Source organism: Poecilia mexicana, unplaced genomic scaffold (assembly GCF_051168715.1).
Source record: "Poecilia mexicana isolate PSO_F unplaced genomic scaffold, ASM5116871v1 scaffold_7, whole genome shotgun sequence".
NCBI classification, from domain to species: domain Eukaryota; kingdom Metazoa; phylum Chordata; class Actinopteri; order Cyprinodontiformes; family Poeciliidae; genus Poecilia; species Poecilia mexicana.
Window position 1 is genome coordinate 4,321,366 of NW_028263376.1, and position 288,358 is coordinate 4,609,723.

General features: G+C 38.6%; 9 protein-coding genes, 1 long non-coding RNA gene and 1 pseudogene across 10 annotated transcripts; 4 read left to right on the forward strand and 7 right to left on the reverse strand.

Annotated features, from left to right (window-relative positions):
- Positions 1–9,978: 9,978 nt before the first annotated feature.
- Positions 9,979–17,299, reverse strand: LOC148158250 (uncharacterized; annotated as a pseudogene).
- Positions 17,155–63,959, forward strand: LOC106915447 (LHFPL tetraspan subfamily member 3 protein-like). Its single transcript, XM_088007487.1, has 4 exons — positions 17,155–18,703; positions 37,968–38,204; positions 63,654–63,753; positions 63,839–63,959. The coding sequence occupies exons 1-4, from the start codon at positions 18,295–18,297 to the stop codon at positions 63,957–63,959; spliced, it is 867 nt and encodes a 288-aa protein (XP_087863613.1). The 5' UTR covers positions 17,155–18,294.
- A 267-nt stretch (positions 63,960–64,226) lies between these two features.
- LOC106915445 (SRSF protein kinase 3) lies at positions 64,227–72,143 on the reverse strand. Its single transcript, XM_088007488.1, has 12 exons — positions 72,103–72,143; positions 71,079–71,182; positions 70,180–70,288; positions 69,697–69,784; positions 69,494–69,581; positions 68,954–69,060; positions 68,621–68,783; positions 68,335–68,411; positions 67,904–68,011; positions 67,352–67,421; positions 67,099–67,191; positions 64,227–67,010 (listed from the first exon to the last, which is right to left on the reverse strand). The coding sequence occupies exons 1-12, from the start codon at positions 72,141–72,143 to the stop codon at positions 66,823–66,825; spliced, it is 1,236 nt and encodes a 411-aa protein (XP_087863614.1). The 3' UTR covers positions 64,227–66,822.
- Positions 72,144–74,393: 2,250 nt separating this feature from the next.
- On the reverse strand, positions 74,394–119,605 carry LOC106915444 (plexin-B1-like). The gene is made up of 38 exons (XM_088006893.1): positions 119,164–119,605; positions 112,825–113,698; positions 112,462–112,701; positions 108,978–109,160; positions 103,738–103,866; positions 101,828–101,928; positions 101,594–101,726; positions 100,327–100,483; positions 100,067–100,175; positions 97,654–97,762; positions 96,636–97,361; positions 94,015–94,113; positions 93,760–93,882; positions 92,864–92,957; positions 92,575–92,744; positions 90,839–90,990; positions 90,649–90,754; positions 89,394–89,530; positions 89,094–89,267; positions 87,767–88,001; positions 87,436–87,678; positions 87,139–87,315; positions 86,314–86,462; positions 86,133–86,233; positions 85,829–86,046; positions 85,575–85,753; positions 85,419–85,485; positions 84,208–84,354; positions 83,763–83,937; positions 83,324–83,427; positions 82,511–82,595; positions 81,466–81,638; positions 79,185–79,345; positions 78,863–79,010; positions 78,162–78,226; positions 77,602–77,677; positions 77,412–77,486; positions 74,394–76,748 (listed from the first exon to the last, which is right to left on the reverse strand). The coding sequence occupies exons 1-38, from the start codon at positions 119,214–119,216 to the stop codon at positions 76,644–76,646; spliced, it is 6,552 nt and encodes a 2,183-aa protein (XP_087863019.1). The 5' UTR covers positions 119,217–119,605; the 3' UTR covers positions 74,394–76,643.
- A 35,718-nt stretch (positions 119,606–155,323) lies between these two features.
- Positions 155,324–165,713, reverse strand: LOC148158251 (uncharacterized). The gene is made up of 2 exons (XR_015763712.1): positions 165,252–165,713; positions 155,324–159,357 (listed from the first exon to the last, which is right to left on the reverse strand). It is a non-coding gene; the product is annotated as an uncharacterized LOC148158251 (long non-coding RNA).
- On the forward strand, positions 162,528–173,515 carry LOC106915443 (mitogen-activated protein kinase 14A). Its single transcript, XM_014983036.2, has 12 exons — positions 162,528–162,697; positions 163,523–163,652; positions 165,808–165,866; positions 166,096–166,207; positions 168,147–168,176; positions 168,303–168,350; positions 169,214–169,328; positions 169,449–169,520; positions 169,783–169,862; positions 171,605–171,683; positions 171,851–172,024; positions 172,183–173,515. Exons 1-12 carry the CDS (start codon positions 162,564–162,566, stop codon positions 172,242–172,244), a joined length of 1,095 nt encoding a protein of 364 aa, XP_014838522.2. The 5' UTR covers positions 162,528–162,563; the 3' UTR covers positions 172,245–173,515.
- A 3,398-nt stretch (positions 173,516–176,913) lies between these two features.
- On the reverse strand, positions 176,914–181,279 carry krt5 (keratin 5). The gene is made up of 9 exons (XM_014983034.2): positions 180,635–181,279; positions 179,211–179,419; positions 179,038–179,098; positions 178,833–178,928; positions 178,576–178,740; positions 178,362–178,487; positions 178,039–178,259; positions 177,892–177,950; positions 176,914–177,796 (listed from the first exon to the last, which is right to left on the reverse strand). Exons 1-9 carry the CDS (start codon positions 181,154–181,156, stop codon positions 177,594–177,596), a joined length of 1,662 nt encoding a protein of 553 aa, XP_014838520.2. The 5' UTR covers positions 181,157–181,279; the 3' UTR covers positions 176,914–177,593.
- A 27,012-nt stretch (positions 181,280–208,291) lies between these two features.
- On the reverse strand, positions 208,292–216,518 carry LOC106915441 (keratin, type II cytoskeletal 8-like). Its single transcript, XM_014983033.2, has 8 exons — positions 216,063–216,518; positions 212,709–212,917; positions 212,561–212,621; positions 212,340–212,435; positions 210,140–210,304; positions 209,920–210,045; positions 209,545–209,809; positions 208,292–209,460 (listed from the first exon to the last, which is right to left on the reverse strand). Exons 1-8 carry the CDS (start codon positions 216,426–216,428, stop codon positions 209,267–209,269), a joined length of 1,482 nt encoding a protein of 493 aa, XP_014838519.1. The 5' UTR covers positions 216,429–216,518; the 3' UTR covers positions 208,292–209,266.
- A 5,228-nt stretch (positions 216,519–221,746) lies between these two features.
- On the reverse strand, positions 221,747–226,847 carry krt8 (keratin 8). Its single transcript, XM_014983032.2, has 8 exons — positions 226,274–226,847; positions 224,508–224,716; positions 223,912–223,972; positions 223,744–223,839; positions 223,287–223,451; positions 223,067–223,192; positions 222,706–222,970; positions 221,747–222,616 (listed from the first exon to the last, which is right to left on the reverse strand). The coding sequence occupies exons 1-8, from the start codon at positions 226,712–226,714 to the stop codon at positions 222,375–222,377; spliced, it is 1,605 nt and encodes a 534-aa protein (XP_014838518.2). The 5' UTR covers positions 226,715–226,847; the 3' UTR covers positions 221,747–222,374.
- A 47,582-nt stretch (positions 226,848–274,429) lies between these two features.
- On the forward strand, positions 274,430–281,001 carry krt18a.1 (keratin 18a, tandem duplicate 1). The gene is made up of 7 exons (XM_014983029.2): positions 274,430–274,992; positions 277,134–277,216; positions 277,612–277,768; positions 279,538–279,702; positions 279,811–279,936; positions 280,132–280,352; positions 280,439–281,001. Exons 1-7 carry the CDS (start codon positions 274,546–274,548, stop codon positions 280,554–280,556), a joined length of 1,317 nt encoding a protein of 438 aa, XP_014838515.1. The 5' UTR covers positions 274,430–274,545; the 3' UTR covers positions 280,557–281,001.
- A 92-nt stretch (positions 281,002–281,093) lies between these two features.
- LOC106915439 (keratin, type I cytoskeletal 18-like) lies at positions 281,094–285,800 on the forward strand. Its single transcript, XM_014983030.2, has 7 exons — positions 281,094–282,316; positions 283,061–283,143; positions 283,221–283,377; positions 283,562–283,726; positions 283,841–283,966; positions 284,412–284,635; positions 285,630–285,800. Exons 1-7 carry the CDS (start codon positions 281,912–281,914, stop codon positions 285,751–285,753), a joined length of 1,284 nt encoding a protein of 427 aa, XP_014838516.1. The 5' UTR covers positions 281,094–281,911; the 3' UTR covers positions 285,754–285,800.
- Positions 285,801–288,358: the final 2,558 nt, after the last annotated feature.

Sequence of the window (288,358 nt, forward strand, 5' to 3'; positions counted from 1 at the left end):
TAAATGGATCACAGTCTAAACAGTTAGCAAGCTAAAATATATTTACCTATCGTTAACAAGCTAAATATGTAGATTTCTTGCCAAATATTTAATTAGGAAGCTTATTTTAAAAGTCTGATCGAAAATATCTAGTTTGAAAATATTTTGTCATCACCATTGTAATTATTTAGTGCAGCAACTAAATATTTAGCCTGTCAGAAAAAGTCAAATTTAATGATTAGTAAATCAAATATTTAGTTAGCAATCTAAATAATCGACTAGCTAAACATGTAGCTTTCTTGCTAATTATTTATTTAGTTTGCAAGCAAACATATTTAGGTCTGAGCAAAATATTTAGTTTGAAAATAAACATTTAGTTGGTACACTTAAAGTACATATTCAGCTCAGAGTTAAACATTTAGTTAGGAACTAAATATTTAATTTGTAAACTAAATGTTTAGTAAACTAAATGTTTAGTTTGTAAAATAAATATTTGGTACACAAAGTAAATATTTATGTCTAGCAAACACCTGGAAAGTAGTCTGTGTGATGAGCTCAGCAGAAGTAGTTCTGCCAGGTGTTTGCTAATTGCTTCTGGCTACGTAGTCTGAAGGAGCTGAGTGGGGAAGAGGGAGGAGATGCATGGAAAAGGTGGTGCTCTGTCCACACAGGCGTTTTTCCACCACTGAATGGTTGACATGGAGACTGAAGGGTTTCTTAGACACGCATGAAAGAAATAAAGAAAGAATAAAAACACTCCAGGTATGTCTTTGAGGAGGGAAAACATTCTAACATGTTGTAAAGCTCAAGAAAATTGATTTTACATAATACTGTTCCTTTAACAGTTTGAAATTATCAGTACTTAAGTTCATACATGTAAAGTAATGTGTAGTTTCAGAGCCCTTCGTAGTTCTGATTTCAACAGACAATTGTGTGTGTGATCTACATTAATGTTGAGGGAGTTGAAAGAAAATTTTAATTTTGAATTGAAAATCACCAACTTGAGAATGTTTAAATAAAAGAAGACTTAATAATTTCAAATGCATTACCTCATCAATCCCCTAGTATCTGGCTGCCTGTAGCACATTAGCTTGTTGATATTTTAGTGTGAAATTTCCCTCAGCAAAGCCTCCTAAAGTATTTATTCAAAACTGGGTTGATTATTATCTGACTATTTCTTCCTTCACATCTATTATTTGGTGCTGTTGCTTGAATAATTAAGCAAAATGACACTTGAACATTTTGTTCTACAAAATGTTCAAGTGCCCCTAACTTCAGCAGACTTAAAGACAACACATAAAGCAAAGCATTAAGGAAGCGAAGATTGAGTTTTTTTCTGAACTTTCACAGTGCAGCGATCTCAACTGGAAACATGGAGAACGGACAGCTGCATTATCCGGGACTGCAGGGCCATGCCCAGAACATGATCGGTTCACAGCAGCCGAGCAGCCTGTTCAACCTACTTCCATCTGGAGGAAAAATAGAACCGCATCTGTAGCAGCAGACTTCACAGTGGTTTCCTTCATCCTGCTGAGAGACGACCAAATTCATCCTCTACACACTTCACTGAGATCCTTTGCTTGTTACTTGATTGATTTTTTTGTGTATGTGTGTGTGTGGGTGGGTGGGTGTGTGTGTGGGGGGGGGTGCGTTTGTTTGTAATACCTTGTGGGGACGATTTTCCTGACATATACTACGTTGTGGGGACCAATTGCTCCTTGTGGGGACCGGAGCCTGGTCCCCACAAGGGGAAACCCTGTTTTTGGGTCAGGGCTAAGGTATGAATTGAGTTTTGGTTAGGGTTAGGGATAGGGTTAGGTATGTGATGGTTAGGGTTAGGAAAAGGGTAAAGGTAAGGTTTAGGCTGTAGAAATGAATGGAAGTCAATGAAAAGTTCCCACAAAGATAGCAACACAAACGTGTGTGTGTGTGTGTGTGTGTGTGTGTGTGTGTGTGTGTGTGTGTGTGTGTGTGTGTGTGTGTGTGTGTGTGTGTGTGTGTGTGTGTGTTTGGGGAGGGTTTCACAAAGCATCTTCTTATGTAAACTGTATAATTAATTCAAGGCCAACTAAAAATTCATAAATTTTTGCTTTATTGTAAAGTAAAACATTCCATATAGAATAATACTTCTGGTTACTGATGTCACAATTTCTATAACTGTCTGTAACCAGTGTTTTTAAAATGTGACATGTCTGCTATTAAATGGTGCAGCTATTTTCTCAAATACAAATCATAATTCCAAGGTATGGTCTCAAATAAAAAAGTGAAATGTTATAATTTACTCCATAGTTTGGGTTTCCACATTTTACAAAAAAAGTCAACCAAAGCTTTACATTTGTGGTTGTTTTATTGTTTTGGATCACTGTTTTATAATGTCTGTTAATAAAATTCAGATAAGCCACGTAATATTCTTTTTATGAATGCCTCAGAGAATTATTAGAGAATATTGGTGAACAAACAGCATCATGAAAATCAAGGAATACAGCAGAGAGGTCAGGAGGGAAGTAATTGAGAAATTTAAAATCAGAGTTAGACTATAAAACAAAATCTCATGCAGCTCTGTTCACTCCATCATCCAAAATGGAACAGAGAATGGCAGAACAGCAAACCCACCAAAACATGACCATCCAAGGAAAACAAATGGCAGAGAGGAGAAGGACGTGGCCAACAGGCTTATGGTAACTCAAGAGATGCTTGTGAAGATTGACAGAACAACATAGACAAGTCTATGAGTGCCAAAAAAGTCATTGTTTTCACAGCAAACTACAAGACATTCTGCTTGAAGTTTCTCACAAGCAATGTAAAGGACACAGCAAGCATGTGGAAGTCCAAAATTGTACTTAAAAACATACAGAACCCTGGCCTGGCCATTGCATCCCTACGTATTCCTGCTCTCATTTCTCATTTCCCTTGAGTGATCTGTTTGGGATTTCTGTTATATTCACAGAAATCACAACTTGATTTCTGTGAAAAAATTTTAACCGGGCCAATCAGCGAATAGAAAAAGGAGTTGTGAACAATGTGGAGTCTCTGAATTGTTTTTGGAGGTTAGGGTTAACCCAGATTGGAGGTCCCTCATCTAGCAACCCCACTGAAGCCTGGCCTGGTATCAAGTGTTTGTTACCATCCAAAAACCACTTCTGATTGTTGTTGTTGGTTGTGCAGGAGGCTCGACTTCTGCTTTTCAGTGATCTGCAGTTGCACAAATGCGCACGTGTGAGTGTAAACGTTTAGTTGGGGCATTGTGGCTTAGTAGCAGATTATTTTCATTTAAAGTGGCAAGAGGCTCTAAAACTGCTGAACTAAAGCAGAACTGAGCATACCACAATCTCATTACCAAAAGAAGATTGTGTGTGAAAAATGTGATGAACATGTTTTGTATAGTCCAGAGTTATTTTTACCTGTTCAAAGACGCATAATAGGTCACGTTTGAAAGTTATGCTCTACTTTGTGTAGGTCTATCACGTAAAGTACCAATAAAGTCTAGAGTGTAAAGTACTAAATTCTTTTAAAAAGGAAGCACCTCCTGCATTTATATTCAGTGGAACATATATTGAGTTGGGCCTCCACTCCCACTGTCAATTAGCACCTAAGGAAAACCCAAGCTGCCATCCTCTAACGAGACATCTCCGCTTCTAAATCTGGATGGCCTGCTCCACCAAGCAATTCCCCGTTAATCAATTCTCCTGTAAGCGTCAAGAAACCTCTTTAGAGCCTCCCACGAAGACCTCATCATCCCATCATTTGTGAAACAAAGCCTTGTATTTTTGGAAAATGTAACGATACATGGGTCTGACAGTCATATGAAAGCCTGCCCAAACATATGGAGGGAAAAATCAAGAGGAAAAAGAGAGCGCAAGCAGGAAATGATGATGTTTACTGTCACACAAACTTGGTAGGGAGTTAAGCTAAAAAAAAGGGGGAAAACTTATTCTCCCGAGAAGAAGATTCAAGTCGAACAATTGTCCAAAACATTTAGGGCTTTGCAGATGGTTCGTCTGTGACAGACCGTGAATGTGACTATATCAAGTTTCCCCTGGTCTTGTTGCACACTGATAACAGCAAATAGCGCGTGTGTGTTTGTGTGCGTGTGTATTCCTCTGTCTGCATGTGTGTCTGCAGATCTACTCAATTTTGCAGCTGATCAGGCAGAAATTGAAAATGTTCATGGGGCCAAGGAGACAGCAGAGAGAGAAAATGGGAAGTGGGGCAGAGATAGAGAGAAAGGAAGATGGAGGACGTGGTGATGGGGTGGGGGGTGTTGGAATAGGATGAAGAGAAAAGCTAGAGGAGGCAGAAGAAAGTCATGTTATTTACCCAATTCCCCCTCTGGATCGTCCATAGAGGGGACGCGAAATCGCATGATAAAAGGGGACGAGGGAGTGTGTGTGTGTGTGTGTGTGTGTGCGTGTGCATGTGCGTGTGTCAGTGGAGTGGCAGCTAATTTTCCAAGGAGGGGAAGTCCTGTTTAGTTTTCATCTCAGGGTCCAATCAGAAAGCAGGTCCATACTGACAGAAAAAATGGAAAATAGATGATATTCTTTTGTTTATTCAAAAATGTTCCCCTGATATAATCTGCTCATTCCACCTGCCTTATACCATGTGGTATGAAGTCTGAGGTCAGGATGTTCTAAGTGTTTTCTTATTTTAGAAAGACAGCCATATTTTAGAAAGACAGCCATAAATAAAATAAGTTTGGTTGGATTTAAAGTCACAAAAAAAAAAAAAAAAAACATATTAGTCACTCTGATTTTGATTTGGTCTCACTGTAGGAATTATGGATGAACAAAGATTTCACTGGTTGTAAAAAGTATGACTTCACACTTAAAAATCATGCAAAAAAAAGTGTGTTTACATTTTTAATACATAACTGTGACCAAGTGCTGTAAAATTTTATATTTTTGTAAGAACAAAAACTTTTATGTGATTTATTTACATTTTATAACTGACTGAAGCTCTAGGTAGGTGTTTACATTTTCGTTTTAATTCAATTTGAATAAGTTTTCTAAAAAAAAAAGTATAAAGGGAGTATTGTGTGTTTATAATGTTTGCCCAGTAATATATTTAGTATTCAGTTCATGTGTTTACTGGAGTCTTTCTCCTACAGTGTAAGGTTTTTCCATATTCAATGTTATACATTACAAAAATACATGAAACTTTCTGGATTATTTTTGAATTATTTTCACGAGATGATATCACTATCTGACACTTTATCTAGAAGTGGTAAATAAAGAGTTTTCATGTGTGATCTCAAAAGCTATCACACAAACAAATATGAACACACAGTTAATGAATCGATCTTATTCAATCAGTGTTCAGCACCAAAGAGTTAAAAATTTATAAAGATGCATTCTCTAGCTACATTTTAACCATAAAATTGCACAGCTTGAAATTATAAAAATAAATTTGCTTAATCTAAAAGAAAATCCCACTTTTTTTGATAACAGGTTTTTGCACTAGGATGAGATGGTTTTTCAGCTGTATCAAAATAGATGCATCTCACAGAAATGCAAAGAAAACAACTTTTTTCACATCACACAAATCACATGATCAGCAACGGGATGTTACTACTGGTAATAACCACGAAGACAGGAAGGAGTAAGTGGATGATGGTTTTTATTGTTTTTTTTTCTCACAGCATCAACCAGTTCATAAAAGTTTGTGTGCTATTCCAACTTGTTGAATTCATAGCTTTTTGGTAAAATCAACGACTACAAAACCACTTTTGACAATTGATGACTTGGACCAGGTGATGATATTGAATGTTTCCAGAGACATCCCTTTTTGTTACTGTTTAAATAATGTTTCCCCATAATCTCTCAAACCAGCTCAATGATGATTAAATGCACAAATCACAAGCTTTCGTCTTGCGATACAGTTGTCTCTGATTGGGAACTGATAAGCCTATCTGACGATGCGAAATGAGACGCGTCACAGATCCAGCGAAGATAACTACCTACTAATTCACACAAGCACGTGCTGATTATAGCAACGCAAGCTGGTACACTTAATAACCAAATCTGCCATTCATAGTGAGAACATTATGAAATAGATGCTTAAAATAAGCACACATACTGGCGGTGTGACATGGATAATGGATGAGCAGCCACTTGTGTTTTGTCAGTATTTTTCCAACTCACTGTGAATGTTTTCTGGATTTCAACAGAAAGCCCAGTTTTGAAACATCTTTGATGATGTGACAGCATATTTGATTCGCAAGGCCTGTGTGTGGATGCCTTGTAGTCAGCAAAGTGACTGCCAACATGCACCCTGTGATCATCTGAACCTTCTTATGCAGAGAGATCACAAGAGGCTCTTCATTAAACCACATAAAAGAGTAACAGAGAGTGAAGAGAGAATGGCATGTTTAGGCCTGCGTTGCTGTTTCTGTGTTACAATTATATGATTTTCCATATGCTGAAGTTAATTAACTCTTGAGTGATCTTTATATATTGTTAATGTCAATAGCTTCCATTCCACAATTATATTCTTTCCATTGACAATATAATTGTGCAAATTGGAATTAGAAAAAAATTCTATAAATGGAAACACAGCAGTTTTGAAAAACTCAGATTTTTTGATGAAACGTTTTTGTGCTACCATGAGGTATTTTTTCTCCGTTGCATCAAAATTAGTGTATTTTGCAAAACTGCAATGGGAACACGTTTTACACAAAACATGAGTCACATGATCAAATGCCAGATGTTGCTACTGGTGGAAATGGAAAAGAAGAAGACAACAAAAACAGGCAGGAGGATTATAGTTTGGCATGTTTTTAAATTCAAAATTCTTCAAGTGTGATTTTAATTACATTTCTTATTTAATGGAAACACTGCAACTGGAAACTTTGGGTTTTTCAACATTAGCGAAATATAAAAAAAAAAAAAAAGAAAACATTTTGTGCATATTTTTAATGGGAACATAGCTTATGTCTTAGCAAATTTCAGTGTGCCAACCTACTACATGACACCCTTTATTACTGGGCAACATTCATGGGTAAAAATCCCGATGTGGGGGGGTCCGGATCCCCCAATCTTGGAAAAGTCTAGAATTGTATGATACTTCCCAGATATCCAGTTTCTACATATTAATAGGTTCTCAGCTGTCCAGGACATGGAAAAACAACAAAATAAGGTTTAAAGTAACTTCTATGGGTTTCAACAGTTTGTTTACTGAGAAAAACACATTTTATATGCATTACTACTAACTAGTCATTTTTGTCTTGAAGCCTGAATGTGTTTTTTTTTAAAACTACATTTTATGTTGCATTTCACTGTAAATTTGCCGACTCCCCACCCCCAAAATTGCTCATTTCCATGTTTATGGTTCCCCCCAATGATGAAATGGGATTTCCTCCCTTGCCAACATTACAACTTCCATGTCAAAGGGTCAGGCATTCAGCCGCCATCCCTTCATTTCTTAGGAAGACAATGTCTCATAAATTTTGCGTTGTACTACATTTCACCAAGCTAACTTTAAGTGTCTTCTTCTGTGGTGGAAAACCATGGTTTCACATCAGTTTATATGATTTTTATTACCACCTACTGTAAACAGTGTGGCTTAACAAAACTCCATTTCTTTTTTGGGGGGTGGGATGGCACTTTTGCATGAGGTAATAATACATTACCCGTGCAATCCTTAAATCTAAACATTACACAGTTTGAAATGAAAAGATGAGAAATGAACAAAACCACATCTGTAGAATTCACCTAAAAAGTGCTTTTACAAGACAAAAGTATTTTTTAAATCCTCATAAATGCTTGATACACCAAGATAAATACCACGACTTACCTTGTTTGACAGTCTTACTTTGATGAAAAAATTAATTTTCAAATTTCAAACTGATTCTGACAATAACTTGAGTCTCAATTTGTTTTTCTGACAAAAACAGTTCTGAATCTATAAGGAACCATAGCAGATGCTCAAAGAAGCCAACATTACAATTATGAAGCTTGTGGTAAAAAAACCAGATGCCCTCATGGACTTCCCTCCTCACAGCATCCCCCTGAAATCCAAAGGTCAGCTTGTCATTAAATGCGGAGATAAGATATTTATATTCCCTGCCCAGGCAGACAGTCTGATGATTCATCTCTGGAGTGATAAATCAACATCTATTACATGTGTTGGGGTGATCGGTTGAAAGTTTACCTCGACCGTTTTTATTTATTTATTTTTTATGTAGTTTTGTCTGAGAATACATAACTACATAGGTTGTTAGATGACTTTAATAGGGGATTCCATTCCCTAGATAACCTAAGAGAGAAGTACAGTGACATCTAGTGGCTAACATTCAACGAAGCACAAAGAAAGACTTTTTATAAACCAGACAAGCATGGATTATTATTCTTATTATTAATCAAACAGAATTTATCACTAAAATGTAAAGCATCTTAACCTGTTTCACATAAAATATCAAGTGATGATCTCTGGAGGTTCTAATCACACCCAGGGTTAGAGTATTTACTTTTTTCTTATGTAGATGCTATGATGTAAGGGAGTGACTGGATCAACTTTGTCCTTCCTATTGTTTCTATGTCGAGCCATATTTTGCATTCGTTAATGACAGATTAAAAATGTTTTTATAAACCATTTAGACAAAATGAGGCAAGTTTCCCTCTCATACAGAGGTCAATGCAAAGTGTCTTACGGAGAAATAAAAAGACACAAAATACACCAACAGAACCATGAAAAAGGTTAGCATTATTATTTTTTTAAAGTTAAAAGTGATAAATAAATGAGGTATAACTAATGAGCCAATTTACAAAACATGTACTAACACATTCCAAGTCAGTTAATCCATTTCAAGTGAGCCTACTTATTAAATGATGCAGTTAAGTTCATTTTTTGTTGTTTTAAAAGAGTTTTCTGTCTAAGGAAACCCAGCAGATCACTTCAAGTTTCCATGGTCAAAGATAACAGATCAATCCTTAATTTATCATCAATGACAATTTGATACCATCCAGATCAAAGGACTAAGCAGTTTCATTTTCAAAAACTCTGGTTTTAAAAAAATGAACATTTCTGTCTTGTTTGAATAAAACAAGACATCCATGTTTTTATGTTCTCAAGACCTGGCTGTAATTTACCTAACTGACTGGATTTATTGGGATTTAGCTGAGTATCATCAGCATAACAGTGGAAATTTATGCTATTCTGGCTAATGATTTTACAAACTGGAAACATATATGTAGTAAAGAGAATTAGTCAAAGCATAGAACCCTGTGGTACTCTACAAGTAACCCTTGAGTATGAAGAAGTTTTATCATTCAGGAATTTGTAGGACAAATAAGATTAAACCAGGTTAGTGCTGTTTCCTTAATTCCTACATGTTCAAACTCTTCTAAGAGAATATTATGATCGTATCGAATGCAATGCTGAGATATATCAGGACAAGTACAAACACAGCTCCATTATCTGAGGCCATGACACTGTCATGTTTTTACCCAGAAACACACAGACACCATTACAATAACCCAAAGCCCTGGACATAAAAGCCTGTACAAGCCTTTCTGTGTTCTGTTTAGGTAGGACACTCTTCATTCTGGCATTTTAAAGCTCTAATAGGATAATTCAGTAATAGACTCAACGTGGGTGTTGTAATTGAGGTCAGAGTCTTTGACGACACCTAGTTTTTTTTTTGCATGCTGTGTGATGTTTAGCCAAATAAAGTGTAGGCGAGTGCTGCTTCTGTTCACATAATGTCACACAACAACCACAAACTATAAAGTGTGACATGAAATAGAAGAACAAAGATGGATGGTTTTCAAAGATCCTTCAATTGCTGATTGCTCTAAAAGAGATGGAGACATGCTTGAACTGCTTGTCTTTTTGGATTAGTAGTGAGTACCAGGTAGTAGCATGTAGTCACTGTCACTTTGCATTAAAATGGCCTCATGCTGGAAGCACACCCAAAGGATTAGCCAAAGTCATACAGCTTAGAAGGCATTTTCTACCAGGAAATGTATGTAAAATTTAATTCACAGATAATTTGGATGGCATCTATCTGTCCAAACTGGGTTTGATCAGACTGGTTTTCCCCCAAAATGCATGCCAATTATCAACAAAACCCACATCATTCTCAAGACACCACCTAGAAAAGCAGTGGTTGGATGACAACACTCTGTCGTCACATTTCTCATCTGGCAGGGGACAAGAGAAAACTATGGAGTCCGACTTCATTTTGGCAAACTTACATGCCAAGGTAATACTAACTCTAGTGACCTCTGATTGGTGTAACTGGAAGTGTCAACACTGCCACCATGAATAACAATGCTTATCCTCTGCCAGCAGTTTTATGAAGGATTTGATGTCACCCGTTCTGACCCCTGGTAAACATTTGACTGTGGTTGTTGGTGTCCCAATGCCACATTTCTGACTATGGAGATGCCAATTACCAGAGTTTGCTTCTTAGTGGGTGTGTCGCTGAATGAGGGAAAATCTGTTAGAAACGCAGACAGGTTGGTGGTGATCCGTGTGCTGGGTTCTGAAACTATGGTTCCCATGTAATGTCACCCAGCCGGCCTTAGGTAACAGCTGCACGGGTTCTACCAACAGACCGCTAGGCAGAGAATCTATTCTTGTGGTCCCTGCACTGGCTAAAGGGCCAAGGTTATCTGCTGCAGCAGCACGCAGCTGGGCTTCCAATAGACCCTTTCCACATGACGTCACACAACCTCCGTTTTGGCTCGAAGCTGTGTATCCTTAGTTCCGGTGTACATAGTAAGTAACGATAAAGTTGTCTATTTCATATATATATGTAAAATGGACACATATATATCTATATATATCTATATAGAGACATATATATAGAAAGAGAGATTTAGATATTTATATATATATATGTATATATCTGACAGCATGTTGATCAGACAGAACACCAGAGCATGGAGTTTACACAGTCTCTAAAACATTTGCCTAAAATAAGATTTGAAGATATATCACGAATTGCAAACCAATTTTCTCTGACAACAAAATCTAAATTAGACAAAGGCTAGAAATTATTCACCGAACAATCCCTTTTTGACTATGATGGTAGGTATTTTTGTTTTGCGTAACCATTAGCTTAGCATTAGTGAATTTTGTTAGCTAGCTAACTACGTGACATAACTGTTCCTTAACCAGAACTTTTTACTGTTTTTGAACTATAACGTTTTAGGCTCTAATCTTGATCAGATTCTTAAATTATAGACTGGAGTTGCCACTCATCCCATGAAATAGGGGTTTGTTTGTTATAAGCAGAGATGTCCGGTGCCGCCGCTGCTTTGTAATGCCTTCCTCTAATCGGACCACTTTTTCCGGTAACGAATAATCTAACGAGCTCGTATTTCAAATCCAGTAATCAGATTAAAGTTATTTTTATGTCCTTTATTTTCCATTAATACAGAAAATGAACCTCTAAACGTTACATCACTGACAGGCGGCGGTGTATATGTTTCCTAACTGTGGCTAAAGCTGCTGCTAGCTGGTTTACTCATGATCGGAGGCTGGTTGGAGAATGGTAAATTGACAATGACTAATAACGGTTATCTAACACGTAAACACTGTTTTATAAAATATAGAAAGTGAACCTCTAAACGTTACAGCGCTGACAGAGAGTATATTTTTTCCTAAATGTGGCTAAAGCTGCTGCTAGGTGGTTTACTCTCCGATCGGAGGCTGTTTATTTTATACACAGTTAGAGAATGGTGATTTTACAATAATTAATAACAGCTATCTAACACTTAAATGCTGTTATTATTAAACTTACCTTTTATTATATCCTTAAGATTATGAGAATGCGGGAATTTTTCAGCTTGGTTCCCAAGGCAAAATCACACCGGAAGTAAAGATACCCAGGTTTGAGTTATGGCGGCCATTGTCTGACGTCACTGTGAAAAGGGTCTATTTTGAAACCCTCACCACCAAAGCTGCAAAGATACATTTATTACATATATTAATATCACTAAAGGAAGCAGAGAGAAAGAAACTCAGACAGAAACATAAAGTTAGTAAAAGAATCAGGAGTAGCTCTAGCAGCACTAGCTCTAAGCTAACACCAGGATAACTAACTAAGCTAACGAGCCATTACCACACCAAAAAGAAACCGTTTGTAACATAAAAGGTTCCCAAAAAGCAAATATATTTTAATGTTCGTATGTGTTAGAATATCTGTATGATCTCAAAACAGAGAAATTAAATCTCTGTTTTTAAATCAAATTAAATCAAATTAAATAGATCCACAGGGTGCAACGACAATAGGGAAGTACACAATGCATCTTACCCAGTTACAACACACCAAAAATCAACAAGCCTTCTGTAAAGGTGGATAATTATTTGTTTCTTCAGGAGGCACACAAACTAATTGTGAAACCTTTTGACTAAAAACTGTTGTTTAAGGTTCAAGTGAACACAAAGCACATCGTGGTGCATGAGCTTCATAGGATTAGCAGCATGGTATCAAAACCTAACCAATGGAAAATACAAGAATCAGGAACAAAATTGGAAGTAGGTGATTGAAAGTGGTTTTAAATACATTTCATGTCATGTAGAATGAATGACAAATGTATAATTTATAAAACTGAATTTACATTTTTCATTGTTGATATGTGGGAATTGGTTTTATTCTTTAATAACAATTAAAGAATAAAATAAAAGCAAAACATATAACCCAGAGATAAAGGGAGCAGATGCCTCCTTCTTTCCTCTGAAGCATGAACTCTGGGTGACTTATCAAAATCCAGTTGATGCTGAGTCTCCCTCATGTATGTTAATCCACAGCTGAAAATAGACTTTACTTAGGGTATTGCATACTAAATCATAAAGTTTAGGAAATTACCAAGCTTTAAAAAAACAAAGTAAATATTAGTAAGAGTTGGCGCCGTTTCACATAAGTTTCCTGTGTTCATATTGTGTCCTGAATTATATTCCTGCAATTCATTTTTAATGCAACAGATGGCAGCCTTGCACAAGTTCCTGGGAACAACCGACCATGTGCTGCGCAACGGAGTGGAAGCATGCTGGGAAAAGCTTTGTGTTGAACAAGGCTATGGCAAGCTCTTAAAATGAGCAATGTATAATTCAAATATCATTCAGTGCAAAAAAAAAAAAAAGAGCAGACACAAACTGCAGCTTAAAGGCAACACAAAGCTGACATTATGACATTATTCTCACATCAGCAAGCACCGTCCTCTTAAACTCTCCTAAAACGCATGAATAAACTCATAAAGAAAAAAGTAGTAAAAAGCCGTCTGTTCCCCTAATGACAAAACCTTCTGCTTCTCAAGAGGCTTCCCCTAGCTGTGCACAGGTCTATTTTCTCCTACTGACATGTCCTCACTTCAGCAGCTACACACCACCTTTTGCTCTCACTCTGCCAAATTTAGCACGCATTCGCACATGGGAAGAATACACACACACACACACACGCACGCACACACACACACACACACACACACACACACACACACACACACACGCACACACACACACATACAGCTCGTCAACTCCCCTGCTGCTGCTAACAGATGACAGGAGGCCTCAGGATCAAGGAAGATAGAGGGCTGTGAAAACAGAGGGCAAAAAAAAAAAAGCCATGTTTGTTTAGACAGCATCCAGATGTGCTATGTGTGCTTTAACACTACGTGACCAGAAGACTGGCTAGAAACATTCAGTTTTCTTTGTTGTTAATTGCTTCTGTACTGTGTCTGGATAATCAAGACGAAGAATATAGCTTTGTTTCACCTGGTTCATCTATTCTGCCTTTAGACAGACTGAATGCACAATCCCCCCCACTTCAAAACATACAACCCACACTTTTTACGGACTAGTTTTGGCCTAGTTTAGCGTGAAGCTGCTAGCTGCAGGGCAGATGTGTTTCTCCCCTGAGTGACTAACAAAGCTCTTAATGGACAGACGAAAAAGGCTTGAATAGTTAAGGCAACATCTGGTCCCGAGGAAGACAAGTCGGCCGAATAAAGGAGGCAGGAAGTGAATGCTGCGCTGCACGCTCCTGTAGACGGCAGATTTTGTGCTATTTTATTTTTTTTTACTTAGAGTTGTATGGGAATGTTAACCCCATGATCTGCTGAAATGACAGCTACTTACAGGATGAGTAAAACTTAAGATTTCACCAGGCTGCTTTTAATCCTGAATATTTAGACACCCATTAAAGTTGACAGATCAATGTTTAATCCAAGTAGAAAACAACTGCACTATTAATGTTGTTTTACTGATTAATCTAAAAAGCGTTAAAGAATGTCTTTACCAGCGTTTCAATAAGAAGTAGCTTCTACAATGCGCTTAGCAGATGCACATTTTCACCAGGTGTTTGCTAATTGCTGCTGGCTAGTCTGAAGGAGCTGAGTGGGGCAGTCACAGAAGAGGGCTGCTCTGTGAAAGGCTCACGAGCTTAGTAACTCTAACTCCAAGTTATTGACCTGTTTGGTCAGCAGTGGTTTTGGTGGTTGAATTCTTTTACCTATTTTTTTTTTTTTTTTATTGTTGTTAAAACATGAACACCGACGCAAGTGAGGTTGACGATGTTTTGCCTCTGATTTCTTTTTCCCTACTTCATGTGGTCAGACAGGTTCTATATGTGATTTCTTTGTTCTCTAGGTGTGCCTATTGGAAATTAACTTTGCTTTCTCAAAAATTGTGATTAGTCAAAGCTAAACTGAACAAAAGGGGAAACAGATTTTTTTTTTTTTTTACTTGGGGCCAAATTTGAGACCTTTATGCCCCTGTTACAGTCACTCATAACAAACTGGGCACGCATGACGGAGCACAGACTAAGTACTCAATCTAATAATAATACATTAATTTAATTAGCACTTTGCACTTTACGAAACTCCAAGATACTTATACATATAAGAACTTATTAATGAAAACAATTTTGGGGAGTTTCACTGCAGCAGAGAAGTAGTGGTGAAGTGAGCGTTTTTTTTTTTTTTCAAGATTTCAAAGGGTAGTGATATCACTTGTAGGCCATAACAATAATAATAATAATTTGATACTAATTTCCCACATATTCAAATTTTTATAATGGTGCATCCCTAGTATTTGCTTAGGTTATCTTATAATATGATAATTTGTTTTAAAGGGGCAGCATTATGAAAAATTGACTTTTTTCAGCTTTGCATCATGTTATATTTTTATTCCTTCATATATACCTGAAGTGTTGCTTTGATTCTTTCATGCATGTTTGAAAAATCCCTTCATCTTCCCTGACAACCATGCAGAAAGGTTGTGATGGCTTCCTGAAGACAGTGTCAGAAAAAATAGGAGCTTCTTAAAGAGACAGAGACCTAATTTCAAGGTGTTAAATTATAAAGTCAAATTTCTGTTAAGTCATATTTGATACGTACAGCATTTTTTATAACTGAAGGCACACTGAAAGAAAACAGCTGATCCAACATAAAAGATGGTTAAGTTGTTCCTGTTAATCAAATTAAGTTTATTACATATTAAGCTTAATAAGTTGTCATGTTAAACAAATGTAAATAAATTAAATTTGACAAACTTCATTTTACATGTAACAATTTAACTACATTTTTTAAGTTAGAGCTTGAACACTTGATTGTGGTATAAAATGACACTGTGTGCCTGGAAAATACATAATAATGCCTCTTTCTGAAAGCAGAACAATATCCAATACGTTAATAACATAAAATTTGAAAAACTTAAAAATATACAGTATATAAATATAAACAGTGATTCTTAAGAATAGGGACAAAACAGGTTCTATGGATAAAGCACAAAATTTGAGTAAAATATACACAAAATATATTTTTTTCAAATATCTGACTAAACTAACCTGGGTCATGTGAGCACAACAATGTATATTTTCCTGGTGTTTGCTGAATTTTTTTTTTTTATTTTAAACATTGCAGTCGGTGGATGATGCCTGTAAAAGCCCTTGTCCAGGAGCAGAACTCAATACATTATAATAGTTTAAAACAATTAAAGAAATACTAAAATTATATATTGTGACAATTAAGAATAAGTAGTCATATAAATAATTATAAAAGTATCAATACATTGAATTAAAAATCATTTTTACATATTTTCCAACTCCATTGAAATTTGTCCCTAGTTTTGTCAACACCAACAGACATGAAAAGAATGTAAAAAAATCAGGCATTATTGGGGGGCACCAGAACTTCTGAGGACCCCATGACGTCGTCTTTTCTCTTCCTTTGCTAAGAGGGCTAGTTAGCTCTGGTTAGCTTATGTTATTCTTTAGTTTTTTCTTCTGTTTTATTCCTAAGTTGCTTGTCACAACCATGATGTGTCAACTCCATAACTGACAATTTCCAAAATTTTGATAAAATTTTGTGAAATAAAAGCTTAATTCTGGTATAATGTAAAGATTTCATGGACCTGATGAGCTACAATATGGCCTCCTTCAGAATAACATCATATAAATTGAGGTAGTTTGGTATTTTGTCAACTCTGTCAGATGTCAACTCCATCAGAGTTTTGAGAATCTTTCAGTGAAATTGTTGACAAATCTCACTTAAATGTGCAATTTATTCATTTTAATGTATTTTACATAAATTGCATTACTTCACATGTATCAAGTTTTTCTTTTTACTCACTAGTTTGTCACCACCTTCAGCTCTGTGTCAACTCCGTCATGCACTGTCAACTCCGTCAGATGGACTTTTTGTTGTTTTTTGTTTTAAATAATATATTTTTTTGTGTTTCTTGATAAGCATTTGTCTGTAAAAACGAGTAAAAATATCACTAATATGGTATTTTAAAAATAATTTTATATTTATTTTTGTCAGAATTTGATGACAAAGTTCTGGGTAAGGTCGATTAAAAATGTAATTTTTTAAAAGATGTTGCAACTGGGAACCTGCACCTTAGCATCTTTACATTTCCAAAACATTATTTGTCATATCTCCATACATGGTTGAGGAAAAAAAATTAAAAATGGGGAAAATTAAAACCCATTTTGTCCCATTCTCAAGAATCACTGTAAAAATATTTTAAATTAGAAAGAAATAATAAAATAGAAAATACATAAAAATTGAATATATTGAAATTAGTACATAAAAAAGAATATCCCAGTATATTTCCTTAAGATTGTGTAAAACTCTAACAAATGGCTATTAATAATTTGAAATTTATTTCAAATTTCACCCCAGATAGCCAAGTTAAAGTGTCAAACTAGCTTGAATGATGCAGCTCAAGGAAAATAAATCATTCAACAGTGAATTCTCCTTTTTGTTCTTCCTGATTTCAAATTCAAGGTGATCAAGGCGAAGGCGCGCACTGAGGCAAATTTCTCTCCCCCACCGCTGCTGCTACTGCTGCTGGCGCCGTGAACGCGCCCCATCGCTGTCATCAGTACAACATCAGCATCTTCCGGGGGGCGCGCGGAGAAACGCGAGAAGGAGGACAACGGAGACAGAGACAGGAAAAGAGAGAAAGCGCGCGCGCGAGGGAGAGGAGACATACTGGTTAAAGGCTACGACAAAAAGAAACATAAAAAACATGATGATAATGGAGTCAAGGCGGTGGAGGATGTCGGATTTACGGGAAAGGACTGTTGAAATTTGACAGAGGGCTCGCGTCAAAGAGAGCGTTTCATTTTAGATTTCTAGTCTTCTTCTGATTCATTTGATTTCCACACGCTTGCGTGGACGCTAGAGAAGCGAACGGCAGAGGAACAGGAGCACCCCCACGAATGCCTCGGAAGGTAAAAACTGGCTCTACCGCTGGCGCCACAGGCACCATCTCATCCCCCGGATGGTGATAAAGGACATCCCGAAGAAAAGCTCCGGACTGATGGATGAGGAGGAACATCAGCTTTAGCCCCCCCACACCCACACCCCCACCATCCACCTGACGATTGGGAAAGGAAATAAATCCTATTCTGATGGATTTTCTTTATATTTTTTCCTGTTCTTTTTTTGTTCTTTTTCCTTTTTTTTTGTTAATCATTTATGGTGTAGCCCCAAGGAAAAACCAGCAATGTTGAATCACTGGTGTTGGTAAATTATTCATCAGAGGTAGAAGTAGGCTATGATTTTCTATTGCTTTAATGTAGCATTCCTTACATTTCATTTTTTATTTTTGTAACATATTGTCGTCTGGGGGTCATATACATATTTTCAGGTCCCATGATTTTTTAGGCCCATTCCAGATAGAGAGAGAAAGAGGGAGAGAGAGAGAAACCCAAAGCGGGGGAAAAATCTTAGCGCAAAGAGAGCTTTTGGATATTTATGTGTCAAATCTGTGTGGTGGGGTTTCTACATATTCATATTATTTTCATTGTACGAGTAAAGACAGACAGATTAAAGGTCTAAAAGACGGGGGGAAACAGCAAACATGTTGCCTTCCCAAGAAGCCTCCAAGATTTACCATGACAACTACATGCGCAACTCCCGGGCCATCGGGGTTCTGTGGGCCATCTTCACCATCTGCTTCGCCATCGTTAACGTGGTGGTGTTCATCCAGCCCTACTGGATTGGCGACAGCGTCAAGACGCCGCACATCGGTCACTTCGGCCTTTTTCACTACTGCGTGGGCAGCGTGCAGGCGTCCAGCCGGGACCTCACCTGCGTGGGCAGCTTCTCCGACTTCGGCTCCATCCCGTCGGGAGCCTTCAAGGCCGCCTCGGTGTTCGTGCTCCTGTCCATGGTGCTGATCCTCAGCTGCATCGCCTGCATGGCGCTCTTCTTCTTCTGCAACACCTCCACCGTTTACAAGACCTGTGCCTGGATGCAGCTGCTGTGCGGTAGGTTGGCATTTCTTGACTTTAATATAAATATTATGTTGGTAAAATGACTCCTCAAAAAAACTAATGTTAGTAGTAGTTAGCGAGTCTAAAATCTGGAATCTGAACCCTCACGTATATATATATATATATATATATATATATATATATATATATATATATATATATATATATATATATATATATATATATATATATATAAAGACGGTGAAATTATTGAGTGTCTTGAATGGTACTTTTACACCACTTGTGTTGGACGTAGACCTAAAAATAAATAAATAATATGTTTGAAGGTTTTTGACGAAAATAACTAAATCTTGACGTCTGAGACATGTATGTTTCAAAATAAAATTGTTTGCTTTTCTAGATTTGTCTGGAAGACAATATCTCCAAAGTACATAAATCATGAGTGATATGTTTGACATTTTGGTGATTTAAAGTTATATGTATGGGCTATATGCCACGTACTGGGGCGCCAAGTGTAACGGGCGCCACAACATGGATTAATTATTTCTAGTGGGGTTGCCAACAATGAATATGTATGCACCTCAGAAATTACTTAGCTGCATTTCCTGGTAATAGAGATCTATGTTTTAAAAAAAATATAAAAATGATGTGATAGAATTGCCATAAATGCATGCATTAAAAATGAGATTTTTACCAATATGAGGTGAAAGAGATGTTTCTCAAAGACACAGGTTTAAAACTTGATATGTATATACAATACTGTTAAAGACGTAGACATCTTGGCAATTACTGTCAACAATGCTACATTTTATGTTTTAGGATCTCATATGAAGAGCTCAAATCAAAAAATATGTTTGACATGATGGTGATTTAAATTTATAGCTATATGTTTAATGTCTTTGATGTATGTGTTTTAAAAAAGGATTCAAATTGTGTTACAGGGCTTAATTGATGGAATTCCCATAAACATGTGCAATACAATTTGATTTCTGGCATCATGAGATAAAAGAGATGTAGTACGCAGAGATACATGTGTGTTATATTGTTATAGAGTCAGTCATTTTGCATTATGGGGTGTCACATATAGAACTCAAATCAAAAAATATGTTTGGCATGACAGACCTAAGCATATAGAAGTCTCAGAAAGAAAGCACATAAGATCAAAAATTATATTTAGCATTGTAGATTAAGATTTTAAAACATCACTTTTGCTAATATAGCACCATGAACATCATATGATTTCCATTTTACATCAGTGTGAAGTCTGCTGGAGTCCGTTTGTACATATTCCTATTTCTTGACTCCTAATTAGATTGTTAGGATATTCCCTGAGTAGGTGCGTTTTAAATGCTTCCTGTAGCAGAGCCTGAGCTCCCCACTAACCACCCACACCTCATCATTTTACCATTGATATTCCGCGGATACACCACTGCATCTCCAAAGCAAGCAGCAGCAGCAGGAGGATCATTGCTTTGTGCTGATGAAATGCAAATGGCACCCATCCCTTCATTTAAATACCCATCCGTCAGTCCGTCCGCATTTCCCATGTCCATGCAGGGAGGTGTGTTGTGTGAATTCCCTGCGATGGTGGCTGCTATTTCGAGGATGATTCCGGGTCAATTGGATTACTGTTTTCAGGGAGGTTGTGGTTTATTTTTTTTCTCTCCCTCTCTCTCTCTATCTCTTTTTCTCTCACCCCTGTGGGTGGGTATAGATTACAGTTTGTAGAGAGATTATTGAGGACAAAGTGAGGCTCCCTGAACACACGCGGGACACACTGAGCGGTGGCACCTTTCGTTGAACTAGAGGAAGAAGGTTGATGATAAATAATGAAAAAAAAATGGACATTTTGATAACTTATCTCATATCGCTGCAGATAGCACAGTGGGACTTTGCTGGTGCTGTTGGGAGCCCAAAAAATGGCACGACTGAGCAACAGATGAACATAGGATAATTAATTAGATTTTTTTTGGCAACTTGTGAAAGGAATATTCCAAATATATATTTGGATGCATATATATATATATATATATATATATATATATATATATATATATATATATATATATATATATATATATATATATATATATATATATATATATATATATATATATATATATATATATATATATATATATATATATATTTGTCCTCCAAATGAAGCTGGTCCGTCGTCCAGAGTGGAAGGTTGGGAGATAATCACAAACATTCTGGAGCGAGTTCTTCATAACTTGATCGGTGTGATAAATAGGCCAGGCAGAAAAGCGTGGGAGTCAGTTTTCTGTACAGAAACAGTCAGCATACTGAATAAGAGGGAAAGGGAGATCAGCACTTTTTTTCCTTCTGTATTGTTCTTTTCCTCATCCTCATCTGCCCACTCTGTCCTCTGTTCTGCCGAGTGTGTTGAAAGAGGTTTTGTTGCTCTACAATCAGCTCGAATCAGCAGGACAGCAGAGGTAGAGATTTTTTAAAGCATTTTTTCTCTCCATTTGCCTAAATGATCATGAGTTAATAGGAGATGCAAATGCTACACAAACCTTCAAAATAAATGAAATCAGAGACGAAAGAATGCGACAAAATACCCACATCCTGAGAGTATTTGGTGAATTTCTTGAATTTTACTGATTTTTGTTTTCTGTTCCCAAGACATCAGATCTAATCCAAAAAGGAAGTGAAATTACTGTCATCTCTGTTTTTCTTTCAAGAAGGAAAATTGTGGCTTTGATTCTACGTATTTTGTGACAGACTAAGGTTGTTTCCACACCTGATAGTCCGGTAGACACCGTTCAACTGGGGACCAGAATTGCAACATTTATTACATTTTCAGCTGGTACTTTCATTCTGAATTGTGTCAAACGATTCAAACAAGTTGAAAAACCTGTTCCCCTCCTCAACTATGGTGGTACTGCACCAAGAATCACTGAAGGAAGTGACATAAAAACCTCATAAGAAGACACTAAGTGCAATGTGCTTCACAAATTTGAATACTGTCAAACTTTAGTGGTTGTAGGATTTCTTCTTTGTCTTTGGTAAAAAGACCACAAGCTATTTCTCTGACTGGTGCTAAACTTCTGTACTTGATTTGGTTGTATTTACCCAGAATACTCTGCGATACAGTCCACTTTCTACATCTGGAGTAGTCTCTGCTCCGCTTACGTCCACACATGCATTCACCAGAGTTCACTTCAACCAAACCAAGACCTAAGTTCTTAAGCAGATCATAGTTTGCTTTTCTAGCCCGCATAAGAGTTTGATTGCGCATTTACACTGCACCAAACAAATCAAACTTTCTAAACAAACTGACTAGAGTTTGAATAACTCTTTATGTGTTTTAGCTATGGGACTAGCTGCGCCTGCGACAGACTGGCGACCTGTCCAGGGTGACCCCGCCTCTTGCCCGAAACTTTTGCTGGAGAGGCACCAGCAACCCTCCTGACCCCGCAAGACACAAGGGTGTACAGAAAATGGATGGAGGACTAGCTGCGCCTTAACTCTGACTAAACAATTACATAGATTTTAACACATTAAAATTTTTTAACTTTTTTTTTTTAACATAGCAAATACAATGGTTCCGGCCGGAACATTGTATTTAATTTAGTATAAATGTAGTGCTTGGCTGTTTTGTAAGCTTTCAGTTGCATAAAATGTGTTCAAGTTTTGGTTTCCGACTATAAAGAATTCTTCAAGTCGTTGGACCTTTATATTCATGCTTTATTGTGCTCTATATAGTTGAGTTATTCAATTAGTGCTTTAGGGCTAGCGCTACTAACTTCTTAGTTAGCAGTGCCCACCACTGTTATAAAAGATGAAAATAATAATAAAGCATGAAGAATTTTATTGAACTTCAAAATTGTTGCTGTATTTTGTCAGTCTGTCACATAAAATTCCAATAAACAGCACTATGGTTTGTTGTATTATTGTTACAAAGTGTGAAAAAATTCAATGAGCATGAATACTTTTGCTCCTATTTATATCCTATTTTGGACATTAGTACTGTAGCTATATTTCTGCTGGGATATTTTTGGAAATTTCTGCTTTAATCTCTTTACAAGTTAATCTTTTGAATTGTGGAGCACAAGTGTGTAAACAGGAGTTTAAAAACAGGGTAAAAGCAGAGAAGCGATATAAGAAGTGATACTAAATAAATCTGTTTGTGGGTCTTCTGAAGCCATTGGCAAATTACAACTGTCCATAAAGAAAAGTACTTGATCAAATAAAATTTATACTAAGACGTTAGCACAGAATTTGTTTAATTTTTGCATAAACTGTCACACTGACTAGCACAGTGTTGTCTTTCATCAACAAATATGTGGCTAAACATGTTAGCCGTGATGCAGAGGAAGTAGATGTGATGAATAGTGCTACAGAGTAACACCCAAACTCCCAGTGGACAGATTCAGAACATGTGAATATTTCTGTTTTGTGTTTCTGTACTCAATATTACACATAAGTTTTATTTCCGGTGCTTCCTAGGGCCTTGGGAGGTTTTTAGCCGTGATACTCTTGTTTTTTTCTTAATGCTACTTTTTTGTTGATAAAATCAAGAATACTTTAATTTTGTTTGTTTACAAAATCTTTCTAATGCGTTTAACTTTCCTAGTAATGTTTGCAAAAATCTCATTCAATTTTGAATGTTTCTAGCTTATGGCGTCACATTTCTTTAGGACCAAGAGCCTTTGTTTGGGGGAGAGGGATCATTTGATAATTACTATGGAGGGTCCAGTGTATGTCAAGGTTACTATACTTAATTAAAATTAACCAGATAACAGAAATTGAAATTGAAAAAACATTTTCATTAATACAAATAAAACTGGTAATTACAACTAACTACAACTAAATGGAACTATATTGTGTGTTTATAAAACAAAATAAAACATACTGAAATTACACATATAACATTCTACTTTTTTGAGTCTATGAATTAATTTTTTTAACTTTTGTGAAATTGATTTAACAGAAGACATTTGCGACAACTGTCAGCAAATTACTGGTGGCTCTCACGCTAGTCTGCAAAATGGCGACCGCAAACGCTGGGAGAAAACGCCAGAATCAGTCAGTTGTTCAACAATAACTGAATACATTTTATGAAAGTGGTATCTTGTGTTGAGTATTCATTACCCAATTGATGTAAATATAATCATAGTACAATACTTTCTCCTTTTTGCATATACCTAAAAATCAACAAATTTTGTTGATTTTGGAAATTTTGCAAATTTTAGTTTTTTAATACCAAGGTATTAAAAAACTAAAATTACCACTACAACTAATAAAAACTCAACTAAACATTTAAGTAATAATAACTAATAAAAACTATCTACTCCATTGTAAAAATAAATTAAAACTAACTGAATTAGACAAACAAAAACTCACAATAAAATAAAATTAAACTGTAATAAAAAACCCCAAACTATTTTGACCCTGGTGCATGCGACAGAAACTAAGAGATAAAACAGAAAGTTTGTTTCCTTACATCGATGCATTCACCTATTGGAACATCGGTGCAAGATGGCGCTTTCATTGGCTAACCTTCCTGTAAGATTCTGGGCGAGTGGCTCACCTTGCCCCAGACATTAATGAGACTTATTGGTTTAGTAAAGGTTGAATAAAATATGAGGACAAACTAGAAGCAGGGCCAAAGCGCTGGGCAGAATGTGGGGCCATTGCCAGCACAGATTGACACAGAGCTTCTTGGCATCAACTAGCTGAAAACAGGCCAAAGTTGTTCTCTATATAAGATGAACTGACCAAAATGCGAATGAGGTTAAAACACTTGAAAATGACTTACGGATGGCACACATGACTTCCAGCAATACATTGTGATTTTGCATCCCATGATGTCAAAGTAAAATTCCCAGGAGGAGATGTTGGATCATGTCATGTATATTTTTGTAGAGGATTACAGTTAGCAGTAGTAGTTTAAAAGAGAAATAAAGTGTATAACGTAGTGAATGTAAAGTCGACTTTTTTGAGCTTTACAAAATGTTGTAATGTTATTTCCTCATCAAAAACATATCTGGAGTGTTGACTTGATTCTTTCATTCATGTTTGAGAAATCTTTTAATCTCTCGTGGCAACCATTCAGCTGTACAAACCGCCTGGGTGGACTTAGCTATGCCTTCAAGGACAAAGCTCCTCCTCTGAGGTGCCGTTCCCAAGCTTCCATCTCACAGAGCAGCCCTCCCCTGCGACTGCCCCACTCATCTCCTTCAGACTAATAGAGGATAGGTTGATAGAGGAGCCATGTTGTGATGACTTCCTGAAGGCGGAGTTTCAGAAAGAGCAGGAATTTTTAAAGAAACAGAGGCCCAATTTCAAGGCATTAAATTACTAAGTCATATTTCTTTTAAGTCACATTTAATATATGCAGTATTTTCGTAACAGCTGAAGGTAACAATTATTTGATTGTGCTATGAAATGGCACTACATGCCTGAAAAATACATAATACAACCCCTTTAAGTTCTGACTACAGCATAATGTCATCTCTAGTGAAGTCATGCTGCTTCCAATATTTTAGGACGTAAAAAAATTCAATGACACAAACCTCAGAATTAAAAAAACAAAACAAGCAAACAAAAATAAAAAAAAAATAAAAACACTGCATATAGTCAACACTGCTATGGAATTTACACAAGATACCTTCAGACATCCCGAAAATGACCCAAAATGAACACATCCTGATCTCATGCTACACCACACAGAAGAGCTGATGAAGTCACTCACCTCAGCATGCTGAATCCCTGGATCAGCTCCAGCTGACTGCACAGTCCACTTTATGTTTAGTCCTGCTTCAAATGAAATTAATTATGTTAATATTTACAATTATTAGACCACTCACAAACTATTTCACTTTTATCCCAATGGGAATAAAAGTTCACCAAGGTAGATAACATGTAATTTGGCTAAAAAGGCTGATATCAATTCATCCTCCAAGGTCTGAGACAACACATTTTAACAGACTGCGTCGTTTCAGCTCACCCTTGTCTTCACCTCACTGGTCAAAGCTAAAAAACAGAAGTGAGATTGAAGAAGTTAAAATTTTAAGCAAAAGTGACTAAAGTGACTAGGATTAGAAAAGAGTACATCAAAGGGACATCCTAGACTGCGTTCGAGAAAATTTAATGAACCAGAATATAAAGCTGCTGCTTCTTTTATAAAGATTTGTATACATAGTGAGGGAGAACATGTAGACCCTTGATGGTATGAAGAAGCCAAAGGGAGAAGAAGAAACATGACATCTATAAGATTCTCCTACACTTACTTAAGTAGTGGAAGGTAAGGTTTAATGTTACAATGTTTGTAACATTAAATGTTTGTCAGGTATGTGCGTTTGTATTTTTGAAAATGAGAATTTGTTCTTAATCAACTTCCCTGGATAAATAAAATATAAAGTAAAATATTCAGCTCCTTAAAGCAAACTCCAACAATAAATGTTAGCTTTGCAAGTCCAGTTGCGAACAAATTGATGCAATTTTTGTCATGTGTTTGCATCAATGAGAGTCGATTTCAACACTTTAGATGAAGCGTGTAAGGGCCTTTATAAAAATTATGAAAAATTATCTGTCAGTGAAGCACATTACATCACAGTCCCACACCCTTCCTTGTCCGGTTACACATCCAAACCTCTCTACAGAAATTCCAGCCAGTGCACCACAAATATCAATGCTATTAGTCATGCTTTCTTTTTATTATATCCCTTTGTGTTATTATGATCTTGGGACAATCTTGTCAACTCCCACTGCTGAATAATTTCTAAAATATAGATATCTACGGTGTCCATTATTACTTCCATAATACAGTGCGCTGCTTTTTGACATCTATGTTCTTCTGCGCATGAGGGTCACTTTGGGGTCCTAAACCTTTCCCACAAATGTCTGATTGCAAAATTAAGCATCAAGACCTGCTGTGTGAACACAGGCCAAGACGACAGAGAACCTCTGGAAGACAGACCACTGCTTCTTAAAGACACCTTCCATCCAATGAAGCTTCAGTTATTGTGGAAAGAAAAATGAGCAAATATTTTTGACTCAAAAGCTAGTTAAGACATACTCCAAAAATACTTAGAGTTCTGAATATAAATTGTATCTTTTAGCCTCCACTTCTCAACTATACTGTATTTTACGTTGGTCTATCAAAATCCCAATGTAATACACTGATTATAACATAAACATAAACATGTGAAATGAGTGGTTTGGCAGGTGTTTGGATGTCAATCACATGCCAACCCACCAAAGTTAACTAATATCAGACAACCTTTCCATGTGAACAACTGACCATACACTTCGGTATGAAAAGAAACCCTGAACTACGTATGCTTAAAAGTAAAGAACTGAACTCTACTGTGACGTTGAAAATGCTGAAAAACAAAATGTTGACTCACTCTGAGGCATTAAAAAAAATTAACAGCTCCCTGCAAATGGGTGGCTTCCTTCCCCAGTTCCCCGTCTCCCCCATTTATTTCTCACCTCAATGGGAATGTGAATAATGGGGTCATTTTGCTCTCAGAGCCCAGACTGAACAGCATCAATTAAGCGCCACCTCTCAGACGTAAAGAGCAAATATAGGGCTGGATTTCCCAAAAGCACCTTGACTCTGTGAAGAACCTTTCTGCTGCCACCTCTGCTCGGGTTTTGATTAATTCAGTAGAAAATGCTCCTGGGGAAAGCTCTGGAGCTTTCGGTTAAACTTGTACCAAGCTGGACAGAGATTCATTTTACCCTGAAATCTTTGAGTAACCTAAAAAAATAACAAAAAGGGAGGGGTGGGGGGATATTTACCACCTTCCATGTTTTCTAATGGTTTTCTTCTGTTGCTCGGGCAGATTTGAGGAACCATAGCAAAGCTCAGTGAGAGGCCAACCACTGCAGCTTGATGGCTCCCGTCCTCCCTCCTCCTCTCCGTCAGCTCACACATCTATCCTTAACGTCTGACCCTGTCTGCTGCAATATTAAACAGAACTAAGCAGGACATGGGCTAAGGCACAAGAGAGTCTCTGTATCTTGGGAGAATCGACCTGTCAGTGGCTGTTCGCTCGCTCTTTGTGCTTCTGTGTGTGTATGTGTGCTTAAAAAAGTTTAAATATGGAAATAGCACTGGCAAAGGAATAGTGCAAAAGAACAAAAAGACAATTTAAATGTTTGGTGCCTGTCTGGGTTTTTGTAGGTGTTTATTTTCAGTTTAGTTAATTATTTTTTTCTGTCTGTTCATTTTCTGTGGCCACTTTGTGTGGTTTTGAATCACTGGGGCAGAAGAGGCTTGAGCTTATCCCACCAGTCAGCTGGTAAAAAGTGGGATACGCCCCAGAGAGGTCACCAGTCCATCACAGAGAGAGATGTTAAAGCTGCTGTCACAGTAGCTGCACTTTTTTAAATCATATAATTGGGCAAATTGAAATTACAAAAATAAATGTGTTCCATGAAAACACGGCAATTTCAAAAACACAAAAAAAGGTTTTTTGATAAAACGTTTTTGAGCTAGGAGAGGTGGTATTTCAGCCATATCAGAATTGACGTATTTTGCAAAACTGCAATGGAAACACTTATTTTGCATCACACAAGTCACAACATGATCAACAGTCGGATGTTACTACTTGCGAAAATGTCTAAAAAGACGACACAAAAACGTAGGAAAATGATTTTGTTGTTTTGTTGTTTTTTTTTTGGACAATGTGTGGCCAGCTCAAACCAGAGCTCTAGCAGCATCACACAGCTCATAAAAGGTTTGTCATTCCAATGTGTTGATTCCGTAGCTCTTCTGTAAAATTGCTGAATACAGTTTTCCCAAAATGCCACATACGTAGCTGCTTCCAAGTAAAAGGGGCTTGTCACTCCAAAGCCTGAATAAGACACTGACATCTCCTCTGATGGATGGTAGATGACGAACACTAGCGCCTTGGCTGAATTATGAATATATCTTATGTAACTGTTGACATGAGATATATTCTGCTGCTATGATTTTGAATGTCTTGTAGCATGATCAAGCTTATCCACGTCTTATTTTAATGTCATTTCTTATTTAATGGAAACCCCCCAGTTGCGAAATTATGTTTTTTTTTACATTAGCAGAACATAGACAAAGATTTGTGCAAATTTGTAACGGAGGCACAGCTAAGCCCCTTTCACACTGCACAGTTGGACCCGGCTCGACCCGGGTTGGCCCGGCTTCCATGCGGGAAGTTCTCTACTGTTTCCTGTAAGGACATTGGTGTATCTCGGAGAGCAGTTTACGGGGGTCTAGACATTAAGAAATATTGTGTTTTTTGGTGGAACATGAAGTTCTGTTTCTTTGTGAAATGTACATCACTTATGACAGAAAACTGTGTATTGTGGTTGAGGGGTTTTATGACATTAAAGTGACGTCTTTGTGTCTTTTCTCATTCTTAATAAACAGTTTATGGGTGCTGCTAAGAGATAGTCGGAAAACAAGATTACAATGGTGTGAAATGACTCTGATGAAACTAAGCAGTTTTATGGGTAAGTGTTAAACTCAGCTGTTTAAAGTTGATGAATGTTGTAAGACTGCTGATCCAAGGTCTTCAGAAAGCTCTTCAAAATGCCAAAATAATTTAAGTTATTGATTACTTATTGTTTAGAGGCTTCAGTAGCGGAATTGCTACACTATTCATATAAGGTGTGGAGATTATCTTGCCTTCCAACTTAAATTTTAGGTATGGTCTTTAAATTTATTTAGCTTAAGGTGTATTCTTTTTTTTATGTGTTACATCAATAGGTTGTAATAAAAGACGATCAGGTAAACTTCAACACACTCACTGCTGCTTTTGAGTCAATCAACATCTAGCCAAGCTCATTGTTTAGTTCTGCTCTTTTAAAGGAAATCAAGGAAATGAAGAGCACAATAATCTTTCAGAGTGCATTGTGTAGAAGGTAAAAACCAGATAGGAATGGGTGAAACAAAGGAAAATATCTTCCATGCATGCAGACATCATATACCCCTCAGTAAGTAGGTGCATTCAGACGTCTGTTCATGTGAGTTAGCACATAAACGGGACATTATGTGAGTAAGGAGGAAAACGTAAACTTGACGAGATCAAGATTAAATAATTAATGAGGACTCCTTATGAAACTTGTATTTTTTTCCCTCTATATAATGCGTTAAACTGCACACAAGCATTCTAATTTTGCCAGACGGACGTGTATTTCTCTCTCGCTCCCCAGCAGCTTCTGTTAAATCAATGCTGCAGCAGTGGTCGGGCAGAAATGCAGAACGATGCAGAGGGAAGAGTTTCCCCGGGGGACATCCCCGCCTCCTGCTCTCTCTGAGATTTCTGTCTGCTTTTCTCAACCAAACGTACATGTTTTAATTATCAGGCAGTTAATAAATAATTCCAAAGCCACTAGGGTGCTTCTAAAAATATCCCCACAGCTAAATAATGGATTCTTTTGACCCCTCTCTTCATTGTCACTTAGTCTGAATGTGTGCGTCTGTGGCCCGAGTGAGAGACAAAAGGAAAAATATGAGAAAAAATGGAAATGATTTCTTCTACAGTTCCTCATCCTTGTTCTGTCATAGAGTTTATACATACTTTTTTTTATCTCATAATCCCAAATTTATCCATGTTTCCTATTTTTAAATAGAAATACAAAGTTTTGATGATGATGTTCTTATGAAGGATTTTGATACAGACTCAACCAAAAATATTATGAACTAAAGTGTACAAAAAGAACTAATGTGGCAGAGCTAGTCCAACATTGTGCAGGCACAAGCAGAAGCATACCAAAAGAAATTTTGTCAGATGAAGATGTTACACATGGATGCAATAAACAGGAAGTAGAGGATGCAAACCACCATGGATCACTGCTGCTGCGTTGATTTAACAGCTCTCAGACCTGGAAGTTTGGACTTGGGACTTTTTCAGAGCTTTGCAAAATTATTGAAAATGAAAAAAATTCTCACCCATCAGTAAATGGAAGTGTCCTCACAAAATGTGTCCCCTGTAAGTATCTTTCTTCTCATTCAGTTGATGAAAGAGATATAAGGGAGGAAAGTGCAAAACCAATATTCATTTGGTAAACTGTCTGGAGTTTCCACACATCAAGACTTCACCATTATTTCTGGACAGTAATCAACATTTATTTAAGGTTGTATCATTGTATCAAAATGTCAAAAACACACAACACATTTACACTTAGAGAAAGGAGGAGAGAAAGGCTGTAACGACGTATCAAAAGAGGCAGAAATCAGTGCCAAGTGAGCCGGTGAACCCTGGCAGCAAAGCATCTTGTAAAGAGCGCCGTCAGCAATCTACGGTCTCAAAAGAATCCCCCTCCTTCCCTCCATCATCACAATACACACAAACACACTACACCATAATAAAAGCTCAACATATTAGCAAGGAGGGCGTCCATTAGCTGGATGCCGAACATTGAGCCGAGGTCCAGACACAGAGGCAGATAGAAAGGGTAGACCCCAGATAGCTTCACGACTTTATGGCGATCTCTTAATGCACTTGTGTTCACACCTTTATATTCTATTCCAAAGATCTGTGTTGGACTTTGAACTCAACAAGAAGCTTCTGAAGTAGTCCAAAACGTCCAAAGGAAATTAACGTAAAGGACTTTTTATAATTTAACAGCTTAATTTTTTTTGTCATGTATATGTAATGAATCTGGTAACTCACTCGTTTTTTGCTAACAAAACATATGTTTATGCCAACCTGCATCTCCAAGTATATATATCTTACTTAGAAGACATTGAACTTGTCACCAGTGAGTTGGGGGCGTGGTCAGTACCAGTTTATTTGGATTTAAAGTGACAGTGGTCCTACAACAGCTCATTCAGTTTGGACTCATAACAGGCAGAACTTGATCAGACTAAGACCTCATGATCCAAGAAGGATTTTGTTAAAAAAAAAAAAATGTAATGAGCAGATTTGTATAGGCCATAGACCTATCCTAACCCTATTTAAGAGCACATAATGGGTCGCTTTTAACAAATATCACCTTGTAAACAAAATGACCTTTATCTTTTAAAAATCTGCAAAATGTAAAAGTAGCTTTTAAATTATTTCAAGCTTCTTTTTAACAGCATTTCCTGTTTAAGTTCTTTTCTGCTACAGTCATTGCAAGTCATTTCTCCTCGTCTGGTCTGACACAGTGAACATGTTAGGAATAACAGTAATGTAGGCTGAAGCTGGCCCGGCCCAGACCCTACGAAAAGGCCGCCTTGGATGGCGTCACAGCGAACATGGAGTCAAGATGCCGAGCAGAAGTAGTGTGTAACCCTCCTTCACGCTCACACACACACATAGCACACTCGCTGTATTTTTAGAAGTGTTACATAATATTTGTGACGTTTTGTTTTAAGAAAAAAAAAATGTGTGAAGACATTTAGATGAAACAGTCTGGCAAAAAGTTTTATGTAACCAGTCTATAAATATCATTGAGATGTTATAAATAAATTAACTCGGTCATTTAGCTTAGCGGGACACCAAGCCTATGTTTCCGACTGTTTTTTTTTTTTTTTGGTTTAGGAAAATGACTGGAAAAAATGAGAAAGAAAGAAGTCATATCGGAGCTAAATTCTCTAAATACACATTTGTTTCCTTTTGGCCCTTTTATTCTTCAGCTCTTCTTCCTCGCTGCCTTTCAATCCACCTTTTGTGTTCAGTCCCTCTGCTTGCGGCCTTTGCAGTTCCTTCCTCCAAGTTCAGGACGCAGTTATCTTGAGTAGCAGGAGGAGGGGGAAACCCCCTTCCAGCTTCAAAGGTTTTTTATTCTTGGGTAGAGGGAAAGTGGAGGTTATTTTTAGAACTGTGATGCCCATTTGAATATTTTGAGGAGGAGAAAAAAAAAACAGAAAGCACAGGAGAGACCGTATCAGATGGCCGTTCTCACAACCAAACCAGCAAGATTTTATAACCCCATCATTCTATAGACAGAGTTATGAATTTGAGCAGCGTGGCTCATCTCAAATATCACAGACCTAATATTATTATTTAGTTTTGCTTTACGCAACCCAAATGCTAAAGTATCTCTAAAAGTGAAACCACTTTAATGTGATGACTCTCATTTTGCAATACTGTCATAAATTCACAGCAAATCACTTTTACAGTAAGGATGGATTCACACCAGCCCTGTCTGGTCCAATTTCATCAAAGGGCAGATCGTTTTGTCTGGAAAGTCTGGTTCGTTTGGGAAGGTGTGAATAGACAATTGGACTCCGATGAGGACCAAAAAAGCAATGCATTCTGGGTAAAAACAACCAACCAAAATGCAATTCCTGCACTAGTAGAAGAAATGACATGTGGTCTTTACCAATGACAAAACTGAAATCTTACAACCACTAAAATTTGACATAACTCATTCTTGCTTACATTTTTGTAAAGGGGGAAGTTGCCCGCAGTGTCTTTTTCAGAGGTTTTTGTGTCGATTCCTTCAGTGGTTTTTGGTGCAATGACACCACAGGCCTGGAGGGGAACAGGTTTTTCCAAAGGGTTTGGTTGGTTTGACACAGGGCAGTGTGAAAGAGAACCACAACAGCTGAAAATGTAACAGATGTGCAAGTTTGGTCCCCAGTGGAACCAAGTCTACCAGGTGTGAAAATACCCTGAGACTTAAACCGTTGTAAAGCTAATCTTTTAATCTCAACTTTGTGCTCTTGACAAGAAACCAGGATACTAAGCTCTAATTGGGTCTTTTTCACCCAACTCTGAGTGAATACAAGACAAAATGGTATTTTAAACATTTTGAAAGTGCTGTCAGTGTTTTGACAGAGTCAAGACACTCATAAGCAAAGTCTAGCCATAGGTAGGGTTTATGGTGAGGGAGTGGGAGTACGTGAAGTAGGTAAGTCATTTCTGAAAATCATTTGTACAACGCTGCACATAAAGCAGAGGTTTTAAAAATAACCACATTTGAAAATCTTTTTGCAAACCTGTTTATCCCACCAAAGAAAAAGCAGATATACAAAAGCAGCAGAAGATATTTACGTTATGATATAATGTTTCTACCTCATCAAAAATATATCTGGGGTGTTGCTGTGATTCTTTCATGCATGTTTGAGAAATCATTTAATCTCCATGGCAACCATTCAGCTGTACAAAACACATGGGTGGACCTAGCCCTGCCTTTGAGATGCAGCTCCTCCTCAGAGCTGCAGTTTCCAAGCTCCCACCTTACAGAGCAACCCTCCCCTGTGACTGCCCCACTCAGCTCCTTCAAACTAGCCAAAAACAATTAGCAAACACCTGATGAAACTATGCATCTGCTGAGCTCTTTATAGGAGATACTTCTCAGTGAAATGCTGGTAAAAATGTTGTTAAAAGGTTAATAGAGGAGCCATATTGTGATGACTTTCTGAAGATGGAGTGAAAGAGCAGGAGTTTTTAAAGACACAGAGGCCCAATTTCAAGGCATTAAATTACAAAGTCAAATTTCTTTTAAGTCAAACTTGATATGAAGCATTTTATAAAGCACCTGAAGGTAACATAGTTACTTGATCGTGCTATAAAATGGCACTATGTGCCTGGAAAACACATCATACTTCCCCTTTCAAATCAGTTTTTGCTGTAATATGTGTTCTGTGTTTAGATCTTTGTAAAACAACAATACTCAAATGCATTTTAGAATAAGTCTGTAATGTAATAAAATGAAAAATAAATAGATGTGTGAATACTTTCTGGTGGTGCTGTAGTTATGATTATCAGTGTGAACATTCTGAGTGTTGCCATTTTAACATTCTGTAATGCAACTGTAATTACTTTAGATTTGAGTATTAGTGCAGACAGAGACCCTGGATATCTCCCCGCTCTCTCAGTGTTATTTGCACTCATGAACACATGTAATTTCAGCGTCTACAGCTTGGACTAATTGAACGCCATAAATAACTGCTACCACAATGGGAAATAACCGGTAAATGAGTTGCCATCAGACTGAAACATTTAAACCACCAACCCCATTTTTGTGCGTGCATGCGTGTGTATGTGTGTGTGTGGTTTTCGAACACTAGAAACTTTGGATGAGCTTGACACCAGGAGGAGGCACATCCATCAAAAATCCATAAAACATGTTACCTGATGCTCATTACCGCGCTAATGATTTTATCTTCACCCATCATGGCTAATATCCCGCATAAAGGTCATAAAAAGGAGCTAATAACATGATGATTTCCCATGATAATGGCTTCCTTTGCTCTCCCCCTCTCTCATTACTTACTGTATTATTGTTGTTTTATTCACTCATTACAATCCTATTGTCAGAGCAGCAGGCGCAGTTTGAAATGGTGTACATCCCAGCCTAAAATAGGACTCCTTGTGTTTGCATGTTTACACAGAGAGGTGGTGACTAATCTCATATCCTCCTTCATCTGTTGCCATGAGTTCGCCGCCCACCATTTTCTCATAATGGCTTGCCAGTATGTTTAAAAAAAAAAAAAAAACAGGTTCAGTGGAGTGGGAATCACCAATATTAGATAGTAGAGGCGTATGATTAATCAACTTCGCTTTTATAGTCAGAATTCCCACCTATAGGATACACAGACAGGTTTGAAGATACGCTCGCAGAAGAAAAAATATCTGAATTAATGTCCCTCAGGAAACAACACTTCAACCACCTGCTTTCTGCAGACATCAAGAAGTTTCTGACATAATTCTGGGTGAATACCTGCACTCTCTTCTGATCAAAAATAGTAGAGCTGGTTTAACTCGCTTGGTTTCATTTCATAGACTGCACTGCTAAGAGTAGTCCACAAATTTTAAGTTGAAATCTGGTCCGTATGAGAAGCTTTACCCATTCCAAGACTATCGTTACCTGCCTTTCTATTTCCCACATAATTGTGCAAATTGGAATTTCAAAAATAAATTTGCTTAACAGACACACGCCAATATCTGTATTTTACATAACTGCGAAGGGAATACTTTTTTTGCATCACACGAGTCAGATGATCAATAACCGGTTTCTACTTCTGATGGAAAAGATGGAAGCAACAGGCAGTGGTAGGAGGAGGATGGCGCAGCATGTTTTTAATGACTCATCACATGAATAAGAGTAGTCACATGATTTTATTTGTGTTTCTTATTTAATGGAAACACTGCAATTGCGAAACTGCATTTTTTGGACTTTAACAATGTTTGTGTCCAGAATATGTGGGGTCTGCAGAGATGTTATCTCCCCTTTCCTTGACCCTGCCCTTGAATAGAGGAAAGATCAGCTCTGGTGATCCTCTCTGCAGATCTGACTGTTGGTTACAGTATTTTCCTGTCCTGTTTGAGGATGAACCAAACCACACCTTGATGGTCAAACAAAACACGTTTTGAATAATGGAAGACCAGCAGCTCCTGTGCTGATGGTCACAGCACAGGACCAGCAGCACTCAAACTGTACATCTTGAGTACAACACAGGTTGTACTCCCCGAATTGTCACAGGAAGTCCAATCTCTGCTGGGCCTTCTTCTGAACACTGTCTATGTGTGAGGAGAAGACCATCTGAGATCCTGAGATAGGACAGTTCCTTAGGAACCTGAAGTGACCCACTGTGGACACAGTGTATTTGAGGATGATGAGGGCAGGTAGTGCTGTCTGGAGGACTACCATCATCTCTATCTGCTGATGTTGCTAAAAAATAAGATATTGGAACAAAGTTCTGTTCAACACATTGGGTCTTTGGGTGACCTTCCAGTGTATTTAAATTGTCTCGGAAACCAGAGCTCTGGGCTAGGACTGACATCATCACCAAGTTAAGCTAGTCCAGTTGCAGGTTGGACAGCATTGATCAATTTTGTTTTGGTGCTAGGCACAACTAATCAACAAAGCTATGATACTGTCCTTCGAATTGCATATATTCCACCAATAAGGGACATTCTCACAAATTAAGGTTGTACAATGTGTGGGGTTAAAATAATAATAACATAACTACAAATAAATTAGCGTGGTCAAAACCAGCTCCTTGTTCTATGCTGTGCCTCATCCGGAGTGTCTGGACTCTCAGTTATTAAGAAACGATTCCTTCCTGGGGATGTGGACTCTGTTTAGGTTTGAAATTTTACCCAATTGCTAACGTTTGCCTGTGGCGTATGCAACATGCCAGTTCAATGAAATTGCCTGTGCTGTAAACAACCATCCTCCACTATGAAGAGAGAAGTGCTGATATGAACAAGATGGCTGTTATTGTTGATTCAATATTTGGAAGCGTTGCCGACATGGACTGGATGTTTTTGTTCACTTCCTCCACGGCAATTGCTAAAACTACAGGAAGAATACTATTCGAAACAGCTGAGCTCCACACATCAACCATTAAAGGGGAGGGAAGCATTAAACCACTGACTTGGCTAAATTTGAGTTACTTTTTGTGTGCATCACAAAAGGTACTGCCTGTGGGAAAACACTTCACTGCTCTGAAAGGAACATCTACTGTGCATGTCCCATCTCTCCATGTACCCACTGCTTTACTTACAGCCCTCCTAAGGCACACAGCGATGACTGCTAGTTAAACAGTGTTGGTGAGGACAGAATAAGGCAAAATCAGCTCCCTTGGTGACGCACACTTTGATGAATGAGCAGGTGCAAAGTATGGATTTCCCTCTCTGTTGTAGCGTTGAGAATGCATACATTCATTTCCCTGAAGGCCTAAACAGTGTGTGCTGTCAACACTTTGATTCTGCATGTGATCTATTTCTGTTTTTCACGCCGTAAGACTTCCTGCATCATTCCTTTTCTTTTTCCTGCTGACCTGTGTGCTGCCTCCTGCTAGCCAATGGTTATAATGGGTATATGTTCAGAAAAATGTGTTAATAGAGATGTTACCACTGGCAAAAACACTGAAGAAGACAACAAATAGTAATAGTATGGTGGTTTTTCTTTGTTTTTGTTGAACAATGTCCTGCTGGCTCCACCAGAGCTCTCACAGCATCACAATGTTCATAAAAACGTTGTGTGTTATTCCAATGAGTTTATTTCATAGCACTTCTGTAAAACTGGTAACTACAATTTCCCCAAAACACATAGCTGCTCCTAAGAATAAGGGACTTGTCACTCCAAAGTCTGAATAAGACGCCGATGTTTCCTCTGATGGATGGTAGATGATGGACGCTACTGACATGGTTGGATAATAAATATGTCTCATATGGTTTTTTACATCCATCGCTGCCATGATTTTTAATGACTTATTGCGTGATCAAGCTTAACGTGTGATTTTAATTTGAGGTCTTATTTAATGGAAACACTACACTTGCAAAATTGTGTTTTTTCAACATTAGCAGAAAATAGACAAAAATTTGTGCACAGTTGTAATTCTTGTTCCCACTTTGACGTAGGACATGTTCTCTCTCATTTCCCTGCTCAGGAGTGTGCCTGGTGCTGGGTTGCATGATCTTCCCTGACGGCTGGGATGCGGAAGTGATCCGGGATATGTGTGGGGAGCATTCAGGGAAATACTCTCTGGGTGACTGCTCAGTACGCTGGGCCTACATGCTGGCCATTATGGGCATCCTGGACGCCCTCATTCTCTCCTTCCTGGCCTTCGTCCTGGGAAACCGGCAGACAGACTTCTATCTGGATGATCTGCAGACAGACAACAAAGGTGAGTAAAGGTAGACTCAAACATAAGAATTCAGTTTTCCTCAACAGTCTTTGTATTTTATTAACAAATTGAGTTCAGCACGCGCATAAATAAAACACTGTGTGTGGTTGTTTGCTGGCAGAAATGAGTGACGAAAGAAATCATAACAGTTGTGAAAGATTTCTGTGATCCAGGAAAGAGACAATGAAAAAATGAAAGAAAGGAAAAACATGCTCTGTACAATGGCTGAACATAAATGTAGAGTAAACGTAGATCAACATGCTGACGTTAGTTGTATTTGCAGGTCATACAACCTTATTTCTTATGAGGAAGAAGAGAGACATTATATTTACTTGGAAAAATTCAATGAACCTAGAGGTTGGTTTCATCAAAAGTCTTACTTTCAAAATATATAGATGTACTTTGAAAATCAAGAAATTTATGAAAATGCAGAATTGGACATTTATATGATCGTCATTGAAAGAGTGTTTGAAAACTATTTTTTGGGTGCAACCAACTTTTTGAAAATGTGTGAAATAAGAGTCATAGGGATTCTGGGGAAAGACAAACCTAACAGTGTCAACACATTGGTGATATGAAAGTATAATAATAAGATCTGCATTATTTCACATATATACATCAATGCAGTCAGTGTATAAAGCTCTTGTAAAATATTCTCCCTGCTTAACTAAATTGATTTCTGTCTTGATAAATCTAATGACACCAGGATCCCATTAAAACTTTTAAGTCCTGTCCTTTAGGCTGGTTTTGAATTGCTTTGCTGGAATTTTACTTGGATTTCAGATAGAATCTAGTCTTATTTAAAGTTATACAAATTACCTAATTCAATATACCCTTCATGCATTTGACGATTTAAAGATAACTAACCTACAGTGTAATTTATACATTTAGTAACAAATTTCACAAGGTAAGGTGCTTTTAAATCTGCACTCCTAGTGTTTTAGGTTAAAAAAAAAGTAGCTGAAAAGGTAAAATTGTCCAACTTTTCTAATTTTTTGACCCTAAACTGAGCCCATTACCATTACCAGGAGTGAGATTTGCTTGGTTTAGAATGAATACACTTCAATCTGACCTCTGTATATCCAGCCAAATTGCTCTCAGTGCTGAATCTAAGAGTGAGGGAGAGTCCTCTGGGAGCTTTCTGACAGTTTGCATGATATTGCATCAGGGCAGGCCAATCACATTGTTCTATGTGCTCTAAGAAGAAAGGGGAAGAGGAGGAAAGGAAGAGCGCTGGTGGAAGGGCACAGGCAGGAGATATTATTTTTGAACAATAAAAGTCTTCTTATATAAGGATTTTGTGTTTGATCTGACTCCAAAAACCCAAAGTGCATCATCACAAAACAAAGATCAGCGTTTAAAAAAAAAAAAAAGGGAGAGGGTGGATGGGGAGAAAAAAATCCTTGACATGAGACATAGTAATTGGTGAGAGGAAAGCAAAACAGTAAAAAAGGAGGGAGAGGAAGAGTCAGAATCTAGTGACATAAGATGTCTCGGTTTTTCTGATGATCTATCTTCATGATGGTTTCCATGGTAACTGAGATATTCCGGAGCGTGGGCGTGTCTTTCTGTTCTTATCTGATTAACCTCACTGACGGTTTCTATGAGTTTACACATAAAACGCCCACCAATCCCAGCACTATATCAACTGCATATGGTTTGTTCACAAATTTCTTTCCTGAAACACAAAAATTTCCTCTATGTACAATCAATAAATAACTGAAGCTTAGCCAAGAAGTCATTTTTTTTATTTTAGCAGAAATAAATCCTTAGACTTTCACTGTCCACTAGTCCAAGATTCAGATTGCTTATAAATGCCTTTCAGGCATGGACGGTTCTAGACGGGGGCCACCAGGGTGCCAGTTCCCCTGTACTAAAAAGATAATACTATAATGATGATATGACCTGGCACAGAAACCGTAACATATTTGTCCAATTTAATTTCTTACCTTCACAGTTTTACTTTAATAATGAATTAAAAATTTATATGTTGGACCTCCAGCTGTACTGAGAGATTGAGACAGTTTTCATTAGAAGTCTCTTCGGAGTCGCAAGTGGTTCTTTGGTTCAATTAATATATTAAGCAATCAAATATTTCCCTTCTTTTTTGTTTAATTTAATTCCTCAGGTAAATTTGGTCAGAACCGCAACAGCTTTCAAATATAAAAGATTAAACACATGACACTTGTGCCATTCTAGAAACTGTGTTTGGTTTGCATAAAACACAGTTTGTGCTAAATTAAACACACAATGTAATGAGACCTAAAACACAGTTATGCTAACCAAGTTTTAGATTAAATTTAGTGCTTCTGAATTATTTCATACTATGGGATTGGGTTCTGGATATGAGCTAGCATAGTAAATTAGATTTTCAAAACACAATTGACTTAAAATCTAGAATAAAAGCTTCTTTGACTTTGAGAGTCATTTTGCATTTAAATGAGAATACAAAAAATGAAATGGAAAACATAATATAAACAACTAAATTTGAATATAGAATCACTAACCTTGACTCAGAAAAGGAAACAGCTTTTTGTTGCAATAAATCTTATACTGAATTTAATTTCCTTACATATGGCCTCTTATTTTTCCAACTCTTGTCCCAATCCAATAAACAATACCAAAACAAGAGTCAATAGCAGAACAGGCAGTTTGATTATAACTGCAAAATAAATGAAGCACACAAATATAGTTTAACACACAATGTGAAGAGACAAAAAAATAGCTTGCTACCATTTTCTTGCTGAAACTGTGAATGTTGAATGTAGCTGTTGCTAGCCCATGCTAACAACTTAGCTTTGATGAGGCTAATGTTATTTCTGCTAAAAAAGAAAAAAATCAAAGTCAGCAGTTAAATTGACATTATTAGAATTTAATCAGACCTTCAGTTCAGGGACGTCTGATCAGCTTGTTATGGCCTCCAAAATGGCCGTCTCTGAGGACTGATGATGACCCTTTACATCTCTTTTCTTACCCAAAAAATACATCCGGCCCAATGCTTGTTTACAACTACCCAATATTTGGGTTGAATTAATAATTTAGCAATTCTTGTTTTTCATTTCCTATTGAAATGTAAAATATAATTCAATCTATGATAAAGGCAGCTCTTGAAATATCTGAAACAGACTTCAAACTGAATTGAAATATTATGGATTAAAAAGTGGATAACTTTACCTTCACAATTTAATTGTAGGTAATTCACAAAATATTTCCATGTGAAAGCATATGTACACACGGGTCAAATATAGTCTCAAATTAAAGCAGTCTTTGCCCCCAGTCAGAGGATGACCTAAATGCTTTACACATACTTATGTAAGTAAATTATTTTTGTTTTTTTGCAAAACTGTGCAATTCCTTCTCATTGTGTGTTGTAGTATGTAAGCTAGTTTTTCATTCTCTCTCTTTGCAGATTTTGCTGTTTCGAGGGTAAGTTGATCTGCAATACACATTTGATGTGAGAAGATTGAAGAATATGCTTGAAATAAAACAAGTCTGTGGGTATATGGAATAACTTTGTATGTTGACAGTACATAGAGGGTTTTTTGTTTTCGGTCCTGCTTCCCTCTGCGACGGCCCAAAATAACTCAAGCACAACAATAGATAAAATAAGAATCTGCTTATCCATCTCTCACTTGATCACACTATTACTTCTGGACCTCAGTTCCCACTCAGGTCCATCCAGCCTGAGAACCTCTTTCCACAGGTTCAGAGTGATCTGAAAAAGAAGGAAAGTGTGCTGGAAGTTTCTTGTGGCTAAGTGAAAGTCTTTATAATTGCTCAGAGACAAGCACCTTTCATGCCTAGAGTTTTTCCTATGCTACCACCTGGTGTCTGTCTGTTGCGTAAGGAGTGTTGGGTTACTGCTGGTGTCCACCAGTTCATGGTTTCTCCAGGATGTCACATTGGTAACAGAAGCTCAAAACTTGGCCTATTTGGATTCCATATCCCAACCTCACACAATACCTTTGTAGTGAGGTTAAAGTGGCTTGAAGTTGGTAACACTAAACAGAAATCCTGGGTGAACTATGGATGAGGTATTTTGGTGTAGGGTGTGTCCAAATAAATAAATATAAATTACTAAATACATCTTGTATTACTTGTAATTTCCAATGATATTGTAAGTGTTATTACATATACAAATGGTGTTAGTTGTTGTGGTTTCTCAACAAATTTCTTAAAATTGTTGAGAAACCAACTCATTTCTCAAATGTGTTGGTTTCTCAACAAATTTGAGAAACCAATTCAAATTTTAGTTTGAACTGAAAATTTTTTAGTTAGTTTTTTTTAGCTTAGTTTTAGTTTTTTTTTTCTCTTTCCGCAGGTTTAGAGGGATACTTTAAGGATATATGCTTCACTTTATGCTTCTTTCTCTCCTCTACTCCTGTCTCCTTTCCTTTTAAACCTTTTCCATACCTTTCTCCCTTTCCTTTCTCCATTCTTCTTCATCTATGTGCCCATAACAAGTCTGTGAAAGTAAATCTGCTGGGCCACACCTTGACACTCACACATTAATTCTGAGGCCCACACTGCCAGACAGGTCATGTTAAAAAAAGAAAAACGATAGCATATGTCCAAATTCAGGGGCTGCATCCTTCAAAGGCCCTGCTATACTGCAGACATAATTTTAATACAGAATGACTGTTAAATCTACTTGATAAATTGTCATCTAATATGTTGTATTTTCAAAAGCAGATTAGTGATGTGTCTTCTGTCTTATCTTTTCTCACAGATTGAGGTACGAGACAGAAGAGAGCCTCGGTATGGAGTGCAACGTCTTCACTGAGGGCAACAACGGCACTGAACAACTTCTGTTTATCTTTCTCTTCTCTATCTCTCCGCCTTCTGTTCTTCTTTCCTATCCAATGATCAGGATATCACCCAATTTCAATGCAGACACCGCGTGTAGATAAAAAAAAAATTCAACTACAACAAACACGAGGATAAACTATATTTTGAAAAAAAAATACAAGGTTGTACAGTGCATTTAACACTCAACTTTCTCAACAAATACCTTTATGATGAAAAATATTTACTGTATTTAAAGTCTTGAGTTTTTTTGTGTGAGAACTCCGATCCCTAAGATGAAGAACCATAATGTCCGTTTTACAGTTCTTTATTTAAAGTGTCGCTATTTACTGACTTTGAGTTTGTGTGGTGTGTACATTCAAAGCATCAAACAACAGATAAGTGGTACTCCTCGCACAGTTACAGAGTCAAGACTCGCAATATACCAGAAGGTTCCATTACTACACATGTAAAAAAAAAAAAAACTACAGGGACTCATATGGCTCTTCATCTGAGGACTTTTAAATGTGAAGAATTTAAAGGAGTACCCCATTGCAGCTTTACAGAATTTAACATCTCTGGGAGATTCTCTACTGTACATACTAAACAATGTAAATTACATAACTGCTGACGCGAACAGCCGACGACAAAACCTCATCTGACTCCGAAGCATTCGAGTATAGTATTTCTACCCTCCGTTTCAGTGTTCCTCGTGCTGGAAGGGCATCTGAGTATACGTTCGGATTTGCTGTGCTCCTGCAATTCCCCACTACTGATTTAGTGGGATCACACAGATGGGAATAACACAGATATCATAGCTGGAAGATCCACAGAGAAGCAGAGCACCGTGACTCGGAATAATTGTGTTTGATCACCTTTTCTTTTTTTTCTTTTTTTTTGAGGGGGAAAGAAAGAGACACTTCTCCTGCGTCAACATGGCCTCAAAAGAAGCTGCTTATTGTAGATTTCCACCCTCTAGTATGTTGTAGATTTTACCGTTGACTTTAGCTGCAGCTGTCATGTAGAAAAACATTTTATTTGTGTTTCACTTGTTTGTGCCATCTCACAGCCCCCTCTCTTCAGTGTGCAGTTTACTCCAGTTTACGGTTCCAGCATACAGTGATCAGTTTACGCTACAGATGTCTCAAGACTGTGTGCATTTGACTGCTAGTGCTGGCCCCTAGTGCTGCGTTAAGGTGATGTCACGTATGCCTCTTTAAAACAGAAAATTCCAGGTGGGACAACCATCTGCTATAAAACAAGTTTAAAATTTAAGTAATAAAAAAAGCTAGTGCGAGAAAAAGACAAAGGTAGACACTTCCTGAAATACAAGCATTTTTAACACTTCAGTGTAGTTCTTCATTAATAAGGAAAAAAGGTGAATGAGTGAATGTGCTAAACTTGATTTTAAATTTTAATGCAATTACTAAAGCGATAGCTTGGATTTTTTTTAAAGTGAAGTGCTGTGAAGTAATCAGTTGTATACTTAAAGTAAGAAAATTAGAGTTTATTTGAATATCTCTTTATTGTAGAAATGCTTCTAGGCCATAGATTCCTTTGATGTAATTAATTTCCCCCTTAAATTGTTCCATATTTGGAAAGAAAAGGCATTTTATGGCTGAGCATCAGAGCTCTATATGTGGGTTACGCCATGAAAAACTAGCCAAATCCTTCATGGTAAGGGCATAAAGATTATTTTGCTACTGCCTGCAGTTCAGCGTCCATGAAAAACTTAAGTCTGAACAATAGGACATACAGTGTATTTGTAGCTTACCAATTTAAAACAAAGACCTCAACAACAACAATAGTCTTGTAAGTCCTTATTAAACTGGATGCCAGCTTGGTCAGACACTGCTGAGGGATTGCATCTGATTCCTCAACTAGCCATTGTTACCAGTCAGCCAGTGTGGTTGTATTGGTCATCCTGGCATTAACGGGACGTCCTGGCTGATCCTACAGGTGCTTGCACTGCTGGCAGACCCTTACGTCCTCTCCACTCGCAGATTCTAGAGGTATTTTCTGATAAAGCCGCCTCTGGAGTAGCCTGGTAAAAACCAGCAAAACCAGCCCCTTGTTCTACCCTTCATCTCCCTCAGAGGGTCTGGACTCTCATCTGTTGAGAAACGATTGTTTCCTGGAAGCTATGGACTCTGTTGAAGTTTTAATTTTACCCAACTGCTAACGTTTGGCTGTGACATGTGTAATGTGCCAGTTCTACGCTATGAAGCTTACCGGAAATTACCTTCTCTGTAACCAACCGTTCTCCACTGTGAAGAGAGAAATGCCGTACTGTTAATGCTAATTCAATATTTGGGTTAGGATTAGTTAGTTAGTTGCTAAAGCTACAGCCAGACTACAATTCTAAAACAGCACAGAAAATCAATGTTATCATTCACAACTTCTTCGCTGTTTGGCCTGGCAGAAAATCTACCGGAGCTGTAAGCGAGATCTGAATTTAGCAGAATAGCGCAAGAAAGGAATGACTGGGATAACTCTGGAGGAAAGCATTGACATTTTGGAAGGTAGAATTTGATCCCTGAGATTGGAGATTTTCACTGGTTTTTAAATAGCATTTTGATATCTCTCTTCTCTGAGATTACCTTTAACGATGACAAGCCTTGGTTTTCCAGTGAGGGTCATGCTGCCCTACACCATAACACTGCCTCCATCAGAAACAGATTGGCTTTGGTAGCATAGAGAACATTATCATGAGTGTGACGCAGGTACTCAACTCTACAACAGTTTAGGGGAAAAACACATACTTAGCAATATAAGATTCAACGCCAAGAAGCATTATTTTAAAAAAAAGCAATGATCAAACATAAATCTTCTTAGTAACTAACATGTTTAGTCCATTACCTGCTGTAGACATTACATTCTATCGCAAATAGTTCTTAGAGAAATGAAGAACTTATCTGAGCCACTGAAGGCTTGCAGCTAGCCTGGCAGATTAGCCTTAGATAACTTTAACCATTAAAAACAACAAAACAAATTAGTGGGATGCAAAGCTGCAATAGAGGACATTAAATGATACAGTTTCACAAGGTACCATTCTCATTTTTTTTCACCTAAGCAATGTGTTTCTGCACTAACGTTACATTGGTTGAGGTCATTGGATGAGACAATCGGACTTGTCAACTCTTAACAGGGTCATTTCAGCAACTTTATCAAAGAATGTGGTTCTTGACTTACAGGTTTAAAAGTGATTTGGAAATGATCCCATTGAGATGGATACTTTGCCAAAGTAACTTTAGCACAGCCAGAGATGTTGTTTGGCTACGAAACAAGAAATAAACATTACTGACTTCTGAATATGTACCAGTTAATATCTTCTAATGTAGCACCATATCACATGGTATTAAGATTTTCAGGTTGAGGTTTTTTATTTATTTTATTTCTAAAATTAGCTAGAGTGGGTGAAGACCTTTCTCAATAGCTGTTGGCTTTCCACTGCTAACTGCTGTTATATGACATCTAAGGTAACAAACTGATAACTTACAGAAGCTCACAGATTCAAGCTATCGCCTCATGGGGGAAAAAATACATTTTAACACAACATTTAGGCAAATGCTGATAAATTAGCTCATTTTAAACATTTTGCATCAAGTCCTGTTGTTCTCCCATAACCTTTATTTATGAACATTAGTGAAACACAAGATGGTATTAAAGTGACAAAGTAAAAATTCCACTCCCTCATTTTTAAACTTTTTACTTAATGATCATTTTTCAACACTCCCATTTTTTCCAAGTTATTTAGATTCAGAAAACCTGCTAGAAATGACTCATTTTCAGCTCATCAGGGCAAGTGTTTGTGAGAACAACACATTAAATGCTACCTATGCTTCCATTAATAAACATGTCACCCACAATAGCAGTGTGAACTTCAAACTGTGGAGGCTATGATGCCAGAACAGAGCTGAAGAGGCAAATCCAAATAAACTGTTTTAACTTTCCTAAAAGAGTGTTAGCTACTCACATGACATTGGAAATGAAGTAGGAAATATTCAAAATGGTTTTGAACACAAAATCATCTTAGAGTGTGTCAAACCGGCTGCAGATTTTACGTAGTGCATGGTTATGACATTTCTACCTTAAGAGAAATTTCCAGATTTTTATCTTTAGTTTTGCATTTGGCTGTGAACTTAAAGCTTTAAAAAAATCTTTGATGTGAATGTGTGCTTACCTTCCTGTTAGTAACGGTCATGAGCTGGTATGAGACCCTCATGGTGTTTGAACCTTGAAGGAAAAAAAAGTCATGCATTACACATAATTGAAAAATAATGTAGCTTTTATTTAACACAGAAACAATGTATTCTACCATTCAAAAAAAACTAATTGATTATTAAAGTTAGAATAATTATCCATTACTTTTATTCATTATTTTGAATTTATAGAAGAATATAAATGCAAAAAGCTGATATTACCTGGTTATTTAGTAAGGATATCAAACTGGATAGAGACATAAAAGATATTCAAATCATAGCTCACTAACTGAAGTTTAAAACAGATTAATAGGACTGACTGGAGAAACTCCGTTAGGTTCAAGCTGTACGTACTGGCAACATTTCTAAACAACCAGGTCTGTCTTTTCTGTTGTTACAAAGACAAAGTGTACTGGGCTTTCTTTGGCTCAGGAGTGTGCAGTAACAGGTGGGGAAGGGGGAGTGTTGTGCAATTCTATTCTCCATACAGCCAGACTAAACTTACATCAGTCTGGTAGTTTCTCAGCCTTAAACTTTTAACACCAGTGTAATGAAACATGTTAGTAGTTTGTGAAACTCCCAAATCACAGGTTGGTTCTCCTGCTGAATCAGCAGTAGATGTGGTTTCAAATGTTGAACTTTTCTGAAATCTAGAATACATGTTGAACTTAAGGAATACAAGCAAATGGCGTTGTTTTTTTTTGTTTTTTTACTTTCATTTTTTCCTGAAAGTCCATTTGATGGGAATATTGATTCTTTAGAACCTTTGAGCTTATTGGTCTGGAATTTGCTAAAAAAAAAAAAAAATCCCCAAAGACCTGCAGACCACACACTGTCCTCTGGGATAACTGCCAGATATTTCCTGAGTTATCCATGTAGCTGTGACATTAAACTAGTTGTTACCCTCACTAATAGATGTGAACATAAACATGATTTCACATCCTGGTCCAGAGACTTGATGGGTTCCGAATGATCAGTTTACACAAGAACAAAGGAGGTACGGTAGTTTGTTAGTGTTCATCAAATGAATTTGTTGTAATTTGAACAGAAAGGTATTACCTGCTTTACATTACTAACTGCTACTAAGAGCATTGTTTTCTTTTGTCAAAGATCAATTACTGTACCTGCTGGCCAAATGATGGGTTCTTTATGCTTTAGCTGCTTCACATTTCTCTGCTGTTTGCTGTGGTTCTGGTGACTAGCAGGATTCTGCCATGACAAACTGTGGTTGCACAATATGACAAAGCAGTCTGCTGTAATCCAGGGCACCATGGGGGATTTTTATCCCTCTCAGAGGAACCCTTCAGGCTGACACACTGTAACTGAAACTCCCAAAGCTTGGCTTAAGTCATGACAGGAATAAAATTAGCTGTATGCATGGATAATTGTTTTATATGAGAAACTGACTTACTGTGCCCAAGTAAAGAAAAGGTACAATCATACCATAAACCCTCCTAAGTAGATAAATGAATTTCACCGAGCTGTCAAATATTGACCTGATGGTTTACACATTGGGCCAAATCACAAACAGAGAACAGCCTCCATAAACTATCCTTTTACTGTTATAACTAACTTTAATCAATGTCATGAGTTGTTAAGAAAGCATTCTTTATTGTTTTTTTCAGTAAGGTTTTGAAGGGTGTGTATGAGCAGTCAATGTCTCACTGGCAGTAGATAGTGGTTTGAGAAATTCATGATTGGAGAATATTTGCAGACTTCCCAAAAATTGCAACATCTGTGAAAATGTTTAGAATAAACCACTCAACATTTCAGAGTTATTAGCTTAGTGCCACTCAGTTAAGTATTGGAATAGCAGTCATCTTATTTAGCCAAAAGCAAAAAAAAAACCCTTCTTCTTTTCAAAGATGGTGTAATCTAGAGGTGTGAAAGTGTTTAATAAACTACTCCAAAATGTTTGGAGTGGGCTTAGTGTCATTCAGCTAAGTAAATAGGCAATTACTTCGCGGTTGGCTTGGCTAGCCAAAAAAAAAAAAAGTTCCAATTTTCTTTTCGAAGGTGGCCCTAATCCTCTTCTGTACTTAGAGGTGTGAAGGTGCTTAATAAACCAAAAACAGGGAGTTAGTTACTTGCATAAACTTGCATTCATTTCCTACTCAACATCCTGTCATGAGACTGACCACTCTGACCACTGTCTACTCCAGTTAAGACGTCTGAAAACTGTAGTTCATACATTCACTGTGGGGAAAGTCCAAAACTCAGATTTTTCTCTCATGAAGAATTTCAATCAACCTTTAAAAGTTGACTAATTTATAAATGAAAGACAAGATGCCTACCGACTGAACCAACTGGGTATCGTTTCACTTGGTTTATTTGCAGTGGATTCCAGTGCATTCCTTTACTATACATAGATTAAGCAGATAGCTAGATGTACAGTGTCTTTTTAGAATGGTAGCTAGCTAATTCTCAGGAAGCTGTGTACTAAGTACTGTATTAAAGGCTCATTATGGAAATTACAAACAAAACAAGTCAAAAATAAGAGTGACTTGATGAGGTCATCATTTAAATGATGAGTTGCTTCGCTCTGGCTCTTTTGATGAAGTGTAGACTAGATTAGCACTGATGATGTTTTTCTTTCTGGGCCTTTAAGACAATATGATAACAGCCCTTATGCTGAATCTAATGATGCTGTCTATGGAGGCTCTGCACAGACCCCTGGCCTGTCTATCCACTGTCGTAGTGTAAAAGTGCTGGGCCCTCATTCAAGAGACATTTATTTCTGTTTTACCTTGAATTATCTGTGCAAACATAAAAAAAAAACAGACAAACATTTGCAGTGAATCTCAACAATTTGGTAAAGAAGAATACTCATATTTGCTTTTGATGTTTGTTTAGTTATCTGAGCAGAATTCGTTTACTGTTCCATACAAAGAGCTGCGTTAAGCAGTCAGTCATGTTTCTCACACATTGTAGCGTGCATCTGTCATTTGTTTTGGGAGGGGTTTTTCACAGGCCCAGGACATAATTTCATAACACATTAACGGTTAGAATATAAAGAAAACATAGCCCTGAGGCCTAAGTGGTCATGTGAGGCTTACAAGAATCAGTACCTGTACGATCGTCATTCTGGTCTTTTTTCTGGGTACTTTGGTTCCTGAGGACTTGACAATGAACCTATGGAAAAAACAAGAACCTTAAAAAGGAACTGAAAATACCTTAACCCTGATGAGCACATATTTGTACCACTCCAGGTGCCTCTAAGAACTCTTGAATTAATTCTGATGTGGTGCAGAACCAGCAAAACAAGTAGTGACACGGTAGTTTTTTTTCTACTACAGACTCACTCAGACTGAGCTCTGAAACTAGATGGGTCATTTGTAGATTTGAGGTCAATTCAGTTTCAAACCATGAAATTAAGACGAAGTTGAATTAATTACCTTACTTTGTGGAGACATTTTGATTTATAAAACATAGGAGTAAAAAACATATATTTTTATTTTCAATTTTCAATTGGACTCCAAAGCTGAATTCGCCTCAGTCTAGAACTGTGGGATCATTTAATGATGTGAAAAAGATTGAAAGGGTGTTAAGAGTCAGTGAGAAGTCATTTCTGATTTCTAGCTACAAACGAAATGTTTGTGGATTATGTAAATGTTATGGACATGTCAATGATTTATCATCTTTTTATCATGCAATATCATATATAAAGATGTATTGTGTGGGGCGGGACAGATTGGGAACAAAAGAAAAAAAAAGAATAATGTTCAGTGACTTATGTTATTCTAGTTGACTTTCTGTTAACTCCTGAAATGCAGATGTTGCCAAAATACCATAAACGATCATGTGTTACCATGAGAGGAAAAAAAAGAAAAAAGAATCAGTTTTGCTTTTGTACAACAAAATAATGATATACAGATATTTGTCATGTGTTTCTGATGAGATCTTTGTTTTTATGTGTTTATCACAGACTCTTCTGTTCTGTTACGGTTTTACTTTCAAAATATTTAGGTATGAAATATGACGGTTCCTTGGTCTTATGAGGCCTAAAAACCCTTGATTCAGTTTGGACTCACTAACGGGCCGCTGCTTTTTGAGTTCTCAATGCCCAAAAAGTTTGAAAACTATAAAAGGAATGAGAAGTCTGTTTCTCAAGTTGCTTGATCGTGTACGAGTGCAGAGCCTCAAACGGGCCTGTCGCTCGCCACAGTTCAGGGTGACATACTGATTTTGATTTGAAACTTATGTCTAATTCCTATTTGTGAATAGTATTCAACCTCACAGTGATGAAAAATTCTGTTATTAAAACACATTTTGAAAAAGGTAAATAAAGATATTTTACATTCAAAATCAGTTGTGAAGGATTTATTGAAGGTTAAAAGCTAATAACTTTGATAGGAAGTGGCAGCAGGGCACAGGAGAGAAACTCGGACATCCTGTTACTCGGCCACACCCTTCGCCTTAGTTTGGGGAATCCAAAGGCGTTCGATCATCAGAACTTACACAGAGTTTCCCATCTTTCCTGGGGTCTTCTACTGAAGAAGGTAAACCAAGCCACCTGAACTGTATCCTTTTTATGTGGAAGAGCAGAAAGTTAACTCCAAACTGGACGATGGAGATTCACAAGCAAACTCCAAGTCTGAACCAAATGACTTGGAGTTTGTTGGATCTACATGTCTGGACAGAAACATCCAGGCTGATGCTGCTTTAGGTTGAAGATAACATTCCTTTGACATGAATGTAAATAGCTGCATTTCTATTGACTATAAAATTTCACAGATCGCAAATACAAAAAATTTAAAAAACATGTTTTTCAATAACACTGTGTAAAAATGGGGTTTTTCAACCTTTTTCAACCTTACCGAAATTGGTGTATTTTGCAAAACACTTTCTCTGCATCACAAGTCAATTTAAATACATTAGCTGTGTTTTTGTTAACCATACTTTGTTCAAATTGAAATTCTGAACATAAATTTGCTTAACGGATGCAGGACAGTTAAAAAAAAAAAGTCACGTTTTTTGCTAGAAAGTTGTGCGAGGATGACTGTTTTGATCATATTAACAAACCTTTCCTGTTTGATTTTCTGTGCATTTCTTACTTGAAGGAAACGGCACAATTGCAAAGGATTTTCTCAACATTGGCACAATATTGAAAAAAGTTGTGCGTACATTTGTAATAGAAATGTAGTTACTGACCCCAAGTACACAAATAAGCAAGCAGCCCTTTGGCTCCAGACCAAGATGATCGCTCCGGTTCTTTCAGCTGGAACATCTGTTTATAAGTGCCAGATGTGAGCAGCTCTACTGTTGAGCTAAACATTTGTTCAGTGATTCACAGAAAAGCTAAATATTAAAATATTTTCACTTTCTACAGTAAATATTTAAATTTGTAAAGGAAAATGCAAATGGTAACAAATTTGATCGAGTTCCCTAATGTTTTAGTTTTTTTACGTGGATTAGACCAGCTGCGTTTCCATTACAAATGTGCACAGAACTTTGTCAATATCCCACTAATGTAAAAACAAGAAACTATTTTACAATTACAGTGTTTCCTTTAATTAAGAAAGGCAATTAAAATCACCCATGAATAAACAAGTCGCTCCTTCATCCTCCAACTACTTCCTGTCATCTTCTTCATGGTTTGTGACAGTAGTAACATCAAATTGATCATGCGACTATCTGATGTGAAACAATTGTTTCTGTTGCAGTTTTGCAAAACAAATCAATTTTGATTTGCCCCCCCCGCACTCCAAAAACAACACCTCATCCTGACTCCAAAGCTTTTTATAGAAAAATAAGTGTTTGTTGGAATTGACATTTTCATTAAGCAAATTTGTTTTCAAAATGTCAAATTGCAGAAGTATACTGTCAATGAAAATGCAGCCAATGTGCAGAATTCCCAGAAATAAAAACAATTAATAGGATTTTGAGTGTTACTTTTTAAGAAAATTGATGAGCATCTTGCAAAAATATTACATTATTTATTTATAATTTTTTTGTTGGAATTCCCAACTCTACTTGTTTTGCTAGTTATTGTCATCAGACGTTCTTAATCCCAGGCATCACAGTGACCCAAGGCCCGGATCCATCACCGTGCATTAAACCAGGCCTGACATAATATTATTTATGTAAGACTTGTCACGTCTTTTGTCGTGTTGGTGTTGAGTCACACGGCCAAAAATATCACACAGACTCGACTGTACACAGACGGTGGAGCGACCCGCGACTGGAGACTCCACAGGCTGTCGCAGTAAGTACCTGTAATTCATCAGTGGCTTCCTGTTCTGTGAGGTCCGCATGGAGCAGCTCAGCACTGGGCATCCAGCTGAGCTTCTCACCCATTTAGGGTTTGTATCTATTTTTGAAGTACAAAAAGTGCCACACACCATTGATTCAGTGGAGTACAGTGGGTACAAAAAGTCTACACAACCTTGTTAAAGGGGCGGTGTTATGTGTTCAAAATATTTCAATTTTTAAATGTTTTCGTAATTTATTACTCATTTTAATGGATCATAATATTTAACAAGTAAAAACATTTAAGTAAATACATTTAAAATTGTTTTATATAGCTGAAAAACCAAGATTTCTTGTCGTCCGAGTTGGGTACTGTCTTTTTTATTAACCTGAAAAATGATGCAAAAACCTATGTTTTATTATTTTTCTTTGGTGAATTTGTTTTTTCTGTCTTTTTTTAAACTGCCTAAAAGGTCAATTTAATAACAACATCACATTAAATTAACTCAAAATACCCTTATTTTTGAAAAAATATGTGTCCGAGAATTTTTTGTCAACTCTGTTACCATATGGTTTTGTCCCTGTAAATCTGGGAAATTGCCTTCTACGGCTATATAAACTGCATAAAATTAAGTCATTTACTTTTACTGATAAGACCTGAAACACATAGAGGTCTATGTGCCATTCTCTGGGAAATATTTTAGTTTAAAAATCACAATCACCAGGTGTTATCGTTTTCAACGTCAATCTTGTTACCAAAGAATCATGAGAAAAATACAACAGATTTTTGATCAGAGACAAGTTTTTTTAATGGTTTTTAAACCATTATCTCAGTGGTGTCATGTTTTTTCACAATTTCTACTCACAAGTGGAGTTTTTAATAAAAATGTTTGAAATTGTCAATTCTGTTACTGTCAACTCTGTTACCAAATAGGGTAACAGAGTTGACAATAACAGAGTTTTCAGTTCTAAATTATTATGGTCCTGTCAATTCTGTTACTAACACCAACTCTGTTAGGTAACAGAGTTGACATGTTTATGACATACTTTCACCAAAAAAAAAAGGAAAACTGTTGTCTAGAGCACCATATACATTGTTGGTTGACTTCTGCTGTGATTTAGTATTACTGACCAATTTTATTTCTAAAAGAATGATGGTTTTCAATGAGTTTTAATGAAAAATGTTTGACCCTATGCGAACAACTCTGTGAAAAGTTGAGTATCTTTTGATTGTTTAAAATGTATTTTTAAGTAAAACATCTCCATTTAAAGTATTTGGGTAGTAGGACACTTGGTGTAATGGAATAAAAATATTTTAGTCTGCTAGAATTTATTGTTTTTTTCACTCACTGTCTATATTGTCCGTAACAGAGTTGACATAACATACCGCAAAATATATCTTTTTTCTGAGAAAAAATTATAAAATATGTAGCTAATGTTTGGCAATTACAGATTTTTTTAAAGTTTAATGCCTTTTCAATAGACTACCTAAGAAAATTTTTAAGAAATGAAAAGTTTTTTTTTGTCATTTCTTGAAGTGCCAAATGTATCTCCAATTATAGAATCACCCATATATATATATATATATATATATATATATATATATATATATATATATATATATATATATCTCGAATTTGACTTAAAAGAAATTTTACTTGAAATTTTGCCTCGTATTACAGCAAAAACTGATTTGAAAAAGAAAGTATGATGTGTTTTCCAGGCACATAGTGCCATTTTATAGCACGATCAAGTAACGATGTTAGCTTCAGGTGCTTTATAAAATGCTTTATATCAAGTTTGACTTAAAAGAAATTTGGCTTTGTAATTCAATGCCGTGAAATTGCATCTCTGTCTCTTTAAAAACTCCTGCTCTTTCTGACACTCCATCTTCAGGAAGTCGTCACAACATGGCTCCTATATCAACTCTTTAACAACATTTTTATCAACATCTAACTGAGAAGTATCTCCGATAATCAGCTCAGCAGATGAATAGTTCAATCATGTGTTTGCTAATTGCTGTTGGCTAGTCTGAAGGAGCTGAGTGGGGGGTTGGAGGGGAGGGCTGCTCTGTGAGGTGGAACCTTGGTCTGTACCTTGAAGGTGGAGCTAGGTCCACCCAGTTGAATGGTTACCATGGAGATTAAAAGATTTCTCAAACATGCTCGAAAGATTCAAGTCAACACTCCAGGTCTGTTTTTGATGAGGGAATAACATTACAACATGATGTAAAGCTCAAAAATGTTGATTTTTGCCTCTTTACATTGTGAGACCGTGAGCAATCATTAAAACTTTGTCACTAAGTGAAATAAATTGTTTATATTTTGTTTATAATTGTTTATAACTTACATATCAGTAAGTTCTAAAACCTTTATTTCTGTTAATTATGATTTTCTACTTCCAGCTAATAAAAACACCACATTTAAAATTAGAATATTAAATCAGATCAATAAAAACATGTTTTTTTTATCAGTACAGAAATTTGGGTTTAAAACCTGAATTTGGAAGTTATTTCCAAAAGCTTCTTTTAAGCCTTGTCAGAATGCTTATCGTGGTTGATTGAATGTGACTGTGCAGCAATAATAGTAACGCAATTGTGTGTATATCTTTAAAATAAACACAGAGCATATTTTTTCAGATTCAGTTCCAGTTTTTGTTGATGTGATAAGCATTCTCTAGATCTGGGCGAAGGATCAAATACTGTCATACTCAATAAATCAGATACATTCAACAAGGTTTGTTTCTCAGATTAAAAATGGCTTTTGAAAATTATAACCTTTAAGCAGATATTAAAATTACTTTTTATTAAGCCCACATTTCTTTGTTAAAATGTCGTTTATCGGTCAGCTGTAATCTAATATTAAATGCTGCTTTTAGCAGCTGTGAGCAGAAAATAACCATAAAAATTGAAATAAAGGTCAATTTGTCTGGAATTATTCTGTATAATGTGTTTCACTTTGTGAATTAAGTTGCTGAAATCAATAAAGTCAGATTAATTAGCATAACTATAACGGATGTTTGGTTTGTACCCCTTAGAACCAAACATGGAGGAGCAGCATTCAGCTTCTATGCACCACAACTCTGGAACTAACTTCCAGAAAACTGAAAAACAGCCGAAACACTGAGTTCATTTAAATCAGCACTAAAACCCACCTGCTTAGAGCTGCCTCTGATTAATAATAACAAACACTGATCAATATCAGTGTTTGTTAGATGATTTTGATGAAGACATTTGACAAAATGTAATGTTTATTGTTTGTTCCATAACTGGTTACTGTATTATGTTTTTTTTCTTCTTTTTTTTGACATAAAGCACTTTGAACTGCCTTGTTGCTAAAAATGTTATACAAATAAACTTCACATAAGGAACCAGGTGTCTTTTTACTATTTTTTTACAGTGTTCTCTCAAACAATTTTGTTTGTTTTTCAATTGAATTGAACAGAATTTATCATATTAATCAGGGGTCCCCAAACTTTTTCCTGTGAGGGCCACATAACTTTTCCCTTCTCTGGTTGGGGGCCGGAGTCAGTTTGTAACAGAAAAAGTGACAATTGCAGGAGTGCCTAAATGTAAATTATTCTTTTCCAGAAAGCACAATCAAATAACCCTCTCTGGGTTCTTCACAGAATAATTCCAGGAAATAACACTATTTATTAAATAAGTACCATATTTTCCGGACTATAAACCGCACCCCCAAAGTTTTTTTTGTTGTTTTTTTTAAAACCAGTAAACATACACATATAAGCCTCGGATATCTCTGCCGCTCCAGGTTTTCCACAACGATGCAGCAGGGGGGCGAACACCCAAAATTTGAGTCATAACAGGTCAATTGAATATCATATTTATTAGGGTTGAAAAAGAAAAAGTTACCAAGTTTAGATTTAACTGAAATGATTACGGTAGTTTCCGAACGGTAACTGTAACGGTAAAAGTGCTGATCCTTCGTGTTGCTACTAGGATGTGCTAAATGAAAATAGGCACTTTCTTCTTCTTCTTTAGATTTCAACTGCAGCTTTCATCCATTATTGTTGCACTACTGCCATCTACTGGATCCTAATATCTATACCTCAAATTCTCATAATGATCTCAGTATTATTTAAAAAAAAACTGAAAATATCTTCCCCCTCACTGTTATTTAACTGATCAATAACATTCTCAAATTTCAATTCCCTATAAAACCTAATTCTGTTTTAATGGGCGCTTTCTTCTTTTATTTCCAATTTTGACTTCCAATGATTCACTTCCTGCTAAAGAGCCCCCTGCTGGTTGGAGAAAAATCCACATATAAGCCGCATCGGACTATAAGCTGCATGGCTCAACGCTAAGGATAAAAGTAGCGGCTTATAGTCGGGAAAATACGGTATATGGGGAAAAAAAAATCTAAATGCTCTCTGGTATTGTTCAGGGGGCTGCACCAAATGTGGAGGCGGGCCGGATCCGGCCCACGGGCCTTAGTTTGGGGACCACTGATATTAATGGTGAAGAAAACAGGAGAAGACTGGATTTGTTTTACATCGCAAAAGTACTGGTATCTGAAAGCCACTGTAGATACTAAGATGTTAAAGATGGAATATGTAACTTTCATCTTTATCCATATATGTTAAAGCTGTCACCATGTTGTGACGGTATGAGACAGATAAACTGTGAAAAGATCGATCTCCTCCATCGCCTCCCTGAGATACTTTTGCCATCTGAAGAAATTAAACTCTCCTGGTCAGAAACAACCAATCAGAGCCAAGAGGAGGGGCTTAGTGCTGCTCTGTGCTTCTGTAAAACCAGTCGACTTGGACTTGCCAGCGTCGTACGAGAACGAATACCATCGGGTCTGTCAGTGTGTGCGTGTGTTTGTGTGTGGTCCTATTCTGCTGTATCTGTTTCCTAGAACAGGCTGTGGACCCACCGCACTCTGGAGGCAAACCTTCACTTAGCAACACTCAGCCAACCACATGCAGCCTGGCTCGGTCATGAAGAAGCTGCTGACCTCAACCTACCTCACTGCTACCACACACATCTGACCAAAGCCTCCACTTCCACCAGCTTCACCAAGAGGTCAAACATAAACCTGGAGGTTTTCAGCGACAATGCAAATGACAGGATTTTGGTGAGGTGAAAAAACTGCAGTTACCTCACAAGGTGATGGTGACCTTTGATATTCTTTCACTTTTACAGATGTGGTTTGTTACTGAGCTCAATGATCCAGAGAAATTGGATCTTTTCACTGCAATGATCATTCGGACTCCATAAAACCTCAGTTTAAATATTCTGTTAAGAGAGGTTAAAAAACTAATTAAGAAGATTCTTTGAAATGATTCAAATAGATTTAAAACAACCTTAATTGTAATTCAGTGGGGTAATTTAGCAAACTGGCAGATAAAAGCATGCAGGGTCACACAAAGGTAAAACTATAAAAACAACAAAAAAAGAAACAGTACAGCAAGGACAAATTTAAATTCAATGAACTTCAGTATTTATGGCTCATTTTCATACTTTCAATGTTTTTTCAACAAGTTATGCAAAGAATTTCAGCAATTCTAAAATTCTTGGAAAGTTAAATAACCATAAAAAAACGTTGTTTTTTTTTAAATATAATTTATTCTTATGAGTTCCACAAAATTAAAAATAGAGATAAATTCATTTCAAAGCCAGGAGTCCTTTAAATTTAAAAGAAGGGATTTTTGTGAGAAAAAGGAAAGCATTAGCAAGAACGTTTTTTTGAAACGGCAACAAAAGGCTGCAGGTGAGGTTGAAAGTTGAAGATCGTGTGCAGGCGTCATCACTCTGAAATGAATTGATGTTTCTTGCATTGTTAACGGACCTCACAATAATTGTGAGGTCCGACTCTCACAGCAACAGAGTCGAGGTAAAAAAAAAAAAAAGTACATCCACTTAGTAGTCAAGAGTTTTACATAGAGCATTCTGAAAATAATTAGGTCTTCATAAAGTTTGAAAATGTTTTACATCAAACTGTCTGTAAAAAATAAAAAAAAAAGTCAGATTCACCATCATTTTTGCACCATCCAGAAATTCAAGCAATTACCGACTGACCTTCATTAAACACGAATATCTTTTGGTTTTTAAGACATTCCATCTACTTCTGTGAAGAGGTAGAGTAGAATAAGTGCACCAATAAGAGGTTATTTTAAATATATAACCATCCACATCTTGTTTGAAGGGCAGACTTTGTGGCACAGACTGTTATCCAAAAAAGCAGTAAGGAGGCATTCAGACATTAATTCCTAGAAAGTTGAACAGCTTGACATACAGTTCTTTGTTGAGGTTCCAGGAAAACACACACACACACACGCACACACACACACCCCCTCCCCCCCCCCCCCCCCCACACACACACACACGCACACACAAAGTAACTGAAGTTTAAAAGGGCAGAATATTAAATAAAAACATTCTCTACACAATTTTCAAAGTTTGCAGCGTTTGTTTTATTTTAAAGCAGCTAGCAACAATCTTAGTGAGTTTTTCTGTAGTTTTAGGGAAAAGCAGGCTGACTGACCGGCTTGCCAGATGGGATTCTGCAACTAGTAAAAAAAAAAATCACTAAATACAATTTATGCTATCTTCTTCTGTCTCCTTCCATCTTCTCCTTAACTCTCCTCCTCCCCCTCCAATCCGCTCCATGCTTTGAATGTTTCATGTTTTACTTCATAGAACAGATTCTGCATTATATTCCTGCCATATGAAGCTAAAAGTGGCTAAGTTTACATGGAGCTGGTTTTCAGAGAAACCACATCATCTTTGTTGCAACCCAGCCACTTGTTTACACATCACCAGTGATCAGAGTCCCTGACCCGGCATAAAAAAAAAAACAAAACAGGTTTTGGAGGGAAACTTTTCGGGAACACCTCCGGTGAAGATGTGAAGCTCTCCGCAGGTGTGAAATGGCACATGTGCCGAACGCATAAGTTCGGGTTAAAGCGCGTATCAACAAAAGCTAAAATCACAGCGCCGTGGAGTGGCCTGGCATGACAGTTACAGCAGATTCTGGGTGTTTTGGCAGTCGGTCTCATCAAAAAATGGAGCTTTTCCTCCAATCAAAATCCAAAAACACTTTCAACATCCAGACAGTAAACAAAGCCTTAAACATTTGTCTATGTCATGAAAAGAATATGGCAGAAGGCAAACAGGCATTCTTTACTGGTTTGGTAGAAGGTCAAGCCTCCTTCTTTCAAGTTAAAGTTAGACTCTTGTTACATAGTGCTAGTCAACTAGCTAACTCCACCTGGATCTCTTGAAGAAAGTTTAGCTTCCTGTGCGATGTGAATCCTCTAGATTTAGAATTCAGTGTTCGACATCAAGTTGAGAAACAGCAAAGACACCAAGAGTCCAAACACTGAGCTGTTACAATGTTGTGTAACTGTAGAGTCAACATGGAGGCTTTGCAGAGCCTTTCTTCCAGTCCGTTGCTGTCTGGTTTGTTTTCTTTTTTGTCAGAGCATGGTTTGTTAAACGGTTTCTGACCTCAGGCTGTCAGGAAGTAAGGGGCCAACCACAAACTGCCCTGTGGTGGACCACATCCAGTCAAATCTGTGTCCATGTGTGGGTTTGTGTGCTATGGAGACATGTTGTAGTCATGACATAACTGTGAACTTCATGATCTTTCTATCGTAATGTAAGAGTCTTTGTGTTCATTGTCTTTGTATTATTTAAACGTTGGCCTTAATCACTTGTTCTTCACAATTTTCTAAGGTTTTTTTGGGGAAACTTGCTGCTTTTTATTCTGGCTTTCTTGTACCTGACCATGACACTAGATTTTGCAAAGTGTGCTTCAGGTAGGATGAAACGGGAAATAAAATATGACAGATGCATCATTTCTCTGTAGTATATCTACCACATGGCAGGTTGTCAGGTATAGTCATGAAAGTGTAAAAAAAAACACTTAACAGATTCCATTGTGTTATTACTGATTAGGCAAATAAGTAGTGAAAATAGAAAAGCTGTGTGTGAACAACAAAGTATGATTGAGGAATTTGTAAATGTGACTTAAGCAACAATAAGTTAAAACAGTTTTTCTGTCCATCAGTCTTTTACATCATAATGAAGGATTTCAGTCAGTCTTCTGTACAAAAGTTGTGGAGCTGTCCGAACAGTTTTTTGTAAATTAGTAAATATAATGACTAAAAGTAACTAAAACTAACTAAAAGTTATTTTGTGAGAATATACCAAGAAGCTAACACAGGCAACTAAAAGTATTCTTAATTGTACTGAATAATTAAAAAGCATACAAAAGTGCAAAGGTGATTTTTATTTTACAATTTGCTAAACTGTCTTATTTACGGTATTTTGTTACAGCTTCTGCAGATCAAAGGGTTAAAAAAAACCCTGTCATGCTTATTGCAGCACAAGTGAAGATAACTTGAGAAAGTAGCGTTGTCCCATTAAAGCTGCCTTAACACACAACATGGTTTAACCTGTCATTCACGAGAGGACCCAAATTTGGGTCCTCTCGTGACAGGGGTGTCAAACTCCAGTCCTCAAGGGCCTCTGTCCTGCAACTTTTAGATGTGCCTCTGCTGCACCACACCTGAAAAGAATAATTAGGTCATTAGCAAGGATCTGGAGAACCGATCTACACAGGGAGGAGGTTATTAAGCCATTTCATTCCACTGTTTTTTACCTGTGGCACATCTAAACACTGAAGGACAGCGGCCCTTGAGGACTGGAGTTTGACACCCCTGTCATTGTGAATGACAACCTGTGAATGACAGGTTAAGGTTTCTTGATGCTTCACATCAGAATTCACCAGAAACTGAACTGCTAGCAGCCTTTTTGTTCCTCCATGTTTGTTTTAATCCAACCATGAGCATTGCATTAGTCATTTCCAAAAGCATAAAAAAAATCTTTTTTTTTTTTATTTGGTCATCTGATCTGTTTTTTCTGTTTACTTTTGCTCAGAACGTTACATGACATGGTAGTAAATGAGTCTTTACTTTGTGTTTTATCTGTTAAAGCAACTTAAACCTTTAACAGAATAAACTGTTAAAGTTAATAAACTGTTAAACTGTTACTGTTGTTTTTCCTGTATAAACTGTGATGCTTCATTTTCTCCTTGTTCTGCAGCCCCAGTCTGGTGGTTATATTTACACACTACGGAGAAAGTTTGATTAGAAATAATTTGTTCATTTTTGCTGCTATAAAATGGGATGTTGGGATAATTTGGTCCATCAGATAAAGTCTAATGTCAGCAAAGAACTCTTCCCCCCGTACACGAGTCAGCAGTCATGAAAATAGATTAAACTTTCAAGAGTCAGCATCTGTTTGTTCCAGCTTGAAGGTGATAAATAATGAAGGGGGAACAAAAAGAATCACGGTAAGCACGGAGACAAGAGACCCCAGCTGTTCGGAGACCACTGATGATGCTTGCTGACCGTCACAAAGTGCTGGCCTTTCTTTACACCCACGTTTATGTGGCATCAGCTGAAGCTAATACTTAGGGATGCATGAGTACACAGCCAAGATCCAAACACACCTCACTCTGGAACAAAAGTTGGAAGAAAACACAAAACTAAACATGTGGATACATTTTTTCCCTCCCCTGAGCGGAGATGTTAGACTATAAATATTAGGTAGTCTGTAGTAGATTCTCAAAAAGGACTGCTGGAATCTGGATTTGACTTCACAACTTGAAACTTATTGAGTAAGGGTTGATACGTCTTTCATTTCACGATGTCAGAACCAGCAGATGATGTTCAGCGGTCCTCATCATGGCTGCTGTTTGCTCTCATCCTTCTGTTGTGCAGTGAAACCTTGGAAGCTTCTGTGTACCGCCAAAAAGGTAAGACACCTCACTTTTCTTCCTGGCAGCAATTAATCAAAAGCGTGTAAAGCCCTGCCGTAGCAGGAGTTTGAAGCGTTTAATCAACCGCAGCGTCAGCAGTTGAAGTGGCTCAAAATGCCTGACGACAAACTTTCGTCCACTGTAGTCTGACCTTGCATTTGGCCTCTTGGGGCTCTTCGCAACAGATTAGTGCACTTCCTTTGACCTCCCTTTTCAAGGTGACAAACCGCATATGGAAAGCTTTTCACAGCCTTCAGGCATGGGAGAACTTACAGAGGACGCTGAGTTTGGCCATTAGCATGGATGACCTCTCCCAGCGACGTGTCGCATCCTTCACTGAGAGGGCAAAGTAAAAGTCCTCCCGGTGGAACATGTGTAAAGTACATTTTCACCTATCTTGGTTGTACCTTTGGATTCCTCGATATGACTCCACTCCAGATCAAACAGTAACGCAACTGTGGTGCTTGTTTTCTCCTCAGGTATCTGTTCGTACAAGGATAAGCTCTTCAAACCCGGGGATACCTTCAGGAGAGGCTGTGATAAGTGCTTCTGTCATGAGTTTGGATTCTACTGCTACTCGTGAGTAGATTATCCCTGTCTTTGGTTATTATTCGTTCATTTTACAAAGCTTAGCAACTCACAAGTGCTTGTTGCCTTTTTACAGGCCGATGAAACCTACCTCATGGCCGAAGAAGTGTCATCGGGTGCGGACAGACTGCGGCTATATGGTCGTTTACAAAGAAAACCCACTGGTGGAGTGCCGCGCCTACAGCTGGATTGGTTGATATAACAGAGAAAAACCAAACAATGTTCATGTCTCATTACTTTTTAGGTTTGTCCAACAGACTTGGGCATTTTACCTTTGATGATGTAGAAGGTTTTAGTGAGGGCACTACTTGATGTACAAATGAAAACCGTTGGTTAAGCAGTTGAACCAAAGTTGAGGGGCTTTAGAGTGTGACGTAGAATTCTGTGCTTTTTCCACCTGCTCTGGTTTAACTCTGGAGGATGAAATTGATAAGTTTTCTCAGTCAAAGACATTAGACACAAAGTCACATCCGCAGTGGATTTATTAGCCAGGCTTCATCAATCGTGTCCTCAACCCACTTCGTCATAAAACACCAATAATCAACATAAAAGATTTAAACTGTGGTGGTACATATGCTTTCATTAAGCCCTTGTACAACTGATTTAGTCAAGTCATTGCTGCTGCTGTTTACTATATGTAAAGCTGAACAGTTTAACATGGATTGCATGGTGTAAGAGATGCAATGACAGACAGAACTAAAAGAGGCTAAACCCAGAATGGTATTTCAAGTCAATCTGACAAAGTTTAATCTCAAGAATACCATGCAATATGAAACGGATTCAGACTGACAGTGGGTAAAAAGATATTTAAGCTTATTTAAATTCTATATTAAGATAATTGTCTTTTTATTTTATTTTACTTTCAGTTTGTTTACTTTTGGCTGGTGGATGTCCAAGTCAGGGTCTTTTGTTGATTTTACTGATGAGTGATTTGCAGTAACAAACTCCCAAACATTAAAACCAACAGTTCTGAAAGGCAGGAAAACCACCCAGCATTTCTTCAGTATTTTGTGATTGTTCCCCACTAAACTCACTCCCTGGTGTGGTTCTGTCCATTCATCTTAACAGCTAGAAACTAACTTGTTCCTGCTAAAAGTGCTTTTATGTTACGACAGTTTGAGTTTGCTACGCTAACATATGCAGTTTTGATTGAAGTCCAGTCAGTCGTTTACTTTTTTAACATCTTAATATAACAATTTTTAAGCTGCACTCTATGAAGCTGACAGAAAGCTGCCACAGCCAACAGTCTCTCTTACTGCTAATGTTTCAGAAACCTGGCATGTAAAAAGATACCGATCATTTAAAAGTGCCTTCACTGGCAACGTTAAGATACCTAGAATCAGATCGAGACATTTCTTCAATTGTCAAGTTCTGAAATAGAACTTTTAAAGACTGACGATGTTTAGTCATTTTTAACATTTTATGGTTTAATTTATTTCTTATGCATTCATTTTATGGATACTGATGAATGTTAATTGTGAAATGTATTTTCCTTGGACTCCACTTGTACTAAATATCAAACATCCACATGTACTTTCTGCCTTAATTACATTGCAATAAAATCTTTGTTCATTTTACTTGTTATTTTCATGTCTTAGATTCTAAAAATACTCATCATAGCTCCTCTAAACATTTTTCTGCTTGATGGATGTACAACTTCAATCCCATTTCCTCCCCACTCATATTTCTGGAAACCATAAACAAGCAAAGTTTTTCTCTCTGTATTTATGTATTAAACCTCTTACTGTGAATTATGTTGCAGTTATATTTAAATGTGTTCCATCTAATAAGCAGATTCTAAATTAATTAGTTAATTTAAAAACAACACATGGGGTAGATTTAAATGTAGGTATTTAGTATAAAAATTTGAGAGCTTGCAAAATCTGACCTGGCTGATTATTATGGTGGCAAAGTGCTTAGAAACGATCGTTGATATGTGTGGAACATTCATCATCTAACAATAGGATGAAATAAGTTTGGAAGCAGTTTAAACAAGAATTAGCAACAGCAGTCTAAAAGAGATTAATGTTTTTTGAAACGTACACTTATGATTATGTGATGATTTTACCACCAAGCAAATATCACGTCTTTAGAACTGTTTTGTGTAGACCTGTATTATCCAACTTAGCTAGCTTACAAAGGTTGTGTGCTAATTTGTCAGTTTGATATGAAATATGAAATATTCAATAAAACTAAGCAATCATAATTTGGACTACATTGGCTGATTTGGATTTAGTCAACTGAATATATTTCAAAATGTCTTTACATATCACCCCACTGACCTACATTAAATACTTCTGATACTGGCGGTAGCGGACATTGCTGCATGTGTTGCCAGCGTTATGCTTTTTGCCTGTTCTCCTTTAGGGGGTATGTCACAATTCAGTCACAAAAGGCACACATATCATATGTGTGTATATTTTACATGATAATTGCAAACTCATTGCTGTATTCTGGACACAATTGGGATAAAGAACATTTGCAATAATTTAAAAGTTCAGATGTTTTGTAACCTGGTGAAAACCAGCTGGTTCTACTCTTTGCTTCGTAAAGAAACGATCGCTTCCTGATAGACATTTTGTCAGAATATACCAAGAAGCTAACACAGACAACAGCGTTTGACAATTGCAGACTGAAATTCACTCAACATTCATTTAGCATTATTTCATAAAACATGTCAGTGGAAAATCTATTGCTTTGCTGTAAAACCACATTTAAATAAAAAACCTTTAATAAGAACATTTAATAAAACGGATGAATGAATACCTTTTGATGGTCATGACAGTTCAGGCTCAAGTCTATCAGTGTAAAGACAATAAAGATTTTTAGGGCTCTTGAACAAAATTCAGGGAGAATAAAGAAAATGAGAGAAGAAAAAAGCCTAAAATGCTTATGGAGCTCAAGTGGAGAAGATCTTCTGTCTGATGCTAAATAAGTGCAGCAGAAATTCACCAAATGTGAAAATTCAAAGATGCCCTGAAACCGCCGAGGTCTTGCTGCTAAAAGCATCTGGCTGTGAGAACTTCCCATGGCCTTTAGGCCCACAGGGTCTTCAGGAGGTTAACTGGAGGTCAACCATGGGTGTTGAAGGCACTGTGCAGCAGTTGCCCGTCTCTCTGTGTGATAATCCAGCATATGGAGAAGGAAGTTTGAGAATTCAGAGGCCTCTTCTAGCAGAAAGTTATATTTCTCCACCAGAACGTCATAAAGTCTCCACGGCCTCACTGGACCAACACAACGGAGATTACCTGCACAGTAACATGCAGTGAAAAAACAGGTTTTATTTTAAAAATTGAGCTAAACTTTAGTTTGAAGAAGAAGAAGGTGTGGTTGTACCTCTTCGGTCGAAGTATTCAGCTGAATGTTTCCCCGAATGGAGAACTTCTGGAGGAATTCTTCCAAGGAGCTCAACGATTTGGCTGATGTGGTCTGAGGTGGACGGAGGCACCACAAAGGTTACGCAACACGCACAGTTTCAGGACAAATTAGCATCTCCAGCTACAATGAAGGCGTGCGATAATCCCATTTAATCCCGTGTCGCTGCGTGCCTCCTCTCTCTGTTAGTGTCAGCTCGCTGAATTAAACCCACCTTCCTCCAGGGACATGAACTCGCCAGCTTTGGGGTGGAACAACAAGTCTCCAGTGACCAACTCGAAGGCCTGGGAGAATCCAGGGGAACATTCAGGGTGACATGTGTGGCTAGTTGAAGAGCCATTCCAACCTGTGACACTGCTTTCTGTTTTTTAAACCAAACTAAACAGTTTCACAAAACATTACTTTCCTAATCCAGTATTAAATATTAGCTAATGGTTGCTATGGCATTAGCAACCATTGCGAGAGTAAACACAAGTCAAAATCACAGCTGAGCACTGAGGTTCTCCATAGTTATTAACACCTAGTGGGTATTTAATGTCAACCGAAATGTATTACCTGAGAAAAACATCTTAATTAATACTTTAACTTCAGTTGTGATTAATACATTTTAAGATTCAATTGATATTTAAACCCTGCTATGAACTCCCACAAATGAAAATACCAAAAGTTCCCAAAAAGATATTAGTTCTAGAGAGTAACATGAAAAAAAAAAATGCTTGATGAAGCAAAGCAGACATCATCAAACTGTGGTCAGCTGGTATCTCACCATGCAGGCCACACTCCAGATGTCAGCTGGCGGACCGTACTCAGATCCAAGCAGGACCTCTAGAGACCGGTACTGACGGGTCTGGATCCCCTCACTGAAGTGCTTGTACTGGGTCAGAACAGTGAAGGACAAAACAGTCAGACAGGACGTCAGAAAACAACATATATGTCAGTATGACTTTTAGAGTTGTGTGTATAGTTTTGAACTTTCAATACGTTAGTGTTTTATATTATGAATATTTATAAAAATGCTGAGCATTTTAATAGATATTTTAAAAAAAAGTCAACTATTTTGTGGCCACTAGGGGTCAGCAGACAGCTGTTTAAACATAAAATAGACATATTTGTAATTATGGGGTAAACCTCAAGTGGAAGAAAAGTGTGAGCTAGTGAAGACAGATCACTGCTGTCAGTGAAAAGTGGAGCACTAACCACCCAGCAGGAGCTTCCCAAATCAGCAATCTTCACAGAAATCTCCTTTAACTTGTACAGGCTCACTTCCTCTGTCTCTAAAATAGTTAAACACATTAGCATTGAACTCAGTTCAGTTTAGATAAATAACTGCTTTAATATTTAAACCAGAGTTAAAAAAAATATTTGACTCAGTTTTTTTCCCTCTTGGTGATATATTACATTTTGTTTTTTTAATATATACACATTACTGATCTGCAGATAACAAACTTTCTATATCTGAAGCCTGTAAAGTAAACAACTGTGCCTGTGGTCTTGTTCCCCTCTACAGCTGGTAAAGAGACGGAGATGCTGCCCCCTGCTGGTGTAATATGGCTGTGCTCCTTCAGGTGCAGCAGAATGTTTTCTGGCTTAATGTCTGTGTGGATGATCTTACATCGAGTGTGAAGATAGTCCAAGCCCTGAAGAACCTGCAGAGAAAGGGAGAATTCAGAAAAGACTGATCAAACAAAAACTCCTTTATCATTTGTAGCACCAACTCGTTGCTTTTCTTGAAAATGGTCACAAAAAAGTTTTTTATTTTAAGCTAATAATTGTATATAAATGCAGTCACAGGTTACTTTGGTTTTGTGTTGCTTACCTGGCTGAGTATTTGCTTGACCCAAGGCTGCATCAGGCCTGGATTCCCCAAACAGAGCTGCCAGGTCCTGAGGCTGGGCCCCAGCAGCTCCAGAACCAGGCACAGGTCTCATCATCCCAGGCTAAGGACAGTTTGATAGGGTGCCTTCACAACAACCCTGTTTAGTCTGCTTTAATAAAACTCTAGTTCGTTTGCCTAGAAAGTCTGGTTCTAGAATGTACAGTCCATCTCTAATGTGACTGGTTGAAGTGAACTCTGGTGCGGTTCAAATATGAAAAAATGTGACTCCACTCTAGATTTAAAAGTGAACTGTACCAGCTAAATGTTGTATTAAGTTTTCAGCTAAAGGTTTGGTCCCTAATTAAACTCAGTCTACTGGACAATCAGGTGTGAAAACAACCATAATCTACATGCTTACACAACAACTCATCTGGAAACAGGATAATACTGAACACAGAGTCCACACTTTACAATTTGGCCCTCGCTATACATCCTCCGTACCTAAAGTTCAGAAAGCTAAGTGAAACAAACAAAGGATACGGACCCCATTGACCCCAACCAGCTTGAATTCATCAAGCAGCTGAACGATCCTTTGGCTGGAGGGGTGACGGCTAACAGGACCGCTGGACTGATCAAAGAGGGACAGGAGAAAAGGAACGGTGAACAGTGAGACCGGAAGTTGTGTTTCCGTGTTGCCATGGACATGCAGACACCAACAAGAAGAGGCTGGAAGCAGAGCTAACGTATCGTAGAAGAGCCTGTTCATCCTGTCCCGCCTGAGCGAAGCCTGCGCCGCTCTTCAGGACCTTCACAGCAACCCTCCGACCCGACCTGCCAACACAAACACCACAGCATTCTGGTTTTTATTAGCTGTGGACAAAAATGTGGAAAATATCAATTGAAAGTCTGAAAGTCAATTCAGGGACTTGCAAAGAGTGGTTGAAGTTCTTCACCTTTCGTCACAACACAAACACAAACTTTAGTGTGCATCTTTGGGATTTAATGTGACAGACACAAAGCAGTGTACACAAAGTGTTACATGGAGGCAAAAGAAAACAGTTCCTGGAGGACTATCCAGATTCCCCCTATGACTATGCAAATCATGTGTAAAGCACATGACTCGCATACGGAGGTATGAGACTCATGTGCTTTACCTTTGTGCCACTGCTGTGCCCCACCCTAATTGGGGCACAGCCCCAATTAGGGTGGGGCTAAACTAAACTCACCTGAGGTCCATGCAGAGCCACACTGTGGAGAAAAAGCCCCAGCCAAGCTTAGACACCACCTGGTATCTTCTGTTCAAAGAGTCGCCAATCTGGACAGGGTGGTAACCACCTGCAGTAATAACATCCAGGATTAAACACAGGACCACACAGCAATACCCAGTAGGAACATGGCAACAAATGTCTCCCAAAGTAATCTGAATATTAAAAAAACAGGCAGGAAGCCATTTTCACATAGCTTTGGAGAGCTCCTGCTATTTCTGGCCTAGCGTCGTCCTCAGAAGCCCTTCCATGACCATTTGTGAGTAATATGCTCAGACCTGCCTGCAGGACACTGAAGCAAGATGATGAATAATCCTGTTTCTGTCCTCCTTTAACCTGAACAATGCACGGCATGCTGAGTTTTGTTTTTATTTCTAACAATCTCAAATAAATTTGAATTGGATCCCAGAACATGGCATGAACTAGTGTGTCATTTATGACTGCGTCAGGCGTTTGTCATATCTTGCAGACAGCAGTGCTGATACCTGCAAGATATGACAGATATACGTCATATCTTGCAGGTATCAGATACCTGCAAGATATCGAAGCGAGGCCACGTGGACAAACATGCAGATTGAGGCATGAAAGTGAAGGATCAGTAGCGAGAACCTATCAGAAGTTAACCAAGCAGTATTGGTCATCTGTGGTTTACAGTAAGAATGAATAATTTACAGTAAAACCGAAACCTTAGAAAGCTCTGCAGCACAACTTATTCTCAGAACAACCTGGTTCAGATCACACTGCCTGTGTAATCCGGCTTCATGATGGTGGCATAGTGTTGCGCTCACATGTTTTGCATGTTACAGTGCTCCTCTGATGCACATATTAATTTCAGATCGGTGCATCTGTACTACGCATACCATAGCGGTATTCTCTGGGGTCTTCACAGTCCTGACTTCCCGTCGTATAGAGCTGATTGGGTTCTCCAGCTGTTCCTAAACACTCAGATGAGCCAACTCTGTTCCTAAACAACACAAAACAACACAAGACAGCAAAACACTGGAGTCTTTTAGCCTCGTCTTCATTCTACAGGTAAGTGTTTGTGTGTCAGTGATGAGTTTCCCCAGTGACCCTCTGCATTGGAAACTCGTCCTGCTGCCGGGGTCTCAGAAAAAAATCTGCCGTGCCGGAACTTGCACTATTTCTGACTGCTGTAAATCATTTTGCCGTCTGTCCGTGCAACCCGAGAGCTCGCTGTCCCAGCTGCTACCGACACGAAAGCGCACTGCGTGGATGGAAGGCCTCTGGTCACGTCATGTCTGGAAATAATCAGTGCAACTTTGTTCTCTAGTTTTGAAGCATCCGGTTGTAAAAATAAATATATTTTTCACATTCTCTACAAGATAAGCAGTTGTCTAAAGCTCTAAATAAGTCACTTCCCTATAACACACCTGATCTGTCTGTGTTGAAATGTGTTTCTTCAAGCTTTATTGGTATGAGATGAAATGTTGAGTTTTTGTTCTGAACACAAGCCCGCTTGAAAGGAAACCATTTATCAGTGCATAAGTCAGTAATCTGTCTGACCAAGAAAATATTCCAACATGGAAATTTAACATCATAATTTATGAAAACCATATTCCATAATTGGTGATTTTGTATAATCCTGCAGTAAAACTCAAAGACAACATGCAGCTGAGGAGCAAGAATATACTCACATGTGACGTTGCATGGCGATCTGGTTTTGGATCTCAGTATCTAACCCTTAAAGTTGTTGGTGGAGATGGAAACCTGGTTTCACGCTGAGACCACAGCCAAATGACCGGTGCTTTCACCTCTGATGCCACAGCAGATAAACAGAGCGGGTGAAGGTGGGGGCTAGGAGCAGCCAGAGTCAGCACGATCCAAACATGGAAATGTCCTGCAGACACTGAACTCACCATCCACCAAGCCTTCACCTGGCTGCTGCCAGGTTTCACTCCCTCCATCTTTCCTGGCTGAATTTAAATGTGGGGAAAGTCACAGAGGAATGAGAGAGGAGGAATAAGGTCAACAGACTTGAGAGAGCAGGGGACAGCTGGAGAGTTTTTCTTTTTGCTCTGGTCTCATGGGAAGGTTGAGCTGTGGGCTAAACTTGGCTTCAAAGCAGAATCTCCGACCTCTGACACAAGATTAAGTATCACAATGAAGTCAGGAGGAAGAAGGTTGCATGAAACGTTCCTTCTGGTTTCTGTTAGAATTTGAGAGGTTTTCTATATTTTATGCCACATACATTCAAATGGAGATTACAAAATGCTGTAGAGTAAATAAAACTTCTGTGAAACTAAAAAGGTATACATTTCAAGCCTCAGCAGAATTATATTTACATTACCTTAAAAATGCATCCTTACCTTTTGACAGAGATCACCTATTTATTGGCCAAAATTTGGGAGATTGGTTATCGGCCGATATTTCCAGATGAAACCGATCACATCTACCTCTGCATACGTCTGAAAATCAGCCACTGGCCCGATTCCTGCTGCTGTGACAGAGGGCTGACTGACAGACCCGCCCATCAGGTCACATCTGTATGTATACCGTGAACAATAGCTGCTGTTGCCAACTTGTCAATTTTGTCGAGATATTTAGTGACTTTTTAGACATAAAAAAATGGATAAAAATCTGTATTGATTTAAGAAGATTTAATGAAACAAACTGTCAGAACAACAACTAACCTGTTTGTACCTGGTACTACCAATACTTTAAAAAACAAGCAGGTGCTATATAACGTTTTTTAAATCTGTGTTGGTTACTCTTCTGACTTCACAGGTTAGAATTCTGTTGTAGATAGGCAGATGGGCGTTGAAGTCAACTTTTATAATTTGGAAGTTAGAAATTCTGACTCTGCTGTAAAAATAAATTGCAGCCTTGCTTTGTTTGTGAAGCTGATAATTTTGTACAATTTCAATAACTTGTTATAGAGTGATTCTGGGCATGTGGGTTTATTTAAAGAAAAAAAAAAACATTAGCAAAAAACAAAATGTGCAACCATTAAGGAATGGAAACAGCAGGAACTATCTGAACAGAATGAATTATTTTGCTGCTGACGACTGCAGTTGTTTTGACCAAATTTTGTACATGGGATCAAAGTTTTGTTGACTATTATGAAATACAGGAAAAGAGCAAGCTGGACATGAACCATGTACAGTGGGAAATAACCAGGAACTACTGAATTAGCTAAAGCATTAACACTGTATAAGACTGTACTCTTATTATACAGAGTTAGACATTCGTGATGTAGCATTTGATCTGCAAATACAGACAAAAAAATCTTTTTTCAGTGGAAAGCAAAAGAAATGAGAAGATCCAAGAAGGTTTGAAAATGAGATTTTCCCTCTGGGCTGTAAAATCGCAGCATCTCATTTTAATGCAGTTTTAACGACAAAAATAAAAAGACTTTAAGTTGTTCTCCCTCAGCTGTTCCACTGGCACTGACAGTGCATTACTGTGTAGGTGTTTATTCCCATCCCCATTTATGTCCACAACTCTAATGAAGAGCCAGGCCTGAGCCTGTAGTGGCTGGGACCATTTTCTTTTTCCAGAGGGTTGTAATAAGACACCTTCTGCAGGACAAGGACATGGACTTATTTTTCATGGATGTAAGGCCAAGAAATCAGCACGGATCAAAATCCACGCAGTGTTGGATGGATCATGAAGTCTCTGAGCATTTTTAAACTTCTGATGCAACTTACACATAAATATTCTAAAAAGCATTTTGTGTGTATTTTATTGGGATAGACTAACAAATTGGCGAATTGAATTGGCACTACATGAACAAAATAAATAGGCTTTGGTCTGGACTATTCTATTGTTGTTTTGCTATGAAAGTTTAATAGTTTCAGTGTATAGTAAGTTTCTTTATGCTTAAGTTCCTTCAGTCAGTTAAAATATCATGATATTAGTCAAAATTGCAATGCGATAAATTCCCTTCTTTCTTGCATTAGTATTTTGGGAAACATTGTTTGTGTTCAGTATGAAACTAACTTGTTGAATATCACATTAGCATAAAAATGCGAATTTGTAACACTTGGACTACATCAGCCAACAATTATCCCACTGCAAACAGTTCATTACAATATGAATATTGCACAAACTGATACTGTGATGACAATATTTACCATTTTAATACATCTACAACATTAATAAATATGCAATTGAGCTTCTTAAGAAAGAAAAAGTGCAAACAAACCTACAACGTGTACATATGAATCACTTTATTGCATCAAATTAAGCTGTTGTTAGGCTCATCCTATCAGTTAGTCAGAGAAAGCTAAGAGTTGAGATTACTGGGTAACGGTATGTATCTACAGAACACACATCAGAACTGCTTACACATGATCTGCAGGCAACATTAATGTGCATGGTAAAAAAAATGAAAAAGATTTTATGTACAAGGTAACTGCTTGCAGCAATGTAAAATCATAATCTCCAACTACCTTATAAGGTGGGGAAAAAGAGTGAAAAGCTGATTCTGACTTGATCCATTACGGTTCTCTGAGAGCAACAAAACACGGCACAAAACGGTAGGACAGAGCTGCTTCCCTACGACAAAAACAAGAATCTGAATTAGTGAGACGCGACAAACACAGGTTTGTAGGCCTGACAGGAAAAAAGACCAACAGCATAAGCAATAAAATAAATAAACAATAAATTAAAATTGAAAACGACAACTAAAAGCCTTCCAACATGTGGCATCGCGGAGCAGGAGGCACATCGTTTAAAATCCTACAGGTTGAATTATTCACAAGATAAAAAGCTTGGCTCTGCCACCAGACTGCTAAAACCTGACACCCACTTTGACAGCAACAACAGAAATGTTAACTAAAGAAAGAAAAAAAAATGGCACAGCTGACTCGTCAGTTCAGACATAGAAAACAACAGATGAGCTCTTTGATGTACAGTAGTAACAAAAGTAGATGAGAGGTGGTTCATTAAAATAAAAAAGCCCCCTCCCACCCAAAATACAATGGAAATTCATCAAAAAGAACACAATGAATAAAATTAGTGCAAGTAATGCAACTGAATGAAATTTTGAAATGCGCATGTAGAAAAGATTTGCAAAAACAAAGAGAACCAACGGTATTAATTATTTTCAAACTTCTACAGGATTTTAAACATGTCAATATTTCCTTTTTTTTCTGCATCATCATATGAGCCTTTGGAAAATAACTCAGAGTGAACTGGAATATAAATTCAGAAGTTGACACTGAATATCAAACTAATGTGTTGAGATGCACCAATCAGAGATTTACAGCTGATTTCTGATCTCTGGGTTTTTCTGTAAAAAGCTAAATCTATGTGTAAATTCTATAGAATGTGGGTTCCTACTAAAACCTTTCCAGGTGGTTTTGCTCCTTCTCACAGCCGTGTTCCTTTCTAGATAGCATTTCTATACTACACCTAGTTGTGCACCTTCAGTCAGTAATGGTTATCACACCGAAGAGCGTTCTCAGTGCGTTCACTGACTAGAACAAGATCAGATTTTTAGGTTTCAAACAGGGTGGTGCAGATGGAAATCATCTCCACTGCCTGTAAAAATGTGTCAGGATTTTTTTTTCTTGTCTTTTCTCAGTGTCAATCTGTTTCTGAGGGAATTCCATCAGTCACAGCAGTTCTGTTACTAATTTTGTGTTCTTCATTTTACTTATAAAGAACCCAATTTATTCACTTAAAGTTTAGGTGTTTAGTCAAAACGATCAAACTTATGTTGAGCAATTCAAACAAGGCAGATAATTACAAAATTTACATCGACATTAGAGAAGATGACCCAAAATGTTGTCTTTGACAAAGTAAGGAAAACAAACCCACAGCAGTCCTTCCTGTAATGTAATCCAGGCAGCCACAGCAGACAAGTAAAAACAATGTGTAAAAAAATCCAGAGGATTTTAGGGTAAGACTTTGAAGAAGGCCTTAAAACAGGGAGAACAAGTCATTATGTGTGCATCCTGTATGTAAGACTTGGAGAGAAAAATAAAAATGTTCCAACAGCATCAACATTTAGGGTAAAATGTACCTTTTGGAATAAAAAGTGAACCTTGATGGGTGGGAATGTTCTGCTCGGTTTGTCCAGATAAACAAAGCAAATGATGTTTTTCATGAAGCGTCTTTCCCTCCAAGAGTTAAATCCAAAGAGGAAAACCAATAATGCAAAATGTTTCGATGTGTGCTTCATTCCACATTCTTTTCACATTTGTCCCTCGTTATTGAAGTGGCGTCCCTTTTCTCCCAGAGAGAGAACCACTTACATCACCAGTATGTCAACGCCAGTCTCTGTCTTCACGTAAAACCAGCCCGTCCAGCAATACCACAGTTCAGGTCACAATATTTCTTTGTCTTCTTTTGTACTTAGATAAAAATAACTTTTTTTTGTCCAAGAGAAACCACAGACAGGTACTCCTAACGATGCCTTCCCTTTATGAGTCGAGACGATATTTCCCCTGGTGCCGGGGTCATAGGTCTGTTACCTTGTTTTCAACGGCAGCAGCGATCTGTTGGAGTCTGTAACCGAGCTGCATCTTTTGAGCTGTAGCATCCTCTTCCAAAGCTGTGATAATCTGGCAAAGGAAGCAAAGAGTCGATGAGAAAAACAGGAAAAAACAGATGGTTAATAAACCAGAAAGCAGCATTATGTCACATATTTGCATAGCCTTCATTTATAAGGTTGATTTATAAAACCATGTATAAACCATTTATATATTTCATTTCTGCCTAGAGTACAAAAACTGTTTCAAAATAAATCCCAACCAACAATAAATTCAAAAAATGTTAAAGAATTGCTGAAAGACACTTAATCCCCGTTCAGAAATAAATTCTGCATCCTGGACAAGCCCTCAATAATTTTATGACCAGCCTGATCAGTGGTGAGCTTGTTGCCCTAAACCTAAAGCATGAAAAATAAATATTAGTTCTGCTGGCGCTGAAGAGCTGAACCAACACGATATTTAGTGAAGCTAATGCTAAAGCACCATTATCACCCTCAACAAGGTCAAATATGTTAGAGCACATCAACTTGTTTTGTTGTACTTCAGGATGTAATTTAATTGATGCTCTGGTCACAAGACAGACAAACATCATTTTACTCTTATTGTTACTCTGAGCCAACTGGTATGTTGATGCCATCAAACTGGGTTAGTTTTACTCAATCTATCACACAGTGAGAATCTCACACCTGTCCAGCTGGAATGCAGGATGAATCAGAGAGCTCCTGTGAAACTCACCTGATCGTAGTATTTGTTGATGTACTTGTACAGCTCATGTAAAGCCACATGGCAGTTGACCTCAGCAGCATAATTCTGTTTTGGGACAGAAAGACATATTAGAAAAAAAACTGCATTAGCTGTAAATATTTCAATTTAAAACATGTTGATGATCGATGCCAACTGCCAGGCCTCGACGGTGTTTACATACACGGGAGAGTTCTGCAAGAGCCGAGTTCATCTCCTGGTCACTGGCAGAGATGGTCTGTTTGATGTCAGCATAGTATCTACACAAAGAAGAAGAAAAGAGAAAAACAGATTCTACTAGAAAGAAAATGACCTGAAGAAATTATATATATAAAATATTTATTTTTTACTTAACTGTTGTTTTTTTTCTAATATATTTTGTTCTGAAAACCTGACAAATGCATATATGACAAGACCACAACACAGAAAAGAAACTCAAGAGTCTATGCACTGGTTCTTCTTAAACTAACCTCATAAGGTCAGTGAAAACAGCTAATTTGTTGGACTGACTCCTGCTCAGTGAAGCTTTAACATATCACTAGCATAATCTGCATGGTTTAATGTGCAGCTGACAGTAGTAACTGTAGCAGTCTGCTTGCAGACTATCCATGCATGGCAGCCCTTCAGGCTCAGTCTACCTTCTGTCTGCCACTAACAGATGTCGTCAGCTTCACTCCCTCTTCTCTCCTCCGGAGAGTTTTACGTGCCTGCGGTCAGCGGGGCGACCGGCTGCCATATTCTTACCTCTCCACCATCTGTTTGTAACGTGGGATGTCTCTGGCATACAGCAACTTGTTGATCGGAGAATCCTGCACAAAACACGACACATGAAGTACTGACATGTCAAGTAATTGTTCAATGTAAGACAAATTTAAAAAAGGAAGAAGTAAGTCTCTTTTGTATGCAAAAGACAGCTTTTAGCCTCATTGCTACATGTTAATTATTAAGCTGCACATTAACAAAGATCTTTGATCTCACTACATTGAGCTGGGCTTCCATTACTCATTTCTTAGACAGGGTTAATTATGTGTTGTAGGTTAAAACATTAAAATGTGGCAGATATTTTTGCAGTTCCCAGGATGTAAAAATCAAACATTGGAAACAGGAAGTAAGTCAGAAGGAAGAAGTTGGACAGAAAAAAATGAAAGGAGGAACATTTGAAAGAGAGACAGAACACCGGGAAGAAAGGAAAGAGAGAGGAGTTTGGAAGGAAGGAAAGAAAGTTGGGAGAAAAAAGTTAGAAAAGAAGAAAGACAGATAAGAACAGAAAAAGAAATTGATGGATGGACAAATGGGGATGGATATACAAACAGACGGATGGAGAAAACATGGATGGATGGCTGATTGGGTGGATGGATGAAGAACTGACTGACAGACGACAGGATGGCAGCAGGAGGTGTGTGTGTGTGTGTGTGTGTTGTGAGGAGTGGCTCTGATATCCTCACCCTTCCCAGCTTGTGATCAGCGATGGTGCAGGAATCCATGAAGGTCTGGGCGATGACGGACAGAACGGCATCCACATGATCCGAGGTCTGCACGTCAAAGATGAACTGGGGGTTCTTCAGAATATTGATCCAGAACCGCAGCGGTAAACTGGATGAACACATGACGGGGGTATAAAATCACCAAATATTATAATAGTAGAGAGAAATCTGTAGCAGTGAGTACGAGTTAAAAGAAAAAAAGATTTTAACCCATGTGCATCTCTCCCCACACAGCAACAGTCAGCTGTCCCTCCCTCCTCCCCTACATCCAGACCTGAGCTACCTGTTAGTTTTCCAGATGTGGATGGTCTCTGGGTCTGTGATGTTGTGCTGCAGAGCCTGCTCATCCAGCAGGTCAAAAAAGTATTTGACTGCCAGAGGCACGGGACGGCTGGTGCTCAGGATGGCAGTGAATAAATCATCAACAAACTTTTGCAGAGTTCCCTGAGATGGCGCAGAGAAGGCGACAGTAAGAAATGGCTTTCAAAATAAAAGACAAGAGACAGCGCCTCAAACTTCACACCTGAAATTATTTAAATTAAATTAAAACAAAGTGAGTGAAGATTAAGTAAATATTTGGATCAAGAAAAACACACTATTGACTTATTTACAGATTGTTTGTAGAATCCTCTGCTACTTGTTCTTGTAGTCCTTTAAAGGAGTCTATTCTCTATTTTCAGGCTTTCTGAAAGATTTTTAAAGTTATTTCCCTTTTTTTCTCAAATTTGGGCTTCTTCATCTGTTACTTTAACTCTTGAAGAATCTTGGCTGTACAAAATGGGACATTCTGCTTTACTGCTTCTTTGATTCTCAATATCTCAGTCATATTAAAGGTTAATTCTATGAAACTTGTCCAGGACTATAAAAAACTGAATAATTTTTGTCCCTTTTATTGTAAGGCACATAGAACAAAAGTTATGCACTTTGTGTATACTTAAGTCCTTCTGCCTCATTTTGTCCCATTGATTCAGATTATAACCACATATTTTCAGTTATCTTAGCATTTTTAAATAACTTTCCCATGAAAATTAAACTAATCTAAGCTCATGCCTTCAAAATACAAGAAAAAAAACTTGCTTTATGTGTGATGACCCTCTGAATATTACCACAGGGCCCGCCCCTCTATTCTGAAGAGGACAATCAGGACTGTCCATAATTATTTTTATTTTTCCAGGAATCCTTCTTTGCTCCTTCACCTCATTGGTTCCAAAGTCTCCAGAACAGAACCAGCCTTCTTTACCAGATAGCTGAGCCTCCAAGTCCCTGGTTCTGATTATATTTGAAGATATTACATTCTCCTCAGAAGCTTAATGTACACAATTTATTCAAATATCTTGCCCCGCATCTACTAATCATGCAGAAAATAATAATGTTTAACATAAAATAGACCCAACAAGGTGATTCCCAAGGACAGATTTTCTAAAAACCTGCCTCAACAGCAGAAGATCAAATGAATCCATCAGATCTTGTATCTCGTCAGATGTTTTATTCACAAGTGCTTGAAGACAGCACACACTTTGTTGTCAAGTTTCCTCACTTTGATAAATAAAACTAGGTAAGAAGTTGGCCAATTTCTGATCTCTGATTTTATCGTTAACTTCTGACCTCCTTTTATTGATTTTAGCAGCTGCTGTAAGACACATTTTTACTAATTAAAGTAAAAACAAATTGATTAAACTTTTAGCCATAAAGACAGCTAGCATTAGAAAAACAAACGTCTCTGTCTACATTCTAGAGAGTGTAGATGTTTGCCTGGACTTTAATATTTCCAAAAACATTGCTGGCATTCCTAAATCTGGAATGCTTCATGACAGACAGAAGTTGAAGGTCCAAACGTGCTGCATTCAGCCGTCATGGTTTCATATAATAACCCTATAACATTTGAAAATATTGGTGATGCACATTAATAAATGAACTGCCCTCTGCCCTGTGGTAGATTTATGACTCACCATTTTGATTTTACTATTAGACATATTAGGCATTTTAACTTACTGCCCACTGGCTCTCAAAGTTTGTCTGAAAGTGAACATTTAAAGTAAAACAATACACTGGGTCACATACATCATGAAAATGAATCTTTCACATGCTTTTAATAATGGAAGCTCACATTAGTTCACAATGCATGGAGGTTTCAGTTTGGAAACAGAAAGGCACAGAGCCGTGGCTCGTTAGAGCCGCTGCGCTTCAGAAGAGTTAAATATGAAGGATGGTGTGAAAAATGCAAACGACAGAAGTCTTTTTTTTCTTTTTCTTTCTTTAAATGGAAGCTCCATCTGAGGGAAACATTACTGGCGTTTTATTGCATCATTAGCCTGGAGTGGAGCACGAGAACAAAGTCACACAGTGATAAATCATTAAAGACTTCTGGGGAAGACTAATATTATATTACTGATGTTTTAGCGACTAATGCTGGTGGTGGTTGGAACAGTGACATTTAAAGTGTTATTCCTGTTCCTGCTGCCGACGCGCTTTGGACCCTGTCCAATCACAGAAGTGTGTTTAATCGACTGCAGCTTCCACCAATCAAAAGGCAGATCCCATTTCTTCCCCCTGAGCCGTGTTACCTTCATGGACAGCAGCCGTGTGAGGTAGATCTCAGGAATGGCCTTGGCTCGTTCCCCTCCTTTCTCTCTCACACTGCCCCGCCGGTGCTTCGGCAGCTCTGACTCGTCGCTGGCTTTCACCAGGTGCCAGAGCCTCACCCCGCCCTCCTCCCCATCGTCCAACATAGGGGTCTCTGTAGGGCAGGCGGGATAGCTGGGTCAGAATGGCTGACACTCACTATTAAATACATCGTCTCTGTATCATCTGAAATATAATGTTGTATGCTAATGATATATTATTACACTATATAACAATAAAATCTAGAAAGATTACAGCTTAAAAAACTGATATGAAATTAATAAAAATATTTCACTCTTTTTATGCTCATCACCTTTGGGAAACTTCACATGTTTTTATTTTTTCCTTACATAAACCTTTAACTGATTTCAAACTACCTATTTATTGACTTAGAAGAAAAAATATCTATTTTCATTTTGTCAGCCTCAAAACTTCAGTCAAAGTCGTGTAAGCAAAGCTTTATGCAAAAATAAAAGCTCAACAGTGACCCCCACTGGTTACTTCAGGCATGTAAAAAAAATCAAACCGCTCAGATTTTCTTATGTAGAAAAGAAATGTTATCAAAATTCCTCTTAGAAGCCAGGAGACTGCAAAAAACTAGACTTTTTAAAATATTTTTAGTTGTATTCATTCAACTATTGAGAACTAAAATGTGTTCACTAGCTCAGGAAAAAGTTAGGACACTCTGCCTCCATATTAGTAGCTGGCCAAACCTCCACAATGCTGAACGGCCAAATCCTGCATGGCAACTGGTTTAACTTGACTTTTTTCAGTTGGATTTGGTATGGGCGATGATCCAATTTATAATTCACCAAAAATTGCAATTTTTAAATCACATTTTACAGAAAGTCTTTGCTTATTTTTATTACTTTAATTCCCCAGTATTGTTAAAATTGCTACTAAATATCTATTTGTCAAAATATGTTGGAAAACACAAGAATGCCCTAATATTGTTCATGTCTGTATTCCTGTGTGTTTGTGACTTACTTTCTCCAGGCATGTAGTCGTGGCTGTCATGCAGGTGATGCTTGTTGTTCCTGGGAACGAGGGCCACGGTTGCTCCGTCAGGGACCTGCTCAGGCATCGCAGCTGTTAAATATTTTCCCCATGCATGCAAAAAAAACCCACTAATCCAGATAGAAAGCTGTGCAAAAAGAATTTGCTCCCTCAACATTTCTGCATTCTGCAACATTACAACCACTAACCTTCATGTTCTTCAACATGAAGGTTACTGCATTAATTAATGCCCACTGCCAAAATGCAGTGAGCAAGGAAAAATATGTGTAGCTTTAAACATTTTTGAAGAAACATTTTGTTAAGCCTCTCTTTACTTTGATAATTATCATATGTTATTATGATTACTAGAATTATGATTTTCACAAACCAAATTTTTGGTGCCACCCTGGTCACTTTTATATTATTTATTTATTGGGGTAATTTTTACTTTTTCCATATACACAAAAAGCACAATACAATGCTGAAAAAAACAAAACAAATAAAAGTAAAAAGAAAAAATAACTTGGTCCCTACATGCGGTGCATCATGGAAGGAGCTACAGCATTGGGTAAATTTAAATGCACGTCACACTTGTCAGATTTTGTTGTAAAACATTCTAAAAACCATTTGGGACTGTCCTTTAACTTCAATACTTTGTTAGTTTTTCACATAAAATATGACTGAAATACATTAAGGTTTGTGGTCATAAAGTAAAAAATGTGAAAAAAACAAACAAAAAAACACCTTCAATGGGTATAAATACTTGAGCAGGGCGCTGTAAGTAGTTTAGAGACATGCACTGACCTTGTAGTGCTGTAATGTGTTGAGGCGCTTCCAGGAGCCTTGAACTACTGATGTCAGGTCTTCATCTGACAGGATGAGGTGACCTGCGACCCCGGCCCGCCACTCTGCAGGGGAGAAACGTTCATACCAAGTCATGTTTCTGATGATCATTGAACATTTAAGACTTCCAGGTAACACGACAAGCAAATAAGTTAGCAAGGTTTTATAAACTTGAACAAAAATTCATAATAAAGTATTGAGCATAACTTGAGTTACACAAGGTAAAAATACGGTTCGACAAGCAAGCACTTCATTTACAGTCGGCCCTTTGGGTAAAAGACAGAAAAACTTTCTGGACAATATAAAGCAAATAACTTAACATTTGCAAAGAGTCAGCCGCCACACATAGCTAACAGCAGAATGATGCATTCAAACTTAGAGTTTGAAAATAAGCTCTAACCAAGATGTAGTGAGTCGATGTGTGGCCTCTGTGAAAACGACATTCCTTTCCAGGACTGCTCCAGAACTTTCTCCTTCACTTGGGTGATGGTGTCGCAGTCCAGAACCTTCGCCGGAACCGTCTGATTGGTGGCGGCTCCACCGGCGGCTGTGGCCGGCATCGCAACGTTCAGAGTCTGGATGAGGGATACGGGAAAGCTGTTAGAGACACTTAGATCATCCTTTTAGGCTGCATTCATACCAGCTCTGTTTAGTCTACTTTAAACAAACTTTAGATTGTTTCTTCCCTAAAAATCTGGTTCGTTTGGGGAGGTGTGACTGCTCAATCCAACTCTGATCTCTTTACAATATGAATAAAAAACAAGGTATAAGACTATTATTATTGGGTACTGTATAAGTATTGCATCAATTTCCCATGCAGGTGACACAATGGGGCTAATCCTCACCAGCGTGCGGTACTCCACATCCTCCCGTAGCAGCCGGTTGTCATTGAGCGTATATTTGGCTTTTCCTGTCACGGCGTCCACAGGTCCTTTGTCCACCTGGTGTTTTATCGCTCTGAACAGCATGTAAAACGATTCCCCCGCTGATTCCTGGCCAAGCAGAAAGGATTTATTCACTTAGGAAATCCTCCAACGCCAACTGTTCTCTGTCTCGGCAGCCAGGTCTGACTGGCTTCCCTTCATAACTACATTTGATTCACAGTAACTTGAATCAAATTTCGGGTTTGATTCTAGTTGCAGATGATCTGTGGAAAGGTTCCCCGCCTTGATTTACAGTACATGATACAGTTAGAAAACAGAGAACAGTAGCTATTAGAAAATGTTATAAATAAAATCAAAGGCTGGACCAGAATCTGTACTGCACTGGCTGGGTTTGAGTTGGGCTGAACTCCATTTCCCATGGTTACCCCATCCCAGTCTAGAGATGCACTGATCCAATATTACCATCTGTATTACTCCTGATATCGAAATGAAATCTAGATCTGTTATCAGTGACAATGTACCCAATCAATAAGGGCAGATCTATTCAGTGTAATTCTATGCTATGTGCAGTGAGCAACATCATGCTTTATAATTTATTTTACATTATATTTAGAATTCCTAATTGGACTATCTGAACTATTTGAAAGAAGGTTTGGTGCCATTTATTTTTACATGTTTGACCGAAGTAGACAACCTACTGTTGTCTGTGTTTACAAATAGAAATGTTTTCAATCAATTCAGCATTATTTTTCTGTATCAGATCGGTATGGGCAAATACTCAAATTCAGATATCAGTATTGGAAGTGAAGAAAGTGAACCGGTTCCCATTATTTATTTATTGGTATAAATAAATATTGGGATAGGGACATAAAAACATGCCATCTGAAATCTAATCAGATGTAACCTAGTAAAATAGAAAGACTTAAATGTGTTTATTTTGTTTGCTAAAAAAAGAAAAAGAAAAATCCAAGTAATCCAAATAATTCAAACATTTCATTTCAAAACATGGATGAGAAGCAATTGCTCACACACTATACATCTGATTAATTTATGCAATAATCTCAACATCTGTATCACTATAAAAAACTTTTGGCCGTACAGACCTTTGTTTATATTTAGCAGTTATTAAGCCCTTAATTATTGATGTGGCATAAATATCCAGGAGCACATACCCTCAGAAAGGTGTAGAGACAAATGGACATCCAGTTTGTCAGCAGCTTCTCCACCACTGATTCTGTTCTGGAGAAGAAAGAAAAACAAAGTGCTCTCAAAGAAACTACAAGCAGGTGGGAGGAAAAAGATTACTTGCTTTGATAAACAGGCCTCACCTTCTGAGCATGAGTTTGGGATTTTTGGCCACATATTGCTCCACCAGGTCGTTCAGCAGCGTTTTCAGGATATCCGTGAAGTACTCCAGTTTACCGTGCAGCGCCACCGTCAGCAGAGAGGCCACATAGGCCCGGTCTCTGGGGGAAAACGTCCGCTGGACCTCTAGAGTGTGAATGAACTATGGCGGCAAACACGCAGGTGTGAAAACAGCTGCTTTTTGTCCAATACTAGAGAAAATATTTGAATATTTTACCTTGGTGAGGAACAGTTTGCTGTTGAGCAGGTTGGACAGCTGAACCAGGCCCTGCTCCACCGTCTGTCTCCGGCTCTCCGGAACGTCCAGATCTCGCCTCAGTGGCGACTCCTGGTGGCCTGGGAAGAAAATGCGCTCTGCGTACGCCCGATAGTCGAGGAAGGGAATCCCTGAGCCCACCAAATCACTGGACATGTCCATCATCTCTGTCATCAGGTCTACAAAGCGAATTAGTTAGTTAGTTAGCTGGTTTGCTAAGCCTCCTCTGAGGTGAGCAGAAGCTGAGAGGAGAAAACGGCACTACCTGTGAACTCCTTCTTGCAGCGGTCCCTGACGCTGGTCTCCAGGTTCTCCAGCTGGATCTGGACCTTTTTATAGTCTCTCATGGCCTGCTTGCTCTTCCTCCTGATGAAAACAGAAACAGCACAGATCATGCTCTGGTCAAGAAATAGAGTCTACTCTGATCACAGCGTTTCCATGGTTACCTGTATATCAGCACTATGATGACCACAATAAGAGCCACGATGGAGGCTCCCACCCCAACCCCCACCTGAGCCTCCATAGGAAACGTAGACTGGGCCTGGATGTCGTATTTCACTCTTCCCAGGGGGAAGTTCAGATTCCCCATTTTCACCTGAAAGCAACATTTACACAGATGTTTATCTGGTTTATCTAAAATACAAATCACATTTTACTCATTTTTATTTACATTTCTGCTATTATTGCACATCTGTCTTTCTGTACTTGGGTACTGATTAATACACATGCACATTATGCATGATGCAATAAAGTAATCCTAATACATATGATGTGTACATCATTTGTATAACAACTGAAGGTAACATAGTAACTTGACTGTGCTGTAAAATGGCACATAAAGCTGCTCTCTAATATATAAGTCAATGTTTTTCCTTCATCCTTCATTGGATGGAAGGAAAAACAAAATTTCTTTGGTAAACGTAAATTCTATATTGTAGACTTTTTATGACTAAATATGAATCCTGCATATGTTCATAGGCTAGTAGTCGTGCAATACTCACTCCATTTTCAGAAGAGTGCTCTGAAATGTTTAAAGCTCATTAGGATCTTATTTTATAAGCCAACTCAACTTTAAATTTCTCCACAACTTCCTCTCTGACCTGTATGCTGTGTCCTTTTGTTTTCATCATGCTGTTTATTCTCCACCAAACCTCTGAGGCCAGAAACAGAACAGCTGGATGCATTCTGAGACTGAATTACATGGGGATGGGCTCTATCTACCAATAATAATTTATGTCCATTGTGATCTCAGCTCTCTCTGTCTCACTCACAATAAACTCAGGCAGACTCTCCAGGCCGTCCTGCTTCCTATTGGTTGTGATGGAGGGCTGCGTAGCTGGCGGTTCACAGTACAGGTGATTGTGTGACAGAGTCTTCACCACACACAAGTCCCCTCCAATCCAGGCCTCCACCTCCTGCTTGTACATGGCCAGATCCAGGTTTTCTCCCTAAAAATAGGAAGAGGAATGTGAGCAGATTGACTCTTGTGAGCAGATTTGTGAGCATTAAAAACCTTATTAGTGCAACTAGAGCAACGGATGTCTAGAAGCAGATGATGTGGGACTCGCCTCGACGGAGATGACGCTGCCCGGTTTGTGGTGGAACGGCTTGCTCGGGTCGTTCCTGTTCAACTTGAACAGCTTGGGGTTGGGTTCGTAGCTGAACGTTTCACCACCCACAGTGCTGAAGTCAAAATGGAGGCTGTCCAAAAGGAAGTGAACTTTGACCCTGGCCTCTGTGGCCTCTGGACCCACAGCAGGAGTCGGACACAGGATGAGAGTTGCGTTGTGCACCTTGCAGTGGGATTCGTGCTAAAGGGGAGAAAAGAGAGCTTAAATGCATTGAGCCTCTCCTTTAATGACACCGTAAGGTGAAGACAGAAATCCAGCTGAAACTGACGTGTTTTACGTGGCAGAGCGTTCCATCAGGGCAGTTTGCTTCAGGAACAATCCTCCTCGATCTCCTCGGTGGACCCCGTTGGGTCTGTCCTCTGTTGAGGTGGACTTTTATATTCTTCCCGGCGCTCCTTCTCCGTCTCGGAGGCAGAGCATCGGGCGGACTGAGGGTCACTCTCATTTTTGGCTCCTGGGCCAAATCCAGGTTGTGCCCGTTGACTCTGATGATCCTCCCTCCGCTGGGAGGACACAACATTTTTCCACAGTAAAATTCAAGCACTGTTCAAGTATTTTCATAGTAAGTTTTCAAACTTTCCTTCCAAAGAAAACTGTTTCAGTTAACTTATATCATGCATTATTACTAATGTCCTGTGATAGTTTTCTATATACTACAATAGGGACAAGATAGACTAAAATATTACAAAATTTGATGACTTGAATCGTCTCTCATACACTGATGGCATTTACAAAACAGATTATATTTGGTCACTTTAACTGATGTAAAACAGTAGTTGAGTCTGATTTAACTTCAGACAGTGAGGAAAATTGTGTCTTTTTATTAGGTGTATGAGAATATTACTAGGCCTGTAATGATAACAAATGTTGCTGGACAATAAATTGTCCCAGAACTTATTGCAATGAACTAATATTATTTTCAAGCAATATTATGGCAATAGCATAATAATACAAGAGCACAATCTCAAAAATCAATCAAATTTAAATTCTAATGAGCATTTACATGACTAGAAGACATTTTAAGTATCCAAAATAGATAAGTGAAACGGTAAAAACAAGAAATAAAGTTATTACGTCTCTGTAAACAAAATTATCCTTCAGAAAAAGGGCTAGTTGAGACCAAAGCAGCAGACTGAAGACTTTGGTCATCCAGTTTTTGGTAGAAAGAGAGAAAAGAGAAAAATGATAAATCATGCAAATGGAAACTATTGACCATGTTTTAATTTATTATGCAATTGATTTATTGCTTAATGTGACAGGCCTACTGGTTTCAACTATAAATTATGTTTCTCAAATCTAAGCTTTTTATCCAAAGTTTGAGAACACTTTATTAAAAAACTGTGCAGTTATCAAGCACTTTCTCAATCTTAAAAACTCCTATGAAACTGGAGCATTTTTGAGGATTTCCAGCATCAATACAAATGTTGGTATTTAGACTCAAACACGTTTAAAATTAGAAATACACTAGAATTTTAGACTGAATATCTTTATCTAAAAATGACAAATACAATTAAAATAGTCAAAAAGGTAAAGTAAATTATAATTAAAATCCTTCTCTTATCTTTTACTAAGATAGAAATAGTGGAGCGCAGTACCCAAGGAAGCTTTTGGACGGCGCTGCCCTTGTGATGTTGGGGTTAGGGGTGTAATGATACATGGAACCCTGCAGGTGGCGCTCTGCTCCACCAAAGCGCACTGTGATGTCGTGCTCTCCCGTTCGGTTGCTGCCTCTGGTCAAACACTTGATCTGATCCTCCTGGATGTCGATCCTGAACATGAAACAGTTTTTCTTTCATCTCCTCCACAGAGTCACACACAAATCAAACGCATCGACTGTCTACCACAATAGTTTTTTTTTCTTCTTTCATAATTAAAAAACCTCTTGGGGCCCTTACACCATGCAGGAAACTCCTCCGATCAGAACTCCGACCTCAAGTGGATGCCCGGTCCTCAGTCTCCGACCTTTGATAGTGAGGGATGATCCCCCGGCTTTGGGCCCTCTTAAAGGAGAAATGCTGCTGAGTACAGGATTCTGGAGATAGAGGCAGGAAAAGAAGGAGCAGTGGACGATGTAAAGATGAAAATGACAAGAAATGCAGCCAATAATCAAATACTGAGCATGCGATTTATTGGGGAGATAAAAACAGGACACCAGGGAATTTTGGGAAACACATGAAGGTTGCCTCACAGCCATGTAATATATTAATTAAGCTGCTTGTCATTTAGGTGGTTTCATTAGGGTCACTGAACAATACTGGTGTTTTATGATTATGTAAATAAGCAGACAAGTTGTTCCTCTTGTACTGCAGACGTTCCCTTACATTTCATCAGGCACTAATTAAGAAGAGCCGCAGGGGAAGCTGCTTTTCCCCTAATTGGACAGTTATGTTAAAACCTTTTTGCTCATGCATTATTTGTCCCAGTGCTGTTTTTGGTCTGCGCCACATCACACTAGGACTGCAATGAAGGATTTGTGGGGTTCTTTTTTTCCCTAAAAACACAAAAGAAACCCCCACCCACCCCGCTTTTCAGAAAGGTCCTGTTTTGCATGTTTCAGTCCATTACAGTGTTCTTCCTCATGGTGGAACTTGCCAGAACTACAGTGGATTATCATCAATAACAGCAGCATTCATTGACATTTACCTTAGCTACTTACATTTAATTTTATAGTCAAGAGAAGTAATTTCTCTTAACTTAGTCTCTTAAATTAAGACTAAGAGAGATGTATCTGTTAGTACATATTATATGCATATATATATAAATATATATGTGCAGTCGCATAAAGTATTTGCTCCCCTAAAGATGTCTTTTGTTTTCCTTTTCATCACTTAAATGTTTCAGATCATCATATTTCATCCTTCAAATTATCGAACATGCTTATCCCGTGTGGGGGTCACATGGGGTGCTGGTGCCCATCTCCAGCGGTCAACGGGCGAGAGGCGGGGTCACCGTGGGCAGGTCACCAGTCCATCACAGGGAGTCAATTAACATATTGTTAATTTAAATTAATTAACAGTTACATTGTATTCTTATTTATTGAATATATAAAAACTAAATAGTGGAGGGCTGAGCAGACATCCTTCAGGTAAACCAATTTTAATATCAAACCTTTCTGAAACATTGTCATTTTAATAAAATGGTCATACTGACCTGAAAACTGAATGTCTGAGCAGAAATCCCCTGTCCTCCTCCTCTTACACTGACTGAGGCGTGGCCCCTCATCTCCCGTCCACTGCTCGTAGTCTCACACACTATCCTGCAATGTACAGTCACACAGCTGTTAGCATAAAGAAAGATACAGATACAGTGCTGAGTAAGTTGAGTTGTGCTAACGACTTGCCTTGACGAGACTTCGTATCTGCTCTGGATGACGATGCATGGCACTCCGGCCACTGTGACCGAGCTCTGGATGTCTTCGGCCCTTTGACCGAGATTAGAGCCAGAAATGGTTACGACTGTGCCTCCCTCGGTTGGACCAGATTCAGGGTCTAACTGAAAACACAAGAGAAGCACAAAAACACCATATGTTCTTGGTGATCACAACATTTTGGGTGATTTACAATGTTTATATTCAAAACTAAAACATTCCAATTGGTTGGGTGTATATGGCACATCTTTTACACTAAAAAGGAACATTTATCAACAATCACCTCAAGAAGTGGCAAATACCTAAACTAATGAATTTCAACTGTAAAGATTAATACATATTTCCTCAAATGCAGAAGGTTTATTTCAGATCTCAATTTACTCCCTAAAGTTTAATATAATTTATATAAGCATGAAGAAGTAGATTATTCCAAAGCAGAAATTGACACCAGTCCCTTCATGTTTCCAGTCGTTGTTCCATATATCCAGCCTGTCCATTTTCACACGGCTGCCATGAACAAACATGGTCTCATCGAGCAGGTCCATCATGTCTAAACTTGACTTCACATCTTTAGACTCATCTTCACTACAAATAGAGGAGGAGGAATGAGGGCAGTATGAAATGGATTTTCTGCTTTAATATGTGAAAATTCAATCATAACTGAGTAAATTAAATCTATTTTATTGCAGTTGCATAAACTATGATTAAAATTATTTTGATAATTAAAATCTTTATGCAAATGAGACATTATTTTTTGTTAATTTCCCCACTTTATCACATACGTTTGGAGAATAGGCATCAACCATGGTCTTGGATCCAGTCCTACTCTCTCTTCTCTTGGGCTCAGCTACATTTTCAATAGGATTTCAATCTGATGACACGGATGGACAGGAAAAATAATTTTGTGACTGCATAACTATTTTTTTTTTTTTGAGACTCTATCCTGCTGAATAATGAAAAGATAAACTAAAGTTTTTTTCTTAATGCTATTCAGTGGTGGCACACATCTGTTAATCTACCTAAGTTACTGCTTATCCCCTAAGTTACTTTTTCCAGATAAATTCAAAAGCACAAAATGACTTGACTTTTTTGTAAACTAATAAAATAAAACTAATAAAACTAAAAAAGTTTGACGGTTAAGAACTAAGTACTTATACATGTTCTCTCGTATTACCCCTCAATCTCCAATAACTTTATTTCAAACAACAAACTATCATACAATATCCAAGGGAATTATAGGACATGTAAATTATGATGTCAAAATAAAATTGTTGCTTAAGGATTGTAGGTGTTAAAGGGCTGACATGATTTGAATTGAAGTTAGCGCTTTACCATTAGCAGAACCAATGTCTTATGATTAATGCTTTAAGATTAACAAAAATAACCTTGTAGGCGAGTCCACCACTGATAATACTCCACTATTCATTGACATCTCAAAGAGTTTACAATGGTAACAAGGTTCCCAAAGCCTTCAGAAGAAAAACAGGCCAACAGCAGCAACAGGAAAGAGGAACTTCCTAAATACCTTGTAAGATTCTCCACAAGTTTGTGTTGGCAAAAAGTTACATTTTATTCCCATTTTAAAAGCAAAGTTAGACATAAAAAAAATCCTCCTCTGCATCTCAAGGTTACTGGCTAAACATGCCTTAAGGGATTACCACAGAAGGAAGCCTTTAATGACTGCACAAAGAAAAGTGAAAAGTTCTTACGCGGTGAATGACGGGTGCAGGGCATGTGTGTTCGATCGCACCATTGCAGGAGTCTCGATACACACAGCTGGAGCTGGCATCTCTGCCACACCAAACACAGCCATACTTGGGGTCAGCCGTTCGACACCGGCTGCAGTCGGCTCGGCCCACTGAACAGTTGAACAAAGTGACTGAGGCCAAATAAAAGAAAGACAAAGGAAAGGATAGGACCTTTATTCAATAACCCAGCAAAAAAAATGCAGGTTGAATGAGACTGTGGCACATCTTTGACACAATACATAGCACTCACCATGCAGATCCTCAGCGCTGTCTATGAGGAAGTTGTTTTTTCTTCTCACATTGATTGTCACCAAGTATTCCTCCCTCAGTAGGGAATAAACATACTGCAACACAAGCAGGGTGCACTTCTTTTATTCCCCAGGAAAAATAAAATAAATATACAAAGTTCTGGCCAGTCCTTAAAAGTCAAATGAATGAATTTAAATGAATTTTAGAAACATTGTCAGAGTGAAGGGTAAAATACATCTAACAAGAATTATGCCAGGAAAGTGAACTTAGAAAGAGACATTTAAAGGACCAATGTCACAGTTTTTTATGGATAAAATGTAATTTGGAACCTCAGTGGCTATTGTTCTAGACAGCAAACGGATCGTTTCCTTGACTAAAAAGGGCCTTTCTAATAAGAATGAGTCAAATGGGCCTACGATCCGTCATTTACTACACAAAAAAGATGGACTAAATAATCCTGCTTTCTCCAAGGATCCTTTAATGTAGGAAAAGTGAGAGAGACTCAAGGAAATAAAGATGTGAAAACAATATAGTTCTCATTTTCTTTCAGAAAAAGTCTCAGCATTTAAACCAGTTTGGACCCAGGATTCTAAAAAACTGGAATCTTGGAATCACAGCACAGTTTTTGTGATCATTGGACAGAAAACTCAAACTCAAAGTTTCTCTCCTAATTCTTGTTTCTAAAACTCATTGAAGTTAGATGTTGTATAATCAGTCAATGTCGAATAAAACCACAACAACGTGTGGATGTAAACTTTTAACTGGAACATGTTTTAAAGCATCACAAGCTTGGATATAAGATGAAAGGTTAAAGGTTACATAATAATCATGTAAGGATTGAATAACTTTGTTAAACCTCCTTATTACTTCCAGATGCAGGAAGTGCTTATTACTGACCTGGTGTGGTTGACAGGTAATAAAGAAGACTGATGGCCGATCAGCATCGGTATCTACGTTCGCCTCTACAATGACTGACTGATTCTCCACATCCAACACACACTCGTACTCCAAATCCTCATCCTGAAACACACGTCAGCGCAAAAGCAGCACAAAATACAAACAAGACATAAATCCCTCTTTGGTTTATGAGGTCATACAGGATATTTTCCAGTGTTTACAGAGGATGAAAATATGTGTTTTTATTTTTACTACCTGAAACAGGTCTAGGTGTTGGCCCACCAACGTGATCTTCCTCTCCACATTGACGGGAAGCAGAGGGGAATCATGAACTTTCTCCACACACGGGCATTCCTGGTCACACAAGTCGGAAAATGTTAAAATCTCCAACATTTGTCTCGCCTGAGAACCACTGCAACATGCAGGTACCATCATGAGATTCACTGAGCCGTTTCTAGCTTCTCAAACCAAAAGATGAGTTGGAAGAGAACCAATTCTCAGTCTCTCAATCCATGAAGATAACACTCATCTGCTTATCTGATAAACTCAGATAATGAAATGATCCACATCCTACACACTAAAAGAAAAAAAAAACATGAATCATGAAATGACTGATTTTGACTTGATTGCAAAGAATAAAAAATGCAAACTGTGAAACACAACACAGATTAGAAATATGCATGTAGCAGCAACACCCTTACATGTAGAAGGAAATGCTGAGTTAGCTTAACATTATTACCTGCCTGTAGAGCTAAATGAGGTGACCAGAAGCCTCATAGAGAGCAGCTGAGTCAATAAAACCTGTCAGGTTAATGCTTTAAATTACTCCGCTGCATCCCCACGTTTGAGATTGCATTGATTTCTCGTCAGGCGCTGCTGGATTTATAAACTGGAAACCTGGAAGCATATTGCGGTAAATACTGTGGGACCTTGTGCTGAAGCTTTCCTCTTCCTAGTTTAAGGTAGTGCAATAAAGGACTAGTTTGGAATATTTGGTGAATTGGGAAAGTATCAGGCTTCCTTTTTAGATTGAACAGACTGTAATATACCTTATAATGGAGAATGTTAGAGCTAAGCTTGATAAAGGGAGAGTTGTTTTAGTTGCATTTGTAGAACTAAAGAAAACCTTTGACACTAGCTGTGTTTCCATTGACTGTATAATTGTGCAAATCCGAATTATGAAAAATAAATTTGCTTACTGGAAACATGGATATTAAAAAAATCCATGTTTTTTGATAAAATGTTTTTCCGCAAGGATGAGATGGTTTTAGTTAAAATTTGTGTAATTTGCAAGACATGGATGGAAACACTTTTTTCGTACAACACGAGTCACATGATGAATGACCGGATGTTACTACAGGCAAAAAAGATGAAGAAGATGACAGAAAGTGGCAGGATGATGGGTGGTATGTGTTTTTAATGGCTTATTGTGTGAACAAATTTATTAATGTGTAATTTTAATTGTGTTTCTTATTTAATGAAATTGCAAAATAGTGGGGTTTTTTTAATTAGTGGCATAAGGACAAAGTTTTGAACATGTATGTAACGGAAGCGCAACTACTGTAGGCCAGGTTAACATTCTTACCAAGCTTTCTCTGCACAAGTCTTATCGTGACGGAAGAAGATGAGAAAGGGAAAACGGTGAGCTGTCCTCTGCCCTTACTGATCTGTACTGGGATCTCTGTTGTTTAGTCTTTCCATCTAAACAATGAATCCAGATCCAGATGTATGCAGATATTAAGCAGCATTGACCCTGATTGTTGAATGGTTGAATAACTAACATGCATTTAAATACAAATGAAAAAGTATTTTCTGATTTTTACTAAGAAATCCTTTGGATACCGAAAGACCCATGTCTATGTTTTCAGAGAAAAGTTGAATGTTGTGCCTATGCAATGACTGGGCAATATGGACTTTAAGTCTTACCACAACATTTTGTGGAATTCTTCTGATAAATTATAAAAGTGACTAAGAAATTTATTTTAAATCACTAAGCTGCACACTAACTTTATATAATCATATTTTCAAATGAATTAAAGACACTCTCACTGAACAAACAGTGAAAAATCAGTCAAATTAATCCTAACAATACACATTGCTGTGGGTGATTATAAACAGCACTAATTATAATTCTTGTGAAAACAATACATTTAAATCTGTCGAGATAAATGAACAATTTATCAGGATAAATTATCTAAATGTATTCAGATTCAGACTGAATACATGCATCTTGAATTAAGAATTGATTCAAATCTTAAAAAAAAATAAAAATCAGTAGTGACCACAGCAAAACTTCACTTATCAAATTTCAGTCATATCAGAAACTCGGTGTCAACCAAAGTAGCAGAATTATAATGCCATTATTATCCATCATACCATTTGCACAAGTCTCCTGTACAAGTTTTAGACAGGTCAATGAAGTTTACCACCGGCTGTGGAAGTACCGAACAAAAAGACATGATTATCATTTTAACAAGATATAAAAATATGATCATTTTAGGTCTTCCTAAAAAGGCATGATCCTTCTGACTCTTCTCACACTGATTTGTCCAAACATTTAAAAATCCCAGGAGATGTCTCTGTTTCACTGTTACCTTACTTATCTAAAACTGAATACATTTTGGCATTAATAAGATATAAAGTTTATTATGACATCTTTTTAAAATCTTATTAATAAGAATGTTTTCTTGTTTAAAAGATTTATTTAAAAATAAATATTTATATTCATGCTCTCAATGTGGGGTATGAATTATCTTTCAACATACTGTACGACCATGCCAGTCATATTTTCTACCTACACTGTGTTCCTTTAGTCCTTTGCTAACTTATGGATGATGCTTTTTTGCACCCCGTTCCCAGCAGGGTGCATAACTCACCGGAGTAAAAGATTCAGAAGAAGAATCAGACTGGAGTTTTGTTGGAGAATCAGTAGTGACATCAACAACCGGTTCAGGTAATTGCGTCGGGACGAACGAACGGGCGACAGATGGAGTCAGTTCAGACTCCATCTCCGTCCTTTTCTTAGGCTTTTCCCAGCCGCTCAGCCCCGGAGGTGAGACATTCTCCTCGGTAGTGGCCAGACTGATAGAGGGGTCTATTAAAGGGCCAGCTTCTCTGGAAACAGTTGAGTTCATCTCTGGGGAAGTGGTCACAACTTCACCATAACGGTCTGCATGGCCACCGGTGCTACTTGGTGATGTGGGCCTCACTTCAGCCGTGACATTGAAGGTGTCTTCATGTTCTAAAGAGCCACTTAGAGAACCGACAGCTTCCTTTGTGGCTCCCTCTGTGTTGCTGAGGGCTCCATCTGTGGTGGCGATGTCAGTGAGAGTGGAGCTGGCCTGGGTGGAGAGCCTGACAAAGGGGGAAGTTGTGGAGCGGGAAGCCGGTGTGCTGGATTCAGCATTAGGACCGGTGGGGGGGGTGCCTGTGATGGTTGCTGTAGGGACAGCTGCTTTGGTGGTGGCAGATGTCTCTGTGAGAGACATCTGTGTTGTTGGTGTAGAAGTAGTTGCTGTTGTTGCTGGAGCAGTTGGAACAGAAGGAGGTGATGGGGTAGGAGTTCTGGTTGGAGGTGAGACGGTGGGTAATTGTGGTGTTAACTTGATGGTGAAACACAAACGAGGAGGAGGGATGGAGAGAGAGAAAGAAAAAGCAGGCGGGTGGGACAAAATTAGGATGAAAGAAATGGTATATGCAGAAACATAAATAACTCTGAAATAATAGAGAGAAAAAAGGGTTGATGGTTTAAATTAAAAAGACAAAAGCAAACCAAATCAAACAGAAAGTACGGGATCCTCCAGAGGACAAGCCCTCCGCTTTTAGATCTGGTTTCCTGAAATGAACTTCTACTGAAAAGAAAAAAGCCCGAGCTCAGACTTCAGGGTGACTCACCCGTTGGTTGTGGATGGTGACTCCTTGACTGCAGGTGTGTTTGTGTGTGCAGACATGCTCATGGATACACCAATTGCACCCCCAACGGCTGCTGACACACCCTTGGCATCTGGCAGGGATGCAGGTGGAACAACAGAGGATTAAGATGAAAATGTCAATGTTGGAATAAAACAGAAAACAGTGCAAATCAACTTAAAGGGGCAGTATTATGTGTTTTCCAGCCACATAGCGCCATTATATGGCATAATTAACCCTTTTAATAATGGATTTTGACAACAATTGTTGCCAGACATTTTTTCTAACTTCTGGAGCCTCTAAAATAATTGTTTTGACTTTTAGCAACAATTTTAAGTTTTTAAATCAAATAATAGTGTGTCTACTGTAAGCAATATCAATTTCATATATCTAGTGTGAAGGGTCACATGACCAGACCTCTTTACTTCCTGCCTGTGACACTGGAGGTAAATGTCTGTCACAAACCTGAGCAAGAGGAAGTCAGTAAAATATTTAAATAAACAAATATAAATAAAACATTTTGAACATATGTTCTTTCAAGTGTCTTCTACTGATATATAAAGAAAATTGTATCCATTCATTCATCTGTTGATCATAAGAAGAGTGAGTGTAAGTGGCAACAATTGTTGCCGCAAGCAAAATACATAGACAGGAGTATATATGTGTCCACTGGTTTGCTGTTTATTCTATATGCCTTGCTGTTTCCACACAGCTTAAAAATATCAGATGTTTTAGATCTTCTAGACCTGAAGGAACCTCAAAATGATGTCTTCTACATCCCACAGTTGAAGCCCTCCCCTATTTCACCCGCCAAAAGCCGATCCTTTCCACAAAGTGTGGCCTACACACTGAATGAAAACTACAAGATGACCCCACGCCTGAAACTAGTTTATGACACGGCCAAGGTCTTGTGCTTGGTCTGGTGGAACAGGGACAACGTCCTCTCAGATGCAGATTTGTTCATACTAACATTTTCACCTGATTTTGCCTCATTGATGAAATAACTAAATGACGTCAAAGGTCGCTTAGTACATTGAGACAATAACATGTGCAGGTTTGAATCTTTATGTATCTAAAATATTTCTGAACACTTTTGTAACCACTCTTTGTTATAATAGGTTATGCATGTCATGATTTTTCCTATTTTTTATATGTATAAATAGGCCAGATTTGTGTCATGTAGACTATTCTGTTTCCCATCGGCAACAATTAAAACCTGTATTTTCACTAACATAACCAACATAAAATGTAATAATTCATAAATATCATGAGTTAGGGAGGTCCAAGGATTGAAATCTATGCACTTATTTTGCAAGACAAAATTTGAGATTAAACGGGGTAAGGAGTTATGTCACCTTCAGCTGTTATAAAATGTTATATATATTAAATATGATCTAAAGAAATTTGACTTATTAATTTGCACCTTGAAATTGGGCCCCTGTCTCTTGAAAAACTCTCACTCTGAATGTCCACTTTCAGGAAGTCATCACATCGCTGCTCCATTAACCTATTGACATTTTTACCAGTGTTTCACTGAGAAGTAGCTCCTATAATGAGCTCAGCTGTTGCAACAGGTGTTTGCTAATTGCTGCTGGTTAATATGAAAAAAATATTGGTTAGAGTTTACACCAATCAGATTGGTCTGTACCAATCAGATTTCCTTTTCAGATATCCAATAGTTTTTGTAAAGATTTGACCTAAAATAGATTTTGTCTGACTTCAATTTCTTTTACACGACAAGGGGAATACAAAGTACCGCCTTCAAAATATTTAGAAAATGCACGAAAGTGAAACTTTGGAACAATACGATAGAAATCATCAGTTTCACTTATCAAACTGATAATACGTAAAACAAACAACAACAAAATAAAGGCAGATAGTGATGCTAATGCCAATTTTTTATTTTAGAAGCAGAACCTGTCACATTGTGTGAGGCGCTGTGGAAAAACTAAACCTTTTTAACTCTTTGAAACAGAAACAAGCAGACAACATGGCCAGCTGAATAGCAGGGTTAGTTTTACTAACAAACCGTCATCTCTGTGTGTGTTCCCCTTGAGAATGTAGATTTGTATCTAAATTCTGACAGATTTAGGCTGAAAGCTTATAATGATACCAAGGAGCAACTTCGCCGCCCTCATGTCAACACTCCTGTTATCTGCTGAAAGCTTCACTCCCTTTTGCCAAATGAATCACAGGCGAATCTTAACACGTCACAGAAGATAGTTTTCTCCTAAATTCTATTTTAATTCATTTTCAACACCTTAAAGATATTAAAAATAGTAGCAGTAATGTCTTGAGTCTTGTTGTAAGGGACGACCTGTCAGCACTTAGGTGTGGAATGTTCACTGATGTGAAAAAGGATTTACAAGTTTCTGACGTTTAGAAGACGTATACTCACGGCCTGCGCCCAGAAAGCTCCTGCACCAGACTGCAGTTGTAGAAGGTGAATTCTGTCTCAGCTACCGTCACGTTAATGAAACGCAGAGCCAAGGTCACCGTCACAAACTCTGCAATGGAATAAAAGAGATCAATCAATCAATATTCAAAGCAATCACTGCAATCCTTAATTTAATGTTCTCAATAGTGTTGACCAATGAAGTTTGAGGCATTTTAAGGAATCTTTTTGGCCTCCGTATAAACTTGGAGCATAAAACGAACCATCTCCCAGACCGATGGGGGTCAGGTTGGTGGCATCCGGGGTGGAGCAGATGACACCGGTAGTGGTGAGCAAAGCTGGACTCTCCGTGTCCTGGAAGAAGCAGGAGTAGGCCTCGTCCTGTTGGAGACCCGGCAGACCCTCCACTGACAAGGCGATCTGAAGGGAAACAAATATTACATGGAGGAAAGAGAAGACACCAGAGAGACTCCATGACTGTAGTGTGGTTCATTGTGGAGTTTAATTATTAACACTATTAGACCTGGCTGTTAACAAAAAAAAAAAAAAAAAAACATTTCTGATTTTTTTCACACCCAATTTCAAATGATTTTTTTCTTGCTTTCTTCACTAAAAAAAATTACAAATGACAGAAAATTGTTTTGAAAAGCAGCTTTTATGTCAATCATCCCTTCTGTATTACTGCCAGGCATTACAAGAAGTCATTTGGACTGACGGATCGTTTCATGTCCTGCTACTGACAATAATTGGATTCTGATGTGTTCAGTTTTGAAGCATTTCCTTATTTGTAAAACTGATACCAATATGCAACTTCTGAAGCTGCTCCAACATTTTAATTTGTTGTTTGCTAACACTTTATTTGAAGGGGGTGAATAAGACTGTCATGACACTTTCATTAACATGACATAACACCTGTCATGAACATGAATAAGTCTTCATGAATATTTATGACTGTTGTCATAAAGCGACATTCGGTAAATTATGACACTTTTATTACAAAGTTGACATTATTCAAAATGTCTTTGTTATGACAACTTGACATTAACCAGGAAATCATCACTGTTTAAACTTTACCTTTAATAACATAAAGTTACCTAATTTTTAAAGTGAAATCAGTAATACTTTTATAACAAATTTATATCAGCAATGATTTCTTGGTTAATGTCAAATTGTCATAACAAAGACATTTTGAATAATGTCAACTTTGTATTAAAAGTGTCATAATTTACCGAATGATGCTTTATGACAACAGTCAAATATTCATGAAGGCTTATTCATGTTCATGACAGGTGTTATGTCAGTCTTATTCAACCCCCTTCAAATAAAGTGTTACCTGTTGTTTTTTGTGTTGGAGTTTTTATAAAATTGCTACTTCATTCTCCTAATATTATGTCTTTATTTGGATGATATTATGACTGTCATATTATTTTCAACGGTGCCGTCAAAAGATTTTATTCTTGTAATGTGGTAGTGAACAAAACATTTCAGTGCATTGCTCTTGTATTTCATCAGTCATGTTGTCTGTATTACATCTGCTTTCTCTCCAAGGCTGATGTTGTAGAGGCTGAGGCGCTGTATGCCCAGGCACTGCTGCGTCTGGTTGAAACTCCACAACCACTGGCCCTGCAGAGAGCCTCGCTGGCACTCCCACCGCTGGCCACACCTGAAACACCACAGCATAGCATAGATAGTTAGACATAAGAGGGTCATACATGAAGAAAACGGGGAGAACTGGAGATACAAGCTGAAGCTCAGAACACTCACTGTCCCTCAAGGACACACCAGCCGCAGTACGGGTCTCTGGCAGACAGACATGACTGACAGTCCAAGTGATCCCCGCACTCTGCGACTGGACGCTTTTCTACCTGAAAATAACAGACAAACAAGCAAAAGGTAGGCTTCAGACAGATAAATGAAGAGCAAAACAATGTAACACTGTCGAATGATTCAATATTTCAACTCAAGATTTTCAGAACAAGTGTCATCTCAAGGCAAATGAAATGCTGACATCACACACTATTGATGCCAACAATAACGAATAAAAAGCTAATAATTTCATTTAAAGAACTATTTAAAAATAGTCAGCAGCATTTGAAAGACTGAATTTGAATGAGGGTTATTACTATTTTTTTTTTCCATGATCTGTGCTCTGCTGTATGCATTTTCCAGGATTAGTATGTTAATCCTTAAATCAATAACATGTCTGAGGAACCTGAAGAGCCTCAGTTTCAGTATCCAGCATAGCTACCATACACAAAAAGCATACAACAGGTATAAAGTTATTTAATAGTACTTCTATTACACACTCCTGCCATGTATATCATTATACATATATCAAAGCAGTGTAATACATAGCACTGTACATATCTACTTGATCTCCAAGATCCTTTGAGTTTTTAATGCATTCAATTTAGAGAAAGTCATTAGCCAATTATTGCATTTTATTTCCACTGCTAAGTAAAAGAATAATTATTTGCAATACCTATTGAAATTTCTAGATCTGAGACAAAACCAACACAAAATACTTTTAATTTGTTTCAAGACAATTTAAAGTTTCACAAATAATTCAATCATGAATTCTGTATTCAGAGAAAAGTCGCAGCAGTTTTATTTCATTCACACATGAAAATATGTTGCAACATTTCTGAATCCCAGAACAGCTCTCACTGAGACATTTTGATTTATTTTTGACACAAACTGTTCAAAGTGCAGACTTTCCTAATCATCATTTACCAGAATCTACAGCATCCCACACATGCTCTGTAGGGAACGTGCCAAGACAATGCAGGCTTCTTTGCAGATCAATACTATTGTTAGGTGTGACCTCACACCTCCTGCTGACTGTTGTGCCAATCACACTGGGGTTAGTGACCTCTGACCCCAGCTGCCAGCTGGCTTCTCTGTTTTCACCCTTGCCTGTAGTTTGTCTTCAGGGCGACACAGCTTGAGGAAGCATGCATGAAAAACTCTGACAAACCATAAATTGATGAATGAGAAACCATATTCATTCTTATTTATGAAGACATCTGGGTAAGTGACTGAAATAGTGGAAATGGCCAAATCTGTTTATACACCTCATGGATACTTTAAAGGGGGAGCACTGTGTATTTTTCAGGGCTATAGTGCCATTTTATAGCACAATCAAGCAGCTGTGTTACCTTTTTAAAAGAAATCTGACTTTGTAATTTATCACTTTGAATTTGGGCCCCTGTCACTTTAAGAAATCCTGCTCTTTCTGAAGTGCCGCCTCCAGGAAGTCATCACCACATTGCTCCTCTATTAACCCTTTAACAACATTTTTACCAGTGTTACACTGACGAGTAGCTCCTATAAAGAGCTCAGCAGATGTGCAGTTCCACCAGGTGTTTGCTAATTACTGCTGGCTAGTCTGAAGGAACTGAGTAAAGGAGTCGTGGTGGAAGGAGCCCTGTGAGATTAAAAACTTCAAAGCTTGGAAGCTGCAGCTCCGAGGAGGAGGTCCAACCAGGCGTTTTGCACAACTGAATGGTTGCCACGGGAAGTTTGAAAGGATTTTTCAAACATGCATTAAAGGATCAAGGTATGTATTTGATGAGGGAATAATATTATAACATGACGTAAAGCTCAAAAAAGTTAGTTTTACATAGTTCTGTTCCTTTAAATAAAAAGGCGAAGCTTGACTTCAACACACTTACTGTGGTTTTGGTCATAATGTAGATATGTGAGCCACGATCATCAAGTAACAGATCGCTGTTGATGGGGGAGTTGGGTTGTATCGATGAGTTTGCATACACCTCCACTGTCCCGTCTCTGCCAAGATAAACCTGAACAGGAACACACAAAAAACAACACTTTATACTTTAAAGCAGGAAGTGTCCCTCTTATGAATTTAAATTTCTGTAATTGGATTGAAAAACATTTTGAAGTAGGAACAGTCTATAATTCTACAATGCTGCATCACTAAAACGCAATATTTGACAAAACAAAAAAAAAAAAATAACTAACCTCTCTGGTTTACAGCTCAAACACCAAATCAAATCACACTTGCACAGGATCGCAGCAGAAGTGGGCATAGATCTGATTATCACATACAAATCTAATATGAAGCACAGGAAGATTACCTCTGGCTGCAGTGAAACCCAGGCCTTCAAACGCTCATGTTACCTCATCTTAATAAGATCACCGCGGACAGAAAAGAGAATCGGTTGTCCCATTAGGAGGATGCACTCAGCACATAATGGAAAGGGAAGTTGTACGCAAAGATCAGCAGCCTAGGATAACGACTGTTTCCTATGTTATATTTAGATTTTATCATATCGGTCTCAATAGTCTCATGCAGATGTGAATGCTGAGCTTTTTTTCAGAATCTCTTAATATCCACTGAGGCTGCAGAGCATTTCTATGATAAATGTAATTTAATTAAAAAAAAATATGAATCAATATTTCTCCTGTACTGAGCTGTGGATGTTCTAAAACTTTTAACTTTAGAACTTCAAATGTAAAATTAAATGTATTTTATGTGACAAAAAGCAGCTAAAAAATGTGAAACAGATGGAAAAATAAATGTAATATATATATATTTTTTTTCTTTTTTTTTTTTACAGTTGTCCTAAACAATTACAATTATATTAGTAACTCCATGGCCTGTAATGGCCTAGTCAAAGTTGGGAGCTAAGTATAAGAATCAGGAAAAGTCTAAACTTTTGATATGGAAAAACTGGTAGATACAACCTCAAAGACTTTCAGCTGTAACTGCAGTGCAATGAAAAACAAACAATACAAACAACAGTTGGTTGTTGTAATCATGTCTAATGGGAATTACTGACATTACAAATGTAAATTACAATCAAACTTGATTACAGCTTGATCAAGGACTGAAGGTAAGCTTTTAATTGTCCATCAGATGGAAGCAGATGGTAATATGAGAGCAGCAGAGATATTTTAAGCTTCCATGGAGATCCAACACTGCAGTGTGGTTGGATTTTAAATTTCATAATAGCATTGATTGCTTTTGAAAGGTGGTTTCTCTGTCTGAACAGCAAGTGCAAACAAAGTCGGGTTGAAGAGGGAAGCACGGGTCCAGGAAGTGATGCGCTTCCACTCCATAAACTGCAATTTGTTTTAGTGGTGAAATGAGGTGAAATAATACAATCTTTTTTTTAAACTGTTAGCATTTTTAATAGATGTATGTAAGAATATATCTTACATACATACATAAAGTATCTGTGCAACTTTACTGTTACAGTCAAACACATTTAATCCATAAATAAATCATGATTACTGAAGAGGGTGCTGAAAAAGGAGAAAAGCATCCAACATCCAAGCAAAAACGTTGGAAGGCTTTCAGGAAGCCATTTTGAAAAAGGTTTGTGTTCTTGGTGGCAAAATATAAAGTTGATTGATGTCTGAAGATTTTTTTTTCTGATAGTGCACACCTTCACCTCCTCCCAGTGCTATTATTGTGGACTGCAAAAACGCACAGCTCCCAGGCAGAAACAACCAATCAGAGAAAGGAGGAGGGTCTTAGCGCTGTCAATCATACTCCTGTATGTTGCTCAATGTGCTTAAGTCAGAAAAACAATTCACCGTTACAGGAAAACCGTTTATCCACCATCATTAATGGTAGTGTTAATTAGCATTGGCACTGGTAACAGGCTATGTTGTGGTGAACCAGCTGTAGCTTAGCAAAGAGCAAGCAGGGGGTGGGGGGATGACCACAAGAGTGATTGACAGCACTAAGACCCTCCTCTTGGCTCTGATTGGTTGTTTCTGAACAAGTGCTGTATTTCTGCAGTTAGTACTAGGAGAAGGCAGAAGAGCTCAATATTTCACAGATGATCTGTCTGTGAAAACATAATCTGTCACAACATAATTATAATTTTACCAAATATGTTTTGGCAAAAACTTCTGTCATGCCATATCAATATACCAACCTAGTGGAGCTCAGGACAGTTGAAACAAAAGCTAGGACCTGGAAAACGCCTCCATTTCAAAAATATTATCTCCTTGCTGGTTTAATGTTTCTTTTGGGTCTCTACATGAAAAACGTACACATATCCTACACACACGCATGAATAAAGATGTGTATCTTGATAAAGAGGGATTTGACTTTGTGTGATACTATAGTCTAGTTATAAAAGCTTGCTACAATGGGCTACAATGGGTTACAGAGCTCTGGTTTGATCTGCTAATTAAAAAGTCTAGTTCTACGTTTCCCTTCTTTCCCCCCCACATCCCACACACACATTACAACAGAAAGAACATTTCTCTCTCTGATGTCTGCTCTTACTTCTGACCTGCAAACATAGAGCTCTGTAGATGTTAAAAAGTTATGTCAGTTTATTGAAAACTAGATGGGAAAACACTGACATACAGAGAGAAAAGTAAAAAAAAAAGCCCACAAATTGTTCAGATCTACTCATGCCACTTCAAATTCTACAGTCAAATAATACACTTAGTCTCCAACAATCACAATCACAGGCTGAGAACACAAAGTGCATGTCTGAGGTATGGAATCATAGGGGTATGTTATTCTGTGCTTGCTGGAATGCTGTGAATCAGACTGTGGTGATTAGATATGAACTGGCTCCCAGTTTCAGGCTTTTAACTAGTCAAGATTAGTTCAACATTTTCTGACTGTTTAAAGCTTGTAGTGCTTTGAATAGTTCTTATGAGATGTTTATGAAAAGCAAAAGGAACACCTATTGTTATATAATATATGTTATGTATTTTGTTGATGTGCGTCTAATGATGACGGCATGCACTGGCCGAAAAGGGGGGGCTGCTCTTCATTCCTAAATAGTTTAAAACAGCAATAAAAAGGTGCAGTATCTGGAATAGGGGTTTATTTGAAAAACAAGATTTTGAAAGATTAAAAAAAATATATATATACTCATTCAGTGACAGACTGCTGCATCCAAAGTGCACAAAGGAGCGTAATCCCAGATCCTTCTGCTCAGCAGCTGTCAGATTCTAAACAATCACATCTCCCTTTATAGCAATATCAAGTAACTATGTTACCTTCAATTACTAAAAAAAATGCTACATATCAAATATGACTTGAATTAAATTTTAACTTGTAATTTAACGCCTTGAATTTGGGCCTCTGTCTATAAAAACTCACAACATGTCATCATAACATGGCTCCTCTGTTAACCCCGTCACGTTTTTACTAGAGTGTCACTGAGAAGTAGCTCCTTTAATGACGTCAGCAGATGCACAGTTCCACCAGAAAACACCAGGGGCCTCACGTTTAAAGCACAAAAAATGTGCGGCGCCATATTTTACGCACAAATCAGCATGTATAAAAATGAATGTGACATGAAAGTTTGGGCAAATATATGCAAACCTGCTGTGAAAATGTGTGGCAGCCACATGAACTTTTTCCTGTGGGCAGTAACAAATTACAATGTGTCAAAACTCACCTAAATACACTGAAACCTGGCTACATCCAATGTTATTTAACCCAAGGAGAGTCGAATCTGATAATTTTTCATGATTTCAATATTTTATTGTTTAAACGTAAACAATGAAATTGAACCACATTTATCCCCAGACAATAAGCTAACACACACAGGAAATAAAGAAAATAAAAATAAAAGGATGTGAAAACTTCACTCGAATGTAAATAGTACTTTTCCTCAGTTTTTGTCTCAAAAATTGGTCTGTGCACCGAAGCGCATGAAATGCATCTATGGGATAATTTCATCGTCACTGTAAAAGAAAACAGGGTTGGATCAACAGATTAACTCCAAACAGGTTTGATTATTTTTACAGTGATCAAGGTGTGTAAACAATCACATGTATACAAGTAGCTGCGCAAAGGTGTGCCGCGAAATTGGGAAGCACTTTGGCTCTGATGGACAACAGGAAAAGGAAAGGTGTGCAGGTGTGTATCTACAGCTTTATGCATCCAAATTTTTTTGTGCGCTGCACTTTTCTAATTTTGTCCACATGCCAGGTTTTAGTGTGAAGGGAGTTACATGAGGCCCCAGGTGTTTGCTAATTGCTGCTGGGTAGTTTGAAGGAGCTGAGTGGAGAAGTACTGCTCTGTGAGGTGGAAGCTTGGAAACATCAGCTCTGAGGAATAGCAGCATCTGTAAGACAGGGTTAGGTCCACCCAGACATTTTGCACAGCTGAATGGTTGGTAGCCAGATTAAAGAACTTCTCAAACAGGAATGAAAGAAACAAAGAAACACACCAGGTATATATATATATATTTTTGATGAGGGAATAACTAACATGATGTAAATCTAAAAAAAATTTGATTTTAGATAATAGTGCTCCTTTAAATTGTTGGTTGGTTGAATGACAATAGTTTTAAATCTTTTTGGGTTAAACTGCTAAAACGGCAATAAAAGACTCCAGGAAGCTTGGATTCAAATACTTGAAGTAAAGTTAAGGTGCACTCATTCTGCTGGAACATGATACATAGACAGGCAGACAGCGTCATGAGGGAAGGGTTGTATGAACAGCATTAGCTGAGCACCAACTCATGCAAGACTCCAGCAAGTGGAAGGTTAGAACACTCCCTTAACGGGAAGCTGCTTGATGGATTAAATATTTCCACGTTAATGGTGATGAGTCAGGAGCGTCTCCCTGCTGTCGTCCAGGTGCACGTGTGTGTGTGTGTGTGCGTTTGTTTGTAATACCTTGTGGGGATGATTTTCCTGACATATACTACGTTGTGGGGACCAATCGCTCCTCGTGGGGAGCGGAGCCTGGTCCCCACTAGGGGAAACCCTGTTTTTGGGTCAGGGGTCAGATTTAGGGCTAAGGTATGAATTGAGTTTTGGTTAGGGTTAGGGTTAGGTATGTGATGGTTAGGGTTAGGAAAAGGGTAAAGGTAAGGTTTAGGCTGTAGAAATGAATGGAAGTCAATGGAAAGTCCCCACAAAGATAGCCAGACAAACGTGTGTGTGTGTGTATAACTACCTTGTGAAGATTGCCTTTGGCGTCTCCCAGAAAGGCGATGCTGTGTCCCTCCCTCACGCTGACTGCCACGGCGGTGAGACGGGCCGCTGACGTTTGCCACACAGCTTTAGCTTCCAGGGGCACTTTGCTCGCCATGGGGCTGGGGGTGTGGTCAGAACCGCACGGGTACGCAATCAGAGTGTTCTACAACGTGTGAAACGGTAAAAAGTTTTGGTCAGTTGCTGCATCAACAACCAATTCAATTAAAAGACAGACAGATTTCTTGGAAGTCAACCTGAAAACATGGAAAATTCCAACCATACATTTGAGTAAATCTACATCAGGTTTCCCCCAGTGTATCATACGCCTGGCAGGCCACCAGGCTAAGAATTGTTCAATTTATTTAAATAGGGTTTTTTATACACAGTAACCGTGACAGTAAAGATGGATAAAGCTAGGTTTACTGTTGACACAGTAACTGGAATAGTTAATGTGTCAAAAGTGACACATTACCTTTTGGAAAAGAAAGAAAATAACTAAACAACCCCTCCTCTTTTTTGGTCAAAAGTGATTCTGACCAAATAAAAAGTAACAATTGGCAAACACTTCCTTAGTCCATTATTTTAGGAAGGTAATATGTCAAAGCAAAAATTCCATTTGTAAATTCAATGGAATATGAACACATACACAACACAGAGTCAATGCACCCGTCACTCAAATATGACAAAAAAGTAACATTACTCAGTCTGAGAAAACTGAATATGATGAACATCGACAGCACTGTAAAATATTGTAATGTATCATTCATCCTCAGGTGATCGGTGTCATTGGGGTTCCTCTTAGATCTGAAGACTTAGGAGCTTGTGGTGCATCCAGAAACAACTTCATCTTCAAGGTAGCTTTTCGCAAAACCTCTTTTGGTCAAACAGCTTTGTCTGTGCGACTCATCACTATGTGGAATTCATAACCTGAGGACTTGGAAGCCGATTCCAGACGGGAACTTTTTTAGATTAAGACTGTAGGAGTTTCTTAAAGAAGAACAGGCTTCCAGTCATGGTTGACAGTCAGCTCACGATGGCTCCGTCATGGCTCCTTTTTCATTGTCGTCCGTTTTAAATTAATGGTAGGATTTATGTTATGTATGACATTATATTTTGCTATGTTCTTTTGTTGTCTTTTAAATTGCTCGATGTTGCTGAAGGCCCTTCTGGGGATGTACATCCAAACTAGTTAGAGCTATAAATGTAGCGTTTAGTATTTATTTATACTCAACACTAGTCCCCATGTAGATAAACAAAAAAGAATGTCAATCGACACTGTGGAAATACATAAGTAGTACAAAGGATTCTCAGACTAACACCAGACATATTTTTGGATCAATTCTGTTAATAAATATTACTCTGGGTCAATCAGAGTATTGGAATTTAATTCCCATATAATCAGTTATTTATTTCTATGAAACATAAACAATAAAACACAATGGTGATTTCACCAAAAAGTAGCATACCTGATTATATGATAGAGTAGGACACTGGATTCCACACCACTAATCCAAGTCTACATGTACTATTCAAAATGATTGTGCATCAAAACAAGACAGAAACAGGACTTGACGTTCCACAAAATCGTCTTCTTTTCCCCATGTTTACTCTCACGCAAAGTGTTTTTATATCCCAGAATGCAAGGCAATATATGCAAGAGCCTCATTTGAGCTAAGTGCATTGTTCCAGCAAAAATCCCAGGCAGGTTTAGCAAACTCCACATGTTTATATTGGTAATAGAAGACCAGAAATGTGTTTTTTGTTTTCCTGTCAACACTCAAATCAACTACTTGGCATGATAAAATAACTTTGGACTTAAATAGATAACATGTCAACTTAAAATGGTTTATCTTCATTTTTTATAAGATGAACCTTTGACCAAATTAAAAGTTTGATTTTTCTGTGTCAGAACAATGAACTGTCCACAAAACTGTGTCTGCAACCCTTTAGAAAATCAAAGGCTATTTCCCTAATAATACAGCAGAGCCTCTGTATTCTCTTAATTCATTATAACAGGATCATACCACAGATTAAAGTGCAGTGGTTAGGAAGCGCCTTGTTATGTAAAGTAACAATTTTTATCCTGCTCGGAAAGAAAAGCCACAACTTCAAATAATTGACGAAGAAGCAAAAAAGGAAGAGAGTGAGCACTTATTTTAGCTTTTATGCTTTATATAAAATAAGTAGGCTTATCATTGTTAGAGAAGAAGAGTATGCTCATGATTCCCTCCCTTTCACCGTCCTGTCTGCTCTATTTTCCCTCCCATCAGCTTCTTGTGCTACAGTTTGTCCGTTCCCCATGTTTAAGTCTCCATCTCTGTCCTTCTATCTTTGTTTGTCAGAGCTTATCAAGGCAGCAGAACGCATGATTCCACTTTGGTTTTCTTTATTCATCTCTAATGATCCCATTAAATGGTTGTGAGGGCTGACGGGACCGAAGGAAGGGTCTTTTCTGCACAGCTGCAGCTGGGTGAAACTGGGGCATCATTACCGGTCTTCCATCCACTCGTCCTAATCGTGCAGTCACTCCTCGTTGCTTTGCTCTGCGATCCATTTGTTTTACCTTACGCCAAACACTTAAGACAAGGGAGTCGATACAGTTAAGGTTCAGCCATAATGCTCATGATATACAGCTGTAATGCTTCTAATGTAAAACCTGTATGTCTGCTAATAATGCAGGCATATGAGATCTTGCATACATTGATCATGAGCATGGTTGGCATAACTTTGGATTTTTAATGATTTGTTTGTAACATTGTTTTTGCAGGGCACCATAAACAAAAAGAATATATCTGGAATTATTTTTAGAAATTTTCTAGCACTTAAGACTCAAAGCACACTCGGGCTGAAGTACACACACCATCTGGTTAACATTTGGTTCAATGTCCCTTGGGAGGTTGCACCTCATATGTGTGGTTTTGGAGCCTTTAAAAAGCTTTTGGCATCAGTTTGACAGAATTCTTCAAACTTCCACAAACCTGACTCTGTAAAAGAGTCCTTAACTGTACTACTTTAATGTTAGTCTGCTTTCACCATTTCAATATCCTCCTGATGTATTCAGAACCAGTCATTGTTTCCCCAGACACTGAAACATGCAAAGTTTTAGAGGGAGAGAGAAAGAACAAAACAAAGAAAAGAAAGAAGGGAAGTAAGGAAGGAAGGAAGGAAGGAAGGAAGGAGACATACACAGTTTCAGGGATGGAAGGAAGAAGGGAAAGGACGGAAAGTAGGAGGAAAACAATGAAGGGAGAAAAGAAAAAAGGAAAGAAGAAAGAAAGAAGGGAAGGAAGGGATGAAGAAGTGTCTGACCATGACTGTATCAAATATGTAGTAGTAGAAACCTCTCTGTCCTCTCTGAGGGAAGCAGTGCTTCCAAAACCCCACAGCTCTGAAATGTTTACTTTCTAGCTTCAACATCTGGATTTCTGTTCGACGCCCAAAACGTTTTCCTCTTGCATTCTTACCGGAGGGAGGTTGGCACAGCTGGACTTCACCTCATACTCTATATAGGCCACCTCATCTTGATTCTCAACCAACCCATCTCGGGTGTAGCAGAGGTCACGTGTGGAGTCAATGTGCCTGTCGACCTCATCCAGAGGGAAGACGCAAAGTGCCGAGGCATCCAGTGGTGTGTTTATTGAGCCAGTGCGGGCGGAGAAGACGCCTAGCAGATCTTCACCTTGCTGGCCCGCGCCTTTGCCCACCTGTTTCAACAAAGGCGTGGTGAAAAACACTTAAGGCAGTACAACAGCAACCTTCTAAGGAATGAAGCATGCCAATGATGCAAACAGTACAACAGCTCATCTAATAAGGTTTAAGTCAAGTACCTGGGCTGCCTGAAGCACATTAAAGATTGTGGAAGGAGAGAACGGAGATTGGCAGACAAGGGGAATTTCTACATATGAATAATAGGAGGTGTCTTCTAGGCACACCCTGGCGACATAAGTCTGGTAGTCCCTTGTTGATGATTTGATGTCTCGGCGGTAGAACAGGAAGTACACATAAGAGCGGCGTGTGAAAGCGGTTATGAAGTTGTGGTCGTACTCTGACAGGCGCCCGGCTACGGCCAGCTTGGCGGTCTCCTCATAGGAAAACGCGGGCAGTGACGAAAGGTGGCGGGTGGAGATGGGTGGGTGGCTGGCGGTGTAGCCCCGGCCCACGTACATCACCGTCCTATTCCCGCCAGGAATTGTGACTACCAACCCAACAGTTGACACTGATGGATCATTAGCGACGACATACTGTGTCTCCACAGGGTTATCAGTGGAGAAGAGAACTTCCTTGATGGATGCCAAGCTTCGCTTTTGGCATGTCCCCTGATGGACGCTGCCGCAGATGATCAGCTCCGATGCCTTTGGGTCCACCAGGAGCAGCTTGTTGTGGTTGTCGGTGCTTTCAGAATGGGGGCAGTTGCTTTCTGTGATAGGAGGAAGGCAGTCTTTGCTGTCGATCACTGGACCATTGGTCTCCTCTTGCTCCAGCAAGAGTCCGTCTGAGCCATCCAGCTGGAAGAGGCGATTCTTGGCTCCCAGGTACACCGTCCCCACTCCGGGGTTCGGGTGCAGCACCAGGTGCTGGAACTCTGTGTCATTGCGTGAAAACCGAGGGTAGGAGTGAGCATGGGCAGTGACAGAGGTGAAGAGTAGGAGGAAGACAACCAGGCAAGAGTTTAAAGCGCTCCCATGTAGCATGGCAAATAATCTGTTGGAAAATAAAAAGAAAAAAGTTTAGAGGATGTTTTATGTGCAATAGCAGATTCAAAAAGTGCAAATACAAGCTTTTATTTAGTTTTAGACACCTATATGTTAAATTTTCTGCATCCAATATTCAGAAAGCATTTTACTAGGATTGGGACATAGATAAGCACATACTTGTGAAGTTGTTGGGCACCAAGCAGTGAATGACTAATACATACAAATAATAAAGAGACTGGCATTAAAACTCTTAATCCCAGAATGCACTGCACTAACCCAGTCTCAGCTCCAGTAGGAGTATCTCACAGCGTGAGAACATGACATCATACTTTAGCAAAACTCTGGGGTTATGCCCAGAACTTTCTCCATTTCTATAGCCTTTATGGACTGGATTGGGGAGGACAAACACTTATCTTAAACTAATCTAAATTAGCTTAAAGCAAATCTGGCCTTAGTTCAAATTCTTCAATATAATACTTGGTCTTTATTCATACTGACCTGTGATATTACTATACATAATCTTATTAGTTATTTCATATTTTATTGTTACATGATTTGGTGCCCCTGTGTGAGTAATTCACAAAATAATTTGGTGCAACTAATATTGATTAGTTAAAAACTGATTTTGACTCATTCAAAATTCCTTAAAATGACCGATTCTCAAAATTCACAGCTCATAACTGTATGTTGTTAGCTTAAGGAGTTTGTTCATTTAAAGTATTTTAATGGAACACTGTAATATTTTAGTAATAACCAATTCCAGAGAGAAATTGTCTGGGTCTTATTCTACATATAAGTGCAGAGCCATGAAGATTGAGAGCATCACAGCTGAACTTAATCCTTAATATATTGTTATTTAATACTTAAATAACAAAGACACATATTCATAAAGATGAGACTGGTAAACAGTCTCATCTAGTGTATATTAAGCACTAATATATATTAGTTCTGCTAACTCTAAAGGACTGCACCAACAAAGTACTTAGTAGAAGCTAATGCTAAAGCTATGCTGATACCCATCATGTTTCAACACAGTATATGGTGAGGAGAGGAAACTACTATGTAAACAATCTACACCCACTACAAAGTAAGACATTGAAGATGAACATCTAATTACTTAATTCTTAACAGTAGATAACCAAAAGTCCCAACCAAAAAGCTAACAAAACAGTCAAATAAATCAGGGCTTCAGAATTTATTCGTAAAACTGAATTTATGGGCACTAAATATTTTCAAAGTTTGCAAAAATGCTAAAGCGCCAACAGAAGAATTAGCTCTGCTATTAGTGCATTAGCATAAATGTGCCAACCATTGCTTTTTTTTTTTAAATACTAGTCAATAACAATAATAGTTGCCTTTAATGGGATGAGATAGATATCAGTGATAAAAGTTGAACATTTTTTAACTTTCTTGTGTCACTTTGCCAGTCTGCATGTCTAATCCATTAGATGTGGAGAACTTTTACAAGGCAGAGTCAATCTGCGGCATACTGATGGATCAAGAAAAGACTGAAATCAAATAGTGTTTCAACAAACATTTAGCTTAAATGTGTGTAATTAAGGGATTAGTTGGTTTTTCCACTTGAGTTGAACAGGATCAATGATATTTGAGGGAACAGCTTTGAAATAATCTTCCATGGTCTCATTTTGTTTAATCACAAAACCCTGGGAATTCAAACCAGGGCGTGTGTATGTTTGATAGTCGTGGTAAAGCTACAATGCTTCCAGTAGCCGTTTTGTTTGACTCCGTTCCAAGTGTCACTGTTAAAATCAAGTGTTTTCAGGACCCCTGCAATCACCGCATCCCTTACATGAGGCGTTCAAAACATCAGCTCTCATTTCCCGTTTCAACAGCCATCACTCAACACCTCTGAGGAAAGTGGTTTGTGGACACAGAGAGCTTCTGCATTAGAGAGAAGCTCCTTAATTATTGAACAGAATTGTCAGACCCTTCACTGACCTCAGTGGGAAAGGTCAGTGCAATAAGTAAGTGTGGAATGAACGCACATCAAACCGTGGACATGAATGACACTTTGATGAGCACTAGCAAGCATTACTTACACCTCAGCACTCTGCATAATAACAGAGAGAGCAAATCTACGGCCCTGAGAGGCTGTGATATTAAGAAAACTGTATTATTGTGCAGCAATTGCTCAAGGTGCAAATAGATTGCAATGACATTAGGGTTGTAGTAGTGTCTCACCTAAGTGTCTACCCCCCATGGCTGCAATCAGGACAGAGATAAGAGGGGGGCTCTGTTCATACAAAAGCAGGCACCTTACAGGAGCAGCTGCATGTGTCAGATGAGTGCATCTCTTGCCTCCTCTTTACTTATTCATGAGCACAATAAGAAGTATTATAAGACATAACATCCACACCCACTTTCTGAGGAGGAGAGTTGTGAATTTGCTGGATGAGTGGGTGAATCAGAGGTTATTCAGCCTGTACTCAGACAGTAGATAGGTCTGTTGAATACATAAAAAACACATTAAAAAAAACAAAGAAAACAATCCTAGGTGTCATGAAGAGCTGTAACAATTCATCTAATGATGTGAGTACCTGATTATTAAAATTTCTCGAGGCAAATGATCTGCCTTAAAGCTTCTTTAAATTATGCTTTGCTTTATGTTCTGGTCAAAGGACTATTTGTGTTGCACAGTGCTCTCACTTGAGCCAGTGGGTTATGGGTGAATGCTAAGTGCAATTAGCATAGCGTAGTTGGACGAAACATCTCTTTTCCAAGGGCGTAACCACTTTTCACATTCTGTCTGGATTTAAATACACATAAAAAAAACTAAAAAAAACTAAGACATGTCAGTGTTTTCATAGTTTCTCAAGGGCCCAAAAGGCATTCATTCTTATACTGACTATTGTAGGGCTGCTGTCTAACGGCTGGTTTGGAGCGAACAGTGGCAAAGTGCGCAGCGGGTGTATGTACATGGCTGCAGCAGGGATTCATGCAAATAGAGGGAACACAGCAGTTTGCTGTAGCTGATGCTTAACACAAGTGTAAGTTGAACTGGAAAATAAATTCACTCCCATACCGGTTGCAACAAAAGGGTGGTGGAGCGAGAGGTGGTGCATACATAGATCATGTACATCTGTATTTCAAAGATCTGATTGCTCACATCAACACAAAAGCTATAAATGGCTGTGCAAAATAGAGACTTCATCTATTCAATTACCTGAAGATGAATACATAAACTAAAAATTGAAGTGTATACATATTTTATTTTTAGGTATTTTGCCAGCCTGCTGATTTTTTATTTTTATTATTAAGTTGAATATAATTTCAAATTTTATGTAAGCTTTGTCCAAGTTAACTTAAAAAATTAGTCGCTATTGTTACGGGTTATTTTTCTCAGATACAGAAAAGTAACTATTAGGGGTCCACAGATATGAAAATTTTTGCTGATATTTATATCCAATGTCAATACTGCTGTTATGGTAGTATTTACCAATGTATTTGTTTTTTGATTACTCAAAGCAGTCAGAATAATTGACAAAATACTCTATTACTAATGTAGTGGTTTACAACACCACCAGTTTTATGTGCCATCAAGGCAGACGCCTGACATTTCTGTTTTTAATCCCAACAGTTTGAACAAATTCTTGTTAGATTTGAGTCACAGGTTTATGTTTGCTTTATGAACAATGTTCAAACAATTTCATTTGAAATAAAGAAAACATTACAAAGTATAATATCCAGTTTCACTGTTTCACTGATGATATTCAGTTTCATTTTTCCTTTAAAAATAAGTAATTCACCAACACCTTCATTGGACTGGATAAAACGCGTAGAAATGTAGAGGTATAATGGTAAACTGAGACATAGCGATGAGACAGCTGCATCACCATGAGTCAAACCGGACTGACTGGATGTCCATCCGACTCCAAGTGACCATCTGATCTGGGAAAATAAGTTGCTATACAGAATCCAATGCAGATAAAAGTATGCAACAACTTTGCCTTCACCAAATGCATTTGAACAGGCTGCATTAGGAGCAGACATAAAGCTTAGATCTGTGGAGGGTTCCCACACATTTTATCTCAATTCCTTCGGATGATTCTGCTTAATGGAGGTTACGCCCCTTTAGTTCTGTAATCCCAGCACACAGGTCTGTAATCTGGGAGGATCACTCTGTGTGTGATGTGAAAGGATAGAATGATCTGTAATGGAGGGTTTGTGGTTGCATGTTTATTGCAGAACTACAATCTGGAAGGGGCTATAAATACAACAGGGTGTCTAGCTGAAAACACTAACCTGAATATCAGGAGCTCAGAATAATATCTTACATTAATTTTGCCAAATTAAATCACAAACTAGCTGTGGTTCCATTGGCCATACAACTGTCCAAATTGGAATTATGAAAATAGCTTAGCTTAATGGAGACACCAATTTTGAAAAACACATTTTTTGATAAAAAGGTTTTGGGCTAGGATGAGGTGGTTTTTCACCCGTATCAAAATTTGTGTATTTTGCAAAATTTCAGTGGAATGTTTTTGCATCACACAAGTCACATGATCAAACTACCAGACTTTCCTACTGACAGGAAAGACAAAAGTCAGTGCTGGGAGGATGAAGCCGCTGCATGTTTTTTAATGAGTTATCATGTGAACAATCTTATTCCAGTTAAGTGTGTTCTTTATTTAATGGAAACACCACAATTGTAAAATTGGGTTTTTTCAACATTACCGGAATATCGACAAAGTTTTGCAAATATTTTAACAGAACATCTGAAACCAACTGGACTGCCCTCTGTGATCCAGACTTCACTTTGACAAAATCATACTGTGCATTCCAAATTTGGGAATCAGGGGTCTTTATCTTTTTGCATAATATAAAGACTGGTAATAAGACTGGACTCCCAGCCTTGATGTCCAGGTCTAGTCGGAACCATTTTATTTTTGCAACTCGGAGTTTCAAACTCAAGTCGTTATCTCTGTCCTCCAGTTAAAAAAATATGGCATTGCTGCTACTATCTGTTTTTTTTTTTCTTTTTTTTTTTGAATGTCTGTTGATGTTGATTTTGTGCCAGCATTTCATAATCATGGCCAAAAAAATGTCTGGTTGGTTCAATACTACATTCTCACAAAAAATTATGGGGGATATTAGTGAGGCATGTTTTGCAACCCTACTCTTAGTCCAGACATATGTAGAATCCAGAAGATTGTTGTCACATGTAGAACACAACCAAAACACGTTGGAAATTCCCTCAGGTCCTTCAGTGGTGCTCTTCGCCTCCTGACACCTTCACTGAATAGCTCCTTCCACTTCCACTTACATTGTTGTGCTCTCACTTAAAAGTTGCAAAGACACTGATATCAACAGCACACTTTCTTTTAAAAGACTCAGGATTTTTTATATATATATAATTTCCAGCAACTTTCAATCGTAACCCCACCTCTGCAGCAGAACATGGGAACAGCTTTAGATAAATTCTCTCTGCTACTCTGGGCAGGCGTACATCACCTGCTCTTTGACCGGCCAACATATTTATAGCCTACAGCGATCCCTGATGCCATGGGAACTTCCTCTTACCAATGAGCAATCATGACATCAGACTGTCTGACTGCAGCATGGAACAAATACAGCTGGTCCATAAAAAAAAAGACAAAATGGGAAGTCCGCCCTGGGATATTGCAGCTGATGTTGACAACTCTTTAACGGCCCTTCAATCATCAACACAACCGCTCTGAACTGTGCTATCACAGCTCTACTGTGCCCATCTGTTGCATGTTATGAATGCTTCTTCTTTATCTAGCAGTGTTATGTTCTGAAGCAGAATACCAGCACCACCCTGTAGAAAAGCAGAGGAGTAGTTTCTCACATGCTGTCTGTAAACAATTCTCATAGTTCATCTGTTGTATGTGGTATGCGGTGTGTCACGCCACGGTGACAGACCCACAAGCTAAAAATAACCTCTGGTTGGGAAGGGAAAGGAGAGTCCCATCTAAAATATGGAGGAAACATGCGCATTAGAACTGATGAGGGATTTCCTCTGTCCCGAACAGGGTCTGAAAAAGCAGTTCTTGATGTGAAAAAATCATCAACTCTAGAGAAGTGACAGCTGAAAGGGTTCAAAAAGCAACACCTCAACCTATAATCCAGAATAAAAGTAGAAGAGATAGGAAACAGTCCGACATTTATCAGTCAAGAAACTATTTCTAAGGTTTTGGGAATCCAGCGAACTGTATCAAGAGCCATGTGAAGCAATGATAAACGTTCTTGGATGTGGTTGACATAAAACAGAGGGAGTCAAACATGGTGGTGATAATGTGAAGGCCTGGTCCTGATTCAGAGCTTCAGTTACTGGAAGACTTGATGTTCTTTATGGAACCATGAATTGTAATTTCTACCAATAAATACATCAGTTTGTGACTTCATGTTCTAGCATATTTGTCTTATGCAGCAGGGCAATGATCTTAAGTACAACAGCAAGTTTACCTCTGAATTAGCCTGGATATTGCCTTCCTATCTAATTAAGCTCAATTCTCATCTCTTTTCAGTGCTCTGTCTGGGATTTCTCCCATTTAGTTCGATTTCTCTGGCAGAATTTTATCTGGGCCAGTCAGCAAACAGAAGAAGGAGTTGTGAATGATTACATTGATTTAGAATCGACATAATCAAACACGCAAACCACAATTTTAGAATTGTAGTTTGCATGTCATTGGAGTTTATCAATAGCAACCCAGTCTGTGTTGGCTACTCTTCCAAATATTGAGCAAGTAAGGTTGGAGCAAGAAGAATGAAAAGACATTTTATCAAAGATGTCATTCAGCTTGGAAGTTCTCTCTTCACAGTGGAGAATAGTTGTGTACAATGCACACAATTTATAGTGCAGCTTCCTTCTCGGTTGAGCTGGCACATACGTATAAGGAGCTGGATTTTACCAGGCCATCTCTAAAGTGGCCTAAAGTGGGAAAAAAAACTTAAAGGTTTTGGAGTGACATTGTCACTTTCAATCTGATCACAAAAGCTTTGTGGCAATCATTGCTGCCAATGGTTGCTCTGCAATGTGTAGGGTCTTTCCCTTGGTCTCCTGGAGAACCCGCAAATGGAGGCACCAAAGGGGCTTCCAACTCCTTTCAATGCGAATAACCACTGGTTTTTTTCACAGCTTTTTTCCCCCCTTAATAAATCAAATCATCATTTGAATGTTTCATTTTGTTTTTAATCTGGTTATCCCTGTCTAAATAAAAATGAACCTCAAACATTAAAGTGTGTCATAAAAAAGTATAAACCTTAAGAAATTTGGTTTATACCAAACCAAATTATAAATTATATAAAATTTAAGATACTTTTTGACACTGACAATAAGAACATGTGCAGACCTCTTTTCCAGCTCACTCTATGTTTACTGCGCACCTTCAGAGGCTGCTGTGGAAGTTCATTTCTAAAGCCTCTAATGAGCTGTGACAGCCCACCGAGCACCAAAGACCCCATGAAATATGTGAGGTCAACAGCCTCGGGACAGTGGGGGACTTTGGGCCCGGAGCCACCGAGCATTGTTCTATGAAAGCTGTTTCGGCCCACACCTCGCCTTAGGCTGTAGGCCCCGGGCTTTGCAACAGTAGCATCCGTGGATCCCATCCAAACAGTACAGTAAAGAGGGTGAGAGCAGCGGGGCCAATAGCAACAAGCAGTGAGAACGCACAGAGCAGGCCCTTGCATTTGCCTGCAAACACTCGGATTTGTTTTAATGGAGGGATGTGAAAAGTACTGACATTTGAGTTTGGGTGATGCTCATGACCCAGTCACCGAAAAGCTGGAGTTGTAGTGCTGGCCAAGTCTTCTTAATGCCAAAGCCTGGGAAAAACATTGCCAAGGAAGACTAATGGAAGAAAAACTCAACAATTATCAGTCAAAAGCAAATGGATACAAGTAATATGTGCAAAAATAAAAAACAATCATAATTTAGAGGAGAGAATGTCCGCTGGGAATAATCGCCATCTATAAATAAATTCAGGAAATGAAAACTGAGGTAGAAGGTCTGTTTTCTAAACTGTGGGAAAGCCTCATAACGACTGGGCTTTAAGTTGGAACTGGAACAGATAAGATGGCTTGATCAAAAGAATTAAAATGCTGCCTGCTTGAATAAAGCTCAACTAATCTGTTAGAAATGTAGGTGCCAAGACACGCAATGACTTACAAACTGATGGAATCGGTTCATAATTATACAAGAATGTAAAATCCTATGCTACTGGAACTGCAATATCGTTGTCTTTCTGACAATGACAATAAAATTCTTCTGATTCTGATTGTTTATGTCTTGGTCAGCTTAACAGGAAATGATGTTGCAGTAATCATAATGACAAAAAAATCAAGTTGTTAATTAGTAAATAGAATTAATCAACAATTTTAGCATACAAATGTGTTGGAAAGGTTCCTTAATAGATGTAGTAGTTTGGAATTTAATAGAAAATGTAAGACCTAGAGGTTTCTCGCTAGAACCTTCTGTTTCTGACCTTCATCCCATTTTTATAAGAGATCGACCAATAATCATCTGGTGACTGGAATCTGCAAATTTTTAGTTTGTGCCACAAGGTCACAACAACAACAGTCTTTGTTGTTCAGCTACTACTGAGTGAAGAACTTAACAGTGGGAGGCTTCAACAAAGGAACAGTAATGTGTCAATTGACTATAAAATTGTACAAACTGGAATTACAAAAATAAGTTTGTTTAATGGAAACAAAGTAATTAAAAAAAAAAACATGTTCTTTGATAAAAAAAAATAAGTGTTTGTGCTCGGAAGAGGTGTTTTTTTTAGTTGTATCAAAATTTGTGTATTTTGCAAAACTGAAATGGAAACACTTATTGCACCATGCGAGTCATGCTAGTTTGCAAACAGTAGTAAAGTGCTTATTTGTAGGTCCTGATCTCCTTGGACATTGTGTAGCTACACCAGAAGTCTCATCAACAATATAGTTAGTCATTTGAAAGTGTTGAGTCTATAGCAATTCAACGCAGACAACGATTTCCCAAAAGCTCCACTCCCAAGTACAAGAGGCTTGCTGCTGAAACGTGTAAGTTGCTGGCATCTCCCCTGATGGGGAATAGATGAACACCAGCGCCGTGACTGAAACATGAACGGATCTCATGTGTTTACATTCATCGCCACCATAATTTTTAATGACTTATTACATGAACATGTTTATCCAAGTGGGTTACTGAAGTGTGAATTTAATTGAATTTATTTGATGGAAAAAGCATAATTGCAAGTTTGTGTTGTTTGGACATTAGAATACAGAAAAAATTGTGCACACATTTGTGCAGGAAATGGTACGGCTGTCTTGACGTGGTTTATTCAGGCTGCATGACAGCAAGATATTTGGCAGATCAAGGCTGAAAAAAAAGCTTCAATATATTTAATGATCAAAGGAACTATTTCATGGAATTTCAGTACCGGATCACTTTACAAAGTGGAGTAAGAGATTTTAGGCATACTTAAATAGCTGGGCAATTTAATGATTCACAGTTAATCATCATACAGTGGCAGAAAACATGTATGTTACTGTTCATCAGCGTATAAAATTAATGCAGTTTAAAAAAAACAAAAAAACTAACCACATTTCTAAATGTTGGAAACAGAAAGACAAAGAGGAAAAAAAGGTTCCTGTGATCAGAAAGTATTTTATCATATCCCCCAAGAGTTTTGGCACACTTAGAAAGAGCTTGCTGAACTACGTAGTTTTTCATGCTCACACCCTAAAACCCTCAGCCTGAAGTGAACTGCTTTACTCAGCATGAAGTGCAAAAGCTTTCATGGCAAAATGCAAACTAGGAGCTGGCAGGGCCAAATTTTCTTCATTCTGTAATTAAAACAGGAAGTTTCAATCGTCAAACATCTCATATGACGCAGCAAACATGCTAACATATTGTCTCCATCTATTAAGGGTTCTCCAGTTATTGGCAATTGCTCAAATGTTGCCACCGTCATTCCAAACTACAGAGGGCTCGTGGCAGAAATGATCAAGCTAGAGTTAAATGTCAAAAGGAAGAGAAAGAAATTAGTTTGGCTGTAGCAGACCACAGTTGTGGGAAGTGTGGTTCCATTAGCAGAAATGGATTGCAATTTGCTTGTTTAAGTGAGCAGGATCTGAACTGATGCTCTATAATTTCATTTTGTCACCAAACTTGAGGACAGAAAAATTGGCACCATGAAATTAATACCAAACTGGTATCTGGAACGAATGGGCTACTTTCTGCCTCAGCCTGAAGTGTCTCAATGTAATTAATGGAAATTCAATGTGGTGGGCCATCACATCATAATTGTGAAGTGCAAGTGCAGCAAACCTTTGGGCTACTTTCCACCAGCGTTGTACATTTAGACACCAAGTCTTTTGCTCCAAGTCATTCCAACTGGATTAAGATTGCCAGAGGAGGTTTTCTTAAAAGTCTTCCCACAGAATGCAAACTGCACTCTTCCACATGAATAGTAATCAAGAAAATGCAGTTAATGTATTTAAAAGGCCCAAAATATCATACAACACAAGAAAAATTAAGTTACAAATAGTACTAACAAAATTTTAAAGGTCAACAGCTTGCAGTTCTCTCTGATCACAATTATTACAAAGTCTGACCTCCGGATGCCAATTTTTTTGTCTGAAAAGTTGCTAAATATAGCAAAAAAGATGCCAAGATGGCAACAGAGGGATGACTATTGCTAACCAAACAGATGCCGATGTGACCATGTGACCTGGCGTGTGGGCCTGTCAATCTGCCCTCCTTCTCACAATGGAGCAAACGGCAACAGAAGCGAATTTTCAGATCTTTGCAGAGATAGAGAAGATCCATTTCACATGAAAGTACAGCATGATGTTTCAACCACCATGTCAGTGGTGTGCTTTAACTGAAATGCAGCATGGTAAATTCTCTGTACAGTGCTTCATCAAGTCCAGAGGACCCCAAAGCACTTCAACCAGTCACACTGATGGCAGTAAGCTACTACAATGCAGCCACAGCTGCCATACTTCAAACAGATATTCAAACCGGCAACTCCCCGATTATGAAACAAGCTCCTACCATTGCTGCCACCATCACCCCACATAGCCGTACCTTTTTCAGCAAGTTTTACCGTCTCCTCTATACGACTTGCGGCAAACTATAACTTGACCTCTTTCAAAATTCACAGCCTGCCTTAGCATCCCCTACCACTGAGCTAAGCAGGTTTTCTGGGGGAAACCTTGTTGTGAAACAGTTGAAGGAATATGAATACATTGCTCATAATCAACTTTCACCACTGAGGTGTTAAAATACAAGTCAAGTAATTGAACTGACATTAATCCAGACTGTCCACTACACCTGAGTTTGTGTGTTGCAGAATGACTTTCAGATCAGTATGTTCAGATCACTAACATTATGAGAGGCAGATGTACGGGGTTGGCCTTTCTCCATTTCCGTTGGCTTCATTGGGGTCAATGGGCATCTCTCTATCCTTTAGTTCACATGCAGACACAGAGGGTCTCTCTCTCTGTGTGTGTGTGTGTGTCCCTCCGGTGTGTTGAAGGGGTTCTCTGTCTGCTGGGTAGGGGGGGGTTGAATAGTGTCCCTTTCACAGCTCTCCGACCAAGTGGCTGCAGTAAACGGACACAGGATAAAAGCTACTTCCCTTAAAATGAAAAAGAAAGACTACACATAGGCATCTATCATGTGCAAACGCCCACACATACGCTCAGCTCAGGCCGTTTTATGACAGGATCCATTCACCCTGAGGGCAGCGGTGCCTTCATTGGGAAAGCAGGTGTTGGGCCTCCCCTGCTTGCTCCAACACGTCCCGTGCTACTCCAGGATCCACTGTAAAAGCCGTAGGGGGTTTAATTCCTTATAATCCATTACTAATGAGCTGCCATTATCTCCAAGTCTATAAATGACGATCATTCACCGCAGCAGTTTAACAAAGTGGACCATCAGCGAATGCCAAAAAGGCCACTCCTGACATTGCAAGCACTTCATCAACGTGTTAGAGTGAAAAGGAGGAAACAAGGCCCTGCTAACAGTAGTTTTATGGATCCTCAAAGCGAGGAGCGGCAATAAATAATTAAACAGTCAATCATAGAACAGAGATTATCTGAACACAGCCCTAAGGAAGCAAGAAGCCACAATGCATTAGCAGCTTTAAACATAGCACAGTTAGAGTCTATGATATACAATCAGAATGGTGTTTGAATATCGTTTTATACTCTAACTCAGCTTTACACTTCTTCACAACAGAATCAACAATGTATCCTGACGTTTTCTTGTTAACAATTATACACTCAGATCCTCAAAAAACAAAAGTTTGTGACAAACATGTAAGTGGTCATGATAAATTAACATGACTTAAATTAAGTCAATTAACAAACCAACTAATGTTATCCTTGTAAACATTTTTAATGTTTATTCCAGTGGTGTCAAAACATTTTGAAATATGGGCAAATATCAAGTTTAAAGTTCCCATGGGAAACAAAATTATGAATCAGTAACATGCTCAATAAACAACACAAGAAGTGGATTTTAGTCACTTTTTAACTAGAAATATTTGCTACATTTAAGAAATCCGTTAAATACAATATGACAAGTTGATTGATATTACTGTGTGCTGCTAACATTATACATTTCCTTCTTCTGAAGAAAATGTGTAATGTGTAATGTATATGTATGTTATGTTGACCCTCAGAAGGGTCAACAAAATGCAAATGCCAACACAATAACAAAAAAGCACAATGGAAGTTATGCCAGAAAGTTAGTCAGGAATTGTATGCTAAAGCTGACCATGTTAAATCAGAAATTATGCTAAAATGGAAGCTATGCTAGCAACTTTCAGAATAAGAATCTCTTCCATTGTCATTGTGCATTAAAAGCACAATGACATTTTAAAAATGGCAACTTTCAAAGGCAAGTCAAATAATTGAGTGAAATAAAAGCAAATATCTCAATAAATATAAAAATATAGTAGAAACACAGATCAACTGGTATGTTAAGGAAAATAAATAAATAAATTATCAGGTTTTAGATGGATTAGCTGTTTTAGCATCACTTCCTTTGTGGTTTTTTTGTTGTTGTGTCATGGCTTTTGCATTTTGTTGACCCTTCTGAGCCACCGTACTGCATTGTGTCCCATGTTACTCGTCTCCTCCACTGTTTCTTGAACCAATTTCGCTCACATTAAGGCCCCAATAATAAAATAAACATTTTCATTTCTCAGGTATCAGCAGATATTTGAAGTAATGCTGTGTTACATGTGCTTATGTGCAGTATGAGCATTCCTTCTGAAACGGTGGACATGTTTGCTCACCTTTACACATCAACTGTACATTTCAAATCAGAAGTATTTTTCTCTGGCCTTTATTTATCTTAGCTTCCTAAATGTGTTGAAGCCACATTAAAACAGAACTTATTCCTGTTATTTTCAGCTGCAACCATTCTGTACCACTTGTATGAAAACAACCTAACCCAGTCTATCCTACCTGGACCCCGCATTTCCTGACATGACATCTGAGCGCATTTAGAAAACATTTGATGATGTAGAATAATAATACAAAATGCAATACTCCAGACAGGGTGACCCGTCATGCAGATATGATGGACAGGAGCTGATGGTGCAGTAATTCAACATTCAACAGGCAGAAGGATCAAACAGCATCAATAAGAAAGGTGGTGGTGACTTAATGAGAAAGAAAGAGCAAGAAGTATGACTGACAGAAGCAGCTGAGGCTCCATTGAACTTATTGCAGCGATGGTCCACAGGCTGCACTGAAAATTGGCAACACATAATGCTGATTAAATGTCCCTTGAACTCAGCCTCGCTTGTTTTTTTGTGTTTTCACTTAACAACGTAAGAGAGAATGTTAGAAGGGTGGAGGTCAGATTAAAAAAGATCCTGTTGACAGAGGAAGACAACAGCAGAGCAAGGAGGAGCCAATAAATCATGCCACAATTACAGACTTCAGTTCTCAGGCCTGTCGGGGAGCCCAACTTAGGATGACAACATCAGAATACCCAAGGGTTGAATGACAAAGTACAAATGTAGCCTTCTAGAAAAAAAAATTGCTTTTCATTGTTTTTTTCCTCTGTTTTGTGACATGCAAAAGATTCTGCAAGATAAAGATTGTAAATACATTTATTTCACATTTAACTGACCAATGCTGATGTACTATGCATGCTCTTTCATTCTCACAGCCTGGGACGGCATGTCTGGACATATCCTTTTAAGTAACTCGAAAGAGAGAACATGTGACCCTTGTCCTGGCCTGACTTCACTGGCTGCCTGTATATTTTAGGATTAATTTTAAAATTCTTATGTTCGTTTATAAATCACTGCATAATCTTGCCCTGGCTTACCTCTCTGAGCTTCTTCACCCCCACATACCCTATCGGTCTCTCAGCTCAGCAGATCAGCTGCTCTTGGAGGCACCAAGATCCAGAAGGAAGCTCAGGGGGGACAGGGCTTTCTCTGTCATGGACCCCAAGTTATGGAAGGACTTGCCTTTGTACGTTAGAGAGGCCCCTTCACTGTCCACTTTTAAAGCTCGTCTTAAAACCCATCTATTTTACTTGGCTTTCAACTCCAGCAGGATGTAGTTTTAAATTCTATGTTTGTTTTTAAACTGTAAGCGTTTTTATTTTCTTTATTTTTTTTTATTGTTATGTTGTGTTTTAATGTACAGCACTTTGTATCAGGTGTGGTTGTTTTAAAGTACTTTATAAATAAAGTTGGTATGGTATGGTAAGTAGCTTCCTCTCACTTTATTTTATAAACCCCACTGATGGCTAACAAAATGGCTAACTTTGGCTAACTTAACTAATAGCTCTACACCAAACGTGCTGCCGACAGCAGCAAAAGTTGAACATTCCAACTTTCTTGTGTTGCGTTGCTAGCCCACATGTGCACATCTATGTGCACGAGCTCAAAAATTCACATGTGCAAATTTTGCCAGACGCTTGGCTGGAGCAGGGCACGAGATTGTCGCCTCATTGCGCAAGTTCCATAGGAAACGAACAGTTAGGGACCAACGTCTCCTGCACAAGATGACATCGCAGCGTCAACTAGAGCTCCTGATGGTCACGGCCCACCCACATTCTCATGTTCACACCCACATATGGTAAGTGTCCTGTACTTGTACAGTGCTTTATCAAGTTCATAGAACCCCAAAGCACTTTACACTACAGTCAATTACTCACCGTGATGGTGGCAAGCTACTAGATAGTAGCCAGAGCGGACAGGAGCAACGGTGTCTTGCACCAGTGCTACCAAGCCCATTACCACCAGTTATGGCGAATGAAGTGTCTTGCCCAAGAACACAAAGAACAGAGTGAGACTTGACAATGGAGAAGGCTGCATGAATAAAGATCTGATCTGGTATTGCTGATTTAGCACAAGAAATTAAATGATAAATATGAAAAGTGGTCTAATACATCTATTATGACAGATATGAGAGGTCTTGACACACAGGGAGCAACGAACAACAGCAGATAAGACCACAGAATGTATTTTATTAAGCTAAAGCTAGAAGGCTTAAGCCAAGTCAAAGGCATTTAAATTCAGAACAAGTCCAGCTCAAGTGGTATCTCTGTGCCAGTCTGACGGTTTAAATTCAGGCTGACCATATGCTGGTATGAAACATGATGTCATCAAGCACGCGCTGCCAGAGTCATTGTGTGGCAGAATACTAACAAGGAGGTGGGGTGAGACGAGCATGTGCATTCATGTGTTTGTGGCTGGCCTGCATACATTACCACCTACTGCTTGTACAGCCACCTCCCAACTGAGCTGAGTCTGCACACACACACACACACACACACACACACACACACACACACACACACGGCTGCCTTTTCTTTCACAGCGCTCAATAGACTGAGAAAGTCCTTTGTCGTCCTTCGTTGTTGTGACGACGTGCTTCAGTCCTGTGAATAGAGTTGTGGTCCAGCTTTCCCAATCAGTGGGCATTTGAATCAGTTTGTCACACTGTCTATGGACGCTTGAGCGCCTCTGCCTCACTGAAAGGCCAGTGATGTTGCTCGGTGGCTTTTTGTTTGTAATGATAAAAAAAAAAATAATCCTTTCAGCCTTACTTTAGAGACATCTGGGAACGTTAAATACAATTTTCAGCCAGGATATTAGATTAAAGAGCAGAACTGAAATGGAAAAAAGCTGTTTCCAGACAATTTCTGCGGCAATAAACCAGAATCTAACGAAAACAGCAATAAGCCTGCACCGAGGCTGGAGGATGCTTTCTGCTTTCCAGACACCAGTTTTAGAACTTTTATCACTATGAATCATGCAGTGTGTTTTCTCAGAAGGGTCCTGAACAAGAATAAAGAGCCCTTCATCTATTCCCAGAGGAACCCATTGCTGGCTGTTGAAACACTGGAGTGTGAGAATATGATTTGTTTTATTCATGGGGCTCGTGACCCCTGGCAAACCCTGACTCATAACATGCTAAGTGGAGACAGCCCAGCGTCCCCTTCTGTCTCACCCATCTCAGCATAACCTCCTCTTGGTCGTCTCTCCCTCTCTCTGTCCCCATGCCTGGTATCCAAGGCGCCTCTCTAGATGCCGTGCATTTTCTGAATGTTTAGACAGGGATTCTGTGCTGCTGTTGTCCAGCAGCAGCATTTATCACCACGCCAAGTTCCCTGACCAAAGAAATGTATTATACAACTTCAACTCAATACAGTTATGGGTGCATTCACACCAGCCCTGTTTAGTCCACTTTAATCAAACTTTGGTTTGCTTGCCTAGAAAGTCTGGCTCCTTTGGGGAGGGGTGAATGTGCAGTCAAACTCTGTCCGCCTACAAACTTAGCCTGTTTGGTTGAAGTGAACTCTGGCACTATTTGCATGCATATGTGAACACCAAGTAGACCATAGACCTCTCCAAAAGAAGGAAGTAGAAAATAGCCCAGAACATTCTGGGTAAATACAACTGAAACAAATGCAAAGTCTAGTGCCAGTGGGAGAAATGACTCAAGGTCCTTTACCAAAGACAAAAGTGAAATCCTACATCCGCTAAAATCTGACCCCACTCCATATTTGTTTTAATTTTGTGAAAAACAAGTTGTGTTTATGTCTTCTTCAGAGGTTTTCATGTAATTTCCTTCAGTGGTTATTGGTGCAGTGCCCCCAGAGGTGACAGGGGTTTGGCGAGGCGTTTTTCAAAGTGTTTGAGTTTTTTGACACAATGCATCTGAAAATGCAACAATATTGCATTTTTGGTCCCCAATCTAACAGAGTCTACCAGACTATCAGGTGTGAAAACACCATTGGAGTGAGCTGTTAACAGAACACCATAAACTTTATGAAATTATAAAACTCTAAATGTGAAATAGCATTAATGAAAACGAGAATGACAATCATTTAAGAAGAAAATACACCCTCTTTTAGTTCAATATTTTTTATGCATCAGAGCCAAAACATTATTTGGTTTGGTACCTCCAAATTAAACATTTTTTTATATTCCGGTCACCAAGGTGATGTTCTGGTGTATAAAACTCTGGATGTGAAATAATGTACTTTCTTCCTCCCAAAACAGAAGATGTGTTTAATTATCATAAGCAGTGTTTCCATTTAACAAAGTTGAGGTGCTGACACAAACGTCTAATCTCAATGGCAGCCTGATAAAAGAGCTGGGTTCATTTTAATTTCACACTAGTTTCTCTAAATCTGTGTCGAGAAATTTGTGAAAAACCCCAACCTCTTTTTCTTTTCTTTTTTTCCCCAGCATCTTGGTTCTAGAGAGTGGTGCTATCTGACAGTTGAAGCACTGAGAAAACAATATAACAAAGCCCTGCATTAATATTTCACAAGCTTGGCCGGTCACTTGGATGTGCCGAGGCTGCCTACTTTCATCCCGGATGTGTTTTATCTGCAGCCAGGGTGCCCATGCTGACATAAAACCACTGAAGCTTTAAAAAACGGAGCAGTGACAGGCGTTCCTAATCCCCATTTCTTTCACAATCACCCTCCATGCTCTTACAGATTTTTTTTAAGTCATTAGGTGGCTGCTGGTGGGTACTTCCTGGTAATGTGATCTTAGCATTACTGACTAACAGCTGGTTGTTCAACACTATTCTTACACACATGAACCACTGGAAGCAACAGCTAAATTCATACAGTAGATTGGGTTATGTTGATCTGATTCAGGTGTAATTTGAAACTGATTACATATGAAGTGAACACTTCATTTAATAACACATCTGACATGTCACACTTATTGATTTGGAAATCATAGTTAGTTGAGGAAACAGAAAACTGAGTTTGGGAAAAGCAAGCTTTTGGTTTTGTCCCCCATCCCCCAAAAAGCTAAAAAAAATAAAAATTAAAAAGCAGAGCTTTCTCCCTCCAGAAAATTTGCCAAAATTCATCTACCACTAATCTGTCATATTTTTGTGATAAAATATGACCAGGTAATTATGTTTTTTTAGACAGCGTTATACTTAAATGTTGTCTAAAAACACAGTAAAATACAATTACAACAAATACTATAAATTTTTGTGCACATCATTAAAATCTTAAATAGGATTTTAAAACAAGGTATGTAATGTTGGTTAAAGTAAAATAAATTCAAACATGTTACCTAAAATGAACAATGATACTAAATATTCTAAAGGTACAAATTTCAAGGATTTGTTGCTTAATGTTTTATTTTGTTTCCCTAAATTCTTTTGATTAGTACCATCTGCTACTTGGTCCAGTATTGTGATTTGCTGTTTGTGATGTGGGCTGCTATTTATCCAAGTGAATGCAATATCTGAATTAAAATCCTGTCTGTGATTGCCAGGTTGTGTGGCTCATTTGCATAAACTTTATCAGCTTGCAAGCGCAGTCACAGAGACAAGCGCGTGCCAGAACAGGTTAAGATGTAAACACATAAGCCACATTATTCTTTGACCACAAACATAGATGTGTTCACATCAGTCTCACTGCGCGCTCAGGTTGGTGGTGCAAACATAACGTCACACATTCGACTGGTCTTACAATTAATAAATGAGATTAATAAAAGCTTGCCCAATAGACTTTTCTGGGTTTTTAGCAGAAATGTGACGCCATACACTCAGGGTGTCAAGCTCATCTTCATTTTGAGGCACATCAATATCATAAATGTCCTCAAGCTGTTAAAATGTTGCATGTTTCTCTGCACTTGCCATTTTTTTCTTTCTCCAAAAGTTCAGTAATATTTAACATCCTTTCACGTGAAGTAATGTATCACAATACAAATTAAAACAGATTTGATTTGGTAAAATAATATTCAAGCACTTATCTTGAAGTTCTACATCTGAGATATTTCAAAAATAGTTATGGCAGGTTAGATTTGTCCTGTCTTGGTACCAAAACGTCCCTAAAATAATGCAATAGTTTTGAAAATATTGTTGTTGTTTTTCTTTCCGGTGTTTTTTTCAACATCATAATTATTTTGGCCTATTAAACATTTATGTTATAATTTCATTTATGTAATAAATGCAATTGTTTTCAATTTTATATTTTATTTTTTAATGGTCATTGAAGTACTGTACTAACAATATTTGTGATTGCTTTATATAATTTATATAATTTCCCACCTTTAAGCACACACTTCTCCAGCTACTCAAAGAGATGATTCAACAAAAAAGGTAAAATTCAATGGTCAAGAGACCATTTACTGCTCTTCAAGTGCAAAACACTTGAAGAGCCAATGGCCTAATGACCAAACCCAATGACTACTTCGAATCATTACTTCATTACCTAAAATGACCAAAATTGCAATATTTTTCATAACCAAGCAGCCCTAATTTATACACTGCAAGAAAACCACGAAATGCTAACAGTCAGCAGCTAACAATGCATAAATTAGTGCATGCTTTGTAGCTAAAATAAAAAATTAGGACACCGTTTGTTGTTTTTCTGGCCTATACTTGATCAAAACGCAAAACTGATTGAAATAAAAAATCTTAAAATGTTTTCATAAAAACAATACCTTATCTCAAGAGACCAGTAATAAAAAAGGTAATTACAAACACAAAGGGATGTTAAACACAAAATACCTTAGCTCATGATATTTTAAAGAAATTTGTATTTTTTTCATGCCAAACAAATTAAAGTCTAGTTGATTTGGCTTTCTAACAGATTGTTTAGGAAGAGTGGGCAGGTGGGAATGCTATCGTGGCCTTCTGTCAACATAACGTGATGGACAGCTTTATTAGAAAGAAAATAGTCCCCCCACCACTGCAGAGACATGCCTTTGTCCCCCCCTTAGCTTCCCGGGATTGGGAGAGAGGACAATCCGAGCGGGTCTTTTAGAGTGGGAGGTCTTCAGTTGTCAAATGCTTAATAGACTGTGCTTTCTCCATCTTGCTCAGGAACACGCACAAAACAAGTACGTACACACATTATGCCTAATACTTGAGAGACATTACCATGCTTTCTGAATGTGTGGCAGAAAAATCAAAGATGATTGATGAGTGGAGCCTGCCTGCGCTCGAGGACAGAGGTGCGTGATTGTGATCTGGGGACAAAAACGACTCATTGTGAAAGGTTAAGTATATGATAACAGGAAGGAACTGAGAGGATTTTACATGTCATTAATCAAATGAGCAAATGCCTCGTTTTCCCAAGTTGACGCCTCTCTCAATCAATGACCAACAAAGTCATTGTCCTATTGTGGGAATCAGCTGTCCTAACATTTATTGTCATATTGTCCCAACTTGAACATCAAGCTTAGAGTCTGCTCTGTTGTGGTGAAATGCTTTCTTTGAGATGGGAAGAGTGCTGGATTAGAAGAAAGTCGGAACTACACAACCTCTGAGTCTCTAAGAGGTTGTGTGGTTGCAAATCAGCAAAATCTAGACAAATGCCAAAACCAAACTGCACCAGGAAGCATTCAGAGATCTTTGTTCGAGAGGGGGCATAGGCATGGACCCAACACTAATATGGCTAATGGCTTAGGGAACCCCACTGCTTCTCTAATTGAAGCTGGCTCACTGATGTCCAGGGTGTAGAGAGAGGGAGACTGAGATAAGAAACAGCCAAGGAGCGAGAGGGAGAAACTGGGGCAGGGGTTAGGATAAGGTTTAACTGTGATCTGGAAAAGCAAGAAGGGAGGGGGTGTAAGGAGCCTGCAGGTGTGTGTGTGATGGGGAGGAAGGGGGTGTACATAAGGACTGGATAGCCAATCATGATATTCCCCGAGGGTTCAGGACACCTGGGATCATCAATGATTGATCAAAATGGAAGGTTTAACCAAGAAAGAGATTGGTTAAAAAGAAAAAACAAAAAAAAAACAGGAACTCGAAGAACGAGACTTACAAAGGAGGAGCTGTGTGTTTGCGTGTGGGTGTGAATGTATAAAAATGGACAAGGAAGTTCTACTAGGAACAAAAAACAAACATGATAAAAAATAAAAAGCAACAGTGATGAAAAAGAAATACAAATTACATTAAGAATCAGACAAAAATGACACATTGTGTGACCTGCAGAAAAAAAAAAGGGCTGACGAAGTAAAAACAGCCCCATCAAAGGTTTTGGATGTACTCAGACAAATAGAATCTTGAGATTGCAGTGTGGTGCAATTTACTGTAGTGTACGGATGTGAAACTCCTCAAATTTGAAAGGAAATATGTCATTGCAGTTGAAAAAACCTGCAGTGTTTGAGAAGTTCAACTATATTATTAGTTACAGGAAAATGTTTTGAACAGTTTCCATACGGACATTCTGTACAGACTGCACTTCTATTATACCAACCTGAGGGGAGCTTATAACAAGAGAGATGAAAGTGATTTTCTAGAATGTTCATAGTCTACTGGCTATGATACTCAATTGATTGGTTGGTACAAGGAATTGTATTGTGGAACAATAGAGACTGATTTCTGAATTTGGAACCAATATCTCGTGTTTCATAGGAATTTATTTTCAGCAAACATCACACATATATTTATCACATGTGAGATTGAGCAGTTTCGTACATCTGCATAATAAAAAATTATAATACAGTGGAACCCCTCATATTTGTGGTTTAATATTCGTGGAATCACGTTTGCAAATTTTTCTGTTTAATGAAAGTCCACATTATTTGCAGACTTTCTAAAATATTTAAAAGAAAATGGCTACATTTCAATTGCAATTGTATGTAAAACTTCATCAATGTTCTGCTAATGCCGAAATACACAATTTCACAATGGTGGTGTTTCCATTTAATAAGCAATTAAAATCCCACATAAATAAGTGTGTTCACTTGATAAGTCACTGAAAAACATGCCACCCCATCATGCTCCTACCACTTCCTGTTGTCTTCATCTTTTCTGCCAATAGTAACATCCAGTTTTTGATAAGTAAATCATGTGAATCATGATGTGAAAAAACTGTTTCCATTGCAGTTTTGTGAAATACACTAGTTTTGATACATGCAAAAAAAAAACAAAAAAAAAAACACATTGTCCTAGTGCAAATACATATCAAAAAATGTGAGTTGTTTCAAAATTGCTGTTTCAGTTAAGCAAACTTTGTAATTTCAATGTGTGCAATTTTATGGTCAATGGAAAGATGCTGAATTTGGTGCCTTTCAGTAAAAAGCCGACTTTTCTAGATTTCAGAGATAAACTTGTTGACATGCTTACTTCCTTCCATAAAAGCAACACAATGCACATGTCTCAACTTAAACTAATATCCTTTCAGGTCTCTAGAGGATTTTTTTGACTCTTCTATAAGATTAGCACGCCTGGTTAGATTGCCAGAACATCTCCAGTAATATACCTTTTTGGATAAATCTCAACATATGCCTTGCATATTTTTGATAGTTGTTTGAATCTAAATTAGGACCGTGCATGGGTTAGGCTGTAAACATATTTTAATTGGCACAGTTTGGACACGAAGGGCTTGGCTGAGCACTGAAACGTGTAGTTCTCAGGGGGATGGCTTTTGAGTAAAGCAGATTGGCCTCCAGGGTTGCCTGGCATTGTTGCTGAGTCTCCGAATAAAGACCCAAATCCACTCCCTCTGTCAGGACTGCTGCTAAGAAATACATTATTAATGAGAAAAGGCTGACTGATGCTTGGGATTAATTACAGTAGCTTTGAGAACCCCCCCCCCCTCCACTCCCCAACCCCTCTTATTTTTGCTGTTTTTTCAACCCCCGAAAAGGCTGCATCTAGAATCTTATAAAGGCTGAAAAGACTGATAGGGAAGATCCACTTCTCCATCAGTCACACATAGATGTGTGATTTATCCCCATCATGCTATATATAAGTGATGCTCTGGAGCATTTTTAACATAATGTTTATTGACAAAAACTAACATGAGTTGAAATCCTGTATAAAATAGATTTTTTATATATATATATATATATATATATATATATATATATATATATATATATATATATATATATATATATATATATATATATATATATATATATATATATATATATATATATATATAAGCTGACTGTATAGCTCAGTGGGTAGACACCAGTCTACCACCCGGGAGACCGGGGTTCGAATCCGGGCTGGGGCGAGTTACAACAGTGCAATTGAGCTATGCAGTGTGGGTCCTTAGGCAAGACCCTTGGAGCTATATAGCCTACCTCATACCATGAGAGACATTGATACGCATAACATGCCGGCTCAGACGTCGCCCGGCCAAACAAGGTCTGCGTCAGGTGCTGGGGAACCAGAGCACCTTGATGAAAAATGGGCTACTGGAACAAGACGGAAATGGGCGAGAGACGAAAACATGGATCTGTTGGAATGCTACTACTCAAGTAACCCTAGTCAGAGGGGCTACATGCAAAGACTGAGGGTGGAATGGTTACTTCGACACCCACAGTCTACAATGACTGCCAAACAACTAGTAGCTCAGTGTTCCAACATCCGCAAACGGCAACTGCTATCACAACTTGAGATTGACGAGGTACAACACAAATGCTACGGCAAAAGGGAGGAGCCCAAAGGTAAGGTCAGGGTATGCAGCCCCAGTAATGAACGAACTATCAAAGCTGAACGAGACAGCAACTGACCTGAGAGAGAGAATCGTGGCCCGAATGAACACCAGGCAACCCCGACGCCAATTACAACGGCTGAGTGAAGTACCATCAGAAAGTCTCATTCAAGATGTGAATGCAGCATTGAGAACAATCCCTACCTACAGAAACCAATGAGCTGATATACAACTCAGTGATCCTTGAAATGCTCGGCTATAAGAGCAACTATGAGACCCAATATCCATCATGGAAAAGACGGTTAGAGGCTAAGATCAAGATAACAAGGAGGGAAGTGAGCCAACTGTCAGAGCTCCAAAGAGGTGCAGAAGGATCCCTCAAAGGGAAACTGGAGCAGTGGCTCAAACAGATCCCAGGAACAACATCAGACATCTCAGTCCAGAAATGTGCAGTTCTAGGCACAGCCAAGATACTGCGCAGAACCCTCAAGCTCCCAGGCCTCTGGTAGAGGACCCGAGCTCAGAGGATGACAGAGACCACCCGCGGAGGGTGAGAAGGGAATTTTTTTTTTTTTTTTTATATATATATTATTAGAGCTATATAGCCTACCTCATATCATGAGGTAGCACGACATGCCGGCTCAGACGTCGCCCGGCCAAACAAGGTCTGCGAAAAATGGGCTACTGGAACAAGACTATGGGCAAATGGGCAAAAACATGGAAACACGAAAACATGGATCTGTTGGAATGCTACTACTCAAGTAACCCTAGTCAGAGGGGCTACATGCAAAGACTGAGGGTGGAATGGTTACTTCGACACCCAGGCAACCCCGACGCCAATTACAACGGCTGAGTGAAGTACCATCAGAAAGTCTCATTCAAGATGTGAATGCAGCATTGAGAACAATCCCTACCAACACCATAACAGAAACCATTGAGCTGATATACAACTCAGCATCAGTGATCCTTGAAATGCTTGGCTATAAGAGCAACCATGAGACCCAATATCCATCATGGAAAAGACGGTTAGAGGCTAAGATCAAGATAACAAGGAGGGAAGTGAGCCAGCTGTCAGAGTGTCAGAAGTACAGCCAGATGTCCATACCTGAAGCACTCGAAACTGCCAAACAAAGACTCCAAGCCTTGGCCAGCCGCCTAAAGAGATACACAAGAGAGAATGAAGCCAGGAGGATTAACCGGCTCTTCTCCACCCAACCAGCTAAAGTGTACTCTCAATGGCAGGGTACTAACAACAGAGCAGACCCACCAAGGCTGGAGACTGAACAATACTGGAAAGGCATATGGGAAAGGGAGGCGTCCCACAACAGCAATGCACAGTGGCTAACCTCTCTACGAGAGGACCACAGCAACCTCCCTGAACAAGCCCCAGTAACCATCACTGTGGCAAATGTCCAAGAAAGAGTCTCAGGTATGAAAAACTGGACAGCACCAGGGCCTGACATGATCCATGCCTACTGGCTAAAGAAACTCACTGCCCTCCATGAGCGACTGGCAGCTCAACTGAACCAGCTGCTACAAAATGGGACTCACCCTGAATGGTTAACTGAAGGGCGTACAATCCTGATCCAGAAGGACCCCTCAAAGGGTTCAGTCCCATCCAACTATCGGCCGATAACCTGTCTCTCTACAACATGGAAGCTCATGTCAGGCATCATAGCGGCTAAGATAAGCGGACACATGGATAAATACATGAGCACGGCACAGAAGGGCATCGGCATAAATAGCAGAGGAGCCAAACACCAACTCCTTGTAGACCACACAGTCGCCCGAGACTGCAAAACCCGACACACCAACCTGTGCACCGCTTGGATTGATTACAAGAAAGCCTATGACTCAATGCCACACACCTGGATCATTGAATGCTTAGAGATGTACAACATCAATAGGACTCTAAGAGCCTTCATTGCAAACTCGATGGGGCTGTGGAAAACCACCCTTGAAGCCAACTGCAAACCGCTTGCACAAGTGTCCATCAAATGTGGCATATACCAAGGAGATGCTCTGTCCCCACTGCTGTTCTGCATAGGTCTGAACCCCCTCAGCCAAATCATCAACAAGACTGGCTACGGATACCGACTCAAGAATGGGGCCACAATCAGTCACCTCCTCTACATGGATGACATCAAGCTGTACGCCAAGAGCGAGCGAGACATCGACTCACTGATCCACACCACCAGGATCTACAGCACTGACATTGGGATGTCGTTCGGACTAGAGAAATGTGGCCGGATGATTACAAAGAGAGGGAAGGTCGTCCACACAGAAGGGGTATCACTCCCAGAAGGAACAATAGCAGACATAGAGCAACATCGATGAGGTCACAAGGAGCCACAGCCAAATACCTCCAACGAATAAGGCAAGTCCTGAGAAGCCAGCTCAATGGCAAGAACAAGATCCGTGCAATAAACAGCTATGCCTTGCCAGTAATCAGATACCCTGCCGGAATAATTAGCTGGCCAATGGAAGAGATGAAGGCTATGGATGTTAAGACTCGGAAGCTACTAACCATGCATGGAGGGTTCCACCCCAAATCCAGCACCCTGAGACTGTACACGAGCCGTAAGGAAGGAGGCAGAGGACTAGTGAGTGTGAGAGCCACTGTCCAGGATGAGACATCCAAGATCCATAAATACATCAAGGACAAAGCCTCAACGGACGATGTGCTCAACGAATGTCTCAGGCAATGGGGAACAGAGGACAAGGTGCTGGAGGAACCATCATGGGAGGACAAGCCCCTACATGGGATGTACCACCGACAAATAACTGAAGTGGCTGATATCAGGAAATCCTACCAATGGCTGGAGAAAGCTGGACTCAAGGACAGCACGGAGGCCCTCATCCTGGCCGCCCAGGAACAGGCCCTAAACACCAGAGCAATAGAAGCTCAGATCTACCACACCAGACAAGACCCAAGGTGTAGGTTGTGCAAGGAGGCCTCTGAGACAGTCCAGCACATAACAGCAGGGTGCAAGATGCTGGCAGGGAAAGCGTACATGGAACGACATAACCAAGTGGCGGGCATAGTGTACAGGAACATCTGTGCAGAATATGGACTGGAAGCCCCGAGGTCAAAATGGGGGACACCCCCAAAGGTGGTGGAGAATGACCGAGCTAAGATCCTGTGGGACTTCCAGATCCAGACAGACAAGATGGTAATGGCGAACCAACCGGACATTGTGGTGGTGGATAAAGAACAGAGGAAAGCCATTGTGGTGGATGTAGCAATACCAAGTGACCACAACATCAGGAAAAAGGAGCACGAGAAACTGGAGAAATACCAGGGCCTCAGAGAGGAACTGGAAAAGGCCTGGAAGGTGAAGACCACAGTGGTGCCTGTGGTCATCGGGGCCCTCGGGGCAGTCACCCCCAAACTGGAGCAGTGGCTCAAACAGATCCCAGGAACAACATCAGACATCTCAGTCCAGAAATGTGCAGTTCTAGGCACAGCCAAGATACTGCGCAGAACCCTCAAGCTCCCAGGCCTCTGGTAGAGGACCCGAGCTCAGAGGATGAAAGAGACCACCCACGGAGGGTGAGAGGGGAATTTTTTTTATTTTTATATATATATATATATATATTAAAGCAAAAACAGTCAAATGGATACTGCTGCAACATTCAATTGGTCAGTAACTGCAGATGCTGATTTTCCCTAGATTGGGTCTGACTGGTGACTGAATTTTTCTTTTAATTCATCAACAGGCCTGTCACAATAAGCAATAAATCAATGAATCACATGATAAATTAAAACCTTGATCATTTCTATTTGCATGATTTATCATTTGTCTTTGTTCTCTTTTTCTTTCTACCAAAACTGAATGACAAAAGTCTTCAGTCTGGTGCTTTGAACACTGTGTTTGATAATTTCTAATAGAAAAATCTAAAAATGAGCAAACCTGAATTAAAACTATTACACAATTAAAGTTCAGAAAAGTTGTGAAAATATAGAAAGAAGCATTTTCAAACCTGTGTTTGGTAAAGAAGACATCAAATGGATAGGCCAAACATGGATTGAGATACTTTACACCAGTAACAGATTCTTTAGTTTCAATTTGTGAAACCTCTACTTCATTGGTAAAACATACGGTTGAATATAGTCAACCATATTTGAAGATTATAGGTGTTCTACAGAAATGGCAAAGCTTTTATGTTTGATTATATAAACCATAATTCCCATGTCCTTTTTCAGTTTGTGAATCACCTGTTAACTACGACTGACCTTCTGTGCACACCAACCAATTAATTACTTCCAAATCAAACCAAATCAGATAAAATACAACAGACCTATCGTTTTCTTATCATTTGGCCATCTGGTTACATGAGAGGAGAATAATTTCTTCCTATACGAAATGAATGATACCTTACTTTAAACCACAGGTGTCAAACTCCAGTCCTCAAGGGCCGCTGTCCTCCAGTTTTTAGATGTGCCAGAGGTTCAAAACGCTGGAATGAAATGGTTTAATTACCTCCTCCTTGTGTAGATCGGTTCTCCAGAGCCTTAATGACCTGATTATTCTATTCAGGTGTGGTGCAGCAGAGGCTCATCTAAAAGTTGCAGGACACCGGCCCTTGAGGACTGGAGTTTGACACTCCTGCTTTAAACGATAAATCATTAACACTTCCTTGGTGTCCCATAAAGCAGACATGTTCTGGGAACAATTTTTGTCCATATAAGTCAATAACAAAGGCCTGGACAAAAGGTTACGACGGGGTGATCACCATCCAAAAGCAGCAGAACCTCCATCCTTCCCATTTATCATCCCTGAAGCACACAAAAGACGGCAAAAAAAATAAAAAATACTCATTGTCGCTCAGGGGGAGTTGTTGTTAGTTTCAATTAGCGGAGCCAACATCTGACATTGGGACGCAGGAGTCTCTATTGATTGGCTGACGCTATAGAAATGCATGTGTCAAGGGCAACTGGGGTCAAACTGTAGAATAAGAAAAAAAAAATACAAAGAATGACATGAGAGAGGGGAATAAAGGCAGGCAGACAAGGCCGATGTAGACAGGATTCTGTAAAGAAAACGAAGATCCATTTAGACAGAAGGAAGAGAGTATAGTATAACCTGCTGCAGGGATATCTAATTAAAATCCTTCTGGATCCCAGAGAAAGCAGCAGAGAAGGGTTAAAGCTTGTGTAGAACCGGGAAAGATTGCAGAAGTGTGTTTGAGAGCCTGGCAGGAGGGGCGAACCGGCAGCTGAATAAACAGACTTGATCCAACCACTGTTCAGCTAATGGACCGGCCGTCCACCTAGGAGCATTACACTGGTCTGTTTCTCATATTGCCAGCAACCACTTTAATGTGAAAGCCCAACCTCCTGATAATAGGCATGATGCACAACCTGTGAGCAGACCCTGGTGTGCACCAAGAATAACAAAGAAGAGACGGCGCGACCAGCTACCATCTGTCTGCAAGTCAGGGCATCATGTAGCCAGGTACAATTAACGGTCTCTATGGCAATGAACTTGGTCTACCTCTAGCCAAATAACTCTTAAATGAAGGCGTTTCCCCCAGTATATAATGGTACTAATCTGAAGAAACACAGTCATTCCCATGCTGTTACACTTTGAGCCCAAGATTAGTAATTTTTAAGCTTTATAACACAAAGTTTATAAAGCTTAATGGTTTTTAAGACTTATGTCTGAACTAACAAACTGCTTATGCCTAGTTCACATGGCATGGTTTTTATTCCGATAATCTTAAGGATGTTCCAATTATTGGGATGGCTGTTAAAATAATCTTAAGAGATATTCCTGTCGTGTGTAGTGTGTTAAGAGTCTTCAGGTCCATTTGCTGACCTAAAATCAGGGATATTTAATATGTCGGATCACTAGCGGAACAAGTCAGCGTCGGGTCGGGGGGCGGGGCCAATTACCGGGCCCCTAACCAATCACCGGGCTCCTTACGTGGAGTGAAACTGAAACTGTTGAGCAGGGGGGGAGGGGTGTATTTAACATTAAATACACCCTTCTGAACAGGCGAGGGCGCACTTTCTCTGTCTATAATCACATATTTCAATGACTTGAAACCATTCCTCTCTCACTGGCACCTCCAGGCCCAGGCCCCCATCCGGCCCGGTTTGGGGGGCAGCAGCCCCCCCAGCCCCCGCTATAGCTCCGCGCCTGTGTCGGATTGTCTTGACCTCAACACTACCAGGTCACACTAGCAACAATTGACTTTGGTGTGGAAATTGTTAGCACAGCAAAACACAGATCAAAATAAGCTAGACTCTGAATTGAACAGTCAAACCAACAGCTCTCGGGTCGTTGTCTCTATTTATAAAGCTTAACATCCTCCACAGCTATCGCAGCTACAAGGTGGCAGTAATGTATGAAGTAGCCTCACAACCTGATAAGGGATGCTATGCTCAGCACCATCATAAGGAATGAGCTTGACTTGTAATGCCAAAAAATAAAAAAATTAAAAACATCAAGCATTCGATAACATCAAGGCACAGAAATATTAATCATTAGAACTATTAGCCTATAAGTGAACAGTAGGATAAGAAGTTATGTTGTGAGAAGCAAGACTTGTGACAAACAGACCTGTTTGCCAATCTTCATCCCTGCCATATGGACACAGCCATATGGCCAATAAAACTGTATTTAACGCTGTGTCCCTAAATCCTATAAATGGTTGCTAATATTAATCCTGTCATAATGATCCTATCATAATACTTCAGAAGATGCAGTCCCCCACTGATAATTAATAAAGCTGAATTTTCTCTCTCTTCAATTTCTCCCATCTGATTGTTTTTTCCTTAGAATATCTACAACTTTTGACCAACTTACAACTTTTTATCATAGTTTTTTGTTGCCTCGTTTCTGCTAAGCTCTTCTTTCTGTTTTTGATCTAATACTTTACAGGGGGGTACAGGTCTGAGCTGCAGGTGTCCCCATTGACGGATGATGATGCACATTACAGAGGGATAATTTGTCATATGATCTGTTTTTCAGGGGAATCCTACAGAGTGCTAACCTGACACACCAGATGGTGTGTTACACAGAGCAGTCTGGAAAGTCCTCAGCAGACAGCATTTATCAAAGAGCAGGCATGTTGCTCAATCAACTGCTCAGTCATTTTTGAAACAAAGTGCCTATTATAAGGATACTTCAACTACTCACGTCAATGGGCCAAAGGAATCAACCACTCAGTGACTGCTAAGCACCTAAACTCTGCTTATAAATACCTTTATTTGAAAATGGCTGTTCTGAAGGTTTCTGGTTATGCCACAAAGGGATAGTTGGAGCCATGTAGTGTTGTGTTTTGATATTCCACAATCTTCCTGGTAAAGAATTTACACATAGACAAGTTTACTTACTTTTTTCTAACTGTACTGTCTGACCACGGTAAAAGCAAATTCCAAAAATATTCTTATTGGACTTGAGCCCACAAAAAAGTAATTTACAACAAGACATACAACGTTCTAAAAAAACAGTAACATTTTTACAACATTTTTTTTTCAGGCAGGGTTGTCACGATTGTAAAATTTCAAATTCGATACAGACACTAAGGAAAATACTCGAAGCCTTTTTTGGTGCCGCGGCAACATTATTTATTGATGGTACGGGTTCTTTGTGGGTAAAAGCAAAAAAACATGATTAATTACAAGATAAGAATATTTTAGCTTCCACACCAATAAGTCGCTTAAAAAAAATCTAAAAATTTAAAAGGGTCACTTCCTGTTACACATAACAGTAGATAAGAAAATGCTAAAAGTGTAATTTTAACCAGGCATTGTTTTATTTTATTAACTGTTTATCTACAATTTCTCTCAAAAATCAGCCATAGTGTTAGCACAGCTAGCATGAGGTCTCCAACACTAATTTTCATGTCCCTCTGCTTCATAGGGATTTCTATTTTGACGCAATGAGCATGTTTGAAGAATTCATTGTCGCAGTTTTGATTATGTCAAAATATTGGATATTTTGACAACTGTGCTTTAAATAACTCAAGGGTACTAAATTGGCTTAAATCAATCCTTGCTTATATATGTTTAGAGAAAACAATGCAACTTAAATCTTATGAAGTAAAGCCATAGTAAAGTTTTGAAGACCATCTCTGTGATTGTTGGAATGTCGGATTGAACCCAGGAAGAAGACAGAATTAAACTGCCCACCAACTGAATGACAGATTGTAGGTGCTTTGACCCATTAATGAACCCATTATGGCTTCATATTCTGTGTCTGAGACATGCTTATGAGATTTATCGGTGTCTGAGCTTAATCAGTCTGGAAAATGTGATGATTGCAACATGACAGGCAAGAAACTTCTGGACACATATCAGGTAGAGGTAAATAGCGAACTAAAGAATTAAGATTAGGATTAAGGCATTGTCCAGTAACGGATTCTCATAGTATGACAATCATGTTTACAGCTGCTAACGTAGTATAATTATCGATTACTAGACTTGTATCATTAAAATATTTTGTATTCTTGACGTTGACACAAAGTCAAAGTCAAGAAGATTACCAAAGTTGCTGGTAATCTTCGCAGTTTGTAAACTTTGATTTCAAACAGAGTGACGGGAAAGCATCTTTTAGCAATAAGCTTGATTAGCATTAGTACCTGGAAACAGCCGTCTTTCTGTGTATTAGCTAGAAAGTGTAGATCTATCATTCTGAGATTTCCAAAAGCCTCTTAATATTTTCAAAACCAGCATATTCCAGGTTCAATACGATAAAACAGAGCAGCTTCTCTGGAAGCTTAACCATCCTGTTATCTGACTAAAGTGAGGATTGCCTGAACAAAGAGCCAAAATGTCTAGTAGAAAATGTTTTTCTTTCACAGACCTTTTTAAACCTCTTGCACTTACTCTGACTTCATTTTAAACAACTCACTGTGACTGAAAATGGCCATCATTTGTCATTAAACCTAGTAAACCTAGTTAAAAAAAACTGATACGCAAGAGGGCAGAAAATTTTGCAAGGGAGCAGAGAAGTTTACGAGCACAGATTTGATGTGTGCAGGGAAAAAGTTTGCGTGCTAGTAGAAAATGTGAGAGAGAACAGAAAATATTTGTAAGAGAGCAGAAGTTTTGAGATTGAAAACTTAAGTTCTCATCTTATGGCAGTAAAATTCCCCCCATATATGTACATCTCTTTTACAATTCCAGTCCAACGAAATGAAATGGTTGAAGTAACTTTTCAGAAGTAGTATATGAAGAGGTTTCTGTCTACAGGTTAGTTATATACAAATTAATTCCTCATGTTCTAATTCCAAATAATTTAGAGCAGAACTAAATCAATTAGTTTTAAAAATACTACTTGCTTATTTTGAGAAGCAAAACATTTCAAAAGTGATTTCCTCAATTGACATTTTTATCACTCGAGGAAATTACATGATAGCATTTGTAACAGAACACAGTTTTAGTTTGCTACTAGTTCAGAAACTCAGATTCCTACACAAAAACACCACAACAATAGCAGAAAACATCTGCATCAGTTTCATATCCTGCATATGAATACAGCTGAGTACGTTTCTGCTTTTCCAGGCTGAAACCACCAACCACAATACAGCAGCATGTGCTGGAATAGCTACATATTTTTACTGCTGGTGCAAGAGAGAATGTCACATTTAGGGGTCTCCATAGATTTGGTGGTAAAAATCTATGCCCTGACAAACTGTTCCCGCCATGCTAGATTATTTTTGTTGCACTTAATAAAAAACCTTGATCCATAAATTCTTCATTTTGTTAAGCTGGGGGCAATGACTACTTAATCAAATGCATATTTCATTAGCATGTGAGAAAACTGTTGTTGATCAGTAATAATTAATTCACTTTTACTCAACCTCCTGCTGAGTTATGAGGCTTTCAAGAGAGATTTCACAAGACCAATCTATGTCTTACTAACAAAGGCTGAAGAAAAGAACCAACACCCCCTTTTTTTGTCTACATGTATGCAAATGGTGTTGGGTATGCAGAGATTTTAGCTGCCATTTTTGTCTCACCCCAGACCTGTATAAGTACTGGACAGAAGGAAGGTCAGCCCCCAGGAACTGCCATGCAGATGGTTTGTTGCAGTTTGGACCTGTCCTGATTTGTGGACATGTACAGACCCGGATTAGCTAATCAGGAGAATTGGGATATTTCCCAGGAGGCCGGTCTGATGTTTTGTCTGAAGGGTTGGTTTCCTGGTTTTACAGAACAGTGTTCTATTATAGATCTAACATTTAAGATTATAATTACATCATGTTAATAAATACTAATAAATTATATTATTATAATTGTCATTTTTATTATTATTATTATAGCCTCAGTTTCCAGTTCTTACCTGACAGCAGTTGGACCCGTTACATTCTTCTGACCCAGTGGACCATTTGCTTCAAGGTTTGACGTTTTGTACATAGAGAGAAGGTTTCCATCTACTGTCTGCCTGTTCTCCTCTGACCTCATCTAGGAAATGTTAGTCAATACTAAATACTACACGAACATTATTAATTCAGCTTAACAACATGTACTGGTTTGTCATGTTAATAAGCAACCATGCTTTCCTTGCGGTTAACTGCCAACCAGATGCTGACTTTTGCCACGATTGAACAGGTCAAACAAACAGACTAAATGATTTCCTCTTTTTTTTCTCCAGCAGCTGCTGCTCTTGGAGCAAGTAGACACAAATATGTTGTTTCTCAGCTGTAATCCACCCAAGAGCCAAGGTCCTTTACTGAATTATTCTGTTCTGCTTGTCTCCTCATCTAATAAAACACTGAATGAGCAGCCACTCAAAAGGCAATGGAAGGGATTGGCAAAAGAAGGGCATCTGTCAGACCTCGTGAGCTAGACGACAGTCATTTAAAGCCCCTTTTCAGGTTAAACTTCTGGGCGAATCTCACACAGCTTCCTGGGGAGCCGCTGGTTTTGGCCAGTTTAAGGGGAACAAGTTAATATCGTGCTAATTGACATGCGGAGAGAATAAAGAATATGGATTACAGAATAATCAAGTTCTTCTACTTCCTGTACACATGAAACAAAGTATTTCTAATTAAGGATCAGCTTAAGTTCTGTCAGACATTTTTGCTCAATTGTGCTTCTTTTTTGTTCCTCCCTTCTGGATTTTCAAAGCCGAGAATCTGAAGCGTACAGAACTTAAAAGGTGAATTTGGTCGAATTTATTAGGCCACTGACAACTCAGATCCAGGCCAGGAAGTAGTTGGAGTTTAACACACCTCTCTGGAGCTTCTGCAGTGTTTACCCACCAATTACTACATTGAGACAGAGTCTTGATCATGGACCAAAACGGATTAGAAGAAAAGAAAAGGAAGAAAAGAGAGAAGTAAGGAAAACAAGAATAAAAAGGAAAACAAAACTGTAAAGAAGGACAAATAAAATTTCAAAGCATCTGGTAGCCACACTGGAACATCCACAATGTTTCACTACTTCTTCCCACCCCATAAAACGATGGCAGGCTCAGCTTTTAAATGGAGTTTAAAATGTTCAAGAATAGCTTCAATATTTCCCTCCTGCTGGTTGCTGCTGCTCTCATTCACAGAACTAGTTGTGGTTAGTTCATGGAAATTGTGTGAGCAGCAGCAAATAATGAGTGAAAACACCAACCTCTCTATAGAAAATAATGGAGCTTTGGCAAACAAAGGAAGTAGTTTTTTTTCCCAATAAGGAACCCTAATTACAGTAAAGAATTATGGCTTTGTGTTTCATTCGCCCCCTATTGTTTATTCAGTTCACAACTAAATAAAAAACAAATCCTCCCATAAACATGTCCATAATGAATTACTGCTCTCAATTACTAGTTCCTAGATGTTTTAATAGAGCGTGTGCAGTAGAGAGTAACATCCGTCAGACAACATGGCTTTTCATGAAGGCTGCAAAAACTTTCCACATTTAAAATTGGTGTAGAACTCGCCCAGATTTCCTCATGGCTCCCAATTTTCTTCCTTCACCATACTGCAATGGTGACCAAAGCATGGCCCAAGAGCCATCTGTGGCCCTGGAAATTATTTTGTTCAGTCCCTGACCACAAGTCCAGAAAATGATGGCACTTGATAAATTCAATATCCGTTACTGGCTTCAAAATGGTTGATGTTTTTATCCTTTCAATATGTAAAGCATTTTGAATTGCCTTGTTGCTGAAATGTTCTTTTTGAATAAACTTTATTGGTCAAAGCCAGAAATGGTGTGTGTGTGTGTGTGTGTGTATATATATATATATATATATATATATATATATATATATATATATATACATATATATAGTCAATAAAATAGAAAACAATTCACGACCCAAAATGCATTGTTCTGTTTTTCTTTTCATAAGGCAACAGTTAGGGACCTTATTATGTTTTAGATCATTAATGATATTCTGATTTCATTAAAAAATGATTTATTGTTGAGCAACTTAAAGATAAAAAGACACACTAATGTTTGCCTTTTTAATTTAATGAATTTTTTGTTAGTGAATTTGCCAGTTGTAGTTCTATAACTAATAATTAGCAAAAGGTCTTGAAAGAGCTAGCTAACCAAGCACAGGGATCAAAGTAAATAAAAAAAATGGAAATCAAATATATTAATTCATACATGGGAGCTCAGGATGACTTCCATAGTCATCACTTTGCTGCTAATGCACAGAACTTTCTGCATTTAGCGACAAAAGTAAGGTAATTATTTTCTATTGCAGTTTCCAGGAAAATAAACCGATACTTGTATGGTATTAAATAATTGCGTATTAAATGGAATTAGAAAGGGACAAAATGACAATGAATTGGTCCTATGTGGGGATTCGATTTGAGAAAGGGGCAAATTCATTTCCCACCATTTCTCTTGGCTAGGCTAAAGCCGTGGTGTCCAATCTTTTTTGCACTGGAGGAAGAGTGTGGCAAATGTCACAATCTGACAGCAGGAAAACAGGGGCCAGGTTGTCCCGTCAGACCATCAGTTCCTGAAACCACACACACAAAAAAACATCTAAGCGCATGTGGGGTCAGTGACCCTGTCAGAGTGTGCCCAGAGTAAAAAGTTTACAGGTCCAAATGACCCAATCACTTAAGACCGCAGCAGGATTAATAAAATAAAGATGTATAAGTTTTTAACTTTTTTTGGTTGAATGCTTTCTTTTTCGTTGGTTTAGAAAATGCCTTAAGTCTAATCTCCACAACAAGAATTAGAATTTTTTTCTAATATTCTTGCCATCTTTAGCTAAGTTTAATGGGCTAGTGCCCAAGTCTGTTGAGTAAAAAGTTGTGGATGTTTGTGGCCTGACTTCAATTTTATAATCAAAGTAAAAAAAAAAAATTAAAAAAAAAAAAAAAAAAACAGCTAATTGAAGACAAAATACTTTGTGTTGTATTGAACATTTTCCATTTATCAAGATCTCATTCTAAAAACATATAAGTGTTCATCTGTATCAGCTCAATTTCCTGGAGGGTCAAATTTGTACCATTCTTAAACTGCAGTCACGGTCTACCATAACCCTAACCCCTGGGCTTTGGAGACCCCTGGACTAAGTGGATTTAACTCATCCAGCATCTGATTTCAACTGACAGCGAAAATCTTACTCACTGTGATAAATCTAAGGATCAGATGAGCATCCTTATAAGCAAGAACCCCTTTAGACAACAGGGAAGCTGACTTAGCGAAAGCCTCTCAATCTTACTTTACGTCCATATGCACAAGTAATCCCAAATCCATTATCTCAACAGACAGTCGAATAAAGCGGTCCAGTTGGGTTGGAATTGATCAATGGGTTTCCAGAATGTTATCTCAACTGCTGTGCAAATGGTATTGATCACTTCTTGACCACTGGTGGTTCCAGTCCTTGTTAGCTCTAGTAATTAACTAGACTATTCTGAAGGAGAAATAAAGAAGCAAATTCAATATGGAGTGCTTTTCCCAGGCTGTGAGGTGATTACATTTCAGAGTAATAATACCAGCTGCCAATAGGACCAAAGCCACACCCTTACAACAAATGTAAGGGGATTTCTTTAAGAAAGGGAATGCTCCACCTGTGAGTCTGTCGGATCACTAGCATAACTCTACCGGATCCAGAAGCAACTGTTCAGGGGGAGACATGACACCTAGCACCAGACACACATTGATGGAAGAGAATTTATATTTGTGGTTCGCCAGCAAATGGCCTCACTTGTGTGTAGCCTTTCAGCACTATACAAGGCCAACAGGCAGACAATCAGGGAAAGCATAGATTGTCAGAAGCAAATGGAATAGAAAAGAAATATCATTTATTGTTCCACAATGAGGAAATTTCAGTGCAACAATAGCAAAATGACAGGTAATCAAAGCAAGAAGATTCACACAAAGATAATATAAAATATATAAACAGAGAATAAAAAAAGAATACAGTGCGAGTAAAATGTCAGCATAAATACTGCACAGTTATTAAAAATATCATACTGTAATCCAAAGGAATGTGCAACTGAGTAAAAATGTTCAAAAATATCCTGCCATTTTCAGATGCACCAAGAAACCCAATTGACTGATTTTCAGCCTGATGTAACCGGCCCATCTCGGATTAGTAATGCAATCTTTTCCAGGTAGCACTAGTCATATTCAGAATGAGAATATACATTCTGATAAGTCGTTTGTCAGAGTCAAAATACCTTTTGACAAGCTCGATAATTTCCATTCTGATGACTGATATTTTTTGAAGGGCAATTTTTTTTATAGAGTCATCATAATTCATTTTATTTATAGTTTTGGTTGTGTGTGGTTTTTATTTCTGTTTTGTTTTTGTTGGTTCTGATATTTAAAATAGAAGTGCTAGTGTTCTTTACAAAATGTAAGTTTATTGGTCTTTAAGAGAGTGAACTCGCATTATTATGCCATTATATATTACCTGAAAATGGTCTCAAACCACCACATTATCATGTATCACAATAATTACTTTCAGCAGATAAGAGGAAACCTTCATATATGACAGTGTGCTCTGTTTTTACTTTTTCCTATAGAAAAGATGGACATCTCAGAGTTAAGGTAATCTGCTATGGAACAGGAGCGATTACAAATATGTCAGGATTTCCATAATGTAAGATGCTAAAAACAGATTAGACTGTGCAGTCAGGTGGTAGTGTTAACATTTTTTTACTAAAATGTCAGTAACAATAAATTTTAAGTGACTACTTTCCTACACGCTGTAGCTGCCTTTCCATTGACCTTCAAATTGCACAAATTGGAAATGCAAAAATAAATGTCCCTAATGGGAACGCGACAATTTTGAAAAAAAAAAAAAAAAATAATAATAATAATAATAAAAATTTAAAAAATTAATTTGGCACCTTTTTCTGAGTGCCAAATTAACTACTTTTTGCATCTCACGAGTCATGTGATCAACAACTGGATGTTACTCCTGGTGAAGACCAACAAGATGACAAGAAGTAGGAGGAGGATGGCGCGGGACATCTTTTAATAACTTATTGTGTGAACAAACTTATTCACAATTGATTTGAATTGTTTCTTATTTAATGGAAACACCACAATTGTGTTTTTTCTAAATTTGCAGAATATTGACAAAGTTTGTAATGGAAATGCAACTGTGATGCCGGCGTTGCTCCTTTTAAGTAATAAAATAAGAAAAATATTTTGTATGCGTCACAATTCAGCACTATAATTATGATCATTTCATTTCTAATAACATGTCATCCCTGGACAAAAGAACAGGCGTCTGAAATGGCTCAGCCTCTTTTTATAACAGAGAAATAAAGAGTTTTAAGAAAAACACAAATAAATAACCAACTGGACTGATATTTTGTGGTATATTGCAAAAGAAAGAAAACAGTTTAGTTTAACAGCAGAAACACTGATTTGTTTAGAAAAACTCAAGGTTGGAAGCCTCTGGAATAATTAAAAAATTAATGGATTTTTGTGACGGTCAAATGCTAAAACAAGACATACACAGTTCCATTTAAAATCGTTATAATCCCAACGACAGCAGCATCCCTGCACTGAAATCTCAAACCATCAGTCATTAGGAAACAGCATTATATTTAACAAAAAACAAGATCAGGATTATAATCCAGTTATCTTAACCGCTGCCATCAAATCACACAAAAAACACACAACTTTGCGTCCGAAACACACAGAGGAAAAATGGGTTGAGAGCCTTAGGCAATATAGGAAAGGCCAGCTGGGGGCTTAAGGTTGTTGTGTAGAGGATGGGCTGCAGGCTGGGGCCGGACTCTCTGGGGAGTTTGTGGAAAAGAACAAGGGTTGTGGCTGAAGCCAAGAGCCGGTGACATGGCACACACAACCACACACACACGTACGCACACAACTGTACTTAAAGCTGGCCCAGAACAATAAAAACCACACCCTCTGGGTCTCACAAGGTGTTCCATCTTCTGACTCTGTAAGAAGATTACGCTAAAAAAGGATTACATCAAGGAGAATTACGGTAGCTTGGCTCATGTAAGCAAAAAGTGGCTGAATTTTAGTTGGATATAAAGAAAGTTCATGTAGCACTGGCTAATCTTATCTTCTCATAAACTCAAACAATTCTGTAAGTAAACCACTACGAGAAAAAAAGAAACAAGGGAAGGTGGACACTAAGTATAGTTAATGTAATAATGAACTCTATAATTTGGGATATTGAAACAATTTGGAGGAAACTAATTATTGACTTGTTTGTTTTCATAATTAGGGGAAATGTTTTACAGATAATGTTTTTGTAAATGAGTAAAATGATTCAACCATTTTTAAGCTACTGTATTTCTAAGGAGTCTTATTGTAAAAAAAAAAAAAAAAAAAAAAAAAAAGAAAAGCAGCATTACAATATCTTCCAGTTCCAGTGTTAAACGTTCTTTAAAATGTTTACTGATCTTTGAGAGGGCAAACTTGCATTATTATACCACTATCAATATATTACTTGGTCTCAAAATGATATTATCATCATTTATCACAATGATTTCTGGGACAATTTTTGTCCAGTGAAATGTGTTACTGTAACAGGCCTGTCGATCAATCAACCTTTAAATCAACTTGCTAAAACCACAAGTTTGGTCAACACAAATAAATATGCCCCAACAAATACTAAGAAAAAATTAATGTAAAAACAAAAACTGCTGTGAAAGGAGCATCTTGAACACCCGTACAGAGTGGCGTTTAACCAAGAGCTTCTATCTGTCTGCTGAGCAAAATGATCTTAGATTAGGATACACCTCTACACCTACAGGCAGATCATGTGACTGTCTGACATCTGTTAGGTTATTTTCTTGTCAAACGTCCTGTACTTCTATTGTAAAGTCTGTGTGGTAAATAGGATGAGAGGATGGAGGAGGATTTCCATTTAAGCACAACGAATAGAGGCTTGCTGCTAATGAAAAGGAGTATTTATTAGGCTGCCAATCTGACTGTCCGCCAACTCCCTCAGGGGCTTACTGAGCTTGGGGGGTGAGGGAGGGATTCAATCTACTCAACAGAAATCAAGCACATCTGAACCGGAGTTCAACTACATGTACGGTGTTTTCACCAGAGGTTTTATCAATAATAAAAAAGGAAAGGGTTGGAGAGATGGAGGGGAAGAAAATATGAGGTATGAGGTTAGAGTTTGCACAATGGCTCTCAGTTTCCATTATCTTCCCAGAGATGCCTGTGGCCACAGCGGTGCCCGAGCAAGTGTTCTCCCACACCCCATTACAGCACACACACACAGAGGCAGGGAAGAATGTACCATGAGGGACCACCAGCTGTTGCAGCGACCGATATAGAGGAACGCCCCAAAACTCTTCTATCATCAAAATCTGGTGTGCACATTTTTCCCTCTCCGACACAGATTCACCTTCACACTCTGATTTCATCCTCAGGTATTAATCAGTCACTTATTTACAAGATGTGATCCAGATTGACATTCTCGTCCTATTTATTATGATTAGCTCACACCCATGGTGCTAAAACTCCAGCTAAATATACACCTCACATCTTCCTACAGAATGTGACACACAGATGTAAAGATTCCTAAACAGAAACGTTAAAAAAAAACAATCTGGTTTTATTGATCTCCTTCAATTCCAGTTCTCACGCAGTTATAAGATGAGCTACCTACCTCGTGATACGCTCGACCTTTGACACCTATAAATTGCGGAACCCCCTTCCATGCTGCAAACATGGCCGGCAGTCACTTTTTTTTTTATGATGGATAGAAAGCAAAAGGAAAGTGGTGGTTTCAGCGGCAGAGCGCTGCCTTTCAGTGACCAGCTGCGTCTGAAGTGGCCTTTCGAACCACTGCTCTTTATGTGTCAAGAAAGGTCTGAGCAGAATAAGAGGCAAAACTAATCGCTTCCTGTGAGCCATTCATTTTAAAACCACTAAAATCCCACCAGTTTGACCACAAAGGAGAGGAATTTCTGAAAAACTGCCTTGAATTTTTTAGTAGGAATAAGAATTGGTGATTTCAGGCTAGCATTATACCGATGAATTCGCTTGAGACAGGAACCCGATGATTTTTTTTTTTTTTAACTCAGTGAATACTACAGCTTGGGGAGTTATTAATGCCATCGATGGCAGGCCTGTTGCAGTAAGCCAGAAATCAATTAATCACATGCACCTAAACTCCAAAATTTCCATTTGCATAATTTATTATTTTTCTCTTTTCTCTCTTTCTACCAAAAATTGGATGACAAAGTCATCAGTCTGATCCTTTTTTAAGGACAATTTTGTTTACGGAGACTTCATTATTTATTTATTTGTTGTTTCTCATGTTTTTTTTATTTACTTTGGATATTTAAAATGTCTTCCAGCTCTAGTCTAAATGTTCGTTATAATTTAACATGTATTGATTGTTTAGAATGTGTTCTTGCATTACTATGCCATCACCATTTGTATTACTTGAAAATCAAAACAACAATATTAATATTTATCGCAATAACTTCTGGGATAATTTATCATCCAACAAAGTTTTGTGACAGGCATAACCAACGGCAAGTTGTTATGTGTACGTTTAAACTAATTTAAGGCAACGCAAAGTTTAATTTTTCAAAAAATAAAAAAAGAAAAGTTAAAAAATTTGAGTTGCACCCATGAATAAACAGAAACAGTCAGTAACTACTAAGTCAGAAAATTAAACTGTCTAAAATTTTTTCCGATCTATGAACAGCACAGTCAACAACACTCTTTGGTGTGGATGTTTTTACTGTAGGTGAAAAACCCAAAGTTAGCTTTTTCCAGCATTAGTTAGGCATTTTCAGTAGAAAAAGGACATCAGTTTGTTCCTTCCTCTGGGATATTGACCTGCAGAGTTCAGCAGATAAAAGTCAAAAAGTATCACAGCAGATTGGTTAGCTATCAAAATCTGAGCATCAGATATCAACATCAGTGTTATTACCTAGCTGCAAACCAGCATTGCTGGGGACATTCTGGCTGTACTTGATAAGCAGCAGTATTGTACATCACTTTTTATAGATTTCTTTAAGCTTCTGACATAATTAACCATGATGTTTTAAAGTAGAGGCTTTTAAACAACTTTCATAAAAAGTAGTTGGTTCTCAGACCATCTTGACAACAGATCTCAGTGCATCGGAAACAATGGTCTGTGCTCTGAATTTGTGATGGTTTCTAAGGGTGTACCTCACGGTTCTATTTTTGATCACCTTTTATATTTTCTAAACACATAAATAACCAGGGCCATAATGTGGCTTACACAAATATGCACTTCTATGTTGATGACATGTATTGTTTGAACTGGTCATGAAGCACAGTTGCTTTTAATGTGTTTCAGAATACGTTACTTCAGCTGAAGCTAATTCTGAATACTTTTAAGAAAAATTTATGATTTTTAGCAACTTTTAAGATGAGACTACATTTGATTCCTGTTGTGGTTCTCTTGCATTTTTTATGCGTTTGATTATGGGACATTTTGTTTGTCTGTGCTTCTGTGGCTGGTACACTCTCTATTCTTTAATTCTTCGCCTTCGTCCAATTCATCTGTGTGAAATGAAAAAAGAAAAGAGCCCTGGCCAATACTTCTTGCCTTCCAATAAACAGTCCCTGCTTTCTGTTCCAAGCATCAGCACTGAGCTTGGAAAAACAAAAAAAATATACATTTGCCCACACAACATGGAACACACTGCAAAACATCTTGGAGCTTAAAAGTTCGATCTGCTGAGTGAGTTTGAAGTTAGATTGATGGTTTTAGAGATGGCTCCTTCAAATTGTCAATCTTTTTAATAGGGGTGCACTGGTAAATTGGCCCCAATTTTCTTAATCTTGGGAGATCAGACGATAATTTCATAAGAAACCAATACTATCCACCTATCTTGTCTACCTCCACAAAGATCTTAAAATCAGACACTGTCCCCATTTGCTCTGCTAGCAACTTTTCATTCAAAAAAAATAAAAAAATAAAAATCAGCATCAGCCAAAACTGGAATTGGCAGGTCAGGCTTTGTAAAAGATCGATGATCAAACAGAAAACCACAATCGGTGCACTCCTTGTTTTTCTTTCTGACGTAGCATTTTACAAATTGTGTTCCAAGTTATTATTTTTAATGAATCTTTGTGCATGTTATTTATATGTAATGTTTGTAACTGCTTGATGGCGCTGCCCAAAATATCTTGATCTCAACAGTGATTCCCTGGTTGCATAAAGGCTGAAGAAGAAAAAAAATCAGACTGTTCAAAATTAGGATATCAGACTTCAAAGAAATTTAACTGAAGGAAATTTAAATTTTGACATTGGTATTAATGGACAGGTAACGATTAAACAGGGCAGTTAAACAATAAACAAAGTGAACCTATAGATCTGGAGTGTGTGAACAATTAAACTTTTGTAAAGAACAGTGTTCCTGATAATACCATAAAGGCACACCTCCAGTCACCCCCACGGTCCAGAGAAGGTAATGTGATATCATTCTTTGGAGCAGAGCCCTCAGTAAGCAGATGGCCAGCTATTGAAAAATGTCTGGAAACAAAGAGCCACATGATTGAGGTTAAAGGCTGGGCCGTCTAAAACCACAAGAATCTTTATGCACGTTTCAAAACAGATGGGAAGTCCTTTATCAAAATGTAAAAAGGAGGACTTCTTACAGTTCAGAAGAGTTCAGTTTGCGTCGAGGCATTGGTTCTGGTTTATTCATGTGCCGTTCGTTTCCACTGATTCTGCCAGATTAAATCTGACAGCTGGCAAAGAACATGGAGAGAGCTGCAGCCGAACGAACCTCTCCATCTTCCATTTATAGCCATAAAAAAAAAACAGTCACCCCAAGGAGGATTCCTGTCTGACACGCGCATTTCTACTGTTCTCTGCTCCCAGGAGACAGAGCGCGAGGGAGGGAAAGGTTTTTATCAGCCCCGCTCGTGTTTCACCACACCGCGGCATGCCGACCATCCAGAAAACTGAGCGCATATTTCACAGTCTGGAAACTTGTGTCCCCTTCAGCTGGTGTTGGCAGACGGTTCTGCTCTTTGATGGAGGCAGCTGCGCCACAGCGGCAGGTGAACGCCTGGCTCCCACTCTCAGACATTCCTGTATCAGCTGACTAAAGAGTGAGGTCCCACCAGCGTGGAGTCTGAGTTCGCAATCTTAACAGTCGAGGGCAAAATAACAGAGAGAAATGGGACACTGATACACCTGTATAGCACAACTCAATTCAAACTTATAATAAAAACACGGAACGTTTCAATCTTTTTCTTTTCTTTTTTTCTCCTTTTTTTTCGTTTTCACGTGGACATGTTGGTGTTAAGCTTACCTGTTAGGTGCTAAAGTTGGTGACTCAGCCGTTCATGTTGAGCAGGGGAGCAGCCTCACATCCACGTTTGTTGTCGCAGCTGATGAGACTCAGCTTCCACTTCACTACAGAGCGGCAAACAGAGGAAATAAAAGTGACTTTCGTGGAATTAACTACACTAAAAGTAAGAGTTGAAAACCGAATTCCGGTCAGCTTATAAAAGATGAAAAATATAAAAACGAGTCCAGAGGATGGCAGTGTGCGTCAAAGTAGGTGCTTTCTTCCGCTTCAGGACACTCAGCTCCCTGCACATCTAAGAGCTTTCAACAACAGTTAGAGCAGACAAACGGCTCGCGACAAGACAACACGGAGTCGGACGGGCCGGAGACAGGAAGTGCTTGCGGTCACCTTCAAAATAAAGTAAAAAATGTTATTAATAATCCATCCAATTTCTTTACACCCGTCCCTAGTGGAGTCGGGAGGAGTGCAGGTGCCTATCTCCAGCGAGACATTTCGGGCGAGAGGTGAATGACTGTTTGTGGGGACTGAACTGATCTTGCTGTGAGCATTTTGGTGAATAATTGTCTAAGAAGTGTTTCTGTTCACAGTGGAAACTGGTAGGGGTTCTCTGCCATTTTTGTTGCAAACTGTTTTCTCCTGTTTTTTTTTTTTTGGTTAGCAAGGGAGTTTAGGTTTTGTATTTTCTTTTAATTCTTCTTTAGAAAGTGGTTGTTTTATTTTATAGTTATAAGGGGGTGTTTTGTTTATTATTTTGGCCTTGGAGACCCTGAAGCATAAAGCTTCCCTGTGTTTTTTTCTGTCTCCTGTAGTTGTTGTTTTATCAGAATTGTAAAATAAATTATGTTTTGTTACTGACATCAAATGTTCGGATTGACTGACTTTTATGTTAAGCCCAGTGCCAGCATTTACTTTAGGGGTTTTAGAGTGGGGTTGTAACAAAATTTATATGAGCAAAAAAATCATGTGTCTTCTGTATTGGTTGTGTGTCTCACAAGTAGAGATGGGTTAGAGGAGGGGATACCAAGATGAGAATTTTTAAATAAATCCTTTTCTAGATTTAAAAAATAAATAAAACTGCAAAATAAATTCAAGCAGAAGAAACACTCTTCCCATTTTTCTTTCCACAAAGCTTTTAAACTAATTCTTTGTGACAGTAATGTTTATGTACACATAGAGACTGAGATTTTCTTTTGTCATCCTGTTTAGAAAAATGGCTCATGTCAGTCAATGTTTTGAAAACTGAGAAATACATTTTTAAGTCTTGCCATTACATTGTAGCTCTGGCTGTATGTTAAAGGTCATTGTCTTGTGGGGAGGGGGTTCTCCAACCCAGTCTCAAGTCTTTAGTAGCCTTTGCTCTATTAATTTCTTAAAATGAGTTCAGTTATTCATACAGGAAAATATTTTAAATGTCAAAATAAACGATTTTGTCTATAGCTAGGGCTTAATAAACAAACTGTTTACACTTTGTGCCGGACAGTTTAAATTAAGGTCGGATCGTATAACTCAGGTGCTTCTCTTTTGAAAATCCTTTTCTGGAAATATGTCATGCCTCTGCTGGCTTCACACTCTAATCTGTCAGCTCCTTGTTGCATGCTAGAGGTTGCCAGTAACAATATTCAGCTAGGAAGCATGGAATTTATATAAAACCTCTTCTGTGATTAAATTTCCCACACTTTAACTTTTTCTTTTACATTTTTCAGCACTTGTAGAAAGAGTTTTATTCCTGCTGGCTGATAGTTCCTACTAATATCTTCCACTATCATCTAACCTCAATATTTCAAAACAACTACACTGATTTAGTGTAGTTACAACTACAATGTTATAATTACGCTGTTTTAGATCGATATGTTAACTGATGATGGACATCAAAACAGATCTAACTCAGTGAAGATGAAATTGACCCGTTAAAGCCCAGATAGGATGACACTGCCCTCTGCTGGCTGAGAGGTAGAACTGTTTTTTAAAAAGAATCCCGTCACCTTCCTAAAATATTGGTAATTTTTTTGCCAAGTGTTTTTTGTTTTGTTTTGCTTTATTGTTTTCGTTGCCTAAAACATCTTTTGGAAAGAAAGAGGTGGTGAATTACTTTTTGCGAAAACTAAGTCAGGCCATTATTTTTAGGAAAGTGGATTTTAAATTGTTCTTATGTGACATTTTTAGTCCCTTTTAATCACATGTTAACTGTATATTTGTGAAATAGTTTTCTTTTTTGTTCTAGGCCTTCTGAGAGATGCTTTGTTCTTGAGAAGTAAAAAAGGAGGCTTTAATATCTAAATAAATCTACATTAATGAAATTAATTTAAAAATGCTTTATTTATCCCAGAGGGAAATGAAATGTTGTCGTAAGTCATATCATTCAAGTAACGTCTTGTAAGGACGTTACAAGACGTCCTTACAAGACGTCTTGTAACGTCTTGTTACAAGACGTTACAAGACGTCTTTTTAAATAAAAAAGTGAGCAAAAATCCATCCAGCTGCACCGGATTCAAACAGTTAATACACAATAATACACTAAAATTCCAAATGAAACATAGGAAACTAAACAGCCCCCCTTCCTCAAGGAGATGTAGATGTGATGTGGTGTCCTAACTTTATCACATGACTTGAAGTCCTAACATAGATTCACAACAGCATTTTATTGCTATGATCAGTCTTTATTTTTGTAAAATGTTGACATAGCCTTCAATGGTAATGTCTCAAAAAAATTTGATTTGCTTCAAAACGTCAGTAATGGACTCCCATATAAATACTATTTAAGACCCATAACCGTGTTTTTAAATCCTTTAAAAATGTAAAAGAAACAGAAAACATCACAATCGTAATAATAACAACAACAACAACAATAATAATAATAATAATAATAATAATAATAATAATAATAATAATAATAATAATAATAAAATTAATAAAACCCACTATTTTGCCCCACCAACGTTAGAATTTCAGAAACATGTGGATTGTATGAATTCTTCTCTTCCCTTCTTGTAAATAAAGCAGGCGCAAAGTCCAACATCGATTTAAAAGCAGATAATGATCAAGGAAATAATTTAGACAGCAAAACATGAATCATGCTTAGTTTTTTTTTTTCTTTCTTTCTTTCTTTTCTGTTTTGAAATGTGTTCAATGAATTTCTTAAACTCCCTGGATTTTCTGCAGCTAATAAAAACTAAGGAAACGTGTCTGGAAATGCGCGGAGGCGCCTCCCACGCGCTCGCTCCCACCCTTCCCGCTGAACAGACCCCACCTGTCAGGTAGAAACTGCGCGCGCGGTCAAAGTGCCCGCAGCGACCTGAAATCCCGGGTCGCCATGCAGTCTCCGGTCAGGAATTCTCCCGTCAGGCCGGGTTTCCACCGGGTGGAGGTGCAGAAAACCACCTGGGATGTCCCGGAGAGATACATGACGCTGCTGGCTGTCGGTTCCGGAGCTTACGGCACAGTATGGTGAGTTTACCCCGGGTAGGGTGCGAAAACATTTGAAGAAAAATAGTCACAATTTCAAGATTTTTAAAATTATAATCGATATGTCTTATAGTCACAAATTTAGATTTGAGCTCTTCTAATTTATATTTTAGTGTTACCTTTTTTGCCTGTTGTCATTCAGATCTATGGGACAAAGTTCAGATCCAAAACCAGACCCCAACTTTTCTAATGTTCCGGCTGTTCCTTTAATCAGCCTTAAACATTGTCAAACTACTACTATAGTTTTACAGATCAGTGCTGTTCTAAAGTTCTAAAGTATTCCAAGCCTTTGACTGAGTTTGAATGTAAATTGACTGACATGCTAAATTATCCTGTGTGTTTCTAGGACCTAAATATGCATTCCACAGCTGTGTGGTTTAGGCAGTCCGAGAGTCCCAGATCAAATGGTTTTGCTAACAGAAACAGTGTTTGTCTGCCTGAAGCAGATCGGCAAGTCAATGCAGGTCCTCCAAAATGACAAGAATCTCAACCACAAACCTTTTTAACACAACAGGCAGGAATGTGAGCTGTCCAAGACACAGTTCTTTCTAGTGATCTCCCACTGAAACTGTAGATTCTACTGATGAGTAATAGTCTGTTAACACTGATGTTGTTTTGGTTCAGATCTGGCAAATCTCCCTACAGGGACAATAATAAAGGGATGCTGATAATTATACTGATATATAGACAAAAGGTGTGTCAGAAAACAACAACCCTTAGGTTCCTGACTTCCATCAGAGTATCCGTGTGTGTCATGTGAGCCATTGTGTACCATGTCAATAAGACAGTGTGTTTAATCTTGTTTAGCTCCGCCATCGACCAGAAGACCAAAGAGAAGGTGGCGATCAAGAAATTGTATCGACCCTTTCAGTCCCTCATCCATGCGAAGCGGGCCTATAGGGAGCTCAGGCTGCTTCGCCACATTCAGCACGACAATGTGAGAAGAAACATTGCATGAAATGACCATTAGTTTGCATTCTACAAGTACAGTGATGTGAAAAACATATTTCTCTCCTTAGATAACTTAGTAACACTTGAACTATTCAAATCATCAAGATTCAACATCAGACAAACATAGCCCAAGTAAACACAAAAATCTGTATTTTATGTTTTCCAGAAACATAGTGCCATTTTATAGCACAATCAAGTAGTTATGTTTCTTTCAGTTGTTAAAAATGATGTATATATCAAATATGACTTAAAAGAAATTTTACTTTGCAATTTAATGCCTTGAAATTGGACCTCTGTCTCTTTAAAAACTCCTGCTCTGTCTGAAACTTTGCCTTCAGGACATCATCACCACATGGTTCTTCTATTAACCCTTTAACAACATTTTTACTGGCTTTGCACTGATAAGTAGCTTCTATGAGCTCAGCAGATGCCCAGTTCCACCAGGTGTTTGCTAATTGCTGCTGGCTAGTCAGAAGGAGCTAGATTAAAGGAGAAATTCTTTAATCTCTCGTGGCAACCATTCATCTGTGCAAACCATTGGATTGGATCTACTGAACCACTAAGCTTCTCTTATAATGAAGTCAAATATCTTTTAAGTCATATTTGGTATATGTTGTATTTGTATAACAACTAAAGGTAACAGTTTCTTGATTGTGCAATAAGATGGCACTAAGTGCATAATACTAATTACATAATACTGCCTCTTTAAATCCAGTTGAGATGAGGCATAACTTTTAACAGACCAATCATGCTTGGAAATCCTTCAGTTTGACTAACAAAGAAGAGCAGGCCAAAATTCCTCCATTACGATTTGAAAGACTCAGTGTTAAGCTATCACGGTTAGGGAATGATTCGTTTTTCAACTAGACTGGTTTGGATGTATTAGTTCTCTTAACAAATTTAATCATTTGAAAATGCATTTTTGTATTGACAATGGTTCTTTGTCTGATGTTAAAGTTTGTTTGATGTTCTCAAATTTGTAATTGTGACAAAAATGTAAAACCTGCAGCAACTGGTAAAGGGCCAAAAGCTTCTTTAGCCTACATTCTTAATTGAGGAAAATACCTACTGGTTTTCTCTTGAAATCAGTTTCTATTACAACCGTATGGGACCTCAGGTGAAGTTGCATATTTCAACATCAAGGTTACCCCTAACTTTCTAATCTTGCTCAAGACGTTTCCTCTTCTTTCAAATAAAGTTAATTTTGCCGATAAGCAATAGAAAAGCTCGAAATCTCAGAGCAGTGTTCAGATGTTTGTGTCAGAACCCTTATGGAGCAGAAGTTGCCTAGGAGACCAGAAACTATCAGCAACAAGCTTTTCACATGTCCCCCCTCCCTAATGACACTTTTTAAAATTGATCCAATCAACTCATTATCCTCCATAAAATCTTGTTTTTTTTTGTTTGTTTTAAACTTTATATTAGATTCCTTTTTTCTTAACATAAATGTCCATATTCATTGCCCTCTAGGAACAAAGATGTAAACAAAATGTTTATTTCACACTTTGAAGTGTAAACATACACTCAGCAGACACTTTGTTAGTTACATATGTTGGACTGTTTGCAAACACAAATACCAACTCACCTCTGTTTATGCCTGATCAAATTCCAACAGAGCATCGGCATGCCGACCCATCTCCTGGTTTACAGAGCGTAGAGTCATGATAGGTAGTAGTAGCCAAAATGACCATTTGCTACAGTTAAGGCATTCAGAATACCACCTCGAAGCACCCAACACTTCAAACAGCATTAGAACATCACACCAGATGCCAACGCCAGTCAACTGGCGTTGGCATCTCAGAACAGGAACAGGAACATCTCAGAACAGGAAGCTGTAGCCTCAGACCAGGAACAGGAACATCTCAGAACAGGAAGCTGAGGCTACAGTTCACCCAGGTGCTGAACGATTGGACAGGAACAGATTGGTAATCCTTTGCTTGTTCTAAGTGTTGAGTTAAATTGCCTCATTGTAGGGTCAGAATTTGACAGAAAAACATGAAACTATGGATCCGTCCTGCTAAGTCAATGATCCAGGCTGGTGTAAATGTGTTTTAATGTAAATATAAAGAACAGAAAAATTATCACAAGTAAATATCGTAAGGATTGAGCTTGTTTATTGATTGATTAATTTTTCTTTAAAGGTGATCTGCCTTCTTGACGTCTTTACACCTGACTCCACACTGGAGAAATTCCAAACCTTGTAAGTGGAAAATTCCTGCAGGTTTCTGCAGCTTATTGAGTTTGATTCAATGTTTCAGCTTCGTCCTGCTTGTTTTTACTTTGTTCATTCAAATGTTGATCTCCTGTCCTTTTTACTGTCTAAATTTTTAAAATTGCTTCATATAGCCTGAACTTTTAGGCTCAGGATTCTATTTTTTTTTTGTTTATTCTTGTGTTTCTTTTCTCCCTTGATATTTGTCAATCTTTAGTTATATGGTGATGCCCTTTGTAGCCCAGGATCTGGGTCACATTATGAAGAGAAAGAGATTATCTGATCGCATCATCACATATCTGTTTTATCAACTCCTAAGAGGCCTGAAGGTGAGTGAGTTTATTATTATTATTATTATTATTATTATTATTATTATTTGTCATGATCCGTGTTTCTGTGTGTTTATTTTGAGTTTTTTCTGTGTGGTCCTGTTCCCTGTGAGTCTCTGTCTCTGCATCTTCCCTGTTGATTGTTCCCAGCTGTGTCTCGTTCCTTTTATTACCCCTGTGTGTATTTAGTCCCACCTGTTGTCTTTGTCGGGTCCTTGTCTAATGTCTAAGTTTGTTGTTTGCATGTCTGTCTGTTAGTTTGTCTGCCGGCACAGTTGTACTGTGAAGTCCTGTGTCGGCATCCGCTCATTTTTGTCAGTCTTGTTATCAGTTGCTACCTACATTTAGCTGTGCGCTGATCTCTCTGCCGTGCTGCCTGTCCTGGACTGATCTGAGCATTATTATTATTAAATTCATCATCATCTTCACCAAACCTGGGTCTCTGCGTCTATCCTCAACCTACCACTTCCTGACATTATTATTTTATTTACAATCTCCTACTGTGCCATTTGTGATATATGACCACATCCATGCCCCTTTATAAATAAAAATCTGGAACATGTGGTTGGATTCATATTCAGTTCCCCTGAGTCAACACTTTTTAGAACTATAAATTACAGCTCCAACTTACATGCAGCCACTGTTAACAGGTGTATCTATTCTCTGATAGGTAAAATATCCCCCAGTTTTGACAGAGTTTGTCACACTTGTGCATCTCAGCAGCAATCTCACCAGGTTAGAAATGTCAAGATATCTCAGCTTCAACAAGTCTGAACCAAGTCATATTAACAAAATGAAGCAGCAGCAGCACAAGATGGAACATGCACAGAGGAGAAAAAAAACACTCTTACTGCCTTCCTAGATGACAAAGATAAGGGTCGCGTCTGGGAAGAAAAAGAGCATCTTGTGAGCAAAACTGAGGCCGAACTTAGGAAGTGTCAATACCAACACCAAGCTAATGCAACAGAGCCCCATTGATGAAGTTAATACTGCTTACAGAAAAAAGATATCATTTGGTAAGTCAAAATTAAGCTTAAGCAGGGGAATTGTGCTCTGATTTAATGCCAGAAATTGTTCTTCAATGTATGTACATGTCTAATTTCAGCTGTGTATCTTCATCCATCCATTTTCTTTACACCCTTGTCCCTCAGTGGGGTCTGGAGGGTTGCTGGTGCCTATCTCCAGCTAACGTTCCGGGCGAGAGGCGGGGTCACCCTGGACAGGTCGCCAGTCTGTCGCAGGGCAACACAGAGACAAACAACCATGCATACACACTCACACCTAGGGGCAATTTGGAGAGGCCAATTAACCTGATAGTCATGTTTTTGAACTGTGGGAGGAAACCAGAGTACCCGGAGAAAACCCACGCATGCACAGGGAGAACATGCAAACTCCATGCAGAAAGACAGGGTCGGGAATCGAACCCAGAACCTTCTTGCTGCAAGGAAACAGCTCTGTGCAGCCCGCTGTGTATCTTATTTGCAGAAAAAATGTACGTGTTCTGCCTGTACAAAATAGTTCTTTGACTGTAGTTCATCAACTACTCAGTGTTTCGTATAAAAAAAAGCATTTAACTATTGTGTTAATAAATGACTGTGATTACACAACAAATAAATGTAAGTGTATGTTCAAAGGAATATTGTAAGATAGTCTGTTCCTTATGCCATTCCCAGCCTGAGTGTGTCGTGGGTGTTTGTCTTCCTTATTCTCATTTTTCCGCTCAGGCACTGCTAGTTAATATGTAACCAACAGTGCTTTGTGGAAACAAAACTAGAAACACAATTCTAATTGCAAAACTAGTGTATGTCTTTTAATTAGCTGCAAATATCTTAAGATGTTTCCTCCTTTTGATATGTTTTTCCAACATCTCTTAAGTTCACAAAGATAATCTCCCTACTGTCTTCCTAATATTCTAAATCCATGTTGTTGTTCTCTGCAGTACATCCACTCTGCTGGGATCGTACATCGGGTTGGTATACATTAATTTAAATGTCTAAGTCATTTATAACTCGTTTAGATTTTTCATTATTTTGCTGCCAGCAAAGGTGCAAACATATGTTGAAATTAATGCCAAGGTGTTGCTCATGTGTTGTAGGATCTGAAGCCGGGCAATCTGGCAGTGAGTGAATCCTGTGAATTAAAGGTAAGTTCTCAAAATGTATGACAGTGGTGGGCATAGCAAACTATAAATTTAGCTGCCCTAACCTTAAAGCATACACATTAGTTCCACTAATGCCAAAGTCCTATGCCAATGTAGTATTTAGACGCGACCCTTATCTATAGTTATACCCATCATGTGTCACGAAGAGAGCATGGAGTCTCTCAAAATAATTGGTATTTATGAATTTTATGTATGCTTTTATCAACACACCTGATTGTTCATGTAACTGTTTTCTGTTGTAGGCTATACTTCGTTTCTTCATTTATTGCTTACTTGAACTTTACTCAAAGCTTTTAGGGGAAAAAAAAGAAAGGGAAGGTGAAGAGAGGAAATGGAAATGCTTCATCCTCTTCATGAGTATGAATGTAAACGGCTGACTACTTGAAAAATTCTTGACAGTCAATAATTAAAACTACAACAGAGAGGTTAACTTTTATTCAACTGAAAGCTTACAAAATAGCCAAATAAATGAGTCTTTCAGAATGTATTAGAAAATTTAATTTAGGGTGAGCTAAGCAGGCTAAACATTTTTAAAGTTTGCAAAAACATTAAAGTGCTAAATGAAAAATTGTCTCCGCCATTAACGGTTTAGCCAAAGCGTGTCCACCACTGCAAAAGGTAAAGTGTGGAGACAAACTAACACCTTGATATCACATTCCCTACAGTGAAACTGGGTGGTGGTAGTATTATGGACATCAAGACGATGCAAAAACAAAAAATACAATAGGTCAATCAAAGTTCTGACCAAGTTCTGCTGTGAATCTGCAGCAAAACTTGAAATTGAATATTCACAGAGCTCCTCATAATTAAGGTATAGAAAAAAACCCAAGTGTTACTCATTTTAGATTCTGGATTTTGGTCTGGCGAGACAAACTGAGAGTGAAATGACTGGATATGTGGTGACACGCTGGTACAGAGCACCTGAGGTCATTTTCAACTGGATGCATTACAGTCAGACAGGTAAGAACAATACCATTCATCTTTAAGATCAATTTGTCTCAAATGAAATATAATATTAAAGTAGGCCACAACACAACTTGTCAAACAGATTTTTGTGACTGAGATTCTGCCTCTTTGCAGTGGACGTCTGGTCAGCCGCCTGCATCCTGGCAGAAATGATCACCGGCACGGTGCTTTTCCCAGGACATGACAGTATCCACATGCGTGTTATTGCAGATATCTTCATGCTCAATTATTATAAGGATAAAAAATAAGGATTGGGTTTCAACCCTTATTCCTACATGTGAAAGGAATAAATGGCTGAATCATATACTCATGAATATAAACCAGTATGTGTGATATTAGCTTAATGTATTAATAAGAATCTGTTCAAATTAAATTTAGCTTATTTAAAATACAGCTAAACAGATACACATTGAACAGATCGCCTGGTTTTCTTACCCTAAGCATCCAGGTATCGATCAGCTGAAGAAGATCCTCAATCTGACAGGAACACCAGACTCGTCCCTCGTGCAGAAGATGCAGAGTAAAGATGTGAGTTATTTTTTGTCTGCAAAACAGCCATGCATTGCTGACATTTCCAGTATGCTACTGATGCAGACAAATTTGTTTGCAAACCTGTTCAAGATGTGCATAAATTAATCATTTGTTGCATTTGATGTCCTGAACCTCTCATTGAAGAACTTTTCTCTCTTCTGGTCCCCCAATCTAGATGTGAAATTGAGATACCTGTGGAAGGAGGTTTATTTTGTGTTTCTCTAACCATTCTTTTTTCTGGAGGGCACATGGGGTTTCACCTAATCAGTCTACATATGTTTTTTGAACTTGAGAAGACATTCAAATGTCTCCCTTGGGTAGTCCTGTGTATGGGGAACCAGGCCATACACAGAACTGAGGGCTGTTAGGTCTCTGTACAACTAACTCCAGAGTTTGGTCTGAGTTGCTAGCAGTAAGTTGGACTCCACCAAGGTTGTCCTTTTGTCACTAATTGTGTTCGTAACCTTTCCCTGGAATAGTTTGCAGTGGAGTGTGAACCATCCAAGATATAAATCAGGAACTACCCATTTCTGGTGTTGAACCAGGGTAGAGTGCATTCACCAGATCAGAGACAAGGTCTTGCCCCAAGTAGAGGAGCTAAAGTATATTGGGGTGTTGTTCGTGAATGGATGCCTTCCTGTTGAGATGTGCTAAGCCAGGGGTGTCAAAGTCAAATGGACGGAGGGCCAAATAAAAAATTTTGCTACAAGCCGAGGGCCGGACTGATCGAATGTTCATTGAAATTTTTTTAAATGACTCATATAGTCTAGTGAACCTAATTGAACCTACTGAAAACCTAACAAATATATTCCAATATGATCAGATAAATAAAGCAATATTTTCTTATGGCTCTGTCAGTAATCTTTAATTTTCAACAGACACAACTGAAATATTTTTAAAATATAATTGGATTGAAATACAATAAAATAAAGTGCAAAAATCTATTAATCCACATATGTCAGAGTCAAGGCATTTAGATGTGTCGCCGGCGACACATCTAAATTTGCAGTACCGTAATTCCGCCACACGTAGCGCTAAGTGGAAAAATTCCAACGGTTTCTGAAAGGGGAGACGTTGCACTTTCCAGCAAGTATCGGGTTAATACGGTAACTTCGCAGCTGCAGCTGCAGAGAATGTAATTAATCCGGGGGGCACTCGTTTAATAGACGGTATATTTCGGCAATAACTTGGTGGATATTGAAAGTTCCGGTTGTTATGGATACATGGGTAAGTACATCATCTCACAGAACATTTAAAGAACTACTTACAGTTCAAATAAGGAAGATATTTTTTTTCAGACGGGGTGCCGGCTTGCTGCGGTCTGCGGGCCGGTTCTAATAATAAATCAAGATCATCCCAGGGGCCGCAAAAAACCTTCTCGCGGGCCGGATGTGGCCCGCGGGCCTTGACTCTGACATATGTGTGCTAAGCACATCCCAACAGGAGCAGACCCAGAGGAAGACCCTGGACACAATGCATGGACTATGTTTCTATGCTGGCCTAGGAAGTCCTTAGGATTCCTTCGGAGGCGCTGGCCCAAGTGGCTGGGGAGAGGGAGGTCTGGGTTTCTCTGCTTTTAGGCTGCTGCCCCTGTAACTCAACCCTGGATAAGCGGAAGACATTGGATGGAGATTATGCTACTGAAATAAGAGATTAATTTATTTGAAGGTTTTCATTCATTTTCATCAGTGTTTGTCAGTTTCTGAAGAATCATGTGACTCCTGTCATTTATTTTTCAGGCACAGTCTTATGTGCAAGGTCTGCCTTCACAAAAGAAGAAGAATTTTAAAGAAGTGTTTCCAGCAATGAATGAGAAAGGTGAGTTTGTTTATGCAGCCCTGACTCTAGGTCTATAACATACCAGAAAAAGTACAGTGTGCACTGCTAATAGAAACACTTACAGTAAATAGTGTCAAAATCAACCCAAGTCTGAAAGTAATGATGGTCAATAGAAGACGGGATGGTTTCTGTCCTGATGCTTCCAGCTGTAAACCTTCTGGAGGGGATGCTGCTGCTGGATCCAGAGAAGAGGCTCACAGCCAATCAAGGACTGGCCCACCCGTTTCTGTCAGAATACCACGACCCAGACTCAGAACCAGACTCCAAACCTTACGATGACTCCTTCGAGAGCCTTGAGCTTGATGTCGGAGAATGGAAGAGTATGTATGGCAAAGCTAAAGACTCGGGTGCTATCTACTGAGACAATCTAAATCCTAAGAGAAGTCACAGAGTGTAGTGACGAGCTCATATTCCTGAAAGGTTTGTTTGTACACGAGAGATTTCTCTGCTAAATTTAACACTGCTTTCTGTTTTCCAGGTCTTATCCACATGGAGATCATGACTTTTGACCCCGATAACCCAGGCCAGACAGCCATGTAAGACATGTTGGTGTGGCTGTCTGTGTTAGGTTCAAAGGTCAGAACAACTGGGGAGGGGGTGAAAGCAGCGTGAACTGTTTTAGCATTTTTGCTGCATGTATGCTACATGTTTATCATTTGATACAATATTCAGTAAAGGGCAGTTTTTCCTGGATATGGTTGCTTGTACAGCCATGGCAGAAAGATGCTGTTTATTTTATTAGCAAGTTTATTGATTTTACAGCTGAAGCTAGATATTTACATAGACCATACACATATCCATACACATATTCTTTTTCCCATCATATACCCTGTTTTTGGTCAACTAGGATTAACAATTTTTTTTCTTTCTATATGTCACACTAATGATACATAGACTTGTTTTTAACTTTCCTCAAATCCATTAGTTTCCCTACATTTTCTTAATATTTGGAAGAATTGTCCCATAAACCATATGACTTGATTCAAACATTCTGGGGTTCGTTCCATAAGCTTCTCATAATAGCTTGCTACATATGTGTCCCATTCCTCATGAATAAACTGATGGAACTGAGTCAGGTTTGTCACTCACACACACCATTTTTAAGCTACAACATTTCAATGGGGCTGAAGTCAGTGTTTTGTAATGACCACTGCAAAAACATTGACATTGTTGTCCTGAAGCCACTTTGTAACTAATTTAGCTCTGTACTGTGGGTCATTGTCCATTTGGAAGGTCTGTTTGTGCTGATATCTGTTTCCCCACTGCATGACATTCTTTTTCTTTTTAATCAACTTTGTGAAGTTCACTTGTAAAGTTTCCCTTGCTCCAAATGTCATGATGGTAATGTGCACCAACACCACATAACACCACAGAGAATGTCTCCAAAAATTATCCCTTGGACATTAACAAATTGTAATCTGGCTTTTTATGTTGTTTGGAGTAATGTCTTCTTGTTCTCTGCTTAGCCTTTCAGTCCATGTTGGTAAAAGACTAGTTTCAGGACAGAACTGTGTTTCTCCCTGTGACATCAAAGTGTGGTTTATCCAACAGTATTAAAGTCTGACATCTACCTCCTCCTTTCACGGCCAGAAACAGATCTAGAGCAACTCAACAAACACTGAATCAGTTTTTTAAGTGGGAATGTTGTAAGCTGTTCTTTATTTAAGATGTATTTCAGTGTCAGCAAAGAAACTGACTGTTATTAATCTGTAACCTAAACACTTGTAAATGTCAATAATGGCAACTAAAATGTTTATTAAAAAAAAGTTTTAAAACTGCCTAAATGTAGTGAAATAAAAACCTAAGAATGACCATGTTTCAGTGGTGTTGTATGGCAGACTAGAAAGTCATCCCAGTAGCTCCGTCATTATGATCTCCTTGTTTTTTTCCTGCAGAATTCTAGTCTGTCCTTCATGTTTCTCTTTAAACATTATTTCCCTCACTGTAGCACACCAACCTGTTGCCACAATTCAGCAAGCTCTGCACTGGTGGCAACAGGATTCTCTCGAGAACATCCTGGAGTTTTCCAGGACAGCTTGAATATTCTTCATTGCAGTGCCCCGCAATTTAAATGTGCCATTTTATGCAAACCAATGATGGCTGCACACTTTTCTTTGTAACAAACCTTTGCTCCTACTATATGAACTTAAACCACAGTTTGACTGCTCCCTTCCCTTAAGGTACAATAAGAAATTTAATATTATGCTAATGAGGAATATCTTATTTTGAAAATGAAAAAAAACTGTCGGATGAACCAGTTATTCTTGTTTCCAGTCACTAGAGGGAAGCATTCATACATCCTACAGCAGGTTTGTTGTTGCGTCCTTATTTTTCCGTTTTACCTTAGCTACAGTCTATGCCCTTTTCCTAGAACACAGGATAACTAAATATCTTTTCCTAACTTTTTCTCTGTGGAAATGCGCTGCACTGTAATGGAAACGCTTCTCCAAATGAGTTGATAATTAGGGTTACCAACTCAACACCTCCAAAATACGGGACAGCTTCACCTCGACGCGGGCTTAATCACATATTGTGTCAATTGTGACGTAATTGCACAATATTCCTTATTTTTCTAACATTAAAGCGGAATAAGGTTCGGTTTGTTTGCTTCCATTTCCCAAAGCACTTCAATCCATCTTTGTGGTTTTTCCCAGTACAGTAGGATTTGACAAGATGAAACAGGCAATTCAGCTGTAAGTGGCAGTTGGGAGCTCTGTTGCCTAGCAACAAGAAGGTCCTCGGTTCAAATCTTTCAGCATCTTCACTCTGTACATACATGGGTTCCCACCAGATATTCATGCTTCTTCCCAGTTTAAAAAGATTAGGTTCTTTAAATTGACCTCAGGTATGAGTATGTGTCTCTGTGTTGACTTGTGATAGACTGACACCAGGTGTATTTAATAATGTGTTTCAACCTTGCTGTTAACCAGGTGAATTTAATTTAAAAAGAAATGAAGTACCAGTGTCAAAGCAAGTGTGAACAAATATCAGATACATTCAAACATATATCACATTACATCAGTTATGTTGTATTTAAAAGCCTCTCCTGCCTCTGATAGTGTCACACCCTTCATCACTTCAAGACAGCCCTTGCAGCTCTTGATTCATGTAATCTGCTCAGGCATGTTGCATTCATCTGCACTTACTCAAACATTTGGCAGACTTACTTCCACTTCTCAGAGTCATTTGTGTGGCATGTCCACAGAGTTTACAGCACATGCCAGAATTTGCTGAATTGTCATAGCTAGGGGCTACAAGCCCCTAGCTATGACAATTTCCATAGGTTTACCTTTCCATAGGTTTCTGAAATGACTGTCCATAGGTGGTGTAACATTTAAATTCAATTGCTCATCTTAAGCTGATCATAAATAGAATTCACATTGAGAGAAACAGATGTAATCACAGCTTTTAATGTACTAAAAGTTTCCTTATTAAACTACTTTTATAGATTTTATCAACCCACATGTCATATATTGAAATTTTTCATCTGGCTGCCAGTTTCCAAACTGAAAGTCACAAATTTGTCAGTTACTCAGATTCATTGCCTTTCTATCGTTCTACTGTATTATGCAGATATTTAAACTGTGCAACACAGCCACTGTAGCTGAGGCATGCTTCCCTGTAGAGTCCAGGCCAAGTTGACTGGTCTGAGGTTTCTTGCTAATTGCACATCCCAACTGTGGGGGGATGTGCTAATCCCCCCACATAATATACTAATACAGGTATTATGACTACCTGTATTAGTGCTACAGGTAGTCATAATATTCCTATTCTAGACCAGTTTTGTTTTGTTAGTCAGCCAGGTTGTATGTTGTTTACATGTTGGCTGTTTGTTCTGCCTGGGTCATGTCAGTTAGATGGATTTTGCTATTAGAGCTTTTATTTATATTAATGTCTGAATTTGTGTAGGCTGTGTGTTGGCTAATTAAGTGTAACCAGGTGGCAGGATGCCTAAAAAGGAAGCTAGTTGGATGCCCCTCACCTCTGAAGCATAAGTGTTGCTAAACTCACTGCTCCAGTTCGGTGAATACTAGCAGTCATGGCAAATTATCATTCAAATATGGCTGATGTATTAGTGTAGAATTCTTTTTCTTTCCATTTTCAGTTGACTGAAAATCAAGAAATGACAGCGTGGTCATTTATTTTGTTTCTTAATTGGGTACAAAAATTTTAAAAGATCTTTTTTTTTCTTTCTTTTTAATTTTTTTTTTTCTATTTTACTGTCTGGTCTGACAAAAAAAATACAAAATGTTTGGGTTTATGTGAAATTGTACAAAACTATTTTAAATGTCAAAAGTGCTTTGATATTATTTACGTGGAAAAACTAAAAAAGAGCAACTTGAATTATTTTTATTAGCACAATGGTAGCCTATGCTAAGCAAAATGAATGTTAGAGTATGTTTCCCAGTGCATATAGTTCAATCAGCCTTAAAATTTTTCTCTTAAAATCCTCTAACACTCGTTCCTGAGCACAGTAGGTAATTCATTTATTGTAGCTTTCAGGAAATTTCTGTGTGTGTCATACTACTGTTGAATAAGTCTGTAATCAAACCGTTGTGCGGTTCCCACACAGCTTCCATGGTGTCACCAGATAACTTGCATTTTTGCACTCAGAACAGTTTTTAGATCAAGTAAATTCTGTCTTTTTTGCATTTTGTATTTTTTGATACACATATTCTGTTGCAGTCAATGCAGGATTGCAGGCTGTGAAAACTTAGAATAGTTATAACAGAATACCAAATAAGATGTTATCCTTGCTTTTACACAAGGAACACTGCACTCCATATACAGAAAATATTTCACATTATTTGAAAACTAAACTGAACTTTAAAGAAGGACCAACTTGGAATATATTTGATTGACTTGACATGTATGATTTGATAGAATTTATTATATTTTTAAAAGTACCTTGAGATACATTTGTTGTGAATTGTCACCATATAAATAAGCTGACTTGAAACTGAAGTTAATCTCTCCATTTAAATCCAACTTCAGTAATAGTTAAACATGACATTGGTGTATTAGTGCTACAGGTAGTCATAGTATTCCTATTCTAGACCAGAAAATTATTAGAGATGACAAGCTTGAGATATAATTAGCTCTGTCTGAAATCAAGGTCAAATAAAAGTTGTTAAATTACTTAGTTTTACTTGTGTAGACAAAATAAGAAAAACTTATTTGAAGAAAGAAAAACACAAAATCAACCAAATGAATATGAATTCAGATTTATTGCAGCTTTTTTGATGGTACAGTTCATAATAAATCTGGTAGTTGCAGTCAGCCCTATGAATTTAGTTTTACAGTTGTTGAAAGTAAAGCATGATCACACACACCATGTAGTTTAAACAGTGGAGCTCATGTTCTCTCAAAACATGAATAGAAAAAGAAGAGGAATAAAAACAATCAACTTGTCTGTTACATGTGGCTGCTTTTAAAGATGTCACACTGCACAGGATGATGTACGTGAGACAACAGAAGAGACAAGGAGGTATGAGGCTAATATTCTAGACTAGAAAACCCCTGATCCTCAGGTACAAAGCCACTTCCTGTTCTCTGTTTTTGTGCATCAGTGGTTACCCTGTAAGGATCCGTTAATGTAACACTACAAATATTCTCATGTCTGTACAACAACGCATCCGGCAACCAGAAGACTGCCAGGCTGACTGATGAAAAGGAGACTGGGCTTACTCACATCTCTGCGGCTCTTTGTCTTTGGTTTAACAATCTCTCTGCCTTAACTTGTGTTCAGTAGGTTTCTCTAACTCTTTCTATGTGATTACATTTGTTGTAAATTATTAAGCATGTTCCTTAGGTGACTCTGTGCTTGCATGGGAAAGTGAGGTTGGAAAAGTTTGCAGAATAAGGGAAGAAGAATAGAGACCAGGACTTTTAATAACGAATCCGAGACGAAGAGACCCTGCTGGAGCTCTTTGAGCTGATGCTGCCGCCTCCTCCTATGCTCATGCCACTGCCATATCCGCCGCCCATGCCGTAGCCACCGCCCATGCCGCCTCCCATGCCGCCTCCCATGCCGAAGCCACCTCCCATGCCACCGCCCATGCCACCGCCCATGCCGCCTCCTGAGCCACCACCTGTTAAAGAGAACAACATATTTTGAGTGGACTACATTCAACTTCCGAATGCCAAACTTTACTGGTATATATATATTTTTTTAACAAATACATACCAAAGCTGGTGCTTGAGGACTGCACATGGATGGTTGCACTTCCACCTCCAGAGGCAATTCTATGAAGATAATAAGTGAAAGATTCTCAGTCAGCTTTACTCAAACTTCAACGTGCCCTGCTGCAGAAAGTTAGCATAAAGTTTCTACCTGGATTCCTCTCCTTCTAGGAGCTTCTTATAGGTGGCAATCTCAATATCAAGAGCCAGTTTGACGTTCATGAGCTCCTGGTACTCGCGGACCTGGCGGGCCATGTCCTGTTTGGCTCTCTGCAGTGCCTCCTCCAGATCCTTGATGCGGGCCTTGGCGTCCTTCACAGCTAGCTCGCCGCGCTCCTCAGCCTCTGCAATCTGGGACTCCAGGTTGCTTCTCTACGTGGTCGGAAACATAAAAGAAGCTTCACATGCTGCCATTTCTTTTTCCTCAAATTTGGCAAGATGCAAAGCTTTTATTGTCTTGCTAAATGTTGGTACCTGTCCTTTGACGGCCTCAATCTCATTCTGGAGTCGGCTGATCATGCGGTTGAGATCAGCAATCTCGCTCTTTGTGTTGCGTAGGTCATCTCCGGCCTGTGATGCAGAGGTCTGCATCTCTTGGAACTGGGGAATAAGTCGAGTAATAATTGTTAGAGCATTTTGTGCAAAACTCAACCTGCCATCCCACTTTGATTTGAGGAGAATTTCTAACCTTCTGTTGATACCACTTCTCTGCCTCAGCTCGGCTGTTGTTGGCGATCTCCTCATACTGAGCCCTGACTTCAGCCACAATGGCGTCCATGTCCAGGCCACGGCTGTTGTCCATCTCCACAATGACTGAGGTGTCCTTGATCTGTCCCTGGAGTTCATTCAGTTCCTGAATGCAAGCAAAGGAAATTATTTGACATCATGACACACTGAGGAAAGACTAACTTCTATGTCCTTCAGTAACTTATTTGTTTTGCTTACGGCTTCATAGATAGCTCTGAGGAAGTTGATCTCATCCTGAAGAGCATCAACCTTTGCCTCCAGCTCAATTTTGTTCATGTAGGCGGCATCTACATCCTGAAAAGGGGTTGACATTTGTCAATGGGCTTAGAGGAAATCAATAATTAATGAATCATTTATTGTTTATGGGATACAAGACTGAAAGGCAATACAGTGGTTTATGTACCTTCTTGAGGAGCACAAATTCATTCTCCACACTGGCACGCTTGTTGATTTCATCTTCATACCTGGGTGGAAAAAAATTATGAAAGATGAGTATGAACGTATTAAAAAAATATAACAGAAAATCTGGTGCAAGGTGGGTTTAGTCTGTCACAACAATGGTGGTCTTGCGCTCACTTGTTCTTGAAGTCCTCCACCAGATTCTGCATGTTCTTCAGCTCTCCCTCCAGCTTGATCTTCTCGTTGCCGAGCCCATCCAGCTGTCTGCGGAGGTTGGCGATGTAGGCCTCAAACATTGCGTCAATGTTGGAGCGGGTGGTGGTCTGTTCCTGCAGGAGGCTCCATTTGGTCTCCAGCATTTTGTTCTGCTGCTCCAGGAAGCGGACCTGAACAAATGTTCAACATGCTTAGAAACACTTTTCTCTTTGCTTGCTTTAAGGTTCTACAGATGACTTGTGTACGCTTTCTTCTAGTGGTTGGCTTTCCCACAGAAAAAAAACTTATGTATACAAAATATTACCAGCTGCTGTGTGTACTTATCCCCCAGGGCAGGGATGATCTTGGTCCTCTACATGAGGGTGACTCATTGTGTAACTGAATGTGATTTTCTATAAGATTATTGTGAGAGGAAAAACTCACATAATGTGTTTTTTTGTTCTTGTTAAAGTGATTAAATCTTAAGGATTAAAGAATCTAATCCGTTTTGTGTAGGTGTAAGTATTTTTCCTAAGCTAAAGTAAGGTTTAGGGTGCCACACCTAAGTTCAGCCCCTCCCTTAAACACCTGACATTGATGGCCCCTCGATACAAGGATGCATACTTTCACTGAGTGAACATGCCTGCCTGAAACCCCCAACAATAAATTAATTGTGGACCAACGTCACCTGACAACCCTTTACTAGCTGGGAAAAATTATCAAATAATGCTTTGTCCACAATATCCTGCAACTAGAAATTTCTTGGACCACTTTGAATCTATGTTGAGTCTTGATAATGTCTCATGTGTGAGGTGTGGTGTTTACTCAGCAGGGAAAGCTAACTGTGCACGTTCTCACACAGGGCGTGGTACATTTGTATTTATTCAAGCAAACATCTACGTGTAATTTGGCAAAGAAGTTGTCACTGCAAGCAAAAAATTCCAGCAACTACTTTTTGCGCAAGGATTTTGAAAGAATGCATCAAGGCTTAAGGGAATAAAGTCCTCCTTTTGCATGAATGAAGAAGCTCTGCAGCACTGTGCCGTCATGGTTACAGGTGGTAACCTGATCTCTTCTTGCACTAACACTGAAAGCTACCAGTCACTGGATATGACCATTCTAGAGTTTCCTGCTTCCTGCTCTGCACAGAGACACCCAGTAAGAGACCCGTCACGGTTGGATGAAACTCAGTCAGAGCGGTTGGCTTTCAGTTTGTGAACAAATGCTCATCATCATGTTGAGGACCCCCTTCGAGATGAAACATGCCAACTCTGCAAGCAACTTCATATTAACAGTTCACAAGATTGGAACAGTTATTATGTACTGATGACCTCTTCAGAAGAAAGTCAACACCAATGCACAAGTCATTTCTACAGTTTTTAAAATGATATGTAGTAAAAAAATACCTTGTCAATGAAGCTGGCGAAGCGGTTATTGAGGGTCTTGATTTGCTCTTTCTCCTGGGTACGGACAGTCTGAATGTTGGGGTCGATCTCAAGGTTCAGGGGAGCCAACAGGCTCTGGTTGACTTGGACATTTGTGATGGGGGGTGCAATGAAACCTCCAGCACCGCCACCGAAGCCACCACCAGAACCGAAGCCACCACCAGAACCGAAGCCACCACCAGAACCAAAGCCACCCCCGAAACCGGCACCGCCACCGTAGCCAGCACCGCCACCGTAGCCAGCACCGCCACCATAGCCACCATATGAAGAGCCACCGCTGAAACCACCACCCATGCTCGATCTCAGCATCGAGCCACCTCCTATGCTTGCTGAGGCCATTTGGTAAGATGATGGTCTGAGGGAAACAGCGGATTTTGAGGAAAATCCTCCTCCTCCTCCTACGCGGAGACTGCCACCACCAATCCCACCGCTGGTACCAAAGCTGGTCCTGGTTGTCTTCACGCTCATTGTTCTGGTCGACATGGCTGGTCTAGTTTCTTCTGAGAAGTAGTTTGCAGAAAAAAAGGAGGAGGAACAGAGACAGAGAGAAGTTTGGCAGAGATGTGGAGCACACTAAGAGGAGAGCCAAGTCCCTCTAAGTGCCTTCTGACTGTGAGAGATGGATATTTATCTGCCTCCAAGTGAAGGAGGTCCCAATAAGCCCAGCCTCCTCTGGACCTCCTCCCAGATTCTCCTCCAATTACCTGGACCCTTGAAGCTGCTCTCCCAGGCAGGTATACTGGCTCGGAGCCACTCAGCCTGTCAGACAGGTAACAGCGCTGCCTTGTAAAGTGATCTGGGCTCGACACACCCTCACACAGCGTGAGGGGAGGATAGGCATTTTGGCAAAGACCGTTTCATAGGATAAGCTAGGGGCTTTCAGAGAGGTGTGGGAGGGCGGGGGCCCTAATTAAAGACTCTCACAGTACCCTTTACTGCTTTTGCAAGAACAAAGTTTTAAATGTTCCCATTTGAAAGATCAATTTATTTATTAATTTATTTACATTAAATTAAGGCTTAAATTAATTATGCAAACTCAAGACTATTATCTAAATTCCACCATACTGTAAATTTAGTCATTTTTGATTTTTTGCCCTTTTTCATTCCATCTGTAACAGTGACCAGTCTAAAATACAGATAATAGTCACAAAAAAGAGAAAGAAATTTGAAAAATATTAAACAAACTATCTACTTAGTATTTGTTTTTTAAAGCCAATGTTGCAATGCATTTGTATTAAAACTGAGCTGAGTTATGGTCAAAACCGAACACTACAAGCCTTGAGTCGAGAATGTATTTCATTAAGTAGATAAACTGTCTTTGAACTGGGTCGTATAGTACAAGGGGAGGTGCTTTTCAAATACAGTATCTTTTAACATTTTGACTTGTTCCAACGACGAACTTCACTTATTCTGACAGATTTTATGTGATAAACGATCAGAAAGGAATACATCATTGGAAAGTGGAACATAGAAATTTAAAAAATGTTTTACAAATAAAAATCCTTAAATATTCTGGGATGCATTTGTTTTCAGCCACCCTCTGTTAACACTTTGTAGAATCATGTGTTGATGGAATCACCATTGTAATTCTTTTCAGAAATAGAATGATTTTTTCTTTCAATTTCTCAACTGAGTTTAGATCTGGACTTTGATTTGACCATTTAATTTTTTTTTAAATTGGAACAAATTGAATATAGCTCAGCCATTATGATTAGATCTTTATCTTGGTGGAAGGTGAATCTATCTCCAGTGTTGCCTCCAACATGTTTTTTTCTAGTATTGTCCTGTATTTAGCTCCATACATCTTCCCATAATTTCTGACCAGTTCAAATATTTAGATATTGTTTTGTAATCCACCTCTGTTTTAAGCTTCTTAACTTTTACCCTGGCCTGCCCTCTGTTCCTTGATTAATCATGATCCGTTTTCTTCAACAAACCTTCACAGAACAGCTGAATTTATGCTAAGAGTAAATTGCAGAGGTGGTCTCTATTTACTTGGTCGCATCATATTTTATTAAGGGGTAACATAAAACAAGGAACTAATGAGAAATGCAGGCCATTATAGATATTTTCCCAGACAATCTGGAATAGAATTGCCACTTCATCTTCTAACCGTAAATAAACGATGAGTAGTCACTGGATAGTCAGTCACAGTATAGACTAAATTAATTTATATTCTATTAATTTAGGTGTTTTTGACAGCCTTTGCTATTTTTATTTATGTGTTTTCTTATCCTTCTACTGGTGTAACGCCCATGTAGCTTCAGTATGTAAGGGCTTCTTTTTTCTGCAAAAAAAAAAAAAAAATTTTCAATAGAGATTGATGGAAAAAAATATTTAGTTCTAAAACATTTTTGAAAAACCTTGGTGGTTGTAATATAAAAAACATGAGGGGTATGAATACTTTTCCAAGGTGCAATATGTTTTGAAATAGTAAAGTCAGTATTTTAACACTGAATTGTTGATGAATACTTGAGCAAAATATAAGGAAAGTGAAAGTGTGTGAGGTTGATGTTTCTGAGTAAGTAATAAAATGTACAGATCAAAGAAGGGTAGGAAAATAATTTCACTTCAAAAGAAATTCCTTTTCAGCTGAGTTGTGGTTAGATGGTCAGAGTTCTCATGAAGAAGAAACTAGTTTTGCAGTCGATTCCTCGGAGGCAGAGAAGAACTTTTATGAAGACAAAGTTCTCTAAATATTGCTCAATAAAGAAGCACAGATATTTCTCCTTATTATCCTTAAAGTAAAAACCAATTGAAAAATCATTTCACCAATGAATACACCAAGAAACAATTAAATCTTAAAATGAGTTCTGACATCAACCCTGTAACTAATGGAGTTTAGGCCCACAGCTTGCAGCTACTGCAGAGGATCTCATATTCCACCTTCTGCACTAATCATTCCTTACTTAACAGTTCAATTAACTCCTTTCTGGATGCAAGAAATCAAAACATTTTGCATCAATATAGACATCCCAGCTTTAATAAGGTCATTTCAAAGTTGGGTCTCTCAATTGAAGATGAGCCTGCAGCTAAACGGCAGCATGCAGGAGAGCTACTAAATTTCTTGTTCTGGCAGATCTGGAGCTGTTAATACCTGTTCAGAGTCCTAACAACTCCACTCAAGGTGTTGCCCTCACAGACTCTCCTATAGCGCATCAGAATCAGCTTTAGGGCACAGCTGAGCCACACCCCAGATGAAAAATGCCAGTGCTTTCCTTCAGCTCCCAAAATGTTCTCATCCAAGAAGAGTTTTAACACTGCGGGAACTTCCAGGCATCAGCAAGTACATTTTTTTCAGCAAAATTAAAGTTAGGTCATGTGAATAATTTATTAGCCACAGCATCTGTGGCTAATAACAACACAATCTCCGGTTTAGTTATTTCCAGCAACTCATAGTAGGGTAGAGTGTGAGAGACTGGCAACCTAACCGAGGTGTACCCTTCTAATAGGGGAAACACGTTCAATGGATAGTGACGCAAGATAATCAAAAACACAGAAACAGAGGCCATTGTTGAACACATTAGAAACAGGTTTGTGTTTACACTGTTAAGAAACCTGCTTCTAATTACGTGCTCAACAGAATCCAAAATATATACGTCCATCAAGGCCATCGACATCCTTAGCGAGTCTTATCTTTGTCTACTGTTTTGTAGAGCAGAAAGATGATGCTCATGTCATTTCTTTCAATAGACAGCTGCTGAATTGCCTACTACTTGTTTTGCACTAAGGAAATAAACTATTATCACAGTATTGTGCAGGATGGAGTAACTGAAGATGGTATTGTGAAGTGGAAGTTTCCATCCATCCATCCATCCATCTTCTTACACCCTTCTTCCTAGTGGGGTCTTGAAGGGAGCTGCTGCCTATCTCCAGGAAGATAATTTGGGCAAGAAGCGGGGTCACCCTGGACAGGTCATTGCTCCTAATAACTAAATGTAAACACTTTCACTAAATGTTGTAGTATTGTACACTTGCTGCACTATCCCTTAGAGTTTAGTAGAACATGGGCGGCACTGGGGACGATCCACACAGAGAATCAGTTCAGCAAAAGTTTTGTCTGCCTGATTCTGTGCATCGTTTTTCCATGTGCGATGTACTTGTATCAAACATAAACCAAGCATTATTCCTCCTGATATGCTGCGAACAGGCCATCAAGTTCCAAAACTGTCCAATGTTGCTGAAATCTGTAGAAAAAAAGACAAAAAAAAAAAGTGGGTCAAAATATGTCATGCAAGTCTTTTTGCCAGTATTGCAAATGCATGACGACAGTTGATACTGCAAGTTATAAAGTTTAGAGGACAGGTACTTCTGCACATATAGATCTAGGTTGGTAGGGGTAGGCTATTTTACCATAATAAAAAAAAATGTGAAAACTGCATTTATTTTTTATTCACTCAGAAAATCTGTTTCCTGTTCTGTTTGTCTGATTTAAATATTTAAGGGTAGCGAAAAGCAAAAAACCCAAGCAAGGAGTTATTTTACTTCACTTTGACGTTACTGAACTCACATTAACATGAACTGAATAGGAAGCCATTTAGAATGGGAGAATAGTCATTCTTAACTCAGACCATTATTAGGCCCTAAAACATCCTGACTGGGTCAACCTATGGATGTTGTTTTTCTGCTTTTGGTCTAGTTAAAGAATGCAAATAACTTTGGTGAACTAATCCTATGTGATGCACTGCATGATATAATGAAGTCTGTCTTACAAACATTCTTTTCTCTAAGTAGACATTGTGCATCATCTGAGGGCATTGAAATACATACTTGTCAAAAGTGGGGTGCTGTGGAGGCGCAGGGGCAAAGCACAACCCATGTATTGAGGCCATAGTCCTCATGCCAGTGGTCACAGGTTCGATTCCTGGCCTGGCAACATTTGCCGCATGTCTTCCCCCTCTTTCCTGTTAAAACTACTTTCTAATAAAGGCCACTAGAGCCAACAAAACCTTTAAAAAATTTTTGCTTAAGATTAGTGAAAGTCAAAGGTTTTGACCTGCCCCTTTTGTTATTCAACTGTGGATCTTTCAAGATACATTCATACAGGATGTCTTAATCAGTCATTTCTAACCAATTGTGTTTTTTAATCACTTATGTTTGTAAAAATCTAAGAAGAGTATTTCAGACCTTCTTCCACTTATTTATCTCTCCTGCTCTTCCAGTGCTACACCCAGGACCCAAGAGATAAAACCTTTTAAAAATGTTCTCAACCCACCCTTGGAGCTTACTCTTCCTTTCTTATTTTGAGATATTAAAAAGACTCCCTGAATCTTTCCTGAAGGCATTCATCTAACAAGAGGAAGTCTGAGCCCATTTGGAGATTCTTTTAGCCATTTTCTTATTCTTTTGGAGATCAGCAGCTGATAAAAGACAGTACAGTATAAGTATATACCAACACATCAACAGTAGTGTCATCTTTACACTAAACTCCAGTGTAGACCTTCAGATTTAAGCAGGGTCTACATTTACACTTGTTGATTAAACCACAATGCATCACTGAGAAGACTTGAGATCTTGTGGAAGTGCATCTGACAAGGAAAACCTCAGTTTGTTTTTATGTAATATTTTTATTTAAAAAATCTAACTATAACTTTTTTTCCACACATCACTGTCACTCTAAGAAGTTCCACGTTAGATGGAAGTTTCAGAGTTTGTGATAAAACTGGAACCTCAACAGAGACATTTGTAGGCTTTGGCATCTGAGTCATATTTGACCAAAGTCACAACTTGTAGAAAGTAAAACAGACATGGTGATTCATGTTACACATTCACCCATCTTACACTACTGGTGTTGAGTCAGGTCAATGTACCAGTAAGGTCTTAGTAAGCCTATTCACCCAGTCCTGTTAGTCTGGTGTTAATCAGACAAGTTTGTTTTTTCCCAGTGTGTCCTGGGTTCACCCAGGGACAGCATTCTACTTAGACACCCCTAAAGGACATTGTAGTCAGATGAACAACTAAACAAATTTCTTTCAACTGAAGAAGTTCCAGCCCAACTTCTCAGTTTGGGACATGACCATAGAACGAGTAAGCTCTACACAAGATCTTGTGGATATTGTTGAAACAACATCAGCGGCACAAGCTGGATTTTCTTTCGAGTGCCTGGATAATATTCATAGTCCTTCTTGATTTATCTTCAAAGTTATTTTTAATTCAACCAATGCCTCATTTACACTGAGGTGTGCAGTAGAGGTCAGTGTGGTTCTATACACTATTTTGTATGTTTCCATTGTAGGACCATTGGATGATGGTACAGTATCATTAGAGCAGCGCAACTGGTGCCCATTGATTGGGCAACAGAAAAATATCACTGCTTGCGACAAGCAAGAGACATATTATACTATATAGGGCAGCTGTGGTTACTACCCAGTAGCTTGCCATCATCAGCATATGAATGAGTGAGTGAATGGGTTAATGACTTAATGTAGTCATTAAGTCATTAGTGACTTAATGACTTAAGCCATTAATGACTTAGTCCTCTGGACTTGATAAAGCGCTATACAAGTACAGGCTATTGCATGACACAACATTAAGTGTTTGGGTTTAACACCATCTGAGTCCAACTGGTGGAAGAAATGACCTCCAGAATTCACCTGTCACTGAAGTCTACTGTATTCCAATATGCTATGATCAGGGATCAGCAGCCATTTTCTTCCAAAGAAAACATGCTTTACCATCTCTCAAGATACTATGGAAAAATGCCTTTTTGGTCTGGTAACACCTAAATACAAGTTTTAGAACTTATATACAAAAACATTTGTTTGAGACAAAAATAACACAGAGAATGACCAAAGAAAGACGATGACAGACTACTACCAAAATTGTACCAAAGGATGCTGGACTTTAAAGTTATTTATAATGATTTTAAATTACAAAAGTCTCTTATTTGAACATATACACAAATTCTTCTGTTACATTTGGTCTTAACTTATTTCAGAGAAATAAGTTAAGACCAAATGTAACATGCATATTATGGACCATGGGAGTTCAAACCAAAGTACCAAGGAGTGCATGTAGAAAAAAAATGCAAACTCCACATGGAAAGGCCTGGCTCAGTATGTAAATAAGCAACAGCTAGAAATGCATTTTCAATAATCCAATCCGTTTTAAGATCAATACAATGTATGTCCATAACCTCTTAACATCTAATAATTAAAGCTAGATAGTGTGCTGCAGCATGGCTTCATGACCACACCTTACTTTACACAATGTTCCAACTGTTTATTTAGGTTCACAGTTTATGTCTGGTTCAGTAAGCTAGCAGTACTGAACTTATAAATGAGGAAGTGTCTGCAGAATATGACTAGCGTTGCATGTTTTTATACATTTTTGCATTATCAAAATAGAACTTTAGCTTTCTCCCAAAGCTTTCAGGTACACTGAAACATGAAAACAAACAAACAAAAAGAAAAAAAATAAGCACAACTGATTCATATTTTACATTTTATGTAATGTATTTTTACTTTTCTGGGTTTTCAGAGACTGACAAAAAAAATGAAAGTTCTCTCCTCATCGAAAGCGTTGACAGTTTTTCCACCTCTCATGACTGTGAAAGGCAGGATTTCAGGCTTTCTAGTCAGCACATGTAGAGGAATGTTCACGTACTCATTTTGCCTGTGAGAAACAACAGATGGGAGTTTACTCCACTGAAACTTGGCAAGAAGAACCGCAGAGAGTTCAAAGACTAATAATGAGACATAGACTCTATGCCATGTTCTTGATAGGATTTAGATGATTGTAGTCTGAAGTTCTCTTTTAAGTGGATCTATATTTTAAATTATGGGACCAAACTTTGTATTTGCTTTAATCTTACAGTCACTAAATAATTGCCCAGTGTATTTTGTCATGGTTTTGCAAAAAAAAAAGTAAAACCAGTTTGAATGTCATTAAACTAAGACAAGTCAATGAAAACCAAAGCAACCAGATACAATTGTAACCTGATATTTACTGCTACTGCATGAAAAGACACAACCTGTTTTTTGAGTGTCTAGCTTTAGGTCAGCTTGGATTACAAAAGTTGCTTCAATTTACTAAATGTCCAGATCAGAAGACAAAAATATTTCTTAAAGATCTTTCTTTAATATTTTCATATAATTTTTCTTAATAACACAATCTATTTTCTGAAGTCATCAGTTCTACCAGCAACGAAGCATCCAAACATCATGATGCTGATTACTCTGATTTATTTGCAAGCTTTCCTTGTGTGGAGGCCATTGGAGTAGAGCAAAGTCATAATCATTTTCACGAAAGCACTTTCAGATGATTTGAGCTTTGTGACGTGATGCCCTGTTGTTTGATCTCTGTGTAACTGCAATGCACAGGTAGGGTGTGGGTTTTAAACAATGAGCTATGAGGGGCCGTTTAGGACAAAATTTACGTTTTGTCTCTCACACACTACCAAAAACTCTCGCATACTCCAAAAAAGTAGCCACGCACACTCAAAAAAATTACGCTTCGTCTCTCACACACTACCAAAAACTCTCGCACACTCAAAAAAATTACGTTTTGTCTCTCACACACTACCAAAAACTCTCGCATACTCCAAAAAAATAGCCACGCACACTCAAAAAATACTAAAATGTCACACACACACAAACGTTAACTTTCTCGCTCACATACACTACTATCAGCTCGCTCACATACACTGTACTAACAGCTCGCACATTCACAAACGTTAACTTTCTCGCACACATACACTACTACCAGCTCGCTCACATACACACAAACGTTAACTTTCTCGCTCACATACACTACTATCAGCTCGCGCACATACACTACTACCAGCTCGCTCACATACACACAAACGTTAACTTTCTCGCTCACATACACTACTACCAGCTCGCGCACATACACTACTACCAGCTCGCTCACATACACACAAACGTTAACTTTCTCGCTCACATACACTACTAACAGCTCGCACACACACAGAGACGTTTATCTCTCACATACACAAGACTAAAGTTGAACACACACACACAGTACTAAGACTCGTTTTTTGAATGTGTGAGAGCGAGACTCTTTTTGAATGTGTGAGAGCGAGACTCTTTTTGAATGTGTGAGAGTTATCACGGAAGAGGCGGGGCATAATTTTTGGATCAAACTGCGCATGCGTAGATCCTAAACTATAAGTTTCGATTGTTGACTCACTGTATGTTCTATTACTTAGTATATTTGTGCTTTTAAATATATATAAATATATTGAAACTATCTTTCAATAGCTACCTTATATTAAACTATGTTAAGGACAAATATCAAACATAGTGCAAATATTTTGAAAACAAAGTAAAAGATCTTGCAGGTATATTAATCTCCTTCCTCCTTCATCAGAAATGAAAAATTATAAATGCACACTACGTGTTGGGAACCTGTGTTTGTTGACTGACTTTTATTTGTCAGGCTTACGAGACAAAAGCTGAAAAAAGATCGATTTTCTTCGCTTTCAAAATAACACAAAACAGCGAAAAAAGACCTCCACACCGGACCTCGTTTATTTATGTATGTATTTTTATTTTGATAGCTGCCGATTAAACTGAAAGTTACACATTGACATGATCATATGAGTAGTTTTTACCGAGAAATCGATCAGAAGCGCCGTGAAAATGGTCATATTCACCGGATCCGCGTCTCTGGCTGCAATGCGCGCTCCCGTCACAGGGGGAACAGATTTTCACGGGGGAACAGAATTTCTCACAAGACCTCTTAATAATTCCTGTAATGCTGGCACCCAGTGGACAGATTGTACTACAGCAATTTTGCTATTTTTAATCAATCAATCAGATTCATTTATTTCTATAGCACATTTAATCTACAAGAAAGTTAAACGTTCTATATATATTTAAAAGCACAAATATACTAAGTAATAGAACATACAGTGAGTCAACAATCGAAACTTAAGGTTTAGGATCTACGCATGCGCAGTTTGATCCAAAAATTATGCCCCGCCTCTTCCGTGATAACTCTCACACATTCAAAAAGAGTCTCGCTCTCACACATTCAAAAAACGAGTCTTAGTACTGTGTGTGTGTGTTCAACTTTAGTCTTGTGTATGTGAGAGATAAACGTCTCTGTGTGTGTGCGAGCTGTTAGTAGTGTATGTGAGCGAGAAAGTTAACGTTTGTAAATGTGCGAGCCGTTAGTACAGTGTATGTGAGCGAGCTGATAGTGTGTGTGCGAGAAAGTTAACGTTTGTGAATGTGTGACATTTTAGTATTTTTTGAGTGTGCGTGGCTATTTTTTTGGAGTATGCGAGAGTTTTTGGTAGTGTGTGAGAGACAAAACGTAATTTTTTTGAGTGTGCGAGAGTTTTTGGTAGTGTGTGAGAGACAAAACGTAATTTTTTTGAGTGTGCGAGAGTTTTTGGTAGTGTGTGAGAGACAAAACGTAATTTTTTTGAGTGTGCGAGAGTTTTTGGTAGTGTGTGAGAGACAAAACGTAAATTTTGTCCTAAACGGCCCCTCATAATGAGCTATTGTTAATAAATGCCCAATAAATGATCCCACTTGGACCATGACATCACCATCACCAGTCTGAACCACTGACACATTGTCAGGGTTTAGAGATGATATTCTGCATACTTTAGTTATAGTGGTGGGCACACGTCCGCTAATGTCAGAGCTAATTTTTCAGTTAGCGCTTTGGCATTCTTGCTAACTTTGAAAACAGTTTAGCACACTTAGTCTCCCCTAAATTAAATTTTCCAGATAAATTCTAAAGCAGTACTTTATTTAGCTGTTTTGTAAACTTTAAGTTTAATAAAGTTTGGTTATCGAACTATTAGGAATTAATGATTAGTGCTTTAGAGTTATTGCAACTAACTTTTTAGCTTGTTGCCCAGCACTGCTTGGTTGCAATGATTGGTTATTAGAGTTACTGTTGCTTTTTTATCATATCTCCTCTAATATTAATATGAACTGTTAATATCAGAGCAAACTGAATATTCTCTGTAAAGTTTGGGTGTGAAAGACTCAACGGCTCAGTAGTTTTGTGAAATATTTGAGCCTCACCAATGACCAACATTAGGTGTTTGGGTTTAACACCATCTGAGTCCAACTGGTGGAAGAAATGAAGAAATGCCTCTATGCCAGAAGTCTCTTATTCCCTTGCCCACTACGCTACATCTGAAGTTCAGCAAGTAAGTAACTAAGTAAATCAATGGGAGTGTCTAAAAATTTGAATGTGGTTTTGTAGCAAGTCATAATGCATGGAGCCAAAATGCATATTTTTTAGAACCTAAATGATGTTTCATTTATTATACGCAAAGCGATGCAATCAGATGTCACCATAGTGACTAAAGTACAGTGTAAGCCTCATTTTATTAGCTTTGTTGAAATACGTCAAACAAAACCTTTTTTACAAGATCCCTTCAGGCTAGTCAGCAAACACTGAACCACATGACATAGCAGCTGCAGAGCCTGATGTATGATTAAGCTGCAGACACAGAGAATAACAAATCCAGAGAGGTAGTACCTCCATAACCTTTACCAAAAAAAACAAACAAACATAGATTTTAACACTATTCCAGTTAAAAATTATGTATTCTGAATTCAGGTTCTCAAATAGTTCATATATTTGGTCATTTTCATATCCTGTAAACACAAGCCAGGGTTGTTTTTGCCAGTTTCTTTTGTCGTTTTTTTCTTTAAAGCTACTGCATCATCAGCGCTATCTGTCTGTGCCAAAGTAAATTTCAGTGATTAAGGTGTGACTCTAACTTCATCCACACACAGATTTACTGCTCTCTCATTCCTCTTTCACATCAACAATCTTGACGTTTCCTACAATAGCAACTGCATGGGAGGGTTAATAGGCCGCCAGAGGGGAATTCTACCTGAAGGAGAAAAAATAAAAATCTGCCCCACCTTCGAATTACAGAGGAAAACTTAGCGAAGGTAGCAAAATTTCTGGATTTCTGGTGTGTGGGACTTGTGCATTTTGAAAATGTAAAGACATTTGTGAATAATAAGGGACCTATTTTATTATAACATATTTTAATTATGAAAATATGTGAAAGACAAAATAAAAGTCCAACAGACACCCAAAAGATCTGTTTCACTCAGATGAAGAGTTTAAAATGTCTTTAACACCTTTTATGTAACTCCCCCATGATGGTCACAGGTTATAGAAAGGTACCAGGCAGTACCAGCCAGAGCCACTCACCAGGCTCCACCTATCTAGGATTTTTACTGTTATACAGCCACACCCAATACTATAATAGCCAAAGGGAAAACTGGCACTACTGATGAAAAGGTTGGTCTCGCGTGTTTTTCCACACGTACAATAAAACCAAAAAAATTCAAGATCCATTAGAAGTTGTGTGCATTGCTAAAAAGTTAGGACAATTTGTTATGATGGAGCAACGAGCAAAATACTTTAGGGTGAAAACTGTGAAAGTGTTTTAAACAGTTCAGGTAAAGTAATATAAAATGCATTTTAATTGCAGCAAAAACAAAGCAAAATTATTTTGAAGCTTAATGATGGTAAAGAATAACATATGATTCCGGTAATTACTCAAAGTGTTGGGATGGAGTAAATTTTACCAGAGAACCACCATTAGCCCATAGCTTTGCAACAATTTGTGGATCCGACTGAGCTAACATCAACGGTCTTCCTTATCTTTGGCCTTGGGAGAGCGAGTGGTGTTCCTGGCTTAGCAGACACCAGCCGGTGGTGTGTCAAGTACCATTGTGCCTGGGTATTTCAAGTTCCCAAGATGCATTTTCTTTCCAATATTGAAAATACGTTCTATGAAAATCTGCAAATAAGCAAGGCTGTCATTATGCATTATGCTCCTTACTAACTACTGATTAAGTTCATGATTCCCAAGGTTGTGGACACCTAATTTCTGCAAACTTTAATTAAGTGAATGGTCTACCGAAGGGTGTGTCAAAAATATTCCATTATGATGTTAGCAAAGAACAAAAGGGCCAAATTGGTTTCTTTGAAAAGATCCACCCATCTATCCACTGTCTACACCGACTTGCCATTGTAGGGATGCTCATGCTTATCTAATAATTTCCTAAAACATCTGTTGACTGAAATGTGGTCCGTTGAGTTTAGGGTGTTTTGGGAGCCTGTAGTTGGCTGCCATCATAATTAAACTGCAGAATGAAAACAATCTCAAGCTAGGTCACAAAATAGGACAAGGAAAAAGCCTGTCAACTCGACTAATTTCATTCTAGATTAGGATCTTTACATTTTAAATTTAAAGACCAGAACTGCCCAACTCCACCTGAGAGGATCTGGAAGTATTTCACAGGACAATAACAGAAGATGGTGTCAATATAGAAAAATACAGATAGCTGGAGATAGGCACCAGCAACCCTCTCGACCCCACTAGAGACCAGGGTGTAAGAAGATGCATGGATGGACCAACTTTTTCTACTTTCAATATGAATTAGCTTCAGCAGTGTTGCAAAGACAAATGGGCCAAAATCACAGATGGTACCAAAGGTGGCGCTAGACTTTTTTGGTGTCTGTCATTTTGTCTGAAGGCATCAAACAATTCCTTTGATGTGTTTTTACCGGTCAATTTTTATAATACTAATGAGATAGAATATTAAATTGCATTTAATTTTCATGCGTTTAATTCATATTCAACAACTGAACCGCAGATCCAGATCCCATCAAACATCAAGCAGATGAACACGTCTAACTTTATGTCCGCAGTGACATAAATCACTGACTGTGTCCCTAATAACTACTTATGAAAAATGAAATGAGACGACTGCACTTAAATTATGGACGATTCACCTGCTGTGGTTTGAGCCTCACAACTTCCTCCTGGTTCACATCTGGAGAAGAAATCTCTGCTAGAGTTTAGATCAGGCCTAAAAAAAATCCAGCTTGATCCGGACCAATTTCACAGACATTGTGCTCAATTGAATCCAACTAATTAATTTTAATTAGAGGCCAGAGGACAACGTGAACCCAACATATTAATTTATATTAATTAAAATTGTACTGCTTTTGATTTTAGAGCACCATTTGAGTAAGCAGCATGACTTCTCTGTTTTTAGCTTTTGTTTAACATCTTCTAGATCCATTTTGTCGCTTGTTACTTCAGGGTGAGTCAAGTGAAAAAGTGTGATTAATAGGAGCAGAGCAGGGTGTGGCCGAAAAACGCATTTAGTTGTACAGTATGCTACGCTCATTCCAGTCTAATTAACTTCTGCTTATTATTTTCTTTTCTCAAAAAAATAAACTGCCTTTAGTTAAACACTAAATTGACTAACACAACATGGCATTTTTATTTAGTTTTCTCTGTTCTTAATGTACTGTAGGCTTGACATGCCATATAAGCCCAAATTTTGGGTCAGGCTCAGGCTACAGACCTAACCTCTAATCTGCTGCCACACTTGAGACTGGAATTAAACAGACAAACCTTTGAATGTGCTTTTGAACCAGATGCGTTCTAAAGCGTCCTGCCCATCATTTTTGTCACACGCCGTCAGCTCCAGGCCAGTCCGGCTAGTCAGAGAAAATATTCAGGAGGTATTTTTTTAATTGCCTCTGCTATGTACTCTGTGCATGAAGTTGAACATGTCTGTGCAGCTACACTAAAAAGTCATGGAGTGAATTGTAATCTATCTTGGACATCCTTCAGATTTTTCTGCCTTTTAAAAAGAAAAAAAAGAAAAACGTTAATAATAGAAAATATTCCATTAGCACAACCCCTGGTAGAGACATCATCCTAAATATTGGCAAAAAGTGGTTTTACAAAGCATTTATCTGGTGTGATAAACTGCGATGGGCTGGCGACCCGTCCAGGTCGACCCCGCCTCTCACACACAACATTGTTTCTAAATGATCAAAAATAGATGAAAAATAGATTAAACCCATTTATCATGTTCCTTAAAATATACAACTTTCAAGTAGTCCAGTCAACTGTCAAATTTATACTTCATCATCATAGGCACAACAACAAGCTAGCTTGCTAGCCAGCATATTAGCAGGTTGTTACTGGTATAGCCTTAATCGCCTCTAGACAGAAGCAGTGAGTGAAGAAACTTTTGACTGATAAAAAAAAATATTGTTAGAAAAGATCTACATAGAATATATGATATTAAATTGTCCTGCCATGACAACATTTGAGACACATGATGAGTGTATCTAAGATCAACCTACATTTTCTTTAATGAATTAAAGACATCAACAGATGAAACCCATGAATCATGTTCCTTCAGACATACAACTCTGCACCATTTTGCATTTCATAACATCCAGAGAAAATCCTGTGATATTTGTGATTGTGATGTGACAAAATGTGCAAAATACAAAGTACTTTTGTAACACCCAGTAATTTGGTTCATCAGTTCATCAACACCTCTGGAAAATATGACCATTTTAGTAGAATGGAAAATGCAGAAAAAGATTGGAGGAAAAATTAGCCAAATGAAGGTGTATGTGTCGTAAACTATCATAAAAGATAAGACCGGTGTGGAAACTTGTTGAACTGAACCTGAATTTTGAAGCGTACTCCTCCTCGAGCAGTTTTGCAGGTACGCTGCGGGTCATAAATCAAAGCCAATGTACCCTGACTCTGGCATTTAAAATGAACTTGCTCAGCCTGGTACAGATGGAGATTACACATGGAACTTTCTGCAGAGTTGTGCATGTTTGAATGACATTTACCCTGGAGATGATCTTATATGATCATGCTCACCTTTGAGAGTTTGCTTGTCACATCTCATCTCAGCTCTTACATAACACTTTGAATAATTAAACCACGGTCTTAGTTATCCTGCAGCCATGGTCCACTTTTACAATTGACTTAACATCTGTAGCCAAAGTACCCACACACTACAGTCCGTGGCAGAGATAGCTTAGGGTTTTGTCAGAAGTTTCAGCATCAGCAGCGAAAAGGAGATATATTGTCTTTTGTTGCAGAAAAAATTAGTTTGATATTTTACTCTTTGCTTTTAAGTTACACCATCATGGCTTTATTGATTGTTACAATCAATAAAGCCACAACATGCACACACCCTCAGCTATTTTAGTATGAATCTGGCTGGAGGTGGTTTTTGACGTTTATCTAATTAAAACACACCTGCATGTAAAAAAAAAAAAAAATTGTGTCTAGTTTTTGCTGAAATGATTGATATGTATCCTCTGTCTCTTAAGAAACTCCTGCTCTCTCTGAAACTTCACCTTCAAGAAATCATCACAACCTCCATCCATCCATCATCCAACACTCTTATCTCTCGTGGGGGCGCAAGGCCATCGCCAACGGTCAAGAGGTGAGAGCCGGGGTTGACCTGAACAGGTCGCCAGTCCATCGCAGCCTCACACCATGGCTCCTTTATTAACCCTTTAGCACTGAGAAGCAGCTCCTATAATGAGCTCAGCAGTTAGCAGGTCCACCAGGTGTTTGCTAATTTCTGCTGGCTAGTCTGAAGGAGGTGAGTGGAGGAGTCCATAGGCAGAGATGCTCTGTGAGGTTGGAAACTTGGAAGTCTGCAAATTGTAGCTCCGAGGAGGAACTACATCTTGAAGGCAGTTCTTGGTCCTTCCAGGCATTTTGTACAGCTCAGTGATTCTTGAGAATAGGGACATAATGGGTTTTAATTTTCCCATATTTTTTTTTTTTTATTATTTCTCAACCTTATGTATGGAGATATGACAAATAATGTTTTGGAGATGTAAAGATGTTAAGGTCCAGGCTCCCAGTTGCAACATTTTTTTTTTTTATTAAATTTTTAATCGACCTGACCTAGAACTTTGTCATCACCATCTGACAAAAATAAATATAAAATGATTTTTAAAATACCCTATTAGTGATATTTTTACTCATTTTACAGACAAATGCTTCTCAAGAAACAAAAGAAATATTATTTAAAACAAAAAACAACAAAAAGTCCATCTGACGGAGTTGACAGTGCATGACGGAGTTGACAGAACTGAAGGTGGTGACAAACTAGTGAGTAAAATGAAAAACGTGATACATGTGAAGTAATGCAATTTATGTAAAATACATTAAAATGAATTAGTTGCACATTTAAGTGAGATTTGTCAACAATTTCACTGAAAGAGTCACAAAAACTCTGATGGAGTTGACATCTGACGGAGTTGACAAAAAGCCAAATTACCTCAATTTATATGATGTTATTCTGAAGGAGGCCATATTGTAGCTCATCAAGTCCATGAAATCTTTACAGCATACCAAAATTAAGCTTTTATTTCACAAAATTTCATCAAAGTTTTGTAAATTGTCAGTTATGGAGTTGACACATCATGGTTGTGACAAGCAACTTAGGAATAAAACAGAAGAAAAAACTAAAGAATAACATAAGCTAACCAGAGCTAACTAGCCCTCTTAGCAAAGGAAGAGAAAAGACGACGTCATGGGGTCCTCAGAAGTTCTGGTGCCCCCCAATAATGCCTGATTTTTTTTTACATGCTTTTCATGTCTGATGATGTTGACAAAAGCTAGGGACAAATTTCAACAGAGTTGGAAAATATATAAAAAATATTTTTAATTCAATTCATCGATACTTTTATAATTATTTATATGACTACTTTTACTTAATTGTCATAATATATAAATTTAGTATTTCTTTAATTGTGTTAAACTATTATAATGTATTGAGATCTGCTCCTGGACAAGGGATTTTACAGGCATCATCCACCGACTACAATGTTTAAAATAAAAAAAAATATTCAGCAAACACAAGAAAAATATACATTGTTGTGCTCACATGACCCAGGTTAGTTTAGTCAGATATTTGAAAAAATTATATATTTTATTCAAATTGTGTGCTTTATCCATAGGACCTGTTTTGTCCCTATTCTCAAGAATCACTGAGCTGAATGGTTTCCATGGAGATTAAAGGATTTCTCAAACATGCATGAAATAATCAAGGCAACACTCCAGGTATGTTTTTGATGAGGGAAAAACATTATAACATGATGTAAAACTCAAAAAGATGATTTTGCAAAACCTCCCCCTTTAATGACTTTGTTCAAAAGTCAGATGTTTACATACACTGAGCTTACCACATCGTTTGACAATTTAGCAAAGCAAAGATGATCTCATGGCTTTAGGTAGCTTTTTGGTTAATCAACAACATTTGCTACTTTGGGCAGCTCCTCCAGGGGAATCCCAAGGCCTCTGCAGGCCAGCTGAGAACTGTCCATCCAGCATGTCCTGGTCTTCCTCCTGGGATGTTCCTGAAACACCTCACCAATGAGGCATTGGAGAGGCATCTTAACCAGATGTCCAACCCACTTCCACTGATTCCTCTTGACGTGGAGAAGAAGTGTCTCTGCTCTGAGTCCCTCAAAGTTGATCAAATATCCCACCTGACTTCTACTAAAAAAGAAAACAATTTCATCTGCTTTTAGTCACAATCTCACTCTTTTGGTCAAAACCAACAGCTTGTGACCTTAGATGAGGTTAAGAACATAGACCAGGGGTGTCAAACTCCAGTCCTCCAGGGCCACTGTCCTGCAGTTTTTAGATGTACCACAGGTACAAAACACTGGAATGAAATAGCTTAATTACCTCCTTGTGTATATAAGTTCTCCAGAGTCTTGCTAATGACCTAATTATTCTATTCAGGTGTGGTGCAGCAGAGGCGCATCTAAAAGTTGCAGGGCAGTAGCCCTCCAGGACTGGAGTTTGAGACCTGTGACAAAGACAAACCAATAAATCAAGGGTTGAGCCGACAGACCATTTTTTTCATCATTTGTGAACAAGTCCCTAAGATGTCCTTTCCCGGCTCCAAACTATGGCCTCAGGCTTGGAGGTGCTGGTGAAGCCAACAAAACCACATCATCTACAACAAGCAGAGACCTAAATCCTGAGTCCACCAAAACTCAATCCCTTCAACACCTTGGTTGCGACTAGAAATTCCATCCATAAATGTAAATGCCTGAGGTATAGAAAGGAGATAGGTTCAGAGTTCTAGAAATAAAACATCTATTGGTGCAAAGTATGCACCAATAGATGTTTGGTGTGTCCATTGCACAAAACTAGATAAAAACAAAATATTTGGTGAAGATACATGCTAAAGATAACTAGTGCCACCCACAGAAGAAGTTATGATTCTAAAAGCAACATATAAAGCCAGATTAGAGTGTACCACTGTTCTAAGGAACAAAGACTTTAATGTCCTACACATATGACCAACAATACCTTAGGAAGACAAAAGGAAGAAGCTTGCAAACTAGAAAACTCCGCACCACTGGGAGGTTTGGGCGTGGCAGGATGTGTTTTGATGTAGGGGCTCTTCACAGAGCAGATAGCATCATGAAGAGAGAACATTTCATGGAAATGTTGAAGCAACATCTTGACATCACCCAGGAAGTTAAAGTTTGGGCACAAACAGGTCTTTCCTTTAAAGAGACACCAAATTAGTTACAAAGTGGCCATTGCAAATTTGTGTGCAGAGCGGAAATGTTTTGTGAGAGCTGAGTTATCCTAATTCTGTAGGAAAGAACTGGCTAGAATTGTGAGAAGCTTGTGAAGGAAATTTTAATTGTTTGACACAAGTCAGACAATTGAACAACATTTCCACCAAATACTGAGGAAAACTATGTAAAAGTCAAAACAAAATAAATATATAAAAAAAATCTTCCTCAAGTCACATTTAGTCTGATTTAAGGTCAGACAGTTAGAAACAAACATGCCAGTTGCCTTTGATTCAGTGAAAATTCACCTGGTTTCAGTTGCATAAATGCATGAGGAACTGTGTACTGATGTCTATGTCTGAATTTTTGACAGTTTTTCAGAACTTTTCACAGTGTTTAAAGTATAAGCAAGTGAACCTGAAAGTGATCTGCAGCTGACCTCCTGTATTCAAACACATGACAGCCTGAAGCTGCCTGCATTAGCAAGGAGCTGAAAAAACAAAACAAAACAAAAAAAAAACACTTTCAAATGTTTAGTTTCAAGCCTGAAGGTACGGCACATATTGATTATGATCATTTATTTGCCATGGTTGAGTCAGAAAATAAAAGACATCTGGATTATATTTTCTCCACATTCACTCACTATTTATATCTCCACATGACTGACAAGTATTGTTCATTTGCATGGAAACATGACCTCTACAATGGCATTCAATGGTTTCAAAGTGAAAGACAAATCATCTGTGAAATATTTGGCATCCATCGCGTTAAGTAATAGCTACACACCTTCACAAATACAGAATTTGCATATTAACACACTGACATGGAATAAATCCAGCAAACAATTATCAAACACCAGACCGTTCTCTTTTCTCAAAATGCTTCCCATCCATTGCAACCAGCTGCTTTCAAAGGTTACAGAATTAGCTAATACAATCCGTCTTGTTATGGTTAACCTCAGTCCAAATACAGCTGTTCTGTGAAGGCCTCAGAGGTTTGGTGAAGAAACACCATCATGTTTGGAAGAGTGGCAAGAAGAAAACCTCTGCTGAAAGAAAGTATCAAGACCCTAAGACACGTTAGCTCCTCCACATGGGAGGTTTATGATTTTTAAGACCATTTTAAGATCATTATGAATTAAATTCAAGAACTATATTACAACAGAAATGTGCAAAAAATGCTCTTTTTTTTCAGGGGACAAAAATTCTGTAGTCTTTTTGTAACACTTAGCAGCAGCTTTGTGTTTCTCACTCTCTACATCCTAGCTACCTGCTAGCTAGCAAACAAATGTTGCCCTTTGACCTGAGACATACCTCCAAGAGACTTTTTCCCCAATTTTGGAAGATAGGGAGGGAGATATCAGATCTCTGCAATGTATGGTTTGGCCTACCTGACGACAGGGGGCGCTGTAGAGCAGTTTGGCCCACTTTTGATTCTATTAACCCTCCTGTGTTCTAATATGATGCTCAGAAGGAGTGCAGCAAATGTCACTGTCAGACAGTGGGGAAGCAGAGGTGTGTCCCGTCAGACCATCAGTTACCAACACAACACACACAACAACAACAAAAAACCTTGCGAAAATGTAACTGGTGCCAGTGAGATCCCGCAGAGAGTAAAAAGTTTGTGGGGTCCAAATGACCCCATCTCTTATATTTGATCTACACACATGTTTTTTTTTTTGTTTGTTTTTTTCCCAGAAACATGGTTCTCATAGTTTCACAGCAGGAGATCATTTCTACTTTCCTCAACCATCAACAAGAAGAGAGAGAAGAAGTAAATCTCGCACACTTGTATTGTGACTAACTGTGAAAAAGTTTAAAATGTATGACTCAAAGACAAAGAGACAGGTTAGCTTAGAACCACTGATTACCTCTTTGAAATGATTGTTCCAACCACAACTTTATTGCGATATATATCTGGAATGCAAACATGATATTAATATTTTGTAGCAGGGCAAGTCCAAAGCCCTGAGCTGAACTTTTGGCCTCTTTCACAAAATATTTCAACCCAGTCTCTGGTAAGGATGGAGATGGAATGACGGGTTAACGTTAACCCACCCCTCTGAACTACTAAATGAGGTAGAAACAAAGTTGTAGTAGTCACTAATTTTACACATTATTTATGAAAGCTGTCATCTCTGCAGGACCAGACCTGCTGGAGAGATGATTTAGGAACCATCAGAAGCAGCTTTAGGTGGGGGTCTTGTTTTAGTTTCTGGGTGTTTCTGCATGGAATCTGCAGTTTCTCCTGGCAGTTCACTGCAAAAACACAAAATATTACCAATTTTGTATGTGTGTGTGGTTTCTAGTGCAAATACTTTACTACACCTGATATAAGACAAAATTAACTTACAAGTTATTTTTCAGCTAGATATAGGAGCTCGTTTTAAGTCAATAATTTCTTAATATTGATTAAAAAAACCACTTCCTATATTGACAAATTATTAAATTTGCAAGACAAATTTCCAGTGTTATATGTGAAATAATCTAGTCTAGTACTTTTTAATAAATATTAAGGAATTATTGACTTAAATCAATATATATCTGTTATATCTTGCTGAAAAGTAGCTTGTAAGTTAGTTTTGTCTTACTTCAAGTTCACTAAGGTACTATAACTATAAACACTTGTGTTTTTGCTGTGTTTATTCTGATCATCTTCATTCACAAGGTAATATATAAATGCATCTTATGTTTCTTGTAAATGATGTTTGCACTAACTTTGTTGTCGCTTGACGACCTGCTTGGCGTGTCGCTGTTCGTTTCTCTGTTAGCATCTTCGATCGCTTTCAGCTCTCATTCAAACACAGATCAGAGAAAATAATAATAATACTTCTACTACCACTACTACTACTACTACTATTACTACTACTACTACTACTACTACTACTACTAATAATAATAATAATATGAAAATAGTGACAAAATATTAGAGTTGGACTGAAATGGAAAGCTGTTTGTCAGTCTGTGTTGAACACAGGCCCTGTGAAGTGACTGGATTACTTTGAAGTTTAATTAGACGTGTTAACTCTTATGTGAAATAAAGGCGATGCATTAAACCTGTTCTGTAGCGTTAAGATGGAAGTGAAATGACAGGTGGCTTTTCTGCCCCGTTTTGCTCCTCACACATACTTGGGCTTCTTGGCTGCTTTCCCAGTTTCAGACTGAATGTGACTGTAAAGTTGTGTGGGAAAATTTTCAAGTTTAAGCTGCTTAATATTTAAAACCAGATAGACCATTGCCTTTAAAACACATGACCATTTGATGTCATGATCTGTTCTGTTATTTTTTGATACAGTAGGAACCAGCATGAATTAGAAAAAGATGCACCTTTATGATCTGCTCACATATCCATAGCCTGCCCAGTCTTCAGCAGTTAGATCGACTGCCTTGTTCCATAATCCATAATGTTTTTGGTGCTAATCTCAGATTTTCATTGATGAATCATCATCAGTTTTCACTCATCCTGGGTTTGTTACCAAGCGTGTACAGCATGGAGACGGTGCGCATGAAAAGCAGGCTGGAACAAGTACTTAATCTGATCTGGTTACTCTTTTATGAGGCGTTTTCTTTTTTTTTTTTTTTTTTACACGGCGGTCAAATGTGATCCGTTTCATTCTTTGTGAGTTATGCCACTGCTTTGCCCCAACCTGCTCTCTCCTGGCTTTGCCTGCAGGCAGTAATGAGAGACATGAGCAGGCAGTAATAACTGCATTAGGTAAGTCTGAACTGACAGGGACAAGCAGCGTTGTACCCCAATTATAAAAAAAAACAAAAAAAACTCTTATTTGTTGTTTTTGTTTTACATTAAATTAGGACTAAAGGGAGGAAGCATTTTTATTTTATTTGGAACAATTTCTGTCTCATGCAACTCCTACAAGTTCACTGAAGCGCTCGCTGAGTCAATGTGCACAGGCATGTGTGAAGGGACTCAACAATCAGACAAGAATGCCATTGATAATATGAACCTTGTGCTTCTGACAGCGCTACGCTTATCCGTCTTGAAGAGTCAGGATTAATAATATTTCTTTCTGAAAAACAGCACTTTTTAATAAGTTCACCTGAGACGCATGTTTGGCCTGGTCCATCTAAAAAAGGTTGTCATATATAGATGGATTTGCAGTGTCAGTGCTTCAGGCTTTCCAAACAGCTACCCAGATCTTTAGTACAAATAGATTTGAAGTTAAAAATGAAACATTTTGATGAATTTGCAAATGGGGCATGGCAATTAATCCTCCACATAAAAAGTTTTTTTTTACATGCAATCTAAAAAACAAAAGTTCTCTAATCTTCAATCTACTAGTCACTTACCAGGGCCGCGCCCTGATCCTGACGGCAAGCTGTCAGAGCGAACCGCTGAGAGCGCCTGGCTTTGTTTGGAGAGCGTCGACACACCCAAGATTCATCCTGCGGTACAGAAGGGTGGCTCTGAACACCAAGAACAATAATTAGAACTCCAAAGAGTTTGGATATTTGTGTTTAGAGTTTGCATATGAAGGTGATGCTGCAAAATCGGACCCTGAAACTAACTATATTTGTAATTGCAATCCCATAAAGAGAAGTTACGGCATGAAAAATGATGTCTTACGTCTTACTGCTTGGTGTAAAATGTTTGTTTTTTTTATAAAGTATGATACACAATAAATTGTGTTATTATAAAGTAAATTATACCACTTATAAATCAGTCCCAGGATTTCAACTGCAGACATTTATTGATTGATCGATTAATATTAAGTAAATTAGGACATCAACAATGTAAAAGGCATAGAGAAAACTTTTCTCAGGATAAATTGGCATATACATACAGTCTGAAACCTGCTGTATTCTTTCTTAACTCAAATGCAAAGTCACAACAGTTTGGTCAGGAGTTGGATAGTTTTAACAAGAAAAGTCTCAGGTCAGTTCCAGATATCATATCTGGTGACATTTTTAAATAGTCTGTATTAGAAGTCCCTGATCAGCCCTCAAAGAAACTGACCCAACTCAGTTTTAGTCCCCGAGTTAGACATACAAATTTGACTACAGGTGAAACCTCCAGGACTAAAAAGGTTTAGAATTAAAGATCTGGAGGGTCAGTCCAAATTTGACCCAGGAGAGAGTGAAAAAAAAAAACTTTTTAACCTCTAAGTAAGGTTTAATAACCCATAGCAGCCGATCATTTGATCTTTGTGGGAAAATATTATATTATTATCAGCTCAGGTTTCTGCATGCTAAAATGTAATCTCTCCAGATCTAGCAGGTAGGACCGTTTTTTTTCCTTCTCTGTAAACTGATGTGTTTGATACGAATCCTGATGAGAGAATGTTTTACGGCTGTCGACCTTTGTGATGCTGTTAGGAGCCAATTCAGCGAACAAACAGATATGTGTATCCAAACAGAAGTGGGTATTCTTCAGTTTATGATTGATGACTAATGTAACATAAACAGTAGGAATCCAAATTTTAAACTAAATATGGGTTTAGCGTGAAATTATGTCTGAAAAGTTGAGGCCTATTTATTTTTCTTCTCATTTCCTGGAGACTGTTGACTGTTGCTCAACAAAACATAGAAAATTGGTTATAGTGCAACAACATGCTTCAACTTGCATTTCTGCTGTGTTCTATATGACAGTTATGCCATTTCTAAATAACTTGTAATGTTTCCTACGGAGGGTTCTACGGAACATGGGCACATCTTTTTTTCTTTTGTGCTATCTCTCAAAACTTTTGCGTTCCCTCACAATATGCTTACTGCAATATTTGCTGGTCTATTTTGCACAAAGTCACAAATGTCAATTTCAAATATATACACATTTAAAGAGGCTCGGTGAAAACATGTTCAACTCCACTGCTGCTAATTACTAATCTTAGAAGTTCATATTCAGCTGTGACTCTTAGCATTTCAAGCAGATAAAGTCTGGAACTGACTGTTTCGTGTGGAGAGGCTGGTGGTCATCTATTAGCCTCCTTCCTCTGCTGTCCAGCTCTGGCTTTAGATAGGCTAATAACTAGCATGCCAAAGATGGCTCCCATGTCCCATGACTTATACTTTTTTCTTATATAAATAAAAAAATATATCAAGAAAAATTGTTGTTGGCATTTACTGCAATACAAAGAGACAGCAAGCATAAATATAGTGTGTAAATTCAGGGCTGAAGTTGACCTGTGACTGCAGCTTCCCATTAAGGAAATAATATTTACTGGAAAGAGCATCAGCTTTCTCAACTTTCTTATTCGAAGCATGTCCCATATGTTACTGCCCTGTATGTATGAACAGGTGTGTTAAAGCAGGGAAACACGTAAAATCTTGCCTTGAGGACAAAGGTCGGGAAACACTAGGCCAGCCTGACCCCACTTTTTGAGCCAGTCAGAGGCGGAGCTGCAGATGTGCTTTGTTTAGATCATTACATTGCAGCAGCATACAGAACACTTCCTGCTAGAGGGTTGAAGACACGGTGTCATTAATTAGAGCTAGTTGTCCAGGTCCTGAGGCGGCGATCCACCTCCAGACCAACCAACATGTTCAACTGGAGCTACTGTTCTTTTTTTCTGAAATGATGTAACAACAAAAGCCCTGAATGCACCCACAAAATAATTCTATTTTTGTCTTATTGGTCTTTAGAATATTCTCCCTAAAGTCTTAGGGATCAACAAGATATATTGTGGCAAACATGAGATAGGTCTTTGAGTGTTTTTAGTCAGCAGACGTTTTGGGTTTGAAACTTTCCCAGGATGCCTTTCTTTTTTCTTTCTTTTTTTTTTTTTTTTGCCCAGTCTTTTTATCATTGTTAAATCTTGAACACTTACTTCAGCTGAGGCAAGTGAGGACTGGTGAGCCTTCGCTGTTGTTCTGGTTTGTTTTGTGACCTCCTGGATGAGTCATCACTACTGTTGGAGTCATTTTGGCAGACCAGCCACTCCCAGGACGGCTCACCGCTCTTTAGGCTGGGGGTTAGGTGGTGCTTTTTGGGCTCTTTTTGCCTGCTTCTTTACATCAGATCTTTAAGTGATTTGTACATTTTACCATTCTGGTAGAAATCACGTCTTTGTGTGGGCCAAGATTTGGCAAGGGGGTCAATTAATTTTTCAAGTAGGACTACGTAGCTTTTGTCACTCAATAACTGAAATCATAATGTGAAAACCAAAAAAGCCAAAACAGCAGAAATCTGTAAAGTTACAGATATTTGTTTGTTCAAGATGTTACTGCATGTGGTCAAAATCTATTCACTCTCTGCAGAATGCTTCAGAACGATTCCATGTTATTCCTCCAAATTTCCTTGCGTTTATAAAAGCCTGATAACTGATGAAAGACGCTGACTTGCTGAGTAACATGCATGGTGTAGAAATCTGATGCTGCCCTCTTCTGGTAGACTAAAGGAATTACAAAAGCGCAAACGTCCCGCCCCCAAAACCTTTCATTAGATCTCAGTTGTGTTTCGGTGTCTGATTTTTATTGTTTTTTTATTTGTTTGTTTGTTTGTTTGTTTGTTTGTTTGTTTGTTTTTTTACCAAACATTAAGATTATCATATGGTATTTTTCTTATTTAAAAGGCTTAAACACAGTATGAGTTTTATTGAAGGGGGTTCACTGTGTTGCACAAAAAAGAGTGTGAAATAGCATAATACTAAACAATAAAAATATTTAGTAAAAACAAAAATATTTACTGTGCAGTTATTTCATATAGTGTAGAACAGAGAACAACCAGAAAAAGTAGCCAAGAGGTTGGCTAAGAGATGGTTCAAGAAAAAGTATTTATGTGGCAAATCCTGTTTAGTGGCTGTTCTAATCGAAATCAGAACAAATAACAAATCACAACTTAAGAACCCAAAACAACCCAAGACTCTGACACATTCTCTTGATTTTTAGTTTGAATGGAGCAGTGTGTTTGTGTGTGTGTGTGTGTGTTTGTGTGTGTGTGTGTGTTTGTGGTCACTTTCTAGAAGACAGGCTTTGTTTATTTAAGTTTAATGCATCTGTTATAACCTTAAAACTGGTTTTTATTCAGTTTCAGATTTATACAATATGAAATTTGTCAAAAAGTCATTTAAAGATAACTCTATGTAATCCCAATTAAGAAATAACTTTGTTCCTTTCCCTGGAGTCAGAGTTGGAGCAGTTAATTTAAAAACATTACAATCCTCAGTTTTTCAGCCTGCGTCATGATGGTAAATCTCATTCAATCTAAGTTCTCAGATTTCTTCAAACTGATTTAGACAAAAGAATATTTCTCCCATGCGTATTTCCTAAAATGAATATTTTTTCATTTTAAATTGTCTTCTGAAATAAAAGCAAATTTATTTTCATTTAATTAACATGCCTTTATTCAGTTTGTTGCAAAAACATCGTCTCAGGACAACATTATTACCAAAGCAGCCTCTTAATTACAGTGGTCACAGTGGTTGAGCTTTGAGTATAAAACTACCAGAGAGGCAGAGAAGATCATGACAGAGGGGCACAGTTAAGGCCAAATATATTCATACCCCGGGCAAAAGTTTTTCATCCTGACTGAAATGTGGTAAATAATGTGAAGGGAGCTAAAGATTAGGGGAATGACCTGGAATCTTTACCAAAAGCATCACTGGAAAAACACAAAAGCTAGTATTTTTGGTCTAATTTCTAGTGCAAATATCTTATTACATTTAAGACAAAACTAACTCATAATTAACTTTTCAGAAAGATATAAGAACTTTTTTAGAGTCAATCATTCTTTGGTGTTTGTAAAAAAAAAAGAAAGTACTAGTTCCTTTGGCAGATTATTTCACCTGTAACAAGACCTTTTTTATAAGTCTGCCATAGAAGCTAGTATTTTTTCATAAATATTAAGAATTTATTTACCTAAAACAAGCTCCTATATCTTGCTGAAAAGTTACTTATGAGTCAGTTTTGACTTATTCCAATTGTACTAAGATATTTGCATGAGAAACTGCACCAAAAAAACTTAGTAAGATTTTGTGATTTTGCAGCAAAATTGTCAACCTGCCGGTGGAAACAAGCAGGCAGAAGCCAGAACGTAAATGAAGGGTTTTATTGTTACAATGGCAATAAAGATTTTCCATTATTGCAAAGGGAATAAATAATACTTGACACAATATTTTTTTAATTACTCTGGCTTTGGAATTTTTTTTTTTTTTTCAAAACTGATTCTACTTTTATGTTTTGTTACTTTTGGAGCGATATCTGTCTCATTCCCTATCAGAAAAAACCTAAAGTGAAATCTGCCAGCAGTATGAACTATTTTGGCCATAGCTGCACCTCTAATCTAGGCAGCTCATTTCTCAATGATATTGGAGGACTCAGACACTAGTTTGCCATCATTGGTCTCAATGGTTTTGACAATGACGTTTTTCTTGGTGGTGGTGCTGTAGCCGCCAGCAGAGCTGCCGTAGCCTCCGCTGGAGTAGCTGCTGTATCCGCTGGAGTAGCTGCCACTCATGCTGTCCATGGGGCCACCGCCGTAACTTGCTGTTGAGCATCAAGTCAGGCATTAGCAAACGAGGCAGAATGTAAACTGTGTTGAGCCTTCCGGTCTGTTTCCAGACTACTTACTGCTCTGTTTGGAGATGTTGATGGCCTTGATGCCACTTGCCAGTCTGTCCTCCTCTCCCTCCAGCAGCTTCCTGTAGGTGGCGATCTCGATGTCCAAAGCCAGCTTGACGTTCATCAGGTCCTGGTACTCTCTGATCTGGCGGGCCATGTCCTGCTTGGCTCTCTGCAGTGCCTGCTCCAGATCCTTGATGCGGCCCTTGGCGTCATTCACTGCCTGTTCGCCGCGCTCCTCAGCCTCGGCAATCTGTGCCTCCAGGTTGGTGCACTAACAAGCAATTAATTAAATAGTAAAGTCATCTCGACAGTTTTGAATGTGACAATACAAATATTGAGATGGGAACTCCTTGGCAACATTGAGAAAATGCTTCTCTATACCTGTCCCTTGATGGCGTCAATTTCTGCTGTGAGTCTCTGGATCGTACGGTTGAGTTCGGCGATCTCTGTTTTGGTAGCTCGCAAGTCATCCCCATATCTGTTGGCGGATGTCTGCATCTCTTCATACTAAATGAGCATCAAAGAAAGGAGGTCTTGGAAACTGCCTCGGCTCTTGCTGAAACCAGGAAGTGTTAAATATCTCAAATGAGATCTTTAATACCTTGGTCTTGTACCACGTCTCTGCCTCAGCACGGGTGCGGTTGGCGATATCCTCATACTGCGCCTTGACCTCAGCCACCACAGCATCCATATCCAGGTTGCGCCTGTTGTCCATCTCCACAATGACTGAGGTGTTCTTGATCTGGCTCTGGAGCTCACGCAGTTCCTGGGGGAAATTTGACCAACAGACAAAGTCTGTCTTCAGGTCTTGTGGTGTTGCAGGTGTCAGATGTTTAGCTATGCCTTCACTTTAGTTTGCAATAATGGTAAATGGAATACATTATTTTGTAGATTAAAGATAAAACTATCAGAGTCAGTGGCATGGCTTTGGAACGTTAAACAAGCAAAAGACATTCAAGGCTGTCACACTCTTGTGTCTTGAAGATCTTGTGCCGCCTGGACTTCAGAGCAACTAGGTCATAGGTGTAAGTAGTGATGGGCACTGCTAGCTAAAAAGTTAGCTGTGCTAAGCACAAATAATAAACATTAATTCCACTAATGGTAAAGCACAGCATCAAGGTGGTATTTAGCAAAAGCTAATGCCAATACACTAAAATTGCTAGTGTTAAGAGAGGAAAAATTCTTGAACTTTAAAAACCTTTTGACTCGTTAAATCCTCTCTTATGGCCGGGTTCAGAAAAATGCTGTGCGCAAAGACTGAGATCACGCAGAGATAACAGCGTCACAATAATCAGCATTTATTCAAGACAGATGCATACTATCACCAGACAAACACATCACAAAACATCAGAAACCTCAGAGCACAAACAACACATGAATTTACCTGAGAGAGAAAAAGACAAAAGATGGAAACGACAAACAAAAAGCAAAGACATCTTTGGAGAAGTTGCGAGAGCAAAATCTAATTTGTTACTTCTGTGTAGAAAGTTTTATAGTAAAGGCGTATTCTTTTCTTTAATTTATTCAAATAAGGCGTATCTTTCCTCATCCAACCAGGAGCTGTCTCTGACCCTTTGTCTGAAGCCAGAAACCCCTGCCGTGTTTACGGCTTTTACAGATGAGTGTGAAAAGCTACAACTTCTCCTGTATTGTTTTCCCACACAGACAAAAGGCAGTTCAAACGATCCTAGCAAACCATCTGCTGTAACTACAGGTAAAATAAAGGTCAATAGGCCAGAATACATTACTGATTTTAAAACCACAATTTAGGCCATTTGAATCAAGACATGTTAAGTTTTAAAACTAGCTTATTTCAAATTTATTTTCTCAACACTAGCATCATTGGTAACACTTTATTTGAAAGGGGGTTGAATAAGACTGTCATGACACTGTCATAAACATGACATAACACCTGTCATGAACATGAATAAGCCTTCATGAATATTTATGACTGTTGTCATAAAGCGTCATTCGGTAAATTATGACACTTTTAATACAAAGTTGACATTATTCAAAATGTCTTTGTTATGACAACTTGACATTAACCAAGAAATCATTACTGTTTAAACTTTACCTTTAATAACATAAAGTTACCTAATTTTAAAAGTGCAATCAGTAATACTTTTATAACAAATTTATTTCAGTAATGATTTCTTAGTTAATGTCAAGTTGTCATAATAAAGACATTTTGAATAATGTCAACTTTGTATTAAAAGTGTCATTATTTACCGAATGACACTTTATGACAACAGTCATAAATATTCATGAAGGCTTATTCATGTTCATGACAGGTGTTATGTCATGTTTATGAAAGTGTCATGTCAGTCTTATTCAACCCCCTTCAAATAAAGTGTTACCGCATCATTTCAAATTATCTCTGCCCTTGAAAGATTAAAATTTTCTAGCACCAATTTAACATTATAATCTACATTCTATTGCCCATGTCTTCTCTGTTACCTGTGTGTTGTTTGAAATAAAGCTGGGGGAAGAAAAAGAGAGAACATGAGGAGATGAAAGCTAAACCTGGCTAGTATCTACTCTTGGAATCGGTTTCCTTTAGAATCTATTAATTATTTGTAATTTAAATAACTTTGAGCAAATTTTGCAAGGATGTCCATCTCTGCACAGACTTTTCAAAGATGGCACAAGACCTGGGTCAGCCAAATACAAACTTCTCCAACAAAGGAGAAACATGATACAAATATTAAATAAAAGCATTGACAGAAATTACAAGTTAAAATGGGTGCTGAAGGGATTAAAGGTGAAAAAATAAACACAAATTGAAAAAGCTGGAGCCGTACCTCCTCGTAGATCGACCTGAGGAAGTTGAGCTCATCCGTCAGACTGTCCAGCTTTGCCTCCAGCTCAACCTTATTCATGTAGGCCTCATCCACATCCTGGAAGACATGTGCTCTTTAGAAGGTGATATAAAAAAATAAATTGGCTTACTTCTGCTTCTGATGAGAAGGTAAGCACCAAATGATGGCAGTTAACAAGTTAACTTTAAGTGTCCAGTCTCTACCTTCTTGACAAGGACAAAGTCGTTCTCACACTCTGTGCGCTTGTTGATTTCATCTTCATACCTGAGAAGGGAAACATGTTCAGAAGTGATTTTGAACATTCAGAAATGTTTTGTCTCAGACACCCTGATGGAAATAGCAGCTCTTCACTTGTTCTTGAAGTCCTCCACCAGGCCCTGCATGTTGTGCAGCTCGCCCTCCAGTTTGATCTTGTCGTTGCCGAGCCCATCCAGCTGTTTGCGCAGGTTAGCGATGTAGGCCTCGAACATCGAGCTGATGTTGGAGTGGATGGTGGTCTGTTCCTGGAGCAGGCTCCATTTGGTCTCCAGCATTTTGTTCTGCTGCTCCAGGAAACGGACCTAATTACGAGACAGACATAAAAACAACAATCAGATGTTAGGTAATTTTATAAATTTCCCACAAGATCATGCAAATAAAGTTAACATGATTTTGTTGCTTTGTCTTGTATTTGATATTTTCTTATGGGATGGAAATCCAGCAAAAATATTCTTTAAAAGTGATGTTTAAGGTGAACAAGTCTTTCACTAGATCTAGACCAATTAACTCCTATGACAAAAAAGCAAAAACAGAAGGAATCTCTAAGATGGCTAATATTTTTCACATTCTTGCTTATCTATAGAATCAAATGACAAAGCTATTGTCTTGTCAGTAACATACTGTTGGAACATTATAGTAGCTTTCTTTAATCCCATGTTGGACCTCAGTATTTAGTTTGACCTGTAGAAAGCCCAATGGGCTCCAGAGTCTGTTTCTGTCAAAGAAAGCAGATGGGAGAGACTTCTGAGTGTTGGAATAAAAATTAAATGATATGTGTCATTATGAAGTGCAGCATGTTATTGTTTAGGCACACCATCAGTAAATGGTTAATCTAAAATGTCTCTATTTGCTGTCTGTGACAAAAACTTCTGATTAGAATGTCTTTGGTTAAGAATGGAAAATGGAAAATGATTGAGATTGGCTAATTGTCCTTTGATTGTATTTAAATTGTAACTGACAGATCAAATGCAAAAAATAATAATATTATGTTTGCTGTTCATTAAATGCATCAAAAGTGACAAATTTAACTTTTCTGTCTGTACATACATCATGTTCTTTTGCACCTACTGGAAGAATCAAATCAAACACGGGGATGTCCGCTTTGATGCTGAAACTATGATAATCTTTTAATCCTTTTATTTACTACAAGACAGAAAAAGGTGCCACCTGATATAAAGCCATATCATTTAAAAAGGGTGCAGCCTAATCTCCATTTTTATAATAGGTAGTTAAAAAAGGCAGTGATGAAGGAAAAGAGATGCTTAATCCTTCTCCTGCATAGCTTCCTGTTTTTCAACAGGGATGGACAAAAAAAAGGTGTGGCAAAGTTTAGTCTCCAGAGTGCAGAAAGGTAAATATGTAACTACATATTATAGGTTTTGATAAGAGAAGATCAGAAAGACAGCTGAGGCAACTGAAAGTGTACAGGTGATGTTTTTACTGCAGAACTAGTTTGCATACTTATATGTAGTAAAAGAGCAACAGTGAGAGCTCATACTCAGAGACACTGCAATTTGAATTTCAAAATTTAACGAGTTGCTGTAGTGCTGAGTTGAGAAAATGCAGACAATAAAGTGAATCAGACAGATAACACAATCTTTGGGTGAAATTTATGTCCCCTTATCTTTGTTTAATTGTTGTTCTGGGTGGAGGAGAGTTGATACCCTGCTACTAAGCAACCATGGACCAGGACATAAAACCAGTCGGCGTTCTTTAAATATTAACCCTGCACCACTGACATCACAGAAGATCTTGTCCAATTAAATTAGATGAACAACTTGTCACCCTTGAACCTATCGAGTACTAATTGAATTGTGACTCAGTGGACCTCAAGGGTGGAAGTCAGCACCTGCCTATCTCCAAATAAGGTCAAGTATTCATATCTTTAATTTTGTCAAAGGAGAACAGTATTTAGTTTGTAAAGCTAACTCATATAGATCCCACTGTAAGTGGTAATGCCTCTATCAGTATGATCTCTACATCAGGTTTGAAACAGACACTGTTAGAAACTAAGGTGTTCAAAACACTGCACATATTCCTTCTCTGCATCATTGTGTAACCATAGCTGTGTTTCTATTACACATTTGCATAAAACTTTGTAAATATTCTGCAAATGTAAAAAAAAAACATAGTTTTGCAAAAAATCAATTAAAATCACATGAATAAGTTTGTTCATGTGTCATTAAAATCAAGCTGCGCCATCCTCCACTAACTACTTCCTGTCATCTTCTACTTCATGGTTTGTGCCATCGGAAAAAATCTAATTGTTGATCACTTGATTTGTACGATGCAAAAAAAGTGTTTCCATCACAGTTTTGCAAAAATAAACCAAATTCAATATGGCCAAAACTTTTTATTGAACAACAAGATACACAAAGACAACCTAAGGCATTCCAGCTTTCCAAAAACCTCACCTGATGAGACCTGATCATAATACACTAGGTTATTCAGTCGTTATCAAGACTGTAAAAAGCGTAGGTGTAGGTGTAGGTCTGCTGGATATTTTAGATAACTTCAATGAGAGGAAGGGTTTTACCATAGCAATCTGGGGCAATCTGTCTGGAAGGATTCAGATATGCAATCAACCATGAATAGATAGCTTTTTTGGGCTTCTTGAATGTGAGGTCACAGCTGGGTTCAGTCCCATCAAAGGAACATGATGGATACAAGACAGCTGACCATGAAAGGACCTCCAAATGGACAAAAGAAGAAGAAGTAGAGAAGTGGACACACTGTTGTAAAACACCAAGACCCTGTTCTATACAGTTATTGTCTTAGACAAATGTCTAGAAACTTTACCAAACAAGCAGTTCATCAGAACCAGTTGAGGGCATGTTTGCAACTTTTCAATAAGACGTGCAAAGCCAGACATGTTGTAACAAACCAAACATGGACTTTCTAAAACACAGGCATTTAGACTCACATGGCTCTACTTTTCATTGTTGTTTGGTGTTTGTAAGCTGGAACAGTACCGGAAGCCAGATCGGACACTTCTGAGCTGCTACAGAATAGGGTGGAGCTGCATAATCACCTTCAATGTTTTACTGTGGCAATGATAAGCACTGGGAGTGATTTTATGTGTGTGAGATTGTAGCCTAGCACTAATGCAGTCAAACATCCACTTTAGAGTTAGTGGAAAAGACTAGGGTTAAGGTGTGTCCTAAGATTAGGTTAAAGTTCAGGACAAATCGAGTAACCGAAATGGATGGAAGTTGATACAACGTTCTGATGCGGTTAGCGATACAAACTCATGTTTGTGTGTTTGCAATAGGAGGAAGTGATGACCATTAATCAAAGAAGAACTTAAACAATTGGAAATACATCCAATATGATGGACATGAGGTTCTCAACCCAGTGTTGCTTAACAACATCAAGGTTGAGTAACAGCCTTTACAGTCTGTTACTCAACCTTGGACTATACTGCAGCAATTCCTGACAATCTCTTACCTTGTCAATGAAGGAGGCAAAGCGATTGTTGAGGCCCTTGATCTCGTTTTTCTCTTTGGTGCGGACATGTTGGATTGTGGGGTCAATCTCGAGGTTCAGAGGGGCCAGAAGACTCTTGTTCACGCTGACGGCAGTGAGGGGGGCCGTGGCCCCTCCATAGCCCATACCCAAGCCTCCTGCACCGCCCATGCTGGAGCCGACACTGTACGCAGAGCTGCTGGTCATTCCTGCGCCTCCAAAGCCGCCTCCGTAGGATTTGTAGGACCTACGGGAGCTGAAGCCTCCAGCAGATCCAGCGTAGGAGCTGCTGCTGAAGTTTCCAGGAGAAGAGCTCCTGTAGGAGGTAGTTTTGACCCTGAAAGACATTACGCAGGCTAATTTTTTAAGAAAGGAAATGGAATTAGGATGTCAGGCAGGCAAACCAGTGAAGGGCAGAGACCAAAGTGGGACAGGCAGAGGGAACTCTTCGGTGAAGTTTATAACCCTGCCTCTGCTCAGGGAGGGGACCTAACCATACCTTTGGACCTCTGGGTTTACTATTCAGTCATAATAAACACCTCCTCTTTTTATAGACTTCTCTGACTGATACAGAAATCTGTCTGAGGAATGTCGAACACTTTTTTTTTCTCTCTGTCTCTCTATTTGTATCCTCTCATTATAGGTTCAGATCAATCTTTTTTAATGATCACACATCTTTCATGTATTACAATCAGTCCAAAAGTTATAATATGATTTTCAATTCAGCTGAAAAGTGTAATACCTCAAGATGGTACTTATATGTTACCAAAACTGTAACAAAACAAACAAAACAAAAAAAACTCAATTCTAGGTGTGTTGAAACATTGTTGTCCATTTTGTGGTTCAGGTTTTAGTATTCTTGTACCCACCAAAGTTAGGACTACTACTACCCATTGTTACTCTTTACTAGTAATTTCCATTTTATATGATCTTTTCACAGAAAATGCTTTTGTTCAAAGCAAAAATCCTTTCACCCCAGGAATTATATCAGGGGAAATTAGATGGTTTAGTGTCTTGCCCAAATATATGCCTTGTTGGGCCGTTAGGATCTGATGTTCCATGAGGTGAACTCAGCTTCCATTGAGCAAATTTAAGAGTCACATTTCTATGGAAAAATATCTGCAAGTGTGCTTTAGGTGTCACACAGCTCCAGAAATGAGTGTTTATTTCAGGAAGCAGAGCTTTTTCTTCAAATTACCATTTTAAAAAATCTTGCTAGATATTTAGAGAGACAATACAGCAACCAAATTTATAGTTTCTCCTCTAAAAGTGTTTTTTCTGCCATTTAAAGAACATTGAAGATGCACGATAAGGTCATAAACTATTGACCAAACATTTTTCTCGCATTCCTTTTTGGTAGAAAGCAGACCTCATGTTTCCATTAAGTCTACCAGGTCCAGAACCAATGTAGTAACCCCAGGGTGTCACACTACTGCCACCATGTTTAACTGCAAGTATCGCACTCTTTGTCTTAATTGCCATGTAAGTTTTAGATTACATGTAATGGAGCTCAAAACTTCCAAAAATGTCAGTTCAAAGAAAATTTTCCTGAAAGTCTCGAAGAGCATCAAGATGTTTTGGGTGAAATGTCAGTAGTGGGCTTTGGCCTCCATTTGTGGATAATGGTTCTCACTTTGGTTCACTGGAATCCCAATACCTTAGAATTGGTCTGAAAGGTGCTGAGCCTAATCTAAGTTTGAAATGAAATGAAATGAAATGAAATTTTATTCGAACATGATACAAATATAAAAATAAAATAGTGCACAGTAACAAGAAGTGCATAAGAAAGAAGAGAAAATACAGATTTTTTTGTTTCAGTTAACATATCATGCTCAAAATGGGGTAGGAAGAAGTGAGAACTTATAAACTCCTACCCCCTAAACACTTGAAACTTTAGAGTCCTACTGTCATTAAAAAAATCAAAATCAAAGTGGCAGTCAGAAGTAACAGTTACTAATATTTACCTATACATTTTCCCATTTTATGCTGGTTTGTCTTTCTAAACCCTTACACCAAGTTATCTGCAATACACACCTTATTGCTTTCTGTCACCCATATGTGTATCTATTGAAAATTACCTCTTTGTACTTTCTTTTGAATTGTGTTAAACTATTGCTTTGTTTTAAATCTTCATGTAACTTGTTCCATAACTTTACACCTGTAATTGAAATACAGAAGCTTTTTCTTGTTGTTCTAAAATTGCGGATCTTGAAGTTTGAGTGACCCCTTAAGTTATACCCCCCTTCTCTTTCAGAAAACGTGCTCTGTATGTGCTCAGGTAACAACTTTTTAGATACTTTGAACATAAACTGAGCCATTTTAAATTCTACAAGCTCGTCAAATTTGAGAATTCTGGATTTTATGAAGAGTGGGTTTGTATGCTCATAATAACCGACATTATGGATGATTCTAATGGCTCATTTCTGTAGGACGGTTACCGGATGTAAAGAGCTCTTGTAATTAACTCCCCACACTTCACAGCAATATGATAGATATGGTAAAATCAGAGAGTTATGTAGAATATGAAGTGATTTAGCATTCAATACATGTCTAGCTCTAGCCAATATGGATATACTTCTACTGAGTTTACTCTGTAAATGTTTAATATGAGGTTTCCAACTGATTTTGTCATCTATTATTAGACCGAGGAACTTATTAGCAAAAACCCTTTGTAGAGTTACGTCCTCTATTTGAACTTGGATTTCAGTATTTTTATAACAGTTCCCAAAGACCATGATTTTCGTCTTGTCCAAATTTAGGGATAATTTGTTATGGTCAAACCATATCTTTAACTTACTAATCTCTGAAGTGACTGTTGGGAGAAGATGCTCTAAATTGTCGCCAGAGGCTAGAATATTTGTGTCATCAGCGAATAAGATAAATTTTAATACATTGGACACTTTACTGATATCATTTATATAAAGATTAAATAAAATTGGTCCCAATACTGATCCTTGTGGTACTCCACAGACAGTCTCCTGCCAATCAGATTCCACATCTCCCAATTTCACAAATTGTTTCCGGCTCTTTAAATAACTCCTCATCCAGTCAGAAACTACTCCCCTAATTCCATAGCGTTCTAATTTTTTAAGTAAGATTTCATGATTTATTGTATCAAAAGCTTTCTTTAGATCTATAAATATCCCTACTGCCAGTTTCTTACTATCTGTTGCGTTGGTTATTTCTTCTATTAAGTCAGTTACAGCCAGCGATGTTGACCGGTTTGCTCTGAATCCATATTGACTGCTAATAAGTAGCGAATGTTTTTCTATGAATTGTTCCAGTCTTTTCTTAAAGAGTTTTTCCAGGATTTTAGAAAATTTCTTTAGAAAGTTTCTTTTTGAGATCTGTTTTAGAGATCATTTGGTCTGCTTCAGGACAACTCAGCCTTCAGGAACGTCTTGCACAGACATTTTCTATTTCGTTAGAACACTAGGAATTTAGCAGTGAGAATGAGAGTTCACATAAGTGAGTGCCAAGCTCACATAATCAGGAAGTAACATTGGACTTGACAAAGCACAATTCCCCCAATAGATGGCGCCATAGACCTCTGTGAACATAAAAGCAGACAGAACTGATGCTGCCTATCTGTTACAGTCAGTGTTTTCATGTAGGACATAAAACATCATATATATATGATGGCGTTTTGTCAGATGGAAGCAGACCATCACAATTTGTGACAGGCAAATTAATACAGTGACTGGTATTAATTATGGATGGCTGCTGGGTATTTTAAACCTGTTATTACAGATCTTGGTTTTAAGGTGGACAGTGATTTCAAATTGGACAGCGAAATCAGAGCCGTGGTTAAATCTAGTTTTTAATCATTTAAGGCGATTGGCATCAGTGAAATCTTTTCTTTCCAGGCAGCATTTTGAAACAGTGATCCATGTTTTTACTTCGACTCGATTGGATTACTGTAACTCACTTTATCTGGGAGTCAGTCAGTCGCTGCTCTCACGTCTGCAGCTGGTTCAGAATGCTGCTGCACAACTTTTGACAGAAACTCGAAAGAGAGAACATGTGACCCCTGTCCTGGCCTGACTTCACTGGCTGCCTGTATATTTTAGGATTAATTTTAAAATTCTTGTGTTTGTTTTTAAATCACTGCATAATCTTGCCCTGGCTTACCTCTCTGAGCTTCTTCACCCCCACATACCCTATCGGTCTCTCAGGTCAGCAGATCAGCTGCTCTTGGAGGTACCAAGATCCAGAAGGAAGCTCAGAGGGGACAGGGCTTTCTCTGTCATGGACCCCAAGTTATGGAAGGACTTGCCTTTGTACATTAGAGAGGCCCCTTCACTGTCCACTTTTAAAGCTAGTCTTAAAACCCATCTATTTTACTTGGCTTTCAACTCCAGCAGGATGTAGTTTTGAATTGTATGTTTGTCTGTTTTTAAACTGGAAGAGTTTTTTTCTTATTATTATTTATTTATTTTTTAATTGTTATGTTGTGTTTTAATGTACAGCACTTTGTATCAGCTGTGGTTGTTTTAAAGTGCTTTATAAATAAAGCTGGTATGGTATGGTAGTTACCTTAACCAGTAATTAATCAATGTCTGCATTTACAATACAGACAGATTTGCACAAATGGACCAAGACCCAAACTGTGTTTAATTTGTTACATAGACCAGCATAAAATATGCAAATAAATGTATCTAAAGCAACATGCTTCAGATACAATGTCACATATATTTTTTATTATGAGTCAAGCTGTGTTTATAGCAGTTTCAAGAACCGCCAATTATCATTGAAGGTCACTGGACACAGGAGATGCCTTGCTATAATATAGTTAAACGTTAATCAATGAACCAGAGTGGGGAAATAATACTTAGATGTCTTAGATGTCGCAAGTATGGGATCAGAACAAGATTTGCAAATCAAAACAAGATTTACAAACCAAATACATTATCAAATAATACACAAATGACTATCAAAGTGGGTAGCTTTCTCTGTAGCAACAACTGCATGAAGTGCCATTCAATCAGTAATTAAGAATACAGGCCAATGTGGATAATGTGGCATTATTCAACTCATGTTATATATTTCTTCCAATCTATGAATTATAGCATTAGAAAAAATCAAGATACCTGTGATAAAGCACACCATAAGAACAAAAAATGGTGTTGTATACTAGTTAATTAATATTATTGAAGTTAACCGTCTCTCAATAAAGTGTAAATTTCAGGAAAAAACCTTTTCTTTACATTGAGAAAATCATCAATTGTTTTCTTTAAATTGAAAACTGTTGACAGTTTTTAATGGTTACATGGTACTGACAGCTAACCTGAACATTGTAGCTGATTACAGCTTATACACTGGTGTTTGGATAATAAAGGGAGGAAGTCCATGTTATTCAACATGTTAGTGATACTCCACGTGCTACTGACTAAATTTTAGCTAACCTTAACAGTGATGCTAATTTTCAGCAGTGGATGGCCTGATTCAAGTTCGACCAATATTCACATTTTGACAAGCTGTTTTTAAATTTCTCCAGAAATGTTGTAGTTGTTTTTTATTAATTTTCCAGATTCCATTGAGATTCTGATTCAGGATTAATCACTTTCCGCCCACTTTTAACTAATAAGGTAAAACTAAATGCTGCAAGTACTTTTTCTGATTAGTGTTTTAGTGAGTCGCTGTTAAAAAGGAAAGTCAGACATCTGTCCATTTAGTAAACACATTTTTATTCAGGTTGGTAGCAAAAACAGCACCTCAGGACAACAGTGTGACGTGGGCAGCTTCCTAAGGGGTTGAACAGTTTCAGTTACAGAACACGCACAGGGAAGACATGCACAACCTACTGTAGGAGGCAATTTTAAAACAAAAGTTGACCAACAACACTGAAACTCTGTTTCAGTACATTCACATTCCTTTAACAGGATCACTATCCATTAAATGCAACAAAATGGCCCTTCATGAATGGTTCAGCACTTGCATAGACTTCATGGGAGTGTGCTCTATTTTATTTATTTATTTTTTCCTTTCTTCCCTACTTGCAATTTGCCCAAGTTGAAATTCACTGGTCGGTGCAAAACTACTTCTTTTAGTACAAACAGTCAGACATCAGACAAACTGAATGAGTTCATTGGTCCCTTTCAGATCTTTGGTAGTGTTAGGATCATTTATTGCTTCATGTAACACGTTTGTGCTCTATTGGAGAGTGGGCAGAAAGCATTTTACTTCAGACTGTTTTATTACAATAGTGGAGGTGGGTGAGCAGTGAGTATAAAACTACCAGAGAGGCAGAGGAGATCAAAGCAGGCAGGTAGCTGCACCTCTAATCTAGACAGCTCAATCCTCAATGACCTCGGAGGACTCGGACACCACCCTGCCGTCCTTGGTCTCAATCATCTTGATGACGACGTTTTTCTTGGTCTGGGTGGTGGTGCTGTAGCCGCCGGCGCTGCCGCTACCGCTGCTGAAGCCACCAAGGCCGCTGCCGTAACCGCTGCCATAACCGCTGCTGTAACCGCTGCTGTATCCGCTGGAGTAGCTGCTCTTCATACTGTCTGCAGGGAAACTGCTGTAGCTTGCTGTTTAGATCAAACCAGACGAATGTAAGACAATGTGCAAATTTAGCAAACTGTGAAAAGGCTTCAAAGTCCATTTGAAGTTGACTTACTGCTCTGCTGGGAGATGTTGATGGCCTTGATGCCGTTTGCCAGTCTGTCCTCCTCTCCCTCCAGCAGCTTCCTGTAGGTGGCGATCTCAATGTCCAAAGCCAGCTTGACGTTCATCAGGTCCTGGTACTCTCTGATCTGGCGGGCCATGTCCTGCTTGGCTCTCTGCAGTGCCTCTTCCAGTTCCTTGATGCGGGCCTTGGCATCCTTCACCGCCAGCTCGCCGCGCTCCTCAGCCTCTGCAATCTGGGCCTCCAAGTTGGCACGCTAATAATTGACAGAAATAAGTTAAACTGATTATGAAATAATGATATAGTGTGGCTTATAGTCTTGTTCCATGCTGAGTGAACCTATCTTCTGTACCTGTCCCTTGATGGCATCAATCTCTGATGTGAGTCTCTGAATCATGCGGTTGAGATCTGCAATTTCTGTTTTGGTGGCTCGCAAGTCATCCCCATATCTGTTGGCGGATGTCTGCATCTCTTCATACTAAATGAGCATCAAAGAAAGGAGGTCTTAGAAACTGCCTCGGCTCTTGCTGAAACCAGGAAGTGTTAAATATCTTAAATGAGATCTTTAATACCTTGGTCTTGTACCATGACTCTGCCTCAGCACGGGTGCGGTTGGCGATATCCTCGTACTGCGCCCTGACCTCAGCCACAATGGCATCCATGTCTAGGTTACGGCTGTTGTCCATCTCCACAATGACTGAGGTGTCCTTGATCTGGCTCTGGAGCTCACGCAGTTCCTGAGGAAATTTAAACAAAAGTCAGGGAGAGAACAAAGGAGAAGAATTAGTCAACCCTAGTTCTTGAGGAAATCCATTCCACTACTATGTTTCCATAGATGGTGCAAGAGTCGGATCAAAATGCTTAACAGATGTTCAAAGAATATGCATCAAAGCAAATTCATGCTCTAAAATTAAACCACAAACATTATAGGAATGCCATGACTGGAATAATAAATCAATAGCTGACTAAGTTCAGAGACTTAAGAAGCTAAGAAACAATTAACACCAACAAGAACAGTCTGTGCCGTACCTCCTCGTAGATCGACCTGAGGAAGTTGATCTCATCTGTCAAGCTCTCCAGCTTGGCCTCCAGCTCAACCTTATTCATGTAGGCCTCATCCACATCCTTAAAAAGACATGCTTGTTAGAATGGCACATCAAGATAGAGCAGTGGATAGAGGAGTGGAACAATGTTTACCTTCTTGATGAGGACAAAGTCGTTCTCACACTCTGTGCGCTTGTTGATTTCATCTTCATACCTGAGAAGGTAAAAGTAGAGTTTGTCACATGGGTTTGAGTACATACAAAATCTCATCACATATTCTCTTCATCCCATTTAGTCTGATGCTACTCTAGGTGGCAGTAGTTGTCCATAAGTGCCTTGTGCACCTCCCTCAGACATCTGCCTCACAGAGTGTTAACTCATGGTGAAGTGAGGGAGTTGTTACTGATATTTTTCCTTTGGGAACTTCTTAGTTCATATACTACTTTTATCTTTGGACAAGCAGCAAACGTAAGTTTCTAGTTGCCAGTTTCTGTTGTAGCCTTGTTAGAGTATTTAACTCTCTCTTTGTAGTACAAACTCTCTGACAGCCAACTCGGTTAAATGAGTTGTACCAAAAGTGTACTGGGTGTCTGTAGCATGCTTCCTTAGTGTTGTAATTCCCTGATGTTTGTATGATGTAAGCTGACGGACAGATGTAGGGAGGAGTCCCTGTAATGCTGATATCTCACTTGAACCCAACAGATGGATCCTACAGAAAGCCAGTCTGTATTAACCCTGTCAACACTCACTTGTTCTTGAAGTCCTCCACCAGGCCCTGCATGTTGTGCAGATCGGCCTCCAGCTTCATCTTGTCATTGCCCAGACTGTCCAGCTGTCTGCGGAGGTTGGCGATGTAGGCCTCAAACATTGCGTCGATGTTGGAGCGGGTGGTGGTCTGTCCCTGCAGCAGGTTCCATTTGGTCTCCAGCATTTTGTTCTGCTGTTCCAGGAAACGAACCTAAACATAGGCAGAAGGCGAATAATTAGCAGTGATCATTTTAGGATATCCATTCCATTCAAGAAACAATCAATAAAGACGTAATGAATGGCTCACATGCCTGTTTCTTGGTGGTTAAGTGACTTCATAATTAGAAATTTGGACTATTGCAGAACTTTCTAGATATATATATAACATAGCTTTAAGGTTCATGTCTGCACTGTGCCTGCAGTCTCAGTTCCTCTCATTCATTTGTTTTCCAAGGCGAGTGGTGGCTGTTTTTTCCACACTAGCCAACAGGAAGGACTCCATGACATATGCACATCCTGACAGGATTTAGGTGGTCGGAAAAAAAAGGGCAGTGATGAAGGAATTGAGCTAGTTAACCCTTCTCTTTCACGCCTTCCTGTTTTTCCACTAGGATAGACAAAAGGGGAGTGGCCAAGTCACTACTGCTGCCCGATGTAGAAAGGTAAATATTTAACTGTATATTACAGGCTTGATGAGGGAGGAATGTGAAGAAGAAAGTGATGAAAGGGTTGCCTAAAAGTGTATGTGTGTTTTTTGGGGGGCGTATTTGCTTTGTGGTGGTGAGCTTACATTTTTGTGACGACTAAAAGGGTGATAACAAAAGCAGATCAGACAACTCAGTGGACCTTGGACTCTGCTACTGCGGATCAAATGACTTCAGATGGTCTTGAATTGACCATTGAGTAAGCATACACAGCAAAGTGACTCAGAACGCTACAGATGGACAAAACAAACTTTGGCTGAAGTTTATCTGTTCAGTTTTGACTTATGCAAAACATTCCTTATCTTCATTTAATCATTGCACCAGAAGGCGGAGAGTCGATACACGGCCAGTCAGCTGGCAGTGGACAGAACATGAAACCAGTTGGCCTTTTTAAATATTAACTCATTACTGAGACCTCAGGGGACTGATACTCTCCTGGACATGCACACACAGGGCACACACAGAGAGTTGATTTGAAAGATTAAAAGTTGCTCTATTCATCCAGTCATAGGACACACCTTATCTAGGATGTTACTGTCAAGGTAACAAAAGGCAGTATTTAATGACTCTGTGTCTGAGTGTGTGTGGTATGAGGCAATAGGATGGAGGACAGGGCAGCATAAACGGCCACACCCGAACTGAGGGAGGGACCATTCCCAAGGTAACCCATATCACAAGCTCTTAGCTCTGCCCTGACACACCCTTAAGCTTTTTTTCCCCTTTCTTTCTCCCTTCTCTTCATGTCTGTGTCTCATTTAAATTTGGCATTTTGACAGCCAGATCCAGAAGATAGAAAGCTGAACCCTGTGTAGCCTGTGTTTCATTTGTGGGAGGTGAGGAAAGCAAACAGAGGAACATAAATCAACTTTCTCTATGCAAAACAAGGGAGGAAGTCAATGTTGCATGGCATGTGCTGAACATATGGGTCTCTTTTCAAGGTTGTATAAGAATGTCACAACTACAAGCAACTTTTACTCTGTTTAACTGAACTTGCAACGCTACCAAAACATTTTTCACCAGTTTGGAGAGGAAGTTTTTACACACATAATGTCACAGGCTCTTACCTTGTCAATGAATGAGGCAAAGCGATTGTTGAGGCTCTTGATCTGTTCTTTCTCTTGGGTACGGACAACTGAGATTGTGGGGTCAATCTCCAGGTTCAGAGGGGCCAGCAGGCTCTTGTTCACGGTGACGGCAGTGATGGGGGCCTGGGCAACCATGCTGCCTCCAAAGCCCATACCCAAGCCTCCAGCACCACCCATGCTGGAGCTGACGCTGTACGCAGAGCTGCTGGTGATGCCTGCTCCTCCATAGCCTGCTCCTCCATAGCCTGCTCCTCCATAGCCTGCTCCTCCGAAGCCCCTGCTGCCAGAACCTCCATAGGAGCTCTTGACTGTGAAGGTCTTGCGGGAGGTGATGCCACCTGGTCCAGCATAAGAGCTGCTGCTGAAGCTCCTTGGGGCATTTGAGCTCCTGTAGGAAGTGGTTGAGGTCCTGAAAGACATTGTGAAGTAGTTTTCTCTTTTGACTGAAGTAAGTTTTGGATGGTCAGAGCGATCTGTGATCTAATCAAGGCAGGCAGACAGGCAGGCCAGCAGAGGGGAGAGACCAAGGCGGATAGACAGAGGGGAATCTACCGAGGAGTTTTAAACCCTGCCTCTGCTGTGGGAGGGGACTTACACAAGTTGCAGATCTGGGTGAGAGGGAGGGCTGGGTTGTAACTCTACACCTCCCTGACACACTGCCCAGCCAGTCAAAACTATTACCCTCCTCTTCTACATGCTTCTCTAAGTTGATACAGAGATCTATTTGAAGAATTTCAAGAGGTGATACTTCTTTTCTCTCCCTTTCTTTCTGTATTCAAATGCAGAACATTGTGTGAGATCTGGAGATCTGATCAAATTTGAAAAAGTTCAATTTTAGAGAGTATTTAAAAGGAGTGGTTCAAGATTAATCTTTGTTGTATATATGATTCATCTGAAAGCAAGATGTGTTGATGGAATAGGGTTAGGGCTAAGCATTGATTAATGATGCAACAACAAACAATGAATGTGAACAAAAATACATGGTTGGGTTGTTAATCTGACTTAATTAGCTTTCCAGTATAACCAGTTCTGTTTTACATGTTGAAATAAAAACCAGAGCAGGTTAGACTGTCAGTAGATCCAACCTGCACCAGCAATCTATTAAATAATGGGTTTCAGCATCTGAATTTATCTTTATCAAATTAGAAGTCATAGAAATAACAAAGCAACCTGCTGGCCTCAGAAGCTGAGAACAGCCTTTACTGCTGTAAATATGTTTGTGTGGTTTTGTCATGATGGTGAGATATAATAATCTTGAGAAAGCCACATGAAAAATATTTATAGCTAGGTTTGACTGACCTTCAGGTTTGAACTGCTGCGTCCTTAAATGTCAACTAAAGTTGGTGATTCCAGTTGGTTGATCTAAAACAAAAAGCAGACAACAAGTACATTAAGTGATTTGTCAAGTTTTAGATTGCCTTAACGTTAGGTAGAGCTAGCCTAGATGCCAACACCAGCACCATGATGTTTGGGGTTTATGCTAAGCTATGTTAACCAGGTTTCTCCAAACTGCAATCATCATTTAATAATTCACAGAATAAGCTGCTTGACATTGGCAGAGAGAAGCAAGTTTTTCTTAGATGCAACCTTCAATAATTTGAGAAATGAGTCCAAGTTGAACCATTTGAGAGGAAATAAACAGGGACTCCAAGATTCATTGATGAGAAGCATTGTTACAGCAAAGGCATGATTAACCAAGTACTGATGGGTTTTTTGCTGCTAGTTATAAAATATTAGATGAAAATGGTTATAAGGTCATTATTCATTGACTTGAAGAATTTGATTCACATGTAGCTGAGTGAAGCAATAACCTTACATTAAGGTGAAACAACATAAAAATGTACTTCTTTAAGGATGTGATGAGATAATGTTAACCTTAAAGCTTTTCCAAAACACAAATCTGGCCAATAACAAGGCTTGCATTGACATTTTTGATGCTTTGGGGTTTAAAAAACAGTCCCAGCCCTGTTTCTTATTGAAACTAAAAGCGCATGGACAGGCTTTCATCTGAAAACCAGGTGAACAGCACTAACCAGCACGCTTTTGTTCCCAAGGGTTGTTCTAACATGACTGAGCCCAGAGGAATGGCAAACCTAAGTGTCTGGATTTATATAATCCTTAATGAGAAGTCTTCTCACATATCAGCCTAAATCACATTCATTTTCTCAGGAAGAAACTAGGATTCATTTTTGTGTTCCATGAACAGCTTTCATTGATTCATACCCATTGTCATTCAGAGCATATGTTGCAAATTCTGGTAACACTTTATTTGAAGGGGGGTGAATGAGACTGTCATGACACTTTCATAAACGTGACATAACACCTGTCATGAACATGAATAAGCCTTCATGAATATTTATGACTGTTGTCAGAAAGTGTCATTTGGTAAATTATGACACTTTTAATACAAAGTTGACATTATTCAAAATGTCTTTATTATGACAACTTGACATTAACCAAGAAATCATCACTGTTTAAACTTTACCTTTAATAGCATAAAGTTACCTGATTTTTCAAGTGAAATCAGTAATACTTTTATAACAAATTTATATCAGTAATGATTTCTTGGTTAATGTCAAGTTGTCATAACAAAGACATTTTGAATAATGTCAACTTTGTATTAAAAGTGTCATGATTTACCGAATGATGCTTTATGACAACAGTCATAAATATTCATGAAGGCTTATTCATGTTCATGACAGGTGTTATGTCATGTTTATGAAAGTGTCATGACAGTCTTATTCAACCCCCTTCAAATAAAATGTTACCCAAATTCTCACTCTACTTCAAAAATAGAGCCACCATTGCCTTTCATTGTAACTTCATACAGTTTCTCACCAGGTTAAAAAAAAAGGCTGCATGACTCCCAGTCCACCAATACCCGCCCTGCGTTCGTCTCCTCCCTCGTCTTATTTCCTCCTCAGTCCCTCGTTACCATGAGTCATGAGTCTTGGCATTACCAATCCAACCCCCTCCACCATACCCTCTCCCCTCCATTTTCTCTTGCCATCTTTTCTTCCCACCAATGCCTTCTGGCCTTATTGTCGTCATAGAAACTTGCCGAAATCAAACACATTATTGTCTTTCAAGGGGCAAACTTGGCGTACCAGCTCAAATGTGGGCTACTAGCAACTGTCCCGGGTACCAATGAGTCTGAGTTTGATCTTCTGTCACATAAAAAGGGTTTTTTAAGTAACAAAGCTGTGGCCAAAGACTTTTCTGTTCTGTTTTGTGAAGTACCCATGACAACAGTGAAATCATGATCATATAGCATCAGCTGGCTTTGAATCATGTTGTCTTGCTGAGTTGTGAAAAGCAGTTGCTCATTCAGAGTTTATGTTTCCCAGTGCTCTGAACTGAATTACTGTCATTTTCACAATGCATTGTTTGCCATGTTTTTCATGATTGCATTACTCCAGTTACTGCAAAAGTCGATCAGTTGTCCATTTTTTGTCATTGGGTTAATAATAATTCTGTTTCTTTTCCTCAAGAGACACAGCTCAAAACCAACCTTTAATTTTTAAGTTATTCTGTAAGAAATGTGAAGCCCATTGTGAAAAAAGACAAACTTCTCTCAAAGGAAACATTTAATGCTCTAATGGGGTTCTTATACCTCCTGATTGGTTCTTTTATTTATGTAGTGCTTAACAACTAACTAAGGTGAACAAAGGACTTTGCAGTAAAAAAAAATCACATCACAAGAAAAAGAGAACAATAGAATCCAACAATAGAAATAGAAAAAATGTCACTATTCTCTGTGGCATTAAAAACCCGAAAAAATAAGTCTTGAGACTTGGACTTAAAGATGTCTGGGTCAGATGTGGAGTGAACATCTACAGGGTTAGGGTGCTGCCACTGAAAAAGTCTGGTTACCCTAATACCTTAACCTAGTCCTTGGGTCATCTAATAAAAGTTGATCTGTTGTCTTCAGGGATCTCTCATGTTCAGAAAAACTTAAAAATAAGTTTGGACAAGCCCGTTAAAGCTTTAAATACAAACAAAAAATTAAAGTAAATCCTAAACTGGACAGGAAGTCACAGTGAAGAGGATAAAACTGAGGTAATGTGTTCATGTCTTGGTTAAAAGACAGGCAGCTCTGGACAAGTACAAGTGGTCTTAGGGAGAGACACCAATACAGAGTCCATTACAATGATGAAGTCGAGAACTAATAAAGGTGTGAATGGCCTTCATCAAGTCGGTACAATTTCAAAACGATTTAACTTTGATCAGTGGATGCAGTTGATTTTTTTTATTGTTGATTTGTGTACTAAATTTAAACTCCTGATCAAAAATGATCCCATGGTTTCTAAAACTGTTCAAAAACAAGAAGTTTTTACTTAGCCACTGTTTGACAGCCGTTACGCAGTCCAAAAAACAGAGAACTGCATTATTGACACCTGACTTGGATAAATAGATTTGTAAATCATCTGCATAATTGTGGAAGCACAGTTGCTGCCCAGTTATAACTTCACCTAGTGGAAACATATAAAGGGAAAAGAGAAGGGGCCTGAGAATGGAGCCCTGTGGCTTGTGAGACTGAAGTTTGTCAATTGACTTTGTTTATTCTGAAGTGCTTCATGCTTTTTCTCTTCATTTGCCACTAGTTTGTCTGTCAAACTAGTGGCAATGGAGGTCATGCCATTAGGCATGCCCTCCAATAGACCTCTGAAGGTGGACTGTGGCATCTGGCACCCAGATATTTGCAGCAGATCCTTTAGCTCCAGAGAGCTGTGAGGTGAGGGCCTCAATGGATTTAATTTGTTTGTCCAGCACATCCCACAGATCCATCTGAACAGATGGATTGACTTGTGTGGAATCAGGAGACCAAATCAATGTCACAATCTCTTTGTACTGCTGAAAGAAATCAGAGTCTTCAGGGAATAGATGAAAATGCCCTACACTGTGCAAAGCAATGTTTAGGTACTTATCAAAGAAAATAATCAACATGGGACCCATGATTCTACAGAAGAACATTGCTTATCCTTAGATTTTTCCCTACTGGTGCAATCTGCTCCCCATGCAAGCAACACACACACACACACACACACACACACATGCACGCACACGCACACACACACACACACACACACACACACACACACACACACACACACACACACGCACACATCAGAGTCATCAGACCATGCCGCCTCTTTCTCTTCAGGGATGCACTGATTGTAGTTTTCCGAACAATCACAGATCTTTAAAAAACCTGACCAGCCAATTCCGATTTAGCCCGACAATGGTTTTTTGTCTGAAAAGTAGCTAAATTTAGCAACATTGTCACTAAGTTGGTAAACGTTAGGTGACTGTGAAAGCGCTAAGACCCATGTCTTGGCTCTGATTGGTTGGTTCTTCATAGCACTGGGAGAAGACAGAATTTTGGCCTTTTGCTAAACAGTTAAGACTGGAAAGACAACTAACTAAGGAAGAAATTGAAAATAAGGATGTTTTTATTTCCATTCTCAGGCGCCTAATTGGCCTCTGTGTGGTGATGGTGTTTGTTCTGGAGATAGCTACACATCAGGCCAGGTAATCACCTGTAGCCTGTAATGATCCCCCTCTCCAGATCCAAGCCCTTTGTTCCAGGAATTGCACAGGCCCGAGAAATTACATCAATCAGAGCTGCAATCAAAGTATTCTGTAAGAATTTCACACCAAACATCTTCCAAGAAGCACCAGACCTACGCCTGCCATTGACGGTGTTCATTGCAGTCAGCTTTAATCACAGTTTCATAAGGACGCGTCACATGCTTGGAGTGTTTGTCTGTCATCACAGCACCAGAGAGCAGAAGGTATTCCTTCAGCTGTTGGCTAATCCCACGCAGGCGGCTGATGTGTCTTCGGACAGGGGTGAGCACAACACTTAGTAGCATGATAAGTGGGTGTACACAGCGGTGGACCTTTACCCCTCGTCTGGAAACATGTCAGAGGAGCCGTCACTGTCAGAGCACCTCGACTGTGTGTCACAACTGTTTATGAGGGTGTGTGTTTATGGGTGTAACCCTCCCACTCCTGCGCTCTGGTCGACCAGAAAAAACACAAATGCGGGGTGGAGGAAATTATTTAGTGTGACTCAACGCTCAAAAATGTGATGAAAACACATGAAGAAGGATTCTATTATAATTTCAGTAATAGATTGTTTCAATTTTTGTAGCTACAAACAAATACATATCAATTTTTACAGCAGAAGACTTCATCAAGTGACCCTGAGGTGGTCCAGCAGCCCTTCCTGCCAGGATACAGTACAATCTCCATGGACTTTGAGCCACCCTTTTTGTTTAAAGGCTCCATTGTGTAGCAATGAGGTTTCTATACCATTAAGTGGAAAATGACCCTCCCTGTCAGGCTGGGCAAATAAACCTGTCTGGATTTATTCCCCTCTATAACAACAGGTTATGTAGAATTTTCTTGATAAAGTCTGAAAAAGAATACAAATCAAGCTTTTGGCTTAAAGTTAATGAGATAATGAATAAGCATGTTAAAGTATGCATCAGGTGATTTTAATCAGGCTTACCAGAATCTGCTCTGTTTAGAATTTACTCATTGTTTACATATGTTTAAAATTAAAAGTTAAAACTTTGGTGGTGATGTGGTGTGGTGCATGTGTTTGGGAAACTGGGAGGACTTGCTGATCTTTTGCTCAGTGTGGCATTTTTCTGTGCAAAATGTGTTAGATTTCATATCTGATAAAAAAAAGGGAGCAATTAAAAAAAATTATATTTTATTCAAATATATACCATGTCTGAAAATTAAGATGTTTTGGACTGCTTCTTTCTGTAAATGTTCATTCTGAGTAATGTAGAAATATCTTGCATTTTCTCAAAATGAGACGAAAGCAAACAGAAATCAGAGGAAACGGGAAAATAAATATATATTTGAAATGAAAGATGGGAAGATTTTCTTATTACAGCTGAGGCTGAGGTTGATAAAGTTCAGGCCCAAATCTGAGTGATAAGGATTATCTGATGTAGTATCTGTTGCCACCTTCAGAGAGTAAACTGAACCCTGGACCCTGAGTTTGACCTTTGTTAGAGAAACATTCCAAGCATTCAGGCAGACATTTAAAGCTTTAACAGCTCCTGCCTGCTAACTGGTCCTGGATTGCAGATTAGTTTGGCATTCCCTTTCTTCTGTGGACACCTGGGCAACAATCCGTGGCTCATTCTCTGTTTTTCCTTGTAGCCATCTGCTCTGGTGGTGGGACAGTCCAGGCAAGTCCTTCAGCATTTGCTTTCAATTCTCCAAAATCACAGTTTGCAACTTAAAATTGTTCTAAACTAAAATTCAGAATCTCTCATAACCAGCCATCACACTTGAACTTCTCAGGGTTCACAGATTGAGGATGTTGAGTGGCACTAACATTTATAATAAAATACATGTTCTATCCTTTATGTCTTATATCCAAGTGCTGGTGAAAAAATCTCAAACTTTATTTTGAAGTTTATTTGTTTTCTGCTGAGGCCAAAACAAATTCTATTTCTATTACATTCATCTCAGAAGTTGATTGTAATGTGGTTTATACACAAACTAAAACAGTTGTATATTCTAACCTGAAGGGCTGTTGGAAGCCGCTGGTCTGATATCTTCAGGCTCACATTGATCTAAAAGGTTCAGGTGGTTCCAGGCTTCAGGTCCAGGATTTCCTGCTATTGTCAGTTCCACGGGTCAGAAAAATGGATTAAATTCACAGCCTGTCATCTCTGAAACTACTTTCAAAGCAGCCTGAAGCCTAAGGATGTACTTACGTTGAACACATGAAGGACTTTATATTTTGTGAATACACAGATGTTTTTACCATCTGAAGAATTTCTTCTGTTTTACCTGTTTTGTCACATTTAAATACCTTAGATTATGAAATAAATTTTAGTCAGACTAAAATCAGACTTTCACTATTTCAGCTAGTGAAACTGAATTCATTTGTAAAAGGATAAAGTCTATCATTTTTATTACAAGTTATTTTTATAACTGGAAATTAGTCTCAGATCACCAGAGATTTGCAAATATGTTTACAAATATGTGCAAATCTTTGTTTATATTCAGCTCATGTTGAAAAAACACAACTTCTTAATTTTTGTGTTTCCGTCAAATAAAAGATGAAATTAAAATCACATGTGAATAATCTTGTTCACGCGATAATTCATTAAAAGTCATGGTAGGCCGTCCATTCTCAAGAAGGTTGTCAAACAGGTCGATCCAAGTCTACCTGGTTATGATCATACCTTGGTGTGGCTGATGAAACTGAACTCAGCTTTCTAAAAATCTGGATAGCCACAGTTAAATCATGATTTCACAAGGGGGCAAATACTTTATTTTTAATTTTTATTTTTTTATGTTAGGCCAGATAAACCAGATTAACTTGGAGTAATCACAGTGTGAGCTGACAGTTGCATGGCATACCTTCATGGACATCATGACTTTTTTTCCACTTATGTAATGGTAGCAAAGCATGCAGGATGATCTGTCTGCACTGCATGATCGTCCTCTAACAAGGGAGTGACCAGAAAGCATGTAGAATCTAGAATGCCGTCTGTCTGCCCTTTACAACCAATGAACCAGCAAGCTGCCTCTCAGTATCAACATGCTGCTTAAGGCCAACACACACTCTGCAAGAACAGAGAAATTTGTTCATGTTCCTGAGGTGAAGAGAGCAAGAACGAAAGGCTCTCTGGCCAGGACACTTCTGACTCTACAACAACTCAAGTTTAGAAGTTTCTGTAAGTCTTTATTGGGCTGTTCTTCTGCAGTGTCTGCATGTATTAACTGTCAGACACCACACAAGAAAAAACTTTCTTACCAGATGATGTATCAAAAACGAGGTACTAAAACTCCCAGACCAGGGCAGTGAGAACAAAATGATATCATGTTACAGAACATGTTTTTCTGTCCCTTTGGGTACGAATTGGCCTTAAGTTTGGGAAATTTAAATTTTTATGTCTTGGTCCAAGAAAAAATAAACATACAATTGACAAAAAGAGTAAGAACATTTGAGTTTGGTTGATTATCTTTATTGTAAGTGCTTGTTACAGAACTCATAGCTGAGGCTAAACCTCATTTGTTACCCTTCAAAGGGCAACAACTTTGTGTCTGTTTTCCAGACAAAGTGCCATTTTATAGCATAATCAAGTAACTATGTTACCATCAGCTGTTAGAACAAATGCTTTATATATAAATACCAAATATGAGCTAAAAGAAAGTTGAGCCAATAATTTAACCCCTTCAAATTGGGCCTCTACCTCTTTAAAAACTCTTCCTGAAATGTTGCCTTCAGGGAGTCATCACAATATGGCTCCTCTATTAACCCATTAACAACATTTTTACAGCATTTCACTGAGAAGTATCTCCCATAATGAGCTCAGCAGATGCCTAGTTCTGCCAGGTGTTTGCTAATTGCTGCTGGCTAGTCAGAAGGAGTGGCGTGGAGGAGCTGCGGGTAGAGGGCTGCTCTGTGAGGCCGAAACTTGGAAGCTGCATCTCTGAGGAATTAGGTCATTGCTTGGGGGAGCTAGGCTCCTCAAGCGTTTTGCACAGCGGAATGGTTTCAAACATGCATTAAAGTATCACTCCAGGAATGTGTTTGATGAGAATAACATCAGATGATGGAAAGCTCAAAAAAGTTAATTTGACATAATTCTGCCCCTTTAAATGTTCCCTCCTTTCCACATACTGAAGGAGAAGAGCAGAGCAGAAGGCAAAGGTGGTGGCATTACAAGTTGGGCAACATGGTACAGGTGATTGCTAAAGCATCCAAGACGTTGACATAGCCTTGTAGTCTCATTAGACAACATCACGATTGTTCAACATCCTGGCAAGAAGCAAACCTGTGGGACCAAATCATAATTTGACCAAGTGTAACACGTTTTGCATTTCAGGTGAATTTATCGGGCAATTGAGCATAAAGGTGTCACAGTGGTCCGGTGATATATGGATTGGGAGGGGAACAGCCAGAATGCAGCCACTTCATTGGAAAAACTTGTTCAGTTGATTAAAGGAGAAATTGGGGATCAGCCACTGACACAGCAGTCACTGCATCTAGGAGTCTAGACATGGGAAAGACAACTTGCTGAAGTTTAAATTGAGAATACGGAGGAAAGAAAAGGTGTTTAAGTTACTCTGAAGGTAGCATGGTTGCTGGAGTGAAATTTGACTATATGAGAAACTATTGATCTCCTAGGACTTGTACACAACATTCTCTTGGTTTTAAAGAGAATGGTTAAAAAGATAAAAGCAAGCAGCAATTTTGTGGATACAAATGTCCTGATACCCAAATAACAGGATGATGGACAGGTTGTTTAAAGATAGTAGAAAGGAACTGGTATCACTTCTGTCAGCTCTCAGAACAGGAAACTGAGGCTACAATTCACACATGCTCATGAAAATTGGACAGCAAGCGACTTGTTAAAAGTTGACTGAATATTTGATGAATATTTGAAGCACCTTAAAATATGGATCTCTCCTGCCTTACATCAGCAGTTCAGGTTATAGGTAGTGGTGTGGGAGATACTTTCTTTGTACCACTTATCAGTTGATCGTTGTGTAAGCATCACAGTAAACCTGAGTCTCTGTACTCCAGTGGTCGTCACAGTCTCCAGATTTGTTGCAGCATCTTTGCGATGTGGTTGAATAGTTGTGCGTCCATCCGAATCGTCTTAGAAATCTGCTGCAACTGTAAATGCTGTTATGTCAAAATGGGTTAAAATCTCTCTGCAACTTTTTCTACAACTTATTGAATTTATGGCACAAAAAACGGGCCATTAACTGTGTCCACTGTTGTCATGCCTGCTAGAAATTTGCCACAAATCAGCAGCTATTGAAGTTCAGAGGAAAGGCCTGTCTTGAGGAGGCCTACCAATCACAAACAGACATAGAGATCATGTGCTGCAAAAAAGCTTTCTTAGAACAGATCCAGTATAGATTATAGGTTTGTAAGCTGTATTACAGGTACAGCACAGCTGAGCGACTTTGGTTTGAGGTGACAAGCAGACTGAAGAGTATACAACATAACACACCACCTTGAATCTGTGCTGTAAGTTGAATCATTATGAAACATCCTGGGCAATCTCAACACTGATATACAGAGAGGATCGTTCTTCTGACACAACAGGAAGTTGGGCGGACGGTGTCCTGCAGCCAGTCAAGACTCAGAGGGTGTGTCCAGGTTCAGTCGCACCGTTTCAGGGCAGTAAATCCTCCACTCAAAGTCGTCCTTCACCGGGCGCTCATCTGTTATTTCAGGCATGCCTATCATTCCTCATCAAGAGCCGGATTGCACACTGGGTTTTACTGATAACCACCACATGCCAGCGGTTCACGGTTGCCCAGGGTAACGTCTGGGCAGGTAATCAGTAACACCTGTGGATAAGTCAGTGAGCTGCTGACTCAGAAATGTGCAGCAGCACAGTTTGAAATGAGTTTCTCACAAACTCTTCCCCGGTTTTGTCACATGTTGTCTTTCATATGCTGTGGATAATCTGTTGTCTATTAATGCACAATTACACATGCACATTTTGTATCATACAAAACTGATCCTACTTGGTTGCACGGTCCTTGGATCAGAGTACACGATTTCTGATAATGGCACAGTTTTGTTATAAGTATATTATTCGTAATTATGTTTTTATATATCTTAATGGTTTTTTCTTTATCTTTGTGTTAACCTACATGCATCGATGTAGCTGTTACACCTGAATTTCCCCACTGTGGTGTATGAAAGGATATTTGCAGTTCTATCCAGCAGCCGTTATTAAGTATTTCAGGTTTGTCAGGCTCTGCAATTTTCCATATGTGGAAGTGGTTTGCATAAGGTTGTGGCTTCATCAACACTCTGTGCACTGAAAGAAAGATATTTGATGTTAGTTCTTTATTTTATATACTAAACCAATGTGACTACATTTTGTTTCTTTTTATCATTTTCAACAACTTCAATCTATGTCACACTTTATTGTAAAACCTTCACATGTGTTTGAATTTTCTTTTAGCTGCATCTTTCTGCATCTCCCTTTGCATTTTTTGTGAATATTTTTTGACCTGCTTGGAGAATTTATTGTCTATTTGCTCTAAAAGCTTGTATAGAATATCTAGGAATATTTTTTTCTCACAATAACCATTTTGTTTACACAATTTTGTCAGGTTTGAAATATTCCTTGGTTCACTCTCTGTAAAGTACTAAATTGATATAGAGTTGGCCAGTGTTTTTTTTTTTTTTTTGCATTTCAGTACATGTTAAGTGTCATAATTCCCAGCTATGAATCCCATAAATAAACATAAAGGTGTTAGAATACCCTCCTAATTCTAAGTTCTTTGGCAGCGAAATGTTGTAATGTGTAACTACTACATGTTTGGTAATATAAGCTAAAGGTATTTCTTTACCAACGCGTTCATCCATTTATCCCTGTGAACTGGTGTGTAAAAACTTGAAAAAAATCTCTAGATAGGCTTCAACATCAGTTTTACAATCTGCCTTTTCGATCCTTTGCCATTCAGTATTTATAACTCAGTTTGGAAAAAATAAAACAAGGCATGGATATGTAACTGAGGAGGTTGTTGCACACATGTTCCATGGAAAAACCTGGTCCCACTCAGCTCCATGGCCCTGAGCCCACTTTACCAGTGCCCACAAAAAAGTTGGTTCCTCTCTTGATTTGCTGTCTTCTTCTTTCCAACACAAAGAGTTAGTTTGTGTGCAGGGAAGCTTTTCCCTCTTATTTAAATCACAGACTCATTTCATTTGGCTCCTCTTTCTATTAATTCATGCTGCACGGTTTGCTCATGTTTCCGCATATGTGTGTGTGTGTGTGTCCTTGTGTGATCCTGCTCTTACAGTTCTCCTCTGCCCGCCCTTCGGCCACACCCACCGTTGCCACGACAACGGGGTTTACCACAAACCGGCAATGACTTATGCAGATACATGTGTGTCTGCAGTAGAAATGGCGTGGTTGCTATGGAAACGGCAGTACACAGAGCCATACAATGTGCAACTGCGCATTGTGGGGTGCGTAGCTGCGTGGTGGAAACAAACGCAGCTCAGGGCATGTGTGTCACTGGAGATTTGCAGTCGCCTCTCTTCCTGGCAACCGACCGGACAGAAGTTGCTCAAACACAAAGTCTTTGTGAGAAACTGATTCACGTTAATTCGGCCAGACTCAGGCCTCAAGACTTCTGCACATTTTTGGAGACTGAGTCACAACACAAACAGCCCCTGTGCAGACTGTAAAACAATGAAAGATAAACACATTTCTGTCCGGAAATGGTACTCTGTGAAATTGTGTGTGAGGGTGAGAGAGGGTAACGGAGAGGGGCGGTGGACTTTGTCCTTTAGAGACAAAGACACCAGAAAGCACCAATGAAGACACACAGTCTTTTTTAGATGTCTGAAAGTGCAAGTGAAGAAAACTGAGCTCAGTCTGTTTCCAATTAAGCGCTCAATGCTCCTCCTTGTTGGAGGTTGCGTATGGTTTCTGTTATCCCAAACAAAATGAATGATGTGCAGATCAAACATAAGGATTTTCATATATTTTCACAAAAGTGGTGAATAATAATGTATTTTGATTTAGAAAAACAAGAAAATCTGAAGTTTTCCCCTGGGAAGTAAAGTACAGGTATGGAGATTCTGCCTAGTCTGGACATGTGGTTCATCTATATAATGATTTCTCATCAAGTTAGTGTGAGAAGGAGAACAGTTCTGTCAACTGGCCATAGGCAAAGTTTTCTGTGTCTGTCCTACACAAAGTATTATGCTGAAGCCATTTTGTGTAGTTAAAACGTTCCTGCTGTACTGTTACATTATGCTATATTTGACTTTATATGCTTGCCTCTCACATACTAAATCGAAAATAGTGTTTGCTAATTATATTGAGGTACAATCAATATAAAGTTTGATTTATTCAGTTAAAGGAAGAATGTAGTTTAAAAAAACTATCATAAAGAGAAATTATGAAATATTACATGTAAATCATACTATGCATGGATCTTCAAAGAGTTGTTGTGGGAGATGATGCTCTGAAAAGGCCTCTGACTGAAGAATGTTGCTGTATGACAATGTGATGACTGTCACAACAACGGGGTATGGTTGTCGTGACAACATGGTTGGCATGGTTACTGGTCATATCCAACGGAGATGATATTTCACAGTAAAATGTCCTGCACTATCAGTTGTTGGTAAGCACTCTTAATCAAGTTATTTGCTTTTGTCATTCCTCTTTAAATTTCTGTTTGGCTGCATTGGTTAGAATACTGGGCAAAGAGATGTTGGAATTGGGGATGTGATCTTAAGCCATTATGATCCATAGTAGAGATGGTTTGAACTTCCTCCTTGTGAAAATAAAACATATTAAGCTCCAATTGGAAGCCATGAATCAGATGCCAACTTTACCATTATTTCTATTTCATCGGTCTGTTACTCTCTGTTTTTCTGCAGGGTATCCAAAGGAATGCTGCAGAAATGATTTAGCGCTTATTGGTGCTTAAATTTTGTGAGACATTGCAACTAGCATCATCATTAGACGACTGAGTCAATTCAACAGGTCAAGTAAAGCTTCCTCTTGAACTTCAAAGTAAAAGCCTAAGATATAGAATCACTCATATCTGGGATCATAATAATACGTCAGACAAAGACACAGCAACCCCAACTTCATTTTGGCGAGACATTTCATGCCTAAGCACCATGAGATCCCACCACACACACTGCTAGTTACAACATATATATGTATCCAGCTTAAGTGAAGTTTGGAGGAAACATGACAGTCTTGCCTAGAGAAGAAATGCAGTTTTTTCGCTAAGAGTGGCAACTGGTTGTAATAGGTAGCCATTATTTCAAGGTAGTGGTCCTCGGAGTTTGTTCCTTCTTTATGTCAAGCCCTACAAAACACTTTACTGTAAAAGGTAAAATGCCAAGTTATGGGTGTTCTTTGAATTCAGATCTATGATATTTGTGGACTTCATAAAAAATGCAACCTAAGGGCCAATGGAAAAATCGATCCATCATCTCTACCCACTTATCCTATAGGGTCACCTTTCTCCAGCAGACTTTAGACGAGAGGTAGGGTACACCCTGGACAGGTCCCCACAGACATAAAGAGTGAGTAACCTTGTGCACACGCACAATTCAGAGACAAGTTAACCAAACAATCATGTCCTTGGACAGTGGAAGGAATCTAGAGCACCTGGAGAGAACCCAAGGGAAGAACATACAAATTCAATGCCGGTTTCAAACCCAGGACCTTCCTTCTCCAAGGCAACAGTGCTACCTACTGCACTATATGCAGCCTGTCCAAAGCAAACAATCCACAATATTACTATTCCATCTCCACAATGTATTGACATATCAAAGTTAAATATTAAACTGGAACTTTTCATTATGACTTTTAAAAATTTATAGTCAAACACTTTTCTCTCAAAGTGCCTACCCATAATAAACAGATGCATAGATGCTCTATGCTTTATTGGAGCATATGTCATTCTTTGCTACTGAAAAGTGCAATTTTCCACCAGCATCATAAAATGAAATAGGACCACCCCATGGATCCCCAGAACAATGCCTACAGTGTGTCTCAAATGCCAGCACATTTCAACCAAACGTCTGAGTGGAGCTGAGAAAAGCATGGAAAGGAAAAAAGTAGCAGGAAAAACACTGGCACAGGGCCTGGAAAAGAGGCTGTTTTGGGTTGCTGTGGGAAAACTCCAAAAGCATATTAGAACCTGGTAGTGATAAGTGACACTTACGCCATAGAGTGGTATTTATCAGAATGAGAAAACAACTTTAGCTCATCTTCAGTTCACAGCTTATTGACAAGATGTTTTTGAGGTCTGATGAAAACAAAAAGGATGAGGATTCTTTTGGGCAGCAGTGAGTGAGACTCAAATATAGAATATAACAAAACGTTCATATGCATCTTTGCTACCCTCTTCTGCAAGTGTGTACATCTGTAGATAAATATGCCAGAGCCACATACAAGTGAAGCTCTCTAACTGACACACCTAGGTGCCTCTTACTGCCACAAAGATGCTGACAGACATGTAGCAGATCCATTCATAAAAAGACTTGCTTATCCCTTCTTTATGGAAGTAAGATTCAACTACGGTGCAGAAAAAAAACACGTCAGCACTTTTTGTGCAGGGAGGAGGCAACGTTGTAATCTAGATGTCTCCTCCACATATGTGAGAGACTCAAAGAAGTGGGCGGAGGATTGGGTTTGTGTGGGAGGTAAAACGGTTCCATAGTCCTAAAGTCTCCAACTGCTACAGCAACTGTACTAGACTCAAATTTCTTTGATCAAAGACATTTTTAGTCCATCTGTTAAGGGAAGGCAGTGCCGAGTATCAACAAACTTAGATTTCTGACCATACCGCAGTGCATCACAGGTAGTAAACTGATTATCTGCTGTAATCTAGTTGTTTGGATTGTTTATGCCTATGAAGGTGGCGTTTGTCCCTACGCCCCCGAACACCAAATGTCCACGTGTCTTTGAAGACGATGCTAAACCCTGCATTGCCCATGATGAGTCATGGAAAGTCAGTGAATGCCTTTGAGCATACTGTAAACCCCCTTCTAGAGCCTGGTCAGGATTTGGTCTCAAACTGTGGGAAATGCATGGGTGAGTTTGTAATTTCTGATCAACAAAAAGCTCTTTGAGGTTTTAAATTTTTTTCTTCAGTATAGGAACACTTGCCAGTCAGAAGAAAGAGAGAGAGCTTTTTCTGCTCATTTGGTAAGGACTCTGCTTTTACCACACCAGGTCTGGCTTTAATTTTAACCCCCTACTTCGTTAATATCCTTGTAATCCACTTCAGGGTTATGGGTGGATGTAAGAGGAAGTTTTGGACAGGCAATTAACCGAACATGCTGGAGTACCTCCATGCATGGAAAAGCCATGTAAACTCTAAAGCAGCAGCTGGGTTTATTTAATATTTTTCTCAGTCCTTTGTTGCAGCACATCCTGAATTTATTTTATCTATCAACCTCAACAATCAAAATTATTCGGTGGTGCCAAATAATTGTTATAGTTAACATGATTGGCTGATACCTGCTGCGGAGCAATCAGCAAATAAACTGATAAACCATAACAGCAATTCAAGTCGTTTTATGACAGTAGTGCAGGAGATACGAAATTAATTATATAGTCCCAATATAAATGGACCATGTGTAAAGAATACTTTTTATTGTCATCTGTTTTACGGCCACACTAATGCACTTTTTCTGAATTTCAATTCAGAAAAAGTTTCCGAAGCAGGACTTCTCTTTGTGCCTCATGTAGGTCAGTAGATCAATCTCAAAGTACTACTGAGCCTTGTGTTATGCTACAATGACAATAAAGATTTATCTTATCTTATCTTAATGATTTTATAAGATTCAGAAGTATAAAGAGTTCAAGTGTTGATGCATTTTTTCGATGTAGGTATATAATTTAGAAATTTAAGTTTGAAGATTTATTTAAACTAACTGTTTATGTTACTTAATTGTGGAACTATTGGCCCAAGATAAGCACATGAAACATTTCAGATACTCATGAGAAATATTCATACTCATGTCTATAACTGTTCAGATTCTTATAGGGGAAGCCTTCTTATTACAAGTGAAGAAATCAGCTCATGGAGAGTAGAAGGTTCCTGTGTAGAAACCGGAAACGTATGTGTTTCCTTCTTGTGTGATCACAATCTGATGCAGCTAAACTAGACAACTGTATTTGAGGTAGTATAGTAGGTTGCCATGGAGACCAAATCTCAAACACAAGGAGGGGGTTGGGCTTCACCTTCGTACTATTTACATGCAAACTTCTGCCTCACACTGATCCATAGTGAACTTCTAGATATTTCTCTCTCTTTTGCAACTCACAGTGTGCACTAATATGACCCAGTGTGACAATGAGTCACTCTGGGCCATGTGACCAACAGGCTCTGCCAGCTCCAACTCCAAGAAAATCACCCCCTCCCCTTCTCGCTCCTCCAATCCAGCAGACGACTTAATTAGAGTATTAAATCTCGACAGGCACATAATGTCGTTACACTTGAAACAGATTGATTCCTTTGCGCTGTGTAACACTGTGATCTATTCAGAAAGAGCGTCGTTTCAGCATAAACAGAATGTAGGCTTCAAAAGACAGATCAGGAGTTACATGAGGCAGGGATCTACTCATAACAGTCAAGCATTTTTTCTGTAACATTATCCTTCAGACAGGCCTCAGACAGTAGATTAGTACTCTGCAGAGGGTAAGTGGCCTGTTTGTTCCAGTGTGTGTTTTCACTGTGTGTGGAAGGGTTTGTCACAGGGTTGACTGTGTGAGTCAGTAACAGTAATGTGACCAGTGAGAGGATCTTATGAGTGAGTTTTTTTGTATGCATCTCTCATCTTTTGATCCCCTCTTTTCTCCTCTAATCAAACAAACTCATGTTCCCTATTATGCCAGACTCAGTAAGCAGGTACATACAGTCCTGTTCCAGCTTGCGTTACCCCCCGCCGCGTTAGCTGCTTTAAGAAAGCAGCTGGGTGTGTCTGTGCTTAAACTCACACCAAAGCGGATCGCATTGAGAGTCCGATTGTTGCTGTTTACGCTGGGCCCACGCTAATGCGTGACTGCTGAGTGACAGCCTTGGCATGTCAGCGGAACATTGGGGGAGGGGCTTCGGCTGAGAGGGCAAAACGCCACCCAGTGTTGGTGCCAAGCGCGACAACAAAAACTACCATAACGCAAACCATATTGCATTGCTACTTTTTAAGATATATTTTTGAAATTTTTCAAAAATGTTCACACCCTTTTGAATATTTTGCCATGTTATTACAACAAATGTTGATGTATTATGTAAATAATACATTCAACTGGGATTTTATGTAGTGAACCAACACAATATAGAACATGACTATGAAGTGGAAGGAAAAATAAGGGACTTAAAAAAAAAATCTTGAAGGGGCAGTATTATGTGTTTTCCAGGTACATAGTTCCATTTTATAGCACAATAATGTAACTATGTTAACTTCAGTTATTATAAAAATGCTCTTTATATAAAATATGACTAAAGGAATTGGACCTTTGTCTCTTTCTCAAACTCCGCCTTCAGGAAGTCATCACAACGTCGCTCCTCTATTAAACTTTTAACAATGTTTTTACCAGCGTTTGAGAAGAATGAGCTCAGCAGATGCACAGTCCCAACAGGTGTTTGCTAATTGCTGCTGGCTAGTCTGAAGGAGCTGAGTGGGGGAGTGGTAGGAAAGCACTGCTCTGTGAGGCAGAAGTTTGGAAACTGCAGCTCTGAGGAAGAGCTTGAAGGTGGAGCTTGGTCCACCGTGGCGTTTTGCACAGCTGAATGGTTGTCATAGAGATTAAAGGATTTCTCAAACGTGCATGATAGAATCAAGGCAAAGGTCAATCTTAGATAACTTTGACCCTTTAAAAGTGCCTATGTTTGCAGTCTCCTTTTATGCTGATATCCACAAATAATATGTAAAGGCAATTTCTTTCAAGATACCTAATTAGAAGAATCTCTAATATGTGTAATTCAATCTGTGTAAATCCAGCTCTTCTAGTTAGACATCAGAAGTTTTCTAGAGAACATTAGTGAGCAGCCCATGATGTTTAAATCTCTTGATGTTAGTGATGAGAATGTACTAAAATAAAGATCAAACCAAGAAGCAGGAACAAGAGGGAACAAATAAACTGATAATAAAGCAAGTGGAGCACAGAAAATGGACGATACAGATCTGATCCCAGAATCTTATCGCAAAAATATGACTTCTTTCTGCTATTGAGAAATTTATCATGAAAGTTCCTTTTTCTAAAATATTTGTGGGTAAAATTCGGAAGTGTGTTCTTTGCTAGTTTTAGAGACCATCATTCACAGCTGACAGCAGACTTATTTTGCCTGCTCTAAATACTCTGCGGTCGTGAAAATAAAAAAATAAAACATCAACATCTCAGGATCTGTAGCAGTGCCAAGTTTCTGCACAGAGATAAGATTATCGTCTTTAGCGAATCCGAAAACTGAAACCAGTGACGGCATCCTTGCTATTTTCAGTACTGTACTGCCTGACTTGAGTTCCTGTTTTTTATTTATTTTTTTTAACCTTTTATCTGTTTCAGTTTGGGTTTTTTCTGTATTTGGGTCGATGTTTAGCAACTGTTTGCAACTGTCACCATGTAAACATGACTCATAGAAGAGTGAGGATGTGGTTCACTGAGAAGGATTGATATAAAAATCCTTATTTATGTCTTCAAACTGGATTATTAAAGCACAAAATGACATGAAACCTTAACAGAATGTATAAGATGTATAAAGTAAGGAGTCTATATATCTGGCTGGAGGTGTACTGTCATCTTTCATACTTCAGGTTAATGCATGCAGGTCTTGCGTGTGTGAGGCAACATGCACACAGGAAGCTGTGGCACACCACCATGTTTGGTCTCAGATGATGGCAGATTTGCTGCTGGGCAGAGCTTAACACACCACCAAGCGTGCAAAAGCATGCACTGTGCCAAAGTCGGAATAATTTTTACCTGTGCAGAGCTTTTGTGACGTTACTTTGCAGCTGAGACAATAGAAATGCATCAGAGGCGTTTAAATGGGTTGCATTCATAGATACAGATCTATTAAGGCCTTATGAAGCTGCATTATTTCTACTGTAAGTTTTATTTCAGTTATTTATTTTAGAGTTTGGGATTTGTCCTTTAAAACTCATCCTGGGTTAATTTTCCAGTTACAGTTTTTAAGTTATTGATTTTGTTCCATTGTTGTTCTTAGTTCCTGTTTTGATTTGATCAGTCCGGCTGTATTTCTCTTGTGTGCCATTTCAGTTCCTGCTGCGTTTCTTTTGACCATGTGATTGCACAATTTGACATTTCAAAAATAAAGTCACTTGATATTAACACAACAATTTGAGTTTTTTGATAAAAGAGTTTGGGCTGGTTTTCTTAGGTTTTGGGTTTAAGCTTTGCTTTGCAAATTGTATTGTTTTGTCAATAAAAGTAAAGGCTGTTACCTTTCCTGTATTTCTTTTGTTTGCCCCCAAGTTGGAGCGACAACTTGGGGGCACAAGTTGTCGCTCCAGACAGTCAGACTTCGACTGTCTGATAATCCAGCATGCCAGATTTGTGGGGCACAAGTTGTCGCTTGTGGCCCAAGACACTCCCTTTACTTGGGAATGTCTAAGTATGTGATGTTTTGGGGATTTTACAGAAGAGCTATTAATTCAACACGTTGGAATGACTACTGTGATGCTATGAGAGCTCTGGTGGAGCCAGCTGCACATTGTCTGGGAAAAAAAAAAAAAAAAAAAGATCATCTTCCTACCACTTCTTGATATCGTCTTCGACGTTTTCGGCAGTAGTAACATCTGGCTGTTGATCATGTCATGCAAAAAAAGTGCTTCCATAGCAGTTTTGAGAAATATGTCTATTTTTATACAGCTGAAAAATCACCTCATACTTGTGAAAAACTTTGTTTTTCAAAATTGCTCCCAATAAACAAATTTATTTTTGCAGTTTAACTTTGTCCAATTGTATGGTTAATGAAAACACAGCTGGTGCAGCATATACACTTTGACTGCCTGATAATCCAGCATGCCACAGATTTGTCTTGGATTTGTCAAAATTAAAATATATATATATATACACAGCTATTTGAGACTTTTCTAGTTGTAAAAATGCAATCATTTTTCCTGAGTGTATTTCTATATATTTTGTGTATGCTGCCATTCTTAGCCAGGTCTTTCTTGTAAAAGTGATCTTTTGATCTCAATGGAACAAACCTGGAACATTGGGACAAATGATAATACCTGTGTTTTATTATTATCCATCCATTTTCTTTACACCCTTGTCTCCTGTGGGGTCGGGAGCGTTGCTGGTGCCTATCTCCAGCTAATGTTCCAGGCGAGAGGCGGGGTCACCCTGGACAGGTCGCCAGTCTGTTGCAGGGCAACCCAGAGACACACAGGACAAACAACCATGCACACACAGACTCACAGGGTAGGAGAGGCCAGGTTAATTGGCCTCTCCAAATTAACCTGACAGTCATGTTTTTGGACTGTGGGAGGAAGCCAGAGTACCTGGTGAAAACCCACCATGCACAGGGAGAACATGCAAACTCCATGCAGAAAGACCGGGGCCGGGAATCGAACCCAGAACCTTCTTGCTGCAAGGCAACAGCTCTACCAACTGCACCACTGTGCAGCCATTATTATTATTAATATTAATAAAACTGCTCATGTGCACTCTTGCTACAGAAACGATGCAACTTTGATACATATTTCGTCCTTTATTATGAGAAAAAAAAAACAAATGATGATGTGATATCTCAGTAAAGTAACTTACCTGGACATGATGTACAGAACACTGTGAATTCCAACCAACTGCTCACTTTTCACGACGGAAATGCTACAAAAGCACCAAGCCTACTTCAAAGACAGTATGTGGCATGATAGGCAACAGTGTGACAACGAATTTAGTCATTCAGAACATAAAACCATTTGTATGAGTTGAAAAGGTAACTCTATATGCTGGGGTCACACCCAGAACCCAGTCTTGCTTAGTTGAATCAACCCCTAGTTGGACCAGTCCGTATTTGACCCAGCATTAGTTTTCCTCTTCTCCCAGCAGTTTCTATAAAGTTCTCACAGTTAAGCTGAAACTTTATTTCTGTTTGTCTCTCTAGTCATTCCAGTGAACTTTGAGGATCCCTGATTTAGGATTCCCCCAACATTCCTCTGACCAGAACCAAGTGAAACTGTTACAATAAAGTGGCTAGTACTCTGTGTGCAGCCTTCCAAAGCTGTTAAAGCATTATGCATTACAAAGCCGTAGAGTCTGAGAACTCTTCCTCACTGAGACAAGAGATTACAGCCAAGAGAGAAAAATGTCAAGAGGTCAAGTTGAACTGTTGGTTTGAGATGAAAGAACAGCACTTCATCCTGGAAGTGGAGTGAAAGGACAGTCATAATTCACTTTGGACAAGTGCAGAAACCTCAGCACCGCTCTGCACCGAAATATTTGAGTCCAAACTTGTTACGTAACTTTGAGGACTGAGGTTTATCTGCCACAGCGTGAGGAATTTGTCACAAATTTGTGGCTGGTTATCTCGGGTGAAAGTTGAGAAAAATCAGGACCAAATTCCACATGGACATGAACTTTTGGTGATTGGATTTCATTTTGTCATGTGTAATTTAAGCCATCTGCTTTACCAAATGAGATAACCCACAGGTTATTCTGACAGTTATTGTTCTCTCTGGCTCCATTTCCATTACAAACGTGCACAAAACTTTGTTGATATTCCACTAATGTAAAAAAAAAAGGAAGACAATTTTGCAATTCCGTTAAATTAGGAATGCACTTGAAAACACGCTTGAACAAGCTTGTTCATGAAGTACTAAAAATCATGCTATGCAGAGCCAACTACTTCCTGTCTCTTTGGTGGTTGTGCTGCTATTGATCACGTGACTCATGTCATGCAAATAAACTGTTTCCATTGCAGTTTTCCAAAATAAACTAATTTTGATACCGCTGAAAAATCACCTCATCCTAGCACCACAACTTTTTTTAAAGGTTTTATTGGCTCTAGCAGCCTTTATTTGAAAGCGGTCAGACAGGAAAGTGGGTGAAAATAGAGCGGGAAGATTTGCTGCAAAGGTCACCAGGCCGGGACTCGAACCTGTGACGGCCACATTGAGGACTAACGCTTCCTTACGTGGGTTGTGCTCTACCCCTTGACCACCACAGCACCCCGCGCCAAAATTTATCGAAAAACGAAAGTCTTTTTCTAAATTGATGTGTTGCATTAAGCAAAATAGTTTTTGCAAAGTCAAACTGCACAATAATATGGTCAATGGAAACACAGCTACTGTTACGTTGGCCATTTTAACAAAGCTGAACAAAAAGTTATACTCTGTGCTCTCTGAAGCGTTGGGTGTTCCAAAGTGGCAAGGTTTTGGCTTTAATCAGCTTTCCATAAAGTGTTTAGCCACATCTAACTCCTGTGTAATCCAAACTTAAAGATTTAAACATCAGTATTGAGCCTGTGTTTGAAAAACATAGTTGCATTCCCAGGCAGTAAAAGTTCATATCAAACCCAGGGGCTTTATCTCCAAAAAAATCACAGTGTGAAATGTGGTTAAGCTTTTAACGCCTTCCAGAGTAAGCAAAATTGTACACTGGCAAAAATTAAAGGGAACAATAACATAGAAACACAATGGTGTAGTTAAACAACTGGCATTCACGAAGAGGAAATAATGTTGACGTGACTCACTCCCTCACGGCTACTCCTTGTGAGGAAGAGAAAAAAAAAGTGGTAAAAAAAAAAAAAAAAAATCATCCAAGCCTCTCCAGATCGTTGCTTCGGTTCTGGCTTTACGCTTCCTGTCCAGACCACGACTGACTCAGAGGATGAATAAATCTGGACTAGATTTGGTTCTTTAACCTTTTTGTGCACCAAAATGTATAGGTTTTAATGATAGACCCGATACTTTCATAAACCCAGGAGCAAAAGTTTCAAAAAAACTCATATAAACCCTCAATGAGCATGCAAAAAACACATACATAATCCTCACAGGAAATAAACCGTATTTACTAGCACTTCCCTGTGCACAGTAGCTAGGAACAGAGCATGCAGGGAGTCCAAAGTAACACCACAGCGTCTTTGTCCAAATGTTGGCCTGCAGGGGAGAGGAAATCTTGGCTGTGTGGAAAACAGGTATGACGGAAGAGGATTGGAATGTGCTAAAATGGTCAAACAGAGCAAAGAGAGACAAAAAACAGGAGCAAACGTCAATGGAAAGGAGTGACCGTGTGGGGTGAAGGAGTGCAGGGAGAACAAGATGACAGCAGAGGCCTGCAACAGGATAGGCTGGTGATTTGTGAGGACAGTTGTCGGGGAAAGAACTCTGGTGCATGAAGATAATGAAGAAATGTGAGCAGAAGATGACTTTCTACACAGTCTGAGGTCTAGTCCACATTTGAAAACTGTGATATAAACAGGTATGAACGCTGCAAACTAAAACGAATCACGTACCCTTACTACATCAGGACAGCACTGCAAAAACACAAAACCTTACCAAGTATTTTTGGTCTAGTTTATTTCAAGTGTCTTAAATACATTTGAAATAAGACAAATCAAGTAATTACAAGTAATTTTCAGCAAGATATGGGAGCACGTCTTCAGTGAATAATTCTTCAATATCAATTTAAAAATGACTAGTTATAAGTGAAATAATCTGCCAATGGAACAGGACATATTTCCCATATTATAGGTTAAAATGTTTTGTTCCACTGGCAGATTATTTCACTTATAAATAGGGACTTTTTAGTCAGTATAAAGGTATAACTGAGTTAATCTCAGAAAAGTTATGTATACGTTAGTTTCATCCTATTTCAAGTGTATTCAAGATATTTGTAACTAGAAACTAGACCAAAAATACTTAGTGAAATTTGTGATTTTGCAGTATGAAGACAACTTAGTACTGACTTAGTAACATAAGTATTGCAGATACCAATATTAATACTTTTTGATTGGTGATTTGACTTATGGTTATGGTTTTGATAAACAGGGCAAAGATTTACGTAGCTTAAAATGTACTTTATGAACAAACTACAATTTTACACAATATTCCTGCTCAAATTTAAAATGTAAGCTCTTGGTACTTGACATTTTAATTCCTGCATATGTACTGGCATGAACTCTGAGGAAATTCAAGAAGTTAGAGAGATAATTTGGGAGAGAAACTACAAACTGGATTCCTGGAACATAGTAGATGAACGTACAGCTGGATGGATGGACTGACAAATGGTAAGATGGGTGTGGTCAACTATGGAGGGACCTGGCAGACTCTCTTGTTCAAAGCTGGACAAATCAGCCTCACATCAGCTTTGTGGTTGAACAGATGGGGAAGTATGAACTGCACATTCACCACAATGCTGAATGTCATCTCCACGTGCAGACTGAGGTTACTGGATGAGTAACCAGAAGAAAATGCTGGGTATTAGCAGTCCTAGAACAATGTTCACCTTACGTGATCCCAACACATTGAATTTGTCAGTAGATTTGGCCTCACACAGTGAAACTCATTTGGGTATAAAAGCCTGAGAAGTGTTTTAATTGCCACACATGTTTTCCTGAACCAAAACAAGTTTGTTTGGCAATCTGGAAAATTTGGCTGTTATGAGATCAGAGTGAAAATATTTCAAGGTAGTCCAACAAGACCCTCCAAGCACGTTTTATCAAAAACGTCTAAATGGATAAAGCAGCAGAATGTAATTTTTTAAATAACTTTTTTTTTTTTTTACATATTGTTAAACTCACTAAGTCCTGAGACTATAAGATGAGATACTGGAGGTTTCTTCCTGTTGAAGGGGAGTGTTTGCTCTCCAATATCACTACAGAATATCAATAAATTGAGCTTCACTGCATTGTTTGATAACTAGGATGAGTTGGAATGGATGTGTAAGTGGACTGAAATAACTTAATCAATCAATCAATCAATCAAATTTCATTTGTATAGCACATTTCAGCAGCAAGGCATTTCAAAGTGCTTTACATAATTAAAATAAAAACAGCATGTGAGAAAGAGATTTAAAAAACAATTAAAACGTAACCAGTGAGAAAGAGAAATAAAAAGAAATTAATAAATAGATAAAAACTAAAGATAAAAACAGTTAAAACATCGAAGACATCAAAACCCACACTTTAACCCTAATTTAGCCTTAAGCAGCTCTAAACAGGTGGGTCTTAAGTTGAGATTTAAAGGCACTCAGTGTTTCAGCTGTTTTACAGTTTTCTGGAAGTTTGTTCCAAATCTGTGGTGCATAGAAACTGAATGCTGCTTCTCCTCGTTTGGTTCTGGTTCTGGGGATGCAGAGCAGAACCAGAACCAGAAGATCTGAGGGGTCTAGATGGTTGGTACAGCAATAACAGATCTTTAAGGTATTGTGGTGCTAAACCGTTCAGTGATTTATAAACCAACAACAGTATTTTAAAGTCTGTTCTTTGAGCTACAGGAAGCCAGTGTAGGGACTTTAAAACTGGTGTTATGTGCTCTGTCTTCCTGGTTTTATGTAACTACACTGAATTATTGTTTTTTTATATAAATTTAACTGCCTATGCAGGAGCATCCAAACTTTTTGACAAAATCGTCGATTTAAAAGTATTTGCAAGTCCCCCCCCCGCCCAAAAAAAAAAGAAAGAGAAAACTAAATTCAAGAAAATAAAGTTGTCCAATTATGCTTTTTTTTGTTTGTTTTTGCAGGAAATGGATGTTATTCATTGTAAAAAGGATTTGGCACATTTTCTGTATTAAAAATAAAAGCACCAAGTTTTCATATTCCTGTGGGATCCTTTTGACACATTTATTATCAGTTACAAGAACAAGAATTGGGTGTATTTCTTTATATATGCATAGTATAATTAGCCAAATTCAGTAAATTTAATAAAAGCTGATTTGGGAGTGGAAAAGTAAAAATCTCTGGACTGACGTGGTTCTACTAATTAGAAAAGCTTTGTAATAAAACAAACAAATACTATGTGTTATATGTTACATTTTCAGTTACAAGAAAATTATGTTGGTTATAATTTTACCCCGCCTTAAAAACAAAAAGTCAACCACCTATAGTGGACAGGCCAAATTCGTATCGATCTTGAGCTGCAGGTGGGCGGACACACAACCTCAGTCCAACAGCCAGTTGGACTCTCCGGGTCCAAGTGATGTTCAGCTGTTTTCTGTTAAGAACAACTTTCTCACAGTTAGTTATGAAGTTGTACCACTCAGAAATGAAGATATTTGCATTGTTTATGCACTTTTTAAACAAATGTTGAGTTTTAAGTTCTATTCAATATAACTCAATCAAAAAAAAATCATCTTAATATTACGTCAGGTCTTTTTCTCACTCAGGGTTGCAACACATTTATCCAAGCCTTTTACATGGTTCCTGTTTTAAATACTTTAAAAAACTTTCCCTCGTATGAGTGACTTTATGTCCCAACCAGTGTAACTCTTTACCAAGCTCCAGGCACAGCTACAACGTCCTCAGTCAGTTGTTTCACAGCTATGGTGTCATAAAAGAGAAAAAGTCACATCCATACAGTTTATGCAATAGTTTCTGATTAGATTAGTGAGTATTCCAAACATTAGGGGGTGCTGTGGAGCGCCATGAGTAGAAGCTGAAGGTTACACTGCAGTCAGGAGGAGAAGGGATTCCTGGCGACCTCACAGACTGTTTTACATGCAAACAGCAAGGTGGGGAAAACAAGCAGTGGATTACTGGATGAGCAGGAGGAGCAGACTGAAGTAAAAGTGCAAAAAAAGAAAAAAAAAAGAGAGACGGTTGAGACAGAACAAGAGCTGCACTGTGAAGGCATGGCGAGATTTATGAGCTTTGAGGAAGAATGTGAAGTGTCCAATTCCTCACTGGTCTTCTGTCCAAGACCTCTAATCTGGCTCTCACCAGCAGCCTTAAAAGGAGGCATTTCCATCTGAACCTGAACTGATCTGGTGTGTGAACGTTTTCTGATGGGGGTCAAAGTTTTGGAATGATTACAGAACAAGAAACAACATTTTGATTTTAACTACATGTGAACTGAACCAAAAACCTTTCTGGCTTTCAGAAAAGCATGAATACTTCTTTAACATTATCACATTTCATCATGTTAAATCCACAAACTGGAACTTATTTCTTGAGATTTTAAGTGAGAAACTAACACAGAGTAGTATATAGTTGTAAAGTGGGAGAAAAATAACATTAAATCTGAAACGAGTGTTGTGTATTTCTATTGAAAGCCCTTTTCTCTAATATTCATAAGTAAAATCGAATGCAACCAGGGGCCTTCAGAGGTCGCTAAAAGAGTCACCAGAGTCCACCTGCATGTCATTTAACCTCAATGTAAACACAGCTGTTCTCTGAGAACAAACAGCACCATGAGTACCACATCAGACGGGTCATGATATAAAACAATATCTCAAGTTTCAAACTTCTCACCCAGAACACCATTCAGTACATCCTCTGAAAATGGAAAGGATCTGACACAGCAGCAAACTTACCAAGACATGGTGATCCAACTAAACTGACAGGTCAGACAAAGAGAACATTAGTCCAAAAAGGAGACAGGAAGCTAAACACAACTCTGGAGGAGCTGCAGAGATCCACAGCTCAGGTGGGAAACTGTATTGACAGGTCATAAACGTGTGGAAGAGGAGTGGAGAGTTTATAAAGCAGGCGAGCAATGGAATAGAACATGTTAAAGGTGGTGAAAGACTACAGACAGGTGTAGATGTTCATGTAGGGGTGGACTAGCATGTGTAGAGTACTGGGCATCGACCCGATGGGTTGAGGGGTTTGTGGGCCAGTGGTTGTAGCTCCTGGAGAGGATGTTATGCTTCACACAGCATGCTTATTGTTTTGCTGCACCACTGTGCCTCAAACTGCATCATATCAGAGTTTATAAAGTAAACATGCCAGTAAAATGTAAAAATTAAGCATTTATAATTATTTTGATTTATCTCTGTTTTAAACTTAAATCAAATTTGATACCATCCTATGTCTCAATAAAGACATTTTAGAGTTCTGGATGGTCTGTGTTAAAATATAAGCTTTTGTAGAGGGGCCCTAAGCAGCTGCTTCATAAACTTTGTCTTGGGCCAGCTATGTCGATATGTCATGTTGACATTACCTGGCTGTCAATCACTGAGACTGTAAGCAACATTAAATCATTAAAGATTAGCTGTAAAGATGGGCCAATAAAAACAAAGATAGCAGTTGGGCACAATATCGCAACACCAACACCGTGAGTAAAACAATGACTGGGGCAGCCTACTATGTAATGTATTCGGGTAATATTTTTTTCTATTATTACACATCCACATTTGTAGCGTACGGAACAAATCGCGTCCCGTACAGGTTCAATAAGGGACCGGTAGCAGTCCTAACTGTAGCGTCTCTTCTATGCGCCTTATTTAGAAAGTTTTAAAATAGGCCATTCATTGAAGGTGCGCCTTATAGTGCGGAAAGTTTGGTATTGTATGCCAACAGATGTTTCTCATAAGCCATGAGCACGCGATCCAAAATTATTTTCCTTGGAAAAATAAAAGAATTTAATTTGTTAAAAAAAGAAAAAGAAAGAAAGAAGGTTCATGTGTGTCCATTATTAGTTTCACTTTTAAATTCCTTGTAATTCTGCTGTCCAGCCCTTCCCAAAAAATTGATCACACAGTCCATAGCAGTAATCTGTCCTTAGTGAGCTTCCACACCCACCTCAGACACTGACATATGGAGTGAATGAAATGAATTCAGAACCAAAGGGAAAGGACATGAAAGGAGTGGTCTGAGTTGTATATGTTTGTAAGTAAGAGCTCATATAGTGTCAGAGCAGCACCTATCAGCACCGGCCTGAGGATCTTACCCAACCCTATTTGTTATAGCAAGAAAAAAGGCTTTGAAGTCCAGTCTAACCTTTGAACATCTGCGGATCCACTTGTGCACACAGACGCAGATGGCTACGTACAGACACGCATATCAACAGGTTGAATAAACTAATACATGAAAGACGGTTGAGCCGTCGCCTTGTTTGGATATATGCGTGGGTGTGTATTCATCTGCATGTGTGTGTGTGTTTAGCCCATCACATCCGGTCACAATGCAAACAAGACATTTTCCTATGGTAGGTAATATGATGACCGGGATTAACGGGAATAATTGTGACCATAAACTGGTTCAGCCTCCAGTCTGAAATAGGTCAACATCAGATTAGCACCAGGTAAACATGTTGATCACTGTGTGTATATTATTTCCAAATCCATATTTATCATATTTATCATTAATATTATGCTTTCTTCTACATCTGATTAGATTGCCATGCATAAGGCTATGATGCGATTGTAAATCAATCAGTGAGTCATTATTTATTTAGAGTTTCATAATGAGAACAGAATCCATATTTAAAGTGAGATTTGAGCTTCAGAAATAGGTCTGTGCAAGACACTCAATACAAAACCAGATGAGCTAGTGTATGAGTTTACCCTGAAGGGGTTTTATGTGTTTATTCGTTTCTTGTTTTTCTGCAACATGAGGGAAGAGGGGAAGTTTTTTTCTTTTGGGTTATTTAGAAAAACTTGCAATTAGTTTGAGGGGGAACAAGAGGCAACACAGCTTAGTTGATGGCAAAAGAAGCTGGGTTTTGTTGTGTAATGGAGTGATGTAAGAACAATTGTGCCTTAAAAACATCAAAAAAGTTGTTGAAATGCATGACCTCCAGTTGTATCAAGCTATGCTGATGAATGGTTTGATTATCTCCATAGGGCTAATAGTGTATACACTGTAAGGCAATGAATGACTGAAAAGTGTACAGGTGGCGACGCTTGTGTTTGTGAGGTTCTGTGTACACTATCATATGACTGGCTCTGAGGCATCAACACCTTTTGTGGTCCCTCTCCTGAGAGTGTTAATTATTCATACAAGTCTACACCTGGCCTATGTGTGTTCACACCCCTTCCACTTAAAATCGCATTCACAGTTTTCCTTTTAACCGTAACTTGAAAACACAGTGTGGATTTGTTCTGATGAGGGACCCACCCATCTTAAAGAATTTAAACAGTGTTAACTTCACCCCTTGACCTCCATTAGGTAATCATTGTGAGGGAATTATTTTGCCTGGTGCTTCTTATGATGGTCCTTAAGAACATACAGTCCAAATATTCATATTTTATAACATTTCAAAGGGAAGGTGATGTTTTTATTAGCAAAAGAGGAAAGATAAATTCAGTGCCTCCAAATCAGAGTCCATGGTCTTGAGCTGGAAAAGGGTAGAAGAAGAGGTCCTGCCCCAATAGAGGAGCTTAATTATCTTAGGGTTTTGTTCACAAATGAAGGGAAAAACGAAGCAGGAGAACAATAGGTGGATTAGGATGACATGTTGTGAAGCGGGCACTGGACCAAATGGTAGTGGTGAAAAGAGAGCTGAGTCAAAATTCAAAACTCTCAGTTTAACAGGACATCTACATTCCTACCTTCATCTCTGGATAGTGACCGAAAGATCCAAATGGCTGAAATGGGTTTCCTCCACAGCGTCTGGGCATTCCCTCCCTGTCTCACTCCATCAGCTTTAGAGATGGGTTGAGAAGGTTGTTCATCCTGGAGGGACTCAGAGTAGAGCCACTGCTTCTCCATATTGAGAAGAGACAGTTGAAGTGGCTCAGGCATTTCCTGGACGTCTCTCTTGTGAGGTATTCCACACACATCCCTCCAAGAGCAGACCCAGAGGAAAACCCAGGACACATTGACCTGGGAGTGCATTGGGATTCTCCCGGAAGAGCTGGGTCAAGTGGCTGGAGAGAGGGAAGTCTGGGGCTCCCTGCTTAGGCTGCTGCCCCCACAAGCTGACCCCAGATAAACAGAAGATAATGGATGGAAGGATGAAGGATAAAATCTACATACAGAGAGTTGGAGAAATGAAAAAGATATAATACTGTTGAGGCAAAGTGTTGTGAAAAGGTATTCTCCCCATCAAAGATTTAAGAAACACCTTGTCAAAGAAAGGTAAATATCAGTCAGGCATAACCTGAATAAACTCAGACCATTTTTAAATGATTTTCCTCTTTTTTATAGAGGAAAAAAATCTCTCCAAACAAATCTGTGAAACCCCTTGTCAAATCATTATTTGATTTCACCAGCCATGCCCAGGTTCAATTTTTGTCAAATCTGTAGAATCAAGAAATTACTTAAATAGAGCCTATCTGACAACATGAAGTTGATTGAAAGGTCGCAACCCATCTTGCCCTGGTCAGAAGTTATTCAAGATCAGATGAGAACCAAAGCGAATGATAACTGTGTGGGAAATGTTACAAAGTAATTTCTAAGGGTCTAGGATGCCAATATAACAAATACCCTGTGGTCCAACAATCTGCAAACAGCCCACAGACCGTGCTTTGAACAACCTTACTCTTGAATTTTAGGCGTCTCCTTTTTGCCTTTTTCCCCTCCCCATTGTTCTCCTGTAACACTGCATTTCCACCTGAGATTGCCAGAACTTTCCTGCCTTCTGCTGCTTATAATACTGTAAAACACGTTAAGAACATATTTGAGAAAACAGGTTAAACAACAAGGGTTTGTCTCAGGAAAATATGTACAAGTGCAGCAGATTTGCGTGTATAAGGGGGTTGTCAAACTGTCCGAACAATGGGAAAAGCACAAAAAAAAGGAAAAAGGGGAACAAAGAGATGTAAAAGAAGGGAAGGTAGCAAAAAGTCATAGAAGCAGGGAGGGGGTCCTGTTATTTCCTACCCAGCCGGTATGCTGCATAGAGATAACTGCTGGTAATGAAAACCTTATTTTTTCTGTAGGGTATTGTTTTGGAAAGTACCTTTAATGTTGGTGACTCTCCTGAAGCTGATAAGAATAATGAGTCCAAGAACACACACCCTCCCACACCCACATCAATGCTTTAACATTCCCACAGAGGTCGTAGATGTTCACAGAATCCCTGTTATGACACCTGGGTCAGCTCCAAATGCTCCAACAGAGTCTGCCTGCAGGAGTTTAAAGGGCCAGTGTAATGTGAAGTTGACTTTTTTGAGCCTTACATACCTGGAGTGTTGTTCTTCCATGCATGTTTGATAAATCCTTTAATCTACCATGGCAACCATTCAACTGGGGAAAACACCTGGGTGGACCAAACCCTGCCTTTGAGATGCAGTTCCTCCTAATTGCTGTACTTTCCAATCTACCAAGCTTCCGCTTCACACAGCACCCTCCCCTACTCAGCTCCTTCAGACTAGCCAGCAGCAATTAGCAAACACCTGGTGGAACTACGCATCTGCTGAACTCATTATAGCGAACTTCTTACAGTGACATGTTGGTAAAAATGTAAAAGGGTTAATAAAGGAGCCATGTCGTGATGATTTCCTGAAGGCAGAGTTTCAGAAAGAGCAGGAGTTTCTTAAAGAAACAGAGAACCAATGTCAAGGCATCAAATTACAAGGTAATTTTTTTTAATCATATTTGAGATGTATACAGCATTTTTATGACAACTGAAGGTAACATATAGTTTCTTGATTATGCTATGCTCTGCCTGGAAAATAACATAATGCTGCACCTTTAGCATAGTGTGGAAGTGTGGGGTAGAAATTGTAAAACATTATATAGATTTGATTTTTCTTTGACAGCAGAGTTGTTAGTCATACATGGATATTGAGATCACACAAAGCCAATATAAACCCTTATCGAAAATTCTGAATGGAAAATTTCACTTTGCAAATAAAATGTATTTGCAAAGTGCATCATTTTATAGCCAAACAATCCTGACGACAGATTTGTAAAGACAGAAAGCAAATGCTACTCTGATATTGAATAAGCTAATATTTTGTTGTGTATTTTTTTAATTTATGTTTCATGTATTGGAAATATGTCTAATAGTCATCTGGGCTGAATAAAGTTTCTTTTTATGTGAAAAGAGAGTTAGGTAATATATGTTTCTTTCTGCTCTTTCATTCATGATTTCTTTTTTGTTACATGAACTATTCATATGTATTACTGAGTGTAAAAAATGAAAATGAATTCCACATGGTAGGGGTTTTATTGGGGGAAAACAGTGATTCCCGTCATCACAAACTCCCAAATTCAACAAAAGTGACCCACATGATCCATGTAAACAAATGGAACGGAAGTGAAACTTACACAACGCAAGACGGCACGGAACAAAGCAAGGTTTGAAAGACTGAGGTGAAGCAGATAATGTTTCTCACCTGACACTTAACCTCCCCGTGCAACACCTGCAGCACACTGCCCCCTTCTGCTGCAACACAAGCTCTTAGAAACAGTCACGATGAACAGAAAGCAGTGCTGCAGTACTATGAATGATAGTTAAATAATGCTCTCCTGATGTTATTACATAACAGCGTCTGCCTGTGCAGCCCAGTGGCTAAAGAAAAGGCAGCTGGCTGTGTGTGTTTGTGTGTAACACGACACGCCCGTGCGAGGCCCCGCTCTGGAAATTTGTGTTATCAAAGGGGAGAGATCTTGGCGATGTTCGACCTGACCGCAACATAATGGACTGGAAGTTTGCAGCAGTGGGCAACGTTTCCTATATTCCTATCATTATCAGTGAGCTGTCGTGTTTGGCTAAATAAATCCTCGTGGGTCCTTGCAGTGTGATTCATGGCGTATTGGCACAGGCATCCGTGACTAAGTACTGACATCCAGCTGCTGCTCAGGCAGACTCTCACACTGTAAGAACACAAAGTATTATATTTTTGTCTACAAATAGTACCAATAAGTATGAGTATGAATAACTAAGTATATGTATAGAATAAGTATGAATATGTAAGAAAATGGATTTCTACAAAATAATTACAATTAAAAAGATATTATAAAATAAGTGTTTCAACACTTAGGTCATTCACTTTAGAGGGGGATGAATATTTGTGCAATTATTTTATGTTTCACATTTTTATTTGTGTAGAAATCAGTTTTCACTTTGACAAAGATTTTTTGTAAATTCTTTTGGCAAAAAAACTCAATTATTTGATCATGATTGATTTGTAAAAGTGATAAAAATGGTGAAACAATTGAGGGTTGAACAATTTCTATACTGTAAGTAAATAATGTATGCAAGAGTAGAAAAACATTTGAAATGAGAACAAATAATCTATCATCATGCAGCTGTTTACTTTGTAGTGGTTATGGTTTTGAAAAAAAAAAAAAAAAAAAAAAACATTCTAGTTAATAAAAAAGCCACTTCATTAGTTTTGTGATATAATTATTCTTTGAATCTTTACCAGAAGATCATAGTTTGGTTTCTTTCACTTTCACAGAAGGTTTTAGTCAGGAATCTCCCTCTTACACAACTCAAACCTGAAGTTTAATGTTCAATCTGGTCTTCCTTCCTCCCCAGCTATTCTTACATTATTGTTTTACCGGTCAAGAGCCTTGTTGTTTGTACAGACACACTCTTATCAGTCATCTCATGTTTATTTGCAAATAACACAGGGAGAGAGAGGCAAGCAGAAGAGGATCCCAGCAGCTGCAAGGTCAGGAGACGATGGAAGGAGAAGGGAAAGCAAAGAAGGGAGGAGAAAGAGGAGAAGAAAAATAATTAGAGGACTTACAACACAAAACGCAAGCAGTGTGTGACAGGGGTGTGACTTATAGGATTGGCTTTGAAAATACATGGCTGAGGGGTAAACACAAAAAAAAAAGAGCAGAGAGTGCATGCAAGGGCAGAATGTATCTTGTAGCTATGGCAACATGAAAGGCAAGGGGAAAAATGTAATAAACTGTGAAGAAAAGCAGTTCACAGTTCTGCAACAGTATTTACACTCCTTGAACCTTTTCACATGTGTAACATACAGGATAAGATTTTTAAAAAATCATTGAAATTGAAAGGAAAAGTTCTAAAGTTATGGGTAATGTATAAAAAAGAGCATAAGTTTGGTACAGGAACAGAGAAACAGTAGAACAACCAAAAGAAAAGAAATCCTAGAGATAAAAGAGAGACAGAAACATGAAGAAATAACAGATTCACCAGGGAAGGAAAGGGGCCCAAGTTAGATAACTTCTTCATTCTCCAGGACGGTTTCTGGTCTTCTTCAGCTGCCACACCTAAATGTCAAAGGTCAAGATGAGAGCCAAGCCGAAACAAAGTCCACACCTAGAAGGTATACAGAAATACAAAACAATAAGACGACACACAAGCACCCAACACGAGCAGCGATATATTTTATGCAAAGGAACACATCTATACACAGCACTCACAGACAGGCAACAATCCAAAGAGAGCATGGTGTGTGAGGCGAAAGAAACTCAAACCATTTGAAACAATTCCTACACTTTAAAAAACAATTCTACCAAAATATACGCCTGCTGACACACAGGGTGAGCTACCCAGATGCTAAAACATTAGGTCACTTCATACAGGACATTTTCTTACTTCCTTTAAATCTCAACTTGACGAGTATACAGAAAGGCGAAATAAAAACACAGGATAAATAAAAACATGTATTTAATGAAAATCATTTGCAATATTATGACCTTAATCAGAGTAAACCCTAACACCCCTTAATATATATTCAGAATTTCATTTGCTCAAAGAAATTACAAAAGTAATACTAACTTGGATCCTGTGAAGGTTCTTCTGTGACATGATGTCCTGGCTGGCCACAGCATTTACACAAGTTAATGGCAACTTGATCATTACATTGTAAAACTGCTAGAATAGACTAGAGTTTTGTATCTTTGCTCTTGGTCTGTTTGGATGAACGCTCAGCAGTCACTCATATGTATAAATGTTATGCTAAGTACTAAACTCTCATGTCTTGGTATTTCTAGGTTACACAGTACAAAGTAGAGAGGCGTGTGTAACTCAATTTGACTGACAATTTTCTTATCACTCAACTACTGAGTGATAAGTAGTTGATGTTCAAAGTTTATTACCAAAAATGGTAAGCTGTAGTAAAATCTATGCAATTTTAATTTAGTTTTTTTTTTCTCAAAGTGATAAAATATTTCTCATTAAACAACACACAAAAATCCACAACCAATTGTTACAGATGGTTAGTGTTTCCATAGCACCACAAGAGAGCACTGCAAGGGTCAGAGGATACCCAAAGGTCAGGACTTGGCCTACTGGATGACTTTCCTACATGCCAACATATGGTTGCCAGACAGACAAATTCCTCCAAGACCAGACTAGCCCACGGGAAAGGCACTGAGGCGGTTGCAGTTTGTCAGTTTGCCTTTTCATACAGATATGTTGCAAGTAGTGAACATATGCGATATTTATCAGGTCCTCCAACTGGCTCTGACCATAGTTCTCGCCAGTTTTTCTCCCCTTTTCATCTGACATGTTCTCTGTGTGTGTATGTTGTTGGAAGAAGGCATCCAAGTAAATTACAGTGATTCCTTGCCAATTAAAGAAGTTACCAATTCCATAAAACAAAAGAAAACTCAAAGGAGAGAACTGAATCGTTTTCCCGCTGTTTAGAATGAAAATAAAAGCATCTACGCCCACAATGGCGTGGTGTGGAAAAACTGGTAGGAAAGAAAAACGGCGAAGCAGTGGAACGTTGGAGGAAAATTTTATGGCGTACAGATGTCCATATAGGTAGTGTGGGGGTGTTTTTTCTCTGGCAGTGCTGTGGGAAAGGGGATGGCGTGTTTCCTGTAGATGGGGATACCCCTGTTATTAAGAGGGATTTCCCTGAACCTTCCTCCCTTCTTGCACGTTTCATTTACTGTATAATCTATGAAGCAGTGGCTGGTCAGCCTGGTGGTAATTACATGGGAGGAATGAGTCAGCCACTGCACTTGAAATAGACTCGCAGCCGCCAAAAAGTCGTTACTTGATGGGACAGATATAAATACAAGCTGTGGCGTCAATGGAAACGGGACAAACATGCTTATCCAATCAGTGGTATTGTCTCAAGTTTGATTATTCAGCCTGCATCATTGTCCAGGTTAAAAACATCATACTTTGATAAAGGGAACAAATATTTCCAAGTGAAATGGTTTTCTTCTAGATCTTTCTACAACTAAATTATAAGTTGCTGAATTTATGCCTCACAACTCACATGTAGAGGCTCCTCAAGGCATAAAATGAAACTTTACTGCTTTTTTTTTCAGAAGCAGAATCTAAACTGTTATCCCATTACCAACATTTATTACAGGTCAGTAGCTCAGAGACTAGGGAAGTGATGGGGCCCACAGGTGTGGTAGCTAAAGAACTGAATTTAAGTAACTTTTCACAGGCAGGGAGGAAGTTAAGAAAACAAGCTTAATTGGTGTCTTGTTCAAGAGTGATGGTTGGATGGAGTGGGAGTATCGATAAATAAGTAGGGACTTCATTTGCTGTGAGGAAAGACCTGAGCCAAAAACGGAGAGATGGATGGACTGAAGCTAACAAAAATAGAGCGTTATCAATGAGAAGGAAAGCTAAAAAACACTTAAAAGCAATCTCTATTAGTAGCTATTGTCTACTGTTAGACTGAAGCTAAACAAGATAGCTGTTGTTTAGCTATCTTACGTACAAGCTAGCGTTAGCTTTATAGAAAAGTCAAAAGTCACTTTTCAAAATGTTTAGGGATAAGTTATGATCTGTTTATTTAGTCCACATGGTAACCACTGAGGCAAATGATAAATTTGTTGCTGAGGTCATTGATTCTTGTTTTAGCCATTATGAGGAACCAGCTTAGGAGTTCCTCCACCAATGAGCCATATGCCGTCACTAATGGGAGGATAACAAGTCTGTACAAAATTAAACCAACTTGATTTGTCTATATTTTTAATCATAAGGCAACACAGAGAGAGCTACAGGTCAGACAAAGATAGAAAGCAATCTGGAAATTATTTTTCCTAATCCTTCAAATCCAACATGGCTGACTTGCTAACGCTTCTATTATCAGCGATGTTGGCTGCAAAAATAAACTGTTTCTCCACTAGTTGAAATAAATTGACTTTCCAATAATAGTTTAATTTGAATGTGACTGTATGTGTAAGCATTAAATATTTCTAGTGTTTGCCAGATTTTTTTGGTTGGATCCTGAAAACAGAAATGAAATCACAGGTTTTGAAAAGATGGATTGTTAGCATTTTCTGAAGTGAATTTCAGAGAATTTATGTCTCCTTACCTCAAGCAGTAAGATGTCATAATGTAGTCGTACTTGTTTTAGCCAATATTTTATATGTGTATATATAAATTTAACTGATTCAATATTGTAAACATCACCTTACTTATGTTTAGTATGCATTTTCCAACATTGTTTGCACCGTTTTGGAGCTGGCTTTAATCTCCTTGTATACGTACAGTGACAAAATCTGAAAATGTTTGATTAACAGATATTAAAGTTTGCACTTTAATATCTGCTGTCAAACATCTGTTAATATGTTAAATTACGCTGGTTCAGGCAATCTGCTGTATCTGAAAAATCTACAAATCTCATTTCTGGATTTTGGATTTGACAGTCATCTGTATTAAGGCGTTGCTGGTCTTACAGTAGTTTACTTTTTGACAGCATCCCACCAGATTCACAACCAGCTGGTCAGGGTTATCAGCTGATGGAGGGTGGTTGTAGTTTCCTCTGACGTAGTTTTGTGAGTAACATGAATGATGACTAACTGAGAAAATTGCATCAAACTGAATGGCCTCTTGTGGTGACAGATAAAATCAAAAAACTTTGAGTCTGATTTTTTTTTTTCTTTTTTTCATTTGACTACCACATAGAATGGAAAATTATTTTCTTTGAGCTACTGTAGGTATTTAAAAACTAAAACCCTTTTCTTTGGAGTAACACTTTTTAGCCTCACACATCAGTCAATACTTCATTATTCAGCAGACTGCCGGTTTCAGCATTCTTCCTCAGCAGACAGTAGTCATTCTTTCTCTCCCCCTTCTTCTCATTCTTTTTATCGCTTGACTGAGACTGAGAGCTCTCTTTGGAGAACTTTTTCAGACGGTGCCTGTCCACTCAAATGAGTCCATTGTGTCTGAAAACATGAAGTCCAGCGGCTCAGACACAGAGAGGATCTGTGAAGAACTGAACAGAAACCGCTGCAGTGCAGGTTGTTTTTTGCACACGCTTGTGAAATGTGGTGTGTCAACTACAGTGGGCTTTTGCCAAGCGGGCTCCACACAACCCCACCACGTGTCCTCATCAGGAGTTGAACAATAACAGGCTGACTAGAGCGCTTTTCCAAAGTAAAATTTGGCTAATCTTTTTTCTCATCACCATGGCAACACAGCCAGAACCAAGTTTAGAAGTCTCCAGAGTGCCGTGCGTCACGGGGAGGAATTCTGGGAGCAATTACTGAGCGGGAATGTGGGGAGGGAGGAGGAGCCAACGTGGCAAAGAATGTCTGAGTGAGACAAAACTGTAACTGTTATTAGCATGAAGCTGTAAAAGGACCTCCTTAGGTGGAGCGTAAGATTTTGGGCTTGGTTTGTTTTGAAAAATGTTGCTCATCGTAATGATTAAACCTCCACCTCACAGTAGTTACCAACACCTGACACGCCTGTCAGCAGCCTTATCTACGGCATTATTTCAAATCATAATAGATACGATTTCACAATCGCTCAAGAACAATAGGTCATGGTTTTATTACAGAGGATTTCCTCCTTTAAATTAACTTTACTCTATCATTGCATCTCCCACACATTCTTTAAGAGCAAAATACATCCTGCTTCCTCAAAACACTCCCATCCACTATTTCTTCATTTCTGTTCTGCATCCAACATCCACAAAACTCTTGAAAACTTTACACATCAGTAATAGTCAAGAGATTTGCTCAGTTCCAAAAGCTGTTGCAAAATCTTTAAATATGGTGATTTATTTAACTCTTGCCTTTTTTACATGACTGAAATTAGTTCCACAACCATCCATCCCCGCTGAACTTTCTGCGTATCATCATGTGCCACTTTTTATTGGAGATTTATGAGCTGGAGCAATACAAAGTAATTCAAGATGACTTGAAAGGACGATACAATGAGACCCCTAAATACAGTCGAATACAACTAATGAGTTTTGATTACTTAAAGAGGGGGTATTCTGTAAAATCAACTTTTTTTATACACCATGCTACTATCTTATTCCCTAATCAAAAACATACCCAGAATGTTGCTTTGATTCTTTTATGCATGTTTGAGAAATCCTTTAATCTCCCGAGGCAATCATTCAGCTGTGGAAAACGCCTGGGTGGGCCTTCAAGGACAAAGCTCCTCCTTCTGCCTCACAGAGCAGCTCTTCCCCCCTTAGCTCCTTCCGACTAGCCAGCAGAAATTAGCAAACATCTGGTGGAACTGCAAATGTGCTGAACTCATTATAGGAACTACTCCCACATCTGAGAGTCTGTGTCCAACATTGAAACAAGTTGACATATGCTGCTGAAATTGTTAAAGTTCTCAGTGAGAATGTTTCTGCAACTCTTCCCTGCATAAACAACATATGCTGTTCTCTTATGCTGACTTCATGTTACTGATCTACAGCAACAAACTAAATTCAGCAACACCAAACATTCTGAAGCAGAGGGAGAGAGAAAAGTCTCCACCTTTAGACCCAGACCTCAGCAGAGTAGATTACATGCCTGCCTTCTGAGGGGCGTAACATCTCCCTTCATAAAAACGTGGTTTCACCACAAACCCTGGACTAGTAAAAGTAGCATAAACTTACACAACATTTTCACAGTGAGGCCTTCTCCAAAGTCGCCCAACTTTGAGGCCCTCAACATATTACACCTCCCAAACTCCACCCTGACCTCAGAATCAAGTAGTTTCAGCATTTTTAAGCTTCAGTATGACTTTCTTTCCTCTTTTTTCTCTTATCACCTTGAATTTCCAGTCATTATAGAAGCAACTGTAAAAACCGTTCTGCGTGGTATTCTTAATATCTCATGTGACATCCCCATTTCAGACCTGTTGTGATGGCAGAATAACTTGGCTCATGTTAAATGGTCTCTCACAGCTCTCAGCAGATTAAAAATTCAACTTTATGAAGTGAAAGCTTTCAAAGATCAAGACCAAAGGAAAATGTTCTTGTCTTCCTTTACCAGAACGTCTTCTTGTAAAGGAAGATGTCCCTTTACAAGAAGAAATTTTCCATTACTGCAACAGACCAAGTCACAGAGGTCAGAACAATAACTACATGCTCCAGCTAGCTCAGGTTTTAACAAGTAAGATTAGTTACCACAATTATACACAGCTGATGATACACAGCTTTACATTCCAATGTCAATGTCAAACATCGAAGCACTAAACAGATGCTTAAAGCAAATCAATGATGATAACTCTCTCCAGCTGAACAGAAACAAAACCAAAGTTATTATATTTGAACCTAGAGAGGAATGATCTAGTGTGAACACACAGCTTCAGTCTTTACAGCTGGAAACCAGAGTTCAGGCCCGAAATCTGGGCATTGTAATGGACTCTAACCTGAACCTTCAGGGTCATATAAAGACAGTTACAAAGTCAGGCTTCTATCAGCAGCAGAACATTTCCAGGGTTAGAGGACTCTAGAGAAACTCATCCATTCAAACTGGAATGTGTTATACTGACAAACTTTACTGGACTCGACTAAAGTTTGAATCTAACTTAAACAGTACATTTTTAAAAAACAAGAGTACAAATACAAGAGTTTAACCAATAAAATGTATGTCTGATTATGCACATAGTGGGGTAGATTTTACATTGTTTAACCTTACTTAAATAAATCAGTTTTTGCTCATTTGCTTTTTACCAACGGTAAGAATAAACAAACAAAAATTGGTTTATGATTAGGGCATATGACAGTAATACATGTTTTAAATAATAGAATAAAAAAGGTATGTAAAGTCAAACATCAATTAAGAAAAGAGACTTAAACATAAAAAAGAAGAAACTGTTAAAAAAAAAAGAAGCTTTTTTTCTGGTCTTCCTCTAATGCTGTTTGTTTAATCCTATTTGTTGTTCTGTCTTCATTTATTAATTCATCTGTCATGTGATGGGAACATCCCACCCTGCTTTCACATATTTGTCATTTTTTTGACCAGTGTTCCACCCTGCAGACCACATACTCTATGTCCTGGCTTGACTCTAAGCAGACCCCCTGACTCTTGACCTTTGACTCATCTGTCCCTCCCATCCCATTCCAGTAAACAGAGAGCCTTTCAGCTAAGACAACACCCTGATCTAACCTGTGACAGCCATGTGCTAAACAACGTTAACAGCTGGCACGCTTTTACTAGATCGAGCCGTCTCTTTCATTTGCACCTTTGTGAAACATACCCATTCATATAAACTCTGTTAAAAAGCATATAAAGTAACTTTGTCTGGTATTTGGCACCTGGGGGCCTTATCTGCCCTGACAGACATGAAGGATAACAGTGACAGGAATCAGCTTTCCCCTTTAATCAGAAGGAATCTGGAAAACACTCCGTGACATCATGTCTGTTTTTGTCATTTTCTCACAAACATCCTGGAATGCCAACACAGACGGTTAGTCGATAACAGAACTCTGATCAGTGATTCAACTTTTCTCGACATTGGGCCACTGCACCTGGTTGGAATGTTCCACACACCTGCAAATTGTCTACACCCAAGTGTCCGTATATATGTATGCGTGTGTGTGTGTGTGTGTGTATGCGTGTCCACTCCTCCAGTGAGTCATCATGAGCTTCTTAAGGTCTTTGTCATCCCACAATGCTACCAGCTGCGTTTCCATTCCAAATGTGTCCAAATCTTTGTCCATCTTCTGCTAATGTCAAAAAAAAAAAAAAAAACACAATTCAACAACTTCCTGTTGTCTTCTTCTGTGTTGCTTGCACCAGTTGCAACATCCGGCTGTTGGATCATGTGACTCCTGGGATACGAAAAAAGTTTTTCCTTTCCAGTTTTGTGGAATAAACCAATTTTGATACGAACAAAAAAAAAAAAAACATCTCATCCTAGTGGTGAAACTTTTTATTTTTTCAAAATTGCCACCTTTCCATTGAGCAAATTTATGTTCGAAATGTCTAATTGTGCAATTATGCTGTGAATGGAAACACAGCCGTGTGAGGTATGCTGCATATTCTCGCATTACTTCCCAGAGACAAACTGTCTCATCCGATAGCTCTGAGGTGAAAATGAGGGAAGAAATGTGTGAGTGAGTTACAACTGACGGTCTCTGTGAAAGCACTTCTTCAGCAGAAGCCTCACGGAAATAACCTCTGATGGTTTTTGCCGCTAATGAATGACGTGTTGAGAGAAAAACAGCCAAAAGGTCAGCCAGCTTTTCACCCAGGACTAGAAGCTTGACAGTCTCTTGGCTGGAACTGTAAAGGAGATTTCTGACTATTCATTCTTTGTTTCGCATAAGCCTGCTTCAGATTTTGCAGATTTTCTGTGGGTGTTCTGGAGACGAATGTGAGGCCTCCAAGAAAAAGGGATGAGAAAAACAGTTCCACGGTCCCACACAACTAATACCAGAAAAGGCAGCCTGTACCAGTAAAGAAAGGTTTCAACACACAATCAGACGTCAGCTGTGAGCCAAATTATGTTGTAAATGATTACATTAGGTTGTATTAACATCAAATGCTCCCGTTGTGACCAAACATGACTGTCCAAATAAAAAAGTGATAACCTTTTTAGGTGAATATCCCATTGACGGGATCTGTGATTCATCAGTTGAGACTATCTTGTGACTTCTAGATTAAATAGATTTTCTATTTAATCTTCACTGTGAGTCAAGAGGCAGTTTAAAAGATAACTACGTTTGTATGTCTCATCCTAAAGTTGTTAATAATTTTAAAAAAAATCAAGACAAGATTCTCTGTTTTATCTTACCAGGTATCATGTTTTACTGAGGGAATGTTTCTGTGAGGACAGATTTTAGTCAGAGTGAAAAACCAAAATGTTCAATTCACTATTTTAGACTTGAAAGTTTTCTCCATTATATGAATATTCATCATGTGTGAGGAGTTATCAACCTTTTTATGTAAAAAAAAAAGTAATTCCATTAAAAACATGAATGCATTAAAATCTATTTAATTAATTAATTAAAATAATAAGTTACAGTCTTGGTCCTAATAATGATGTATTAGTGTCTTTTAGTAGGTACCTCAGTGGACAACAGGGCTAAAGCACAAGCCAGCCTTTAAAGTCTTTTGGTTCCATCTGTTTATAAAGTGCAGATTCCCAACAATCATCATATTTAAAAGACTAAAACAAAAAGTGAAACAAAAATAACTATAAATAAACATAAAAACATTGAAACAAAAGCTGATTTGTAATTATGGATATTTAGAATGTGTTTTACTCACTAATTGCTAATCTCCAGATGTTATCTCTGCTACCAGATTAATAACATGCACATAGCCCTTTGTAAATATTAGGTGATGATATCATTTAGCATCAGTTGAAATGTCAAAATATTTCTTGGATATTTATTTCTCCATTGAACATAAATGGAGAAATAAAAATGGAATAGTGCTGCTCTCCACTGATGCTAATTCCTAAAAAAACATAAACTCTTAAACTTCAGTGTACTTCTGCTTATATTTTGTTATACAAGTAGGGATTTCTTACTGAGTAAGCTAGAAAGGCCGATATATTTTCTTTTAAAAGACTCTTTAAAACCCCCTCTCTGTCACAAAGAAAAGCTTACAGAGGCAGGCTAATCTCCATCGTTCATCACGACATGATCTCTTTTACACTCGTTATCTTCCTCTTAGCTTAATGTTTGTTTTGCTAGGTGTGGCAGCCTTACAGACCAGACGAAATGAACCAAAAAAATGCACTAAATGCTTCTCTGTTAAAGGACCTAGCGTGACTGATGTCGCTATTGTCTGAAAATTGAGAGAAAACTGATAATTATCCATTTAAAAAAGTCATTTTTTAAATCTTTAATTCATCCCTTTACTACTTTAAGCAACTCTAATTGCTCCCAAATAAAGACAAGAATAGAAATTTTGGCTTTAGCTGTGGTGTTAATACATCGCCTTTCAAAGCATTTTCTCATGCACCGACTTCATGGTTTTGCTTTACAGGAATCTGTTGTTTTCATTCTCAATGATGGCACAAGAATGGTTTCAATTTAATCAGGAGGACCTTGTGTTTTAATATCCGGCTGCATGTTTCTTCATGAAAATAAAAAGAAAACTAAGGAAAGATTTGACTGAAAAGTAAAACAGTTAAGCTAAAATGTTTTCTTAGGACAAGTTTTTACCAACTCATCACACAATGTGTGGAAAGACATTTCTATTTCCAAATCATACGTATTGTCATTGCTTAACAGCTTGAAGTGATTTTGAAACAGTGGTGACAGATAGGTGTGTTATAAAACACCCAGTTTTTGTAGCCCTCAAACATGCACTATAGGAAAAACTGCAGAGGCCCAAAACCCCCCAAAACACATCAGATTTTAATCTTTGTTACAGGCAAAGTAGTTTAGTGAGTCCTTGGAATGTGCTTGTGTTAAAAAGCAACAGGAGGGCCCCTGAAATATGTTTACTGCTGCAGAAAGTCATTGTTCTCAGGTATCTACTAACAGTCTGTGGAATTGTTCCTTTGTTTGACCGTATCCTTTATGGAAAGGGGGTGGGGGCATTCGGACAGACATCCGGCTCTGAGACACAGACAACAAACAGTGTGCACAGAACATCTGGAACAAAACTATGCTTCAAACACACATTACAGTTTATGTTGGATTAATTTGTCAGACATGATGCAATTCTTCAGACAGTTTAAGATGTCACAGTAAGAGATGAGTATAAACCAGTTGATGACATGTAGAGTAATTGCTTGTTTCAGTTGAAATAGTTGTCTCACCATGAGTGACATGACCTCATCCAGTCCACTGTGTGGGGTGATGAAATTAGGTGAGTGAAATTCCCTAAAATTAGGGTGGAGGGTGTGTGACATCACAGTGTAATAACACCAACATGGTTGTTACTGGTTAAGTAAAGTGAAACATTTTTTAATTTAAAGTGAGTTTTTGTAACTCCAGCATATTTGGACCAGATTAAATGTGTCAGTGGTTTGAGTTTGAGCTCATTGGAAGTAGTTTAATACAAAAGTAAACTCAATTATATAAACAGAAAAAGTATTAGATTAGATTAGTTCACTTATAACTAGATATTTTTCCAATGTTATAAGTGAAATATTATCCCAATGGAAGTAGTCATTTTTCATCAGTACTAAGGAATTGTTGACTTAAAATAAACTCATATCTTGCTGAAAAGTTACTTGTGAGTTAGTTTTGTCTTATTTAAAGTGTATTAAGTTATTTGCACTAGACCCAAAATGTTTGGCATAATTTTGTGATTTTGCAATGTAGAAGTATGAACTTAATTTTATACTCATCCATACCATCATCCAACAAATTACCATTCATGTTAACTTGTTAACATTTTTTCTTAATTTTAATATTTTCTATATTCACATCTGTAACTGGTACAATGCATGCCATATTGAGAAGGCATCAATCATGTTAAAATTCTTTCTAAATCAATAATGATTAAATAAACTAAAACAAGCCTTGAATTTTTTTATTTTTTTTTTTGCACTAAATGTCCAACTATTATTGTCAATTATTTCTTACAAAACTTTCCTTCACATCCCTCAGGAGAGCTGAGAAGTGTAACGATGTGGTTTTGAGTACCTCTGTTTGGAAAACAGGGAGGAGACATTAAGGGGTGGACTGAGGGGCGGACCTGTTGGTCCACGCGCTTATATATTCTAAAGGCTTCCCCCTCTCCTCCTGCCGCTTGTCTGTGAGCTCCAATTTCTGCCCGCTCAGCCTCTCTCTCTCTCTTTGACTCACAGTCTGTCTCACTGAGTCTCAGCACTCTAGAGCAACCATGCAAACTACCAGGCAAACTACATACTCCATGCGCTCCTCTACCAGCAACAGGGCCCCTGCCATGTCCATCACCCGCACCTCCGCTCCTGTCTACAAGGCCCAGTCCATCCACGGCGGTGCTGGCGGCTCCCGCATCAGCGTGTCCTCCAGCTACAGAAGCTCCCTGGGAACCGGGATGGGAGCCGGGATGGGAGGCGGCGTCGGGGCAGGGGGGTTCTCCAGCAGCGTCCAGGTGAGCGGAAACAGCGCAGACATCATGGGCAATGAGAAGTTTGCCATGCAGAACCTGAATGACCGACTGGCGAGCTACCTGGAGACGGTGAGGAACCTGGAGAAGGCCAACCACAAGCTGGAGATAAAGATCAAAGAGGCCCTGGAGAAGAGCGGACCTGACTTCAGAGACTACAGCAAATACCAGCCCATCATTGATGACCTGAGGAAGAAGGTAAGTAGGGAAAGGTGGAGAGATGAAATGGGCAGACATGGGATTGTGTTTATTAAGAAGTGTTGAAAAGAAAATATGTGATGGATTGCTAGAGTGAAAGAGGAGAACCACAATGAGATGTTGGGGAAATGAAAGATTTGGGATGAGTTGACCTCAAAAGAAATCAATCAAGACTAAAGAGTACAGGAAAAACTGCAAGATCTAACATTACAAATGTGATAAAACTACTGAACAGCTCTGCTTTCTTATTAAAATGCAACTCCTACAAGCATCAAGGCATTTTTTTTTAAATAAATTCCTACGCTGCATGCCAGAGGGGCCCAAAGTCTCCACCGGAAACAGTATGGAGGAGGAATGTAACAGTGTCAGCGATTGCACAGACAGGAAACCAAAGCATAACAAAAGTGGAAAAAGTCCGACTTTAAAAGTCAACTTCCAGACCCATTCATTACAGTTTCAACTATCATTTTCTTTCATTGTATCTAGCTGAACAATAGCAGAAAGAAGGCAGATCACACAGAAAAGGGAATGTCAAGAGACGACAATCTCTATCTTCTGTATGCCAGCCTAAGATCTTACTAATAAGTCTGTCACTCAAATGAATAATGAGCTAGAAGTAGTTGGTTCACAGATGTTTACCTCATATTCTATAAAAACAGATCAGAATGAGTTAGAATGAGTCAAAGGAGTTTTTTATCTAATGAAACCATTACATTTGTGTTGGCTAGGTTCCTTCAGTATTGGGAAACCCAAAAAGTACTTTTGTTCTAACCCTTTAAACAAAAGGGTTAGAACATCAAGGTCAGCAGAAATGGAATTTCTCTTTTTAAAATCTGGAGCAAAAAATGATATAAAGGAGTTTACCTTTCAAATCACATAACAGGAAATACCTTATTAAACTGGGTTTGTTTTACAAATACAAAGGGAGCAAAGTTGATATAAATATACATTGGGGGTAAGGGTTGGCTATTTTTTTGTCATGCTTAAAACATAAAATTGCTCAGTTAGTGCCCTCCCACCTCAGTCTTATCTGAGAAAACAGTGACTGTCACAGCAAAGCTAAACCAGACCAACACACAAAGTCAACTATCCTTGGAGAAACCCACATACACACACAATCACAAGAGTGGACAAGCACACACACCCACACACGCATGCACACACGCACACACAAACACAACCACCAAATCACCACCTGGGTCATGCAAATGTTAACAGGATAGATCCTGCTCTCCGGAGCAGAAGAGCTGCCTGGCAGTTTTTTATTGGCTCATGGACTTTGTCACCTGGATGCCTACCTGCTGTTCATGCCAGCCTTATCAACCTTACCGTGACTGCTAAAGCAAGCCATCTGGTTTTAAAAGTGGTTAACTCCCACTGTCCCTGAATGTACCAACAGGCAGTGACATTTTCTCCCTAATCCCCTTGTAGGTTTATGAAATAAGCAAATTTTATGATCCTTTAGTTTAAAGTTGATGTTTTGTTTGATGTGTCAGAATATATTTTTAAGTTTTCAATATTTCTCAATATTTCAACCAGTACAGTTGTAAAAATGTGTCTCATGTTTAATATTTAGCAGCTTCTGTTGCTGCTCCCAGCAGGTATCTAGCCTGGCTTACCATAAATGTACAGAACCAGTAAAACTTTTTTTTTTTTTACATTACCTTCTAAGCTTAGCTTCTAGTTGGAATACTTAAAGGTTTTAATACAATTTTCAAAAGCAATTATCAAAGAGATATTGCAAGACCATTTAAAAAATTGTGTTATGTTTAGCTACTTGAGTGCTGCTAGCCGTGGTTTGCTTAATAGTATGAAATCAAGCTAGCTTAGCCATTTTCCTACCAATGTTAGTTAAAGCCCTTTATATAGCTATTTTATCTAAGTTAGTTGTAATTCTCCTCCTACCTTAGGTTAGCTCCGAGTAGGCGTAATACTTTTTAACTTTAATCAGACCTTAGCTTGGCTTAGCTTAGCTAGTTTCAAATTAATGTAAAATGAAAAAGTACCTACAAATCAGATTATTGTGCTGAATAGGATAAGTGGTATCTGTTTTTTTTCTTTTTTGAGTATTTTTTTTTTTTTGGCGTCTTATTTCTTTAACTCTAAGATGTATTAAGATTTGTTTTGTTAACATTTTCCAGATTTTTGATGCGACCACCGACAATGCCCGACTGGTTCTCAACATCGACAATGCTCGTCTGGCAGCCGATGACTTCAGAGTAAAGTAAGACCCGCCTGCTATACCGCTAGTATTGTAAAACACAAAGGCAGACATCTGTGGGCACACACCCTGTTTTACTACAGAATGGGTCTGGGTAGTGCAATGAATAAATCCTGTCATGATCTAAGGAGGCAGTCATTTGTTTCGTAGTCATAAATCAGCACCCTTGCATCATATGTGGCGGAGACGCTACAGTTGTGTCATAGACGTAAGCAAACACAGCTGGCTAGCGGCAGCAGAATTGAATGCTGACCTCGAAAATTTGTGTACATTCAGTCCTAAAGAAACAAACACAAAAGAGATTTGATCCTTGACTACATGACAGCGTTCCATAACACAAGATATTTCTGATGACAATTTGTTATCTGATATGCTGTTTGTGGTTGTGCATTTTTCAGATACGAGTCTGAGCTGGCCATTCGTCAGTCTGTGGAGGCTGACATCGTCGGTCTGAGGAAACTCATTGATGACACCAACCTGAGCCGCATGAACCTGGAGAGTGAGATCGAAGCCCTGAAAGAAGAGCTCATCCACCTCAAAAAGAACCATGAAAATGTGAGTTTAAAGCCGACACTATTCCAGCTATGCTACTGCACTGCACAAACATACTTCAAGAAATACTCCTGAAAACACTTGAGCAAAGGTTCACACCCTTGAGGTATCTGGATAAATATTTGCACACACGCTCATCTTAACTCCTGCTTTAGCTATTTACCTATAGCACACAGAGATGTTATTTGGTCAGCTTATCGGACTGCAGGGCGTTCTTAAAAACAGGCGTGAGAAAACTCCACGTTTAAATACACTAAGACATCTAAAATATCTGTGTGTGAATTCTGTGGGAAGCCACCTCATAAAATTCCTTACAGTCCATACTTGGAAACAGACAGCACCGCAGAATTAAAATGATTGGGATTCGAGCAGAGAAGCCAAAACACAGCCATTTGTTTACTGAGGAAAGTATTTAACTATTTACGTACCCAGACAAAGATTTAGATATGACTCCTGTATATTTATCTGGCCATAGCATACGATTATGGCTTAGAGGAGGCCAGGAGTCACAGACAGGTCATAGTTCACCAGTCATCCATTGTGCTTGCTTTGCAGTAAGTTAACTATTGATTTGTTTGTGCATTTCTGAGAAGCCAAACAAGATCAAAAATGAAAATAACTCTTGGTTAACAGAAATAAAAAAAAAACCCAAGCAAAACATAAAACTAGTAGATCTAAAAAAATGTCTGGTTATTTGCTATTAAAGTGATGTCTGTGTGGTGCATTGCCCTCATGTTGCTGTAGGTATACATTTTTGTTCTTACTACGTTTAAGCCATTACTAGGTGCCCTGAATGTAAAGATGTATGCTTTAAGCTGGTGATCCTGGATTTCTACTGCAGAACTCTAATTTTGTACAAAGAGAGGAAGCAGTACTTGAGTTGAACAATAAAAACCTGGTGACATTATTAGCCTTGAACGAAGCCCTTCACTTCACCATCTTAGCAGGTGGTAGGTCTTTGGAAGTTCTTGGTATTAGCATTTATACTGTGTCAATGAATTGGCTATGGGCTACTTGCCACTAAAATCCCACCTGTGTACTTCATACTGACAACAATGAATGCAACTTCAATGTTTTTTGAGGGATTTTTTGAGTCTGGACTTCATTTAATCTCCTAAAATCTGATCCTGTTTGAACTGAAAAAGTCTACACTAAACAGAATCTTTCACATTCTCTAAAATACCACTGGAGATTCATAAAACCTTTAATATATTAACCTATTCACAAATATCTGGGCTGGAAAATCTAACTGATCCTACAGAGCAGGTAAATTACATGGAGGATCTATTGCTTGGTGGATAGTTGAGCAAACAAGAAGGCATAAACTATGGCAAATGGTACTTGTGTAGCGCTTTATCAAGTCAGAGGACTCTGCTTCACACTACATTCAGTCATTCACCCATTTACACACTTGTTATGGAAAGTTACATTGTAGCTACATTGTAAGCTTACCATACAACCGCAGGGCCCTTTGACCATCACCAGCAGACAAAACAGGTGAACTGTCTTCCCCAAAGACAATGACAAGAAGGACAGAGTGGGGGTTTGAACCATTAATCACTGGTTAGACGATGAACTCCTACGATCTGAGTCACTGTCACCTGAATTAGGCCTTATATTGTTTGTAAAAATATAAAGACGTTCAATTTTCCCTGAAATATTGCTAGAATCTTGTCCTATTCACATCAAGTATTGGTTTATTGAGCTGGTCTCATTATTACAGTCCTAGGGTTTACTAATTATACTTGTGTCCATTTTTGTGTTGCTTTTAGGAAGTCATGGAGCTTCGTAACCAGATAGCCCAGTCTGGTGTTCATGTAGATGTCGACGCTCCAAAAGGTCAAGATCTGGCCCAGATCATGGCAGAAATTAGGGCTAAGTATGAAAAGATGGCAAAGCAGAACCAGGAGGACCTCAAAGCGTGGCATGAATCTCAGGTAAATTATTTAAAAAAAAAAAAAAAGAAAGAAAAAAGCTGCCTTTACTCAAGAAAGATTTTCTCCTTTAATCAGTGATCAAGTGATTAACACATCTTTTAATTTCAGATTGTAGAAGTTCAGACACAGGTGACACAGAACACAGAGGCCCTCAAGGGTGCCCAGACAGAGGTGAACGACTTGCGCAGACAGATACAAACCCTGGAGATTGAACTGGAGTCACAGAAGAGCCTGGTAAGAAGCCTGCAGTCAGCACATTTACCTCAACACAAGCTTGTCCTTCCTCACAACAATGTCCAAGTCAGCACACTCTCTTCAGGTTGCTCGCCTTTACGTTGTTGACACAAGCTTTACACTCTGATGATCACCGTCACTGCAGAGTAAGCTGTAAACGTGTAAACCCTTTTAAACCTTTCATTGTCCTTACAGAAAATCTCTCTGGAGGGTACGCTGAGAGACACAGAGTTGCGCTACAACATGGAGATAGAGTCCCTTAATGCTGTTCTCCTGGGCCTGGAGGCGGAGCTCACACAGCTGAGGAACCAGATCCAGCTGCAATCACAGGATTACGAGGCCCTGCTGAACACAAAGATGAAGCTGGAGGCAGAGATTGCAACATACAGGCGGCTGCTGGACGGTGGAGACTTCAAGTGAGTAAAATGTTTGCGCAAACCATCTAAAAACTCTACTTCAACAAATTTATAGAGACTAATGGAAATTTGATGTTTTCCTCTAGGCTTCAGGATGCCTTAGAAGAGCAGAAAACAATGACCAAGACCAAAGTAATGACCGTCACGCAGACCCTGGTGGACGGGAAAGTGGTCTCCTCCAGCACAGAAACGAAAGACCTTTAATCACACCATGCGACTGAAACGCCCAACAAACACTAAAACAAGAAAACAGATAGCAAAGTATTTGTTTTTATAAATTTATCAAATTTTATAATCAAAGAGATACTCATAAGATCTGAAGCTCTTTGTTAAACTTCACTCCCAGGTCAAACAGTTGTTGCAGAGGCTGATGGAAATTGGATGAGAGGAAAACAAAATCATCCGTTATTTATTTAATCTTGGTTTATTTATGTCATAGTTTGCTGTCCTTTAGATGTTTACAACAGTTCGCAAGATTTTGTCAATCTATCAAGAAACAAACAAATTCAGAAAAAATTAAAATTGAAAAGAGTCCAATTAAAAGCAATTTCAAAATACATGTTTTTGTCTTTGGTTTTTCTTTTTCCCAATTTGGTCTGCCTGCTGCTCTGTGGTGATTAAACATTTCAATAAAGTCCTTTTGAGAAAACTCTGAATGTCAAACTGTGTTATTTCTTCCACACTATCAAAGGGTCTTTTGCTTTGAGTTACAATTGTAAGCAGTCAAAGTAATAAAAAATGGGCCTCCTAGAGTTCCTGTATGATAAGCATCATATCCTTCACTTTGTTCACTGATGATCTCTGCATTTACTTTCCATAAGACCAATTCTGTGGAGATTCATACTGCAAAAATAAAAATCACACAATTGCAGGAAGGTTAACTTTTAAGAGCTTTTAAGCCTCCAAAGTAGAGAACAGACGTTTGGGTAACGACGGGCCCTTTGAGCCATCTGGCATTGTTTTTCTTGGCCTGTTAGTAGAACGTCTCTGCCAGAATAAACTCTTCCACTTTCATTTTGAATAAAAAGGCCCTACTAGTGGAAATCATGTTAGTCTTGATCTGTTCTCTCCCAAATGAATAGGGCATTCTGTTTCAAGCCATAGTTTCTTACAGATGGTAAAAAAAAGAAAAAAACATTAACTAAAGCAACTGATGAATTTACAAGTATAAGTTGTTCCCCAAACGTGAGTAATTTATTGCTTTCAGATGGCAAAAATACACACATTTGGTACCCTGAACATTTTTTGTGGCATTAATTTTGACATGCGAGACACACTTCCTGTTGTCTCCCAGTTTCCATGGATACAATTTCTTTACTACACATGAAAAGTCAGCACACCTTTAGTCTTTTATAGATATATTGCCTGAAAGGGGCAAAGTCTAACAAAGGTACAAATGTAATAAAGATAGAAGAGGAGTGCCAGGGAGGAGTACCGATATTCAGGGATATATATAAGACCCCCAAACACGTCCTTTGTTCTCCACTCTCAGCTGCCAGCTCGTCTGTTCCAACTTGTGTCAATAATCCATTTGATTGATCAGCAAACTTCTCTCAGCCATGGAGTCTCTGTATAGACGCCAGTCCTCCCAAACTCTTGGGTACTCCAGTGCCTCTGGCAGACCGACATCAGGGTATGCCTACAGCGTAAGCGGAGGCGCTGGGGGTCATGGAACCAGGATCTCCAACGCTTCGTATTCCACTCGGGTTGGCAGCGGCTTCGGTGGGGGGTACGACTACCAATCCTCTGAGTCAGGCTCTGGAACCTTGGCAATTGGAAATGAAAAGATTGCCATGCAGCATCTGAATGACCGTCTTGCCAGCTACCTGGAGACGGTCAGGAATCTAGAGAAGGCCAACAAAAGTCTGGAGATCAAGATCAGGGAGGTCATTGAGAAGAGAGGGCCTTTGGAAGGACGGGACTATAGCAAGTACTATGCCATCATCGCGGACCTGAAAGGCAAGGTGAGCAAAAAGCTTCATCACAATAACCAATGGATAGCTCACACTTTTATGTAACATTTTAGCCCTCTCTTAAAACCCCTTTACATGGGTGTTTTTTAAGTTTAACTCAGTAGGTCATTGTTCTGATCGGAAGAAGCCACTCCCCGGGCCTCTATCAGATAAATTACTCAAAATGACAGGGTTCTATGTCATAGCACAAAATAACAAAAGCAACATAACACTCCATCCATTCATCTATATATTTTCAGTAAATGTTATTCTGTTTGGTGGAACCTAGCTCCTATAGTCGACAGTCAAGAGGGGAGTTGGATCCAAGGCAGTTCTCTAGTATATCAGTCATCCGGACTGAGCTTTAAGAGCTGCAGTGTTTTAATTTAACAACTGAAGTTAGTTATTATGGCAAGATAACGCACCGAAATGTCTTTTTAGTTGTACTTCATGTGAAACCTTGTAAATGTCTTTTCAGGCTTAGGCAACAGTCAATTGTGGCCACGTCGCTTTACACCTTCTACACTACAAAGGCTCTGGTTATCTGCACTGATTTATAAACATTTATGACCACAGTCTGATAATAAACCTTGTGGCAACCAAAGTTTATTGCCTATTATAGGTCAGCGATTGACTCGACATAATTTAGTTACATTTTGTGATGGAAGTTACTTGAAAACTGAAAATACATAATCATTGGAAAAAAAAACAATTCCATTATAAATAAAATAATTGTATTTTCCTCAAACCTTTCAGATCTTTGAAATGGTCAAAGGTAACGCCCATCTTGCAATTGCTGTTGACAATGCACGACTGGCGTCAGATGACTTCAGAGTCAAGTGAGTATTGTTGGTTTCAAAATGAAGGTTTATTCCAGTCATCACGAACCTGTCCGATGTAAGGGATGCATTCACAGGATGGAGTATGAGCTGTCCATGAGGCAGACTGTGGAGGCTGACGTTGCCAGACTCAGGAAGCTTCTGGATGACACTAATGTCGCACGTTTGCATCTCGAAGGGGACATTGAGTCTCTAAAAGAAGAGCTGATCACCTTGAAGAAGAACCATGCAGATGTAAGTGCTTTTATGAGTAGTGAGATGAGAACAACTGTTCAAGGAGAATTTCTGTTTCAGTTCCATCACTCACGTGCAAAAGAACCAACATTCTTGACAAATCGCTTGTTTCTTAACTTCTTTGCATAGGATGACCCGTCTAACCTTTCAGGAAATCACTCCCTGACTATTTCCTCCCCAACAGGATGTCGCTGAATTGCGTGCCCAGATTGCACAGGCTGGCGTCCATGTGGATGTTGATGCTCCTAAAGGCCACGACCTGGCCAGAATAATGGAGGAAATGAGAGAGAAGTATGAGAGGATAGCACTCAAGAACCAGGAAGAACTCAAAGCATGGCATGAATCTCAGGTAGAACACAATTCAGCTTAGAAGCTATAAACTGACGTAAGATTTTAAGTTACTGAATTATGTATTTCTGAAGTATTACTTGTAGAAACTTCATGTATTTTATTTTGTATTAAGATCACAGAGGTGCAGGTCCAGGTGACTGAGAGCTCGACAGCTCTGAAGGAGGCCACAACAACCGTGAGCGAAACTCGGAGGAGACAACAAGCCATGGAGATTGAACTTCAATCCGCGCTCAGTATGGTAACAATCACTTTATGGAATCCTCACTCTTATAATGCCATCATGGGATGGGATTTCACATAATATTATTCACATAAGAACATTTTGAAATAATAGTGACAAACTACTGAATGTAAAAATGCACTGGACCTACAGTATAAAGGGAGGATAAGCTCCTTAAAAAGGTTTTAACATTTTTGGACAGAGATCATTTGATCTATTCAAAAAAGTGTCTCTGTCAGATTGTCTGAAACCAGAACTTAACATTTATCTAAATAAAAATTCAAAACTAGGGTGAGAGGTTGTGGTGTTCTAGCTAAAACCATAAAACTTTTGAGAAATCAAAATACTGATTTTATTACCCAGTGGTACCATTTTATGGCAAACTAACTGTTACACTGCACCAACCAAACCTTAACATGTAATATTCTTCTAATCCAAGCTGAAAAATCATGTTTTCTGACAGAAAGCCGCCTTGGAGGCCACCCTGCGTGACATTGAGATGCGGTATAACATGGAGGTGGAGAAGTACAATGCGATCATCCTGAGGCTGCAGGAAGAGCTAGCTAAGATCCGCACCGACATCCAGCAAAACTCAAGAGAGTACGAAAACTTGCTAAACATCAAGGTGAAGCTGGAGGCTGAGATCGGCGAGTACAGGAGGCTGCTGGACGGAGGAGCTGACTTACAGTGAGTATGAAGAGACACAATGGGCAAGATGCAAAAGTGTATCTCCAGGTGCAGGTAATGAAAGCATTGAGTGATTAACCACACAAAACAAGCATTTGTTCACCCCAGACATGATTTTGCATATCTATTCTAATCTAATTTAAATAAGCTTCATGCAAAGACTGATGGAGTACCACTGATAGGGAAAGTAAAAGGGATTATTTTGTGTCAATGCAACATTTCAGATGCTGAATTTTAACAAGGCTGCCTTTACCTTAAAGCAGAGGTTCCCAAACTGTGGGGCACGCTGGATGCCCTGGATGAAAAAAACAAAACAAAACATGAACACTGTATGCGCTGGGTTTTTACCTTAGAATGGCCAACTCTCTGTTATTCCTATGGCAATTTGATACAGTAGAGGCTTCCACACTTCCCATATTTGTGTCCTCTGTCACTTTTATCAGCAGTTAAATCTGTTTAATCCGTTGTTAACATGTTGTAACCTGTTTTTCCGAGCCGCCTTTAAACGCAACATGAGCGCTACGACGCTCGCGCTGGGTTTACACCAGTGAAGGAGACCTGCTGCTGCTGTGCGGAGCTACGTAGGTTTGTGTTAGAATCACGGCAGCAAACCAGCAAAACGCAAAGAACTTTTCACAGTTTTTCCCTCCAAACTAACCGACTGAGTTGAGTAAAGTTGTTGGATGCAGGTAATGTTAGCTAAAAGATGACTAGCTAATATCAATACAGAACCTTAAGCTTAACAAGTACCTTGTAGGCTACCGATGTTGGTGTCTATTTTCAGCTACGTACATTCATTTTTCCCCGTCACACATGTCGTTTCAACCAGACAGCCATTTGTAATCCATAGGGGGGGCGCAGAAAATGTTTGGGAACCACTGGAGGGGCGCAGAAGAAAAAGTTTGGGAACCACTGCCTTAAAGTATCAAAACATCATATTTAACTGTAAACTCTGACTAACTGTATTTTTTTCTCTTCTTTTTCAATCTAACAGACTGGAGGACGCCCTTGAGCAGAAGAAGGTGCAGACTCAAGTGGTGACAGTCACTCAGACTCTGGTGGATGGGAAAGTGGTGGCACAAAGCAAGGATGTTAAATCCACTGAACAAACCTTGTAATAACCAAAACATCATAAAGAATAAAACCTGAAAGTAAAAACTGCAAATCATGTGTGTGACTTCTTTGTGGTGTTTTTGATGAGTTTTAAAAGCACAGAGTTGAAAGCACTTTGCGCTACTTTGGGCTGGTCTATCACAAAAAGCAGGACAATGTTTTTGTGTTAAAGATCTAAAAAGCTTAAAGTTCGGACAGAGCTTGGTTGCTAACGAAAATAAATAAATAAAAATAATTAACATCAATACAATTATTAGAAACAAATTGTGATGAATAAAAAAAAAAGGTTTCAATGGTCTTTCCCCTTCATCTGTATCACGTGAACCCTTCCATTCTTTATTTTATGAAATACTTTTTTAATAACTACATGTAAAAGCTTTCACTCCCTCATTATACAACATTAAAACACTGACACTGATGCCAGTTGCTGAGAGATGGTGCAGGATGACACCGGATACTGGCAAGTGCCTCATAATTACGTCTGCCTGGCAGGAGTGCAAATAGTGACTATGTAATGGTTGATGTGGTCTTATTTTGGGTGTCCAGAACCTTCACAAGTTCATACCTATTGTTTCTAATGTTAGGCCATCATAGAAATATATGTCTACAGTGAACGTCTTCCATATGTAGACGGACTGTTGACTATTTTAACTTTTTTTATGTGTGCTGTCCAGAAGTTAAAAATTGCTTTGAGTTTATTTAAAATATAATGGACTCAGAAAAAAAGCCAGGAGGGAAAAGTTTAAAGGAAAAGGAGATAAGAGGAGCGAAAGAAGATTGGAGGAATTACAAGTCAACACTCAAAGTCTGCTTCTACACATGCAGAAAGAGAAAAACACTAAAGCAAGAAACCATAGCAACAAACACCATGCATAAATAATACGAATTATCACTGAAAGCTTAACACACAATGTTTTTAGTGTTAGCTGTAGCTCAGTGTAGAGTGAATCTGGACAACACCTGAATCCAAACACCTTTGACTATTCAAGATGTATTCATTATTTTCTATGCTGTTTCCCAAATGTAGAAGTTAAGTTGAGTGAATGAGGAAAGTATCTTGAATTCTTAAAAATTCCATGTGAACTGAATACTTGAATCAACACAAACTAAGAAACAAGAATGAGGATGCAAGAAGGAATGTCCACTCCATACACACTAATTGGTTTTTGGTTCCCTTCCCTTTCCTTCTACACATCTAAGTCGACACTGACTTCAGGAAATTCTTTCTACTTCTGAGAAATTCCCTCTGACCTCCGGTACTACGCCTTGTCTGATTATCGGCCAACAGCCTTTACTCCCATGCCATGCTGGTGGCGGTCAGTGAGGTCTTATCTGTCGCTTTATGTTTATTTTAGTTTATATCAGTCAGTCTAAACCCCCGTGAACCGTCCAAAACAAATAACCCCTTTTCAGCCTCAGCTGAATCAAGGCATAAATAACCCTGGGTGCGAGCCTGAGCTGTTCATGCAGATGAAGAGAAACGGGGACAATTTATTGGCTGGGAACATGTTTGGATAGAAGATGATGACTATACTTACAAACTACTGCATTTAGTCTTCTGCTAATCACTAACTTTTCCAGTTCCAGTTGGGTAAAGTATTTGTGGCTGTACGCTATAGGGAGTCCATAAAGCAGCTCCACCTAATGCCGTTATGGGAATGATCATAAAGCTGTCTTTTCTGATTATCTAAATGACTTTTAATGGACTCTGTTATCACATGAATCCATATGCTTTAAATTATGGTCTCCCAATAAGATGCTGTTGATGCAAAACTGAAAAGAGAGGAATTTCATGCTGGAGAGATGAAGAGTTTGTTAGGAGCAGGAGGAGAAAAACAAAGTACAGACCTCTATGCAAGCCTGGTACCCTCAGTGGGCCTCAAAGGGAGCTTTTCCCTTTCTATTCTGCAGAGAGGGTGGGTTTGCTTCAGGCAGTAACTCCCTTTATGTCTTAAACTTGATCTAAGGAAAAAAAAGGTCATCATGATTCTATGCACGTTTTTTTCCTCAGTGAATTAAATCACTGTTAAGTACATAAAGGTCCATGGTTTTACTAGTTCTATCCCAAAGCGAGGCATTGCATTTTTTTTCGACCCCAGGAACCATTTGAGATTTGATTGAAGTAGTTCCCCAACTTTTTTGTGTGTGAATCTAAGGGACTACATAGTTCAACTCCACTTACAGGGCCTTTTGTTTACTGGATGTTTGAGGTTGGAGTGAAACAATTTGATTCCTACAAAACGCGTAACAATACATGAATGACTTGTTTGAATCCTGGATTGAAAGTGGCTTCAGAAGAGGCTCTTGACTTTTCTTACTTCATTCTCATTTTACTTCCCGGTGGTTTTTAGAACCCTACATTAATCTAGTTATTCACGTTGGTGTTTTGGAGCTTGGTGCTTCTGTAGTTTTCTCTAGGTACTCTTGTTTCTTCCCAAAGTCAAAAAACATACGTCAGGTAGACAAGGCTGTACCTCTTGCTATTCTGCAGTTTTATAGCACAATCAAGTAACTACGTTATTGTCAGTTATTATGAAAATGATGTATATATCAAACATAACTTAAGAAATATGACTTTGCATCATAACTGCATCTGATGCCTTCAAATTG

Coding starts and splice junctions, on each gene's coding strand:
- LOC106915443 (XM_014983036.2), top strand. CDS start 162,564: ATGCAGTCTCCGGTCAGGAATTCTCCCGTCAGGCCGGGTTTCCACCGG. Junction 166,208..168,146: donor AACTCCTAAGAGGCCTGAAG/GTGAGTGAGTTT, acceptor TGTTCTCTGCAG/TACATCCACTCTGCTGGGAT. Junction 169,521..169,782: donor GCTTTTCCCAGGACATGACA/GTATCCACATGC, acceptor CTAAGCATCCAG/GTATCGATCAGCTGAAGAAG.
- LOC106915441 (XM_014983033.2), bottom strand. CDS start 216,428: ATGTCTTTCAGGGTCAAAACTACCTCCTACAGGAGCTCTTCTCCTGGA. Junction 212,622..212,708: donor GTGGAGGACTTCAAGAACAA/GTGAAGAGCTGC, acceptor TTCCCTTCTCAG/GTATGAAGATGAAATCAACA. Junction 209,810..209,919: donor TTGACGCCATCAAGGGACAG/GTATAGAGAAGC, acceptor ATTGCTTGTTAG/TGCACCAACCTGGAGGCACA.
- krt8 (XM_014983032.2), bottom strand. CDS start 226,714: ATGTCTTTCAGGACCTCAACCACTTCCTACAGGAGCTCAAATGCCCCA. Junction 223,840..223,911: donor ACTTTGTCCTCATCAAGAAG/GTAAACATTGTT, acceptor TGTCTTTTTAAG/GATGTGGATGAGGCCTACAT. Junction 223,452..223,743: donor TCAGGTCGATCTACGAGGAG/GTACGGCACAGA, acceptor AAATTTCCTCAG/GAACTGCGTGAGCTCCAGAG.
- LOC106915439 (XM_014983030.2), top strand. CDS start 281,912: ATGGAGTCTCTGTATAGACGCCAGTCCTCCCAAACTCTTGGGTACTCC. Junction 283,144..283,220: donor TCAGATGACTTCAGAGTCAA/GTGAGTATTGTT, acceptor ATGCATTCACAG/GATGGAGTATGAGCTGTCCA. Junction 284,636..285,629: donor GACGGAGGAGCTGACTTACA/GTGAGTATGAAG, acceptor TCAATCTAACAG/ACTGGAGGACGCCCTTGAGC.
- LOC106915444 (XM_088006893.1), bottom strand. CDS start 119,216: ATGGCATCAGGGATCGCTGTAGGCTATAAATATGTTGGCCGGTCAAAG. Junction 85,486..85,574: donor CCCAAACTCATGCTCAGAAG/GTGAGGCCTGTT, acceptor TTTCTTCTCCAG/AACAGAATCAGTGGTGGAGA. Junction 79,011..79,184: donor CACATCTGGAAAACTAACAG/GTAGCTCAGGTC, acceptor GTGTTCATCCAG/TTTACCGCTGCGGTTCTGGA.
- krt18a.1 (XM_014983029.2), top strand. CDS start 274,546: ATGCAAACTACCAGGCAAACTACATACTCCATGCGCTCCTCTACCAGC. Junction 277,769..279,537: donor TCAAAAAGAACCATGAAAAT/GTGAGTTTAAAG, acceptor TGTTGCTTTTAG/GAAGTCATGGAGCTTCGTAA. Junction 279,703..279,810: donor AAGCGTGGCATGAATCTCAG/GTAAATTATTTA, acceptor TTTTAATTTCAG/ATTGTAGAAGTTCAGACACA.
- LOC106915447 (XM_088007487.1), top strand. CDS start 18,295: ATGTTGCCTTCCCAAGAAGCCTCCAAGATTTACCATGACAACTACATG. Junction 38,205..63,653: donor TCTGCAGACAGACAACAAAG/GTGAGTAAAGGT, acceptor TTTTCTCCTCAG/GTATCTGTTCGTACAAGGAT. Junction 63,754..63,838: donor TTTGGATTCTACTGCTACTC/GTGAGTAGATTA, acceptor GCCTTTTTACAG/GCCGATGAAACCTACCTCAT.
- krt5 (XM_014983034.2), bottom strand. CDS start 181,156: ATGTCGACCAGAACAATGAGCGTGAAGACAACCAGGACCAGCTTTGGT. Junction 179,420..180,634: donor TCGCCAGCTTCATTGACAAG/GTATTTTTTTAC, acceptor ACATTTGTTCAG/GTCCGCTTCCTGGAGCAGCA. Junction 177,951..178,038: donor CTAGAAGGAGAGGAATCCAG/GTAGAAACTTTA, acceptor TTATCTTCATAG/AATTGCCTCTGGAGGTGGAA.
- LOC106915445 (XM_088007488.1), bottom strand. CDS start 72,143: ATGGAGGGAGTGAAACCTGGCAGCAGCCAGGTGAAGGCTTG. Junction 71,183..72,102: donor AGCAGCCAGGTGAAGGCTTG/GTGGATGGTGAG, acceptor TGTGTTGTTTAG/GAACAGAGTTGGCTCATCTG. Junction 69,061..69,493: donor GGTTGGGGTCAATGGGGTCC/GTATCCTTTGTT, acceptor TGGGATGATGAG/ACCTGTGCCTGGTTCTGGAG.